At 37.8% G+C, this 288358-nt stretch overlaps 1 protein-coding gene across 5 annotated transcripts; it reads left to right on the plus strand.

Annotated features, from left to right (window-relative positions):
* Positions 1-30223: 30223 nt before the first annotated feature.
* On the plus strand, positions 30224-225843 carry LOC131072142 (uncharacterized). 5 transcript variants are annotated; one of them, XM_058008211.2, is made up of 17 exons: positions 30229-30484; positions 33024-33681; positions 63385-63460; positions 63625-63791; positions 65970-66534; positions 66773-67048; positions 70519-70677; positions 79665-79925; positions 80648-80788; positions 80922-81257; positions 93047-93220; positions 192328-193704; positions 220225-220329; positions 220935-222596; positions 222828-223029; positions 224849-225031; positions 225154-225843. In XM_058008211.2, the coding sequence occupies exons 2-17, from the start codon at positions 33131-33133 to the stop codon at positions 225651-225653; spliced, it is 6735 nt and encodes a 2244-aa protein (XP_057864194.2). In that variant the 5' UTR covers positions 30229-30484; positions 33024-33130; the 3' UTR covers positions 225654-225843. The 5 variants fall into 5 exon arrangements, 4 of the variants coding, with proteins under 4 accessions (XP_057864194.2, XP_057864197.2, XP_057864196.2 ...); XM_058008213.2 differs by having other exon boundaries at positions 30231-30484; positions 224864-225031; XM_058008212.2 differs by lacking the exon at positions 30229-30484 and adding an exon at positions 30507-30774.
* The last annotated feature ends 62515 nt before the right edge of the window (positions 225844-288358 follow it).

The following is a 288358-nucleotide window of genomic DNA, read 5'->3' on the forward strand; positions in this document are numbered from 1 at the left end:
TTGAATTGGCTAGTTTTTTTCAATGTGCCATTACTTCTTTCCATAATGTCAATTTTTTACAAATAAGATATTGACAAAAATTTGGTTCCACCTACTTTGAGTGGGGTAAGTATTTTGCCATATTTTTCTACAAATCACATTTTATTGTTCACTTAACTCATTTTTTTCCTTTTGGATGTTTGAGCTCATAAATTTTTCTATTTTATCCATTTTTCATGATTTCATACATCACTCACTTTATTACTTGTACATGATTGATTTCTACTTTATCTCTTTTGGAGAGGGGGTTTTTTCTATGTGGTTTTTTTCTTTTAATCTGTTTGTGAGAGATCTTTTATCCATGGGTGCCTAAAATGGCATCTAGTTAGGATCCATCTAGCTTTTTTGCATCCTTGCATCAATTTTCATTAAGTATGTTCCTCCCTAGGTTACATTTAAGGGTGATGTTTTTGTGAATAATGTTGTGTCCTAACTAATTCCTTAGTGTGGACCTATTCACACATTAACTTAGGTCCCAAGTTTTTTTGTAGAAGCCTTAGTTGTTTACAAGACCATATATATCATTACATTCTTTTGTCCTAAGCCATTTAATATTTGTTTTATTTTATTTTCTCATAAAATAGTATTATGACACCTGTCAACATCTTGTTTAATCCTATAACTCACCTTGCCTATATAAGCAAGACTATTTTATATTTTGTAACATCTCACATATCTTAATATCAAGCAATCTCATTTATTACATACTATCTTGTGGAAGGTTTTCATTGTTTTTGTAGGTGGTCTTGGGTGTTGAGCTTATCTTTAGCTCCTACAGTTTAATGATTAGATGTCTCCATGGTAGGTTGTAATATTTTAGGTAAATATTCAATCCTAGTTCTTGGTTTTCTTTTACCAAATTTGTTGGCCTAAGGTATTAAGGAGATGATTAATTTTAGCATTAAAAAGTATTTTATGTTCATGTTGAATTTAAACCTATTTGTAAACCCAAACAAAGCCTACCACTAACCCTAGATCTACAAATGCATTCAACAAAACCCATTAGAGAAATTACAAATTAAAGCAAACACATAAAATAACCAAAGTTATACCTTCAAATGCAAGGGAGGATTGTATCCATTGTTCTCCTATCTTACATGATCTTGTTGCTCTTAGATTTGTATGCACTTGCACAAGAACTCAAGGAAGAATGAACGTGGTTGTGATGATGTATCTATGATGCAAAGATAATGTGATGATGTATGATCCTAGAGAGATTTTGGCATTATGTAAGTATGATAAGGATTGTAGATTGATCAAAATGAAAGGGAATGATCCTCTTTATAGAGATCATCCTAAAAATGGAGAGTTTGGATTAAGAGGTAGGATTGTGATTGACCAAGATCCCATAGATAAAATAGACTCAATAAGTTTGAAGGTTAGGTAATGATGAAGCGAGGAAATTTAGAAGTGGGAGATAAAAGATAAGGTTGAATATGATTGAGAGGTTAAATTTGAAATGGAGGGATGAGATTAAGAGGTATGTTGAATTTAGAGAAATCACAAAGTGAATGAAGAGACAATTAGCACTTGTCACATGCCAATGAGTTTATATTATGATCCATGCACGAACAAGTTGGAGGACTAGGATTAAAAAGGAAAAAGGTGAGTGAGTTAATTATATAAAAGTGTTTATTTAATTAATAGAGGAGAGGGCTAGATAAATTAAATAAATAAAATATTTATTAAGCCAAATGTGTTCCCTATGTGAGCTTACAAGATCAATTGGATGATCCATGGTTGGTATCATCTTAGAAGCGTGCAAGACAATTAAAACATTTACATCCGTTAGATGGAAAAGCAACAAAAATCTCACAAAATTTTATTTAAGCTCATGAAATATATGAAATCTTAGAATTTTGTTTAAAAACAATTTCATTTGATAAAATACAATGTTTTTTTATAATTAGATACATAAATTATTTTTTATTTTAAATTGTTTTCCTTGTTAAAGTATTTTTTTAAATAAAATAGAATTTTTTTTAGTTAATATATATCTATTTGGTATTTGATATATTTAATTTACTAATCATTTAAAAATTCTATTATGAAATGATTTACATGCAAAAAAAAAAAAAAAAAAAAAAAGAATTGAAAGTTAGTTTTAAATCTAAATTTTAATCTTTAACTTATTCTAAAATTTTATAATTAGTCATTGTTGATTTATTTTTAAATTAAAATTTAATTTAAATTGATTTATTTGTATTAGATAATAAATATTTATTAAATTTTAAAATTATATTTTATTAAAATTTTAGAGTTAATTGTAAGCTTAAAAAATATTGTAGTGATTTGATTAATAATTTTATATCCAATAATACTTAATTCCACATAGAAATAGAACTGTACTTAAAAGTACTTAAAATATTTATTATTAATGCCAAATTTATAATAATCCTAACCATAACCCTTATAATACTTAATTATGGTTTAATTCTAGCGCAAGGTGCACACACAATCAATTGGAAAAGAAAAACCACAATTATAGTTCAATTATTAGACACAATACAATATCCATGCAAAAACATGCCCTAACTAACTACATAGGGCATCATTCGAGATATGATAAATCTTAAGGTTCATATTTGGATTGTGATTCAATTAATCTTAATGTTGCTTGTAATCTATTAATTATATTTTTTAGCTACATGGTTTATTAATATTTTAGTTCTAATAAATTAAAAAAATAGTTTTATTTTTAATTTAAAATATTTATTATAAAAATTATTAATTATTATTTTTATTAATATTTGTATTTTTCATATATTTTGACTTTACATTTAGTTTATCATATTATTATTTTATTTTAGATTTAAGTTTGAAATTTATTTTTAGTTATTTATGTCTTTTAATGAAATTATAAATAATAATTAAAAGTTATTAGAATTAAATTAATTCATAATTATTTATCTTATTAAAGTTTTAATTTATTGTAGAATAGTTATATTTTGAATTTTTATTTTAATTTATATAATACATTTGATTTATCTCCCCATCACTCCTATCTCTCCATCTTCCCATCTCCCTCTTCCTCTCTGTCTCCCTCTCCATCTCCACATTCCTCTCTCTATCTCTCTCCCCTTTCTCTATCTCCTTACTCATCCCCCCACCCCCCTCTCTCTCTCTCACTATGCCTATCTCTATCACTCTCTTTCTATCCCTATCTCTCCCTATCTATTCCTCTCCCTCTCTCTCCTCTTTGTGTTACTCCCTCTTTCTATATATCTTTAATTTATCTATCCTCTATCTGTCTATCTCTCTAAGTCTTTCTCACACACTCCTTGAAACTCCTCTCCATCTCTATCTCAATTTCTCTCACACTTTCACACACACTCCTTGTTTCTCCCTCCCTATCTCTATCTCTATCTCTACCTCTCCCCCCCCCTCTCTCTCTCTCTCTCTCTCTCTCTCTCTCTCTCTCTCTATATATATATATATATATATATATATATATATATATATATATATATATATATATATATATCCTTCTAGCTCTTTCTATACATCACTTCTTGTATCTTTATCTTTCTATGTCTCCATTCCCCCTCTAATTGTCTCCATCTTTCTATCTCTATTTCTCCCTCTCCCTCTTTCTCTTTCCTTCCATCTCTCTCTTTTTCTATCACTCCCTCATTTTCTATCTCTTTGCTTCTCTATCCTCTCCCTCCCTCTCTCTACACACACACACACACATATCCTTTCCACCTATTGCAAACATAATATAATCCTGTCGGTAATGGAATGTAATTATCTTCCCGATTGAAAGTTTTGTTTAGTCATGTTTGTATTTCTATAACTAGATGTATAGTTCATTTTAAGCTATCACTTCTTAATTGAAACCTTGGTTGCATAAACAACATCAAAATTTAAATGGCCTACCAATTGAACTTACACACTAAACAATTATATGCAAAATACACCAAAAAAATTCTCTAATTGACCTTCCACACCTCTTCAACATACCCATTGCACACCAAAGTGTGATTGCTAGTTTAATTTAGGAGGGAGGTGAAAGTAAATAAATAGTAAATATTTATTTGAATTAGAAAGAAGAGGTTGAGTGAATTAATTAAATAAATTTAAATATTTATTTAATTAATAGAGGAAATTATAGTAAAATAATTAAATAAACAATAAATATTTATTTAATTAAAGGATAATTTTAGGTGTCTACATTTTATAATGATCTCTCTTTATTACATGTTTGGTATTGGTGATTTGAGATGAATTACTAATTATGTACGATGTGAAATGTTTCCCTATTTTTATGATTCTAGATTATATTACCATATTGTTATCTTTCTTTCTTGCATGTGGTAATATTATTTCCTCATTCATTTGATGTTGATAAAATTAGTTTAAGATTCAATCATTTTATTTATAAAATATATGTTTTATTTTATTGTAGCTTGGTTTGATTTAATGCCTATGGATTTATCTTAAATTTTAACACATTTGACATGTTTCGAATGAGCCAGTACACTCAATTCATACCTTCAAAAGGTTAAACATAAAAGTGTCTTTCTTATCTCCACAAACAATTTGGAACCACAAAATGTTATATGCCTTTTCATTCCCTCCCATGAGTAATAATTGTGAAATTCTATTGATAACAACTTCACATACTTTCTCATTTTTCAATAAGTGAAAATTACTCATGTTTTCTTAGATTCCACTCTTGTCTCCATTTAGTGTGATGTCTAATCCTCCCATGCCAGTCACCCTAAGGGTAGTGATAGATTTATGCAGGACTAATCACTTGGATTGAAAAATATATAATTATTTTTGATACTAATCCATACCATGTTACATGTGGGAAACCATGCTCTACTATGATGGGTTACTTGGATTTTGTTTTATGTATGCTCTTAATTCCCCCTTGAGAGAAATTGGTTTTAGAATTGGATGCATTTTCACCTCCTTATGATATATTGGTTTGTTTTGGGGGGCTTTAATATAGTAGAACACCACTTTGATTATAGTTTGGAAAACCAATCCTACTTGTCACAGCTATACTTTGTTAGGTGGGCCTTGGTTTTTAACACTCTTGGATTGTTCGACCCCTTCATTGGCAGGATATATCTTCATAGATAACATTGGTTAACTTAGAATAATTGCTATTATTTTTTAAAATTTGAGACACTTAAGATTTATTCAATAAATATCATAACTACCATATCAACCCTTACTCTTCTAGGCCTTTCATACATCTCAACCTTTCTACCACCACTTTTAACCACCTCCTCATCTTCACTATCATCTCCTTGTGTGGCCAGTCTACCACTTCCAATGAAATCCCCTTCAAGTTAAATGTTTCTTGTTTGTAACATAAAGGTTGCGTTGGCAAGCTCTTTGCTACTTCAAACTCTAAGTCCAAACTTTAATATTAAAGATGAATCAATTGGTGGGAAACAACCATTACTTGTTGTCCCTACTTTCTTTAAGATTATAAAAAAATAGCTACCATTAAATACCACTTTATTGAACAATTCTTCAATGAAAAAAACACTAAGATCAAAATTTTATTGTTAATGACCCACATACCACCCTTCTTTAACATTGAATTAAATGTGGCGACAAAATAACTAAATTATCTTTAATTATTGGCAAAACAAGCACAAAAAAATATATTTTAAAGAAAAATCATAAAAAAAACATATTTTATCTATTCAAATATCAAATGATACCCTCCAATTCAACCAATTTAGTATTATGAAAGTCTTCTCTATGATCATTATAAACTCTTTTTCACTAATGAATCAATTGATGCACCTTTAATCCTAATTCTTAGGGACACTATTATGGGTTACATTCGTATTAAAAAAACCAGTCACAACATATTTTGGTACCACCTCCTCACAAATGAAGAGATAGATAAAGTTATGCATAACTTGGATAATGAGAACCCCAACTTGGATTGGCTTACAATTAAATTTTACCAAGTTCTTTAGCCATATATCCAAGGAGATTTTAATTGTGTGTATTTAAAAGGGATTGAAAGCGACTCTCTTGGATCCACTATAATTTTGTTAGAGGATTACCAAGTTGATCAAATAATTTCCTACATAAACTTGTGAGAGAAATCATGTATAAAATCTCACATAGTGAGCATAATACAACAAGTAAAGATATACTACAAGATTATACAAGATGTATCTTGTGAAAACCCTTGAGAGAGAGAAAACCAACCTCCAAAAATACTCATAGTTAATGTATTATTTAGTAAGAAAATATTACAATACACTTAGTTTTTGTGCATACTTTTAAAACATGAAGCTCCTTCAATTCATCCTTTATGTGTCCAAGCATGTAACCACACATTTTGTGTCATGTTTCACATATGCACTCAACAAGAGAGCTCAATACAATGAAAATTCACTCAAACTAAGCAATATTAACCACTAAACATGTGCTTGCTTTAATAGATTCAAGATCACAAAAATTAACCAAATGGTAAGTAAAACCATGTGCCTCAAAACTATGAGTACTAAAAAGCATTGACTCAAACAATTTACTTTTTTGTATTAAGGTTTCCCAATATTAAATATTTTTCTCATATGCAACCGACACATTAAATATCTAACCAATGTTGCATACAACTTTACAAGTGGACCTAAATAAATATTTAACGTGGCTAAACACATCTCCTAAAGATGCATTACATATAAATATTTATTTTACACAATTAAAATATTTCTTTAATGTGCAAGGTGTACACCACCCTTTTCTTAACAAAATAAGGAGCTAATAAAAATCATTCATAATGGTAAATAAAAAGACATTGTCAATGGTCAATGACCAATCAACTTGCTAAACACCTCCTACAAAATTATAGTTAAAGTATTGAGTCACAAAATTAAGCCCATTACTCAAGAAATAATGTATCTGAAATAGACCAAATCTCTAGGTGCAAGTTCATTTTGGATTACTTAATTTTATATTTGGAAATGATCAATGGATTCAACAATTAACATAGGATGCACTACTTATCAATTTTTATTTTTATAAGGAATACGACCATATTAGGTGGCATTTCATTTTTAAAATTGTATGATGACCCTAAGTTCTATTCTCACATTTGTATGTTATTTATGCATGCCAACACAAGATGACTAATAATGACAGTCTTTCACCTCAATTTCTTCTCCAAAAATCCATCTATCAAGGCTATCCCATAGCTCCCTTCCTTTATGTGCTTGCACTTGATGCCTTTGGATATATTTTCTAACATGCTCAATCTTGAAACCTCATCCATGTCATCTCTCTTCTTGTAAATTATGAGGCTCTTAAACCTCAATTTATTGGTGAGAAACATGTTTGTCAAAATTTTGGAATATGAGGTATTCACACCCTACAAATTCTAGACTTTTCTTTTATGATTTTAGGATTAAAATTTTTCATGCAGAAAATTAAGTTTATCATAAGATATCCTAATTTTTGTTCCATGTGGAAAGAGTTAAAACATGACACCATCTCTAGATATTTTGATATTGGTGTTACTTTGTAGGTCACATCGAAGTGGTTTCTCAAAAAAATTTAAATGAAACTTATAGATTGGATTAATTGGTTCTTATTTATGTATTAAGGTAACTACCAACATTCTCATGGTTAGTCATGTCTAAATCTCTTCATGTTAATTTCCTTCAAAGAAATATTATAATAAAAACTAATTACACTTTTAAGAGGTTTTATATAATTAGGAGAATAATAGAGTTTTTCCTATCATGTAATGGTTTCACTTTGTACAAATGAAAGATAAAGGGGTCCTTTGACTTATAAATCAATTTCACTAAAGTAGTGTGTTTAACAATTGAATAAATAAGATATTTGGATGTCAAATCACTATGGAAACACCTAATTTATTTCTAAAACTAATCTACTACAATTAGATGACATTTAAGTTTTATGGATTGGAATGATAAGATTCTTTTAGTACCATTCTTCAAAACACATGGCTCAAACCCATAGCATCTAGAAAGCTTGGAAAACTATTTCATAGAAGTTAACTTGGTCTATTCAAACCTTAAGATCAAGGTCTAAGTTTTTCCTCCTCCTTTGTTTGATGGAACATTTTGATTCAATAGAATCACAAACCTCTTGCGTCAATTACAAAGTCAAAGACAAGCACATTTATAATAAAGGCATTCACACTTTTATGATTTATAAGATATGTCTAACTTCTCATACAACTATGACAATACCTAAAACATGAATACCATCTTAGTATCTCTAGCAAGCAACAAATATTAAACATTCAATGGTTGGTTCCACCTTCCCTCATAATATTGCTCTCAACATACTATCACAATAAATTTGTGAAGGACTGGAGATGGGAAAATTACACCAACTTCATATTCCTCCTGTTAAATTCACTTACATACTTCTTTCTTCTATCTCCTTTGCCCATTATCTCTACACTAAAAGCTTTTACAAACTCTCTAGACTCATATGGAACAAATGAAGCTAGTTTATTTGACATTCAAAACTGATGTAGAATCATAACTTATAAACTACTCCATGTTAAACTACTAATTGGTGCCTACCAAAAATTCATCCACCAAACATCTCATTTAGTAATTCTCACAAATCTATTAAATATGCCTTCTAGTTTTATTCACATGCTCACAAGCTTTGGCATTGTATTGTCCCTTAGTTGCCAATCATTTTCCCCTATAAGTTGTCATAGAAATATACACTTCTATGCTTATTGTCATCGCATAATGTTGCTCTCTCTAAAATCAAATTTTCCTTTGAGATTGAAATCAAATGCTTAGTGTAACTTACTTCTTCATGTGACTAACTTGTTCACAGCTATCAAGGATCAATTAAAGGTAAACAAAACAATGAAGACTCAACTATTTCACCTTTGAAACTAGCTTTTGAATCTTTGAAAGAAATAATGACTTCAAATAGAAATGTCTATACTTTTGTCTAGAAGTCCCCATCTTTAACCTAGAATGTTAACCAACAATAAATATTTTTGTGGTCAAGCAGTGACAGACCTTAAGCACCATTAGATAATTAGAAGGTATTTCGAAGTAAATTAGAATAATCAAAATATCAAGAAAATCTTGAAGTCTTATAAATAAGACAATTTTTTCTGAGTAACATTAAAAGATACAAGAACGATTCAACAACGTCACATGCTCATAGCATCATAAGAACAAATCCTCTCTTCAAGTTACCAATCAACAAATAACGATCACTGATACTTAACCAAATGAATGCTACCGATGGGCAATCAGCAAAGCATGTCTACGATAGAGGACAAACCGATACAAGGAGGATTTAAAACAGAGGCTATCGGCGATGATGGAAGTATTAATATCAAGTAATTGATCACTGGATATACCTTGATATGGCAACCAAACATACCATTGAGACTTATAATCGATAAATGAAGAATAAAAAATAAGTAGCATTTATCCGTTGCTATGAAGTGATAGCCAGACAACGAGTGATGTTAGATTTTACAGCGATCATACTAAATCGATTTGTATACGAAGGAACGAAATGTTAATGACTAAATCCCAAGGAAAGGAATATCGACTAAGTATGACTCAGTGACATATATTAAACAATATCGATCATGTATATATTAAACAATATCGATCAAGGCAATTAATGAACAATGATATCAGCGATTGGTTAAGTTGGCCAAGCATCGGTTTATACAAAACAATGACTTAAAGAGTTTACATGATCAACAATGGTTAACAATATCGATGAATGAATGTTTTTAATTACGTCTATGAGGTTAAGTAGTCTATGAGACCTATAGATAGCCCGCACAAAAAAAGGTTGTACATCTAAAACACAACACTTATATTTCCTTATCCTTATGCATCTTGGATCTTCTACGGTGTATCTTGACCAAAAAATCTGCAACCCTTATTGTCTTCTCTTCTTCAAACAGATTACCCAAGCTGTTCACTTTTAATGTCTCAATATAATTGATCTGGATATCCTTGTAAGCTGGATTCCATGATGTAATGGCATTTTGTCTCTACCACTTCTTGAGTGCAATATCTACACCTTTTGTTTGCCCACTCCTCTTTAGGTATCATCCATCTCCTGGTCTCACATCTAAGTTGGTGTGAACTTGTTCTTATCTGAGCGATTGGCATTTTTGCTTTCCATTTTATTTCCATTCCTACGTAGGTCTTTTGTGTATGGTCATACATAGGATTAAAATGTTTGATACAATATTCCTTTTTCCTCCCAAGTGGCCTTTTCCACATGCTTTCTTTAAATTTTCCTTGCACATACTTTTTTATTTTCCCATTGTTATTTGGACATTCACTTATGCTAATATCTCACTTGTTCATCCATTTGATGTTTTGTTTCATCCACGTGCTCTTCTTTCTATCTAACTTTTCACTAGTTGTCATTTTTGGCCAGTGATGAGTCTCCATGTTATCTAATCTTCTTAGATACCTTAAAAACCGAAACATAGCTGATGCTTCAATGGGGAAAGCCCCGACCTTTGCCAGGACAATCTCATATGGACTAGTAGATTTAATTTTGAAGCTATTTCTGATTAAATGTTTTTTTAATATCTCTATTTGTCTCCACTTTCCTGCTGAGGTGTTGCTACCCCATACTTCACATTCGTATAGTACCATCAAAACTACTAAATGCCCAAAAAGAGTTTTCTTAGTCTCCCAGTCCCATAGCTCAACTCTTCTGCATCTATTTTACAATGAGTATAAAGCTTTACACCCCCTTGTATCCTTTTTTCTCTACATGTTTCCCAGTTGAGTTTGTTGTGGAAATCAAGGCCAAGGTACTTATAAATTCATTGACCACTTATAAGGGACTGCCTTCAAAAACAAATTCCCTATGAACCTTCTTTCTCTTCAAGGTAAAAATCATGACCTTAGTTTTGCTAGTGTTCACCTACATCCCCAACAGATGACAAAATAGCTCTAGAGCTTTTAAGTGTTCCTTCAAATCTTGTGTTGTTTTTGCCATTAAAATAAGACCATCAACATAAAGAAGCAGGTTTATAACATAATTGGTCAAGTAAACCCCTCTACCACCAAACTTATCTATCCACTCCTCTAATTTGTCAATGTATATCCCAAATAAAGTAGGGGATAATGGGCATCTTTGCTTGACCCCGATATCACTTCCAAAACATTCTAAAAATCCTTGTTTGGTTCCAATTTTGGCCCAAAGTTGTTCATACAACCTATGAACAACAACTCTATACTATTTTGGAATTTCCAATTCCTCTATCCTACTCAACAATTTGCTTCTAGGTATTGTATCAAAAGCTTTCTTGAAGTCAACAAAGTACCAAAATACATCCTCTCCCTATTTATCTCAAACCTTCTTGATCAAGTGTCTAAGTGTCATGCAACGATCAATAGTAGAATGCTTTGGTCTAAAGCCCGCTTATCCTTTTGCCCTCTTTCCCTTTCTTTTCAGCCCAAACACTGATTTGTTTTTCTATCATGCTCCCAAAAAGTTTACCAAAAAGAGGATTGATCATTATAGTGTGGTAGTTTGAAGGGTTGTTGATGTCGCCACTTTTGAGTAGGGGGATGACAACACTAGTTGTCTAGTTTGTCAGAAACCCATACTAAATGACCTCATTGAATATTCTTTTAATATGAGGTGTGAGGGCCTCCAAGCCTCATTTTAAGTGTTCTACCTGTAAACCATATATGCCTCAAACTTTACCCATTGCAAGCTTCTTTATTCCTTCTTTACTATTTTTCGAAGAGAAAATTTTGCTTTGCATACTCTAACCATTCAAGATCTATGATATTATTCTCTTTATTCATGTGTTGTTGTTGCAATTCTTTCCAAAAGCCTCTTGGATTGTGCCTCCCAAGTGATATTAACTCCTTTATTCTTGTTTGCATATAGACTTTATTTTTCAGTCTGACCATCTTTACATATATTCCATGTTATTACCCCATATTTTAGCCATTTTCTTTGTTGCCTTACAATCCTCATCATACCATGAGTTTGCTAGAAAGCTATTTGTTATTACCTCTTTTAGGCCTAGACCTTTTGCTAGAATTGAGAGCCTTGAGAATAATAGAGGTCAGACAAGGATTCAAAAAAGAGTTGACTAATCTATGATTAGTCATAACCACCATTAACAAACAATATGGAATACAACAAGTATAATAATCAATAATCCATTATGTCCAAACCAGATTTGGTAAAAGTGGTAGTGATTGATTGATATGCCTTAAGATAACAACGATTAGAGTTAAATTATATAACGAACATTATAGGAAGTATAATTGATATTCTTTGGAGACAACTAATGGTTATGATTAGATCGTTCAAAAAGAGACATGACTCATCGAACTCAAGATATGTGAACCTCTCAGTTTTGGTGATATAAGAGCAAGTTCAATCTCACTTTAGAAAGAGTGAATTATGTTTATATATTGTCTCTTATTCCAGTTTAGAAGAGCTTGAGGAGAGCCAAGCCAAAGGCCCAATATCGTGTGCGTAATCTAGTTAGGTATATATATTAGAAACAACACCATCATTGCATATTTCTCAAACATAAATAAGAGGCAACAATTCATCTTTCCATTGTCATCCCGATGATGGATCACAGAATGTGATCTGAAACGTTGATGCAAAAAATTCTACACAATCTAATCTAGAAGCATCTGTAATAATTTACTATGGATCGTGGAAACTTGATATCATTAATTCATCTTTCATCAACATAGGTGAAAGGGAAAGTTTATCAGCATAATTCCATTGCCAAATCAGACACAACTAAAATAACATCATTGTTGTAATCTAAGGAAGGAGATTCAAAGCATGCATTACACAGTAACACATCAAAAAGAGCAACATTATCTCTTCAGTCCGCATCTTGAATATTTCATTGCATATTCTTCCAAGTTAGATCAAGGACAACAACATCCAAATGGATTAAAAGTTGCAAAACATATTTATATATTAATGAAGATCACCTTGCATATATTTAAGTACCCTATCAATGAAAGCATATGTCATATTGAAGACGGGAAAAATCCAAGGAATGCAAAATGGTTAGAGTAATAAAAAACACAAAACATAAACACTAAAAAGCACAAATAACCATTATACCTTCCCCAAATTTCACCTTCTTCCTTGGATTGAGCTCTTGATGAAGTTGAAGTAGCACCCCTTCTCCAACCTAATTTGATTAGCTCAATGGGTTGATGTGGATGGCTCTCCAATGTGCACAACAAATGGATCAAGGATTGGACTAGTGGATGTATGGTGGATGTTCAATTGGGATGAAAGTGGCTAAGTGTGGATATGTAGGAAATTTGGCTATATTGTAGGCTCTTGAATATATTCTTGGACTCAAGATGGCAGCATGAACTTACTGAAATTGGAGATGTCAAATGAGGAGATGGAGACCCCAATTTATAGAATTGGATGGAGAAAACTGGATGGTCAAGATTAAAAGGCAATGGAGGGCTAGGATTGAGAGGAAGAGATCGCATGGATCAAGAGACAATGACATGACAAGGGGGGTGGAGACCAAGAGATTTGCCATAAAGGCATTTCTTGTCTCCACCCTCCTCAAGGTACACGGTGAATAGTTCCCAATGCACCTAGGAAGGATAAAAGGAGTTAAAAATTTGTTGGGGGATGCACATGGAATTAAAAAATCCCAAGATATTGTGTGCATGGGGATTGGAAAAGGGAAAAGAAATTTTAAAACTCCCTGGGAAGGTGAGAAACATGGGAGAATGTGAGATTTTGAAAATCTCACATTCACCCAAAAAGGGAGCATTTAAGGTGGAAGGTGAGGAGGGGAACAAGAGGATTTAGCCATAAATGGCTATGGTTGACTTTTGTGCCTAATCATAGAGATTAACCACTAACAAGGGATTAAAGGGACTATTTAGAAGAATTAGGTGGGGATTAGGAGTAAGTGGGATTTGTAAGAGGATTTGACTAGGAGAGAGAATGAGTGGGGGTAGTTAAAAATTTGAAGAATAATACTAAGTAGGATTATGAGGGTTTCTAGAAGAATTAATTAGGCTAATGATATATTAGAAAAAGGTGATTTGTAGGATTCACATGGATTAATTAATTAATTGAGATTAATTTATTAAAGGGGGGATTAAGAAGAATTAATTTTTGAGGGCTTTACAAGAAAAAGGGAAAATTGATTTATTCAATAAATCAATTATATAGACTATAGTGACAATATCAATTAAATTAAATTCAATTAATATTGAGAAGAATAAAGACTAATATAATCAAATAAATTAGTTATGTAGGACATATCATATATGAATACTAGTAGTATCAATCATATATTATAAGGGCAATCATTTATAAATTTATATTATAAACTATATCTTTGCAATCAAGTAAACTGTTGTTATCATTATTCAAGCATTATTTGAGACTTTTGAGGAAAGAAGTCTATTGCAATTGATTGATTTAGTTAATTGTTCCCTAATTCATAAAGAATAACAAAAGGGGACATTACAAAACTCCAACAATCCAAACAATCTTCTTTCAAGGGAGGTTTCAACAGGAGAACTTTAAACTCAAATATGCAATCCCTTTTCCTACAAATGATATAGTGATCCTTTGTTTCCAAACAATGGGTGATTTGTTCATTTCTCTACTAGAGCTCCATTGATTGTGGTGGTGTAATGTATTGTTCCCAACCTTGATAAGGTGTTAGATAATGGTTTCTATATCTCCAACAACATTATTTTGCTACCCTTTTCAATCATATTGTATTATGCACTTCACTCTTAGTTTTGACTATATGTACTCTTCTTCTTTTTAGTTGAATATGTATTCCTTGTGCATGCATGTTTATATGTTCTATATTTTGTAATCATTTATTGATTTAAATATAAAAAAAAAACAATCAATTTTTACATTAAAAAACCTCAACTCTTTCTACCTAATTTAATTTTAATTTATTAAATATTTTTTTTATCTATTATACCATAACAATTACATTAACTCATTTTTATTTTTAATATGTGATATATATTTTTATTAAAAAAACATTAAAAAAATAAGAACTTTACACTTTTTGTTAAAATGAATTAATCTAAAAGATACAAGATTTACATTTTAAAAAGCTTTTCATATGGTCATATGATCTTATCTTCCATTAACACAACTTTCATAATATTGTTAGACATTTCAAATAACCGGAAGACAATTGAGAGGAAGGAGGAGGGGGGGCGGGGGGGGGGGGGGTGAATTAGTTGTCTCAGTTGTCTTAGATTACTAGAACCTTAAGTAATTAAAACTTTAATACCACAACCCAAAACATCAATACTAGAATGCATAAACCAATTAAGCATAAACAACAATCAAAGAATAAATACCATCCACATGACACCAAGATTTGTACTTGGAAAACTCGGTAAAGGGAAAACCATGGTGGGAAGCCTACCCACATTCAGATAATACTTATGCAGTAAGTATGTAAATTGCAATTAAGGGGCCTCCATTTGCAAGAAGGCCAACAACTAGAGTGCACTGCTCATAAAAGGAATCTCACTGACTACATAGAAATCCAGACTACAATCCGAAAGAAGGAATGAACTGCAAAGATAGCATCTCCTATGCCTGAATACAGTTCCGGTTAAGCTCAATATCGAAGGACTAAATTCCTCTTATATAAACCCAACTTGATCACCAATAATCAACCAAATCCTCTGTTTGAATGATTATTACATTATTGCTCCTATTCATTTCATCCATATCATATTCCTATGATCATGATCTACATTGAGATCTTACATCATATATATAAAAATCCTCAACCATAAACAATAAGGTCAGCGACCAGACAATAAACCAATTACATAATTAGAAAACATGTTGGCCTGAGACCAAACAAATAATATCCAACCCATAAGACATCCCAGAAACACATCAAGAGGTCCAATCCACATGTTACATTAAGCCGGTCTATAACCTAGACAATACCGAGACCCAATATAGGTCCACACATGCTAAAGCAATAATCCCAATCAACCAAGTCTCGAACGTGATTGCCATCAACATCCCGAATCTCCACTAGAAGCCGCACCAGAACCACTTATGCATATCATCAAAGATCTTCAACAAAGCTCTGTCGGTGAAACCCTCGCTAGAACAACAAACCAAGCTTACCAACATACATGATAGCATCTAATCACCAGATCAAAACCAAATGAATGACACATGAATTTGAGTAAGCCAATTCCATAACCAAATCATACCAGAGCATACCGAATCATGCCACATCTAATCCAACCAGAAACCAAACAACCTACTGGGACCAGAAGGATACCGGTAAAGCATCCAAAACAGCTAGTGTTGACACCAATGACAAAACATCAATGCAACACATAATCAACTCCTCCAAATGGCCAACAATCTCCCCTTTTGGAATTGATGGCAACACTAGATGTGAAAAACATCTAAATACCAAGAAATGCCAAACAAATCTCCCCCAATGGAAGACAACCAACAATCTCCCACATAAAGATATAGCAATGAAGTTCTGAAACAAAGACCAAACTCCCCCCATGAATGATATCCCTGTAAAGCTTTGTTTTTCACATATATCTCTCCCCCTTTGACATCAATGCCAAAAATCTGACATAAATATCAAAATAAAAACCAAAAACCACTGAATCACAAGGCTAATTACTCCCCTTGAGCAGTAGCATCCCCACATCAATCCAGAATGAATGATATATCTGATAATGCATACCAGACTGATGCCAAGTAGCATCAATCAGTTCTTTGCCAGAGGGGCAGAAACCCTTAATTTGTCTCTCAGGTACTCAAATGATTCCTTAGGCAAAGGTTAAGTGAAAATATTTGCAATCTGCTCTTTAGTGTTCACATAAACCAATCTAACTTCATTTTCTTCAACCTTCTCCTTCAAGAAATTATACTTGATAGATATGTGCTTTGTCTTAGAGTGAAATACCGGATTCTTTGATATGTCAATAGTAGAAGAGTCATCACAGTGAATAACTATCGGTCCAATGCAATGTACTTTAATGTCCTTCAACATTTTCTTCATCCATATAACTTGTGTACAGTTAGTAGCTGCAGCAACATACTCAGCTTCAACAATAGATAAAGAAGTACATGATTGTTTCTCGCCGATCCATGAAACCAACTTCTTTCCAAGAAAGAAAGCTCTACCAGAAGTACTTTTCTAGTCATCAACATCACCAGCCCAATCTGCATCTGTATATGCACATAAATTAAAGTCATCATCCTTAGGGTACCATAAACCATATTTAGATGTACCTTGGAAGTATCTAAATTTTTTTTTCACCGCATTCTCATGATTTTCTCTAGGATCACTTTGAAATCTAGATGCAATACAAACAACATTCATTATGTCAGGACTAGCCTGAGTCAAATATAGAAGACCTCCAATCATAGACTTTTATCTTGTAGGATTTACCAATGCAGATTCATCTTTCCTTGTTAATTTATCACTTATAACCATAGGAGTACTTACCGGTTTAGAATCTACCATACCAAACTTCTTCAACAACTCCCTAATATACTTAGTTTGATAGATGAAAATACCTTTATCAATCCGAGTAATCTTCAAACCTAAGAAATTTCATTTCCCCAATCATAGACATTTCAAAATTCTTTCTCCATATTTTTAGAAAATTCCATGTACAACTTATCTTCACCTCAAAAAATGATGTTGATAACTCAGTGATGAATAGTGAGTACCAAACCGGTACTGACAGGGGGGGGGTGAATCAGTACAGGCAAAAAAACTTTTCCTGAACCAGTTTGATTGCAGATTGTAAATTACTGGCAATCCCTGACACCGGTCCAAACCAGACTACTACCGGTTAAACACAATGCAACTGTGAAAGACATGAACCAGTCAATATTCTTAGCTTTTCATACAACCTACTCCCATATTTCCACTTTGTCCTTAGGCATAAACAGATAATCTATCATCAGAGATATAATAACTTGCTAGATCAACATGATTCACCGCTTGACAGAAAACAACAAAGCATCACATAAAAAGGACATCACACATGACACACATATTTTTCACGTGGAAACCCAACTGGGAAAAACCACGGTGGGGTGAATACCCACAAGCTATTTTGAACTCTTTAGAAGTCCACTCTATTAGAAGGCTAGTCCGGTTAAAGACTAATACAATAGGTTCTGTTAGGAACCGATCTTGTTAGGGATCACCTGGTTAAGGGATGGCTAGAATACCCGGTTAAGGGTTAAAGCCTGTTAGAGATTACCTTGTTAAAGGATTTTATGAACCCAATGGCTTTGAGTCACCCTGTTAAAGGGTTTACAGTAAGTTGGTTAAAGCTACCCTATTAAGGGATTTTCCAATTGTTGAAATGATTAGAGATCAATAGGTATTACAATGATCTGGTAATAGTACTCAATGCCAAAGTAGATCCGCTTTAGTTCCTTCCTTCTGCACACACACTATGTAGGTATCAATCCTCTCAATTGGTCTGGCAAGAACCACGTATCTCTGCACATAGATACACACACAACATTTGCCAACAACCTTGGCATGAAACACCACATCGACCTTATAGGAAACAGATAGGTCGATAGCATAAACCCTAAACCCTAAACACTTAGGTTGAGAAATTTAGTCGGTTCAATTTTGACCAGTGAACACTATGCATTTGAATACAATGGTCTTGAACAAATCTCAAGACATTCTCCATCGTTCGTTCTTCGTCACTCCTTGGAGGTGATAACCCATCATGCGTTCTCCACCGTTTGCAGAGACTTCGCACATTTCCAAGGTAGATAGGATCAATCTCCTTCATGCAAGATCCTTCATGTGCACGAGGCTGACGTGGCAACACGATCTGATCTCTATTACAATGCTAACTCATCACACAATGCCATCGATTGAAACACACAGGCTCGAAACACTTCAACCGGAAACCCTGAAGCTGAGACTACCAATTTGTAGGTATGCCATATGAACCCTAGATACAAAACATTCCTTATACCGGTTCTCATTTCGACATGCCGGTTCCGATTCACAACATCATACCGGTTCACTTGGACAAGCATACCACTTCACTTTTTCACATATGTCGGTTCACAACATCATACTGGTTTTCTCTTTCAGTTGTTTACCTTCAATAATCCTGTTCACTCTTTAGCATATTACGATTCTCTTTCAGCAAATTGACATCAATGACAACACAATATCATCATGTCAACATATTCTGCACATATGCCAACAATCTCCCCCTTTGGCATTGATGGCAATATACAAAGATATCTCTCTTTCTGCATCACATCTTTTCCTTAATACTGTAGATATCTTTTCCACTTCACATCTTCTCCCCCTTTGACAACAATGCCAAAGTGGAGGCACAAGCTTCCCTGTTCCATTATGTTGCTCACCCTGAGGAGCAGCATCCTTCAACACATCAATCCTAAAAAGATATAGCAAAGTAAGATCTGACTGATGTGGAGCACAAACCTTTAGATTACCTCTTGAAGGGGCAACACCCCTAGCTCACCTCTCAAATAGACAAAAGTAGTCTTTGGTAGAGGCTTGGTGAATATGTCTGCTAACTGCTCCTTACTGGAAACATGTTCCAATACCACCTCTTTGTTCTAAACCTTTTCCCTCAAGAAATGATACTTGAGTTCAAAATGCTTCGTTCTAGCAAGTAAAACTAGATTCTTGGATATGTTAATTGCACTTGTATTGTCACAGAATATACTTACCGATTCATATACAGGAACTTTGAAGCCATTCAATACATGCTTCATCCAAATAGTCTGGGTGCAGTTCATAAAAGTTGCAACATACTCCAGTTTTGTTGTAGACTGAGAGATACAACTCTGCTTTTTACTCATCCATGAGACCAGTCTTCCACCGAGAACGAATGCACCATCGGTTGTGCTCTTCTGGTCATCTACATTGCCAGCCCAATTAGCATCTGTGGACACTTTAAGGTTAAAATCATTATTGTATGGATATCATAACCCATAGTCAATAATTCCCTTCAGATATCTAAGAATCCGCTTGACTGCTACCAAGTGGGATTCTCTTGGGCTTTGCTGAAACCGAGTGGTAATACCCACTGCATGTGCAATGTCTGGTTTGCTATGCACTACATAATGGAACTTACCAATCATTGATCACTATTCCTTCTCATTTACCAATGCCGAGTCATCCTCTTTTGATAGTTTACAACCGGTCACCATTGGTGTACCAACCGGTTTACTGTCTTCCATGCCAAAGGTCTTCAACATCTCTTTGACATACTTGGACTGAGTAATAAATATTCCATTTTTCATTTGCTAAATGTACAGTCCAATGAAGAACTTAATTTCCCCTATGAGTGACATTTCAAACTCCTTTTTCATCTCATCTGCAAAGTCATGACTCATCTTGTCATCTCCACCAAAGATTATGTCATCAACAAATACTTCGTAGATCAAAATATGATCTCCTTCTAATTTCAAGTAGATATTGCTATCTTCACTTGTTCTTTCAAATCCAATCTTCACAAGATGAGAATGCAAGCATTCATACCATGCTCTTGGTGCCTGCTTCAGTCTATATAAGGCTTTATGTAGCCTACACATCATGTCACTGTCTTCTGATAGGGCAAACCCATCTAGTTGCTCTATATACACTTCCTCTTCAAGTATTCCATTTAAAAATGTAGATTTTACATCCATTTGGTATACCTTGAATCCTTTAAAAGTTTCATATGCAAGAAGCATACGAACTCCTTCCAATCTTGCTACTGGAGCAAAGGTTTCACCATAGTCTTCTCCTTCTTCTTGGGCATATCCTTTACATACTAGTCTGGCTTTGTTCCTTACCATTGTGCCATCCTCATTTAGCTTATTTCTGAAAACCCATTTGGTTCCAATGACATTTTTATGCTCCGGTCTGGGTACCAAAGACCATGTACCATTCTTTTCTATTTGGTCAAGTTCCTCCTCCATTGCCTTGATCCAGTCGTCATCTTTATGTGCCTCTTTGAATGATTTAGGCTCAAATTTAGAGATCATACATGAGCTTTCTCTGACATTTCTTCTTGTAAGAATTCCTGCATCTTTATCTCCTATGATCTGCTTTGGATCATGATTGAGTTTGACATACCTAGGTATGTTATTAATAGCTTCCTCTTGCTTTTCTTCATCCTCCTCATCTTCATCAGCATCTACCAGTGTAGGAGCACAATTGCTGGTATTGGGCTGATTTGCAACCGGTTCTCAGAAGGTTACTACCGGTTCATCTCCTACATGCTCTCTGTCTGTTTCATCTGATTTCTCAGAGTTTTCATCAACCCTAACATTAATGCTTTCAACAATTCTCTGAGTCCTATTGTTGAAACATTTGAGAGCTTTGCTCTTAGTGGAATACCCTAGGAATATTCCCTCATCACATTTAGCCTCAAACTTTCTCTGATGTTCACTCCTCTTGATATAACATTTACTACCAAACACTCTAAAGTAGCTTACCACTAGTGTCTTATCGGTCCAGTACTCATAAGGAGTCTTATCCTTTCCTTTCTTGATGAGTACCCGGTTCATTGTGTAGACTGCAGTGCTCATCGCTTCTCTCCAAAAGGTGTGAGCGACCTTTCCTTGGATCAACATAGTTCTAGCCGCTTCAACCACAATCCAATTGTTTCTCTCTGCTAGGCCATTCTGTTGTGGAGTTCGGGGGGCAGACAGTTGCCTCTTGATGCTATTCTCTTCACAATATTTGTTGAATTCATCGGAAGTGAATTCCCCTCCTTGATCAGTTCTAAGGCATTTGATTCTTCTACCACTTTCCTTTTCTACCAGTGCTCTGAAAGCTTTGAAGTTTCCAAAGGCTTCAGACTTGTCCTTCAAGAATGTGACCCACATCATTCTTGAGCAATCATCTGTAAGAATCATAAAATACCTATCTCCCTGCACACTCCTAGTTTTCAAGTAAGTTGTCAGCAGTGAAAGATTTACCTTTGAAGGTTAAGGAAGACATTTTCCCCAGTTGACATTCTCTGCACAAAGGATTTTCCGGTTTTCTCAGCATCGACAGTCCTCTAACTGCCTTGATCTTATTGGCCTTTACTATGTTATCAAAGTTTACATGGCAGAGTCTCCTATGCCATATCCAACTATCATCAAACTTAGCTATAAGACGTACTTATATTTGCATTCAGCTGAAATAAGTTACCTTTGGTCTACATACCGGTGGCCATCAGTTCACCATTCTTTCCTTTGATTTTGCAGACTCCATTTTTTAATTCCAGAGTGAGTCCACTGTCATTCAGTTAGGAAACACTCAATAGATTGTGTCTGAGACCTTCCACCCAATACACATTGTCAGCACTGCTCTTTCCATTTAGAGAGAGGGACCCTCTGCCTTTGACCATACATGGTGCATCATTACCAAAATGAACCACCCCACCATCATACTCTTCCAGAGATATAAACTTGCTCAAGTCACCAGTCATATGGTGAGAACAACCACTATTGATAATCCACTCATTGGAATTATCAAAGGGGGAGACAAGAGCCTTTTTGTCTGACACATCCTCATTGACTGCAACAAATACAATATCTTCATTTTCTTCATCTTCTGATTCCTCATCCGTGACACCTTCATCAACTACTACAAAACAATTTCTCCGATTTCCTCCTTTGAATTTCTTGAACCTTTCCGATTTGTCCTTGCTATTACCATTAGGACAGTTTATAGCAATGTGTCCTATTCGGTTACAAGAGAAGCATTTCAAAGGAAGCTTACCTCTGTATTTGCCCATTCCCTTAGGAAATCTCTTGGCAAGAAGAGCTTCAAATTCCATCAGAATCTCCTCATCATCCATTTCTTTGCTCTGTCTTGGTTCACCACTGGTGCTTGCTTCTTTTCCTTTTCTGGATGGTGCAGTAGATGCTCTAAAAGTTGATTCGGTCTTTTGAACACTGCTATCAAAACTATTGAGCTCATAGGTTGTCAACTTTGCAATGATGGAGTCTAAGGATACCTTAGTCTTGTCTATTGATCTCAACTCCTGAATAGCAGCAACCCTTATTGCATAGACCGGTAATAAGAATCTCAAAACTTTACTAACAATGTCGGAATCTTCCATTTTACCACCTGCACTCTTGATATCTCCAACAACAGTTTTGATTCTTATTTCATATTGTTGAATGGTCTCACCTTCAACCATCTGCATGTCTTCAAAATTCCCTCTAAGGCTTTCTTCCTTAGCTTGTTTTACATGCTCATCACCGCCATAGATATTCTCAAGAGTATCCCATACTTCTTTGGGATTTTCTTTATCTTGGACATCAATAAACTCAATGTCAGATAAACTACTGATTAGGGCTTCCATAACTTGCCCATTCTCCTGAATCTCTCTCTTTTGGTCATCGGTGAGAGTACCGGTAGGGATAACATAAACACTCTCAACATAGCTCCAATGTTGAGCACCCATGCTTCTGATGTATAGCTTCATTCTGTCCTTCCATATTTTAAAGTTATCTATGTTGAACTTTGGACCTTCCCTCTTCATCATTACAATAGGATCTTTCCCTCAAGTGGTTAAGCTTACAACACAGAGGACCTGGAGGATGCTCTGATACCAATTGATAACTCAGTGATGAATAGTGAGTACCAAACCGGTACTGAGAGGGGGGGGGTGAATCAGTACAGGCAAAAAAACTTTTCCTGAACCGGTTTGATTGCAGACTGTAAACTACTGGCAATCCGTGACACAGGTCCAAACCAGACTACTACCGGTTAAACACAGTGCAACTGTGAAAGACATGAACCGGTCAATATTCTTAGCTTTTCATACAACCTACTCCCATATTTCCACTTTGTCCTTAGGCATAAATAGATAATCAATCATTAGAATTATAATAACTTGCTAGATCAACATGATTCACCGCTTGATACAAAACAACAAAGCATCACATGAAAAGGACATCACACATGACACACATATTTTTCACATGGAAACCCAACTGGGAAAAACCACAGTAGGGATGAATACCCACAAGCTGTTTTGAACTCTTTAGAAGTCCACTCTGTTAGAAGCCTAGTCCGGTTAAAGACTGTTACAACAGGTTCTGTTAGGAACCGATCTTGTTAGGGATCACCTGGTTAAGGGATGGCTAGAATACCCGGTTAAGGGTTAAACCCTGTTAGAGGTTACCTTGTTAAAGGATTTTATGAACTCAATGGCTTTGAGTCACCCTGTTAAAGGATTTACAACAAGTTGGTTAAAGCTACCCTATTAAGGGATTTTCCAACTGTTGAAGTGACTAGAGATCAACAGGTATTACAATGATATGGTAATAGCACTCAATGCCAAAGTAGATCCACTTTAGTTCCTTTCTTCTGCACACACACTATGCAGGTATCAATCCTCTCAACTGGTCTGGCAAGAATCACATATCTCTACATATAGATACACACACAACATTTGCCAACAACCTCAACATGAAATACTACATCGACCATATAGGAAACAGATAGGTCAGTAGCATAAACCCTAAACGCTAAACACTTAGGTTGAGAAATTTAGTCAGTTCAATCTTGACCATTGAACACTGTGCATTTGAATACAATGGTCTTGAACAGATATCAAGACATTCTCCATCGTTTATTCTTCGCCGCTCCTTGGAGGTGATAACCCATCACACGTTCTCCACCGTTTGTAGAGACTTCGCACATTCCCGAGGTAGATAGGATCAATCTCCTTCATGCAAGATCCTTCATGTGTAACATAGGCAATAAATTATCTTATAGCTTCAATCATAGCTATAGGTGCAAAACTCTCTCCATAATCAATTCCTTCCTTCTGAGAATATCCTTTACAAACCAATCTAGCCTTATTCCTTACAACTTGACCATCTTCATTCAATTTATTCCTAAATACCCATTTAGTTCCAATAACATTCTTATTTTTAGGTCGGGGAACTAAAGTCCATGTGTTATTTTTCTCAATCTGATCTAATTCTTCTTCCATAGCTTTCATCCAACATTCATCTTTACATGCTTCAATTACTGATACCAGTTCAACTTGAGAAATCAAACATACCTCATTAGTTTCTAGTCTTCTTCTTGTCATAACTCCATTGTTCTTATCCCCAATGATCTGATCTTCTGAATGATTCAATCTCAATTACCTAGGAGTCTTCTGACTCTCTATTCCTCTTCCCGGTTTTTCGATTACTATTGAATTTTTTGATACTGTCGGAGTAATTGGTTCAACATTTTGTTCCGGTAAAGGTGTTACTGGTTTAGTTATGATCATTTCCACTGTCGGTTCTTTCTCGTAAGCTCTGATTTGACTTCTATTCAGCTCATCCACCTTGAGATTAGCGCTCTCCACAATTCTCTGCAATCTCTTGTTATAACATCTATATGCTTTGCTTTCATTAGAATAACCAAGAAAAATTCCTTCATCACATCTAGGATCAAATTTGCCAATGATATCATCTCTCCTAATATAACATTTACTACCAAAGATTTTGAAATACTTAACTGTAGGTGTATTGCCAAAACATAATTTATAAGGTGTCTTACCGGTTTCCCGTTTGATATGTACTGTGTTGAATGTATAGACTGCTGTTCTCACTGCTTCTATCAAGTAGCTATGAGGTAGACTAGCTTCCATCATCATTGTTCTAGCAACATCCAAGATAGTTTTGTTCTTCCTTTCCACAACTCCATTCTGCTAAGGTGTCCGGGGAGCAGAAAATTGTCTCCTTATGACAAAAGTTATTAAACTCACTGGATGTGAATTCTCCACCATGATCTGACCTCAAACATTTAATCTTCAATCCTGTATTAGTTTCCACTTTAGCCTTAAAGATTTTAAACTTTTCAAAAGCCTCATATTTCTCCCTTAGAAAAGTAACCCACATCATTCTATAATAATAATCAATGATTAGCATAAAATATCTATCAACTTGAAAACTCTTAACTCTAGCAGGGCCACATAAATCAGTATGAATAAGATCAAGAACATCATTAGATTTGTCTTGTATACTCTTAAAATAGGTTCTGACCCATTTTCCCATTTGAGATTCTTTACATATCGGATTATAGGGCTTTACAATCTTAGGTATATCTCTAACTGCCTTAGTTGAACTGATCTTTATAATGCAATCAAAATTCATATGACATAGCCTTTTATGCCATAGCCAACTCTCATCAATTTGTGCAATCAAACATGTCTTCTCATCGGAATTCAAATAAAATATATTACCTTTTGTCTGAGTACCGATTGCAATCTCCAAACCGGATCTATTAATGATTTTGCATTTTCCATCCTTGAACTGTAATTGAAATCCTTTATCCACCAATTGTCTTACACTCAAAAGATTATTTCTCAAACCATTAGCAAAATAAACATTATCAGTATTGTGCTTACCATCAAATGATATAGTTCCTTTTCCCTTGATCATACATGCTTTGTCATCTCCAAATCTAACCAGACCGCCATCAAATTCTTGCAAACATAGAAACTTCCTTTTATCTCCAGTCATATGATGTGAACATCCACTGTCAATTACCCATTCACCCTTATCTTCAATTTTAGTAGCAAGTGCCTTCTCTTCAGGTACATTCTCTTCCAGTGTCAGAACATATTCCTTGATAGCCAAGAACACCCATTCCTTTCCATCGCTGGAACCACTAGCAGAGTTAGGTGTCAGTTCATCATCGGAATCAATCACACCTTCCTCATCCACTATGTAGCATGATTTATCTCTGTTTTTCCTATACTTATACTTGTTCTGATATCTAGGGTTAGGCTTAAAAGATCTTCTAGCTCTCTATTCAAATCTTGAATTCCTTTCAGGACATCTAGATGCAAAATGACCTATCTTATTACATGCAAAACATTTAAAAGGTGCTTTTCCTTCATACTTACTTCCTATCGGTTCTTTAAGTACTCTTCTAGCAAATAGGGCTTCAAGTTGCTCAAATTATTCTTCTTCTCTCTTCATATCATCCAATTCCTTTGCATATAGAGCTTTCCAATCTTGCTTGCTGGTTGATGATGTAGATGCATGAAAAGTAGGTTTAGACTTCACGACTCTAGAAGGTCCAAGCTCAAAAGCAGATAATTTCCCAACCAAGGTATCTCTGTTGACAAAAGTATTATCCATTGTTCTCAATTCATTAATAGAAGTAGCCTTCATCTTGTAAGTCGGTGGTAAAGCTCTCAAAACTTTAGAAACAATTTCATCTTCACTCAGAGTTCCACAACAACATTAAATTCCGATAACAATCTCATTTACCCTTTCCACGAATGTAGTAATCTTTCCATCTTCTTCCATCTTCAAGTTTTCATATCTCACCCGGTAACCATCAAGTTTAGCAATCTTCACAGTAGGGTCACCTTCATTAAGAGTCTCCAACTTGTCCCATATAGCCTTTGCAAATGATTTGTCAGTTAATCCTATTATTTGCTGATCAGAAAGTGCACACAAGAGGGCTTCTCTTGCTCTACAATCATTCTCAAGCTCCTTATCCAAGTTTGCCGGAGGAGGGTTTCCAGATGCCGGATTATGAGGTGTAACACTATTCTTCGTAATCTCCCAAATCTCCTTACCAAGACATCTCAAATGAGTCTCCATCCGAATCTTCCATACCCTGTAATTTGTTCCATCAAGCCTAGGAATATCTCTTTGAAAGATAGTTCCAGATGAACTAGATGAACTTGAACTGTTAGTCGCCATAGGATCTTCCTCAAGCGGTTAAGCTTTTGTAGAGAGGACCAAAGCTCTGATACCAATTGTTAGACAACTCAAATAACTAGAAGACAACTAAGGGGGAGGGGGTGGGTGAATTAGTTGTTGCAGATTACTGAAACCTTAAGCAATTAAAACTTTAATACCGAAACCCAAAACATGAATACTAAAATGCATAAACCAATTACCAAAATAGAAGATAAACCAATTAAGCATAAACAACAATCAGAGAATAAATACCATCCACATGACACCAAGATTTGTATGTGGAAAACCCGGTAAAGGAAAAAACCACAGTGGGAAACCTACCCACAATTAGCTAATACTTCTGCAGTAAGTATGTGAATTACAATTGAGGGGCCTGCACTTGCAAGAAGGCTAACAACTTAGAGTGTACTACTCATCACAAAAGGAGTCTCACCAACTACATAGAAATCCAGACAACAATCTGGAAGAAGGAATGAACTGCAAAGATATCATCTCCTATGCTTGAATACAGTTTTGGTTAAGCCCAATACCAGAGGACTAAATCCTCTTACATAAATCCAACTTGATCACTAATGATTGGCCAAATCCTCTGTTTGAATGATTATTACATTATTCACTCCTATTACATTCCATTCATATCATATTCCTATGATCATGATCGACAATGAGATCTTACATCATATATATACAAACCTTTGACCATAAACAATAAGGTCGTCCACCAGACAATAAAACGATTACATAATTACAAAACATGTTGGCCTGAGACCAAACAAATAATATCCAACCCATAAGACATCCCGAAAACACATGGAGATGTCCAATCCATACGTTACATTAAGCCGGTCCATAACCTAGACAATACCTGGACCCAATATAGGTCCACACACGCTAAAACAATAATCCCAATCAACCAGTCTCGAACATGATCACCATCAGCATCCTGAATCTCCAATAGAAGCCGCAACAACACCACTTATGCATATCATCAAAGATCTTCAACAAAGCTCTATCGGTGAAACCCTCGCTGGAACAACAAACCAAGCTTACCAGCATACAGGATAGCATCTGATCACCAGATCAAAACCAAATGACTGAACATGAATCTGTGTAAGCCAATTCCATAACCAAATCATACCGGAGCATATTGGAGCATACCAGATCATGCTTGATCTAATTCAACCAGAAACCAAACAACCTATCAGGACCAGAAGGATATCGGTAAAGCCTCCAAAACAACTAGTGTTGACATCAATGACAAAACATCAATGCAACACATAATCAATTCCTCCAAATGGCCAACAAAATCAATTATTCATCATTAAATTCTCTGTTCTTAAAAGGTTGAGGAATGCAAAGGAATCTAAGAACATGGCTATGTGTAGAGGTTTCAAATTTAAAGAAAAACTTCTTAATTTTGAGTATCTATTTTTGAGTTGAAGTGAAAATTTCATATAGATTAAGATTTCTATTATTCATTTGGTATTAGTAAAAGGGACCAAATAATTTTTGACTAAATTTTTGTAGAGAACTTTTTCTAATTAAACTTATTATTTTAAAACAAATCATAAAACTTTTCTTAAGATTCTTAGCAATTTTTTTTTATCATCAGTTACTTCTACAAAAATCACTCTCCTATTTTTGTGAAAATGTTAGGTAGTGCCCTCCATAAGACCATAGTCTAATCAAGTTAAAGAGTCATTTAGTTTAAAAATAACTATATAAGATTACATTCACAAAAAAAAAACTTTTGTCCTTTAAATCTAAAATTAAGATCTAGCATTCACAAAATCCCTTAAAATTTTGAACTGAAAGCAACAATCTTTCATCGTTGTAAAAATATAAAACATATACTTCTACCCATTAACATGTTCTTTGAGAAAAAATAGTACAAGTATAAAGAAAAAATAACCCACAATTTCCAATGAAGAACAATATATATTATCTTTAAATTTAGTGCTACAATGCATCCGATGATTCATTAATACATATTGTTATGTAGATACTATATGTTGTATATATATCATCAAAGTTTTAGCACATAAATATTAGATAGGATAATGCATGCTTTATAAATGTGCTCTTACAACCTTGCATGCTTTGTGATTTGTTAAAAAAAAAAGGCTATAAATATTATATAAGTTTATAGCATACATTTATATGGAATAAATGTATAAACACAATGCTTAAGTACATCTTAAACATAAAAATGACCCACTTATATATATTATATACATACATACATACATACATACAAAAATCACAACACTAAACACTGTAAAAACAAAATATTGATCATCACCATTAAAGACCAATGTGTTTTCTACACATCCTTTAACATATGCATGACTTTGCCACATATCCTCACCCTATACCTTCCTCTTCTAAAGATTTTCAGCATTTTTATACAATCTTAGATGTTTTGATCTATTAATATCCAAAAATTTAATTGACTTTTGAAAGGATCAATTAGATCTAATATTAATTGTAAAATTTTATGCAGAGATTATAGGGCCAACATTGATGCCAGCCCTAGTACTTTTGTGGGGCAAACCTTAAACATTTCTGAAGAACTTTTGTGAACCAAAATATCAGGTACAGCTGGCACCCCAATAATAAATGGCAAGGAGCATTGAGACACCTTTTGATGGTCAATCCTAACTGTAAGGGTTCACCCAAATCTGAATGAACAGGTTTAGATACATGAAGAGAAAAAATCAAACTCAAGGTAAGTAATCTTTACAGATGATCTTTGTGTTGTATTAGATTCCATATCTTAGTTCTTTAGATCATGAGAGGGAAGGAAGTGAAGAAGCTAGGGCATCAGAATATGGTGGCAGCTAGTCTGGTTTGAGGCACTGTCTAGGTGGCTGTGGTGACGTCTTTTTGCCTTCGGTTATGTGTTGTGAAGGTTCAGGGCTCAAAATGAAAACCCACGCTTATTAGAATGCTCGAGTTCAGAGGTTGGCTGAAAAGAAATTCTCCACTATGGGGTATACTCTGTTCATTTGAAGCAAGGTTAGGCAAGATTGGTGCAAGGGATCTGCAATTGGCTTGAAAAGTTAGCCCTCCTTTTCATAAATTTGTAGATTACACCAGTGAGGAAGAGAAGGATACGGGGCATCAATTTTATGAGAGAAACATTATTATTAGTAGCTTACTATTGGCGGCATCTTTTCCTAAATTTTATTTTGAGTCAGAAAAGCTTAGGGCTCACTCGTAAGTATGTTTAATTTCGAAACTTGGCTTTAGAGAAATTCCCCATTGGCGAGTATCTCTCGAGGCAAGATTGGTGCTGAAACCTACAATTGGCTTGACAGTTTAGATCATAACATGCGCTCTTTGTGCTGTAATGGACACCTTTTCCTCCTATTGATGACAATGAACAGGCTGTTTCGTGCCCCTGGTCGTAGGTAGCAGCACTTGTAGCCTTTACTTTTGAGTTGTCGAACCTCAAGGTTGAAATCGTAACTGTGACCCACAGTTATGATATCCGAGTTCCAAGCCTAGCTGGAAAAATAGTTTCCAGCAGGGGGCTCCTCAGAGGAAAGGCAAGATTGGTGTGTGATACTTGCAATTGGCTTGAAAACTTAGCCCTTAAATGAATTAATAGTTGTAAGGGGTATGGCTATGGTTTGACCATCGGTGGTGCATTGGGTATCTAATTCCACTGTAGCCTGCTTCTGTGAGAATGATGGATTTGCATATGCATGTTTATGCAATTCCTCTAAATTATTACTCTATAAATATTGGACTGTGGGTTTTTGACCAATACCACTTTAATATGATCTGTTGCCAACAGTTTGTTCTGTCCTGCACATTACAATGCCCAGACTCCGGTCCATTATATAACCTCAGGACACTGCTTATACTTACCCAATCTTGTCTCCGCTAGTTGAGACCAATAGTTTCCAAGACTTGGCCATAATCAGTTGGATTTGGCTGCACTTGGTCAGATTCCATACATGAAGATTGGGTAAGACCTTTCTTTACTTGATCAGACTCTGAACCTTATAATATGGTAGCCTCAAGTTGAGTTTTGCCTTTCCAAGTTTAAGTTGATTAAAACTCGGGGTCTATGACTACAATAAATTAATAGGGTTGAGTGATTCTATTTTTCTCCATCTGTATCTGTCATCCATGCATTTGAGTTTCCTTCACGTAGATCACTATAACAGGTGCCCAAAATACATGCACAACTTTTTAGCTCTCTTACTACCAAATGTTGAAATCTTTGTATCTAAGGGAAGTCACTGTTACAAACATGAGGATCAGAAGTCGTCAATGATATTGGTTTTACACAAGTTTAGTTCAAGTGATTGTTCGCATCCTGTGTTGGGTACAATAGGTGCTGGTTTCAACTTTCAAATAAGAATACCACCAAAGCAAGCAGGCTCAGGAGCACTCACAATTCCAAATGAAAAACTCGTGGAGAGAAATGTAAAATTGGTTGTATGAGAAATGATGCATAGTGTAAAATACAAAGCAAATTTGTACATGCTATTACAATAAATCCATAAGTAACAAATTTGGGTATGTTGTCATCGTCAGGAAAAGGAGCAAGAAACTGAATCTCAACTTGTAATTAACAAATGACAACATCAAGGCTATTGGCTTGTAATTTGAGACATGGTGGTCGCATCCTCATTGTTAATATGGCTTGCATAATTGAAAATCTGCAATTTAGCAATTTCATGGTGGGGTGAAGATTCAGTCATCTTCTCAGCCAAGGAACCTTGTGTAAGCTTCAGACAGGCAGGTTCTTAAATAATTAATGGACACATCTACTCTATATAAAAACAGAATGGTGGTGGCATGAAGAGGAATTTCCTGCAAGATGTTGGTGACATGCAACAAATTGGAAGCATGGGGCATGACTACCCTTTATTTTGAGAAGGAATGGGAAAACGAAATAAATGCTTTGGCTGTAATCTGCATCATTAGAACATCTAGGATTATCAAAATAATATTCATAATAGTTTTCCCATTTTCTTATTTGTCTTTTTATTGAGCTTTCAAACGCTCAAAGTAGTTCATCATTATATCAGTATTCGGCTTATATTAAGAATGCTAGTTACACAGCTGAAGTTCTTTGTTGACACTCATGAAGGCTGCAGCTATTGAATTTATGCATGATGCATCTGTATAGGTGGCAAGATATAGTTTAGTGAATTGTATCTCTTACCATGTTGATATATATGTAGAATTAACTTTTTGTCACTTTGACATCTGTGAAGGCAATGATTTAAGAGAATTTCTTTTTGCAGGGGCATTGTACAGAAGATCTCAGTTATTTGGATTACAAATGAGAGGATATGTCAAATGAGTATTAAAGGAAACTACAATTGAGGCACAAGATTCCTGCTTCCGTGTTATGCAGTACAAGAAAATGCTCCCACAAGGTGTTTCTCAGCAAGACATACCTCAAAAGGGCAGCAATTTTGAGGGAACAGGTGCTAAGAAAAAGTATACAAGGAAAAAGAAAGATGAGTCGCTTGGTGCTATTAGTTCCACTTCTCATAGTCACCATAGAGACTCAAAATTGGCATGCACTAACGACAGTGTGATTTTAAAAAAAGAGTTTTGCGATGTTGCACAGGAACAACAATTGGAACTTGTGGGTAAATCATGTGAAGTGGCTTTAGGAAATAAAAAGCAAGGTATCACACATAATCAGATGGAAGAACAAAATATTGCTGGAAATTGCAATATTGACAGAACTACATGTGATTTTTCAGATGAGAAGTACATAGTTTTCAGAAGAAAAAGAAAAAAAAGTAGTTCAAAAGAAATTGAGTCTCATTCCAGCAGGAAAGAACAAAAACAAGATATAGCATCTGACATGGCTTGTGACAAGATTGAAAGTGAAGACGTTAGTTTGGAGCAAAATATGCCTCAAAGTCTTGATTGCAAATGCTTACAACAGTAGGCATCTCATTTACCCTACATGAAACTATTTTTTTTGAAATTAAAGTGGCATCTTTAATTTTTTTAGTATTGTTTGTCTTAATTGTCATTATATAAGACAAACTTGGCCTCAACATGGTTTTTGCTCTATGAATAATCTGATTCAAATGGATCGAGTTATTCACCATGTAAGTTATTTGTTTCTAGAATTTGTTATCAGGAAATCTTATCTGATAAAGAGCATCTTTATCATTATGTTTTTAGATTAAGGTGATGACTTCATTTGAGTTTAATTGTTTCGTCAAGATCTATATTGCAGATTTCTTTATGCTTTGCCTTAAGCTATTTTTTAACCCCCTCACAAATGTCATAGTCTTCTATGACAGCTATTCATAAAATGACTTCAAAAACATGCATGATTAAAAAGGCTTAGGTCAAAGGCTTAGATCAGGTTATCACTCCATTTCTTCTAATTTTTCAGCACTTCAAACCTTTTTATGTTGAGAAACAATAATGCATGGATTCATAGATAGGGAAGCGACAAATCTTCAATAAAAATCTTGAGCAAGAGGTGTTAAGATTGAATTGCTATGAGCATTAGGTGTCAAAATTACAACCAAAAAAAACACTCTTAGCTGTACTAGCAACGGTTATGATTTGGTTGAGATATTAAATTGGCAATATTACTAGCTATGGTAGTTCCATTAATGTTGAGAAGAAAATGACTAACATGGATTTGGGAAAAACAAGGGCATTCTAACAAGGAACTCAGTTGTTCCAAGAGTAGAGGAGGGTTACACAAGCTAGGGTCACGACCAAAGAAACGGGACTTGAACTCAGCTCGAACTTGGCAAGGCCGACCTGGACTCGGGACTCGGGACTCGGAGTCAGACTCAGCTTCAAACTTGGGAAAGTGAAAAACTCAAGAAATTTAGAGATTTTTAAAGATTTTTAAAGATTTAAAACTTGTTTCATGCACCCTTTATTGAATACACCTTAAAGACACAATAACATCATCAAACCTGGCTCATTTGATTACATACACAAGTATACATCAATCACATAAGCATAAACGCAAATTGTAGCTGAAGGAAATAACAAACATAGATATATAAATATTGTCAAATGTATACAATATTACAAAACTCATGGAATAAAAAATCCATGTCATCATATGATCATCAGCAAATGTTCCACACAAATACCAAAGGTAAATACAACTACAAGCCTATGGCTTAGAGGAGCGTGGACCCTCTCGCCTCGACCCCCTGCGAAGGCGTTTAAGGTAGGTCTTGGATGATTTGGCAGCCATAGCCGCTCCCTGTGACACCATGCCATGCTCACCAACATCGGGAACATCTCTGTCACTATCAGTATCTGCCTCTGAATCTCCTGTCTCTGCTCGTGCTCTCTGCTCCTCCTCTGCCATGGCTACAACCTCAGCCTCTATATCTACCTGGTCGATCCAATCAATGTCATCATCACTAAAGATAGCCGTAGGATTTGTCTCATTGGCCCACTCTGCTTTAGGATCAACCTCATCTAGAATGATAGGAGAGATGTCAACTAATGCATTCTTTCTCATTCTCAGATGGAGGTTGTAGTGAACAAAGACGAGATCATTCATCTTCTCCACAGATAATCTATTGCGCCTTTTGGGGTGTATGTGCTCAAACATACTCCAATTGCGCTCACAACCAGATGCGTTGCATGGTTGGCTCAAGATGCGAATGGCCAACTTCTAAATATTTGGTGTCATTGGGCCAAAAAAGCTCCACCAATTATATTAGTTTGAAATGAGAAAAATAAATAAAATCAGTCTCACTCATGAACTCATTTAACAATATACAATAAAACTAAAATTAAGCCTTACAATTTATTTTTACCTGGCATCATAGTTGTCCTACCATCTTTGTCGACAGGACGAGAGAAGATCTCCCCTTGTGCATTTGAGAACAATTGTAGCTCTCAAATAAGCTCTATCTGAGTAGTACCAACAGGTGCCATCTTCTCCATGATCGAATATAGCCCATTAAGGACCTCCACATCAGCCTTGAAAGAAGGGATAAAATGGAATGCAGGATTCAGATAATAGGCTGTTGCATGGATGGGCCTATGAAGCTGATGATGCCATCTCCTATCAATGATCTCTCAAATGGGACCATACTTGCTCTCATCTCCTTCATAGACGGATTTGATGCCCTCCTTTGCCCTATCCATGCCCTCATATATGTTGCCCATTGTGGGCTTTTCTCCATCCACAACTCGCAACAAAACCACCAAGGGCTTAACAAACTGCAAAATTGAAAATATTGTGTAATTTAGAAAAATGAGCAAATAAGAGAATATATATAATAAGTTATAAAACAAAAAGTTAAATTGTAGAATTTATAAAAAATTTATCTTCACTATTTTATCACAAGGGACCCAAAAGTCTCGCTCATCAAAAATACAATCTGCCATATCTTTCCCTGCAGGAGTGGCATCATAGGATGAGGAAGACCACTCCCTCACCAACAATCATACGTCTCAAGGCCGACTTAGAGCGAAGCATGGACTGCAATGTGATGAAGTTTGTGGCAAATTTTGTGATTCCTGGACGAGCCAACTCCTTCTGCTCTGTGTATTGTCTCATAAGAGCCAACACCCATGAATAATTATATACAAATTTGCACACATTTCTCGCCCTTTCTACACATCTCTTGACCCATGGGAGTTTTCCAATATCCTCCAACATGAGGTCAATGCAATGGGCAACACATGGAGTCCAAACTATAGATGGGTGCCTCTCCATCAATAGTCTACCTGCAACAACATAATTTGTTGCATTGTAATTAATGGAGTTACAAAATAGTAATTAATTTGCAAACAAAATTAGTTTGTAATCAAAAGTTTACCTGCAACAACATAATTTGCTGCATTGTCGTTCACCACCTGTACCACGTTCTCCTCACCCACCTCATCAATCACCTCCTCTATCTGCTCACATAGGTAGGTGGCATTCTTGCAATGGGCGGAGGCATCAATGGACTTGATGAAAACGGTGCCCCCCTGAAATAAAAAAATAAAGTTAGATCAATGATCATTCAATAAACCATTAAATAAAAAATAAAAAATAAAAGACTAAATGAAACTAAAATTAATCAATCACTTGCGGAAGAAACAAGAAAATTAAGGAGAGTTCTATTTCTCCTATCTGTCCAACCATCAGTCATGATGGTGCAAACTTTAGTGCTCCATATCTGGCGTTGTTCACCTAATTCCTTCTTCACATCATTCACCAATTGAGTCAAAATGGGTCCCCTCAAATCACACTCAGTAGGGGCTTTGAACCCCGCCCCGCATATGGTAAGGGCATCAATCATTTCTTGCCAATAAGGAGACCTGTCACAAATAAATTCAATGAGATAAGTTAAGTATGTTCTATGTACTATGTAGTATGCACGAGAAAAAATAAAACGAAGAAAATCAAAGTATAAAAATTAAAACAATCAAACATAAAAGTTATAAAACATTCACCTGGCTGTAAAGAATGGAACACTGCCGTAGACCCAAAACCTGCCAACTGTCATTTTAGCGGCATCATGGACCTCCTTGTTCCAACCCATGCCCTCAAGCGATTGGTGGGACCTAGGAGTTGTGTGAGGCACAAAGAAGGTATCCAACCTAGATTTACGAATCCTAGGTCCAATGCTAACACTCCCACTACAACTACTAGTGATAGGAACATGAGAAATGGCAGTGGCACTACCACTTACAGAAGTAGAAGCGGAAGCACCAGCACTAGCTGTAGCAAACTGAGTGGGACAATATGGAGGTAAGGAAGAAGGGCCTCCAACACAACATAACTGTGTCCCTCTTCCTAAAGTTGCCTCTCTCCCAATGGCCACTCGATCCTCCTTTTGTTTCTTTTTCCTTTCAATTTCTTCAACCATTACATAACAATCACGTACGGCCTCAGGGAGTGCTTTTAGGCATGGTTCGGCATCATGTCCACGCACACCATAAATATGGTATTTCAGTCTATATATACCTCCATGGAATATTGTTTTGCAAAATGTACATTTTGCTTGCCCCTTTCCTTGCCCTGGAAAATCCTCATGATATTTCCAAGCAGGGTCCTTTCTAATGGGGGGTCTAGAAGCTGAAGTAGACATTGTAGGATAGCTTTGTGAAACTTGAAGTTGAGGCAAATAATAAAGTGAAGTTTGCTGCAATAAAACATAATAAATGTACAAACATACAAAAGATTTTGGAAGAAAATGTAAAACTTTCAAAATAAATGAATAGAAAATGGAATTTTTGCATACAAGAAAATAAAAAATCTTCAAAAAAACAATCTTACCTTTTACAACAAGCTTGAAATGAGTTGCAAACTCTTCCTATCCAACTCTTGATGCACCAAATCCAAACACAATGCAGCCCCAATGTGATAAATGGAAGAAATCTTGAACTTCCTGCTTGCTGGTTTTTCTTCAATGCACCTTTGTTTTTCTTCACAACTCTTTTTTCTCCTCCTATTTTTCCAAATGAATGAAATGAAGTTCACTTTTAGGGTTGGAGGATGAATAATATAAAAAAAGAAATTAAAAAGCTTTAAAAAATGCTATTTTTTTGGCCTTGCTGCCGACCGAGTCCCAGGCACAGGACTCGCCGAGTTTGGCGAGTTTATGCCAAACTCACCAACTCGGCGAGTCCCGTGAGTTCGCCCCTTCGACTCGAACGAGTCCGAGTCTGAGTCCGAGCTCACCAGACTCGGGAGGCATAAATTGTACTTGGACTCGCCGAGTTTGGCGAGTCTTGGGCGATTTTCCGATCTCTAGTTAAGACACATTTTCCTTTACTGTGCCAAAATTTTTGCCGCCATTGAGCAACCTCCATCTTCCACCGTGCCATTGTTCATCACTTATCTAGTTTATTGAGATTGAGGAGGTGTTCTGCCAGGCACTCAACATCCCCGAGACGATTCTCCATAGCGACTTGCAAACTTGGTATGGTGTACTTCGCTAGAACCACTACCTCTTGCCAATACATGAGTTGGAACAGAGTGTCCCGTAGTCACCTTGTATGTGGTACGTGTTGTGACGTTTTCACACATCGCCCCATTGCAAATGGGGACCCCCACTTTTTTCTTAGATTAGGTGTCTTAGTTTTCTTAGTTTCTTTAGTCATTAACCTTTGCTAATGAGTAAGAGATGTTAGGTTGAGGTCATGTTGCAAAATTGCTTGAGGTTGTAGGTTGTCATTAATGTCAATATGTTGCAAGAATCAACCTAGGTTGTCAAGAAGGGTCGATTTTGAGAAGACGATGTTTTCCTTGCAAATTAAAAGATAGTTTTTCAAATTGAAGTTGGTCAAATCTAGAGGGCAAAACCATCAAGTTTGAAGGATCAATCAACCATCAAGTTCAAAAAGAAATTTCAACTTCCAACATCTTGCAAGAGCCTACGCATCAACTTAGGCTGATAGGAAGCCAAATTAAAAGATAGTTTTTCAAACTGAAGTTGATCAAATCTAGAGGGCAAAACCATCAAGTTTGAAGGATCAATCAACCATCAAGTTCAAAAAGAAATTTCAACTTCCAACATCTTGCAAGAGCCTACGCATCAACTTAGGCTGATAGGAAGCCAACAATTTTCTAAGTATGAGATCCTGCGGATCAACTTAGGTTGGTAGGAAGTCTCTAACTGTGGTTGCGGGTCAACTTAGGTTGATGGGAAAGTGAAATTGCTTAAGTTCAAATGTCAACCTTCAATGATAGGAAAGGGCTGCAAATCAACCTAGGCTGGTAAGAAAGATTGATGAAGAACATTTCCACTTGGACTAATAGTGAACCCCTTGCACACTAACTTAGGTTGGTAGGAAACAAAGTTTAATCAATCAATTTCAATCCTTGATAATAACAAAGAAGTGCGAATCAACTTGAGTAAATAAGAAGGCGAATTTCCTAAAAGGATGACAAAGTGCGAATCAACCTAGGTTCATGAGCAAGGTCGATGTTGAGAGGGTTTTATCTTCTTAAGTGACTAAAGGATAACTTTTACACAATTAAGAAGGTAAATCAACCTAAGTCACTCAGCTCAAAAGCTTAATCAAAACATGAACACTTCGACTTAGGATGTTAAAGAGCATCATGCGAATCAACTTGAGTTGGTCAGAATTCACAAGCATTATGGAGAGTTCTTGCACACCAACATAGGTTGATGAGAAGCTGAAACTTATAAACTTAACTCTCAACCTCTAGGGATAGGAAGTCGATCTTCCTAAGAAAGAAAGAAGATACAAACCAACCTAAGTTAGTGGGAAGGAGTATCCAAGTAAGTAAGATGAAAATTATTTTAAATAAAGCGAAGTTGGGAAGGATGAAACTGAGGTGCTGAAAGATGAAGGTGAGATGTAAAGAAGATGAAGTTCGCTAGAGGATGGAAGAAAAAGAATTCGCTAAACAAAAGAGAGAATAAAATCGGCTCCTTACAAAGATGAGACATGAGACCTTCAAGCTGTAAAGATAGAGGTTAAAAATCATTAAATTTCAGAAGTCGAACCTCTAAAGAAACAAGTTAAACAAATAAAGTGAATTTGAAGGAGATTCAAACCAAGACTGCTGGAGGTTAAATGAAATCATAAGTGATGATAAGCGATTTGAATTTCAACTTAGGCGATTTTTTTAAATTCACTTGCTAGGTCGGCTCTCTAAGGAAAATGAAAGAATGTGATTTCATTAAATAACAAAACTCTTCTTCTCTAACATTGTCGGCTTGCATAGGAAATGAAGGGGTGCGACTTCTAACCCCAAGCCATATAAGTAAGGGGAGAAAGATCTCTTGCAGATCACAAACTTGCAGAGCAACAAGATTCACCCAACAATAAATCCGCACAAGAAGTAAAGAAGGAAAATTGTCCAAGGTTGGTAACATTACATGAAAAAGAAGTTCGCTGGCCTAAGACACACAGATTCACCTTAAATCTGCATTACAAACTCATTCATTATAGCTAGAAAGAAAGGGTTTCAAACATCAGCTTGTGGAGGAAGAAATCAAAAGGATGGTCAAAGACCAAAGCCTAAATTGCTTTGCATCCCAAGTGCTGGTTAAAGACACATTTGTCTCAGAAATTGAGATATAAAGTCTTATCAAATTTTCAGAAGCGAGGAAAGATATATCTCAGATTTTCTGAGTGATAATTGGACCTAGGGTTTGTTGATGTGTTTTTTATGCACATGCGAACACAGAATAAAATACCAAGGTATCTTATCCTCTCTTGAACAAAGTTTCCCCAAATGCTGAAGATTTCGCCTAAGGATCATTCAAGAAGACTCCAAGGTTCTTATATGTAGGGTCTCTACGTGTGGATAAGCTCTTGTGGTATGATGTGATTATGCTGGAATCACAAGGGGACTTACATTCGACTGCCTGAGCATTTAATCTGCTGGAACTTGAATCCTAACTACTCACTGGGAGATAAAGAAATATCAAAAGCATAGGGTTTAGAGAATCTATTCTAGGACCTAGATGTAACAATATAGATGAACGACTAGGTGGAGTCCTACTAGGCTGGGTCTCACCATTAGGCTGAACAATTCAACACTAGCTCAGTGCGATCTTCTAAGGGATGCTTTGAATATGTTCAAATCGTACACCATCAGACAATGATCACCATTCAAGATAATGCATGAACAATAGACGTGTAACAACTTGAGATTAAGCTCATTCTATGCCAGTTGACCACGCAAGGCGCACTTACAGTCAGCACTCAGCAAGAGGCTAGTGGTTTGGACTAGGTGGATTCCACACGAGTGCATTCAATAACTTCTTTCATTCAATCTAATTATCTATCATCTAAAATGAAGATTCAACAAGAGACCATTCTGTTAAGGATATAGCTTCATTCGGATTGAAGCAAGTAATATATAACGACATTGAACGAAGGGTCATGTCCCCGTAGGATCATGACTCTACGTGGCATAAGCCACATAGAAGTCATGCCCCTATGTGGACATGACTCTTCATCCTTTTATTTATAGGCATCGACACTTGCTGTGAACCGAAACCAATAACTGTGGCAGTTTCACGAACCAGCAAGCTGTCGATATTATCATAGAAGATTAATAGTTAGAGTTATATATATATATACACACATCGGAGGTAAAACATATTCATTGCAATGATCTTATTAAAGTCTATCCTCACTACATATTACCAGACTATTGTATTCTCTATCTCTGATCTAAATTCCTTAACATGGTATCAGAGCCACGTTGGTAGAGAAATAATAAAATAGTGACACCTCCTTTCTAAAAAAAATTCAGACTTGCACTCAGAATCAAAGGAAAATCAATCATGGTGAATAGTGTTAGAGTGGAGGATAGACTCGAAGGCGCATCCAACTTTGTCTCATGGAGAATTTGAATAACAACAATTCTTCAAGAACTCGAACTAGATGCATACATAGAAGAAGATACTAAGATGCCCGAAGACGAGCCAGAGAAAACAACCTGGAAAAGACACAACAAGAAGGCTAAGAAAATCATAATTGATGTTGTTAAAGATCACATTCTCCCAACCATCTCAAAACTAACTACAGCTTATGATATGTTCAAGACCATTCAAAACTCATATGAAATAAATAATGCAAGTAGATTGCTCACTTTGAAACAACAATTAATGCATATCTACATGAACAAAGGAGCAACAATCACATCCTATTTTATGAGGATTTCAGAATTAGAAGACCAATTGTCAACTATTGGGAATAATATAGATGATATGGAGCTATCTCTAATAGCACTTAAGGGATTACCATCCAGTGGGAATCCTTTATTCAAGGCATTAGTGCTCGTCCGACACTACCAAAATTCGATCAACTCAAGAATGATTGTACTCAAGAAGAATCTCGACTAATCACAAGAGGATTGGGTCCAAACAAAGGAGGGGAAATTCAAGCACTACATGCTAACACAAGCAACAAAGGGAAGAAAAGGAAGTTCAAACGGAAGAGGAAATAATCACAAAAGCAAAGACTTCTCCAAGATTCAATGCTTTTGGTTGCTTGATTGCCGAGATCTTCACTTATATCGTTGTCCAAGAGTGGCAAGTTTCTTGTAAACTCTTCCAACTCACTCCATGTACACGGTCTTTCTCTCTCTTGACTACGGCTTCAACTGACTCTCTGATTCCTACTTCTCGCTGGACTCTCTGAACCTTTGACGATTCCTGGAAATCGTCGTCTCCTCTCACTTTTCTCTCTCAGGCGGAGAGATCTCCTTACTAATCCCTCTCCCTTCTCCCGAGTGTTTTTGGTATGTCGGTCCTTATTTGGTCATAGGGCCATTAATTCTCGGGGGTATGACGTTTGCCAGTATCCCGCTTGTAATGTCCCCATCCTAGTCAGGGACTTGGGTTTGAGCAGTTAGCCTATTTTTGGACCCTTGTAGGCTAACAGGGTATGGATAAAGGGGTCAGCAATGCAGTATCATGAGGAGTGGTCTGTCTATTTGTTCTAGTTCAATGTTGAGTTCAGTTTTGGTCTTCGTTTCATCAGTTTCTGACACTTTATGAGGATTTCCTATTTTCTAGGGAAAAATTGCTAAAAATAGACATGGTCCTATTTTCATTGGCATGGCGAACTGTGGCCCTAGCTTCTGATAGATTCAGTTTTCGAGCAATAATGTGAGAGAGATGAATTTTTAAGTGGTTCCACAGGCAATTAATATTTTAATGAAATATTAATATAAAATCATAAAGTGCATCACTTAAATTTATTTAAGTGAAAATTTATTATCTCCTAAGCTAGGCGTTGCTTTTAGGGTTAAGTTGGAAACCCTAAAAGCAAGTTATAATTTTTAAATCCCTAATTGCCAAAAATCGCACCTTTTGGGTATTTAGGCAGCCAAGATGGAAATTAAACCTCATTCATTGATATTGAGCATTTGACATTTTCTTCTGAGCACTTGGCTATGGCGGCTAGGGTTTGGACCTGTTTTGGAGAGCGTGCATTCTTCAGAATTCAGTAGCTTTGAGATTGTGAAAGATCAATCAAATTGTTGCAGCTTGGTTGGCTTCATTCAGAAGTCAAATCGAATTGAATTGAGGCAGATTTGGCTTCTTACAAGGCAGATTTGTTGTAGGTTTCCCTATTTACTGTTTTGTTGTTAATTCTTCTGTGGTTTGGAGGCTTCTTTTCCCAAACACACAGCTTGCTCATTTATTGGCTCCATCTTCCATTGTTTGGGTGTCTCAGTATTAAATAAGAGCAGATCTGAATTGTTTTAGAATAAAAATTAGAACTTTGTAAGTTGCTGATTTTTTCTTTCTTTTCAATAAATTGGCTAAGGACCTGCGGGTATGCTTCTAAATTCTCCAATTCATTGTTTTAGTTGATTAAATTCATATATTATTTCAATATGTGCTGCAAATTAAAGAAACCCTCTTCTGCAACTTCTGTCTATTTCTGAAAGACCATCTTAATAATGAAAAATTACAAAGAAGATCTACAAATTACAATAGTTGAAGAGTTGAACCAGCAAGGGTTCATCACACTGCTCTTCTTTCTCCCTATGGGTCTTTTCTTCATATCATTGCAGTATTTGCTACCGACGCTGCTCTCGGTTCCTTTCCTTTCTCTGGTCTTGTAGTTCAATCAAATTTCTTGCCAATAGGCTTGGAATTCTACTGAAAAGATCGAAGACCACGTGGTTTACTGAAAGTTCGTCGTGTGTTGTTCTCTCAAGGACTGCTCTCTCCTAAGCTTCCCTTTGCACATATTGATCGATCAAAACTTCCCACAGGTTTACCAAGTATTGCGTCAACCAATCTTCCGGTGTTTTTTCCTTGTTGTCACTTTCAATTACTAGTACTTGCAGTTCAAACGATTGGCCCATTACTTCGCCATGCTTGTCGCAACTCTCGTGTACTCTCAGATCTCTAGGTTTGAATCTGTAATGGTGCCAAAATGTTTACTCCCTTCGATGAATGCTTTAACTTATAAAGTAAACATAAATATAACAATGAGCATATTCAATACAATAATTCAAAAACAACACATCAATATGGTAGGAAGATATAACTTTTCTTTTTTTTGGTAACTTAGGGTATCCTCGTGTCTCAAGCTTAGCGCCTTGACTTGCCTTACCTTGGGCTAATGTCAAGTTGGGGTTCAGGAAGGGGCGAGCTTGAGGCGATCGGGAAGATATAACTTTATTATCAACATGTAATGTGTACAATAATAGAGTGTCCTTGTTCCCGATACAAGCCAAAACTATATAGCACTTGGCGGTTGGTTAAGAGTCCCAACTGTCAGCAACTAACAACTACTCGAGAACTACAAACCATTACATGTCCATCTATTAAACAAAACATTATTTATTCTTATCGGCAAAATTGTTGCCAATAGGGATGCTATTGAATACTTGCAAACACATAAAGTAAAAGAAAATGCTTTTGGGTGATGCAAAATTGCACTTACACCCTTGTATGCACCTACATTATACACTAGCGGTAATTTGAAAAGTGAGTCCCGTTGATGTGTTTTTTATGACAACGCCTTACACAGAATAAAGTTGCCCAACGGTCACCTTACTCTCTCTTGATCAAAGTGCAATTGTGTGCTAAGATTGCAGGAAGATCAGACAATCGACTCCAAGGTTCCTATATGCGATGGATGTGACTCAGTTGGCTGATGTGATATGCTGGTAATCCAATGGGCCTTACGTTTGGATCTTTCTTTCACTTATTTGCTATGGTTGGAACTTCATCATCGGATGTAGCAATTTTGCGATGCTTCTGCTTCGAACAGATTGAACTGAAATTAAAGGGGAAAGGGTTAGAGGATCTAAATCTACTCCTAAGGGCAGTGATATCAATAGATAGTGGATGAACTCCAAATAAACCAAGCTTTGCTTCGCCCAGATTAACTACAACTTCGTGAGAACTGGTGCAATCTTTTGAGGATGTTGAAGGATTTTCACATTGAGAAAGTGCATTTGAATACCCAACACGGCGCAATCCAAATGACTATTCACAATCAAACTTAGCATAAATTTGGGGGTTCAGGCTAACTTTGCACTGCATCTTATAATCAACAAGATGCAAAAAGTATGAACCATGGAAATTCATCAAACACCATTACATTCTTCATTGAAATCAAAGCACTTTATCTAACAACTGAGAAAATAAAATAATTATCTAAGCAAGGAAGATAAAACCATGCAAGTTTTGAAAAATAACTTAAGTGGACACCATCAAAGAACAATGTTTCACTGTTATTATCTCAAAAACTTATCGCAACAATTTAATACAAATCTCCCTCTACTTTACAAATGAGGGGGTCAACCCTTCATATAGGCTTCATGCCTTGGCTAAATGCAAAACCCTAATTAGGGTTTTCCCTTAAAGATTCCCCACACATGATGCAACAAGGTGGGAATCAACAATAAATGCCCATTATGACCATATATAATTAATTACAATCTTGCCAAAAATGGCACCCATAAAGCATTAATTAACAGTTACATTCAAAAAGTGCCCACTATGCAATGAAAGCACCCTCATGCAAAAGATCGCCCATTGTGGAATAAAGATTCCTCCATGCAAAACTGTCCCATCATGCCATAAATGCACCATCACCTCCACTTGTGATGACTGCATGCAAAAGATGCTCCATTAATTCATCATGCGTTTACCTGCCTACCACTTGGTGAGAAACCCCTAGAGAGAGAACACTTTACCCGGGAAGAATTTTCTTGAATTTTTGAATTTTCCTTGTTCCGGGGAGGCTTTTCCATCAATTTTGCATATCCCCTATTTTTTAGGGATTTTTCAAAATTAGGGTTCCAGGGTCTAGGAGAGAGAAAATTCTCTTATGAATCTAAATCTATTATTATTTTGAAATTCGGATGATTTTTGATGCCCGAAAATGGATTTTTCTAAATTTTTCTCGAGGGAAATTTTCTTGTTCAGTTCTTCCTTGCCTTAGAAATTTTATCTTCAATTCATCCTTGGGTGTGATTTCTTCCTTGCTTGGAATTCCATTTTGAAGGAAGGAATTTCCAACACTTAGTCAATTTTTTACCTTTCTTGGAATTATGTCTTGAAGGAAGGAATTTCCAACGCTTAGTCAATTTTTCACCTTTCCTGGAATTTTGTCTTGAAGGAAGGAATTTCCAACACTTAGTCAATTTTTCACCTTTTTCAAGAATTCTGTCGTGAATGAAGGAATTTGCAACACTTAGTCAATATTTTCACTTTCCTGAAATTTCTTCTTCTTGGGTGCAATTTTTCCCCGAGGAAGGAATTTGTTTGGAATTTTGAACCTTTGTTCCTGAACCTTGATTTTTACGTCTTGCTTCCAACCTTGGGCACATTTTGGAACAGGAGAAGAAATTCGGGAAATTTGTTCCTTGAGGAAGGAATTTTTGTGCTCTTTGAATTCATCATGTCTGTAGGGAGCTTTCTGACCAATTTTTTACATCTCCTATTTTTAGAAATTATTTCCAAATTTGAGTTCTAGGGTCTAGGAGAGAGAAAATTCTCTCACTTAGCCGATTTTGAAGAATTATTTGAAATTCAGACGAATTTTGATGCCTAGAAGAGGATTTTTCAAATTTTTGGTTGAGGGGAATTTTATTTTTCAATCTATCCTTGACATCCAATTTCTTCTTTGTCTTGGAAAATTTTGAAAGTCTTGGGCGTGGAATCCTCGTCATGGAGGAAATTTCAACTTTTCAAGCTTTTCCTTGACCTTCTTGATTTTGGTGCTCTATCCCTGACTTGGGCCCTATTTTCACTTGGTCAAGGAATTTGGCATTTTTGAAACTTACCATGACTTGTCATTTTGGCACTCTATTCCTAACTTGGGCACTATTTTCACTTGGTCAAGGAATTTGGCATTTTTGGAACTTTCCATGACTTAGTCATTGTAGGAATTGAAGTGATTACCATGGGCCAGACTTAGAAGATTTTCCATGCTTTCCCTTTCTGGAATGGATGTCCATACTTAGCCATTTTTTGATCCATTTAGCCTGCTTTTTGACCTTCTAGATTTAGGAGTGTTTAGGAATGCTCAGTCTTCAGTATCTACCTTCGAGGAACCTGCCACAAATAGACTTTCCAAAAATAGAAAGTGTTTCAAAATGTAAGAGTTAGGGCAAAACAGGACACAAAGATACTATAAATAGAAACTTACTACAAATAGAAATTACTAAAAACAACAAGATTGATTTTTGGCAAAATTAAACCAATCCAAGAGGCACTGAAATCCCTAAAAAATAGGAACTTTCTAAAAATCAAAATCCTCTCAAATTTCACGAGTAGGTTCCTTAAAGGGTCCTAATTCCAATGCAATGTTCAGTTTCTCCAAAACCCTAAAGGAATGGCCTCAAATCAAAGTCTGAAGGATGGAAACCTAAAATGCACAAAACAGGCTCTAGACTTGGCCAAATTTGCTCAAACGACTTGCATACTGGATCAAATCGACCCCCAATCACTTGCAAACTGAGGAGACTGATGAGACTGCCGCAAAGAGACACAACAAACAAAAACAAAAAGACCGAGAGGGCCTAAAAAGTAGGGGGTCCCCATTTGCAATGGAGCGATGTGTGAAAACATCACAAGTCTCTCACTTTTCAATGGCTAGAGGGAAACCAAGACAATATATTGAGAATTTGATGTGTACTTTACTAGTTAGATTAAGGTGAGGTTAGAAATTTCTTTTTGAAGATAGATCCTTAGAGCAAGAGAAGCCACTCGATTTATTATGGTTGGAAGATCAAGGAGTCCACACCTAGGGCGAGAAATGAGCTTAGCATGAACTTGATGAGGAGGTTGTTTAGAGAGAGAGTCAGAGTTACTTGGAGCACTATAGGAAGAGGAAGAAACTCATACCCCATTGTTGAGGAGATTCAGTTGGGAGAGAATGCAACTTGATAGGTATATTTTAACTATACTTTAGATGCATTCTAGTTTTGCTTTGTCATCTAAAGTATAGGTCTAGGGCTATAGAGTTGGTTTAGAGGATGGGTTTGAGAAGTACAAGGTGTTGTGCGGATCGCACACCCTCCTTGTCTTTGATAGGGGACCCCCTTTCCTATAACCTTGCGTAGGAGACAGAAGAGAAGGAGCCTCGAGTTAGGTGGACACAGAGGAAAAGCAATGAAGCCACAAACCCCAATCAACCCGAAATGAGAACCTAGCTCGCACAAATGCATCCAAAATTCCTGAATTTCGTCTACATGATCAAATATGAAAATCGCGCCATAGTTTGCAAAAAGGCCCTATAGACCGAAAATGGGCAGAACTCGCGAAAAATCCTTTATGGCCGAAAGTGGCAAAGAAATCAAGTTGCACGATTTCATACAATGGAAAATCGCGAAGTTAAGGAGTGAAATCTCGACAAAACTAAACTGCGAAGTAGAGGGACAATAGCTGAAAATAAAACTTCTCTCAAAATCGACTTATAAGCCGAAAATTGCAGAAAGGTGAAAATCGCACCATCAAGCTTAAATAGCCGAAAATGAAGTAGAAGGTGAAGATCGCGTGATTTCCCCTCATAGGCCGAAAACTCCAAACCTCAAGAAATCGTCCAAAACACTCCGTTTGCCCGATAATCTTCAAAAGTCTAAATCACGATTTTTATCCAAAATGGCCGAAAATGGCATCGATCAAAATCGCACAAACACTTCATTTATGCTGAAAACAAAGCTATCCCAAAGTCGTGCGAAATAGCTCAGAGAGCCGAAAATAAGAAAAGACCAGAATTGCGCAATTTAATCATTATGCCCGGACTCTATCAAAAGAGGTCTATGGACTAAATGATTGAGAGAGATTAAAGTCGCTCAAAAGGTCTTCAAAGGCTGAAAATTTACATTCCAACCTCAGGCCGAAAATTACAAAAATAAGGAGACAAAGTTCGCACATATCAAGCCTATCATGCCGAAAATTCCAAAAGGAGAGTAAGATTTTTTTTAAAGTTGGAAAGCAAAGTGAAGTCTCGTATTTTACTTGTAGAACCCTCTAATGAGCCAAGAAGGTAAAATGGCTAAATCGTGCCAAATCGGCTCATAAGCCGAAAATCACTAAAATCTCGCAAAAAATCGCCAAAAGGTTGAGTTTCTCCCAAGACTGACAATTTTGCTTTCAAGGCCAAAAATGGACAAAATATAAAATCGCATTACTTCACAAGGTAAGCTGAAACTCATAAAGAGGGGAAGATCATGAGCTGATAATGGAAAAGCTTCAGAGAGTTGACAAACTCGCACATTTTCTACCAAAGGCCCGAAATTCTAACGGAGTGGCTTTAACTTTAAATTCAACATCTCTCAAAACACCTCAAGCGCCCAGAAATTCAAAAGGAAGCTTTTTCAACATAACCAAAGATCTCTCATTTTAGTTGAATGGCCCGAAATCATAAACAAAGGCAAGTAAAATAAGAAGAAATCTCACATTTTAGGTAGAGTGTTCAAAATTGGAAGGCTTGAACTTAATATCTCACAGTTCACCTCTCAGGCCTGCATTTCGTCTAAGTTGGAGAACAAATCAAGACAAAGGATCGGGATTCATGTTTGAAGAGAGACATTTAACAGATACAACTCACAAAGAGCTTCTCAAGCCCGAACTCCAAAGGACAATGCTTGACGTCGTTTAAAATTTAACATTTGTCAAGTTAATTTAATTAATTTTTCAAATTGATTGATTAAAGGTGAAATTGATTGTTTGCAGATCGACGACATTGGGAGGAGCTAAAGTGGCGACTTAACACAAGATCAAAGCCAGGCGCTAGAGGATGGAGAAGAAGATGCAAAGCGCGTGATCAGAACCAAGCATTGGGAAGCATGCTGCTGGACGACAAGTTGAAGACCACCATTGAGACCAAAGACCTAAGAACATTCAGAATGCAACAAGTTTGCATTCTCGAAGGATGCACTGCTGGATTTAATTCCAAAAATTCCGTTTTAAAAACTGAAATTGTTTAATGTAAAACTGCCTGTGGGTCCCGTTCAAGATATTTTGAAACAAAGTGGAACACAGGTCAGTTATGTTTAACTACCGGATAGACCGAAATTGAAGCCAAACAGTTGTAGGTAGTTGAGATAGTGTTTGGGAGGATAACTGAGAATTGAGTGGGCATGGGTTAAAGCTCCCAGCTTCTGGAAGGCAAATTGCAACCCCAGGATGCAGTCAATCCTACCTTTCGATTCAAATTTGTAAATTCTCTAAATGGCAGAGGCCTTTCTTTTGTAAAGGGTTAGATTGTTAGATAGTTAGACTCTAGTTAGATTTTTAGGCAGTCAGGTTGTTAGATTTCAGTTAGAATAGGTTAGAGTTTTGTAGAGGTTAAATGTTAGCAGTAGCATAGAGATGTTGCAGAAATTGTTGTAATGGCAGCCGAAGCAAATATATGAACATTGAAATATGGTGTTTTTTGTCTTTGTTTTCTTCTGTTTATATGGTTTCCTTCAACAATTTAGATAGATCTTTCTTTTAGGTGTGCATGTATTTGATGGATTCAGGCTCATACCATTGAGGATATATTGATTGTATGTTCTTGTGTATGGGTAGTCTGAGCCTTTAATTGCGTTTAGTTCAATTGTAGGTGTCCGTCTGAGCTGCGCCAGAATTGGGTGCTTAGCCATGCATTTGTAGTTTGAAAATCTTCCAAGTCCCTTTGAAGATTGCACCATTTCTGCGAGGTTGTGAGCTCGTTCTGGCCAAGCAGGGATTGGCTATGTTGAATCCGTCTACCCGCATAGCAGCCTAGCTAATTTTAGGTTTCCTAAACCCTTCTCTTTTGGTTTTGTTTCCCAGTCTGAGAATCGCAACAGACCGACTTGTTGCAAAACGTAAGTCCCCTTGTGCTTCGAGCAAAACACATCAGTCACTGAGTTATCCTACAATCAAGATCTGTTATTTAGAACCTTGAGGTTGTCCCCTTTGATCAATTAAAAAACAACATTAGGGCTTCCTTACATAAGAGAGGATAGGATACTCGACGAGATCATTCTATTCTGCGTTGGCCGGATAGAGTTGCAATGATGCAACTTTAGTAACGTCAACAGAATTGGCGCTAGGAGGGCTGGTATGATTAATGTCTAAACAGCTAAATCCAGATGATATCAGTCTATATTTGTGAGGAGTAACCTTATAGCTTTTTTTACCCTCCTCCGCGCTCAATAGAATTGGCACCAAAGGGAGGGACCCCTTTCAGGTTCCTTGCAACAAGTTGAGTCCATTGAGCCAATTTAAATGCTATATTTGGGATTTTGCAAGATCCCTGGTAAACCAGAAAAACCAAAAAATCAGAAACTCTGAAAATACCAAAAAACAACTTTGAGCCAAAATGTATAATTTGTCGCTTCATGAAGGCTGCCCACAGTCCGACATTTCCCGAATCCAGCAAAGGCTGAGTCTGCAGTTGTATCCAAGGCGGTTATCCGAGTTCACATATGCAGGTCACTGCAGAATTCAAGGTACAGTGGAGCACAATGAATTGAATTGTTTGATGTTTTTGTCAAGAGTTGAGCTCGCATTGTAGGGGCAGATATTCTTTTGGGATATCTCCAAACCGGAGGAGCTCGTACAACCAGATATCCCCAGTCCTCCGTCAAGCATTGAGGAGTTTACATGATTTAAGGACTAGATTGAGAACCAATTTGGTGTCGAGGAGGAGTTGTGCTTGGACAACGTGCTGTCACCTTCGTGGTGCAGGATTCACCGCACCCCACACTTAGAATTCACAATCTGAGTGTGGAGTGCCTACCTTGGTGGTGCAAGATTCACCGCACCCCACACTCCCCGATGATGAAAACATGGAATTGCCCAGTGCTGAGCAAGATGAACCAGTCAGTCAGACTATTGCAGCAAATGATTTCGCTGTCCTTGCACCAAAGGAAGATGTGACAGAGGATGGTTGTGTTGTCCCTACACTTGATGAAGCCAGGGCGGAAGATGATAATCAAGTGGTCCCCGTGGATCAACCAAAAGCTGAAGAGCAATTTGCAGCAGCCTTGCCAATGGAGAATACAGTCCAAGAGCTCGTTGAAGACATTTTTGAGGACCAAGCTATCGAAGAGTCTCTGTTATTTGAAGATATGCTGACATAAACGCATAAGACTGAATGGTTCATGCAATCTGAAGATGCACCAGCAGATGATGCATTCCACTTTCCTGAGTTCGAGTTTGGTTTTGAGATCAATTCTCAGCCCACGCAACTCGATGAAGAATTTGATGCTGATTTGTGCGAATCGGACGTGAGCAGGATGTTGCACCACCAGTGGCGACCTCCTGATACAGTGTTGAAGATTTTCAGCCGCATGACACCTTGCATGACTCAAGAACACACCAGGTTGTTTCTTTCCCTCTTGTTGTTAATTCTGAAAATTTTCAATTTGATTTTAAATATTCTGGGAAAGCAACCTATAAATGGATTAACCACATACCTAACAAACTTCCCCAATTGTTAATACTGCCCGATGTCCTGGTTAAATCTGAGAGTGGCCAGCTGAAAATTTTCTTTTCAGAGTACAAAGACAAACAAGGTAGACTTCGAACTGTTCCCACTGCTCTGTTACTGCTGCACGTATTGAGAAATCATCCTGGGTCGGGAATGTGTGCGCATAGTCCACATTTTGTACAATCAGTTTCTCCTTGTACATAGTTAGTTTAGGTTTTTTGTTTTCTGTTTTAGAGTAGTTTGTTTTCTGTTTTAGCTTAGGTTTCCCTGTTTTTCTGCTTTAGTTTTGTTTGCTTTTTCGTAGTCTAGGTGTATAGCCCTACACTACGCGTAGGAGATAGAAGAGGAGCCCCGAGTTTGGTGGACAGAGAGGAAAAGCAATGAAACCACATACCCCAATCAACCCGAAATGAGAACATAGCTCACACAAATGCATCCAAAATTCTCGAATTTCGTCTACATGATCAAATATGAAAATCCCGTCATAGTTTGCAAAAAGGCTGTATAGGCCAAAAATTGGCAAAACTCACGAAAAATCCTATATGGCTGAAAGTGGCAAAGAAATCAAGTCGCATGATTTCATAGAATGGAAAATCGCGAAGTTAAGGAGCGAAATCTTGACAAAACTAAACCGCGCAGTAGAGGGAGAATAGCTGAAAATAAAACTTAACTCCCAAAATCGGCTTATAAGCCAAAAATTGCAGAAAGGTGAAAATCATGCCATCAAGCTTAATGAGACGAGAATGAAGTAGAAGGTGAAGATCGCGTGATTTCCCCTCATAGGCTGAAAACTCCAAACCTTAAGAAATCGTCCAAAACACTTCGTTTGCCCGATAATCTTCAAAAGTCTCAATCGCGAATTTTATCCAAAATGGTTGAAAATGACACCAACCAAAATCACACAAACACTTCATTTATTCCGAAAACAAAGCTCTCCCAAAGTCGCACGAAATAGCCCAGAGCCGAAAATAAGAAAAGACCAGAATCGTGCAATTTAATCACTGAACTCTATCAAAAGAGGTCTATGGGCCGAATGATTGAGAGAGATTAAAGTTGCCCAAAAGGTCTTCAAAGGCCAAAAATTTACATTCCAACCTTAGGCCGAAAATTACAAAAATAAGGAGACAAAGTTCGCACATATCAAGCCTATCATGCCGAAAATTCCAAAAGGAGAGTAAGATTTTTTTTAAGTTGGAAAGCAAAGTGAACTCTCATATTTTACTCGCAGAACCCTCTAATGAGCCGAGAAGGTAAAATGGCTAAATCGTGCCAAATTGGCTCATAAGTCGAAAATCACTAAAATCTCGCAAAAAACCGCCAAAAGGCCAAGTTTCTCCCAAGCTTGGTGATTTGGCTTTCAAGGCCGAAAATGGACAAAATTGTAATGTCCCCATTTTTCTAGTGATATCTCAAGAATCTAGATTTGCCTATTAGTTATCTCTGTAGACAAATGATGGGGTGAGGAGATGTTGGATTCACCAGGAGGAGCTATACTTAGTCAATTACTGTAGCCTGGTGAAGAATTATTTAACAAAATTTATATTCTAAGCTAATAAAAGCTTATAAAAGATTATAAATTACCTTTTCTATAAATAGAAAATATTAATAAAAGTAACTTATTTAAGTCGCAACTTAATTTCACCCCTTGGTTCGATTCCCTAGGCAAATAATATAACTTAAAAGGTGGTAACTTTTATCATGATGAATTCACCCTCCTAGCTAGGTGCCAAGTTTGAGAGAGAGAGATTCCAATGGAATCTTTGGGAGATGTCTATGTGATATGTTTAGGGTAAAGGTGAATAAAGGAGGAAGTCGTGGGTTTTTGGAAATACTTTTTGATTCTATTTCATTTTTTATGACATCTTCTTGGTTTGCACGGTTTGCAGCAGAGAATACAGGTTTGGGAGCCTGAAGAGGGCGAAAATCCTCCATTGGCTGAAGGTGTGGATGATACCCCTCATCCCCAACATTCCCACGTAGCACACAAGGTTCGAATCTGACCAACAGGGGTTAGAATCAGTGAAAACTTTCATCCATTGGCATCGGCAGACCCAAGACAGTAAATCTGGGCAGGTTGCAAGTTATTTCCATCAGTTTTGATACCATTAAATGCAGGCCGTACTACTCCAGCTGTGCCGTACCACCTCTCTTGCTTGTGGAACACAAATAAAATAATTGGAGGGTTTAGAGAATTAGAATTGCTTGTGATTTCATTGTTGGGGCCTAAATAAGAGATCACAATAGGTTTGGAGGGAAGAAAATAGCAGACCTGAGCAGAAGCAGCAAATCATTGGGGAAAAAGGTCACAATTTGGCAATCTTGCCTAGCAACATTTTGGAATTCTTAGCTGACTTGCTATTTCTTCTCATATTTTGTTTTGGTAATTCAATATTAGTCATAAAGCTCATTGGAGCTGTTGTAGTGCTTTGAAAGCTTCCGTTTCAATAGTTAATGCATTTTGGGTCAATAAACGAAGCTCATCCAGGCAGGTGTTGGACTCCTGGTAAGACAATTGGGTTTAATATCTCTAATTTGGTAAATTATTCTGATTTCTTTAAAAGCTGCAATAAAAATCAGAATCTTGAATTTAGTTCAGTTGATATTCTTTATGTTTGGCATCTATTTTCCTATAAGCATTGTCTATCATTCTCGCATAAAACATCAAAACTTCAAAATTTCAAAACCTCACCAAATTCCAAAGTAAACAATTTGCTGGTCAAAGAATTTGAATTTGTAAACAAACAACAGATTGGATCAGATTTCTAGTCAGGGATCTTTCAAAAATATAAAATTGCGTTACTTCACCAAGTAAGCCGAAATTCATAGAGGGGAAGATCATGAGATGATAATGGAAAAGCTTCAAAGAGTTTACAAAATCGCACATTTTCTACCCAAGGCCCGAAATTCAAAAGGAGTGGCTTTAACTTTAAATTCAACATCTCTCAAAACACCTCAAGTGCCTGAAAATTCAAAAGGAAGCTTTTTCAACATAACCAAAGATCTCTCATTTTAGGTGAATGGCCTGAAATCATAAACAAAGGCAAGTAAAATAAGAAGAAATTTCACAGTTTAGGTAGAGCGTTCAAAATTGGAAGGCTTGAACTTAATATTGTTGGTGTTGGAAATAAGCTACACCCGGACCAACGATGGACTGGTCCAAGAAGGGCCAGCAGCTCAGTGGTAGAGCACTCCAGCAGCGTATGGAAGGTCCTAGGTTCGAGTCCTAGCTGGTCCATGTCTCTACATGGTATTAGAGCCTTGGTAGATCGAACCTGAGGCATTCAAATTTGTGAAAAATTCAAAGTCTCGAAGATATCTAACATCACATTTCTTCAAATGGCCAACACTATTATATTTGAAGATAGACTCGAAGGAGGCGACAATTTCTCAGCATGGAAATTCAGAATTAAGATGATTCTAAAGGAGAATAAAGTTGAATCATTTGTAAGAGTCGAATCTAAAGAACCTGAGAATGAACCTGACAAAACAACATGGATCGATGGTAATGAAAAGGCCATCAAGATCATAGTTGACGGAGTGAGAAACAATATTATGCCAATCATAAAGAAACATGAGACTGCCTATCATATGTTCAAGGCACTCGAAAATGCATTTGAGATAACCAATGCAAGCAGAACCTTGGCTCTAAAAAGAGAGATAAATCATAGAAGTATGATAAAAGAGGAGTCAATCAATGCCTACTTCATGCGGATATCTACCCTAAGGGATGAACTAGCAACACTTGGATACGAAATCCAAAGCAAAGAGTTCACACGCATTGCTCTAGATGGGTTACCTAGTGTCTGGGAAATGTTCGTTCAAGGCATCAGTGCAAGGGCTAAATATCCAAATTTTGAGAGGCTAAGAGCGGATTGTCTTCAAGAAGAATCAAGGTTGAATAAGAAAAGGGATCAAGCATAAGAATATAGATGAAGATCTTCAAGTTCTAAACACCAACTCCAATAAGAAAAGAAAGAAGAAACAATTCAAGAAGAGGAAAGGACAACAAGGCAAAAATACCTCCAAGAAGGATCTCTCTCATATTCAATGCTTCAGGTGTGACAAGTTTGGGCACTATGTTGCTAAATGTCCTGAAAGATCTAAACAAGCTACATTTGTCAAAGTTGGAAAGTCAAAGGACGAAGATGATTCCGAGAAATATGTGTTCTACTCAGCACTTTCAACCCAAGTATCAAACAAGGCTAACTCATGGGTGATTGACAGTGGCTCATCCAAACATATTATAGGGTTCAGAGAAGTGTTAGACTCCATGATAGAGGAGACTGATGAGGAAGTAACAATCGGAGATGACTCTGCATATCCAGTCAGAGGAATTGGAACTTGCATCATTAGACTGAAGTCAGGCTTATCATTACAGCTTACAGGAGTACTATATGTCCCAGGCATCAAGAGGAACCTAGTCTCCATCTTAGCACTAGAGGATAATGGGTATAGGGTGACCTTCATGGACAACAAAGTGTTGGCTTGGCCAAAGAATTCGCCCATCAAGAAAGCCAAAACCATTGGTCAAAGACAAGGTTACTTATATGAGCTATGCACAAAGCCCAACCTGGCCTTAATCCATGAAGTTGCTGATGCTAATGAAGTTTGGCATAGAAGACTAGGTCACCTGAATTTCAGAGCTTTATCATCAATGGAAAACCTTGTCACAGGTTTACCCAAGTTAAAACAATATCATTCAGGGGCATGCAAGGGATGTGCCCTAGGTAAAAATACTAAGGGCTCTTTTCAAAATAGTACTAGGAAAACAAGTAATGTTTTAGAATTAGTCCACTCTGATGTATGTGGACCTATGTCAGTACCCTCTTTAGGGGGATTTTTGGATTATGTAATATTTGTGGATGACTACTCTAGAAAAACTTGGATCTACTTTCTGAAATGTAAAGAATCAGAAGACATCCTTAATAAGTTTAAAGAATTTAAAACCCTAACAGAAAACTTCTCAGGTAATAAAGTTAAAACCCTAAGAACTGACAATGGGGGGGAATACACCTCAGATCTATTTAAAGATTTTTGTAAAAATGCTGGGATTAAGAGGGAGTTTACTGTACCTTATAATCCTCAACAAAATGGGGTAGCTGAGAGGAAAAATAGGACAATTGTAGAAGCTGCCAAATCTATGTGTCTTGATCATAACCTAGATACCCATCTTTGGGCAGAAGCCTCCTGCACTGCCGTGTATATCCAAAATAGATGTCCTCACTCCCATATTGAAGATAAAACCCCTGAGGAAGTTTTTACTAAAACAAAGCCAGATATTAGCCATCTTAGAATATTTGGATGCCCTGTTTATATCCATGTACCTAAAGAGAAAAGGTTAAAACTAGAGCCTTCAGGAAAAAGGGGAATATTTGTTGGGTATAGTGAAACCTCCAAGGCCTACAAAATCTACATACTTGGTCAGAGGCATATTGAACTTAGTAGGGATGTAATTTTTGAAGAAGACTTAGCCTTCATAAAAGCCCAAAGTTCTATAGAACCTGAAGTCCATGTTCCTGCTCCTAGCATAGATGAAGATCCTGCTCTTGAGTTTCAGAGGGAGAATCTTGAGGAAAAAGAAGGTGAAATTCAAAACCCACCTAGAGAAAATCTCAAGAAAAGACCACTATGGGCCACCAAAACTGTAGAAGAAGCTCATAAGTATGCTGCCCCTTCAGGAACCTTCAGAGAAAGCAAAAGGCCTAACAAATTCACCAGCTATGTTGCCCTCATGAATGACCTTTCAAAAGTTGAACCTACCAATGTATCAGAATCACTTAAACATCAAGTATGGAAGGATGCCATGTCTGATGAATACCAGTCCATTGTAAAAAATGATGTTTGGGAGATTGTTCCCAGACCAGTTGGAAAATCTGTTGTATCTTCCAAATGGCTCTTCAAGATCAAACATGTTGTAGATGGCAGCATTGAGAAACACAAGGCCAAATTTGTAGCCAGAGGGTTCTCACAAAAGGAAGGAATTGATTACGAAGAAACCTTTGCACCTGTGGCCAGATAAACCTCAGTAAGAGCAGTCTTAGCCATTGCTGCAGCAAAAGGATGGAAAGTACATCAGATGGATGTAAAGACAACATTTCTTAATGGAAAGATTGCAGAAGATATCTAGAGCAACCTGAAGGATTTGAGATTCATAATGCAGAGTCTCATGTGTGTAGACTCAAGAAAGCTCTTTATGGGCTCAAACAGGCTCCCAGGGCCTGGTATGAAAGAATTGATACTTATCTCACAGGGCTAGTTTTCTCAAAGAATGATGCAGATGCAAATCTTTACTATAACAAAACAAAGGTGATATGTTGATATTGATTCTATATGTTGATGATTTGTTAATCACAAGTCCCAGGTCCAGGCTAGGAGCCCCAAGCACACGAGAGGTGTGGCTTAAGGGGGGGTGTTGGTGTTGGAAATAAGCCACACCCGGACCAACGATGGACTGGTCCAAGAAGGGCCAGTAGCTCAGTGGTAGAGCACTCCAGCAGCGTATGGAAGGTCCTAGGTTCGAGTCCTAGCTGGTCCATGTCTTAACAAATATCTCGCAGTTCACCTCTCAGGCTTGAATTTCATCTAAGTTGGAGAACAAATCAAGGTGAAGGATCAGGGCTCAAGTTTGAAGAGAAACATTTAAAAGATACATCTCACAAAGAGCTTCTCAAGTCCGAACTCCACAGGACAAAGCTCGATGTCGTTTAAAATTTAACATTTGTCAAGTTAATTTAATTAATTTTTCAAATTGATTGATTAAAGGTGAAATTGATTGTTTGCAGATCGACGACATCGGGGGGAGCTAAAGTGATGACTTAACACAAGATCAAAGCTAAGCGCTGGAGGATGGAGAAGAAGATGTAGAGCGCGAGATTAGAACCAAGCATTGGGAAACGTGCCGCTGGACGACAAGTTGAAGACCACCACCGAGACCAAAGACCTAAGAACATTTAGAATGCAACAAGTCTGCATTCTCGAAGGATGCATTGCTGGATTTAATTCCAGAAATTCAGTTTTAAAAACTGAAATTGTTTAATATAAAACTGCCCGTGGGTCCCGCTTAAGATATTTTGAAACAAAGTGGAACACAGGTCAGTTGTTGTCAGTTATGTTCAACTACCGGATAGACCGAAATTGAAGCCAAACAGTTGTAGGTAATTGAGATAGTGGTTGGGAGGATAACTGAGAATTGAGTGGGCATGGGTTAAAGCTCCCAGCTTCTTGAAGGCAAATTGCAACCCCTGGATGCAGTCAATCCTGCCCTTCGATTTAAATTTGTAAACTCTATAAAAGGCAGAGGCCTTTCTTTTGTAAAGGGTTAGATTGTTAGATAGTTAGACTCTAGTTAGATTTTTAGGCAGTTAGGTTGTTAGATTTCAGTTAGAATAGGTTAGAGTTTTGTAGAGGTTAAATGTTAGCAGTAGCATAGAGATGTTGTAGAAATTGTTGTAATGGCAGCTAAAGAAAATATATGAAAATTGAAATATGGTGTTCATAACTTTATTGTCTTTGTTTTCTTCTGTTTGCATGGTTTCCTTCAGCAATTTAGATAGATCTTTCTTCTAGGTGTGCAGGTATTTGATGGATTCAGGCTCATACCATTGAGGATATACTGATTGTATGTTCTTGTGTATGGTAGTCTGAGCCTTTAATTGCAGGTGTCCGTCTCAGCTGCGCTAGAATTGGGTTCTTAGCCATGCATTTGTAGTTTGAAAATCTTCCAAGTCCCTTTGAAGATTGCACCGTTCTTGCGAGGTTGTGAGCCATTCTGGCCAAGCAGGGATTGGTTATGTCTAATCCATCTAACTACATAGCAGCCTGGCTAATCTTAGGTTTCCTAAACCCTTCTCTTTTGCTTTTATTTCCTAGTGTGAGAATCACAGCAGACCAGCTTGTTGCAAAATGTAAGTCCCCTTGTGCTCCTAGCAAAACACATCAGTCACTGAGTTATCCTGCAGTCAAGAACTGACATTTAGAACCTTGAGGTTGTCCCCTTTGATCAATAAAAAAACAGCATTAGGGCTTCCTTACACAAGGGAGGATAGGATACTCGACGAGATCATTCTATTTTGCGTTGGTCGGATAGAGTTGCAGTGATGCGACTCTAGTAACCTCAACACAAGGGATGGTTAATTAATGGATAGGGGCTAATTCTTTGCATGTTAGTGAGACCTGTCTTGTTGACAAGCGTACATCTTTTAGATTCTTTGATTTATTGCCATTGCATTTAACTTTGTGGTTGAATAGTTAGATGCGTAGACAACTATATTTGGATAGGAATTTGGAGGGGATCTATGTTACATAGCTAGAGCATTTTGAGATGTTGTAAGAAGAACGTTGTTTGCAAAATATCTCTCTATGGATGCGGGTTTGTGAATTGGTGTGTGTTCTCATTTCTATGGGATTGAAGCTTTCAATTGAATAATTTTTTTTTTTTGCAGAAAATCGATGGAGGACATGAACTATGTTCTTCATAGAAGTGTAGTTAGTTGTTTGCTATGATTTACTTTGCATTAGGCTAGAGATTGCCCAAGTAGAGGGAGTCCTAAGAATATGCCCATTTTGGGCAAGGAGTGTTCTATTGAGAGGGATTTTGGGTATCTTTGAGACGCACTTTGAGTATTTGTTTTGCTAATAGGGAGAATAGAATTTTGACCAAAACAATGGATGCACAGGGATTTGTGGATTTTTGATAGGGCAATAGATGTGGATAGAAGAAGAAGCTACCAATGGTATTTGTCTACTCTATTTTGTTGTGAGGTTAGTTGTATGAGTGTGAGATAGGGTATGGTTGCTTTTTAGACTACACTTTTGACACACGCAAAATATATGGTAGCTATTCAAGCCTTTAAGCAGGATATTTGACTTTGGGAGTGTGTTTAAATATTGGGTTGTATAGGATTCAATGTGATATTTCGAGTGTCAACACCATGGTAGAGAACCAACTTTTACTGTGCAAGTGAAGCACATGAATGTGTAGTTGCTTTGGTGAAGTTTGTGAGCACAAAGAAATTCAGTTGATGTAGGATGGTTATGGAGGTGTTTTCTCCTTGCAATGAGCTTGTTTATTTTGCATGGTTTTCTTTTTAGTTAAGAGTTTTGATCACCATGTAAAGGCTTGGAGTTTGATATTGTATTGTAACTTTTTTTTTGCTGTAAACTTTGGTTTTGGTGCTTGTTTACTCCCTATGGTGAATATGTTTTGACTTCACAGAATAAACAGAGAATTCAAGTATGCACAGAACATAAATAACAATTATAGAAACATAGGCAGAATGATCTAACTTTATTGCTTGTAATGGACAGTACAATCATGTCAAAATATATGTTCAATAATCACTACTCTTTTCCCGATACAATGCCAGAATATATACCACTCGGTCGGTTGGCGGGGATACCAACTGCCGAAACTACCAACTGCCTTTGGGAAATTACCCATTACATGCCAAATTAGGATAACAAACTAAGTTTTATTTAGTGACGACATAATTGCCGTCTACAGTGCTTTAGAATCTGAGTTTTCCCTAAAAAAGTTGCCAAAGGTATATTATTGCCTCTTACTTGTGTGGTTGTTACATTTTTTTTCATTGTTATATCATAATGTTGGTGGAATTCAAATCAATGATACAATTGTGACATCACTTCTTATAGGGTTAATGTAGGAAATTGTTTTGTATTTCCTTTTTTTGGAAAATTTAAGACCTTTAATCATAGTCACACTCCCTTCTAGATTATTGGTTGCAACCCTAAGATTGATTGAAAAGGCCTCTAAAAAGGGAGCCCTTGTCATTTCTAATGAGCCCTTTAGCACTTGATGGGCCTTGGTTTCCTTGAAAAGTTCCATCAAAATTAGGCTTTGTCCAGCTTGAAAGTGGGAGGGGAGACCATTCATTAACTTCTCCTTTTGGCACATTATTAATAACCCTTTATTAGGAGTGTATGCCTTGCTGTTTTGTAAATTGTAAAATACTGTTTAAAACATAGCACTCTCAGATATGTAATCAGAAATTAAGTTATTTCTCCGTTGTAATAAGCTGTTTTTACATCAAATTATTTCATAGAACATTGAATGTTTGCATACCTTTTTGATATTGAAATATTCATGGGTTTAAATTTTAGGATATAAAAAATTCAAACATATATTTAAGTGTGTATATTTTATCATTTAGGATATATAGGTACATAGATAATTATTTTCCTTGTGTGGAGGTGATAGTCATACCGACATTACTTTTTGATTGTCTTTTTCCTTTGATCATTAATTGTTCTTTGATTCAGGTCTGACCAAGAGCTAATCAAAGAGGTTCAAAGTGGTTTTCATCCTCAAGCTTTCACCACCGATCACGAACAGAAGGTAGGCTGCTGCTTTTCTTTCCTCGTGATAATGTTATGAATAATGGAAATTTTAGTTTATAAATGCAATTATTTGTCTGGTATATCAGGCATCCTTACAGCTGCCTATCTAAGCTAAATTTAATATTTTATGAGCCATAGTTTTTCCTGTTTATATGATAACAGGGCAAAATGGGACTTGAGTGCAACTCTGTCAAAATAGCAGCTAAAACTCAGGATGATGCTGACATTGATGTAGCATTTTCTTCTCAGACAAGTCTTTTTCAGGAAAAGACTCCACTAGATAATCACAATAGCTTTTGTGAAATCTGCAAAGTTGGTGGTGAACTACTGTAAGTTTCAGACTGGTCTTCAGGTCACTTTATGTGCTTTGAGGATTCTGATATATGAATTGCTGGCTACTTTCTCTCATACACATGCTCATATCATTTTTGTGAATAGTAAATGCCTTGGATGCAGGCACTCAAGGACACATAGATATGTTTGGTGTTTTTCCAGTGATATGCTTTCTATTGCTACAGCTTGAACATAGTAATTGTAATTAGCTAAAAAAAAAATTAGTTTACTTCAGTTATATTGTATAACCGGCAAGTGCAGTTATGACTCGTTGGTTGATTAAATTAGTTTTAGGTAGTTTCCGATGGTTGGAATTCCTTAGCAACTATCAGCAAGTTTAAATACTCCTCTTGTAGTTGGGACAAGGGACCGCATTGTGGAAAAGAGTTCCTGATCCCAATTTTGTATGAAGAGCACTGATAAATAGAAGACAATTGTTATACTTTCTTTTTTAGTATGTTATTCTATTATGTACATACATAACTTAATCCTACATGTTTAATTCTGTTTACTTTACTTTATTAATTGCACATCCGTAGGATAAGTTGTAATTTCCCTTGTCCAGTCTGATGTAAAATTTGCCGTTTATGGCTAAGGAATATTGTCAAACAGTTTTCATACATGCTGAAATCTATCATATACTGATTACAATGGATGTAGGAAGATGTATAAACAATCAACAATGAAGAATACACCTTAAATGCACTCTAAATTAAGAATGGACATTTTATCAAACACTTGCCATACATGCTTCAGAATAACAAAACTAATTAACCAATACTGCTGTTATAAGTTCTGATTACTATTTCAGACTTTTACAATTGGCACAATAGCACTTATTACTCAGACCTAATTGACTCATGAAGTATTCTAATGGCTGCCACTAATATCTGAACATAATCTACTCAGAAAATTGACTGAACATAGACCAAGAATGATCAAGAACCTGATTTTGCTGATGCCAAATGAATGAAGCTCCTTCAACAATGATTGCCGATTTAATTTAGGATTTTTGGAGACCTCTATGGTGGAAATTGCCCCCAAGTAGCTGGCCGCCCTGCCCTAGAAGTTGCAGATGTAAAATAAAATAAAGTTGACCAACTTCAGCTCCAAATTTGTTATAGAATTGATTGTCTCGGACTCACGAAGTCAATGCACCAATGCCCATAAAATTCTGATCATCCAGCAATGAGTAATGAGGAAAAATGTGAGGATCAATAGGTCTGATCGACCTCCATGGCAGACCTGGAAATGACCTCAGAATGTGCCTTCAATCTACTCCAAAATGCTCCCAAATGAATTGCCTTGAGTCCTTGATGATAAATTGGTGACAATATGATCTTCTATAAGCAAATCGTAATTCATACCCTAGCCATGGCAGATCTGAAGATGACTGATATTAACTCAGTGAACTGAAGGTATAGACAGCATCAATGTAGAACACCCCCTTGGAGACTACCACACCAAAATTTCCCCTCTTGATTCCACCAAATCTTACTTTAAGAAGTTAGCCTTTGGCTACAATATAAGCACAATTGGAAAGACTGAAATATCTTTCTCTCTCAGCTGCAAATTGTCTTTGAAAGAAGACTTCACAAATTAGGTGCTGATGTAGATTCCCTCACGAATCCACTCCCAAGAAGAAGAACTAGGGTTTCGTCCAGCCCTTCAATCAATCTGCTGAAGGTTTGCGTCCTCAGAGATTCAACTAATGCAAAGCATTAGATAGTTCCTCAAATTCATAATTCCAAATCTGCCTTGAAGCTTCATCTTGATCTCCTTCAATTCTTTTTTAATCCCAACATCCAGACGCTTCTAGAAGTGACTTTATGGAAATAATATTTAATTAGTCACTTCAATTAATTAATTAATTATAAAGTCATCTTTTAATTTTAATTTATTTGATAACTTTATAAATAATTAACTTAATATTATTAATTAAAATAATTAATCAAGCTATCCATAAAATATATCAATAATTTGGACAACTTAATTAATTAAATTAATTAATTAACTCTTCTTAAAAAATGGGGAAATTACAAAAGTAAGCTGTAATAAAGCATGGCACTAACAAGGATTTTCCAGCTTGTATATGAAGAATTGAAAATTGTTCAAGAATTTGCAATTCTTATGGGTTATTGGATGTTTTGGATAACTTTATTGCTATTTTGCAGGTGTTGTGATGGTAAGGATTGTCTGTTCACTTACCATTTATTTTGCCTTGATCCTCCTCTGGATCAAGTTCCATCTGGGAATTGGTTCTGCCCAGCTTGTGTAGATAAAAGAACTCATAGTGATTTATTATGTGCATCTCCTGTTGTTGAATCTATTTGGGACATGAAGGAATCTGGCATCATAATAGATACTCCATGTGATTTTATAAGTACTAGGGTTGCCTCCATTCAAAAGCAAAGGAAGGAAGAGGAATATTTGCGACGCAAAAACATTACTGAAGCAGAGCATGATTTTTCTATGCCAACTGCAAGAAACAATGGTGTGCCAGAGGCAACTGAGATACAAAAGAAGATTCTAGCAGAAGCATCGTCATGTGCTTTACAAACTGTAGACTCTGATGGGCTGAGGAAAATCTCAGAAAAAGAATTTGAAAAAGAGAAGTTATACTATGTCAAGTATAGAGGACTTTCCCATGTTCATAATCGTTGGATCACTGAAAGCCAGATTATGAAGGAAGCCCCCAAACAGTTATCTGCTTTTAAAAGAAAGATTCAGCAAGGAACTGTAAGTAAGCAATTTTGAAAGTTTTATTTATTTTCTTATTTGTTGTATAAAGTCTGAAAATATAATGATCATAAAATTTCCTTTTCTGCAAGTATGTAAGATCAGTGTTACTCTGGGAGGGTGAGATTTGGAAAATTCTACTTTTGCTCTGGATGGGTACTTAGTAAAGGGTTTAAACTTTATACATTCATTTATAATTTTGGTTCTCAAATAAGAAATTCTTGTGAAATATGTGTAGGCCCTACAATGGAATGCACAATGGACTGAGCCACATCGTCTTCTCCGAAAGAGGGTTTTGTTGCCTTCCAAGCACTCAATCAATGGACACACTGATTTGTTGAAATGCAAAGTTGAATGGCTTGTTAAGTGGAAGGGATTAGAGTATGATCAGTGTACATGGGAACTGGAAGATTTAGATGTTCTTTGTTCAACTTCAGCAAGTAAACTCATGAAAGCATATGAAAAGAGATCCAAAGAGGCACAACAGCGAGCTTCTTCCAAAAGGGAAATCAAGGTGACATATGTGTTGAAATTTGTATGTTTCCTTTTAATAGGACACAAATTCATTTGTTTTAATTTTTTTTATTGATATGGAATACTTTTGGTACAATATTGATAGGTAAACTGTTTATAGAGAAATATAGACAAGGGCTGACAAGAAACACTATCTCATGGATTGGGGGCTGAGTTACCGGGTTTGACACTTTTGTGCCCCATGCCCAGACTGGGTCCACTTGGGTTTGGGTTCGTACCCAAGTCTGGGTTGGGCTCGCCCTTCGCTGCTGAAATAATTTTGCAAGCAAAAATGCGTGTGCCTCACGTCGTTGGCTGAGTTCCCGGTCAACAAACACAGCAAATCCCTTCCAACACGATGTGCTCACAGCTGCAAATCCAAGCACTTACTTTGGCACCTATCACTTTCTGAGTACCTAGGTCTTCATTCCTTTTCTTTAGCAAAGCCCTATTCTTTTTATTGGACTCACACCATCGAATGCCTGCGAACTGCCTACCCAACTCAACCTGCATTTCCACCACCGACTACTCCAAAAAACCTGCGTCCGAATTATGCTTTTCTTTCATTTGATAATATAATGAATAAAAAACTATATATAGATTGGCTAAAGTTTTTAATTAATTCATTGATTATTATATATTATTTTTACATAATATAATATAATAATAGATATTATATTATATAATAATAATGTATGTTTTTTTTTTATCAATCACAGTCGAAGCGGTATTCGCTTTTGATTGGAGGTATGAACCAGTGAGACCACATTTTTGAGGGGCCTCATCCTCATGTTTGTTCGACAATAACACCCTTGTATCTTCTTGTGCCATGCTGTCTTCCACGCCCAGGCATCACCTTATCTCTCCATTACCTGTGTGTGGGACACATGTGCGTCAAGTAGACTCGAACCCAAGACCTCCCATGTAGGAGGCTCACAGCTAACAACTGCGTTGTGGGGTCATCCCCATAATAATATTGTATATTAATATATAATATTATTATATAATATAATATAATAGATATTCATGTTGTATTATATTATATTATATAATAATATTGTATATTAATATACAATATTTTTTTTGGTAACTTAGGGTATCCCCATGTCCCAAGCCCAGTGCCTGACGTACCTTACCTTGGGCTAATGCCATGTTGGGGTTCAGGAAGGAGTGAACTTGAGGTGAGGGGATTTACCAAGCCACCCGTTAGCCAAGTGCATCGGGTGATTCTAGGCCTCAGAGTCGAACTCGAGACCAATGGGGAGCAAACCCACTGTCCAAGCCAGCTTTGCTATCCGTCCGGGCTAATATTAATATACAATTATATTGTAATATATATAATTTTAAATTTTTTGTTAATAATGTATGTATACTATTAAATGTATTTGGTTTTTGCATGTAATATATATATTTATATATACACATGTATGGATGAACCCAGCCCATGAACCCAAAGGTGTTGGTGTTGGAAATAAGCCACATCTGTACCGATGATGGACTAGTCCAAGAGGGGCCAGTAGCTCAGTGGTAGAGCACTCCAATTGTGTATGGAAGGTCTTAGCTTCGAGTCCTAGCTGGTCCATGTCTCAACATGGTATCAGAGCTAGGTCCAAGCTAGGATCCCCAAGCACACGAGAGGTGTGGCTTAAGGGGGGGTGTTGGTGTTGGAAATAAGCCACACCCAGACCGACGATGGACTGGTCCAAGAGGGGCCAGTAGCTCAGTGGTAGAGCACTCCAGCAGCGTAAGGAAGGTCCTAGGTTCGAGTCCTATCTGGTCCATGTCTCAACAAAAGGGCTAAATTTTTTATGCTTGAACCCACGACTAGGTTCGCGTCACCGAACTCGAGCCCTAACCTGAACCGGTAATTTAGATTGGGGGCTATCAGATGTTGAATTGTATAAAGTCCTTTGATAGAAATATAATATATTTATAAATCTTAAACTGTAGCTGCAATTTTAGCCTGAGTTTGGGTGTAAATTGTAACAGTAAAAATAGTTGACTATTTGGATTGAATGTGTTATATGAATGTAAAATTTTACATGATTTTTTTATTATTAAATTGAAAAAAAGGAAGGCAAATAAATGTTTTGTTCCTCACCATTAAGGACTGCATATGGTTGTGCTTTGACAGAAGCTGGATGTAATATCGAAGGTAAATGGAAGTCTTAGGATAACATGTATTGTGTAGTATAACAATTCTTTAAGAATACAAGCGTTTGGAAAAGTTAAGAGTTTAGATGCAAAAATTATAAGTGTTTTAGAAACTATTAAAAAGTAAGTGCCAAATACATCTAGAACCTCCAAATTCAAGAGAGAACCTGCCAACAAGATTTTACACCCCAAAGTTCTTCCAGGGCTTGCATGATCAAACGAGTGAATCTAAGAAGGTGGATATACTGTAATTTGCCTTCAGGGAAAATAACTTGTCTCCTTTGTCATATTGGGGATACAGAAGATAATGTCCATGTGATGCTAGCATTTCTTGCTTGCAATCACATAAAGAACAAGTATAAAAACATAATAACTTTAAAGATGGACATCAATTTAAAAAATACTGGGGAAAATCTTGTTTGCTAAGATGTCAAAACTTAAGAATTTTGAGCCACAGGAAGAGTGTCATGATTGTAATTTGTAATTAAGACCAAATGAAAGAACTGGATTTAGGATCAGTAAATTCCCCTTCTGGGTTGTGCTTTGGCTTAGATGCCACAAGTGGGGTATCTCTTCTGTCAAATTCACCTAGCACTTGCACCTGGCAGAATCACATATGTTAGTTTACTTGATTCAACATTCAATGCTTTTATATGTGTAAGCATGTCACACATCTCCTAGAGATTTTAACATGGTTCTTGACCATGAGAGCCCTGACGATTTCCCACTTGTGCCCATCCTATTAGACAATTTTTTGTTGAACTAATTACATTTAATTTTTTGATGGTTGCATTAGAGGGTAATGGCTGCCTTATTTTATCTATTTACATTCTTTACTCGCATCAGTAGTGTTTCATGTTTCATCATATCTTATGTTTCAGAACTTTATACAACATGGAGTTACAGAATGAAGTTTATTTTGGGAATGCTTTTAAGACTTTAATATTTTCAGGGTTTTATACAACAAAGATAAGAAATATTATTTGGAATTTGAGTGATTTTTTGAGCAGTTAACATTTTTACAATGGCAATAAATATATGGTTACTTTACCTTGCTTGCTTTACAAGCTAATGGTTATGTTTGAAAAAAAAGTGTTTTATGCTCTCCCGTTATTCCTGCTTAATTTTTTTATTTCATCTCTCACTGTTTCTGCAAAATACGAACTTCAAGAACAAAATCTTAATTTAACTCCATTATTGAATGGATTGGTCATATCAGCAATGTAAATATAAATTCATTTTTCTTCTTATACTGTGCATGAATACATTCAGTAAACTGAGATATCTCATAAATTTTGGCATTTGTTTAATGTTCAGGCAAAGAACATGCAGGATACTGTATGTGCAAAGTTGAAAGAGATACCCGAATGGGTAAAAGGAGCAAATAAGCCTTCTCACCATATGAAGTACATAAATAAACTTCACAAATTTTGGCAAAGTCACAAGAATGCTGTAATTATTGATGAAGTCAATCAGGTATCATTTTACTTTAGAGAGAGCTGTTGATCACATTGGTTAGCATATATTTTAAAGTTGAATATAACTGAAAGAACCTTTAAGCATTTATTACCCATGATAAACTTGCTAAGAAACCTCCATGTCTAACATACAATTCTCTATTTGTTTTTCTTTCATCTTTCAAAATATTTTTTTGTGCCTTTTCTTTCACATATACCGGGGTGTAGATTGGCAATAAGAAATAGATAATGTTCAACCAAAGGAAGATGATCTTAATTGAAATTATTTCAAATAGGTCTGTGCCTTTACAATTGGTGTTTATCTAAGTTGCTGAATCAGAATTGGGTATGTTATAGGTACATTAGGTTGGTATGGGGTTTTTTTGGGGGGCCGGGTACATTCTGTGTATGTGCATACAAAGACATATAAATCATCACTATATACTTATTTGCAGCCTAAAAACAAGAATTAAGAGTACCACATGTTGTGCATATGCTAAACAAAACTTCCATAAATATTACAAATTCAAAATACAAGATAGTATATACTAATTCGATATCTAATATCAATTTGTCAATCTTGAATGTCATAATAGATATTCATTATTCAATATTAAAATAATACAATTAGTAATTAGTGCCATATGGGTTATCATGAAGACCAACATCAATATCATCATTAATATTAGATGGTGTGGGAAGATTAGAAGAACCACTTGCAACCCCGTTGCCACTCCTAGTAAAAGTATGTATGCTATTTGACTCCTTAAAAAGTGAAGATTGTGTGGCACCAAAAACATTCAAGTCACCTTGTTGAAAGTTCAAATTAAAAAGAAAAAAGGGTTCCTTGTAGTGGTTCATGCCACTTACAGGATATGTGCCCACACAGAAAACTATTAGAAAAATATATATATTAGCTTGATGCATTTCTTTTGGATGGACATTAGCTTGATGCATTACTTTTTTGGTTTAGAGGTTGGTAGAGACTAGGAGAGATTTTCCTTAGCCAGGGTAAGTATGCAGTTGAGATCCTGAAGCACTTTGTAGATTGAGGATTGGAGACCTATGGCCATACCTAGATCACTAATCTAAAGTGTGTACATCTTCAGATTTGGAGGTGATTGATCCCACTTTAGATAGGCAGCTGATAGGTTCCTTGATGTATTCGGTCAACACTATTCTGGATTTATGTTTTGTAGTGAAATACCTTGAGTAAGTTCATGGGGGAGCCCAGACAACAATATTGGGTAGTTGTAAAACATGTCCTCAGATATTTGAAGGGCACAATGGAGTATGGTTTGACATATCTTGCAGATGGTGAAGTTGAGAGGTATATGTAATGTCCCCATTTTAAAATAAGTTTTAATAATAAAACTAACATATAAAAGAATAAAATTAAAATCAAAACTAAAATATAAAAGAATAAAATTAAAATCAAAACTAAAATATAAAAGAATAAAATTAAAATCAAAATTAAAACATAAAAAAATAAAACTAAAATAATTAAAATTTAGTTAAGTTAAATGAATGGTCAAAAGGCATGAAATGAAATTTGTGACTCTCTTAAACATGAGATATAAAAAGGGAGAAGAGAACTTCATTTGAGGGACCATTACAATTGGTATCAAAGCTTTAATCCTACCAGTTTGCCGGACAAAAGTACTTTAGCTGCCATTCAATTAGGGTTAACTATTTAGCCCTCTTCTTAAATAAGTCAAAAATAAATTCAAGTAGGCCACCATTGCAATTTTATATATGTATGCCTTTAACTAATTCTTGTCTAATGTGTGTTGAGCATGCTTACTCCATGTATATTTTGTATAGGTGCTTTTCTCATGTATGCCTTGTGTTTGCTTCATGTCTGATATGTTTTCAGCATGTATGCCTTGTGTCTTATGTACGTTTATGTATTGCCTCATGACTGATGTGTCTTCAACATGTCCACTCCATGAGTGCCTTTCTCATATATGCTTTGTACCTTACATATATTTATGTATTGCTTTATGCCTTGCATGTCTTACTTGTATACTTCATGCCTTGTGTGTATTTATGTGTATTGCTTCCTGCCTTACATGTATGCTTCCTGCCTTGCGTGTATTGCTTCATGCCTTATGCTTCATACTTATCTGCAATTATGTGTATGCTTCATGCCATACATGTATTCATGTGTATGATTCATATCTTATGTGTATTCATGTGTACACTTCATGATTTACGCCTTACGTGTATTCATCTGTATGATTCATGCCTATGTGTATATACTGTAAGTGTTTGCTTCATGCCTAATGTGTTTTCAGCATGATTACTTCATTTGTTTATATGCCTTCCTAATGTATGCCTTATGTCTTAAATATGTTTCACATCATGTTTGATGTGTTTTCAACAAGTTTACTCCATGAGTGTTTTATGAGTACTTATAATTGTTCAAGAACTATATTTTTGCATCCAAATCAAAATTGGGTGCATGTTATCAAGACCCTACTTTCTACAAACATGAGTCTCACAGTCCCCTACATAATACTGGTAAGACACTATTAAAAACAACATAGGGATTGTTGAACATTACAATAGTCATAAAATCATGTAAGGAGCAGCCTATAATGACAGTACACGTTCACAAACCCAAATAATAGTAGACAATAAATTGTACTCCCACTTTAGATGATGGTGTCAAACTTATGATATTAAGACTATATTGACTGTGGCAAATACTTTAACAACTCTTCAAGGAAGTCATGGTAGTATAGAGTTGAATATAACCAAGATATTGAAAGAAACATCATTAGTGCAGAATCTTCAATTCACAAGTGATATCAATGTAACGTAGCAGAACCTAATTAGGAGGAGGAACTAAGGATTACAAGTCTCCAAAGGTTGATTTAAGATTTCTCATATTGGCAAAAAATATTCAGTTGATAAGATTAAAACCAACATTGCTTGAGGACAAGCAATCTTGGGCGGGGTGGACTGTAATGTCCCCATTTTAAAATAGGATTTAATAATAAATACTAATAATAAAATTAAAATATAAAAGATTAAAATTAAAATTAAAATATAAAAGAATAAAATTAAAATATTTAAAATTTAGTTAAGTTAAATGAACCGTCAAAATGCATGAAATGAAAAGTTGCGACGCCCTCAAACATGAGATATAAAAAAGGGAGAAAATTTCATTTGAGGGGACATTACAACATATAGACTTTGATTGGGTAGGTAGTTCAATAGATAGGAAGAGCACTTCAAGGTGTTGCTTTAGTATGGGTTTAGGAATGGTAGCCAAGTTTAGTAGGAAGTAGACTTCAATGACACTAAACATAGCAGAGGCAAAGTATATGGCACCTAGTACTACTAGTTGTGAAGCTAAGTTGTTGAATCGGGTATGGGAACAGGAACGGGTATGTGGGTACAAAATGCCAGTATAGCAGAAATGTTTTTAGGGGTTTGGTACATTCTGTATGTTCATACAAAAATTAAAAAAATATGTGTATATACATACATACATACATACATACATATAGCTAAAAAAAGAATTAAATTTAGAATGTCATACACCAATACATATGCTAAACAAAACCATTACAAATTTGAAATCTTGAAACATAACATACTAATTTAAATTCAGTTTTCAATATCAAAAAGACCAAACTAGAATCTCATGATGGATAAGTTCAAAGTTCAGTAATCAGCACTGTAGTTCTTAAGAATATCAAAAAGATCAAACTAGAGTCACTAAACATTTCGGAAACATTTTGACATCTAAAAACACAAACCCCAGACACACCCACAGGAGATTCGTTTTGAGAATCTGATTCCGGTATGTTTCGTACCCGGAATTGCCCATAAAATCCTATGATTCAGCAACTTAGTTGTGAAGCCATTTGACTTCACAAGTTACTTGCAAGGTTGTTTGATCAAGAGTTGGATTCCATGATGGTTTATTGTATGACCAGAGTTGTGATAAACTCTCGAAGAATCCAATGTTTCATGATAGGTCGAAGTAGATAGAGATCATATATCAGTTCATCAAAGACAAGGTTCAAAAGGGAGCAGTTAAGCTCTAGTACTTTCCACATATCAGCAATCAGCAGATATTTTGACCAAGCCCTTAGCAAAAGGGAAGTTTGAGGCTTTCAAAGACAAACATGGATTGGTGCATAATTCCTTCTTTGCTAAGAGGGAGTGTTAAGTGTTTTTTAGCTTGGATAGGATTTTTTGCATAGGTTCAGTGTGAAAGTGTGGGAAAAGTTCAAGTGGTTCGAGTTAATCTATATTGTATTTCACTTTAGTGTTCAAAGTGAAAGTCTTTTATTTAGTTAAGTCAGTCTTATAGAGTGTAGAAATGCATTACCGATTTAGACTATCTTCTATCTCATCCTTATAATAAGTGATAAGGATGCTTTTGTAATTAATTTTGGATTTTGAAAGATTAGATTTTTAGCTAAACTAGTATAAAGATAGGAACGAGGTAGAAGATTGTAATCATTTTATTCAGATTGTCTTTCGAAGGACTAACAAACTAATTTTTCCAAAGGATTGGAAAATTGAATGTAAGACACTAGCTGGTTTTCATGCAGCTGTGAGTTATATCAGTTGTGGAGGTTTCCTTTTACCTTTTTCGAATGAAAGAAAAATAGGTTATATGGTGTAATTATCTATATATGCTTCCATTTTTTTTCCACACTTTGAATTTCAGTGATTTGTGTTGTTAATTTAATGTTTTTTAGAGCGTTTGGTAATTAATCATTGTGATTGGAATTCTAATAGTTGTATCAAGATGATTGTGTTGGATGTAAATTGAGTCTCAACAACCTATTCGAAAGTAAAAAATTAGAAACAAAGAAGAAAGCATAGATAAATGCTAAAAAATAAATTATTAAAATGAAACATAAAATTTTAAAATTGTATTATTTCAATTACTTTCAGTAGCTCCAATTACAAGAATGTTCAAAAAATGGCCTTTGACATGTGGTGGTTTGTGATTGGTATTGGCATAGACTTGTTTGATCCAATCTATTTTCTTGCCCAACTTTTAGTCCATGAGGTTGAGGGAGTGGATAGCACAAGGTGTCCAAAATAAATGTTAAAATTGTTCCTCAATCAGCATACTAGATACTTTGCAATTCATTGTTTATTATGGCTTGGACAATATTTTGAGGATTCATTTACTAACTTCTGTAATGTCCCTATTAGTTAGAGATCATTGTCCTGCAAAACAGATTGTTAGAACATAACAAAAAATATATACATAACTAATCTAATTTGCAATTAAAGTTCAATTACTTAATTAACACTAATCTCAACTCTTAAAAAGGATACGAGTGCAGCACTGGGACATGTCCTTAGGCGGCTGTGAAGCTCGCCTTCTTGGAACCCATCTTGGTTCCAAGCCATATCAGGAAATCGAAGGTTAATTCGATTCCTATCTTGGATGTGATTTCTTACACCCAAGCCATCTAGGAAATTGAAGGTTAATTCGATTCCTGTCTTGGGTGTAATTTCTTACACCCAAGCCATCCAGGAAATCGAAGGTTAATTCGATTCCTGTCTTGGATGTAATTTCTTACACCCAAGCCATACCAAGGAAGACCATCATATATGATCAAATCCTTGCGTTCTCGTCATCCAAGTTTACTAGAGAGGACCGGCCAGATCCGTCTCTTCTTGGATGAACTTTGTCAACCAAGCCATACATATATGCATATAGATATTCAGTATATACTGCCTACTAGGGATTATCATAATCCCTCCATTAGACTAAGAGAGTTTCCTCCCTATAGCTTCCATCATAAAGTCACATTATTCATATTACATTGTATAATTCATTATCATTTTCCATTTCATAATTTACGTCTACATTTACATACTTTTTAATCCTCTTTATTGATCCTAGATATACATAAATATTATGCATGGATACCTATATAGTAAACATTCAGTAATATATATATTCGTAAATTATGCATTAATATATATGTGTGTGTGTGGCACACACGTCCACACACATATATACCCTATGACCCGTAACACCTCTTACCTTTCCGTAGTCTGCTGGTGCAGCCTTGTATTGTCAGCATTATATTATATTAAGGTCATTATATTAACAACATTATACTATATCATATTACATTTATATTCTATTAATAGTATTATATTATATTATTTTTATTATTAACGACATCTTATTACATTTATCGTATTGCATTTTTAACAGTACCATATTATATTTATCTTACTAACCATATTTAATTATCATAACATTATTAAATATTAATAAATCCGTCTTTATTATTATTGTTAGTTGTGTTATTAATACTTATACTAAATTAATAATGCAGTGCCCTATATACTTATCACTGTCCCAATGACTATACTGTGCTGTTTCTAACAGTCAGTTTGACTGCTGACTTTATCTTTTTGTATTCCCTTGCTCTACGTGTGAGTCCCCCATCCCACCCTTACATTCATTTTTATTTCTTATTTATATCTTCACTTTTCAAGAGTCATACCCTTTGAGCGGATGTCTCATTTGAAGAGACATATCCCATTTACTAATTATTTCCTTTATTTTTTCACAAAGGATCGATTCCACTAGTATAATAATTCATAAGAACCTTAATAATTATCGTTTCTATTCATATATGAGGAATCACACTAGTTAGGGGGTATCGTGTCATTTGCAAGGTGGTTTATTAGTAAAACAATGTTTTGCCGATTAACTTGTTGCCACCATATTAACTATTGATTAGCCCGTATTACCAATAAGTTCCTTCATTACTATTTGCTATCTAACTGATGAGTGAAAGCCGCGATCAAGATCTTTAGGATCTTTGTTTTGCTGCAATCTATAAGGATCTCTGTTGTTCTTGATATTGTCGTAATCACTATTTAATATATTAACTTCATGCCTGCTGTTAATAACAGTAAAATTGTTGTCTTAATCATTATTGCTTCATGTAATTATTTAATAAAAATATTAATGAATATTTGATATTAATAAGATGATTAATATGTGATACATAATACTAATATTAAGGTATATTAGTAATCTATTTATTGATGGATTTGATTATTTAATACTAAGGAGGTTCATTCATATCTTTAATTTGAATGAACAATAAGCTCATAAATAAATAATTGATGTATAAGCATATTTAGATATAAATCACTATTATTTGATAATATGGGGACATCGCAAACTTTACTAAATATTATTTAATTAGTAATAATAAAATATTAATTAATTAGTAGTAGTCGCTACATTTATTTCATTTGTACATAATGAATAAATTAAATATTAAATTAATAAATAAACATTTTTAATTGCTATATTTAGGTTATATCCCTTGATTAGAAAAAAATCATGATAAACAAGGATGGGGTATGACAAAGGGGACATGACATATAACAATCAAGGAGGGGACATGACACTTCACTGTATGAGGATGTAAGCAATAAATTGTGAATTCTTCACCTGCCCCTCACAATCCACAACTTTAAGAAAAATTGCTCCTTTAGGGCACATTGCAATCACATTAATCAACAACCAATTTCCAACATTATTCTATCCATCAAAAACAGTAGACAACCTTGTTTATTTGCACGAATTTCTATTGGGAGACAATGAAGTTTCTAAATATTTTCCCCACTTTTGACAATGGCTTGTGTACCCTTTTGGAGCCTCATTTTCTCTCAACATATCTTGAAAATATGGTGAATAAACAACATTGAAGGACAAACCATTTGCATAGATGCATCTTGCAATTGTTTGATTGGCAATCTCTCTAATGTCATTTTAAAATGTCTTCTCTAATGGTCCCCTTGTTCTCTTCACATTAGTGTGCTCTTTTTCATTCTTGCCCCAAAATTGGTGCCTTCTACGACATTAGGGACAGCACTAGGAGATGCAGAAGCAAGGGGCCTCTATGACACCTTTACTTTACTCTAAGGATGCCCCTTCCTAAGGAGAATTCTTGTGTTTGCTTCCTTCTACTTTCTAATATGTTTTACAATTTGACAAGGTGTAATAGGCATACTATTTTCACCTAAATATGGTTTGATTCTTATGCTACGAATGAAAAACAAATGGGATTTCACTTGATTGCATGAATTTGTGTACCTCTAGTCACACTTGTAGCATTTCCAAACTTATGTTGCACTTTAGGGGTCTTGAAAAATTGTTGTATCCATATCATACCATATGCATAACTGTGCCCATGCAACTTTCATATTAAGTCTTTAAGAAAATGTCCATGGTTAGTCTTTCGTATTTGGCCGATTAATTTAAACGTAAGTATCTTTAGAGTGTTGAGTTTAAGTTTTTCAAGAGCTAGAGCAATTTTGAGAGAGGGCAATTCATATTAGGCTTGTAGCTATTTGTCTCGCAATTATTATTCCCGTTGAATAGCTATTATGATTTGTTGTTTTCTTCTATTTTTTAATATCCACTTGAGCATGGCTTATTTTAATAGAAACTTAACTTTTCCCATATTTTTCTTTTACAATTTTAATATCTAATAAAAATTTCAGTACAAGTAAAATCAAAAAAGATTAGTGATGATTTAAAACATAGTATCTTTAGAGTATTGAGTTTAAGTATTTCAAGATCTAGAGAAATTCTTGAGAGAGGGTAATTTGTATTAGGCTTGTAGCTGTGTGCCCTGCAATTAACATTTTGTTGTTTTTTCCCATTGAATAACAATTATAATTTGTTGTTTTCCTTCTATTTTTTAATATCCACTTGACCATGGTTTTTTTAATAGGAAACTTAAGTTTTCCCATATTTTTCTTTTACATTTTTAATATGTAATAAAAATTTCAGTACAAGTTAAAACGACAAAATATTTGACTGATCTTTGGTTATTTTATGAATCATGTCATTACCAACTTAGAAATTGTTAGACTCTGATGACTTGTTTTATAATAGTTATGAGAAATTTTGTAAAACATTCTATGGACTATATAATTGAATTATTGAAAAAACATCTTATGGAATATGCCATTATGCAGGATCGAATTTTAACAACAATAATGTTCCTATTGTTATTGATCAAAGAATTTGAAGTGGCACGGCCTATTCTTGTTGTTCTACCATCTACTACAATATCCAGTTGGGAAGATGAATTTCTGCGGTTCGACTCATGTGTAAATTTTGTAGTTTATAATGGAAATCGAAATTCAAGAGAAGTTATTCGCAAGCAAGAGTTCTATGAGGAAAGTGGATGTGTGATGGCTCAGATAGTTCTCACAACCTGTGATATCGCAATTGCAGTATTTTCTTCCCCTTGAAAATTTAAACTCTTTCTACTCAAGTACAAGTAATTATTGATGGGTATTCTTTGTTACTGTAGACAGTTTCTTTATTTGGATTTGATTTAAGAGAAATGCTTAGTGAGTTGTACCTTTAAAAATCATTTGGGCATTTATAAAGATTTAATTATTTATTGAAGGCCCTAGAGAAATAGATTGATTAATGACTAGGCACTATGAGTATATAATTTTTCTTAGAACCTTTATATATATTGGGTTTGGATCTATTTTGGAAAACTGTTGAGAGAATTATAGATTAGGTTATGGTTCAAAACTTTTGGATTCATAACTCATTGTTCTATAAGACCTTGTATTTGGTTCCTATAATTTATTTGTAATTGGTTTTGTAAAGAGCTAACATGCAGTCCTCTTATCATTTTATCCCACCATCTTGATGATGGAACACAGACTGTAATCTGAAACATTGATAAAAATTAAATATAGAGAGTTTTTTGTAGAATCTTTGTTAATCAATCTCTTGTACCATGAAAATCTCAGTTCATTATTTGTAATCTGTGATGTCATATAAGCACATGTATTTGAGACAGATGGTATGTTGGAAATGATAGCATTACAATCGATAGTTATCATTAAAGACAAATTTAACGTCAAATTTATAAATAATTGATGATACATTTATTCTGTAGTTGTTAAAACTTTGCATCTCATTGCCTTTTGTGCAGGATCTTGAGCATCTAAAACATTTAGAGTGGGAAGCACTAATAGTAGATGAATTCCAACGTATTAATTTACCTAAATCATTGTGTCATTTGGAGCAAATTCTTGTTGATTTTCGATTGGTGCTTTTCAGTGAGGCACTGAAGGTGTTTTTCTTTTCACTGACTTTCTTTAGAATTGGTTATTTTGATAATATCACTTTTCATTTTGTGATTTTCTCCTACTATGGTGGGAGGTTATTTAATGCTAATCCTTGAATTTTTTTCTTTGCATGTGTAGGAGAATTCCTCTGAAATGTCCTATCTTTTGTCCTTCCTAAAGATGGAGAAAAAAGGTCAAATTATGGATACGCTTAGGCAAGGTGAAGATCAAGAGGTGAAAGGAGGGGTGACTAAAGTGAAAAAGAGTCTGGAGAAGTATATAATATATGAACATAGATCAGATAATCTCTCAGGTGTTAAATTGATGGAGCATTGGGTTCCTATAGAGTTGACCAATTTCCAAATGGAGCAGTATTGTAACACACTCATTAGGAGTTCTGATTTGTTATGTTTGCTGTCAAGAAAAAATGATTCTGTTGAGCGCCTTAGGGATCTCCTTCTATCGTTAAAGAAGGTATGTGCAACTATGTATTAGTTGGTGCAATTTTTTTTAATAAAGCTCAATTTTGTATTTTGCAACAATTTTTTGTTAAGGGTAATTGGGAACAGCACTGGGCCCAAACTGGTTTTAAGGGGAGTGTGCCCTAGTCCTAGTTTTGTTATTACATGTACAAATAAAATCCAAGTACTGGCTACCTTGTTACATTGTGGTCATTTGAACTAAAGTCATTCTTTTTTTGAATGCATCTTTTTACCACAACACCGCAACCCTTTAATGGGAAAAAATGTATGTATTGCTTTTAATTGTCTTGAACAATTGTGCTATTTTTTTGCTTATGTTATATACTAAATTATCATTGTTATGTACCAAGGGTTGCTCTGCCCCTACACTTGTTCATGTATTTTGTCACTTGAGATCTGAACAAAAATTGATACTCATAACCTTTTTCATCTTATCCACATTCCACATCTTTCCTATACTGTTTTGTAAATATATAAATAAAAACATATTTTTAATGTATAATTTTTGGTAGATACTCTCTTTCAACTCATGATTTGTATGTTTTCTGCTATCTTGTAGCTATTTATGTTTATACTGCTTTCTAACAAAATGCAATTCTGGTCCACACGAGGCATCCTAACTTATGCTATTTTATTCATTAAAACAAGTTATTCACATGCCATGATCACTTGGAATGTAAAACCATTTTTTATGTGCTTGGTTGTGTTTATTCTGTATCACCTGATTTGAATGATTATATTTGTCCAACAATTTTTAAAATTTACATGTCACTATCTAGCTGACTTCATGTGCATTTTCTTGTTGAAGTTAGTTCACGTTACCATATTGTGCTACCCGAGACTTATAATTTGACATCTTAATCTTCCAATATCATATATCATATCATTGTTTTAAAACTTGCAACTAGCCGAAACTCGGTAGACACAATGTTGATTCAGACTTAATGACTTAGCAAATTAAAAAAAATACTTAAATTATTTAACTCAGTAAAACTCTGCAATGGCATATTTTCTCATGAGAGCACGAGTACTAGGTGAGATTTTTAATCTATGTATCATTTCTGAGGATTTTTGGAAGATTTTCTATCAAGGAAGAAAGAAAATGCATTTTTGCCCTTATGATAATAGAGTTAGTAGGATGTGTAGGTATAGAAAGTGCACAAAGAAGGATAGTGTAAGGAAACCAGGTCTTATTTTTAGTCCAAAGCGAGTGGTTCACTACCATACATAGCTCACCAAAGTCCCTTTCTTGCTTGACCCTCTTTCATTTTCTTGGAACAAGAACATAAATGCTTCTCTTCCTTTGTCCAACAAATCCTCTTTCCTATCTTGGTAGTGAGGTGGGCGATTAGTTTTCTATATATTGTTTTTTATTAATTAGTGGGGGATTCTATTGGGTTCCCCAACCAATAACAAAGTGTAACATGAACATTACATATGGTAAATTATCTATAGCAATGATTATGATCTCTATAGAAAACGCTAAACCCCCTATACAAGACTAGTAGAGTGACTACCACTAGAAAAAAAAAGCAATTAAGGTGGTCAAAAAGAGATTAGAGCTCCCTAAATGTATACCAACATAGCCATAGACTCCCAAAATAGAAGGAACATGGGTGAATCATGACACCACCGACAATTTATTCTATAGTTGTTACTTATTAGAGTTATTACTTATTAGCGCTTCATCAAATATTATTTTATGTACCTAACCACACCTTTCATTGGTTAGAATTCAAGATGGGCATGTCCCCTAAATGTTGTAATGATCTCATTAGTCAAGGAGGGGTTAGTTGTAACTAACCCTAATTAGGGTTTTATTGTTAGATCTTGGCCATTGATCTTGAATCAATCTGAACCTTTGAAATGTAATGAGACCTCTATACAAGGTTCAAATCTCTCATTTGTAAAGGTTAATAATTAGTAATTAGATAATAGAAGACAAGTAGTTAGAGTAGAGTAGGAGGAAAGGAGATTTTTGCCAAGACTTGTTGTAATAAACATACTTTTTTCATTGAAGATATGGTGGATTTTGGTGTGCTATTTCAACTCATTGCATGGTCTCTACTTCTCATAGCATAGATCTTAATTAGATTAATGGAATATCTTATTGTTGATGAATGGTGAAACCTATGTTCATATCACTTGGAGTTTGTTGATTGCAAATTGCAGTGTGTAGTTAAAGTGAACTTGATCAAAAGTTTAACTTCAATTACTTAATGCTCATTGTTCATAAGGTTGGTGTGCATAAGGTGATATGTTGTAATGTCACCTACTAGGAGGCTGCCAATTTCCCAATATTTAACATACATTACTATGCATTGTTATGTTTTAATTGATATTTCTAAACTAATGAATGAATTATTATTCACAATACATTCAACATTTATTATATTATACCCATTTTAACTTTTTCCCTAATAGGGATGGGGATCTACTGTCATAGGGCGCTAACACGAATCTACAAGGGGGCTCCCTCAAGGTTTCAGGACTCCGTCCCCACCCTGATGGGGAGCGTCTCACAAAAGAGTTACACCTTGTTCAATAGGTAGGTAAAGATGTTTTAGTGGGTTTCCATCCTTGTTCACACCCTACTCTTGTCCATTAACAGGTCATACAACTAAACTCCTTTGGAGTGCTCCCTATCAACTTGTTTGCTCCTATTACTCACAAGCATGGCTGGGATTCACTAGAGTAAATCCAACCATCAAGTTATCCAAACCTCCAACATACACTTGCATGGGTCTCAGGGGGTGTAGAGAAGGTGTTTCAATTCCACTCATGTGGTTCCTTGATTGGTTTCTCTCCATTTCCCATCGCTTCCTCTTTTTCCTATTTTCTAGGCCTAGTAGCCCTAGAGCCCCTATTAGCCCTTCCTTACTGGTTTTTGTTCAATTACTTAGAAAACCTCCAAAGGACCTCCCAAAACATTTGATGATCCGAATACCCTTTTGGACAAAATTTTAGATTCACTATGGTAGGCTGTCTGGTACGTCCGTACAGGTACGGATCCCAAAAATGGCACTTTACAGGGTTTTAGAGTTAACAGTCTTCTCCAATAGGGTTTATTGGTTTCTACACCCTGTCACACCTCCATCATTTCACTGAGACACTACTAGGCTTCATTCTTCCATGCCAAACACTTGGCACATCCACATTTGTTCATTCCTGCAAGCAAAACAAAAAGGACAGTCATATCCCTAGCCGGGCTATGGTAGAGCTTGCCTAGGATATGATGGCAGATGGCTTGCAAGCAATCTCCAGGACTTTACAATGAATATGTACACTATACATAGGTTCCATGACTTGAATCCCAAGGGCCATTGAACAAACACAATGGGATTTCAAGTTGGAACCATGTCTTGGGTCTTAAACCCTTGCTCAGACCGAGAGCAGTGCAGTATTAGACAATTTGCATTCAAACACTAAAACTGCACCAAGAAAGAATGAAATCACCTCCTGAGCAACTCAACAACATATACTAAATCACCATGAAAGGACAATACCAATATCAAACCATCTGGTATGGACTGCTACTACCAAAATGACAATCTTAAGCAAAAATCTGGATATAGTCTTCAAATATTATTCAAACTTGCTCTTGGATCTTTCAAACCCTTTTACAATCATTGCAAAAGCATTTTATAGGCCTCTTTTCTCATAACCAACCCCTCATCGGTTTCCTAACCACCGATTTGATCAATTTTGCAAAGTTGCTGAAAAAGTTGCAAAAAGTTGTCAAGCAACAATGACAACTTTTGCTCCATTTTGCATTTTTGCAACTTAGGCATTTCTCGTCATTCTAAACCTCCTAGAATGGTTCCCTAACATCAAACTAACATGACCAAATGCCTAATAAGGCCTTACAACGAGTTTTACACTATTTTGTAAAATAATGCCATTTTTGGCTTACAAGGGCACATTGGCCAAAACTGAGAAAACAAACAAACCTTGATGACAAACACACTTCAAATAACTCTAAACCACACTTGTGGTCCTAACCATAGTCCATTATTCATTCATTGATCCCAAACATGATCAATCACTCCAAAATAATAATAAAGATGAGAAAGTTCTCATTGAGGCTGATAGTTCATTTTTGGTTACTTGTTGAAAATGGTGAAGTCGATTGTGTTTAAATTTTTGGTACTTGTTAAAAATGATGAGCTTAGATGCATCTACTATATGTTAGTTGTTGAAAATGACGAACTCAATAGTATCTATCATGTGTTTAGCATCAATACAAATATTTTTGGTGTCTGGTAGATCACATATGACGACATTACTGACAACTTAATGGTTATGCTGTTATGCAGATGAGGAAATTAAACATTACCAATTTTGAGAAGTTAAGTCTACCATTGCTTTTCTTTTCATGCCAATTTTGCACATGTTGATGAAGTGAGCTAACTTTGCTATGAATGATTGGATTGCTTGAACTATGAGAGTTTATGTTGTTGAGTAAACTGAATATGGCAATTGTCAACCTTTTTTTTTAAGCATAGTGTTTGTCAAGAATTTCTTTTTGGAAAAAATCAATGAGAAATTTGGAGAGAAGTAAGGCTAGGAGAGAAAAGTCACAAGTAGAGATAGCATGTAGTGAGCTTTGGTTTTGTGGGCGTGGTGCAATTTTTGACTTGTTTTGATAATTTCTATGACATACCTTGGTTTGTTTCTTCAAGCATAAAGACTAAGACTTGAGAAATTCAAGTTCAAAGAATTGTTTTTTGATCAGTGAACATTTTTGACCTGAAGCTATGAACTAGTGAGCCCACAATTGAGGGACCTCATCCTTGACATAAACGCAATAGTCCAAACCTGTGACGATGGTAGTCCAGCAGGGCAGAGAGCTCGCAAGCACACCAACATAGCAAGGGCATGGAACATAGGCATGAAAGCCTATGTTCTGATGTTTTCACACATCGCCCCATTGCAAATGGGGACCCCTGTTTTTTGCTTTTTAGGGTTTTGTTTTTTTTAGGTCTTTTAGGGTTTTGTCAGTTGGCTTTTGCATTTTTGAGTGCTGTCGGGGAGATCAATAGGATAGCAGGTCCTGCTGGAGTGAAGTCCTGATCCTGAAATTTGGCTAAGTCTGGAATGTCCTGATCCTGAAATTTGACTAAGTCTGGAAACTGAAAAACCTCAAAAAACTAGATTTTGCAATATAACTCCTGGAGGTCTGAAACCACTCTCAAACATCCTGAAAGTATATATGGAATATAACTTAAAGTATAAGTTCTTATACTTAAATGTTATATTCCATAAAAATTATCCTGTTGGAGAGTTCGAAAAGTCAAATTTCGCTCCTGTCCTTCACTGAGGATCCAGAGCGAATTTCCTGTCCCTCTCAGGAGGACCAAGGCAAAGCGCTCCTGTCCCTCACCAAGGGTCCAGGGCGAAAAGGCTTATTTGAGTCATTCCTGACCTTGTTTGGTCAAATTGGAACATCAAAGGCATGGTGGAGGACGAAATGAACGTGATAGAGCATCCAGATTTGATTAAAAACAATGAAATGATGAAGCTTTTGTCTAAAAAAGATAAATTCGCCCTTGTCCCTCCTTGAAGGACCAGAGCGATTTTCTTTATACACACCTTTTAAGACCTTTCTCGGACTTGAACTCTTGTTCATAGCTTGTAACAGGATGATATCTTCCCTAGCAAAGGAATTTCGAGATGAAAAGTGAAAAGATTTGGCCTAAAAGTCAAATTTCGCTCCTGTCCCTCGTTGAAGGACCGGAGCTTGAATTTCAAAATTTGCATTATCCTTGCAAGATTAAAGTGATTTTACGATTTGAAGAGGTCAAGGGAGGCGTGTTTTGTTCGTTGAATATAACTTGAGTGGACCACAAAGGAGGGAATCAACCCAAAAGACAATAATCGCTCCTGTCCCTCACCAAGGGACTAGGGCGAAAATGTTCTAAGGCACGCTCCTTCTAAAGATCAAGTGAATTAAACTCAAAGTTCCAAATAAAAATGCCATTTTGGACGCCAAGGAGGAGATTTTGAACGTGAAAGCAAGGAATGCAAGGCTTAAAATGCAAGAGCGCTCCTGTCCCTCTCCAAGGGACCAGAGCGAGGTTATTGACATTCGTTATTTTTTACCATGCTTGGGCGTTAATATCCCCCAAATCGCATTAAATGCCAAGTTCGCTAAAAACTTCGAAATATTTTAAAAATTTTAATTAAATTGGCATTTAATAAAGGTGCATGGGTATTTAATAATTAATTTGAGCCTTAGAAAATCGATTTTTCTTATTAATTGAGGCATTTGAAAATTAAAATTAAAAGATAGAGCGCTTGAGGTATCATTTTTTTTTATTTTATCAAGTCGGCCTCTTCTTTTTTTCAATTTTATTTATTTCGGAGCCTATTTTATCAAGTCGGCCTATGGGGAGGTAAAATGGTGAGCGCTCTATATATTTGGGTGTGTTTGTTCATTATTCAAATCATTCACTCATTATTTCAAGTGCGATTTGGAGGGCAAAGAAGAAGTGCGAAAGCTGGCCTATTTGGAGCAAATTTTCCTCAAGTGTTGAAGACTTAAGGTGGTGGAGTTGATGCTTGTGAAGACTAAAGGAGGCGCATTTTGCTAAAGGGAGTCTTGATCTACATTTTGCCTAGCAAATTCACCTTATTTTTGCATCTTTTTTTTAGAATTAATTCTCAAGTGCAGGTATGGCGAGATCATCCTAGTCCCAATGTTGAAATTTTGAATTTTGAACTTCAAGTTTTGAAAATTGCGTAGTTAATTAGGAAATGATAACTCAAGATTTATCATGAAGTTTCCTAATTAAAATCTTGAATCTTCCTTTTAAAGTTTAATTTTTTAGATTTCAAGATATATTACTAATTTTGAAATGTTGTGTAGGTACCAAGATGGCGACTCCAAAGCCCGGAGGATCTACAAGTCGGCAGGTTCTCATCAAGGACGATCAAGCAAGGACAAGGGCGACCTCCTCCAGCCTAGCATCGACAAGGATGGCTTTTTTTGGACTAACGTCAGCAAGGGCGACTTCTCCAATCCAGTATTCCAAGGCGAGGTACATCAATCATCCTGCACATCAAGGACACAAGAAGTTAGAACAAGGGTTCGTTGAAGAAGCAGATAGTTCCAGATGAATTAATTAAAGCTAGCTTCTCAACAACATCAAGTTGAATATTTACCAAGTTACAAGTGTCAGACGAGGTGGCATCCTAGTCATCACTTCTCCAGTCAGTGTGGTCCACCTCAGCATTTCCAGATTCAATGTACCTAACTCATGGAAGGTGGCACAAACTCCGATGTACGTACCCCAGCTATCCATTGGTGGAATTTTCTAGAGAGGACATGTGTCCAAGCAATACAATTTTATCATTGGTCAAGCATTAAATGTTATGTAATGGTTGTAACAAACCCTAATTAGGGTTTTCATTGTTGAATCTTGGCCATTGATCTCGAATTGATCTAAGCCATCGAATTGTATTGAGGGCACTATATAAGCCCTGGCATTTCATTTTGTAAAGATAGATAAGAGATATAGTTGGAAGCAGTTAGAAGATAGATAGAGAGTAGTTAGAAGGTGATTAGCTAGTTGATAGAATAGCAATTAAAGTAGAGTAGAGAGAGAAGGCAAAGATTGTTGCCAAGATGTCGTTGTAAAAGACTTGTAACTTCATTGAAGAAATGGTGAAATTTATGGGTCGATTCGACAATTTGCATGGTCTTTATACTTCTCATATTTGATTTCATGTTATTAGATGAGTGGAAGAAATGTGCTTGATTGATGGTGAAATTCGTATATCCATACTACTAGCAGTTTGTTGATTGCAGACTTGCCTTGCGTAGTCAACTGGAATCATTCAGCTTAAGCTTAACTTCAATTGTCGCTTCTTCATTGATATGCATCAACCTGATGGTGTCTATGCCTGCAGTGATGATTTGAACATCATAAAGCTTTCCTTCGAAGATCGCACTAACCTTGTGGAGATGGTCCTGGGATGTCAAAACAAGACTTAGTTAGAATTTCATCAAAGATCATTCATTGCTCTTACATTCTTAGTGTTAGGATTAGATCTTTTCCTCACCCTCATCTTTTTTCCTTTTTTCAAGTCAAAGCTAGTAAGAGCCTGTGTTCCAGCAATATTCAAAGCAAATCAGAAGTTTAGGCATCAAGTGTAAGTCCCCTTGTGATTCCAGCAAATCACATCATACCACAAAGAGCTTATCCACATGTAGAGATCCTACATCGAAGAACCTTGGAGTCATCCTGATTGATCCTTTTTCGCGACATCTTCAGCAATCAGAGGCTTTATTCAAGAGAGGATAAGGTACCCTTGGGTATTTTATTCTGTGTTTGATAGTGTACAAAATACACGTCAACAGCCTACCAAGAGACTTGGCATTAATATCAACAACAACATCAATGCTGTGATTCAAACCCACAAGTAGGTTGGATCAGCGAAGGCACAAGCCTGCAATCACAACAACCTAGTGGGATTTGAACCCTGGTGGCCACAACAACAATGCTGCCACTTAACCATCGCATTGTGGGATGAACCCAAATTCAAAAACTCTTTACTAAGATGCAAAGTGGTATTATTAGAATAATATTAAATAATTATTAGAAGAAAAGGCTTACAATTGTAGTAAAGTCACCTTAGTGGCAAGTGTTTTTTCTATTTCCTTAGTTCACTTCTTTTAGTGTTGGGTGAGTCATGTCATGTTAATCTTGTTGCATGGTTTCATCGTCCATTCTTTATATAAGGAGATGGACCTATTTGTGATTGTATCTTGTTATTTAATAAAATATAATAATATTGTGTTCTATTAATTTCTACAATAGGTATGCCCTAAACTATCATGAAAAATAATAGTAAAGGATGTATTCCTTATGCACATTAACAATATGGTAGGCTGAGAGGAAGACATACAAGTTTTGGAAAAATGTAGTTAATTATACATGCTATATTTCCAATGCAATGTTACTAGTCTTGTGAGGGACATGACTCTTGGAGAGTCTTGGAGAAAGTGAGCCTGCAATTAGTCTTTTTGGGATCTTTGTTGATGTTTTAGGTAAGAAAAGGAAATTATTTGAACCAAAGTCACACATGCATCTTTGTTGAGTAGGATTAGGAATCAAAGGCATTTAGGTTGTATCATTTCCATTATTGGAAGATCATTAGGAAAAGGGTTTGCATTCTCTTCTTTCTTTTGTTTCTTACAATTCATCTTCTCCTAATGAGTCTCTTTGTATTCATTTGGATAGGATTTTTGTTCTTGTGGGCCAGCAAGCATTTAATAAATACTTTATTGAGTAGGTGTGATAGTTATTTTTTTGGATAGTTAGCTGACTTTTGGTGGGGAAGCTATGAAACCTAGGGGCCAAGGAGGCAAGAGTTGATCCTTCGGCCAGCTGTGCTAAAATTCCCCTTGTTTACCAACACAACAATATTTCCATGACAATTGCACTAAACAGTTAATGTTACAAACACAATTGCACTTTCATAACACAATTGCACTCAATAATTAATGTTGTGACACAATTGCACTTTCATAACATTTGCACTCAATAATTAATGTTATGACACAATTGCAGTTTCCAAATGTTGCATGCAATTGTTAAGGTTGCATACACCAACAATATGCAACTAGGAAATTATGTGCAAAACTTGTTCCATCCTGTTAAACTTTCATCATGGCGATTCTGAATATGACTTGAATTTTCCTGTGTCAACTTTTGAATGAACAACACCAGTAAATATTATAGTGGAATATTCATCCCAAAATGCAAAATTAGAGTAATATGGGGAGAAAAATAGAAAGGAAAGATAAAAACTAGATATATTTCTATCTACCATACAAAGAACTCAAGGTAAATGAGAGTGAAATAATATATCAACACGGAGACAAAAATATGAAGGAAGAAAATTTATAGACACATTTCTATGTACTATGCATCATTAAAAGAAATTAAGTTAATTGAGAATGGATAATTTTGTGTTATTATTATGATGGAATACCATGTGTATGAGGATCATCCTTATGACATTGCTAAGAAATTAGGACTGTGTAGGGTCACAAATAATGAACATATTTTGATATGATATGACCTCAGGTATTACTTGATGTAAAGAGGCCAGTGGGTGGTCTACAAGAAACACTAGTGCACTCACCTGCCTCTTTCAACTAATACTGATAGAGAAAATGATCATATATATATTGATAGTCTTCACATAGGTGCTTGACAACAAACACCAGAGATTCACCCACCCATCTTAACTAATACTGATAGAGATACATGGCATATATGGTTAATAATATTCTACATACACATAGGAAATTATTCTCAAGTTACAATCGTTCTAAAACTCCTTTCCTATGGGGGATCTCTTATCGAACCTGTCTTTTGTAGGCTACCCAAGCCTTCAGATTTTTTTGAAGGCACTCATGATGACTTTCGAGTAAAAACTCATTCTTTAATGAGTAAGAGCTTGGGCAACGATAGTTAAATCTCAGTAGTCAATGCAAACTTGATATTATTTCTTGCACGGTTATTAAGAAGGATTTTTCCTTGATATAATATAATGATTGTGTTTGTTTACTCATAAATACAAATTGTAAATGTACTGACAGATTTACTATAGTATGAAGACAACCGAATTTTCTTAAAATTTGATGTTCTTATTAAATGGTATAATTATATTGTTTGTATGTTTAAGGAACTGCCTGGTATCCCTCCAATTTTTGCATTTAAATGCATTGAATCCTAGTCCTAATCCTCAAGGTAACCACCATTTTTGGGAACCCCCAAAACATTGGGTTGTTCCCAAAAATGGTCTATAAATGTCACTTGCATTTCTTAGGACAAGTTGGTGTTTCCAAACTGATTTTTGGACAGATAGGCAGACCAAGTAGGTCAAACTGTAAAAAGAAACTAAATAAAGCAAATCATAACCCTGCCCTATCAGTTTGGGACAGATTGGCAGACCATGTAGGTCAAATTTTAAAAGGAAACCAAATAAAACAAATCCTAACCCATCCCTATCAGTTTGGGATAGTTGGGAGATCATGTAGATCAAACTTCATAACGAAATCAAAGAATAAAAATTCTAATCTAGCCCAAACCTCAATAGTGAAGAGTCTAAAGTCTAAACACTATAACAATAAAATAACATATAAATAGAACACTCTTAGTTCATTCCTACTTCCTACCTCACTACTCCTGATGCAATTACCTCAATGCTTGCTACAACTGTTGCAATTACCTGAATGCTCTCTAGTCTCTACTTCTGCCGTAAATTCCTCACAATTGCTCATTCATTGCAGTGTTCCATTTCAGCAAGTAGAGTGCCGTAACCTGTGAGTTTGAAGTTGTTTCTTGAGAAATCTCTTATATAGTGCAATATGATGATTTCTTTGACTAGTTCTTGACTATATTAGTATGATGTATTTCAAACACATAAATCATAATCTATGAATACAAACACGTAATCATAAATTTCATAATTATGAACACACACATATGTTCATATTTATATCTACATGCATATGTATATGTGTGTGCATGTTCATAATTTGCATACACACACATATGCATCTGTTTATAATAGTCTAAATTTTTCATGCACTTGTATGTCTGAAAAGATTATTCATGCACTTTGTATAGCAGATTTGCTGTGGGGTTACTGAAAGTCGTCATTTGTTCTTTTAGTTGGGAAGGGGTCGATAAATATTTTGCATTTTCAGTCTTATATTCTGACTTCCATGATCACTCTCAAAGTCAAAGGTTTTTTTTTTTTCAGTGTTGCAATCACCCTTATCTTGTTGACCCATCATTGGAGATCTCACTTACAAAAAAATTTCCTGAGAGGGAATGCTATGATGTTGGTATAAATGCAAGTGGAAAGCTACAACTATTAGACAATGTACTTTCAAAGATCAAATTGAAAGGTCAAAGATTGTTGATTTTGTTTCAGGTACACCTGTGATGTTTTTTGTGCTATTTTATTTTAGCCTAGTAATTTATTTTCAAAGTGGAATGCAATATACACATCTTGGTCTTTTAGTTATCAGCATTTGTATTGATTATTTTTTATATTGAATTGATTTTAGAATAAATTTGGGGAATTTCTGTAAGAGTTTGAATGATGTATCATAAGATTTTTGGGTTATTCGAGATGATTTGAATGACTTAGAGAGTAGTATGTTAGGACAAGAATTACGTCAACATTTTTATTTGGTCCATGCAGAAGATTAGTTTGTAGCATGTATTGCAATTAGTTATTTTTTGAAATCTATATGTTTCAATTGTGTCTTTCATTGTTTGTGGGGGGGGGGTGAAAGAGAGAGATTTGATAGAATGGTTGAATTCTAGTATCTCCCAAGTACAACAGATTAGTCATTTGCATGGATAATTTATGCCTAAGGTTCCAGGAATTTAAATTGCTTAAGTTAGAATTGTTTGAGTAAATGTCTATTTTGACATATGGAATTTTCAAACTTTTCAGCTTCACACATAAATACTTCTTACGTGATATCCTCACATAGAAAGAGAGAAATATGCTATGAATGGCACAATATGCTTAAATCATAACAGAGAATCGCCATAGATTAGGATCTTGAAACAGATTCATAGAGTAACCTCTATGTAACTCTCTCTTAACAAAATTCTGGCATACCCATGGATGTGTGTTGTTTGTAGTTTGTACTAATATTTGGCCTCATGTAATGTCCCCACTTCGAAATAGAATTTAATAATAAATGATAATAATAAAATTAAAACATTAAAAATTAAATTAAAATATAAAATAATATAATTAAATATGACTAATTAAAAATTAATTAAGTTAATGAAAAGTCAAAAGACATGAAAGGAAAAGTTGTGACTCCCTCAACAATGAGATATAAAAAAGATAAGAGAACCTCATTTGAGAGGGAGGATAAATTGGAAATGAGAAGTGCAGATCTGATTTAAATAATAAGTGCAGATCTGATTACGAAAGGTTGTGTCCGTTTCAAAGGGTAGAAATAATGAAGAGTTGCACTCTTTCAAAGGGTGCTAATGGTGAAAGGGTATGTCTCTTGCCAAAGGGCATACATGATAAAGAGGTGTGACCTCTCCCTCATATTGAGAGATATAAAGGTAAGGAATCAAAAACATCTAGTGAGATCACCATCGATTAGAAAGGATAGCTGCGTAGGCAGAGGCAAGAGAGGAGGGGGCATGGGAGAGCATTCGGGAGCAGACTTTCGTGACCAGCAGGTAAGAGGTAAGGTATAATATATTATAAACAACTAATATATTAATGTTGATTAAACTTATAGTGTTTATTGAACATAGATAAGGAATGTGTTAAGGCAGTAGTAATATGCATTAAAATTACCATATACTAAGTATGATAATTAATATATTAATATTAATTAATGTATATTTCATTGAGCGTTGGTAAGAGTATATTAAGGCTAAAAATGTGTACATTAATGAATACAATTAATTAATATACTAATCTACACATAGGGAATGATTAAGGAATATAGATGTTATCAAGGAAGGTGTAATGCATATGTTAACAATGATAGGGTACATTTGATATGTATATATGTTAAAGAATACATTAGGAATACATGTTAACATAAAATGTGGATTAGGAAATAAAATAGTACTAAATCATCAAAGTATATTATAAATGCAAATGTAAACACATGTTGGAGGCTATAGGGAGGAAACTCCCTTAGTCTAAGGGAGGGATTATGAAAATCCCTAGGGCAGTATATATACTGATTATTGATATGCATATGTAGGGCTTGGTTGATTAAGTTCAACCAAGAGGAGATGGATCTGGCCGGTCCACTCCGAGGACTTGGGTGATGGGATGCATCACCCAAGGCAAGGAATGATACATGGTCTTCCTTGGAGGGCTTGGGCGTAAGAGGTTACACCCAAGACAGGAATCAAAATAACCTTCGATTTCCTGGAGGGCTTGGATGTAAGAAATTACATTCAAGACAAGAGTCGAATTCACCTTCGACTTCCTGGAGGGCTTGGAACCAAGATGGGTTCCAAGAAGGCGAGCTTCACGACCGCCTAAGGACATACTTTGTATGGCATTCGTATCCTTTTTTATTAGATTAAAATTATGAATATGTTGATTAAGTATTAGATAAGAATTGTGATTAGTGTTAATTAAGTATTTTAAGGTTAAATTGCAAGTTAAATTAGTTATTGTAGACGTATAAAAATGACCACATTCCTAAATGAATATTTTATGTTCATTTTCCTATTTAATTAAATCCAATTTAATTAAATTATCCACATTCTTCTATTTAATTAAGTAAATCACTTGATTAAATTCACTATATCATTTAATGAATAAATCATTTTATTCAATTAAATCCCCCTAGCCACTTTTAATTAAATTCAAATTTAATTAAATAGTTATCCTAAATTGAATAAATCAAATTTATTCAATTACAACCAAATTGAATGAAAATCAAATAATTCAATTAAATCCTACTATCCCCCATCCACTTGCAAAATCCCAAACCCCTTCCTAATCCCTTCTAGAATCTTCTAACCAATTCTAATTAACCTAAACCCCCTCTAAACTTTGTCACATCCCTAAGCAAAGGGAGGTCACTTCTCAAATGGCCCAAAGTCTTGGATAACCATTGAAGGTTTTCAACCTTCAACCACTAAAACCCTAAAGTCTTTGAAAACCATTGAAGGCTTCCAACCTTCAACCACTTAATCCACAAAGTCTCCAATAACCATTAATGGTTATTTCAAACCCTCCCACATGGTTAAAACATTTGTTTTGACTCAACCTCTATCCAACCCAAGGGTCTCATCAGGTTATTAATGCTTTGACCATGATTATCTCTTAATCATTTGCACAAAGGTTTATCCTTGGATTAGATCCTAATTCAGTGGGTAAACCTAATTTAGACTTGACCCTTAGCCTTTAGATAACCATGAAGTCTCCTCAGGCCTTTATTGCCTCCAACCTCTTCTTTCAACCCAATCTGGTGTGGACACTTGTCACCATTTCATTGGTGCCAATTGTGCACATGGATCCCCAACTTTCAAACCTGGCCCTTGATTAAACCTTTCAATCCTGACCATCCATTGCCCTGTTTTTGCTATAAATAGAGCTCTCATTCCTCCATTCTTAACAATCATCTTTCAAATTTGAAGCATTATACTTATGCTCAAATACTTTCAAGCTTTTTCATCATCTTTATGCTCTTCATTTAGCCTCTTTTAGATCTAATATGCATGCTTAGAATAATTTCTTTATCATTTTAGTTCAATTATAGACTAAATATAGTATGCTAGGATAGTATTCATACTAATCTCGTCATCTTATCATTTAGTTTGTTGCATTTCTAGCATCTCATCTAGCTTATAACACATCTCATACTAAGATCAGTTAAAATCTCTCTCGTTCTCATATTTGCCATCCCTAAGCCATTTTGCTCAGTAATCTGAGAGCAAAACATTGGTTTGAGGGACATTGTGAGATAGAGAACCATGGGACCCTCCTTGGGAAGCTGAGTAACGCATCGTTACTCCATAGCTTGCATCAAGAAGTCCTGTGTGTGTGTGTGGATTGATATTTATTGTAATTTTCACATATTAAGTTTTATTAACCCATTTTTCCCACATACATTTCTGGCGCCCACCGTGGGGCCTGCACCCCAATAACCTATCGTTTTTTGAATTTGCAGACTTTTGCAGGTACGCGGGAAACTAGAATTAGCGCGTCAAAGACATAAGTTAGCGCATCCGCCGAACAGTTTAGCGCTTCTAGCCTACTGTTTAGCGCGTGGGCTCTCTGTCTTAGCGCGTTAAACCTGTTCTTTAGCGCATGACACTATTTAACATATTTTCCTGTAGGTGTCGACGCCGGCGAAACACAGATTAGCGCTTCTACATGACAGATTAGCGCATATACCCACAGCTATAGCGCTTTACCTTCCTATACTAGCGCGTCTCAGCAAACAGTTAGCGCATAGAAATCCACCATTTTCCGAGAAACCCGAAACACAGATCAGCGCTTCTACCTTACAGATTAGCGCATCGGCCCAATATACAAGCGCTTAGACTAAATCTTCCAGCGCATCCGAACGGACAGTTAGCGCATTAAATTCCAAAAATCCCAAAAACAGGTCATTGAAATACCAGACCATAAATTAGCGCATCAAAGCCACAAAGTAGCGCTGCGGAGGAACAGGATAGCGCATACAAGCGGGACAGTAGCGCATCCACCGAATATTGTAGCGCGTACAGTTTGTTCTGTAGCGCATCAACAACAAAACCCACAAAAGGATTGTGTAACCGAACAAATAATTTTAGACTTGTGGAAGTCCCCCGAAACAAACTAACCAATTTCTTTTGCAGGATTTTTAACAAATTTCTTGCAGGAAAAGCGAGGAGATTTTGTTTTACAAGCAAAACGTTTTTCTTTTCGTTGACCTCGAATATCGAAATTTGCTTTGTTGACGATCTATTTTCCATAGATTAAACAATCATTGCTATAAAAGGTTAAAAAGAACACCATGCTGATTGGAGCAACATCTCCAAATAGAGGTTAGCAAACCATTGTCTTGAAGGCTAAAAAGAACAACTTATCTGCCGTGTATCGAAAGTGGAAGGTATATGCTCTCCCCTTAATTGGGTGACCAAAAAGCCAAACCACTCTTATGCTTTCTTTTATTCAAGCAATAAATCCTTTAGCAGGCCTGCCTTCCCGAGGAGTTGCACTCAACTCTTAAAGCCGTTTATGGCCGGTGTGAAGGGAACGACCTAAGTGGGGAACAGCTTTGACGCCAAGAATTCCAACCCACTATAATCAAATGTGGAAAGTGACGAAAGTCCTTTTCAACGGTTGCGCGCAGCGATTAGCCTTCCCCCAGTATCCTCGAGATACGTAAAGCCTTTGTTCTAAAGGTTGGGAAGCCTCCTGAGGGAGTTTATCACTGACGGCCGAACAGGAAGCCTGATTAAGAACCTTAGCATTAGAAACTTTGAGCTGAGTCAGTATCCAAACATTTGTAACATCATAGTGCAAGGGTGGGGAAGAATCCGCCCACAAGATTACTCACCATATATCTCCCAAGATAACTACTCAACTGTGAAGCAATTCACTTTGGGTTAACTTCTGGCAAAAGGCAAAAAAACGGGCGCCCTCTAGGGGGTGACACGGCTGTTTGAGCTGACGGAGTATCGAGACTAGTGAGCTATGATGTTGCTTATGACCCTTGAATAAAGAGTCTTTCTGAAGTGTTTATCTTGTATCCAACCTGTTAAAACATTGGGGATTCGAAAACATCCTCGACAGAACATACACTTTATGTTAGATTAAGTAAAATGATTATACTTTGTATGCCGTGTTTACATTTTGTATTTTAGAAAATCATCCATCCTACTTGATAAATCTCTCAACAAAATCAAAAACATCATAAAAACACCAAGAGGAAAAATCAAGGCAGTCTAGCGCGTGAGAACAACATATTAGCGCGTCAAACAGTTATTTTAGCGCATCTGAAGAACAAACTAGCGCTTCAAAATCACAGTATAGCGCGTCAATTTCAAGAAAATTTCGCAACAAAATTCAAAAAAATCTGTTTTAGCGCGTCTAACAAACCTTTTAGCGCGTTGAAACTCTGTTTTAGCGCATCACCTAAACCAGTTAGCGCGTTAAAATCACAGTATAGCGCGTCAATTTCAAGAAAATTTCGCAACAAAATTCAAAAAAATCTGTTTTAGCGCGTCTAACAAACCTTTTAGCGCGTTGAAACTCTGTTTTAGCGCATCAACTAAACCAGTTAGCGCGTTAAAATCACAGTATAGCGCGTCAATTTCAAGAAAATTTCGCAACAAAATTCAAAAAAATCTGTTTTAGCGCGTCTAACAAACCTTTTAGCGCGTTGAAACTCTGTTTTAGCGCATCACCTAAACCAGTTAGCGCGTTAAAATCACAGTATAGCGTGTCAATTTCAAGAAAATTTCGCAACAAAATTCAAAAAAATCTGTTTTAGCGCGTCTAACAAACCTTTTAGCGCGTTGAAACTCTGTTTTAGCGCATCAACTAAACCAGTTAGCGCGTTAAAATCACAGTATAGCGCGTCAATTTCGAGAAAATTTCGCAACAAAATCTGTTTTAGCGCGTCTAAACAAACCTTTTAGCGCGTTGAAACTCTGTTTTAGCGCATCAACTAAACCAGTTAGCGCGTTAAAATCACAGTATAGCGCGTCAATTTCGAGAAAATTTCGCAACAAAATCTGTTTTAGCGCGTCTAACAAACCTTTTAGCGCGTTGAAACTCTGTTTTAGCGCATCCACCAAACCAGGTAGCGCTTAGAAAATACAGTTTAGCGCGTACATATTTCACAGTCAACCACACAAAATTTTCCAGAATCAATTGTTTAGCGCGTAGCCAGGGGCAGAGTAGCGCGTAGGTACTTATTCTTAGCGCATTGAAGTAATTTGCTAGCGCATAGAACAACTGTTTTAGCGCGTGAGAAAAAGGAGAAAAACAGAGAGTTGGAAAAACCAAAATTTTTGAAAATCTCAAAAATATTTCAAACACAGTTTTCCATCAAAACACGTTTTTCATCAAATCAGAGTGACAGAAACAAAGCCATAAAACTATTTTTCAAGTCAAATTTGCGTCAAACAAGGTTGTCTGAATCTGAAAACGAATCAAGCATTAGAGGACGTCTTTTCTATCATAATCCGGAAACTTGTCATCATCAGTGTCAATTCAATCCTTTAAATATCTTACGGATCTCATCTCTAAAACACTTGTCTAGAAATTTTCCAAATTGTCAAATTCAGTTTCCAGATCGGGAAACTCTTATCCATATCATTTGACGCGCTTTATCGTGAAGGGATAGCTAAACCTTCATTCTGATAAAGTAAAATTTGAAATTTCCAAAACAAGAATCAACTGAGTCCAAATCAATCAAAGGAAATCATTGATCACTCATGCATGACTAATCGCCTTATTCTGAGAAAGAAGAACCTCTATCGCAACATCACGTTAAAGAAACAGCAACCAAGCTTTTCCAAATTCATCAAGAGAAATAAATTTTTATACATCAATCGTCAACTCTTCAAATCCCATCGGGTATTTCTTTATCACGTCAAACGTTATATCCAAAACAAATCCAGCGAATTTGACAAAGAACCCCTGAAAACAAGAGCATACTGTCAAAAGTCTGCTTTTAATCAAAAGATAAACTGCGGAGGAAAAATCAATCCAGCATTCCTGCCCGACGAGTGCATCACATATAACACACCTAGACCAGAACCACCAACGCCAGAGCAAAACATCAACGAGGACTTTGTTCCTTTCATCACTGAAAGTTTCCATTGAAATGCCTGTCACTCGCTCTCAACGAAACAAACAAAGCGAGACACCCGCGGAATCAAGTATGAATCGCAGGTTATCAAATCCTTTTGAAGTTCCATCTTCAGAAGATCCTGAAATTACTGATGCAATTCTTCAGGAATGCCAAGAAAATCCTTCATTCCAAAAACTCATTGAAAAACTCATGGAAAATGACAAAGAAAAATATCTGCTTATGCTTACAAGCAAAGGTGTCAAAATTCCTGAAGATTTCGACGCAAATGTCTTTCAAACAGGATCTCAACAATACACATATCAAGAACAACAAAGGGAAGAAGAGACTCGCATACCTGAACAACGTATTCCAGAACAACATATACCAGAAATGCGAGTACCTATGTTCGAAACCCCCGAACAACACATACCATTTGCTACACCTTTTCAAATGAGAACAAATCCAAGGGAGGAACTCTTCCCTCGGCAAGATAATGTGCCTTTGGTTGCTCTTACTCAACAAATGCAAATGTTGCAAAGACAAATGCATGATATGCAACAAGGGACAACCGTACGGTATTCTATAAACGAAATCTGTCCTTATCCATTTGACAGAAGCTTAAACATGATACCTTTTCCTCCAAACTCAGACATTCCTAAATTTGATAAATATGATGGGAAAGGTGATCCTCGAGATCATGTTCGAGAATTTTGTACTATGAGTCTTGAATTTGCTCATAATGACACGTATCTGATGAGGTTATTCCCAAGAAGCCTGGGAGGACAAACAATGGAATGGTTATCCAAGATTACACCACCTGTTAGATCATTTGACGAATTAGTCAACAAATTCATCACCCATTATTCTTACAACATCCAACATGCCATAACCATGTTAGATATCTGCAACACCAAACAAAAGAACAATGAAACATTCATGTTATTCCTTCAACGTTGTCGACGCATGGTATCAAGATATCCTCGCGATATTCCTGAAAGAGAGAAAATGGAAATCTTCATTGATAACTTGAATGGGGAAATGAGTTACAGACTCAAACTTCAATGCATCCCATCTTTTGACAAGTTAATTGAAAATGGCATCCAAGTAGAGGAAGCTTGTGTCAAAAAGGGAACACTCAAATTCTACAAAGAAGGAACGAACTCATCAAACTACAATAACCAAAACAATACCAACCTAGACAAAGCCCGATTTTGGACTCGAAATAAAAACGACGGCAACAATGAATCCTATGATCCTAAATCTAAACAGCCAGTGCTTGCTTTATCAGGAAATACTCAGAATACGAAAAATCCTAAAAATGCTACTCCCAATACACCCAACAATACTCAAGGACAACTCAACACCAACAATGCCAACGATAATCAAAACAAAAATCTGAATCCAGGGCCTAACAACAATTCACGCAACAACACCAACAATTTCCATAAGCGTATTTTCACACCATTGGGCCAATCATTAGAGTCCGCATTTAGAGAGCTGTTAGCAAACAAGGTTCTTTCTTTACCTCCAATCAACAATTATGAACCCCCGATCAAACCACCTTGGTGGAATGATTCCCATTATTGTGATTTTCATCGAAACAAAGGTCATAGAACAAACGAGTGCATGAGATTGAAACACATAATCCAAGACATGATTGATCGAGGGGACTTAACAGTGGATGGTCTCAAAACAAATAATGATCACGAAGCCTTCAAAGATCCTTTACCAAATTATAAAGATGGAGCATCGACTTCAAACGATACCCGCGGAGCTCGTATCAATCACATCTACAACAACACAATCAATCACATATCAGCTGAAGACCATCAAGTCAATGTTATAACCATTCGAGATAAACGTGATCATGAATCTATCAATGTAACAACCCGGACCCAGAAATATGTCTTAAAGGGACATACTGCACCTCCAACCACCACACCCAAAATCCAATACGACTTAGTTACTCAACTGCGAAAAACTCCGGCTCAGATATCTATCCTGGAATTGTTAAAACTATCTCCAAGACACAAAGACATATTAGAGCAAGCGCTCTTAGAAACAAATGTACCTCAAAATCTGGATATAGACAAATTCCAAGCTATGGTGGCCCACATGACAGAGTCTCATAACCTCACTTTTTCAGAGCATGATAATACTTCATTGAGTCATCCGCATAATACTCCTTTACATATTGAAGTCATTGTTTGCAAACACCGTGTCAAAAGAGTCTTAATAGATGGAGGAGCCGGACTTAATATATGTACTTTAAAGCTTATCCGTGCACTAGGTTTCTCAGAAGAATCTATTGATCCTTGTAAAAGGATTACCATAAAGGCATATGATGATGAGGAACGGTCCTCTAAAGGAACAGTGATATTACCTATTCAGGTAGGCCCCGTGCAAAAGGATACTATATGTCAAGTTTTAGATATTGATCTCACTTATAATATCTTACTAGGCCGACCCTGGATACATGAAATGCAAGCAGTACCTTCTACATACCACCAGTGTGTCAAATTTCCTTATGATGGACAGGAAATCTCCATATCAGCTGATCACAATCCATTTCAACATTGCAATACCATGGGGGCAGCCCAAGACAGTTTGGTTCCTTATAACAGAGAAAAGCAACAGTCTTCGACACCTGATCCACCAATAGCAAAATCCAACTCCTTATGGGGAGATTTCAAACAGAAAATGCAAATCAAAGACCAAGGCATGGGCGAATACTCTATGGAGCCTTTGTGTTTAACCAAATTGCCAACATCACCTAGATCACATGGTTTACCTACTCTATCAATACATCAGGCAACTCAGCCCATAACTAAATTTAATGGTACCTTCATCCAATTAGGGACTCTAGCACATGAATCAGAAGATAAAGATGTTCTTAACTGGTTATACAAAGATGAAGAAGAAGCTAATAGAGCGGCCGCTCTAGACATTGTTCTACCAACACACTTGTATGGAAAAGGCTACCTGATCATGAAACAAATGGGATATGGCGGTAAAGGACCTATTGGGAAACGCCAAGAAGGAGTCACTGAACCTATAGATCTTCCTTCACAACCTAGTAGAAATAAGGCAGGATTAGGTTCTAAATTCACTTTCCTATTAAAAAGGCCGCCACATACAAATACAAAACCTCAATGGAAAGAAAAGAAGAAATACAAGGAAGAATCATGGCAGGAAGCTCTCTTTGAATCAGCAGAAACAATCCGTAAGGCAAGAGAACGCCAAGATCAGAAGATACATCAGGAAAAGCTTCTGAATCATAAGAAGGCCATATCTGCAGCAGTGGTTCATATTCACACACCAGTGGCTCAAGAACCAATCCTATCATCACAAGCACCCATCATTCCTCCCCGAGGAAGCACAATATATGAACAAATCCAGAATGTAGAAGATGGATCAGATACAGAATCCACACAAAATGTCAAAATAGTATCTATCATCGAAGATTTATTTTCGCCATACAACATACCTGTCTACAACACAGATAGAATTTGGGATGATGCCTATGAGACCGATTCAAATGAATATGAATGGGGTACCTGTTCAGATACTACTACAAATATCCCAGATGATATTGATTTCATATCCATTTCTCAAGAAGAACATAACGCAGAAGATAGACCTCTTGAATTTGGACCACAACATATCTATGACGTTCAGGAAAGCGAACAGCAATATTACGAACAAGTCTATGTAGAAGATGATACCATCGAAGACCTCGATGAAACCCTAAATTTCTTTAAAAACAGGACCCATCACGATGATAACTCTATTCTAACACTTACAGTAGCTGAACTTGACCCACCCCATGATTCCTTACCACTTGTCTTCCCTGATCTCATCGACTGGACTGAACCTGAGACTCATGATATCCCAATTTTTCCAGATGATGAATCTATTATCCACTACCTATGCACCGTAAATCCTGGAACAGGCTCTACCAGTGAACCGCATACCGACGTCTGTTCTTCAGGGAGTGCCAAGTCTCTCAGTTGCAAAAATGAATCACATAATGAATCTAATGCTGAAAACCAGTCAATGGCAGCAATGGATCCCAAAAAAGTAAAAATAAAGGACGCATCTGAGGGTGAAAACCTTTTTAAGGCACCTAATGATGGGAAACTTGACACTCTTCCTGAACATTTTCATGAACGATCACCCATATTGATTGAGCCCACTCAATCAATCAACATTGGTACCCCTGAAGCCGTTAGAAACATTCACCTTGCAGAATCTCTGACCGAAGAGGAAAGATTGGCATTCATCATCTTCTTTAAAGGACAGCAAATTAACTTTGCCTGGTCATATGCTGATATGCCTGGGGTGGATCCACACTTAATCATGCATCACTTGTCCATCTCTGCAGGGGTCAAGCCAGTCAAGCAGAAACTACGAAAGATGAATCCACAGATAGCACTCATGGTCAAAACAGAATTAAAGAAATTATTAGATGTCGGATTCATCCGACCTATTGACTATGCAGAATGGATTTCTAACATTGTTCCAGTCTCAAAACCAGATGGTAGTATCAGAATATGCACCGACTTCAGAGATGTCAATAAAGCTTGCCCAAAGGATGACTTTCCTCTACCAAGTATTGATATAATTGTAGATCTCACAGCAGGCCATGCAATGCTCTCATTAATGGACGGTTTCTCAGGCTATAATCAAATCAAAATAGCTCCTGAAGATCAAGACAAAACAACATTCACCTGTCCTTGGGGAACATACTGTTGGAATGTAATGCCTTTTGGCTTAAAGAATGCCGGAGCCACTTACCAAAGAGCAATGACAACCATATTCCATGATATGATGCACACATTTATGGAAGACTATGTGGATGATTTGCTAGCCAAATCCTTCACCAGAACTGAACATCTTGGCATCCTAACAAAGATCTTTGATCGATTGCAGAAATTCAAAGTCCGACTCAACCCTAAGAAATGTGTCTTCGGGGTTACATCAGGCAAGTTACTAGGTTACATCGTCTCAGCTAAAGGTATTGAAGTGGATCCAGCAAAGGTACAAGCCATCATGGATATGCCACCACCAAAGAATATCAGTCAACTTCGATCTCTCCAAGGACGACTTCAATCAATCAGACGATTCATCGCTCAATTAGCAGATAAAAGTCTGCCATTTAACCACTTGTTACACAAAAATGTGCCATTCAAATGGGAGACTAAATGTGCAGAATCCTTTTACCAAATCAAACAGTACCTGATGAATCCACCAGTTCTAGTACCACCAATTGCAGGAAAGCCTCTTATATTGTATATATCAACGACAGATGTTTCACTGGGGGCATTATTGGCACAAGAAGATCAACAAGGAAAAGAACACGCCATATATTATATCAGTAGAACATTGAATGGATATGAGCTCAATTATACATTCATTGAAAAGGCTTGCCTAACAGTTGTTTTTGCATCTCAAAAGTTCCGACATTATATGCTAGCACACACTATCAAGCTAGTAGCCAAAATTGATCCTCTCAAGTATTTACTCAGCAAGGCAGCTCTCACAGGCCGATTGGCTAAATGGGTTATGATTCTCAGTGAGTTTGACATCCACTACACAGAAAGACGAGCCATCAAAGGACAAGCAATTGCAGATCAGTTGGCTGAAGCGCCGCTACCCGGAAAACAAACCATGGACATTGAATTTCCAGACAGGGACGTTTTTGCTCTTTCCTCCAACCAATGGATCCTATACTTTGATGGGTCCTATACCCAACATGGTTCAGGGGCCGGCATTCTATTCATCACCCCTGAAAGACACACTATGCCAAGATCATACAGGCTTATGTTTCCATGTACAAATAATATGGCTGAATATGAAGCATTGATCATAGGCATCAAAATGGCCGTCGAATGGAAGATCACAGAATTAAAAGTCTATGGAGACTCACAATTGGTCATCAATCAAATCAACAACAACTATCAGACAAAGGATGATAAGCTGCTACCCTACAAACGGATGGTGGATGATTTCAAACAGTATTTTATGCACATCACTTTTGAGCAAATACCAAGGTTAAATAACAAAGCAGCCGATGCAATGGCTACGATCGCTTCATTACTACAAATTCTAGAACAACAGAGTCGTTATGAGTTCCTGGTAGAGCAACTGTTCTCTCCCGCCTATGACCATTCTGAATCTCATGTTATATATGCCTTAACCGGTTCAGATTCTCCGTTATATGGACCAATATATGACTACCTCAAGCATAATATATTACCCATTGACCAATCCCGCAACCAAAAACGTAACTTTATCCGACAAGCTGCCCGTTACACCCTTACCACTGATACCTTATATCGTCGAGGTCTAGATGGTACTCTTCTTCGTTGTCTTGATCGTAATGATTCTGATTCGGCTTTACACGAGCTTCACGAAGGTATTTGTGGTACACATTCGAGTGGCACTACTCTTGCTAAAAAGCTTCTACGAATGGGATACTACTGGCCTACCATGGAAAAAGACTCATATCATTTCGCCAAGAAATGTCCTAAATGCCAAATCCATGGCAATCTGATACATGCACCAGCACAGGAACTGCAACCATTTACCACATCTTGGCCCTTTTGTCAGTGGGGATTAGATCTGGTAGGCAAAATACATCCTTCATCTTCAAATGGACACAAGTTCATTATAACTGCCACAGAATACTTTACCAAATGGATTGAAGCAGTTCCCATGACCACAGTAACTGGGAAACAAATTGCTTCTTTTATCTTAAATTATCTAATCTGCAGATATGGTATTCCAAGTTCAATTGTCACAGATAATGGACGACCTTTCAAAAACCAAGATGTGCAGGAACTATGTGAAAAATTCAAAATCCAGCATCGATTTTCTACACCATACTATCCACAAGGAAATGGTCAGGCAGAAGCATCTAACAAAACGATCCTAAAAATCCTTAAGAAAACAGTGAATGATGCAGGCAAAGATTGGCATATACAACTCAATCCAGCTCTTTGGGCCTACAGGACTAGCATCCGCACACCTACAGGGGCAACACCATATTCCTTGGTATATGGATCAGAAGCTATTTTACCCTTGGAGGTAGAAATTCCATCTCTTAGAGTCTCTTTGAAAGGCTTGATTCCAGATGAAGAGTATCGGGTAAATCGACTGCAAGAATTGGAACTATTAGATGAAAGACGCCAACATGCTTATACTCATCTCAAAGCATATCAACAACGCATGTGCCGGAGCTACAATCATAAGGTTATTCCTCGTAACTTCAAAGTTGGTGATCTAGTCTTAAAAGAAAATCCAAGAAACCAGCAAGATAGAGAAAAGAAAGGGAAATTTGAACCTAACTGGTTGGGTCCCTATGTCATCATTTCAGTCTATGGATCAGGTGCTTATCAGCTAACAAATTCTGAAGGAGATGTGCTTGATGATCCAACTAATAGCATTCATCTAAAAAGGTACTATACTTAAAGTAGCCTAGTGCACGGAAAACGCCAAAACAAACAAAGTACAAAGTACAATAAAAACAAATGGTGAAAACCTGGTAAACAGGCGCCTTTGTGAAAGGCCGGTTCCTTTCTCTATATCCATGCCATTTTATCCATCAAAACACTCTCGGCCATCGCCCGACACTTAGCATATATCTCTCCAGGACATACTTAGCGTAGTCACTATCCTGGGTTATTCATCTACCATATTTTACCATGGCTTGGAAATCACTGTACATACTCATATCCAGCAGAAACGCTCATCTAGGGACATTAGACTGTTCAAAAACTTGCAAACATTCAAGACATACCAACTATTGCCACACTCAGACATATGACATCCAACAAACACAACTACACTACATCACAAACAACCTAACACGAACAATACACCAGAAACTTAAGGATGGATGATTTTCTGAAGTACTCAATGTTGCATTATCGTATTAAGGTCTTGATTATTTTGCATTTTGAACTTTTTAATAAATTGGAATCTTTTCCTTATCTCATCAAAAGCTTCACAGCCAGAGATCATGGAAAACTTCCAACATTTTCTTAGTCTTCTGTTTGGGAGGCGATCACTTGTATTGTATGAATATTTGCCTCGAGATGTGATTCATATCACTGAAGGCTTGATCCCATTTCACGCATTATAAATGATCTACTCTTGTATGTTTACGCAATACGCACTCAGGTCGTCCTGGTTCAATTATACCTTGGCGCTTGTGCTATCTTGCAAAATTAAAAATCATGTAAATTTTACTCAGGTCATTATGGTTCAATTATACCATTATGCTTGTATAAATTTTCAACATATCCTAAACAAATCAATGCTCAATGATGATATTTACAAAGAAAGCAAATAAATGGTTATATCGGATGGCAAATACAGAATGAGAGATGATCCAAACACAATTAGTTGCATATCATTTTACATTAAGTTGCATATCATTTCACAATTAGTTGCATCTCATTTTATAAAAAGTTGCATCTCATTATTATCCCATCTATCATTATTACATCATTACACATCATCTTACATAAAGCAGCATGTTAACATCATCCATCTCATTTTTAAGATACGTCTCATAACATATAAAAACACACATTCTACATCATACATTACATCATATATAAGCATTACATCATCATGTAAAAAGGAAGACGCACACATACAACATCCATCCATAAACACATCACATCGGTCAAAAATGGTGCTCTATATATATATCTCTCAAAATGATCAAAAACTATAAAATGTGTCACAACTGTGTCCAGTACAACGAATACACTGCTCAAAATACAATAGAGACCATGTCTCTCAAGTATGACTATCCCCTGATGGAGATGGTCTAGCCCCTGAGGCACCTGCTCCCGGATCGGCAGGAGGGTCCTGTCCCGCTGGCCCTGTCACTCCACGGCTCTCCGATCGTGTCCCGGCAGTTCGAGATCGACTCGATCTCGACTGCGCAAAGCTCTCTACACGCTGCTCTCTGGGAACCGCCTCCTCATAGTGCTGCCTGTAATATGCAGCCTCCTGCACACTCCGTGTCAGGTCTCTCAGGGTGTCTCTCAAGGGACCACCCGCCGCAGCTCTCTGAACGGTCGCCAAGGCCTCCTCTGCTCGCCCCCGCCGCTCCATCTCGGTATCTCTCTCAGTGATCAACTGAGAGATCTGTCTCTGATACGTCAAAATCTGTGCCTGCAGCTGCTGCACAGTGATCTGAAGCGTCCGGATCTGGGCGTCCTCTATGTGTCCCGGCACTCGAACCCGTAACGGTACCTGTGCTGGCGCCACTCCCCCCACTCGGCCTGTCCTGGGTACGGGAGGTGGAAGAATATCTATCCTCCTCTGTACTGGCCTCCCCACCTCCTCCTCTCCTCCTACTGCCGCTAGTACCTCTGTGACTCTGCCCTCTCTCCCGACTCCAATAGCCAATCCTCCCCTCCCTCTCTCAATCCGACCCTGTCGCACCGCCCTCTGCACACCTCTCCCTCTCCTCCTCCCTCCATCACCCCCATCATCCCCATCATCCCCCTCATCTCCCCCGTCTCCCTCCTCTCCATCTGAATCAAAAACCGGTCTCATCTCCTCTGGATCTGAGATCCTAGCCACAGCCCGAGCAGCAAATAAACGAGCGAACTCGTCAGTCATACCAGCATCCTGTATCTCTGGGGCATAGTCCCAGATCTGCCCAGCCAAACCAGTAAACTCCTCAATCACAACGGCACTGTCAATAGTCGGCCCCCAATCGGCCACATCCTGCTGCCGCCGTGCATATAAGCACGTCCCCTGTGGAACACCCTGCTGCCTCCCGAACTGCCTCAAAACTCGGGTAACCAAAAACCGCTCAATAACGAACGGGGTCCTCCCAATCAAATGCCTCGTCATAAACACAAAAGGCATCTCTATACCATCCTCGGCCCATACCTCGCAGCCTGTGTACGGTCTCCAGATGACCGTATCTATGTCATCAAAAACTCTCCTCCAGTGCTCTAGTTTGCCCAGCTTACGCTGGACAACTAGGCCTCTATAACCATATGCATACGCTGCCCCCACGGGCCTATCCCTGTCTGCCAGTGGCCTCGCTGCTGGAATGTGCTCCCAGCACCATACCTGTAAGAGTGTCACCCCTGCTGATAAACTCCCATATCCGAGGTATACTACCTCGTGCAGGCTCCTGTAAAGGTGGGCCAACATCGCTGACCCCCATGCAAATCTCCGGCCCTGTGTAACCATCTGCTCCAGAACCAGCCCCCATCCCACTGAAAATCCCTTTGACCTGCGATCAGGACAAAGGAAACCTCCAATAAATCCTGCCAATACAGATGGCAGCGGTGCATAATCCAGATCCAGGAACTCCTGCCACGGGATCTCATACCCACAGACGCTCTCATCCTGAAAAATCCGACGCAGTGCCTCTGTGCCGCCCTCCTCTGTCTGCTCATAGGGCAATATAGCCCCTACCACAGGAATACGCAGGATACGATAGCAGTCCTCTGGTGTCACGGTCATCTCCCCAGTAGCAAAATGGAAGGTGTTCGTGTCACTATGCCACCTCTCTGCCAGTGCTGTCAAGAGTCCCCGGTTCACAGTGAACCGCGGCATATCCAAAAGTGAGGTCAATCCACACCTCTCAATAATATCTAAGTCTGCCTGTGACAGACGTGGTATCAGTGTCCATGGTCTCGGGAATCTCTCCCTCGACTGCACGATCCCCAATCGCTCCTGTCAACAAACAAAACATATCCAATATCAGATTCCACATCAATAAAAAGATATCAAAATACAACTCACATCAAATACATGAAACAAATTTGCTCATCTACATCAAGTTCAAAAACCTATCATTTCATATCAACTTGTAAAACAACTCAAGTTCTCAAAAACCATATCAAAACTTGTAAAACAACTCAAGTACCACAATCACAAACTTGTAAAACAACTCAAGTTTCCCACCCATATCAAAACTTGTAAAACAACTCAAGTTTTCAACCCATACCGGCTTGTAAAACAACTCAGGCTTTCATATGCATTTTGAACTTAAAACAGATAACACAAAATAAATCATGTTCTGATCCCCACAAATAGCTTGATATCTATACATAACTTGGAAACATTCACATCAAAACAAGTTATACAAATGCTCATATTGGATACATGCATCAAAAACACGACAGACACGCAAAAACACCACATTTTAGATCGACCACAACACAAATTTTTCCTGGATGCGCTAAAACAGACATGAACTGCGCTAAAAAAGACCCACGCGCTAGGCTGTTTGTCCTACGCGCTAACCTATCTCTCTTATGCGCTAGATTCAATCCATGCGCTATCCTTTTCTACTGATGCGCTATCCAATTTATCCTATGCGCTAGAACCTGTTCACGCGCTAATGTTTTCCTCCAATGCGCTACCTAAACTACCCTTTGCGCTAGACCATTTCTACGCGCTAACCTGTCTTCTCTAAGCGCTCTCCTTTTCATCCTATGCGCTAGACTAGTTCTACGCGCTAAATCCCTCTGCCTAAGCGCTACCTTTCCAGTCCTATGCGCTAGGTTATGCCTACGCGCTAAACCTCCTGTTTGATGCGAACTTCTATGCTTCCTATGCGCTAGGTTATACCTACGCGCTATCCTGTTCTTCTAACGCGCTACTATACACATTACCTGCGCTATTCTACATAGACGCGCTAACCTAAACGAGCTATGCGCTATCACAATCATTTCGGACGCAGCAATTAAAATGGATTCTATGCGCTACTTCACATTGCGTATGCGCTAATATGCGCCTTAGACGTGCTAAAACGATGAGTCCGAACTTTAAAATTCGAAAAACAGCTAAAAACGACAAAATAAAAAATCAAAAGGGGGTCAAAAACGTTGACTTACTGGTGGTCCATACGCTGCAGGTCTCCGATATCTCCGAACGCGCTCGAAACGGTGTCTGTGATACGGAATAGGCATTTTCTCTCCAGAGCAAATTTTCTTTTCTTCCAAGTCAACAAGCACAAATGAATTCAAATCAAGCCCTTTTCCCCTTTTATAGGAGGAAAATACAATTAGGGTTAATTAACTGGGCCTGTAATACGGTCGCGGTCTCCCCTACACCAAAACACTTGTAATTTATCGGGAGATGAATCAATTTACACACTAACTACACACATGAAATCCTACACATCATACGAACGTCATCAATTTAAATCAAAAATTTTCCAAACAAAAAAAATTGATTCATCTCCCGAGGGGGCATCACATCAAACATCGAATCTGGGGCATCGCATCAAAACTGAGACACGACTGGCAAATCAAAAGAGCGACACAAAAATTGCATTTGATCATAAAAACACAAAAATACATCATTTTCTTTGAATTAACATGTGCACACACGTCACTTCAAAGAGGGGCAAAATGTAGACGTATAAAAATGACCACATTCCTAAATGAATATTTTATGTTCATTTTCCTATTTAATTAAATCCAATTTAATTAAATTATCCACATTCTTCTATTTAATTAAGTAAATCACTTGATTAAATTCACTATATCATTTAATGAATAAATCATTTTATTCAATTAAATCCCCCTAGCCACTTTTAATTAAATTCAAATTTAATTAAATAGTTATCCTAAATTGAATAAATCAAATTTATTCAATTACAACCAAATTGAATGAAAATCAAATAATTCAATTAAATCCTATTATCCCCCATCCACTTGCAAAATCCCAAACCCCTTCCTAATCCCTTCTAGAATCTTCTAACCAATTCTAATTAACCTAAACCCCCTCTAAACTTTGTCACATCCCTAAGCAAAGGGAGGTCACTTCTCAAATGGCCCAAAGTCTTGGATAACCATTGAAGGTTTTCAACCTTCAACCACTAAAACCCTAAAGTCTTTGAAAACCATTGAAGGCTTCCAACCTTCAACCACTTAATCCACAAAGTCTCCAATAACCATTAATGGTTATTTCAAACCCTCCCACATGGTTAAAACATTTGTTTTGACTCAACCTCTATCCAACCCAAGGGTCTCATCAGGTTATTAATGCTTTGACCATGATTATCTCTTAATCATTTGCACAAAGGTTTATCCTTGGATTAGATCCTAATTCAGTGGGTAAACCTAATTTAGACTTGACCCTTAGCCTTTAGATAACCATGAAGTCTCCTCAGGCCTTTAATGCCTCCAACCTCTTCTTTCAACCCAATCTGGTGTGGACACTTGTCACCATTTCATTGGTGCCAATTGTGCACATGGATCCCCAACTTTCAAACCTGGCCCTTGATTAAACCTTTCAATCCTGACCATCCATTGCCCTGTTTTTGCTATAAATAGAGCTCTCATTCCTCCATTCTTAACAATCATCTTTCAAATTTGAAGCATTATACTTATGCTCAAATACTTTCAAGCTTTTTCATCATCTTTATGCTCTTCATTTAGCCTCTTTTAGATCTAATATGCATGCTTAGAATAATTTCTTTATCATTTTAGTTCAATTATAGACTAAATATAGTATGCTAGGATAGTATTCATACTAATCTCGTCATCTTATCATTTAGTTTGTTGCATTTCTAGCATCTCATCTAGCTTATAACACATCTCATACTAAGATCAGTTAAAATCTCTCTCGTTCTCATATTTGCCATCCCTAAGCCATTTTGCTCAGTAATCTGAGAGCAAAACATTGGTTTGAGGGACATTGTGAGATAGAGAACCATGGGACCCTCCTTGGGAAGCTGAGTAACGCATCGTTACTCCATAGCTTGCATCAAGAAGTCCTGTGTGTGTGTGTGGATTGATATTTATTGTAATTTTCACATATTAAGTTTTATTAACCCCTTCTAGAATCTTCTAACAATCTATTTTGCAGGACAGTGATCCCTAACTTGTAGGGACATTACACCTCATGCCCGTTGTAGGAAAACTGAAAACATTAGAGTTTTTCTTCAGTGAGAACCTATTAGAATAGAGTCAATGGATCACTAGGGTCCATTTGTGATCATTGGACCAATTTTGGCAGGTGTGAATCATGAATATTCATGTCATGTTACTTGAAAGTGGTTTTCTCTTTATGTTGATAATAAGATAAGATACTCCAATTTTTGGTTACATCAAGTAAACTATACTATAAGATAAACCAAAGATATAATGTGTACATTATTGCACACTAACATTTGTACCTAGATGAAGGCAACATTCAGAAATTCAGAACTTACACACTCGCAAAACATACAGAGAACTCTACAACTAGATACTGAGCAGTCTTCCATAGCCAAACATGCTTCTTAGTTTAGTCAGTTTATACAAACTGTTATTGGCCAAGTTCAGCCAGAAGAGTTTAGTGTTAACTACACTGGCAAAGAAGGGTGATGATAGGAATCTAGTTCAAGAGTTAAGTGCCTAATATGTGAATGTCTGTAATGTCCCCTTCCTAATTTGTTGTAGAATTTTCCGTAGAATCACAAATGCAACAAATTAGGGTTAGGGTTGCATCTTACCAAGTAAAATATCTCTTTGAATAGGGTGATCCTGGATTAGAATCCTACAACAGTAACACAAGAAACACACACACACACACATATATTCATTATTAGGATTAGCTCATAACACATGATACTCATAATAACAATAGCATCATTTCAACGTTTCAAACACATTAGGGTGTGGGAGAAGAAGTATGATAGGTCTGCTTGAAGCTTTCCCACAGTTAGCCCAAGAGCAGGTTTTTGGCCCTGGTGGCCCTGGTGGTAGGCAACATGGACATCCAATTGGGTCCCCATCTAGTGGGGTGCTTGTACTTGCTTTCGCTATCCATACTTCATTGCCTAAGGTTAATAGCCATCAATGCAGGTCAGAGGGGGGATCGTATGGGGGTTTCTTGATTGTCCAATCAAAGCCCAAGAGCGAAACTTTGGCCCTTTTTGTAAAAGTATTGTAATTTCCAATTTAATGGACAAGTTATATGCAGGATGGTGTCTTTTTATTTTATATTATGACTATGACACTAATATTGTTATCTGTCTTTTACTATAGGTAAGGAGGATGAACATGTATCGATTTCAATGTCATCTCCTTTAATTTGAATGAAGTATAAGTAGTAAGATGGCCACGATCAAGTGGCACCTTGATCGGACATGTCTTTTTAGACATGTCCGACCAAGATGTCACTTGGTCGTGACTCTTACAACCATAAACCGATTCATAACTAACTGATGCTATAAACATACCCGATAATGAATCAGTATCATTGTTAATGGTCACAGTGCTTATAAACATACCTGATAATGAATCGGTATCATTGTTTAATGGTAACAGATCTAAAACATACCTGATAATGAATCGGTATCAAAGCATATGATAATGGATCAATATAACGTAAACAATAACAATAGCTATTAGCATTATATGCTCTCGGGTTAATACCTCGATAGCATATTAATGCCGATATGAATCGACATTAATATGCTATCGGGTTAATAGCCCGATAGCATTTAGATTGACGCTTAACATATTAGGCAGGTCATCAATCTAATCCATCATTATCCAATATCAATATCATAATTATGACCAATGTTATAGTTTGATAAACATAAAGCATGAATGAGTAAACTAATAACAGAATAGAGGAGATTAATGAGTTAGGAGAGTCTTATCTTGCAGAAGCTACTAATGCATTAACACTCCCTCTTAGCTTTTGGAAGATAAAGTAACCTGCATCACATTTCTTTTCCAAAAATGTCAGTCTCCAAGAATATATATCATCTATACATATGATATGAAGTACCATCAGAACATAGGATACAAATATAAAACATTACTCTAAGTATGTGACATAGAGTATCACCCAACCATGTGATATAAAAGATTCATCATATTATTATGACAAGATATCACCTAAACATGTGATATCAGTATTGCCTAAACGCGCAATACTGAAGATAAACATATGAGGATGGTTAAATTCTCATCTTATCCAGGTTGTGATATGTGCACAAACATTTTATTCAAATGTTTTATCACAACACCATCATGGCACATCCATGACATACCAGAGATCCAACATGATAACTGGTTTGAGAATTATAAGATCGTCACCTTATGATGTCTGCATACAAGAGTTCATAATCTGAGAGATCGTCACCTCTTAGATATGAACACAGGGGGTAAAAACCCAGAATGTCTCAACATGACAAAAGAAGTTTACATTTTCAACATCTTATTTACAAAGTAGATTACCTTTCTATCATACCTAAACCCTTTCTGAAGTGATCAACCTTCACTCTGGAAAGTGGTTTGGTCAGAATATCTGCAGTCTGATCTCCCGTACTAACATATTCTAATTTGATCACATTTTTGTCTACCATGTCTCGTACATAATGGTATGGGATCTCAATATGTTTGGATCTATCATGGAACACTGGATTCACTGAAAGCTTTATGCAACTTTGATTGTCGCAATGGGTGATAGTAGGTTTCATCGGATTACCAAACAATCCCACAAACAACTTTCTAAGCCATATTGCTTCTCGGGCAGCCATGGAGGCTGCAATGTATTCGGCCTCGGTGGAACTTTGCGCTACAGAAGACTGCTTTTTGCTGATCCAGGATATCATGGCTGATCCTAAACTGAAGCAACACCCAGAGGTGCTTTTCCGGTCAGTCACACTTCCAGCCCAATCTGAATCTGTGAATCCGTGTAGATTAAGATCAATTTTCTCATACTTGAGACCAAGATTTAAGGTGCCTTGTAAATATCTCATAATGTGTTTTACTGCTACCAGGTGTATCTCCTTTGGCTCACACATAAACTGACTCAAGGCATTTACTGCATAGTAGATATCTGGTCTTGTATTTACCAGATACATGAGAGACCAATCGTTTGCCTATATAGAGTGGGGTCAGTAGAGGGTGATTCAGCTGCTGCTTCTTTAAGTTTATGAAGATTGGTTTCCATTGGAGCGGTCATAGGTCTGCAGTTTAGCATTCCAAATCTCTTCAGGATGTCTAATGTATACTTGCCTTGGTTTAGAACAATGTTATTAGAATTCTGCCATACTTCCAACCCTAGGAAATAATGAAGGAATCCCAAGTCCTCCATATCAAATTCTTTGGATAGCTCTTTCTTGCATTGATCTATAAGGTGATCTTCTCCTATGATTAATAAGTCATCAACATATAAAATCATTATTAGCATATCACCTTTATTCTATTTGTAGTAGAGATTAGGATCTGCATCATTTTTAGAGAAGCCTAGTTTTGATAGATATGTGTCAATTCTTTCATACCAGCCCCTTGGAGCCTGTTTGAGCCCATATAGAGCTTTCTTAAGTTTGCACACATGAGATTCTGCATGATGGATCTCAAACCCTTCAGGTTTCTCTAGGTATACTTCTTCAGATATCTCTCCATTAAGAAAAGTTGTCTTTACATCCATTTGATGTACCTTCCATCCCTTTGCTGCTACAATGGCTAGTACAGTCCTCACTGAGGTATATCTGGCTACAGGAGCAAATGTTTCTTCATAGTCTATTCCTTCCTTTTGAGAAAATCCTCTGGCCACAAATCTTGCCTTATACTTTTCAATGCTGCCATCTGCTGCATGTTTGGTCTTGAAAAGCCATTTAGAAGAAACAACAGATTTCTTAGTTGGCCTAGGAACAATTTTCCATACATCATTTTTCATTATGGATTGATACTCTTCAGACATAGCATCCTTCCATACTTGATGTTTAAGGGCATCTGTTACATTGTTAGGTTCGTTTTTAGATAGATCATTCATAAGAGCAACATAGCTAGTAAATTTATTAGGTCTTTTGCTTTCTCTGAAGGTTCCAGAAGGAGCAACAAACCTCTGAGCTTCTTCTACTGTTTTGGTGGCCCATAGTGGTCTTTTCTTGAGATTTCTAGTTGAGTGTTCATTTTCATTTTTAGTTTCATCTAGATTCTCCCTCTGAAACTCAGGGGCGGGATTTTCATCTAAGTTAAAGGTAGGTGCATAGATTTCAGGTTCTATGAAGTTTTGAGCTCTTTTGAAAGCTAGGTCCTCTTCAAAGATTACATCCCTACTTAGTTCAATATTTCTTTGACCAGGTACATAGATTCTGTAGGCTTTGGAGGTTTCACTATATCCTACAAGCAATCCTCTTTTTCCAGAAGGTTCTAGTTTTAATCTCTTTTCTTTAGGTATATGGATATAGACAGGACATCCAAATATCCTAAGGTGGCTAATATGAGGCTTAGTCTTAATGAATACTTTTTTAGGAGTTTTGTCCTCAATATGGGAGTGAGGTCATCTATTCTGTATATATACAGCGGTGCTGGATGCTTTAGCCCAGATATTTGTGTTAAGGTTTTGATCTAGGATCATGGCCTTGGCAGCTTCAACTATAGTCCTATTTTTTCTTTCTGCTACCCCATTTTGTTGGGGGTTATAAGGTATAGTGAGCTCCCTCTTAATCCCATTATCTCTACAAAATTCTTTAAATGAATCTGATGTGTATTCTCCCCCATTGTCGGTTCTTAGGGTTTTAACTTTGTTTCCTGAGTGGTTTTCAGTTAGTGTTTTAAATTATTTAAACTTAGAGAGGATCTCTTTTGATTCTTTACTTTTCAGAAAGTAGATCCAAGTCTTCCTAGAGTAGTCATCAACAAATATTACATAATACAAGAATCCCCCTAGAGAGGATACAGACATAGGTCCGCATACATTAGATTGAACTAATTCTAGAATTTTACTAGTTTTCCTAGTACTATTTTGGGATGCACCTTTGGTATTTTTACCTAGCGCACATCCTTTGCATGCTCCTGAATGATCTTTCTTTAACTTGGGTATACCTATGACAAGGCTTCCCATTGAAGATAAAGCCCTAAAATTCAGATGGCCTAATCTTCTATGCCAAACTTCATTTGCATTAGTGGCTTCGTGGATTAGGGCTAGATTGGGTTCCGTGCATAGCTCATACAGATAGCCCCGTCTCTGTCCAATGGTCTTTGCCTTCTTAATGGAGGAGTTCCTTGGCCAAGCCAATAATCTGTTTTTCATGAATGTTACTCTGTATCTGTTATCTTCCAGTGCCGATATAGAGACTAGATTTCTTTTGATGCCGGGGACATATAGTACTCCTTCAAGCCGCAAGGTTATGCCTGTCTTCAATTTGATGGTGCAGGTTCCTACTCCTCTGACTGGATGTGTGGAGTCATCTCCGATGGTTACGTCCTCATCACTCTCCTCTGTCATGGAATCCAGTACTTCTCTAAACCCAGTGATGTGCCTGGATGAACCACTGTCAATCACCCATGAGTTGATTTTGTTAGAAGCTTGACTTGTGAGTGTTGAGTAGAATACGTATTTCCCGAAGTCATCTTCCCCTTTAGTCTTTCCTTCTTTGACAAATGTGGCATGTTTCTTGGTTCTTTCCGGGCATTTTGCAACAAAGTGTCCGAACTGATCACACTTGTAACATTGAATGTGAGATAAGTCCTTCTTTGAAGTATTCTTGCCTTGACGACCTTTTCTCTTTCTAAACTGTCTTTTCTTGTTTTGCTTGGTGGAATTGGTGTTTAGAACTTGTAGGTCTTCATCTATATTCTTGTGTTTCATTCCCATCTTGTTCAATCTTGACTCTTCTTGGAGACAATCATCCCTTAATCTTTCAAACTTGGGATATTTGGACCTTGCATTGATGCCTTGGACGAATGTGCTCCATCCACTAGGCAACCCATCTAAAGCAATGAGTGTTAACTCTTTGCTTTGGATCTGGTAGTCCAGAGTTGCAAGTTCATCTTTTAGAACTGATATCCGCATAAAGTAGGCGTTGATTGTCTCCCCTTTGTTCATGGTGATATGATTTATTTCTCGTTTTAATGCTAGAGTTCGACTTGCATTTGATATCTAAAATGTACTTTCAAGAGCTTTGAACATTTTATAGGCTGTCTGATGTTTTCTTATGATGGGCATTATGTTGTTTCTCACCTCATCAACTATTATTTTTATTGCCTTAACATTTCCCTCAATCCATGCTGTTTTGTTAGGTTCATTTTCGGGTTGATCATTTTTAGTTTGAACGAACGAATCCACTTTGTTCTCCTTTAGGATCATTTGAATTCTGAATTTCTAGGCTGAAAAATCATCGCCACCTCCGAGTCTGTCTTCGAATCTGATAGCACTGGCCATTTGAAGAAATGTGATGTATTATAAACTTGTTCTTAAATTTGTTTCACGAAATTAAATAGCCTCAAGTTCGATCAACTTGGCTCTGATACCATGTAAAAGTATTGTAATTTCCAATTTAATGGACAAGTTATATGCAGGATGGTGTCTTTTTATTTTATATTATGACTATGACACTAATATTGTTATTTGTCTTTTATTGCAGGTAAGGAGGATGAACATGTATCGATTTCAATGTCATCTCCTTTAATTTGAATGAAGTATAAGTAGTAAGATGGCCACGATCAAGTGGCACCTTGATCGGACATGTCTTTTTCCTTTAATTTGAATGAAGTATAAGTAGTAAGATGGCCACAATCAAGTGGCACCTTGATCGGACATGTCTTTTTAGACATGTCCGACCAAGATGTCACTTGGTCGTGACTCTTACAACCATAAACCGATTCATAACTAACTGATGCTATAAACATACCCGATAATGAATCGGTATCATTGTTAATGGTCACAGTGCTTATAAACATACCTGATAATGAATCGGTATCATTGTTTAATGGTAACAGATCTAAAACATACCCGATAATGAATCGGTATCAAAGCATATGATAATGGATCAATATAACGTAAACAATAACAATAGCTGTTAGCATTACATGCTATCGGGTTAATACCCCGATAGCATATTAATGCCGGTATGAATCGACATTAATATGCTATCGGGTTAATAGCCCAATAGCATTTAGATTGACACTTAACATGGTTAAGCAGGTCGTCAATCTAATCCATCATTATCCAATATCAATATCATAATTATGACCAATGTTATAGTCTGATAAACATAAAGCATGAATGAGTAAACTAATAACAGAATAGAGGAGATTAATGAGTTAGGAGAGTCTTATCTTGCAGAAGCTACTAATGCATTAACACTTTTAGCCCCAGTGGCAGGCAACATGGACATCCACTCAGGGTCCCTACCTAGATGGCAATCCCCTCTTCCATACACCTCCTTCCTTCCATACGTAATAGGGGTTTACATGCGGATCTATTAAATAAGACATATACAATTGTTAGCATACACATATACATGTACAATAAATAGATATTGACAATCAATGCAAGGTAAATATACACACACACAATGCACAATGATTCAGATTGTTAGATACCGCTTATAATAGGACTCAATCAAACTGAGGAGAATCTGGTCTATTAATATCTCTGCTGATCTCACAGTGCTGAGTCTAATTTCTGATCTTTGTCCTTAGCCTTGATTTCTGTAGATGGAACTTCCGATCTATTACTGATGCCTGATGATAGTTGATATTATAAACTGAAGGTATATTTATCTGAGTTCTTTTTGATGAGTCCTTGACTACTGGGAAAACGTCTCCTTATATCCCCTCATCAGACTTGGAGGTTTACAACTTCTTTTTGAAGTTGTGACCTTTTGAGTGGGGTATGTCCCTTGTTACCCATTGCATCCCTTCCTGACTTAATTAGTTATTGTCACGTCATTAATTAATTACTGCTATTCTGGAAGGCCAATTCTAATTAGTCTCTTGTGCGTTTTAGGAGAGAATCGCCCCTAAAGGATAGAGAAAGAGAATCAATTCATACTCTTTAACCCTTGACCTCATGTGAACTGCTATGGAGACCACACACTGACTGATAAAAATAATATTGCTGGCCACAGGAAGAGAATTTGTGAGTTTTCTGATTTAGGTTTGCTGGTTGTGCCACATTATTCTCTTGTTATTTTTTCTATTCGTGGTTGGGGGCACGACAATGTTTGTGGAGTATTCTAGTTAGCTTCCAGTTGTTATGAGTTGTGGTATTTGATGTTTTGGAAGTGGTATACATTTCCATTTGAAGCCCAAGGAAGTGATTGCAAGCAAGTTAGACGTACATACCAGTTCACAGCATCGTCCAGAGTGAAAGCTTTAGCACAAATTTTTAAAAATGAAAATATTGATTACATGAATTTGGAAATTGAATTAGTCTTCAAGAGGTTTCAGCCCACAAATATCCAAAAAACTAAGTCTAAGGTAGCACTCACATGTGAACAACCTTCTTATGTCTCCCATCCGTCGTTCATTCCTGTAGAGAAAAGTACATTCAACTGTTCCACATTCTGTTACATAAAATATACACCTAAAGACTAAATTTATAGAATGGGAAGGGCTCCAAAACCTCCAATAAAGGATCCTAAAGCAGACTCTTCATTACTCATGACCACAACCCTTGGAATGCCTCCACGGAACTTGAAAAGACATCGGTTTAGCTTCCAATACCTTCTCTCCAACATGGACACCTATACTTGCGAGGTAAACATTACATTAAATGTAATAAATGACTGGAAACCAAGAGACACTTGTTGCCTCTTCAATACTCCCACTTGGAGAAGCCCATAGGTCACTCTTTTTCCACTTTCTTAAGTCATTTAATATCTTATTCTAGACATCGATGTAAATGATATTCAAATTTATGTTCAATTCTGAAGTTATGTATATTATTATTTTCTTTATTGATATTTTCTATTTCTTATGTCACAGGTTGCTGAAGATAACATTAATATTTTCAATGTTTCTCCAGCACTTCATTTGCATGTACTTATAGCCTATGATTCACCGATCAAGGCATGCCTTGATCGGTCATGCCTTTTAGACATGCCCGATCAAGACATGTCTTGATCAGTGCATAGACACCCCTTCGGTTAATATAAACACATTACTTATGTGTTGTGCTGTTAATCATTGGTCACGTCTTTCCTCTTTAACGTGTATTATACTGATCACTATCGGTCACGCTATTAACATATGCCGATAGTTATTAATAATCGGGGCAATGTATAGTTACCCGATAAGTGATTGGGATAAGTTAAACATGATAAAATGATTCGGTATAAATATGTGATATAGAATGATAACTATTATAGTTATCATATGATAGCATTTAATCAATGCTATCATATGATAGCTATGGTAGTTATGATTCCAGTTTGATCACAACATGATTAATATTATCGATTATGCATATGAGATGGTTATAATATGTTCATTTATTTAATCATGAGGTCTATACTTAAATTGTAGTTATATCAATAAGGTAGATGATTGAATGAGAGATAAATGAAGTCTCTCATTCAATCATTTATTTTACCGAAGCTACTAAGTTTCAACAATCCATAAGTGGGACAACAATTTAAATATTTGTGTTCACAACCCACTTTTAATTCTACTAGTGTAATCCAACATCCCTTATGAATGTATTACAAACAATGGTGAGAATTAAATATTATAAATTAGTTTTCAAATACATCCTAAGTGCCTTGGGAAACTTTCTAACAATGCTGGAACCATGTCATAGGATTTACAAGGTAGATGTCACCTTAATCCTAACATTCTCTCACTTGACATCGCACATTGTAAATCCATCCATAGGAATCACAAACAAGGGAAAGCCATTCCTTAGCCATTCATGTACTATCTGGATCTTCACTATGCTCTCATGCTCCAACAAGACACCTGCAAAAGCAACCATGACAAACATCATCAAGCAAAAAACTCCTCACATCCTCCAAGAATTCTTTCTCTCAAGTCTACTCCAAGGGACATTGTTGAAACTTCATGCCGCCTGCGACTCAAAGCATCCGCCACTACGTTCTCTTTCCCCTGAATATAACGAACCTCAAAATCATATTCGCAAAAGAATTCCATCCATCTCCGCTGTTGAGCATTCAAATTTGGTTGTGTGAATATATACTACAAACTGCGGTGATCACTATGCAGCTCAAACCGACGCCCTAACAGGAAATGCTGCCATCTAACCAAAGCATGAACAACAACTGCCAACTCTAAATTGTGAACTGGATAGTTCAACTCGTGGTTCTTGAGTTTGCGAGACTCATAAGCAACCACATGTCCATCCTGCATAAGTACTGCACCTATACCTTCCAAAGAGGCATCCGTGCATACCATAAAATCTCTAGATGGATCAGGAACTGCCAAAATCGGAGCACTGACAAGGAGTTCCTTCAAGGTCTTAAAAGCTGCTTCACACTGTTCTGACCAAACAAACTTCTTCCCTTTTCTCTGAAGAGAAGTAATCGGGTGTCCTATCCGGGAAAAGCCTTCAACAAAGCGACGGTAATATCCGGCCAAACCCATAAAACTCCTAACTTCTGAAACATTGGTCGGCACTGGCCAATCAACAATGGCTTGGATCTTTGTAGGATCCACGGATATACCTTCTCCTGAAACCACATGACCAAGATAGTTCACCTCAGTTTGGAAGAAGTCACACTTTGCCAAATTGGCATAAAGTTGATTCTCCCTCAAGCACTGCAAAACCTGACGCAAGTGACCCTCATGCTCCTCCATAGATCTTAAATAAATCAGAATGTCATCCAAGAATACAATGATGAAACGATCAAGGTAGGTGCGAAAAACCCCATTCATTAAGCTCATGAAAACTGAAGGCTCATTCGTCAACCCGAATGGCACCACTGTGAACTCATAGTGACCATAACGAGTACGAAATGCTGTCTTATGAATGTCTGCATCCTGAATGCGTAACTGATGGTATCCAGACTTCAAATCAATCTTAGAGAACACCTTGGCTCCCTTAACCTGATCAAAAGGTCATCTATACGAGGCAATGGATATCTATTCCGGATGGTTACCTTATTCAGCCGTCGATAATCAATGCATAGCCGAAGAGAACCATCTTTCTTCTTAACGAAGATAACAGGCGCACCCCAAGGGGAAACACTAGGACAAATGAATCCCTTGGCCAATAATTCTTCTATTTGCAATTTCAACTCACTTAACTCCTGAGTAGTCATCCGATATGGAGCTCTCGAAATAGGTTTTGCACCAGGAACCAAATCGACACGAAAGTCTATGTCTCGCTTCGGAGGCATACCAGGAACATCCAATGGAAACACATCCACATACTCTCTAAGAATAGGATAACTATCAAGAGTGATTTCTTGACTCTGTGACTCATCCAATTCGTCAAGAGAAATTGCAAAAAGTTGACATCCTCTACACATACACCGCTTAAGTTGCATAGCGGAGATCATACGCAGGGATATCGGCCTTTGTACTCCAACAATCTCCACTTCTTTTCCCAGGTCATCTAAACACTCCACTGTCTTCTTGCGACAATCTACATGAGCACTGTGAGATGATAGCCAATCCATCCCCAATACAACTCCATAAGAGCCCAAAGGAATAACTCGAAGGTCAACTGAAGTAACTATGGTTCCTAGTTTCAACTCACAACTGGGAATAAAGGCATCTACAGAAACACGGACACTTGTAGCCAACTCTACTTGCCACCTATCTACCTGCTTAGCAGACGTAAGTCCGCACCGCTCCACAATGGATGAAGAAATAAAAGAATCAGAAGCTCCAAAATCGAAAAGTATAGAGATAGGGGTTCCATGCAACATACTTGTTGCCTCAATGACTGTACCCTGATGATCAGCTTGGCGGTCATCTACCGCTGCAAATACTCTATGGGATCTCCCTGCATCTCCTACTGTAGGTTCAGATGCTGTTGGCCTCTGACTACCTGTGTTGTGGACATTTTGAGGGCACTGTGCAGCTCTGTGACCAAACTGCCCACAAGAGAAGCAAGCTCCTCTATTACCTGTTGGTTCACTAGATTGCTGGAAACTTCCCTGGCTAGGGGCTCTGCGAGGTCTGCCTTGTAGGGCCTTGTTTGCCCCTCTGCCAGTTCCTGCTCTTCTTATTCTGAAAATTGCCACCTTGTTGGCCCTGGAACTGTTTTGGTTTTGATTGTTGTTGCTGTTGTTGCCCACTCTTAGCGGGTGCTTGAGGAGTTCTAAATGGTGCAGCTGACTGGGACTGATTTCCCCGAGCTTTATTTCCATTGGTAGGTGCACTTCCTATCTGCACACTTGTCTGACCACCAAGTGCACGACTAAGGTTCAGCTCAACTAATCTGGCCTTCGCCACGACTATCTCCATTGAAGCTGGCTCGAATACCCTCAAACCTCCACTAATACGGTCGTTCAAACCTCTCAGGAAATGTTGGACAAGCATAGCTTCGTCATTACTGATTCCGGCGTATTGTTTGAGCTCATAGAACCTGTGCTCATACTGGTCTACTGTCATCCCATACTGACGCAAGGCATAAAACTCATCTGCTCGAGTCTGCCTCCACTGGGGTGAGAGAAACCGTGCCTTGAATCTCTCCAGAATTAGTTCCCATGTAATGGTGTTAATGCATACACTGATCTTCTCCTCCTCTAGTCTCCACCAGATTGAAGCAAATTTATTGAGACGCATAATAGCACATCTTGCCTTGGTGTTGCTGCTGTATGGAAACATAGCGAAACACCGGTCCAAGCCGATAAGCCGGGTCTCTGCCTTAAGACCAGTACCCATACCATCAAAGTAAGGAGGATTGGACCTCATCAAGTCCTTTATGTGACCCAAGGAAGGTGGATCTCGGACAGCTGGAATCTCCCTCTCCTTGGTGATCTCTCTCTCTCTCTCTCTCTCTCTCTCTCTCCTCTGGAACCTGTTGAAGCGGCTCCTCAACCTGAGTATGAATAGGCTACTCAAACTCAGGCCTTTGGCCTAACCTAGCCAGAACCTCCTGAAACATCTGTCTCAGCTCTTCCCTTTCGAGAACATGTTCTTTTGCATGCTGAGAGTTCTGATGAACAGATTGTTCCTACTCCTGATGAACTGACTGTTCCGGCTCAACACTCACATGAGTGGGTGGTGGTGAAGGACTGTGATGGTCAGAACCACGACCCCGTCCTCCACCTCTGCCTCCTTTGCGACCACCCGTACGGCCACCTCCTCTAGCTTTCCTAGCCATTACCTGGTACCATAAAAGAGAAAACGGTTCAGATCCATAGCAAGGATAAGACAAGAGAGATACAAACATTATGACATAAGCAAGATGGTCAACTGAAAGGCACACTACAAACCTAGAGTACCCAGTGTTGAAACTTGGGCTCTGATACCAAATGTAATGCGCCGCCAGGAACCCTAAAGGAAAACAACACAACTAGGCAACTAAAGGGTGAAATAATTTTGTTTTTGTTAAAGACTAAGTGCACTAACTAAAACCATTGCACGTTTAATAACACAGCGGAAGTCTAACATATGTTTTCCTAAGGGTAACCAACGAAGATTAATTCGTAGATTATATTAACACCACAGTTAATCCATTTAATCAGATAAATTGAATGCTTAAGTTTAAAACTACACATACATCCAAATTTCATAATAAAGAAATAAAAGTATTCCAATGTATCCAATTTCCATAAACCATTTAAACATAAGATCAAAGCTATAACATTCATTTCACTGGCATAATATTACAATATCCACAAATACATGGCTTCCAAAAAAATGCCACAGATTATAAGGTTACAATATCAAGGTTACATAAAAGTCTGATACGATGACCACAAGGTCTCAACTGAACAATGATCTCGAACAAGAGCTGGTACAAGAACCATGAACCAAGAAACACCAACGAAGCCTTTCCTCGCCTGAAGATACAATCCAGAACATCCGATGGGAAGTGGCACTACCACCCGACCATGTGATCCCGAAATGGAACCACCCCACCGTGCTAGGAGATAGTAGAAAACCCTTAAGCAGGCAAAGTAAGACAAGTACGAAAGGACTACAAGACTCTGCAAACATCCATGTAACTCAACTCACAAAACACAAGTGACTCTAAGGAGAGAGTGTCATCGCATGTCTTACGGTGGATACCATGGTACAACATCCATAGGTCCCGGCCCCCATCCTAGGTTTCTCCTAGTAACCTCTCCCGAGCCTCCTGTTCCATCTAAGTCTCATGCGGACCCTACCAATCCTTTCGTGAAGATGAGGTGGTAAGTTTGCCATTCCAAGCCTTCTCGTAACATTATGAGCCCTGTACAAGCACTCACCTATGCACGAGGTACACTTATCTTAATTAATATTTATCTCACTCCCCCCCCAATATATTATTATGTTATCACTTTTTAACTAACTTTCGACGGGTTATCCTGTCATCCACTTCGGGCACGGCCCCCGCTCGAAAGCCACTCTCTCTCATAGGACACTAACAAGAAATCTCTCTCTACGAGAACTCTATGGCGTAACAGTCAACCATAACCAATCCTGACAAAGCACAGGTGAAGGATACACTATCACTAACCCAAGATTGACCATTTGGACAAAAACACACAATGGCTCATATCAAAAAGGTTATACAACAACACCTGGTCAAGGAGAAATAATAACATAGGACACAATGACAATTCAACCAGAATACCAATGAAATTTAAGCTTGACTGAAAACACCATTTACACAAGATCCTAATACAGACAATCTTTTCTTAAAACAGCCAAAGCATAAATTATTTGCAATAAAGGTTTTCCAAATAATAAGAAAATACAACTACTTAATACAAATACATCCATCTTGTCATTTGTCCAAAAAGATTTAAAATATAAATAATTCTCCTAATGTATTTTCAACATAATTATCAATTATATAAAAATTACAAGTTTTTTCTGAAACATTCAAAACTATAAACTGATTTTATGACTATGATATAATTTTATGCATACCTATATATATATATAATATACTTATAATTATATATATCAACTCATAACTAGTAATTAAATAACATTTAAAAGAATATAATAACCATAAAGAAAACACATCTAATATATATATATATTCATATAAATATACATATATCTATTTATATACATATATATAAAATAGCACATAATTTAATGTATTTACCAACCCCTGGGTACGAAACCTGAAACATCCATATCGCAGTACGCACAACGGTAAGAAAATAATTAAAATTAAAAACATTATAATTTTCGGCCCTTGGCACGGTAGCCTATGCTACCGCCGGTAGCTAGTACTACCGTCCGGTAGCACTGCTACCGTCGGTAGCTAGTACTACCATCCGGTAGCGCTGCTACCGTAGGTAGTTTGCCACTAATTTTTTATTTTTTATTTTATTTTTTATATATATTATTTTTAAAAAATTAATTTCCAAATACATAAAAATCATTTTACAAAATTTCCATAAAATTTAACACTCATTCACAAAATTTATTTCAAACACATTCCCCTTTTTTATTTTTTTATTTAGATAATCCAATAAATTTAATTCACAATTAAATTTATTTCGAAGAAACCACAAAGATTTATTTAAAGGACTATCTGAACAAATCAAACCAGAGAGAATAATTTTTCCATAATAATTTTCTCAATGATTTTAAAACAAAACTTGAATTCACCAAAAGAGGGTTTGTATTCGACAATAATTTTACACACACAACAATCAGAGAAAAATAGAAATATTTACTAAAATCCCACAACTAAGAATTCATCCAACCTAGTATAGCTTTCCTGGAAGAAATCTGTAGAAGCGCCCTAACTTTTTCAATAAGCTTCCAATAAATCCCTTCACCTAAATTCCTTACCTGTTCCTGTAAATCTAAAATAAAGACCTATTCCCCTATTTAAACTAAAATTCTAGGTTCAATAGCTTTTTCTCAAAAAGCCTAAATTTAGAATAATAGTAATTTTATTTTCTTTTCTAAATTTAGCACAAAAGATAAGCTAACATGCAATAATTAAAAATCATTATTCTTTCTTTTCTTTTCTTATGCAACTTAATTAATTTTCTAAATAAAGAATTAAAACAATACTTTAATTCCAATTAGTTCTTTTATTCATTTATTTATTTATTTTTATTCATTTATTTATTTAAAATTCAAGGAAACAATAATATAATTAATCTAATTTATTTTTCCATTTAAATAAAAATATATTTCTAATATCATGCAGCTTGCAACTTAATTTAATAATTTCTTTTAATTAACTAAATTTATAAACTCAATGCATAAACAATACAATTATGAGATAATTCCATAAACTTAATTAATTAATTAATTAAATCTACCAAAACACTCAAATTAAACAAATCTCAAGCAATTATCCATAAAAGATCAAATGACAAATATGAAGGCCGAACAAACTAACAAGACGACCAACTGACGACACTCACACGAGTGTAACTGAGTAAAATAGGGTCAACTACTATCTCCTCCACTTCCATCGGAAAATATAAGGCACGCTCAGACCTGTGAAGCCAGGTGGAGACGATACCCCGTACCTACCTGATACTTGTACTTGCAATATCCTGTATCATCGAACCACACATGCATATATATACAATATAGAAAACACGACATACACACCGATGAAGGAGAATCGCAACGTTCCTTGTCTCACCGAAATGAGTGAAGGAAAATCGTCTCCTTGCATCCAATACACTCGCAAATACACAACATATAATTTCACATTGCATAGGTAAAGTAAAATGTCAGTACATAGCAATAATCCATAAAATGCCATAAATCACAAGTACTGAAATACTGCAAATAAATTATACATCTTATCTCCAGATAAAGCATAATGTCATAAAAATCTGAATAATATATCATGGTAATGTATCCACTGAAAACAACCAATAATAAAATATGAGTCTAATGAGTTCAAACAAGTAGGGGTACTACATGAACCATGTCAACTGTTATTGAAACCTGCACCAATATCTACACGAACATAAGCATCGGATTCAAATGATAACAAAGGCTCTAAGTAACTGCTTTACTCATACTGCCTAGAATAGCAACCACAACAAATTGCGATTCATCCAAGCTAACCATACCTTAAAACAAGGTAAACCAACATAGATAAAACTTCATATTGTCAACATATCAACTCTAAACCTGCAATCAAGTTTCTGTATATCCAACCTCCTATCTCAAAGAAACACACAAATGCACAAATGACCACAAACAAGGCCAACTAACAAAGTATGCATCACCACTGAAACAATCTCATGGATATAGACAGTCCACATCTGAGTCATCCCACTACAATCAATAGGCTGTAGATACCTACAAACTGTATAACTTGTAGATCCAAATCCAATGAAACATGCAAACTCATTATCACATCAGTAATCAGCAAACTAAGATATTGTTGTGACGTTTTCACAAATCGCACCATTGCAAATGGAGACCCCCACTTTTTTCTGCTTTCTAGGATAGTGGTAGAGTCTTTAGCTATTAGCCTTTGCGTTGAGGAGGTGTAGTTTCTCAGGTGTCCAAGAGGAAATCAAGTCAAGTCTCTCTCTCTTGATTAAGTGAAGATAGTTAGTTGTCAAAGCTTAGGAAATGAATGATTATATGATGATCATTCCATTTGATCATCATCATTGGCTTGTGAGATGTGAGATGAGGTGTCTTGGGGTGAATTTCCTTTGCCAATGAAAAAGTCCGAAGTCACTTCCTTTGCTCTTCAATGGCACTGACAGTGACTTCCTTTGCTCTTCAATGGCATTGACAGTGACTTCCTTTGCTCTTCCAAGGCATTGACAGTCCCTTTGCTCTTCCAAGGCATTGACAATCACTTCCTTTGACCTCATAGAAGCCCCAATCAACATAGAAAGCCTTTTGATCAAGGATGAGCATTTGATGTCTTGTAGCATTCCTTCTCTTGCATTTGAGTGAATAAGGTTAATGTGTGGTCATCAACCCGATTGATCAAAGCCTATGGTGGCGAAAGATTGAATGGAAGGTGTCAAGTAAGGTCAATTTGAACAAGATAGGCGAGGAGGTTTGAGAGGTGAATCCCTTGGATGAAATTTCACTAAGTATAACAAATTTTCTTTGCCATCCAAGAGGTCTGATTGCACTTTATGGAGAAGCAAGTCGCATGGGCAAAATTTGGCTAAGTATAGGAAAATTTCCTTTGCCCTCTTGGAAGAGCGACCTCACTTCCTTTGCCCTCCCAAAAGTCTGAACCTTCCTTTGAGGGTCAAAAAGCCCTAAATTCTTCTAGTTGATCAATAATTGCTAGCACTAACGTTTGAATTTGTAAAGAAAATGTTTGATAGAGAACAAAGCAAATCGGCTGTCATAATGATAATATGAAAGGAAGTGATACTTGAATATTCAACACCTATGTAAAGAGAATGTTTCAAAATCATTTCAAAAATCATCATTCAAAACAATCTCCAATTCTGATCTGCACTTCAAGACATAGTGAATTTCATCTAAGACAGCGATTTTACACTTGTTTTGATCATTGCTTCTGATCAGAATGCTCTTAAAGATGGCAATTTTGATCAAAGAGAAAGGTTTTAGAATCAAGCTGAGGGCAGTTTTTGTCCATCCTGGAAAGCAATCAGAGCAAAATTTGATGAAAATTCACACAACATCAGACCTGGAAATAACTTAAAAATCAGAGATGCAGGCTTAATTCACAAATTAGACCTAAAATATTATTTTCAGATTTGAGAATTACTAAGTGTTAATGATTATCTTTTGATTTAAAACATTTTTTTTTTTTCAGGTTTGATGTGAGGAAGAATATCCTACAGCTACAAGTCATACAAAGAAGATCACTCACATGAAGAAGTTTGAGTTGCACATCCAAGGCATGAAACAAGGATATCACAACAAAAAACAAAGATTTCGCTCAAGTTCAAGGAAGTGGATGATAGGCATCTATAAAAGGATATGAAAGCATTCACACATCAAAACGGAATACAAGAAGGTCACCAAAGAAGGTTAAGGAAGGCAATACTTCAAGATTCAAAGATTGAGATTAAGAATACATCACAAGGAGGAAAATTTCCAAGTTAGAGTAAAGAAGAGCGAACTTGATCAAGAAAGTTTTAGATGAGCAAGCTGAGAGGGCATCCTAGTTACCACTCTATCAATCAGAAGGTTCCACATCAGCATGTCTAGATGCAATGCACTTGACTCATCTTATGGAGGCACAAACTTCGAGATACTGTTGTGCGAATCGCACACCCATCCCCGTCTTGGACAGGGACCCCCCAATTTGGCTAAGTCTGGAATTTCCTGATCCTGAAATTTGGCTAAGTCTGGAATGTCCTGATCCTGAAATTTGGCTAACTCTGAAAACTGAGGAAACCTCCAAAAACTAGAATTTGCATTTGCAATATAACTCCTGGAGGTCTGAAACCACTCTCAAACATCCTGAAAGTATATATGGGATATCTCTTATACTTAAATGTTATATTCCATATGCTCAGTTTCTGACCCAAAAGCCAAAAAAGTTGAAAAAGTGAAAACTTGCCAAAAGGCCCTTTACGTCCGAAATTTACCTTAAGTTGCCAAAAGACCCTCACGCCCCGAAAATCACTTTAAATGTCCATTTTCGGACCCTGGGGCGAAATTTTTAAAAAACGCAATTTTGCAAAATATGTTACAAGGTCCGAAAACCACTTAAGCGTCCTCATTTTTGGACCCTCGGAGGTAAATGGAAAGTGCGTCGAGTTTAGAAAAAAGAAAAAGCGCGTTTCAAATCCGAAATTTGCCAAAAGCGCTTCAGGCCCCGAAAATCACTTAAGTGTCCATTTTCGGACCCTAGGACAAAATTAGAAAATGTGAAATAGTGCAAAATGTTTCGAAAAACTCCTCCAGCTCCGAAGTTCGCTTTATAACCCCAAATTCGGACCCCTGCTCCGAAATTTGGAAGTGCATCGATTTCGCAAAAAAATGTTAAATGGTCCGAAGTCTTCTTAAATTGGCAAATGTGTTTCAAGGTCCGAAACTTCGGATAGAAGGTTAAAATCGCGAAAAACTCATAAATTTGTAAAAATGCCTTAAAACCCCCGAAATTTGCAAACGCGTTTATAGATCCGAAGTTTTACAAAGGGGCATTTAGGTCCGAAATTTCTACAGGTTACAAAAAACGCTGGGAGCTCCGAAATTTGTTTAAATTCGCAAAATATGCTTCAAAACGCTGAAAGCTCCAAAAGGTTAAAATCGCGAAAATACCTTTGGGCACCAAAACATTAAAACCTCCAAAAAATCCGAACTTCACTTTAAGATTCGCAAAAATGTTAAATGGTCTGAAATTCTGGGCAAGTTGTAAAACGCCTTATGGTCCGAAGTTTTTTTTAAATTCCAAAAACGCCAGAAGGTCCGAAAATGCTTAAAAAGTTTGTACGAAACCCCAAGAGCTCCGAATTTCACCCAAAACATCAATTTCGGACCATGGGGCCGAAATTTAATATTTGGAAGGTTTGTAAAAAATCCCCATAAGGCCTGAAATTTGCCTTGAGTCTGCCAATTTCGGACCCTGGGGGGCTAAATTGGAGAATATGATGAAATTTCAAAAATGTCTAAGTTCTCCAAAATTCACCAGAAAAGCATGAGTGTTAGAGTTTTAAAATCTGCAGAAGCTCTTCAAACCTCTAGAATCGCGCCATAAACCCATTTAAAACGCCCAAGACTCGAAAGGTAAAATCACGCAGAAGTAAAACGCCCAAGGATCAGATTTCACAATCGAAGAGAAAGAGAAGCATTTTCAAGATACATCTCACAAAGAGCTTCTCAAGCCAGACGTCGTAATTAAATTTAATGTTTGTTAAAATTAAATTATTTAATTTTTCAAATTGATTTAATGAAATGAAATTGGTTGATCGCAGGACGTCATCGAAGAACCAGGAGAAAGACCTGAAACGCAAATCAAGGAAGGATCGCAATTCAAGGCCAGGCGCTGAAGATTGGAAAAGAAAAGATACAGGAGCACAAGAGCAACCAAACATTGGGAACCGTGCCGCTGAACAAAGATGAAGTCCACCATCAAGACCACAGACGAAAGAACACTCTAAATGTTGCAAGTTTATGCATTCTCAAAGAAGCACACAGCTGGATTTAATTCAAGAAATTCAGTTTTAAAGCTGAAATTGCTTTATTGTGAACTGCCTATGGGTCTCGTGCAAGATATTTTTGTGGATAACTATTCCCAACCACCAAGAAGACCAAATAGACCTGAATTAAAGCCAAATAGTGGCAGGTAGTTGAGATATTTGTTGGTTGGATAACTGAGAATTAATTAGGCATGGGTCAAAGCTGCCAGCTTCTGGAAGGCAGATCAGGACCCTTGGATGCAGTCCATCCTGGCCTCTGATTCAAAATTGTAATATCTATAAAAGGCAGAGGCCTTTCTTTTGTAAAGGGTTAGAGATTGTTAGACTGTTAGATAGTTGGAGATTGTTAGATAGTGAGATGGTTAGATAGTTAGATTTTAGAGTTAGAATAGGTTAGATCTTAGCAGTAGCATAGAGATGTTGCAGAAATTGTTGTAATAGGCAGTTGAAATCAATATATAAACATTGATTTGGTGTTTATTGTCTTGTTTTCATCCTGTTTGCATGGTTTCTTTTAGCATTTTAGATAGATCTTTCTATTTTGGGTGTGCAGGTATTTGATAGATTCGGGCTCATACCACTGAGGATATGCTGATTGTGTATCCTTTTGTGTGGTTAACCTGAGCCTTCGATTGTGCTTAGTTCAATTGTAGGTGTCCGTCTGAGCTACGCCAGAATTGGGTGCTTAGCCATGCGTCTCCAGTCTGAAAATCTTCCAAGTCCCTTTGAAGATTGCACCATTCTTGCAAGGTTGTGAGCCATTCTGGCCAAGCAGGAATTGGTTATGTTGAATCCGTCTACCCGCATACCCGTGTTGTTAGTTTTAGATCTCCTAACCCTTTCCTTTTGTTCTTTATTGCGTAATTCGAGAATCACAACAGACTAGCTTGTTGCAAATCATAAGTCCCCTTGTGTTTCCAGCATAAACACATCAAGCCACTGAGAGATCCCGCAGTCAAGACCTGACAAAAGAGACCTTGAGGTAGTCTCCTTTGATCAAACTTAGAAAACAGCATAAGAGACTTCCTTATCTCAAGAGAGAGTAGGATAATCAGTCGGCTATTCTATTCTACGTTGGCCGTATGGAGTTTGCAGCAATGCGATTTCATCCACGTCAACAGATACCTACCCTTGTTTTCTATTGGTTCACATTCAGTATTGAACCTGAATGTAATTTTCTCATTGGCTAGAGGGAGTTGTTTTAACAAACCCTAATTAGGGTTTTCATCTTGTAATCTCGACCATTGATTGTGAATCAATTTGAGCCACTCATTGTAAAGAGATAGTGTGATTGAAAAATAAATTGAATGAATGATTCAATAATCGGATGGTTACATTGAACGATATACACACGCATACATAGAGGTTACAAGACGATGTTCTATAATTAGAACGTAATGTTAAAGTAAAAGATTAAAGAGCTAAATGCTAAATTAAGCGTGAAAGCTAAATTAAGCTTAAAAGCTAATTAACTAAAAAGAAAAAGCTAAATGCTAAATAAAGCTTAAAAGCTAATTAACTAAAAAGAAAAAGCTAAATGCTAAATAAAGCTTAAAAGCTAATTAACTAAAAAGCTAAATGACCATTAAACAAGGAACTAAATATAGGCAACTAAAATATAATTAAATATTCTAATACCCTCCCTTAATGGTCATGCTATCTATCACACCAAGCTGCCCTCTAAATTTGAGAAATTTTGCCGGGCTGAAGGACTTGGTGAGGATATCTGCAGTCTTATCTTCTGTAGGAATGTACTGCAGTATCACTGATCCATCTTCAAGATGCTGGTGGATGAAATGACAATGAAGCTCCACATGCTTTGTCCGCTCATGGAAGACTGGATTTTTGGCTAATTTTAGAACCCCTTGATTATCACAAAACAAGGGAATAGGTCATTGTTGAGACATTTGCATGTTTGCAAGCATCCTACGTAGCCAAATTGCCTCACATGCTGGTCCATGTGACTGCACCTGTACCCAAGCTGAAAACATACCCAGAAGTTGACTTTCTGTCATCAACACAACCTGCCCAATCCGAGTCTGTGAAACCAACCAGCCTAGGATCTTTGCTTCGGCTGTACAGAATGCCAAAATCAGGAGTGCCCTTCACATATCTAAGCACACACTTCGCTGCAACCCAATGTTCAACTTTTGGGGCTGACATGAAGCGAGAAATATAGCTCATAGCATAACTGATGTTAGGTCTAGTGGCGGTGAGATAGATGAGGCTGCCCACTAGTTGCCTGAATGAAGACTCATCCATTACAGGTGAATCTGATTTGGCTGATAATTTGAGCCCTATCTCCATAGGTGTAGATGCAAGTTTACAATCTTGCATTCGAAACTTATCTAGTAGGCTCTTGGCATACTTTGGATGAGAAATGAATATATGGCTATCAGTTTGCCAAACCTCTACACTGAGACAATAATGGAGAAGTCCCAAATCTCTCATATCAAAATGCTGACACAAATTCTGTTTGACCTGCATGATCAAATGTGCTGCATTGCCAGTAATGATGAGATCATCAACATAGACTACTAGAAATAGAATATCATCACTAGTATGTTTGACATACAAATTGGGATCTGAAGGACTCCTCTGAAAGCCTTGATCAATCAAGTACTTATCAATTTTGGTGTACCATGCACGAGGAGCCTGTTTGAGGCCATAGAGTGCTTTGACCAGTCTACATACCTGGTGTTCCTTACCGGCAACCTTGAAACCTGGAGGCTACGTCATGTAGACTTCTTCTTGCAAATCACCATTGAGAAAGGCACTCTTGACATCCATTTGATGGACTTTCCATCCAAATTGAGTTGAGAGAGCGAGGACAAGCCTAATGGTACTCATCTTGGCTGTGGGAGCAAATGTCTCCTCATAGTCGATGCCCTCCTTCTGTGAAAACCCTTTTGTCACCAACCGAGCCTTGTACTTATCAAGACTTCCATTAGCTTTATACTTGACTTTAAACACCCATTTGCAGCCAATGGGCTTCTTTCCTGGAGGAAGATCGGACAATACCCAAGTGTTGTTTTTCAAAAGACTATGTTGCTTCGTTGCCATAGCCTTTTCGCATTCAGGTACACCTTTAGCCTCTGTATATGTTTGAGGCTCATAAATACTGTGAATGTTGGCCATAAGAGCAAAATTAACTGTGTGTTGCTTGCTCTTACCTCTAATTGATCTACCTCAATGAGCTCATCATCATGAAGATCACCAATGGTCTTGGCCCACCACTTAGGCCAGAGAGTAGAAGTACCAACATCTGCTATAGGATGAAGAGTGCTTGGAATATCTGGAGCAAGCTCCTCTGGATGTGGATCAAGAAGATCCCGAGGAAAGTCAGGGGGCGCAATGTCATGCCTGGGAGACCCCACAACTTCAGAGGCAACTAAATCCCTCCCATCAGGTGGAGCTAAGGAAAGACGAACAACCATACTTAGAGCCTTTGGAGGGTGATCCTCAATGCTCAAATTAGGAGAGGAAGGTTGAAAAGGCCCTCTTTCTTCATCAAATACTACATCTCGATTGAATATGAGGTGATTAGTGTCTATATCAACCAACCGATTTGCCTTGTGGTTGTCACTGTAGCCGATGCACATCAATTTCTGACTTTTTGGATCCAGTTTGGTGCGCGTGGCATCTGGAATCCAAACATAAGTTGTAGAGCCAAAAACTTGCAAATGACTGATTTTGGGCTTCCTGCCAGACCAAGCTTCCTCTGGAGTCATCTTCTTAACGGCCTTTGTGGGAGACCGGTTCAGAAGGTAGACTACAGTGAAGACCGCTTCCGCCCAAAAGTGTTTTGGAACATTTCTATGCTCCAACATAGACCGAGCCATCTTAGTGATTGAACGGTTCTTGCGCTCAACAACATCGTTCTGTTGTGGGGTGTAAGGTGTGGTAAGTCGATGCTTAATGCCATGTGATGCACAAAAGGTGGTGAACTCTGTAGAACAAAATTCCCCTCCATTGTCAGACCGAAGAGTGACTATCTGACAGCTAGACTCTTTTTCCACTAAGGCCTTAAACGTTGGAAACATGGTGAACACCTCTAATTTCTGCTTAAGAAAATAAACCCACATGCGTCTGCTGAAATCATCAACAAATAATAGAAAATACCTGCATCCAGTGACTAATGGAGTGTTCATGGGACCACAGATGTCTGCATGAACGAGCTGCAAGACCTTGGATGCTCTCCAAGCATCTCCTTCTGAAAACGGAGTCCTATGCTGCTTTCCAGCTTGACACGCTCCACAAACTCCATGATTTTGAGTTTGAATCTCAAGTAATCCTATGACTAGATCCTCTTGAACCAACTAAGAGAGATAGTGGACATTGAGATGCCCATATCGCTAATGCCAAAGAGTGCTGATGAAAGTACTCCTAGCTACCATGGCAAGCTCCTGAGAACCAGTAGAATCAACAAGTCTATAAAGACCATGATCCTCAATACCAACTGCAACTGTAGTGCTAGTCTCCCTGTCAACGATGCTGCACTTGTGCAACCCGAAGACAACATCCAGCTGTGGTGAATGCTGCATAATTTGACTGACTGACAGTAGATTGAGCTTCATACCAGGTACAAAGTATACATTGAGGAATATTAAATCCCTCCCACCAGATGAAATTTGAATGTTACCCTTGCCGACAACAGTATACTCCTCACCTCCACCAAAGATCACTGAATCAGTGAAAGGCATGTACTTTGTAAGCCAATCCCGATGATGTGTGAAATGGTAAGAGGCTCCAAAGTCAATGTACCAGGCTGATGATTGAACATCATCAGAGGAGGTTTGGGCCATGAACGCATAGAAGGTAGATTCCTTCTGATCAGAATGCGTGGCAGAATTGGCTTTTTGCTTGGACCTTCCTTGTTTGGATTGCTGGGATGTTATCAATTTCCAGCAATCTTTCACCAAATGGCCATATATATGACAGTAGGAACACTGTAAGCTCTTCTTTTTGGAAGACTGCTGAGGTTGACATTGACCTTGTCCTTTTTGTTGGAAGGACGGAGCTTTACCCTTGTACTTATGTGAAGCTGAGGTAGTGAAAGCCTGTTTAGTGGATGAACTAGCGTTGCTTCCATCGATCCTGCTGTAGTAGCTTGTTGCAAAGATCAGGAAACTTCAAATCAACACTAGTAGAGGAGATATTGAGCGTATCAATGAAATGCTCATAGGATCTGGGAAGGCTTTTCAGCGTGATCACTACCATATCCTCTTCCATCATGGTTCAGCCTATAGCTTCTAACTGATCACGGATGTCCTTGATCTTCGTAAGATGTGCCTGGATAGATGACTTCTCATCGATCATGATAGAAAACAACATATTCTTCAGAAAGAAAGCTCGACTCTTGTCGGACGTTTCATGAAGATCCTTCAAAAGATCCTAGATCTCTTTTGCTGTTTTACCTGAAGACACCTGTGGGAGTTGATCATTTGTGACAGAGAGTTTGATAAGCATGACAACCTCTCGATTCTTCACATCATGTTTGTCTTGATCATCACCTGTTGTTGTAGGACGAGATTCCTTGCCCAAAACAAGTTGATCAAGGCAACAATACTCAAAGATGGTAGCATATGTTGTTTCCAGGTGTTGTAGTTGCGGCCGTTGAACTTCTGACTGTGTTCCAACATGATGTTGGTTAATGATGCCATCACGGAAATCGAGGTTGATCGAGGTCAACTAAGTGAAAGCAAGAGACAAAAGAATCTGATTTAAAAAAAAAAATCAGAATAGAAGCAGTTGCTGAAAAAACTCAAAACCCTATAGGAGAATTCTGGCACGAATTTTGAGGTTTGGAAGAAACCCAAAAAACAGCAAAAATCCCAACGTCCACAGAAATATATGAAATTGTGAACTGTTTTTAAATTCCAAGGCAAATTTGTTGGCACAAAATTCGAGGCACCCAAAAAAATCTGAGACCAACCCAAAAAAGCTCTCGAAAAACCCACCAAGAATGTGAAAACAGAATGCAGATCCGATGGCTCAAAATTTGAGGCATAAAAAACGATGCACCCATAAAAATTTGACGATGACCCAGTTGAGGTCTCAAATAACCCACCAAGAATTTGCAACCAGGATAAAATTTCAACTTGAACTGAAGGGTCAAAACCCTAGTCGAAAATTGCAGAAACCCTAGGAAAATTTTCAACCTGCAAAAAATAATCTGCCTAGGAAGAGAAAAAGAATCTGCTCTTTTTTTAAAAAAAAAAAGAGTTTTAAAAAAATCTTTTCAATAAAAACTTCGAAAAATTTTAATAACAAAAAATTTCAAAATTTTTAATTTCCATGCTCTGATACCATGAAAAATAAATTGAATGAATGATTCAATAATCAAATGATTACATTGAACGATATACACACACATATATAGAGGTTACAAGACGATGTTCTATAATTAGAACATAACGTTAAAGTAAAAGATTAAAGAGCTAAACGCTGAATTAAGCGTGAAAGCTAAATTAAGCTTAAAAGCTAATTAACTAAAATGAAAAAGCTAAATGCTAAATAAAGCTTAAAAACTAATTAACTAAAAAGAAAAAGCTAAATGCTAAATAAAGCTTAAAAGCTAATTAACTAAAAAGCTAAATGACCATTAAACAAGGAACTAAATATAGGTGACTAAAATATAATTAAATATTCTAATAGTGATGAGATAGTGATAAATATCAGAGATGTTTGCAATGATGTTGGTCGCTTGATACAAATGTTCAAGGACAATTTCATGATTAGGAGATCCTTCTAATTTCAGTTCTTCTATTTCCTTTGTTGCTGATCGACAGTGGGTCCTTCAACAACACCTTGTATCTTTCCTTGAAGCAGTGTACCTCAATTGTGCAAGTCCTTGTATCTTGCCTTGAAGCAGTGTGCCTCAGTTGTGCAAGTCTTTGTATCTTGCCCTAAGGTAGTGTGTCTTAGTCTTGCATGTCTATCGGGTGCACGGTGCTCCTTGGTAGTAAGCCTAAAACATTGTAATCATTTTTATCATATTGTGAGTTTGATTTTCATTGTGGTTTTTCCTTGTTTGGGTTTACTATGTGTTGATGTGTTTTTTATGCACATAACAATACAGAATAAATTACCAAAGTAATTTACCCTCTCTTGAACAAAATCACCTCAGATGCTAAGGATGAGATCAACTAATGTGATTCCAAGGTTTCTACATGTCAGGTCTTGATGAGTGGGTAAGTTCAGTGGTTGATGTGAATTGCTGTGTTTCACTTTGGGGACTTACGCAAATGTTTGGATTATCATGAATGATGTGGAATAGGTGTGCTGACAACTTAAGATTTATCAATAAGGCTCTGGATTTACTTCTTACTAAAAAAGGGGGAAAAAAAATAGGGTTCAGGAAATCTATTCTAATCCTAGGAATGTAGGAAATGGTGAATGGATTTAGTGGAATCAAACCAGGCAAGGTCTCACAATCAGGTATTGACACAAGCTTAGTGCAATCATCTAAGGTATACTTAATGATTTTCAAACTATTACCATCAAACGAAGACACCATCCAAGTTGATGCTTGTCAACGGACGCGTAATAGTTGAAGTTATGCTTACTCAAACTCCAGTTGACCACACAAGGCGCACTTACCAGCGGAAAGAGGCTAGTGGTATGGATTAAGGATTCCACACAAATATACTCAACAAATCTTCCATTCAATCTAACATACATGAAAATAAATTCTAATCTAAATTCTAATCTAACTTGGAGGAATTGAGAACCATGAATGCAAATACAACACTTGAAGAGCAAAATCACCAACAATTGAACAATGATTAGGATTCAAATAGCTGTAGCATATACCAACAATTCTACAAAAACTCTCTCTTACAAATGAGAGACAAAGGGGCATATATAGAGTCTCTTACAAAAATGGATGGCCCAGATTGATCTAAGATCAACGGCCGAGATCATGCCAACAAAACCCTAGAATTGCCCTAATTAGGGTTACATCAAAAATGGTGCCACCAACATATAGCCCAATAGAAAGATACCTAGTCATCATATAGAGAATCTTCTAGAAGATTCCTCCCTGCATCTCTCTCTCTCCTAGCATACTCCAAGAATCTAGCCAAAACTGAATCTAACTCCATGGAAACGCTAGGCAAGGTATCCTGCTGTAAATCAATCACATCCAATGAATCCGAGCAAGCATTCAAAGTGTTCTCCCATTCAGGTATGAGCTTCTGCGAATTATGAACATGAATCAACAAAGAGACCAAGTCATCTATCTGACTCTTCTGCAAAGGGTTCAACTGACAAAAATACATAAATTTTATCTTGTCTCTTAATTCGGCTAAGTGTAAACCACTAGCATCACTAACATCAACACCCAATAATTCCTCAATCGAGGCAAGGATTTTCATCTGAATGTCTTGAATTAATCCTTCCATCTCCATACAACTCGATTGGGCGTTCTCATAAGCTGATTTCTTCAAAGCTAGTGCACAATACCAACCATGGAAATTATATATGTCTCCACTGTGCACAATGTTCTCGCTGACCAAAATGGAATTAGGAACCTTCTTCAATGCCAGGAGGTGTGGAATAGTCTTCTCTTGGATAGGCCAGAATTCTTCCCAAACTCCCTCCAAATACTGGATTCTGAATACAAGCGTTGTTGTCTTATCATATGCTTGGACAAACTGAGTAAGGAAATCATCTGCCTGCCTTCTTGTGCTTTCAATCCACTTTTCCACCTCGGAGTGTGTACCTCTCGCTACCTCGCAGTGTGAATGTATTCCATGGTCAACTGCAATAGGGGAAATAAGGGTGGGATCCCCACGCCTTGTCCCTGCAATATACTCTCTGAGTCTAATATTTTCTTCTTTGTACCTTTCATTCTCCGCAATCACTGTGTCTAACTTGGCATTGATTGCTTGGAGGTTGTCACCAATCTCCTGAAATTCCTGCCCTGCAAATGGACGACCAAGGGCAACTGAAGTGATCTGGAAATCCATGGGAGTAGCAGTGTCCACTATCACGCCTGCTCTAGGAACAGCAATCTGCGCAATCCGCATTCCTGTCTCATCTCTAGCTATGTGCGACAAAATCTCCGCTCTCTTGGGCTCTTTCTTCTTAGCACTCCTAGCTAGGTAGTCATCAATATCCTCAATAGGCTGTACTTCTATCATTTGTTTACTTTTTTCCATACTCTTCCTCAACCATTCAGGAATAGCGGTCATCTCCATACCATCATCAAGACATATTCCTTGATCAAGGTCCTTCAGTGCCGAGATAACTTCATCATTATCATCAAGATTATTCCTGGTCCAATCATATACATCATTTCCCAAACTAACTTCCAAAAGGACAGTAGGGGATCCCGGCTGGTCATCATTCTCATTAGGAGGTGCAGATGTTGTTGTGGCATGAAATTCCTGAGTATTCTCTGGTAGTATCACTGTGTTGGAACACTGCTGAGTCTCCTTATTCTGTTTTGTTACTTCAATCACTTCGATTGATGAGACACTGGGAAGGGGTGAAGGAATGATAGTCTTCTGTTTCTTCTTCACATCCTCAATCTTCTTCTCTCTAGCCTTGACTTCTCCATGCATGTTCTTCCTTCTTTTGGGAGCTTGACTCTCTTCGTCTCCATGAATCCTGACATCACTGACAGTCCTCTGATTATCCTCGGAAGTAGACTCTTCCGTCTTCATCCTCTCATAAGTGAAGGGAACACCCATGTCAACTAATCTGTTCATCTGCATATCTACCCATGTGCAGGAGAAATTCAAGACTTCTCTCATCAATATATTCAGATCAGTCTCCTCTGACTCTGACCAATTTGGCAATAGGATTGCCTTCTTCATTTCATTCTCATAATGTGGGTGTGTATGATCTCTATCATCTAATACCTGATCAGGGATGAGGAAAAGTCCACACTTCCTCATGAAATCCACTGACATTCTGGACCACATTCTTCTCTTTACTGCTTGTTCATCCATTAAGTTAGCCCAATAATCCTCTATGTCAACCTTGTGAGTGAACTTCTCTCCTCTGATCCTTCCGACCTTCTTGTCTGGATCAAATCTTTCTCTTTTCTTGTAGGTAGCGAATCTGTAGAATGCAATCTCCTCACCTGCAGTGCTGGCAGCTATGGCGGATTGGCAGACCTCTGACGTCTTCCCAACTGAAATAGGGAATGTCATTCCTGCCCTGTGCTTCTCTCTCTGGATAACATCGAACTCTAGAAGCTGTCTTACCACTTCCAACAATATCATTCTGTCAGTAGGATACCTAGGAAGTCTGTAGGGTTCAGATTGAAACCCATGAATCTCGAGGTATGTGAAAGTGGGAAACTGTATATACCACGATCCATATTTCTCTATTAACTCTGTTGCCTCCTTGGACAATCTTCTGTGGATTCCGCCCTGCAGCATCCGTGTGATGTACATAGTGAATGCATCATTCACTCTTTTATAGTCTTCAATTCTGTGCATACTCAACTGGGGGTAGCATTCATAACTCTTAAACTGTCCTTGCCCATTCCCGACTTCACCTTTGCATATTAATCCTCTGTATGAAACAAACCGTGCAAGCAGGTACACCAAGTAAGAAGTCATGGCGAATGACTTGGACCTCTCTACATTCCTCAACTGAAAATCCAGATTGTCGCTTATGATCTTAGACCAATTCACTAGTGTCCCTTTAAGACAATCCTGGATGAAGTAGAACATCCATCCATGAAATATTGCTCCCTGCAGCATTCCCATCACTCTGTTGAGTAGGAATATCAAATCACTATATTCCTCCTTAAAAGCTACGCACATAAGTGTCTTGGGAGCCTTGGAATGATGATTTTTAGGTTCAATCATCCATTCTTTATTAATTAAACTCTTGCATACACCCATCTTCTTCGTGTATCTGTCTGCATAATCTTCCTTGGTCACATCCTTCATGTCTATACTGTGTGTATTCCGAATACCTCAGCAATGGCATCCTCAGCAAGGTAGGCGATGACAACACCCTTTGGACTCTTGATCATTCTTGTGAGTGGATCGTAACATTGTGCACACTCCAAGATCAACTCACTGCACTGTATGGATTGTGGAAACCCAGCGGCATGGAAAATGCCACTCTTCATAATATTCGCATATGCTGGAGAAGGAACCTGATCTCTGGATCCGAACATCCGACGCTGCATCTGGTCGAAGTCCAGGAAATGCATGTTGGTATCAGTGATCTCCCTCCATCTGGATGAAATCTTGAACTCTGGATAAAATCCAATCTCCAACGTCTTCAGCAGCTCTTTCCTTTCCTTGTATCTTGACTTCGACATCGCACCTGTACGAAACTGGAAGTTAGTCGTAGGATAAAAATAAATACTTGTAATAAAATTCCTGACTTTCTAGAGATTTAGCTAGTTTAGAGCATGAAGTCAGGAAAATAATCCATACACTTGGTAAATTTTAGCAATTACGTTCAATGTGTGACAACACTAAGGCATGGAAGCCTTCCATAAAAATTCATTTATACCTCCTTACGCTTAGAAAATATGCAAGCAAAGAATGCAAAGGAGTATACCGGATTGATGATGACTTAGGAAAGGTGTGAAAGGTTGTGTTTTCACACAATGAATGTCTGAAGACACCTTCCGCAGTCAACAATGGAGGTCAAAATTCTGAAGACAACCTGAAATTCAGACTTTTAAAATATGTTGTAATCTTCAAAATGTGCATAAAATCAATAGAAATCAGTTTTATTGATGAAAACAATCATTTTCTGGAATGTAAGTATGGCTGGTAAAAATTAGTTTTCTGAGGACAAGTCTGAAAATCGAACACTTCAGACTTACCAGCACCTTGCAAAGTGGTTTAAATCCCTGAAAATGATGAAAAAAGGCTTAGGAAATAGCCCCAAGCAAATTTGCCAAAATTGGTTAGGTGGCTGGAAATGAAATTTCTGAGGACAACCGCCTAACAATGGAGTTTCAGACCTGCAACAGCGATAAAATGGTCTAAAAAGTGCACAGAAAACTCCACAAAATGTCTCCAAATGCTAAATATTTAAGTTAGAATTGGCTGGGCAATAAAAACTTAAGTTTGAAAATTAATGGCAGTCATTAATGGAGGTCAAAATCTGAAGCAAACCTCAGATCCGAAGTGAATCAGTAGGCTGGAAATGATGACAGCCAACAAACATGCATGAAAAATCCACCAAAATGTGGCCTCCAAGCAAAATCGAAATTTTCCCAAGTCTAGCGCTAAAATGGAAATCTAAAAATTGATGCCAATGGTAGCTCGGATCTTCAATAATGGAGGATGGCAATAATCTGGAAAAATCGCCCAAGTTGGGATTGAAAACCCCAAACACAAAAATTTGCCTGCCTTAGCAAAAAAATCGAAATTTTCAAAATTCTGAAAATTGTTGTCAATGGCAGCAATCTGCAGAAATGAAGGTCTGAACAGCAAGCAACAATGGTGGAGGAAAAATCGCCCAAGGTCTCCAAACACAAATTCGCCAACTTTCACCAAAAATTGCTAAATTTGGAAAAAATCGCCAAACTTAGCAAAATTGAAAATCTGAAATTGGTCTTTAATGGCAGCCAAGAGGAATAAATCAGCAAGCTGGAAAAAAATGGAGGAAAATAAATCCTCAATCCCACACTTCACAAAATGCCTTGCTAAAAAAATTCGCCCAACTTGAAAAAAAATCGCTCTCATGGAGACACCTGGCAGAAATAATAATAAAATAATGCTGAAGTTCCTCTCATATACTTGCTTTCAGCTCCAACTTTCACCACACAAGCAATGTGGGATAAAAAAACACTTGTATAAATACTTGCTTGGTGAAACCCTAACTTGCTTCTAGAAGATTCAAACATTTAATAATTATTGCAAGTTATTAAATTTGCTTTTAAATTTTAAATAATCATTTAATAATTATTTAAAAGCAATCAAAATGGGGTTTTTATTTAAAATATTGCAATTTAAATCCAAAATAAAGCCTCCAGGGGAAAATCGCTATAGGTTGGGATTAAAAAAAAATCCCTTCAAAAATCGCTTAAGTGTCAAAATTTGCCCCATAGGGGAAATTCGACCCATGCTTGGATAAAAATCCATGCTCAAAATCATCAAAATGCACATAAATCACCCTCCAGGGGAAAATCGATAGGAGTTTGGACAAAAACCCAGACAAAATTGCACTCAATTTTCAAAAATCACCCCCCAGGGGAAATTCGATGGGTGTCTGGACAAAAATCCACACTCAAAAAACTCACTTCATAATGTTCCCAGTGAAAATCGATTCCTGTCTGGATAAAAATCCGGACAAAAATCCTAACTTAGTTGTCACAAAAATCCTGGTGGAAAAACGACCCAGGCATGGAATTATCCTTGCACTCCAATCCGCACTCCCAAGGGAAATTCGATGGGTGTCTGGATAAATCCTGACACTTAGCCAAATTTTAGCATTCCCAGGGGAAAATCGCTCCAGGTGTGGATAAACAGTGGGGGAAATTAGTGGCCAATATGGATTCCAGGGGAAACCCATGTGTAGTATGGATTTTGAGTGGGGGAATGGGTTGAGTAGTCTGGAATGTGAGGGGAAAATTACCTCTAGCATGGATTTTGACCCTTTAACCCTTGGAATATGGATTTCCCTTAGGATTTTAACATTTTAACCACTCAAAATTACTCAGCGACTTTAAATTTAACTGGACTTAGACTAATTTTCCAAAAATATGAGCGAAACGCCAGGAAAATGTTGGAATAAAGTGCAAAACCAACTTAAATATTACCTTAGGAGCGAGAAAACAACTTCAAAAGGTTTGTGAATATCTTAGCACTTTAAAATTATTGATGCGCATGTTTAAAAACACGTTAACGTTCAAATGCTCAAACACTTAGCAAAACTTAGGATCATTAAAAAAAATATCATCTTTTGCAACTTGATCCTAACACTTCAAAAACCCTAGACGGCACTAGGCATGATCAAAACTTTGAGACTCGGGCACGGAAAACGCAAAATTGCCCACTAAGCAGCCAAAACCCTAACCTAACGACGCAGGAAGCTAGCAAAGAGGGGGTCCTCGTTAGCAATGGGGCGATGTGTGAAAAGGTCACAACACTATGTAAATCTAGTGTACACGTGTTGATGGTTGATGTGCTTTCAGTATTGCTGTAGTATGGTTATATGTTGATTTTAATTAATCTGTTTTGAAGTTCCGAATTGATTCAACCCCCCTCTTAGTCCTGCCTTGAGTTCAATAATTGGAATTAGAGAAAAGTTCCTCTATGTAAAGCTTAACTCCTTTAGGTAGATCCAGAATGGTGTGGGAACTACATCTTTAAGCTCCATTGTTTGATGGTACAAATTTTCCTTACTACTATGGGATATTGTCTAGTCTGGTTATACACCTTCACTAGATAGACCTCACGTTGTCCTCAATTTTTGACTTAAAAAATTGGACTATCATATAAAAATTTTTGTTAAAAAATGAAAATTTTTACTCTATGGCATGCTTCCCGAGGTAGAAATTCGCCCCATCCTTGGACTGAATCGATCGTTGATCCATCCCCAAGCTACGTTTCGAATTTCGTCGCGTTTCGAGTCCGTTTGCTATGTTTTTGCTTCAATGTTGGGGAATTTTTCGATAATTACCAGTAACTGGTAATTTGTTTTTCAAAACCCCCTTGAAGCTTTTAGGCTTCTAGGGGAATTTTTCTCCAATTGCAAGTTTTTATAAAAACTTGTAATGGGGGTTTTGAAAACCCCCATTACCAGTTGTTTGACTTTTAAGTTAAAATAAAACTTGTAAATGGGATTTTAAAACCCCTTTACATGTCTTTGTAACTTAAAGTTATTTTTATAATGTTAAAATAAAACTTGTAAATGGGATTTTAAAACCCCTTTACATGTTTTAAGTGAAATCACTTGTAAAGGGAATTCTATTTCCCTATTACAAGTAATTTAACTTGTAATTTCTTTTCTAAAACCCGAAATTTGCCTTAGAGGCAAAAATATGAACATTTTATAAAACTTCTTGTTTTGTTTCAAAAACCCGAAATTCTTTCATGCCATCGCAAGCTGATTTGGGTTCGAATTTTTTGGAGGAAATGTAGGGATTCCTTCCAAGTGTGGGTTTGCTGCAACTTTGAAGGATTCAAACCCATTTTTCACGCATTCATTAAACCATTTTTCGCCATTTGTCTTCTTCAAAACGTTTTTTTCTGAATCTTGCATTTATGCGATTTGCCATGGTTTGGGGGTTTGAATCCATCTACTCCTAAGGCGTTTTTGGCTCAACCTTAAATGCGTTGGATTCTAAGCATTTATTAAATCGTTTTATGTGCATTTATGGTTTCGGATTTGCAAAAAAGGCCCTAAAAACAGTCACATTTTTTGCTAAAAATGCAACATTCTTCGCCTATGAGGTATGCTTTCAATCCTAGATCGTTTTTGCTTTGTCTTGTATTTAATGATGAATGAGATCAGTTTTGAACCATTTCAGTAGCATTTTTACATGGCATTTTTATAGCAAATCGGTTTTGCTTTTGTCACAATGCGTGGCTAAGTTTTTTCCATTGTTTAAATTCTATTTTAAGGGCTTCATCTTCCATGTTGGGTTGATTCTCCAAGTTTGGATTTCTTCTCAACCTTGCAAGGTAATTTTTTTTTTTTGTATTTCTTTCTTATTTCTTTCCTTGCATTTTCTTGTTTAGTTTTAGTTTTGTTCATGTTCATAACGGGTTTATGAGAGGAAATTCTCCATTTTACAAAGAAATTTGTAAAGTAAAATTGTTCTTCCCCTTTGTAATTCTCCTTCTTTACTTGCATTCGGGTTTTAGAAACCCGATTGCAAGTAAGAGGAAAATTTGTGTTCTTCCCCTTTTTGAACAAAGACTTAACCTTCTTTGGTTCGAAAAAAAAATCAAATTTCAAAATAAGAAAGATGTGTTCTTCCCAATTTGCAAAGAAATTTGCAAGTGTAAAAAGTTCTACCTCTTAATGTGTTCTTCCCTTTTTTTTGGACAAAGACTTAACCTTCTTTAGTCCAAAAATCAAGTTTCAATGACGAAAAAATCAAGTTCTTCCCAATTTCGGGTTTTGAAATCCGGATTGCAAGTTGAAAGTTCTTCCCATTTTGGCATGACAAAGTTCCAAGTGATCTTCTTGAAATTCATTTTTACCTATCTGTTTCCAATTCCCTCATCCGTACTTATCATCCTCGCCATTTCCTACTTGCCTAAATACCATTTTTTCATCCATTCCTTCGATTTTCAGTTTGTAAGTAAATTTGTATTTGGATTTAGAAAATCAATTGCAAATGTGTTCTTCCCAACTTCCAAGCTGAAAATTCATTCTCGTTTCATTTATTCATGCTTCGTGTTTTGCGAGTATAGTTGCATTCGAAATTTGGAAACCCGATTGCACATTTGTACTTCCCTCTTGTGTACTTGCTAAACATGTTTCAAAACCCGAAATAAGTCAAAAGCTTATCTTTCCACCTCTTATATTTCCTCTCACAAAGCCAAAGTATGAAAGGTGAACTTTCCCATTTGGAGGAGTGAAATGTCTAAAGGTACTGACCTTGATGTTGCCTTGATACTCTTGGATTTACATTGTAGCATTCCCAGTTGTTTCTAGATGACAGATGTACCACCATCTCCCACTCCAAAAAAGATGAAATACAGGTATGATAAATACCAAAATGAAGTTCCGCAGTCAAAGGTTTCCTCCTCCCTTGATCATATCAAGGATACTGAGATAAGGCATGCTGACATGTCCGAATTCATACAAAGGATTGAAGATCTGAAGGAGGGGGACATGCAACGGTTGTTGGACAGCCATATCCATCATGCCGCATCCTTTCCAGTTGCTGCCCTAGAACCAGAATTTGTTCTAGCATGTGCCCATCATTTTGATAAAGAGACACGAGTTATTAAAAATGATGATGGAGAAGTGATTATTCGCTTGGATGCAAAAGTTAGAGAGAGGGTTTTCAAAATACCTTCTGAAACCATCTATATAGAGATCTCCAAGCAAAGTGCAACTGAATACTTTGCCAAAAGGGAGAAAGACTATAAGCGTCATATCAATAAATGGATTCATGAACCTCGCACTGCGCTTACCAGATGGGCAAAGTTATATCGATCTGATTTCAGGAATGAGATCGGTGACACTATTACCCTTCTGAGCCGTATGATGGGATTGGAACATTCCAATGTTTTTGAACCTTGGATGTACCAATTTATTATGTTAATAAGGCAGTCTCAGCACATCTGTTGGGGTGAGATCATTAGTGATGCTTTGTGTGAACAACTTGCAGTCGTCTCTACTACTTTCACCTTCTACATGAATTCATATCTCGTGTATATTGCTGCGTCACTCAGACATTTCCCAGGTCTTTCCACCAAGGGTGACCGCATGCTTGTACCGGTTTGGGAATACTATGATCAGTTGCCCCTAAGATCAAGTAGGTCTCATTTCAGAAGGGTTCAGGACGCTTTCTTTGGTCATTACCTGTGTCAATTTGACAAGAACCTGAAGAACAAAAGAGTCTCAGATGAAGCATGGGAAAGGGTGAAAGAATATGGTTGTTTGTTTCTCCAGTTTCCAACTTTTACCTACATGAGAGTTGGATGCTATGGCGGGCAGCCTTACATGCTCCCACGATACCCAACCAATAAGATTATTCTCATGGAATTGGGAAGACAGATCATGGCTGTGCATACACATCCGTCAGTTAAGCACAAGGTTGGTATGGGTATTTCTTCCAACAACCCATTGAAGATTGGTCAATATTCTCTAATGACTTCAATCAAGGCTAGGGCTATGGAGACCAAGTTGCAGGAAATTAGACTCAAAAGATTCAAACCTAGAGCTGATTTCGATTACCGAGGCATGAAGGAAAAGATCAAGAAGACCTTCATCCATGTGCATCGGATAGAAGATATCTGGGTTGATCTCTGTACGGAAAAGGAGATTCGCAAGATGGATTACTGTCGACTCATTGCAGAACAGATTGTGGATCTAAACCTCGTGAACATGCCACAAGGGATGATTGATGATGGCAACATTCTTGATCTTGAGTTTGTCAATCAAAATGTTGATGAGGCTCCACTTCCTTCTATCCACTGGTCCCATAAGGAAGGCACTTCTATCTTGGATAGATTTCAGTCAGTTCTTGCTAATACCAATATCTGGCTTATGAACAATGGTGTCAAGCTCATTAAGATTAAGGTTGGGAAAGAAGATGATTCTACAGGTCCTCTTGGGTGAAAGTCTGAAATTCAACTGGACAATAAAGAAGGTGTATCCTCTTCTAGTACAAGGATCAAATTGCGAGTTAGCCGTGCAATGGTGCTTCCTCAGGAAATAATAGTTCAAGGCAAGGAGAAGCCACAGTTGGAAATTCATGTGATTGATCTTGAAGCTTCAGAGGAAGAAACTCAATCTGATAATGCTCCTCAGTCGCTTTCTACATAGTCCCCACATAATTCTCTTTCTTCACTTCCTATTGAGGTACCCATGTTTCCTCCTGTGATAGATGTGAACTCTCAATCTGCCCCTTCATTTTCAGAATCTCCGCAGGATGTTCTTCCACTTTTAGCAGCAGAACCAATTCAAAATCGTTCTCAGGAAGATTTGCTGAATATCTTTTCAGATGATCCTTCATATGCACCTTTGTCTGATATTGATACTTCTATGACCTGTTTTGATCAGTTCATGACGTCTTCATCACATTCTGTCGTCACTCAGCAGACTATGGTGGCTATTTAGACGGACACTTCTCCCAAGATCACCATAGTTGTTCAAACAGAAACTGCTTCTCCCTCTATCCCAGAATCAGAGTTAATGGCTTTACCTCCATGGCTCAGTTCCTTCACTACAAAGAGGAAGAAGCAGGTGATCTCACTTGATGCCTTTGATTATCAATAGTTGAAACAATCAAAACCTAAAGTTGTTAAGAGGGCAAAGATAGTTTCGAGGGTGATCGTTGATGAAAATCGGATGAGAGTGGCAGAAATCGCTGAACCAATATTAGATAAACCAGTTGAAGAAATGCAAGCAGCTGATTATCGGATCACCAAAGTGCAACTGGGTAAGCAGACTCATGAGGTTGTCAAACATGATGCTCAACAAACAGTGGCTAAATTGGTACAATGGTATGATGAGGTTTTGACCAAGAAAGATCAATTGGAAGTAGAGAATCAAAGACTCATGACAGCCATCCAAAGTATTACTCAACCTTCAAATGGGGAAGGCCAAGTACCTGTTTCTTCCAGGGACAGTGAACCAATCCAAGGTATTGAGAGAGCCACCCAAAATGTTCAAGCCTTAGACACCTGGGTTGATCAATTGCATGACTTATGTTCACAAGTCATAAGACAGGTATTTGAAACAATGGTTAAATTGGAGATCATTGAAGATAAGTTGAATCAAATCTTGGGTGCTTTCAAACTAAATTTGGAGAAGATTGAGGGAAATTTAGTTTCTTGGCGAAAGATGCCTCAACATCAGTTGGGCGTTCTTCAGGTGCATGACGTAATTCCTTCCAGAGTCATGTACATTGAATATGAGGAACTTCTGGAGAACAAATCTCTTGTTCTCAAGTCACTCATTGAAGAAATTGATGAGACCTTAAAGTTGCGTGAAGCAGTCTTTCAAGATGTTACCTCCCATTGTAAAAAGGCATCCTGCGACATTCTAAATCAGAATGATGAGTTGCTGCCTGAGGAAGAAGTTCTTGCAGATCTGCAACTGAAGATTCATGATGAATGGAGAAGTGAGCAATTCTCAGTCGCTTCCATTCAAATATTGATTAAGTATCAAACTGAGTTGCAGGAAATCCGATCAGCATTGGAAAAGGGCAACTCCACGCTATGCCAATGCCATGATGTCGTCGTAAAGACTAGGGTGGTGGCTATGAACACTCATAAACCAGATCCTAATGAATTGCAGAAAGTTATTCGGAATTTCGAATTGTTCGTGTCTTCAAGAGGTGCAACTTAAGTGTTTTTAACACTTGGTTGTAAATTCAAAATTGTAAATTCGAAATTGTAATTTCAAAATTGTAGTTTCCCTTTCGACAGTTTTACTTGTAAAAATATTTTTGTAATTGCAAGTTAACTCCTTACTTGCACTTTTGTAATTACATGTAAGGCAACTACAAGTTGTGTTCGATTAGGACTGTAGTTGGAATAAGTCTTAGTTAGTTAATGAAGTCATAATTAGTTGTTGAATAGGTCTTGGTGGTTGAGGGAATTTCTCAAGTTAGTTAGGATCCTCCCACCTTTTTCTCAAGGCTCCTCTCCTATAAATAGAAGAGAGGGTCCTTTGTAATCTTTATCTTTTTGGAAAGCAAGCAATAACTCTGCCAAATTTACAGCAAGAAGTCTTTGAGCTTATGTATGTGAATTGAGGGTTTTGAAGAATAATAAAGAAGGATTACTCAAGTTTTGAGTCTTTGAGCTACATGTTTGAGTTTGAATCTTTTTATTTCTTCCATGCAAATTGTTTCTAAAGGAGCTTAGTCTAATCTGATTTGAAGTCTTTGAACTGCAAGTGGAGAAGATTAATTAAAATAGGAAAATCTCTAGAAGCAGCAAGTCTTTGAGCTTGCATTAGTTTTTGTCTTTGTGTTGAAAGAATAGATTATTCCAGTCTTTGAGCTGTTGTCTTTTATTCATTGTAAAATTTAGTATAGCAAAGGGTAGATAGGACTTCCAATAGTCAAGTCTTTGAGCTTGATATTGCTATCCCGTCCCGAAGGAAGTGACGGGAGTCTTTGAGATTTCAGGAAACTTCATTTCCTTTCTCTCGTTTTCATTTGAAGTTGTTACCATTATTATACATTTTCTTGTTATCACTTTTCTAAGGAGAGAAAAGGATATAGACTTCCTTGAAGAAAGAAGGAAGATTGCTGTCCCATCCTGTTTTTATTTTAGTTTTAGATAGATAGGGGGAGCCTTCCCTTAATTAGGAGAGTTTCATACTCACACAACTGTGGTTGAAGCCGCAATTTTGTTTGCTTTTACGAGTGTACAAAATTTTCAACCAACACCTTAGACTTTGGATGAAGTTAAGAATCATGTGACTAATACAAAAGCTAGAACATTAATATTCAGTTGCTTGAGCGATGCAGTATTTGTTGAGGTTAAAGGATTGAAAGAATCTAAGGATGTTTTGAACAAATTATGCCAATCATATGAAGGTGATCTTAAGACAAAGCAAGCTAGGCTAATGAATCTAAAACAAAGACCTCAGACTTCAGATGAAGTTAAGAATCATGAGACTAATACAAAAGATAGAACAATAATATTCAGTTGCTTGAGCGATGTAGTATTTGGTAAGGTTAAAGGATTAAAAGAAGCTAAGAAAGTTTGGACCAATTTATGTCAAGCATATGAAGGTGATCCTAAGACAAAGCAAGCTAGGCTAATGAATCTGAAACATAAATGTGAATGTTTAAGGATGCCTGACGATGAAGGTGTTGAGAACTACATACACAAGGTGAATGATATTGCAGATTCTATTAGAACTATTGGTGGAAATCTAGAAGGTGATGTTATAAGAAAGATCATGTTGACATTGCCTAAACCCTACAAACCTAAGAAGTGTGTGATTGAAGAATGTCAGGATTTGAATAATTATACAATTGATCAGTTCCTTGGAACGTTATCCGCCTATGAAAGTGCAGAGAGGGAAGATATACAAAGCGAAAGGAAAGAGACCGCATTTAATGTTTCAAAGATAGTAAAAGATGAACCAAAAGCAAGTGAGAACCTGGATGAAATTGAAGCAAACTTTGTAAGAAGTTTGAAGAGAGGAATTGGAAAGTACAAAGGTAAGTTACCCATGAAATGCTTTAATTGTGGTAGAATTGGTCATTATGCTTCTAAATGTATGTATAAGGAAGATTACAAAAGGACTGATGATGATGAAAAGAAAAATAGATACAAAAGAAACGACTTTAAGAAAAGGATAAGTGATAGAGATAAAGGGAAAAGGAGCCCATGTTCTATGGAGACACAGTCATTTGAGGATGAAGATGGTGATGACTTGAATGAAAAATCTTTGTTTTTGGCTATAAAGGAGAAGAATAAGGATATGTTCGAAAGACTGGAAGGTATGGAAAACAACAAGAAGTTAGCAAGAGAGAAGACTGCATTGCATGCTAAAGTGGAACCAAGAGCTTGGATCATCGACTCTGGATGTTCAAATCATATGATTGGTGATAAAGATAAGTATCAATCTTAAGAAGTATGATGGAGGATCAGTGAAATTTGCAGGAGAAGCAGCTGCACCTATTTGTGGAATAGGGAGTATCTCGATTGATGGTAAGCATAAAACTGTTGATGTTTACTATGTTGAAGGTCTGAGACATAGTCTATTGAGTGTTAGTCAGATGTGCAATAAAGGTTATGAAGTTTTATTCAATAAGACCGGATGTGTAATTAGAAAATGAAAAACTGGAATAATGGTAGCAAAAGCTATTAGGACAAGTGGAAATGTTTACTACATAAAGGACAAGAATGGAAGCAAGTGTTTTCAAACATAGAGTAGTGAATGTTGGTTATGGCACAAGAGGATGGGACATATCAATTTTGATTACGTGATAAAGATTAGTATTACTAAAGTTGAGAGATTTACCAAGGATTATCAAACCTACTGATACCGTGTGTAGGGAATGTCAAATAGGAAAATAGACAATGAAGAGATTCAAGAACAGGGAATGTTTAACTTCTAAACCCTTGGAGCTAATTCACATAGATCTTGCCAAATCTACAAGGACAAGAGCACTCAATGGAGAAATGTATTTTATATTATTTATTGATGATTACTCGAGGATGACATGGGTTACATTCTTGAAAGAGAAGTTTGAAGCATTTGAAACGTTTAAAGTGTCCAAGTCAATGGTTGAAAATCAATTAGATATTAAAATCAAGTGTTTGAGATTTGATAGAGGAGAGTTTACTTCAAATGAATTTGATGATTTTTGTGAAAAATATGGAATTAGAAGACATTTTTCTACCCCAAGAACCCCTCAACAAAATGGAGTTGTAGAAAGGAAGAATAGGACTGCTATTGAGACGGGTAGAACTATGTTGAAAGATGCTAACTTGGCTAATGTGTATTGGAAAGAAGCTGTGTGTACTGTTGTTTACATTCTTAACAAGGTATAATTAAGAGTGAATCATACTAAGACACCTTATGAGCTGTGGAGTGGAAGACCTATTGTGAAGTATTTCAGAATCTTCAAAAGTGCATGCTATATCAAAAGAGATGAAGATGATCTTGGAAAGTTTGATACTAGAGCAGATGAAGGAATATTTTTGGGATATGCCACAAACAACAAGGCTTACTGGTGCTACGACAAGAGACTAAACAAGATAGTGGAAAGCACAAATGTGAAAGTATATGAAGAATGAGATCAAACTGTCTTTGAACCTGCACAGGAGATTGATTTTGAGATTATTCCAGTTGCTGCAAAAGAGAAGACATATTTGGAAGAGAATAGAGAGAAAGAGACAAATCGAGATAAAGAAGAACCTGAGCAAGTTACAAAAACTCCAGCCAGATATGTACAAAAGAACAATTCAGAAAAATAGATAATTAAAGATAAAAACAAAGGAGTTTAGACAAAAAGAAGAGTTGTGGAAGCAAATGAGCAAGTAAACTATTGTATTCTTTCACTGGTGGATCCTAAATCATATGAGGAAGCAATCAAAGAAGAGAGTTGGGTAAAAGAAATGGAAGAAGAATTGAATCAGATACAAAAGAATTAGACATGGGAACTGGTACCCAAACCAGTGGACAAAAATGTGATAGAAACTAAGTGGGTGTTCCGGAACAAACTAAATGAACAAGGACAGGTTGCAAGGAACAAAGCGAGATTGGTATGTAAAGGTTATTCACAAGTTGAAGGTATTGATTTTGAGGAAACTTTTGCTCCATTTGCTAGGATGGAAGCTATTAGAAGGTTTCTTGCTTTTTCCGTGTTTACTCCCTACTAGATATTTTCTTTAACTATTGGAAGTAAACACGAACAATACAAAAATCATAGCAACATATGGCAGAATGATATATCTTCTATTCCAAAACATGTAATGAGTACAATAATTACCATCCTCGCTCTTGATACAACATGAGATATATATACCACTCAGTGGTTGGTTAAGCATGCCAACCACCGGAAACTACCAACTACCCCTTTGGGAACTATAGTTCACTACATTGCCATTATTTAAACAAAACAAAGTATTATTTATTTATTCATGGCATATCTGCCATCTACACTAGTCCCCCCCAAAAAGAAGTCGTTTTCTAGATGACAGATACAAAATGAGGCTATTCAACTAGAACTTCTGAGAAGATGGGATGTGAGAGGATGTCCCTGGAGTAGCTGAAGAGGTCGGTTTGGGTGCACCTTGAAAGATGGAAAGTTGCTAACGAAGGTGTTGCATTTGATCAGCCCGAATCTAAAGGTCCCTCTTTGCAACCCTCTTGTGCTCCCGAGCTACCTTCACCAACTGGACTGCTTCCATGAGGTCCTTCTGTGTGGTCTCCAATTGCCCAGACAATGCAGCTAGATGAGCCTCTGCTTCTCTCAGTTGTGTGTCTCGCTCTGCAGTGGCCACTCCTTGCTGCTCCACTCTCCATTCCCTCTCTACTCTAGTAAGGCGCTCTCACTGTATCAACTCTTCCATTGCAGCCAGCCTACCTGCCTCTTCCTCCCTTGCTTGGTGGGTTGTCTTTTGCATCCAAAAAAATGTGTCCTAAAACACATTCTCCATACTGTGGAGGGTGTCTATCATACCACGTTGTCTTTCCTGTGAGTGTGGCCTACACCATGCCTCTATCATCTCAGGTGTCCTCGTGCCCGACCACCCACGGACTATAAAGTGTTGGGCGAACTCTTGCTCATAGCCATCCCTTATGAAGGTGAGGAGTCTCTCTGCCTCTGCTAAGGCAAATCCGATATCCACCTATCTAACGAGGTTGGCCACCCCTCGTGCGATTGCAACCATGCCCTCCAACTCTGCCAAGTATCTTTTTATGGATCCAAGAGCATCCTGTGGGTCGAATTTTGAGACCCAAATGTGACTGTCATGTACCTTTCTCCTGCTTGATACCTTCATCAGCACCCCCTCAGAGGCATCTCCTCGATGTGCACTCTCTTCCTCACAATCAATCTCAATCACCTCTTCGGCTACAACTGGCATCTCCTGCCTCTTGGTAGGCCCCGCCTCCTACCTGTGTGTCTACTTCCTATTGGAAGTGGGTGCCCACTGGTAAGCTCGGTGAGGGTGGTGGAGTCTCAACAATACCCATCTCAAACCTGTCAAGGAAACTGTCAAGTCTCATATCTGTGTCACCTGCATCATCTGCTGCCACCAACCCTTCGACACTCTCAGGTGGAGGTGCAACACTCGTAGGTACGGAACCCCCTATGGCAGGTTTGGCTTTCTTAGCTATGGGTGTCGTACATTCGGCTGTAGGTGTATTGGCTACTAACACAGCGACTAGAGTCGCCTCCTGAACTCCATGTGATGTGGGGATGCGTAGTGTGCTGGGTGCCCACACGTACGTGGAAGGGGACAACTCTCGTATTCTGTGTGGCATCACTAGGTGTGCCGTAGGGGACAACTGTGGTGGTGCAAACACAACTCTCATAGCTCTCCTCGCTCCCCACTCGGCTAGTGCACCTTGTAATGGTGGTACGATCCCCTTGGCTACTATTACGGTTGGTTCCTCCCCTTCACCTTCGACAACCCGTGCCTCAATTTCTTCCCCTCTCGTCCTTCTCACCCTCTCCACCTTTGGCCTTATTTTCTTCTTTCTACTACTGCTTGTTGCCATGGTTGTGTGATGTGACATCTTTCCTTTGTCTTTTCTAGTTTTGTCCTTTGTCAAATAACTACCTATACTAGGATTCCTATAACTAACTTTGACCATTTCCTTCCATGGGGAACTCTTATGATATGTGCCAATTTGACCTTCAGCGATAGCAATTTCACCTTCGGTCGTACCAATTCCACCTTCAGTCGTATCAATTTCACCTTCGACCATGCAATTTCCACCTTTGGCCATTGTCACCTTCGAAGAAAGTACGATTCTCTTAGCCACTATCCTCTTGGTAACCCCTTTGGCAGTTGTCACCTTCGACGAAGGTACGGTTGACGAAGGTACGGTTCTCTCAGTCACTGTCTTCTCAATAACCCCTTTGATAGTTGTTACCTTTGACGAAGGTATGGTTCTCTTGGCCACTATCCTCTCGGCAATCCCTTCGACAAAGGTACGGTTCTCTCAGTAACCTCTCTGACAGTTGTCACCTTCGGTGAAGGTACGGTTCTCTCGGCCATTGTCCTCTTGGTAGCCCCTTTGGTAGTTGTCACCTTTGACGAAGGTACGGTTCTCTTGGCCATTGTCCTCTCGATAACCCCTTCGATAGTTGTCACCTTCGATGAAGGTACGGTTCTCTCGGCCACTGTCACCTCCATTACCGATGGTTCCTTCTGCATACACTTGGTCATTATCACCTCCATGGACGATGGTGTCACCACTGAGGGTGTCATTGTTAAGGGTATCACTGCCATCGAGGGTGTCATGGCTGAGGGTATCATTGCCACCAAGGGTGCCGCGCGTGAGGATGTCGAGGGTGTCACTGGTGAGGGTGCCACTATTGAGTGTGTCATTGCTGAGGGTGTCACTGCTGAGGGTGCTGACACACTTGCCATTGATGTTGTGGGCACACTCGCTGCCAATGGTGTGTCCTCACTCATCGCTGATGGCGTGGGCACACTCGCCGCCAATGGTGTAGGCATACTTGTTACCGATGGTGCGGGCACACTCGGTGCCGATGGCATGGGCATACTTGACCCGACCAATGTTACTCCAACTATGGCCACTTCGTCACTATCTATCTGGATTGTCTCGTCATCATCATCCTCATTGTAATTTCCAATTGCACTTAATGCCCCCAAGGATACATCATTGACAATATGGATATCCTCTTCCATAGGTAAATCCTTTGTAGGCTCCTCCTCTGCAACCTGCATAAGCTCCACAATCACTTCCTCTGTAGGCACCCTCCTTCCCCTGGCTGCCATCCAGAAGGTATCTTCGACACTCTCCCTTTTGGAGGATGAATCTTTTTTGTACAACATTCCTTGTTTGGCTCCTACTTACCACTCCCTCCTTGTTTCATACGGATTTCTCTTCCTTGTACCGTACGGACCACACCCTTTCTTGTGCTCTTCATATTCCAGGGGCAAGGTGGCATTCTCCATACCAGCTTTTTCAATCTCTCTAATTTGCACCATGTTGCATTTGGGGTGGAAAACTTCATAGTTCTCCATTTGCCAATGAAACGACCCATTGAGAGAACTTGTCTCATCCTTTGAGCAGCTTTTGAGTTCTAGCACCCCTTCGTCATTGGGCTCTATTGCACTTCCTTCCTCTATCTCGAAATCTTCACTTTCAGACTCTGAGTCTGATGCCAACTCCTGGATTACTGCTTGGCTTCGTAGGTCAATGACGTACTTCCTCTTGTCACTCTCAATGGAGAGTGTTCTTCCAATTATGGTTTGCCTTCACTATGATCACCCAACCCCTCTCGATGAGGGTGCCGTACTCCTACTTCTCTAGCGAGATGATGACAAAGTCCATAAAGAAATGTTGGGTGCCAGTGGTGACCTTTTGTGCCATGAGCGTCCCGAGTGGTTTGATGTTGTGTTGGTTAGCACCTACCAGATGGAAAGTTGGCGACCAGAGTGTTGGCTTGCCAAGCCCCTTCCATGTCTCCTTTGGTAGTATGTTCATGCCTGAGCCTCCATCGACGATGGTTTTTGTCAACTTGTATCCCATTATCTTCATCTTGACTACGACCGGTTTCCTCCCAATGCACATCGTCAGCAATAGCGAGTCGGTGGCCAGGCTACCTGTTGGGTTCTCCGTTGTCTTGTTGGGCTCCTGGCCAACTGCATCGTCACCGACTACGTTGGTAATGGCCATCTTTAGCTGTGACATGGTTTGTAGAAGGTCGGATACCCAACACTCTAGCCACCAGTACTCCACATCTGTTTTCTTTGACTCCAACCTTAGTTTTCTTTGACTTCGACCATAGTGGAGTATTGGCGGCCTTTCTCAACACCCTCCTTTCCTCTGCCATCACCCGTTCAAAGTCAGCCTTAGCCTCCCAAGTCTTTCCTTCTCCATATGAGTGTTAGGATACACTACCTTCTAAGTATTGGGCTTGGTAATCACCAGTACTTCCTCATCTGGCTCCTTCACGTCCAACATATTCACCCCTTTCTGTTTCGGGCAGTTGGTGTCTTCATGGTTTCCGAGTCCACACCATTTTTCTAGCAACCTTGCATTGTTACTTTGGCCACTCTGACAATCCTTTGCAAAGTGACCTCACTCATTGCAACTCCGACATTGGATCATGGCTCTATCCTTCGCGTCATACTATATTCTCCTTCATGGGGTGTTGTTATTGCTATTATTGTTCCCTCGCCTATTATTTTGATACCCTCTAGGAGATGTAGTAGAGTTGGCAAGTGGTTTTGGAGGTGTGGCTGGAGGGGTTGTTTGTTACCCTTGGGCGAAGAGCACTTGTGTGCTTGTTTTGAGATTGTACGGGAATTCCTTGATGGAATTTTCCAATACCTGACAGATGTCGCAAAATGACTTCTTTGGGCAAGTAGCCTTTGTATGACCTTCTGCCTTGCGGTTGGTGCACCACAACTCTTTACCATCCTTACCACCCTCTTTCTCTGCCTTTAGCTCCTTCATCATTTGCAATATATCCCTTCATAGGGCTTGTACGGTCTTTGATTCATCGTCGTTGCTTTCTCCGATACTATCATCATCACTGGCCGCCTTCTTTTCTCCGGATGTCTTATTCTTGCTTTCTATATCCATTGCTCGATTGTAAGCATCAATGTATGAGGATGATGGTACAATAATAGTTAAATTACTCCCCAAAACCAAAAACTTGCCAAGGCTTTGAAATTTTGTTTTGGCAAAAACTCGGTGAAAAATTGGCAAAAACTAGGCAAAAAACTCAGAAACTTAAAAAATTGCTTAAATTTAATTAGATATGCATTTTTTTGGCAAAATTCAATGAGTAGATGCATCCAATGAGTCAATAAATGAGTACACAAAAGAAACAAGCTGTGTCTAGACATATTTAATTGATTTAAATGCAAAGTGGGTACAAAATCGCATGCTCACGAGGAATGCTGATGGCTGGAAGCAAAATAGTAAATAGTTTTTTTAAAACTAAAAGTAAATACATCAATACAATTACATCTTCCTCTTCCCAACTCTAGTTAAAACTAGGGGAGAGGTAGAACTAGAGGGTCTAGTCCTAGAAGTTTGTTGTGGCTATGCCTCCTCGCTCGGTAGAACTGGCTGTGGCTTGACCTCCATCGTGGTTGTAGCTCTGTCTCTAGCTGCTCCTGGCACTGGCAATGGCGACTCATCATCCTCGTCCTCCTCAATGTCATCCAGTGTGAATCCAAATCCACCCCCCCCCTCCTCCATAGCCTGCCTCTCCAAATCATAGACGTCGTCCTAGGTAAACAATGGAGGTTGCTCCTGCGATGTCCAATCACTGTAAGGATCTATATCATCCAAATCAATTGGACCAGCTGGTGCTTCCTCGACTTTCCTTATGCTAACTAAAGATTATATTGCACAAATACAAGGTCATTGAGGCATTTTTGAGCTAACTTGCTCTTTTTCGTGTGGATGGCCTCGAACAAGCTCCAATTGTGCTCACAACTGGATGAACTACAAGGTTGGCATAAGATTCCAAGGGCAATATTTTTGAGATTTGGGATATTTCCACCTCAACTTTGCCACCAAGCATCTGCAAAATAAAATATTGAAAAGTTAGAAAGCAAAGTGAAAAGTGAAAACATATTTTATCAAATAATCAATTACTTTAGACTCCAAATGGCAAATATTATACTTGGGGTTTGAGTGGTTCTTCCTCTCTTAGCCAACTTTGAAGAGAATAGCTTACCCCTTGCTTCCTTGTAATTTTGGAGTTCAACCACAACGACGTCTCTCACCTCAACCTCAGGTATCATCCTCTGAATGCATGTAGTGAGACCCTCTGTGACCTCTCCATTGGGATCTGAGTAAGAATCCTCGAACTTAAAACGAGAGTTAAGGTACTACCTTGCTACATTAATGGGTTGGTGGAGCTGATTGTTCCACCTATTATCAATAATTTCCCAGATGCGATCAAATTTGAGTCTATCCCTGGTGTAGTAATTTTTGATAGACTCATTGGCCATATCCATGGCCTCATAAACATACCCCATTGGGGTTTGATCCCTATCTACCAAGCGGAGAACTCTAACCAAGGGCTCCGACATTGAAAAATACAAATTACAAAAAGATTAATCATTGAAGTTACAAATTAATAATGAGAGACTTAAATCAAGAATAATTAAAGATTCTAGTTTTGAAGTTACCTTCACAATCTCTACAGCTCTTTGTGCAAATAGGTTGTCAAAGATGATGCATGCAACACCCTCTCCTTCAAGAATCTTTGAATAAGGTGAGTCTAGCCATGCTTGACTCACAAACATTTGTTTCAAAGCCATCAATGTACCAAGAATGCTTTGCAACGTTAAGACAATCGTTGCAAACCTTGTGACACCTGCTTTTACCAATTTTTTCCCTTGGGTGTGCTCTCTCATCAAGTGAATAACCCAAGGGTGATTAGATATATTTTGTGATCCTCCTTGCATCTTCTACAGTTGGTGTCACCCAATCAAGTTTTCCTAGGTCTTCCAAACGAAGGTCAAGGACATGTGTTGTACAAGGTGTTCAAAACAGAGTGGGGTGTCTCTCTTGGAGGATTTTACCTGCTGCCACATATGCTGCTGCGTTATCCGTAATTATTTGCACCACATTGTCAACTCCCACCTTCATGACAATTTGCTCCAACATTAGAGCCAAACTTTAACATTTTTCACCTTGTTGGAGGCATCCAACAATTTCAAGAACACCACATTTTTCTTGCAAGCAACCAAAAAATTAATTATGGTGTGGTTTTTGCCATCTATCCACCCATCAGAAAGAATAGTGCAGCCATATTTTTTTCATTCTTTTCTTTGGTCTTCCATCACTTCTCTTGCGCTATCAACTGCATTTGTGAGCAACCTACAAGTACAAAGTGAAATTATGTCTTAGTACACAATTTTGATTTAAAAAACAAGAAAAATATTTAAAAATGAAAGCAAGTGGACTAAGTTACTAACCTCTCGCCCAAGTCCTTGCGAGAAGGGGCCTTGTATCCTTTTCCCGAAACTGTCAACGTGGTAACCAAATTAAGCCAATAAGGATTGTTTGCGACATTGAATGGGATGTTGTTGAAGTACCAAAAATTGACACATGCAATGTCTGTTTTTTAATGCACCCCCCCATTCCAGCCAGTTGCCTCTAATGATGGCTGTGCTCCAGGTGTGTTCCTGGGCACAAAATAATTACCTATAGACTGTGGCACTAATGGTGATGTAGTAGGTGCTCTACTAGAAGAAGCTGAAGTGGTGGCCAAGGTGGTGCTGAGTTTGCGGATACGTGGGCCACGACAAGAGCCCACTATGTCCTAAAGTGCTTCTTCTTCTTCAAGGTCAATTGAGGCACTTTGAGATTTAGCTATGGTTGCTCTCATGGCTAGTTTTGCCCTCTCCCTTTGCAACTTCTCTTCCCCAGCTGCAAGTATGGCACTAATGTCTCTTTTTATTTCTTCTGTGGCCCTAGGACATGCCCTAGCATCAGGCTTCTCAATGCCTACAAGGTGGTATTTGAGGCGGTTTATGCCTCCATGAAATACTCTCACATTTAATGCATATTACCAACCAAGGTTCCGGTCCTTCAAAGGCATACTTCCAAGCCCTATCTCTAGCACCTTTAGGACGAATGCTTATATATCCAGATGAGCATGCATCTACTAACGGGATAGAACCTGAAGTTGAACCAACTGTATTTCCCATTATAAATTAATGGTTAACTGTTAATCTACACATACAAAGTGAAAAGACAAAGTTAATATTTTAATTAAAAAATTTAGCAAACTATCTAAATTAGTTTAAATAATTTTAGACATCATTGAAAGTTAAAAAAAAATAAAAAAATTGTTATGGTTTAATTTTTTTTGAAAAACTAGAGATTCTTGAAAAAACTGTGAAAAAATCAATAAAAATTGTCAAAAATGGTGTTAAATCTTGTTCATATGACTCTAAATTAATTTAGACTACTTAGGAAAGACTATGTTGATTTTCTATTCATCTAGATGCAACAAAAAGGAAATAAATGTTTTAAAATAACATAAGAAAAAAAATCAGAAAACCTACCTGGGAGTCTGATTTTGCTGTGAAAACCACTTCAAATCCACTTATAATTGACAAAAATTGATGGAAATCAGATTAGAAATGCTTGGGAGGTTGTTTTTCCTCTTAGCAACAAATTACAAAATAGAAAATGATGAAATGATGAACTTTTTGGTGTTTTAACCTTATGTCGCTGTGTGGCCGAGTTTTAAACATGAACTCACCAAAAACTTAGTGAGTTTTTGCGGCAAGTCAATGGCGAAATTACTCGCCTAAGCCAAAAATTCGCGAGGTTTTGAAAACACGTCCAGTTTTTGGTGAGTAGTCCATGTATGGGTGGTACCACCCTCATTTTTTTCTTCAAGGAAGGAATCAATCAAACCATTGTTTCTTGAGTCCATCCGCTGGTTCGTTTTCCATCTTCAACAGTTCCTCGAGCCTACGATTGTATGCTCGTACGTTCTTGTTCTTGACTTGTCTTGTGTTGTAAATTTTTGTAACAATCTCATTATCATCTCTCAGTAGTATGAATTCTTCTTGAAATGCTTTCCTCAGTTTACTCCATCCCACCTTGTGCTTAGCCTCTAGGTCTGTATCCCAGTTGATGGTGATTCCTCGTAGGGTAGCTGGGAATGCCTTCAACCAATAATCTTGGTCATTCTGACCATTTGTCTCCCATATTGTTATACAGGTTTTGCAATGGCATATTGGATCTTCCGATCCATCCCCTGTGAATTTTGGGAGTTTGTGCCTCTCCTGGGTAGTCAACATTGTCTTCTCTTGGAAGGTATCGTGTGTATTCAACTAGATGGGACCATCTTGCTCTTGTCCACATTCTTGTGCCTCTCTTGCACTCTCAGCCACGCTTGAGCTCTCTACGCGTCCACCTTCTTCGCTTCTATATTCTCTCCTCCCTGGAGTCTTCGGCTCAGGCCCCCCTATTCTCAGTTGCTTGGTGAGGGACATTCCCGATATGGTATAGGTTTGTTTCAAAAAGTTCGACTTCTGTCTATAGGTTCCTTTCTTCTTCATTACTTACCAACTATATGGACGAGTTGATGGTATTGGTACTATATTCAGAGTCTTTGCTTGAAGCAGAGTGTACGGTCTGGCTATTGGCCTAGTCGGCGAGATATTAGCTTACTTCATCGTCTGGGAGTGGCAAGTTTTTGGCAACCTCCTCCAACTCAGTCCACGTTTGTGGTCTTTCTCTCTTTGGACTATGGCTTCGGTTGACACTTCGACTCCTCGCTAGATTCTCTGAACCTTCGATGATTCCTCAATACCGTCGTCTCCTCTCACTTTTCTCTCTCAGGCGGAGAGATCTTCTTACTAATCCCTCCCCTTCCTCTCAGGTGTTTTTGGTATGTCGATCTTTATTTGGTCATAGGGGCATTAATTGTTTGGGGTACCACATCTGCTAGTATCCCGCTCTTCTTCCTCCCTACGAGTCCTCTCTTCGTATCGTTGTAGTATATGTTGCTCTCAGTTAGTCTCCTCCCGTTGGTCTTGCAATTCAATTAGGTTTCGTGCCAACAACCTTGGGATTCTTTAGAGAAGATCGAAAACCCCAGGGTTCACTATGAGTTTGTTTCGTAACGTGCCTTTACGGACCGCTCGCTCTCAAGCTTCCCTTTGCACGTATTGTATGACTGAAACTTCCCACAGATCTACCAAGTCTTCTATCAATCGCTCTTCTCGTGCTTCTTCTTGTGTTACCATTTCTTTGTTGTCACTTTCAGTTACACGTACTTGTTGTTTGAATGATCGGCCCATTATGCGTGCATACCGCCTGCTGTCATATTGATCCTCGAGTTCATATCGGCAAACGATGCCAAAATGTTTACTCCCTACGGGATATTTGCTTTAACTACTGGAAGTAAACGAAAAATGTAACAGGAACACAAACAATTTAGAATTCACAATAACATATGGCAGAATGATATATCCTCTATTCCAAAACATGTAATGAGTACAATAATTACCATCCCCGCTCTCGATACAACATCTAATATATATAATGTTTTTTTAGGAATGTCGATAGAACAATTTTGAAATGAGTGGGGGAGCGAGGAGGAGCAGGAAGGGGGGAGGTAGGGTTTCGGGTGGGGAAATCGTCGTAGGTGAAGAGGATGATGACGATCTAGATGGGATTCAAGGCAATCCTGTTTTGTTTGCCTTAGACTTGTTGGGATCGCTGCCCGTGGAGGAATATGGTAGGTTTTTTGGAGGCTATGCTTTTGGTGAGGCAACGGTCATTGCTGGAGTGGAGGCATATGGCGTTGGTGCTGAGTTTGAGGGTGATTCGCAACAGGGTGGTGTCTGCAAGACCTCTCTCTGCAGGGACTCTTCGACTGTGGGTTTTTCCAGTTTTGAGAGTTTTGAGGCACTGTTCCTCTCTTTCAGGGCTTTGTTTGGGGCCTCTATTATTCTTGGGTTGGCCCCTCTTTTAGGGGCTATTGTTGGTGCTACCGGTTTGTCTGTGCTCATCTCTTTTGGTGGCTTCTTTGTTTTGTGGAGATTGTTCTCCTCTCTACTCTTCTCTGTCGCTCTCGAGAGGGTTTTTGTTGTTTCTTTATTGGTGGAGCGACTGGGATTCAGGCTTTATGGAGCCTTTTTGGGTGTGGCTTCCTATTCGTTTTAAGGGCTTTCCTTGGTTTGGAAGCGATCTATGTCTTTGTGCAGTTGGCTGGAGCTCTACGGTTTCTTCGACTCTATTATCTTTTGCGAGCTCTTGGTGGTTTTTCTCTGGTCCCCCTCCTTGCTACTCCTATTGAGGTGGAGTTTTCTCCTTTTGAGGTGGGGAACCCTTGTGTGGGGGTGGCCATGGTTTGGTTTTCTTCTTGTCCCTCTTCCCTGCTAGCTAGTCCTATTGAGGTGGGGCTTGGTTTGGTGGGTGAAGTTGGTTGTTGCTTGATGGGGACCTTTGTTCCTTATGTTTTGGTGGATGGGCTTCCTATTGACATCTATGCTCTTTCTCTCTTTCCTTTTTCTTCTGTGGAGGTGGAGATCTGGGTGGAGTTTGAGTTTTTCGTGTCTGATGGATTTGTGTTTCTGCCCCAGGTGAAGGTTCTATGAGCCTTTTCAAAACCCAGTATTTCGGATTGGTTTGTTTGTTTCATCTTTATGTCCCCAGAGATGGTGGTTATGGGAGCCTTCTTAAAACCCATGTTCAAGATAAGGGATCCTGTTATATCCTTGTGCTTATGTTTGTCTCATTAGTCTCTCTTGTTTGATGGCTTTGGCCTTGTGGGTGTTTTAGCCAGTTCTTTGATGCCCTTTTGCTGGTGTTTGGTTGATGTTTGGCTATTGTTAGTCTTTGTGTTATCTTTTTGCAGCGTCTTGCTTTTGGGTTTTGGCTTCTCGCTAAGTCTAGAGGGTTTCGAGTCCCTTTAAAACCTGGTGTAAGGGGTTTCGGGTCCCCTCAAAACCTGTTTGTTCCTTATCAAAAACATTAGATATATATACCACTCGGCATTTGTTTAACAGTGCCAACCGTCAACAATTACCAACTACTCCTTTAGGAACTACAGTTCATTACATTGCCATTATTTAAACAAAACAAAGTATTATTTATTTATTCACAGCATATTTGCTGTCTACATTTTGCTTATAAGAATTTCAAGGTATATCAAATGGATGTTAAGTTAGCTTTTTCAAATGGAGAAATTGAGGAAGAAGTATATATTGAACAACCGGATGGATTTAAATTGTCAGAAGAATCGGATATGGTTTGTAGATTGAAGAAGGCATTGTATAGACTCAAACAAGCACCTAGAGCTTGCTATGCTAGATTGGATAGATAGCTATTACAACACAATTTTTGGAAAGGCATTGCTAACAACAACCTTTACTTTAAGGTTGAAGGTAACAAGCTATTGATTGTTGTTGTCTATGTTGATGGTATTATATTTGGAGGAAGTGATGGTCTCTGTAAAGAGTTTGTAGAAGAGATGTAGAAGAAATTTGAAATGTCAATGATTGGTGAGTTGTCATTCTTTCTTGGTCTACAAGTTACTTGGTTAGAGGATCAAATTTTTATTTCTCAATCTAAATATGTCAAAGAGATGCTAAAGAAGTTTGAAATGGAGAATTGTAAACCAGTTGCAACCCTTTGGTTGTTGGTTGTAAATTAAGCAAAGATAATACATCTTCGGAAGTTGATCAAAAGAAGTATAGATCTATTATTGGAGGACTGCTATGCTTAACTACCTCTAGACTGGATTTTATGTCGGCTGTCTGTTTGGTTGCAAGATTTTAGGCTAATCCAAAGCAGTCACATGACAAAGCAGTGAAAAGGATTTTCAAGTATTTGAAAGAGACTTCGGATTTTGGTCTTTGGTACAAGAAGACTGTAGATTTCATGTTGACAACATACACAAATGCTGATTTGGCCAGAAGTATTAATGATAGGAGAAGTACTAGTAGTGGTGCATTTTTCTTGCCAGATAGGTTGGTTTCTTGGTTAAGTAAGAAGCAGTATTTAGTATCTCTATCTACTTCAGAAGAAGAATACATTGCAACAATATCTTGTTGTACTCAAGTTATGTGGATGAAACAAACACTTAAAGATATCAGAGTGGTATATGATGAAGCTATAACTATTATGTGTGATAATACCAGTGCTATAAACATTTCAAAGAATCCGATAATGCATTCAAGAACTAAACATATCTCAATCCGATATCATTTCTTAAGAGAGAAGGCTGCAGAAAAGGAAGTCAAATTGGAGTATTTTTCTACAAAAGAACAGGTTGCAGACATTTTCACTAAGGCGTTGGTGAAGGATACTTTTGAGTATCTTAGGCATCAACTAGGGGTTATTGCCCATCCTTTTTCTAACTAGATGCATAGTAGTGGTGCATCTTTCCAGGGGGAGATTTAGAGCTTATTCTTTATCTCTTGGATCGATGCTATTGTTGTTCTCAAGGGGAGTAGTGGAGTATGTTGTATCAATAGAGTATGTGTTGTAGTAGGGACTTGTTGATGGGGGGACAGATGATTTGATATGCTCAAGTGTTGTCATCAATGACAAAGGGGGAGATTGTTCGTAACATGAGCTTGTATGGTTGTTGTTGATGTCAAACTTGGTTATCTAGATGGATTTTGGTCCGGATATGTTCCTGATTTTGTCTAATGGTTGGTGTTGCAGTTGAGTTCAATATTTTTGTGTTAGTTGTGGCAATATGCACGAAAGAGTTTTTAATGTATGCTGGAAACACTATTTAATGGTTTTGGATTGTAGAAGATTAGTTACTGTTCTTTGACAGTAAGGGTGTTTATCAGATTGGTCAGGAAAGTCTTTGGTGGCCTTTGGATATGTTGAAGTTTAGTGGACATGATTAAGTCGCTCGTGCAGTATTTTTAGTGTGTTTCTCTAGTAGTGTTTCTGTTTCGCAAGAGAGCTATATTGATTTGTGTTCGGTATATTCAATTGTGTTATGATTCGGTGTGTTCAGTTGGATTATCTTGTTTGTTCATTCTTTTTGGTCCGAATATTGAGTTGGAATGTTGTTATGGGTCTCACCTTTGTGTGTGGAGATCTGCGAGGAATAATTTGCATTGGAAGGTGTCTTTTGGCCAACTTTTTCACAAGCTTAATTGCCTATCTACACGTTACATTTGGTGGCAACTTTGGAGGATGTGTTAGCGTGTGCGGATCATTGGATTCGTCTTGAAAGGATATGGTATGAAGTATTTGGGTCCCTTCTTTCTTCTGGAGTGGACCGCCTTGAATATTTTTGGTCTGGGTTATTTATTTTGTGCAATAACATTTATTGCGGTTGTGACCGACCCTCAATTTGATTTTTAATGATCCATCTTATATTTAAGGAGTGTAGTTGAATGAGTTGAGTATGATGGTGTGCATGGCATTGTGTATGAATTGATGGGAAGCGAATTTGAATGATGTGCAAGCAGATTTGAGACTGCAAATGTGTTATAGTTAGAGCTTTGAAGGTGAAATATTCTGTGAGGTAGTGTGATGAGACAATGATAGATATTAGAGATGTTTTCCATGATGTTGGTCGCTTGATATAGATGTTCAAGGACAATTTCATGATCAGGAGATCCTTCTCATCATTTTAGTTTTGCTATTCTTTTGTTGTTGATTGATAATGGGTTCTTCTAGAACACTTTGTATCTTGCCCTGAAGCAGTGTGCTTCAGTTGTGCAAGTCCTTGTATCTTTTCCTAAGGTAGTTGTTGTCTGTAATTTTGTATTCACAAAACTAGACAACCCCTTTAAAATTTTTGTTAAAAATTGAAAATTTTACTTAGGAATGCTTCCCGAGGCAAAATTTTGCTTCGTCCTTGGACTGGCTTAATCCTTAGTCCATCCTCGATCCACGTTCCAAATTTCATCGCATTCTGAGTTCGTTTGCTATGTTTTTTCTTCAATTTCGGGTTTTTTCTTCGTGACTATAGGTGGAAAATTTTCCTTTGTTTGCAAGTTTTATTTTTCTCTTGTTTTAGTGTTGTAGGAAAATTTTAAAACAATTACAAGTGCACTTTATTTTAAACTTGTAACTTACTTTTTATTTCCCTCTTTTTTTTTTTTTAATTTTAAGTTGTAAGAACTTTTTTGACAATTACAAGTGAATTCAAAATTATAAGTTTAAAAAGAACCTGTAATTTCTTTCAAAAGTTCCTACTTAAGTGATTTTGAGATGCAATAGGCATTTTATTTCCCTATTACATGTTTTAATGTTTTTGGTCACTTGTAAAGGGAATTTTATTTCCCTATGGCAAGTTCTTTTTTTAAGTTAAGTCATTAAAACTTGTAAAAGGGATTTTATTTCCCTATTACAAGTTATTTTGACATGTCTTCTTGTTCTTTTATCTCACAAACCCGATTTTGCCTTATGAGTGGAAAAGTGAAGCAAAATTAAAACTTGTAAAAGGGTTTCTAAAACCCAATTACATGTCTTTTGGAAGCATTTTAAACTTGTTCTTTCTTCCCAAGAACTCGACCTGTGTTTTTTTCCTCAAGGAGTTCGAATTTGAATCCATTTTTCTTGCTTTGAATCTGGATTTGATGGTGCCAAGTGTTGAGGGAAAGAGGCATGGGAGTTCTTGCTTCTATTTTGGATGGTTTCCTTGCCACGTTTTTGCCCTTTGCTAGGCGTTTTGAACCAGCAAGTCGTGGTTTTTCTTGCCACGTTTTTGGCATCCTTCATATCGTTTTTTCAGCATCAATGGAGGCGTTTTGGTCTCTATAACCTAAACGTTTTGCTTCCTTGCTTAAACACGTACCTTTGCTAGGCGTTTGGACTCATTCTTCTTCCTCTTTGGATGCCGTTTTTGGTGATTATGGTTAAAATCTGAGTTTGTTGAAACATGGCTAGGGTTTCAATGTTTTGGTTTTGCCTTATATTTAAGGAGCTGATTGTTTCTTTCAAAGTTATTCCATTTCTTTGGAGGGCATCTTGATCAAGCAAGGTATGTTTTGTTTTCAGTTTTGTCTTTATTTTATTTTGTTATTTTGAAATTGCTTGATTGATCATGATAGTTGTTTGTTTTGTTTTTGTTTCTATTCGGGTTTGAGAGAGATCTTCCCATTTCTATCCAAGTCTTGAATGCAATTTGAGAATTGCATTATCTTTCCCTTCACATTTTTCCCTCTTTACTTGCATTCGGGTTTTTTAAATTCGATTGCAAGTAAGATGAAAAAGTGAGTTTTTTCGCTTTGGCTGAAAAGACTAAATCATCTTTTGCCAAAAGTTCAAGTTTCAAAGTTGTAAAAAGCTTGGCTTTCCAATTTCGGGTTTTAAAAACTTGAATACAAGTGAAGGTTTTTCCCATTCCCTTGAGGTTAAAATGAAGATGATCATCCAAAATTCTTTCCTTATCTATCCGCATTCATTACCCTTGTTCACACATTCCATTCCCATTATCTTTTCCATGTCAAAATTCCATTTTTCTTATTACAAGTATACTTGCATTTGGGTTTTACAAACCTAATTGTGAATATGTTCTACCCCACTTGCATACTTGTAACACATCTCCCAAGATCCGAAATTGACCAAAAGCCAAGTTTCAAGTGTTCCTATTTATTCACCATTTTCCTCTCAAAAGGGATAGTGTTTTCCCATTGAGAAGAAAAGATATGTTTCATTCGGCTCATGTTGATGTTACTTTGACACTTCTAGATCTTCGTTGTAGCGCGCCAGGTTCTTGTTCAATGATTGATTTATCGTCATCTTGCTCTCAAAAGAGGATGAAATATAAATATGATAAGTACCAAAATGAGATCTCTCCATCCCAAGTTTCCACTCCCATGGAGCACATCAAAGATACGGAAATGGGGCATGTTGACATGTCAGAGTTCGTTAAACGGGTGGAGGATCCCAAGGATAGCAATATGCAACACCTGTTGGACAGCCACATTCACCATGCTTCTTCCTTTCCAGTGGCTTCCCTAGAACCTGAGTTCGTTCTTGCTTGTGCCAATCATTTTGACAAAGAGACAAGAACTATCAGGAATGATGATGGGGAAGTGATAATCCATCTTGATGCAGACACTATTGAGAAGGTTTTCAGAATACCGCCAACACATGTGTACATAGAGATCTCCAAAGATAGTGCAGCTGAGTACTATGCTTCAAGAGAAAAGATTGCAAACACCATATCAATAGATGGATCAGTGAGCCACAAGCTGCTTTTACAAGGTGGGCAAAGTTGTACCGTAGTGATTTCAAGTGGGAAATCAAAGACACAATCACTCTTCTCAGTAGGATGATGGGTTTGGAACATTCTAATGTTTTTAAACCATGGATGTATAAGTTCATCATGCTCATAAGGCAGTCTCGACTCTCAACACATTTCTTGGGGCGAAATCATCAGTGATACCCTTTGTGAACAACTTGTAGCAGTTCCTTCCACTATGATGTTCTACATGAACTCATATTTAGTGTATATAGTAGCATCACTCAGACACTTCCTTGGTCTTTCTACCAAGGGTGATCGCTCGCTTATACCCGTTTGGGATTACTGTGACCAATTGCCTTTAAGGCCTAGCAGATTGCACTACAAGAGGGTCTAGGACGCCTTCTTTGGTTATTATATGTGCCTGTTTGACAAGACATTGGAAAACATAAGTGTCAGATGCCGCATGGGAGAAGGTGAATGAATATGGCCACTTATTCCTTCGATTCCCAACTTTCACTTACATGAGAGTTGGATGTTACAACGGCCAACCATGTATGCTTCCTAGATATCCAACTGATAAGATCATTCTTATGGAGTTGGGAAGACAAATCATGGTTGTTCATGCAAATCAATCTGTTAAGCATAAGGTTGGAATGGGAATTTCTACAAATAATCCATTGAAAATTGGCCATTATTCCCTCATTACATCCACCAAAGCCAAGGCCATGGAGATCAAAATGCAGGAAATAAAGCTCAAAATGTTCAAGCCAAGAGTAGATTTTGATTACTGAGGCATGAAGGAGAAGATCAAAAAGTCCTTCACGCATGTGCATCGGATAGAAGACATTTGGGTTGATCTCCGTATAGAATAGGAGGTTCGTAAGATGGATTATTGTAGACTCACTCTTGAGCAGATTGTCGATCTGAACTTGGTAAACATACTTGAAGGAATGATTGATGATGGAGAGATACTTGATCTTGAATATGTTGAAAAGAGAGTTGATGGAGCACACTTCCATCAATTCAACGGTCACATAAGGAATGTACTTCCATTCTTGATAGATTTCAGCCTATCTTAGCTAATACCAATACTTGGCTCAAGGGCAACGGTGTTAGACTCATCAAGATCAAGATTGGAAAAGAAGATGATTCTACTAGACCTGTCAGGCTCAAGTCTGAAATCAAAGTAGACAACAAGGAAGGTGCATCATCTTCAAGCACGAGAATCAAGTTGGGGGCTAGTAGAGCAATGGTACTTCCTCCTGAAGAAGTGACAGTTTGAGGGAAAGAAAAGCCTCAGCTTCATATTCATGTAATTGATGCTGAAGATCCAGAGGAGGAACTACAATCAGATAATTCTCCCGAGTCACCCATTTCGGAGTCACCTCATGAAGTTCCCCCTCAGATTCCTTTAGAATTACCTATGTCTTCTCTTGACGTAGATGTGGATTCTTTTCCACTATTCATATTGTTCCCGTTTTAGCAGGTGAATCTCCTCAGAGAGTCATTCCGATTTCAGCAGCAGAGCCATCTTTTGATCATCCTCAAGAGAATTTGATGAATATCTTTTAGGATAATCCTGCATATGCCCCTTTGTCAGAGATTGATACTTCTGTTTCTTGTTTTGATGAGTTCATGATGCATTCATTGGGACCTTTGGTTAGTGAGCAGTTTATAGTTGCTGTTCAAACAGTAACTTCTCCTAGGATGACGACTATTGTTCGAATAGAAACTGTTTCTCCCTCAGATTCAGCCGTTGCTCAAGGAGAATTGATGGCTTTACCTCCATGGCTTAGTTCTTTTACACCTAAAAGATAGAAGCAAGCAATCTCTCCTAACATCTTTGATTCCCAGCATCTCAAGCAATCAAAACCCAAGGTTGCCCAAAGAGTAAGACGATTTCAAGGGTAATAGTGGATAGTAACAGAATGAAGGTGGCTGAAATTGTTGAGCCAATTGTAGACAAGCCATGGGAAGAGATGCAATCTGCTGATTACAGGATCACAAGGGTGGAGTTGGGAAAACAAACGCATGAAGTGGTCAAACATGATGCTCAACATTTTGTAGCCTCATTGGTGCAGCAGTATGATGAACTTCTAGCGAAAAAGGATAAGCTAGAAGAGGAAAATGTGCAACTTGTTGTTGCAATTCAAAGGATCACCAAGTCTTCTAATGAAGGGGACAATCCTTCAACTTCGTCAAATGCAAAAGAATCAATCCAAGGAGTTGAAAGAGCTGCTCAAAAGGTACAAGCGTTGGATTCTTGGGTAAATCAGCCTCATGATTTATGTACTCAAGTATTGAAAGATGTGTTCCAAAGGATGATCAAGTTGGAGACCATTGAAGAAAAATTGAACCAGGCTTTTGATGTTTTCAAACAGAACTTGGAAAGAGTTGAAGGCAATTTGACGGTTTGGCACAAGATGCCTCAAGAAAAGTTGAATGTTCTTCAAGAACATGACATTATTCCTTCCAGAGTCATGTATTGAGAATTTGAAGAACTCTTGGAGAACAAAGTTCTTGTTCTCAAGTCACTAATTGAGGATATTGATGATGCCATGAAATTACACACTGAAGCTTTGCGAGATGTTGTTTCTTGCTGTGAGAAAGCCTTTTGTAATATTATGGATCGGAATGGGAAATTGTTGCCAGAAGAAGAAGTTCTCTCAGATATACAGATGAAGATTTACCATAAATGGAGGAATGAACAATATTCAGCTGTATCGATTCAAGCTTTGGTGAAATACCAAATCTTATTGTAGGAAATCTAGTCTTCTCTTGAGAAGAACAACATCACAATCCTTCGTTGCAGCGATGTTGCTATGAAAACCATGATCGTTGCAAAGAATACTCACGAGCCGAATCCTAATGAACTGCAAATGATCATCTAAAAGTTTGAAGGGTTCATGGCCAAACATGTTGTAACATGAGTGTTTTTCAACACTTAGTTGTAGTCTCAAATTTGTAATTTCAGCATTGTAGTTTCCTTGTTGACAAACTTACTTGTAAAAGCAATTTTGTAAATTGCAAGCTAAGTCATTACTTGCATTTTTGTAATTACAAGTTGGCTGATTACAAGTCAATTTAGAATAGGACTTGTAATTTTGAATAAGTCTTAGTAGTTGAATAAGTCATGGTGGTTGAGAGAATTTCTCAAGTTAGTTGAGATCCTCCCACCTTTTTCTGAAGCCTCCTCTCCTATAAATACTTGAGGGGGTCTATTGTAATTTTTATCTTTTGGAAAAGCAAGCAAGTAAACTCTACTAAATTTACAGCAAGAAAGACTTTGTGCTAAATATCTCGAGCTTGTGTTCAATATAATCTTTCTTGCCAGTGTTTCTATAAGAGCTTAATCAAATTTGATTTGCAGACTTTGTGCTGCAAGCATTGGAGATTAATATATGTTAGAGTAGATTTTCTATTGAGAAAAGCTGTAGGACTTTGTGTCTACACTTATTCTTGAGAGAAATTAGAACTAGATTTTGTGATAAGGAATAGCTGTGAGACTTTGAGCTTACACTAGTTTTTGTTGTTTTATGTAGAGAAGAGCAAGATATTTCAGACTCTGTGCTGCCATACTTTGTTCTTGTTATCCTTAATATAGAAAAAGGTAGATAGGATTTCACATATTCAAGACTTTGAGCTTGATATTGCTGTCCCGTCCCGAAGGAAGTGACGAAAGTCTTTGTGCTTTCAGGAAACTTCATTTCCTTTCTCTCACTTTGTTTTATAAGTTGTTGCTATTGTTATTTTCAATTGCTATCACTTTTCTGTGAAGAGAAAAGGATATAGTTTTTCTTGAAAGAAGAAGAAAAACTGTTGTCTCATCCATTTTTAGTTTAAGAATAGTTTATAGATAGGGGGAGCCTTCCCTTAATTAGGAGAGTATCATACTCACACGCTGTGGCTGAAACCACAATTTTGTACATTCCCTAGGTGTACAAAATTTTCAACCAACAGTAGTGTGCCTTAGCCTTGTAAGTCTATCAAGTGCATGTTACTCCTTGGCAGTAAGCCTAAAACATTGTAATCATTTTTATCATATTTTGAGTTTGATTCTCATCATGGTTTTTCCATGTTTGAGTTTTTGGTTGATGTGTTTTTCAGTATTGCCGTAGTATGGTTATATTCTATTTTTAATTAATCTATTTTAAAGTTTCAAACTAATTCACCCCCCCTCTCAGTCTTGCCTTGGGTTCAACATATGCAATATTTCAAAGAAGAAATACATAATCAGTGCTCCAATCTCAAATAACTGAAAGATTCAACCTCACATCAGTATTATGCATAACAGAGATTATCAGGCATAACATGTGGATTTCCAAGATTCAAACACTAGAATCAACACTAGACCTAATTTTCCAAACAAACCCACATAGGAGTAACCATAGATCAATAAGAACCTCCCAAGCAACCATGCAAACTTGTAACTGTCCATCAAAAATACCCTGAATCCAGTCATACCACAAATCTACATGCCATAGGTTTTAGTTAATATGTAAAACCTACAAAACCATCTCTATAAATCTGAAATCCATTTAAACATCCAAACATTCACATTGTACATGTCATCTAAACAATGGAAATACCACAGATCTACAAAACCCAACTGCTGAAAACAAGAGATCACTACAACCCAAGAAGGGAAAGAAAAGCTGTCCAAGAGCTTAAACCATATGAAATATATTAGCTTCACAACTCTCAAAGAGGTCAGTGGCTTATCTTTCAGTTCTTTTATGTAACTATGGGCTAAAACCATGAACCCAACATAAGAACTCCATTTTGTAGTCCAAATAGTTGGTGCATCTCCATGTGACTAGAATGTCAATACCCATCCAATATGAACAACTTCTCACTACACATGACCACAAGGTAAAGGAACAAAACCACCAAATAAGAGGATACATACATACTATCAAACTCCACGAAAATTCATATGCATGAGCAATTTCATGAAGATCCATAACCATGAGCTTCATTTGTGCAACATAGATCACATTGATAATATCCATGGTTTCCAATCTCGCAAACCTGCAAAACAGAGTTAACTTACAAAACATTCTTTGCAACCCCAAAAGCCTTTCAACAACCTTTAATTTCTTTTAAATGATTCCCACAAGCTTGCCAAGCTAAGAAACAAAAAATAGAGGAATACCTAGAACTAGTAACTTTCTGCTCTGATACCAAATGTTGGAAAATAAATAGGTTCAATACCAAAGATTGTGAAGATCAATCTCTATTCAATAAACTAATTAAAGGATGGGATTCAAGGCTTGGATAATAGCAACATAAAAACTGAAACTCATATTCAAATGTGAAAATTAAGTTGCATTATTTGTGGAAAAACCCATGATTAGATCCATCTTCTCTTTGATGCCAAAAATTAGCCTTTTATGTGATGTCTCCGATATAATTAAATAATAAATTTAAATACTTTATTGTAAGGCCCAAATTTAATAACAAATCTTTCGGGCCCTTTATTTAAATTAGATTAGGCAAGTCTTAGTTTGGTCGTGTCGGCCCGTTTGTAACCCTTTGGGAAGTTTATCGGAGCCCATATATATGGCCGACTTAGTCTTTGTCATAGGGATGCGAATTTTGGTATTTTTCTCTCTTGTGCGAATTCCTGTTGGAGTTTTGGTATCCGCCATTTCGGAGGTGAAAGACCCTTCCTATTTGGTATTTGCAATTTCGGTGAGATTCACCCCTCACTCTATTTTGTTCTGTGTACTTGTTTCGGATCTAGCAAATCTTGGATCTCATCATTGTTCTCCAGTTGCATATTTGTTAATCTGATTTACATGCATAAAGGATTCTTAATATTCAGAATTCATTACTCAATACGCTTGCAAGAGACTAACCCCTTCACAGGTTGAAGTCTATTGTACCCTCCCCTTCACCGTACGGTTACACTCCCTTCTCACCACCGTACAACCTACTTCCCACACAACCGTACGACCCAGTCTCACACTACCGTACGACCTGTCTTGGCACCACCGTATGGCCCTCTCTTGACAATCGTACGCCCAATCTCACATCCACCGTACGGCCTTTGCTCAAACACCCGTACGGCCACACCACCGTACGACCCTGCTCCAACACCACCGTACGCCTTTGCCTCCCCCGCCAATACAGTTAGGGAGCATTACATTTTAACCATGTTTAATAAACCTATCCTATGTGAACTTATAACAGCAATAAATAATGATTAACATCAGTATTAGATAACAGCAATAAGGCATAAATCAGCAACATAACATCCACACATAACACATGATTTACATGGAGAAACCCTTGCGGGAAAAAACTCCTCTGATAAGAGAGGATAAGCTTGCATTAACAACAATAAAAGCGCTTACAATACAATCACTGCCATTGTCCTCTTTGCATCCACCATAGCAACGCCTATGCACATGTGAACAACCTCCTTATGCCTCCCATATGTCCTTCATTCCTACAGAGAAAACTACATTCAACTGTTCCACATTCTATTGCATTATGATTAAATCTACACCCAAAGGCTAAATTTATAGAATGGCAAGAGCTCCAAAACCACCAATAAAGGTTCCCAAAGAAGACTCATCATTATTCACAACCACAACCCTTGGAAAGCCTCTACGAAACTTGAAAAGACATCGGTTTAGCTTTCAATATCTTCCCTCTAACATGGACACTTATACTTGCAAGATAAACATTACATTAAATATAATAAATGACCCGAAACCAAGAGACACTTGTTGCCTCTTCTATACTTCCACTTGAAGAAGCCCACGGATCACTCATTTTCCACATTCTTAATTCTAGACATCCATAAGTGGAGAAAACAATTTTAAATATTTGCGTTTCCAACCCACTTGCACTCTTTTTCCACATCCTAAGTCATTAAATATCCGATTCTAGACATCCATAAGTGGAGAAAACAATTTTAAATATTTGTGTTCCCAACCCACTTCTAACGCTACTAGTGTAACCCATCACCCCTTATGAATGTATTACAAACAATGTTGAGAAATATATATTACAAATTATTTTCCCAATACATCCTAAGTGCCTTAGGACACTTTCCAAGGATGTTCGAATCATGTCATAGGATTTACAAGGTAGATGGCACCTTAATCCTGACAAGTTGTAGAGGCAAATAGGACAACAAATAACCTATAAACCTTAGTGAGATCAAGGGAAAAAAATGTTTTATGGAACAAACAAATGAAAGCTGGTTATGGCATAGAAGAATGGGCCATATGAACTTTTATAATCTAGTGAAGATTAACACCAAACAAGCCATAAGAGATATGCCAAAGATGGCAAAACCCTCAAACACTCTTTGTGAGAAATGCTAGCATGGGAAATAGACAAGAGCAAGCTTCAAGACAAAGTAGTACTCAATAACAAAGCTTTTGAAACTCATCCATATAGACCTCAATGGGCCTACAAGAACGAATAATTTGCAAGGTGGAACGTACTTTATGTTGCTTATTGATGAATACTCTAGAATGACATGAGTGACCTTCTTGAAAGAAAAATCGAAGGCATGTAAAATTTCAAAGCTTTAAAGCATTGGTTGATAATGAAACTGCCCTAAATATTAAGTGCTTGAGATCAAATCAAGGAGATGAGTTTACCTCAAATGAATTTAAAGACTTTTATGATCACCATGGAATAAAGATACATTACTCAATTGCAAGGACTGCACAATAGAATGGAGTTGTAGAAAGGAATAATCAAGTTGTACAAGAAATGGCTGGAACAATGCTGAATGAATCCAAGATATCAAAGATGTTCCAAAGTTGTACATACAATTGTGTACATTATAAATGCACGACAAATCAGAGTAAATAACAACAAACACCTTATGAATTGTGGATGGGAAGAACAACAACAATTAAATACTTTAAAGTGTTTGGAAGTGCTACATAAGAAGAGATGATGAGGATTTGAGAAATTTGATTTCAGATCTAATGATGGCCTTTTTCCTTGGACATTCCTCTAGAAGCAAGGCTTATAGATGCTACACTAAAATATTGCAAAAGCTCATAGAGAGTGCCAATGTAAAAGAGGATGAAGCAAGGCATCAAAAAAAGAAAACACAAGAGAATGACCACTTAGAGGAATCGGTCTATACGGAAGAAGAAGAAGAAGAAGAAGAAGAAGAAGAAGAAGAAGAAAATAAGGAAGTAGAATGAAAAGATACAAAGATGGTATCAAAGGTACCATCTAAATTCATCCAAAAGAATCATTTAAAAAATCTAATTCTTGGTGATAAAGATGCTGCAATATAGACTAAAAGATGAATAGAAAAGACATTTGAACATGCAAATCTCTCCTTGCTATCCAAAATAGAGCCTATGGACTTTGCAGAAGCAAGTGAAGACAAGTGTTGGGTTCATGTTGTGGAAGAAGAGCTGAATCAAATTGAAAAGAATGAGACATGGGAACTCGTTCCAAATTCAAAGGATAGAAATGTGATTGGTGCCAAGTGGGTATTTAGAAACAAGCTAAATAAAGAAGGTCAAGTGATAAGAAATAAAACAAGGTCAGTTCGTAAAGCTTATGCTCAAGTGGAAGGTATTGACATTGAAGAAACTTTTGCTCTTGTTGCAAGATTAGAAGCTATTAGAATGTTTTTGACATTTGCTTGTTTCAAGAATTTAAAGTCTATCAAATGGATGTCAAGTTTGTCTTTTTCAATGACAACTTAGAGGAAGAGGTATACATTGAATAGCTAGAAGGTTCCTGTTATTAGAAAATAAGGATTATGTGTGCAAATTGAAAGAGACACTTTATGGCCTAAAGGAAGCCCCTAGAGCCTGGTATACAAGACTTGACAAATATCTGCTGCAACAAGGTTTCAAAAGAGGAATTGCTGGTAGTAATCTATACATCAAAATTGAAGGTGAAAGTCAGTTTACTGTTGTGGTTTATATTGATGACATTGTTTTTGGAGGCAATAGTGAAAAAATGTGTCAAGAATTTGGAGAGGATATGCAAAATAGTTTGATATTTCCATGCTTGGTGAGTTGTCTGTCTTTCTTGGTTTACAAATTTTTCAATCTAACAAAGGTATATTTATCTTAGAAACCAACTATATCAAGGATATGTTGAAATTGTTTAGAATGGAAGATTGTGCACCAATGAGCACACCCATGGTCATAGGCTGTAAATTAAGAAAGGATGATAAATCTCCTGAAGCAAATTAGACACTATACAAGTCAATGATTGGTAGCCTATTATATGTAACAACATCAAGATGAGACATCATGCAAGAGTAGGCATGGTAGCATGTTTTCCAACAGCACCAATAGATACTCATGTGCAAGCACTTAAAATAATTTTTAGATATCTAAAGGGCATGGTGGATTTTGATTTGTGGTAATCTAAATGTGAAGATTTTACTCTAGCAACATATACAAATGTAGACTGGGCAGGTAGAGTTGATGATAGAAGTACAAGTGGATGATCATTCTTTATTGGAAATGGTCCAGTGTCTTGGTTAAGCAAGTATGTTTTTGTTTCCTTATCTACAACAAAGGTAGAGTACATAGCAACAGTGTCATGTTGCACATAGGTTCTTTGGATGAAGCAACCATTGAAGGATATCAAGGGAGAGTATAATTGTCCAATTTCAATACTTTGTGATAACACTAGTGCAATAAATATCTATGTTACCCCAAGTTTCCGAGACGGGGACGGCAGGGGACGGGGGTACACGTTTCCAGGACGGGGATTTTTTTTGCCAATTTTGGGGACGGCTAGGGGACGGCAAAGGGGACGACTATATAAAAGTAGGGAAAATTAAAATATATAGGGAAATTTTAAATATTCATATGAAAACATGGATAAAACATGCACATATCCATTATAGAAGCTTAACATATAAGAACTAATAGAGTTCTTATGGCAAATTTGTGTTAAATTGAGAGTCAAAGTCAAATTGCTTATAGAATTCATTGTCAAAATTCATTGTCTATATGCAGAATTTATGGGGACGTCCCCTAGGAGTCCCCTGTCCCCGGGACGGGGACGGCTGAAAAAAATACCGGGGACGCGTTCCCGGGTAACATAGATAAATATTTTAAAGAATCCTGTTATGCACTCAAGGACAAAGCATATTCTTGCCAAGTATCATTTTTGAGGAGAGCGGGTTGTAGAATATCAAGTTGTAATATATTGCAACAAAAGAATAGATTGCAAATATATTTACAAAGCCCCTTCCAAAAGAGACTTTTGAGTATCTTAGGCAGAATTTGGGAGTGCTGTCTTCTTCATCTTGCCACTAAGTGCTTAAGGAGAATCACAAATGTAGGGGGAGCTATGATTGTCTTATTTTTCAGCTTCATAATTTTTAGTGATAGGCTCAGTGAAAAATCAGCTAGTGGATTTTTGAAAAGGGAGAGAGTTGAGAGAAAAGTGGGAGGATTAGAGGAAGAGAGAGAATGATGTTATTGATGTCAAAAAAGAAAAGTTGTAGAAAGGGGAAGTTTCTTTGTGATAGTACTGAACATCCGTTTGCCATTGATGTTAAAGGGGGAGAGTTGCAGAAACATGAAGTATTATGTTCCTGTTGAATTTGCTGATTATTTTTTTGCAAAGTGGTTGTAGGGTTGCCAATAATGACAAAGAGGGAGATTGTTGGAATTCTTGTCATTGATATCAAAGGTTGTTATCTCGAAGTATGCTTTGTTCAAGCAAAGGGTAGATTGTTGCAAGGGAGAAATTATTGGAAACATTGTTTGAGGTTGTTTATGTCAAAGAGAGATTGTTGGAATTATTGTCATAGATGTCAAAGTTGGTTTTGTCAAAGGTTGAGATCTTGCTTGTTTTATCAGCTTCATATTCCAAGTCTATTGGGCTGCGGGTGTTAGTCCTTTTCTTTTTTGTATCCATCTAACTGCTTCGAAGTTCCTAAGTTAATTAGTCTTCGACCCTTGGGAGTTTGATATTTTGTCTACAATTTTGTTAAGAATTTGGTATGAGGGAGGTCCAACCCTTGACCCTCGAAATTCCCTTCATGTTCATAATTGGTGATTGGACATTGTTCTTAACAGTTGTGAAATTCCTCTTTTGGTATGTGGTAGGATGAATTGCTGACCACTATTCCCCAACTAGTCATTGGGCCTCAACTTTCAGACATTCTGCTTGGATGTTTGAAGTTTGGTTGGAAGATGGCATGTTAAACTCCCAATCCTTGACCACCAATGTGGTCTTCAACTTTGCCTTTCGGTCATCATTGTTTGGAACTAACATTCATTACTATTGGAATGAGGTAAGGGTGAACCCCGACCCCTGATTGGCCAACATGACGAATTTCTCTAAGTGCTCAAATGCTCTTTAGTCTTTGACGCTTGGTGTTTGTGTCTGAGGCATGGCTTGTATTTCGGTAAGAGGAAAGAGCAACCCCCGATTGGCTGGGTACGAGTCAAGTTCAAATGTTTTTAAGGAGAAAAGAGGATGAAGTGTCTGGCCAATGCTATAACCGTCATGTCCTCGCCCTTAAGCCAATAGTTAGATTCATAAAATGTTAATCAAAGTTTTAAAACTCGGACTCGCCACAGACTCGGCAAACCAAAAATTTGGACTCAGACCCAGACTCGCGAAAGACTTGGCAAAAAAAAACCCGTAGTTTTACAAAAAAAACATAAATAAATTAATGCATTTAGAGAACATAAGAGCCATGATTGAAACATTACACATGTCATATGATCTACAAACACACAATATTTGAAATTTCATCATTCATACTCATAGTTTCAACTCTAAAATGTATAATAGCAGCATAAGTTTATAAATGTTGACAAAATTACATATAATGATATGTCCAACTCCAAATGTGAAAAACATCAATGAACAAACTAAAGAGAAGACTACATCTTCCTCTTTGTATTTCTCCTAATATAGCTCAATTTTTCAAGCCTTGAGCTGTAAGTGGTAGCTAGAACAAACCTGTCATAACCAAGCAAGAATGCCAAATGAGGGCAAAAAAAAAAACTCACTTTTAAAGCTTGCATGACATTTTTTCTAGGTCGCGCGAGTCCATTTGAAAGACTCGCGAGTCCGTGCAAAAGACTTGCGCAAGTCCTTGCAAAAGAATCACGAATCTTTTAGATGGACTCACCAGTACTCGCCTTGCGAGTCGACTCGTGGCTCCCATGGATCGCGAGTCCATGGCAAGTCCACGAGTCTTAACAACGCTGATGTTAATAATAAACAGATTATTATTCTGATTCATATTACATATTCATTAATATTCTTATTAATACTACATATTCATTAATATTCTTATTGATATTACATATTCATTAATAAACATGTTTGATGACTTTAATCCAATATTCCTTATTTAATTACAAAGTAATGACAAGACAAAGATGTACGGCAAGTAGCACCCAAGTCTAATAACAAATAAGGACTGAACTAATCACCCTATGTTTGAATTAATTAAATTGCCAGAAGGCAGCGATAGAGTAATAAGGTCTGAAGTAGAAGCAGTCAGAAGAAATAATAATCTCTAGAGTCAGCGATTAGTAAATGTGGATTATATTAAGACAAAGACAAATGATAAGAGGCATCGCTTGAGATTCTCATCGAAAGGCAAGAGACTATGTAAAGAAACATGCGCTTAAGTTATAAGCACTGATTAACATGGTTAATACACAGAAAATTATAATAGACAAAAGGCGACGATTAAGCATAGTGGAAGATATTAACAAAAGGACATGTTCCTTCAAAAATTCATCTTCATTCGAAGAGATGTCTCTCTTCAAGAAAAGGAATAAAGATATAAATGCATAATGAAGTAGTATGAAAAGGAGGGGAGAAAGGAAGAAAATAAGGGAAAACATAAGGAAAGACATCAGCAGTCACTGCCTGAGAAATACATACGATATAAATATGGGAATATGAGATTTCTGTCAATACAATATGATGCTATTAATATAATATAATACTGCTATCACAATTAATACTGTTAATATGATATATGAGGAAAACCATTAACATAATAATACTGTTCATATGGGGTAACAATATAACATAATGTTAATATAATCTGATATAAGCTGATTAATATAATCTAATAAAATCTGAAGCTAATACGGATAATAAAATCTGATATAATATTTTATTTTTTTTGCTCGGTAAAAGGCCTAAGCCATATTTTATTAATAAATAGTATTACAATCTCTGCTCAGTGCGGGCGCCGGTAGGAAAGAGCGGATAGGAGAAAACCTCCGGCCTTGCCCGGGACCACAGGTCCAGTCAATGACTAATAACATTTTCTAATATAATATTACTAATATAGTATGATATTATCAATGTAATACAATACTGAAATGCAATATAATAAAATGTAGGTAACATAAAATAATGCTGATAATGTAACACAATATAATGATATAAGTAATACTGTTAATATCAATCTGATAAATGAGTTCAGCAATAACCAATTACTGTCATAATATGAACATTGATTCTTTATCACTTATACTATATAATAAATATATATACAATATTGAAGGAGGATGTGAGAGCTTTGCAAGAGGGGTACAGCGTTTGAGCATCCTTCTAGATACGCCAACACGAAGTGGGACAAGATGAGCTCATATAGGCCAAAGGAGTACAAAAGGTACGGTCTTTGGGTCTAGGAAGAGATGGTTTCTAGGGCACTCTCCACAATCTCTCCCCTCTTCACCACCATGGATGACAAATAGAAAAAGTAAAATCGTTAAGGTATTAGGATGATGACTAGATAAGGGTCTAGGGCACCTTATTGTCGCTTCCCTACTCTCTCCAGATGGATCAATTGTTGAAGTGAATCAATCATAAGAGGTGAGAGGCTGATATGATGGAGGGGAACGGTGTAAAGCCCTCACTAGGTATGCCACCTCATGATGATGGTTGAGGACCATTGGTTAAGGACCACATGAGGCCACAAAGGATAAGGTCTTTCTGTTGGGCCTAGAGTAGAGGATACTTGGGGTACCTCATCATGTCTTCCAACTCAACCCTCGTCATTGGTTTATACATATCCTAATCGTAGAATTGGATGTATTTCATGAGTTATATTTACATTTTTGTCTAATCTCATTGTGGGTTTCGAAAAATAGGCTTATCTCATCTTATTCTTAAATGAAGATTATATCCCTAAATATGTTTGCCCTTGTTTCATTCTGGATTTGTGATTTTAGGACAAAAACTAGGGCATTTACTAAAAGGGACATTACAATAACAGTCATATGTTTGAATGATATTTATTCTGATGGCCAACTTGTGTATTTGTAAATTGTATGATGTGATATATATAAGTGAAGCGAAGTTTGAGTAAGATGTTGAAGTGAAGTGTCTATGCAATGTAATTCTTTATCATTCAAACACAGAGCAGAGTAGATGTATTACAAAGAAGATTGAATGTTGAGTGGAGTAGAGGTGAATAAGGATTTGTGCGTCATTAGAGCAAGATAGAAAAATGGAATGCAGCGGTGTATCATGCTAGTCAAAGCAAAGGAAACTTAACTCAGAGTAGAGCAAAGCAGATCTGATGTAGAGCAAATCTTATGAAGTGTAAAAGTTCAGAAAGATATGTTCATCATCAATTGAAGAAGCAACATTTTGAAAGTGAATTTTACAGAAGAGGTTGGTCCCTTTTAAAAGAAGAGATTGGTGTCTCTTGTTGAGTTGTTGTGGGGATTGGTGTAACCTATAAGTTGGTGCCTACAAGTTTTGTAAGTGGAGATTGGTGTCTCCAGCGGATCGGTGCAGGTCTTAAGAATGACCCAAATCAAATTTTGGGGAATATAATGATAATGAGTGCTTAGTCATCCCAATCATGGGTTTAAGTGAAGGCAAGGCTAATTAACATGATCAACTAAGTCGAACTCCCTTTCAAATCAGATATGACTACAACATTGAAACCAAATGTCAACACCAAAATCACTCATAATGCAATCAATATGATATGCTACATAACTAGAAATAAAATAAAATGCAATAGCTAAGGTCATGTTTGTTGGCCATTGAGAATTGACATAGTAGGATATTGTGTTTCCTTTCTGTTTGTAAAGTCCATAATTCTCCATGTACAAATGACAACAAACAATGATTACTGCATCATTTCAAACCAATCATAAATATGAACAATCGTTGATGAAGAAAGCATACTAATGATAATATCAGCATATCACAATCATAAATGTGTTCAACATTGTTAGATTATTCATAATCAAACATTGAATTTAGTTTGACAAAATTCTCAATCCAAATTACTACTAGACTGCAGAATGGTCTGTAAGTTTCAGTTACTGGTGGTATGACAAGAAGCACCAAAATTACAAGCATGGACTTAAACAAATGATGAAGCTACTTTTATAAGGCTAGCAAAGAAGATTAAAAAACAATAAGCCTTTGTCTACACGTGAAGCACTGAGTTATAATGGTAACTCCTATGCTTGATGCATTAAAGGTCTTTGAGTTATATCCTGATAACCATTTTTGGAAATGAAGATAGTAACATTCTTAGGTAGATGCCATATGAGGAACTTTTTGAATAGTATTGTGGTCAATTTTTTACAAGAAAACATTTTCTGATTGATTTTACATCTAGAACTAAATCTAGTTACTAGACAGGATTGTTACATAATCTTGTTTTGTTTATGTTGTATTGCTTCCCAATCCAATTTCTATTACTAAATGTAGCATTATGTTTTGAAAATGGAATGATTAGTTGGTAATATGTATAAGTTCTTTATCATATTTAATTCTGTCATATGTATTAGTTATATATATGTAGAGGATCCTAACATTGGATGTGTGCTATTTAATTCAATTCTACTCTGCAGACACCTGGTCGATCTGGTTGTGCTTCTATTGGGGATATTTTGGACGACCATTTAAGAAATCGATTAGGTGCTGGATCCTATGAACGTGTTGATGGTGGCTTAGCACCTGCAAAAAAACAGGCAGCTTTGCAGAGGTTTAATTGTAAAAATTCAGGGAGGCTTGTGTTTTTACTTGAAAAACGTGCTTGTGGGCCAAATATAAAGCTCTCCTCAATTGACGTTGTTATAATATTTGACAGTGATTGGATCCCACTGAATGATTTGCGGGCTTTACAGAGAACACACATTGATACAAAAGTTGAACACCTTAAAGTTTTCCGATTTTATTCCCCTTACACAGTGGAGGAGAGATCTCTAATTGCTGCCAAACTAGACATTGAATTTGACACCAATTTGGAGAACTTTAATGCTACCATTTGCCAACAGATGCTTAGATGGGGTGTGACAAACTTGTTTGAAAACTATGACAAGTTTCATGGCTCAGGTGGTCCTTTGTTAGGGTCACAATGCCTATATAGTTATGCAAATCTACAGATGTTGGTTGATGAAATGTCAGGTAATACATTGGGTAGTCCTAGTCTTGATGATACTCTTTGGGTTTCTCTTGTTCCTAAGGTATCGAGAACACATGGATATGGAAAAGGCATTAATTTGTTTGGAGAGTCTGAAGATCAATTGGAAGCGGAGAGGAAGATTCCATCCAATGTTTTCTGGACAGATATATTGAATACAAGGCAGGTAGATCCAGAGTATTCTTCTAGGCGACAGCAGAGGTTAAAAAGGAAGGTCCAGTATAGTGAGCAGTCAAAACCAGAGATTGAAATGGCTGATGCAGAATTGAAAACAAAGCGTAGAAGAGTGGGTGATACTCTTGATCCACTAACAATATCTTCATGGATAAAAGATGCCAAAGAAGCAATTTCATTCAAAAAGGGAAGAGATGAAAGAGCTATTGACAGGTCTGTGGAAGGTCAATTATCTCATGGATCTACAGAATGTGAAAACTCAAATGTCAAGGATAAAAATATATTCACAATGCTGCAACATGAAGAACATCCTAGCCTATCTCCTGGTACCTTTGATGTGTGTAAGGAACTTTCTGGGTCAGATGTTGAAATTGTCAGTAAAACATCGTGTTCTCAAACAATATTTTTTGCTCATGATAACTCATTGTGTGCTTCTAAACAATCTTTGAAAATTGAGGAGTCACCTTCACACCACAGGGTCCTAGACAGGCCAAGTACCTCAAGCATTGAAGGTTCTGTTCATCAAAATAATGAAAGTGGAGATGACTCTGTGTTAGTTTCACCACATCAAAATATTCATTTGAGAACAAAGCAAGAGATATTACAACTGTGCAATGCTCTGAAATTCCCGGTTTGTATTTTAGCAGTTTCAATTCTCTTTCTAGATTTTTTTGTGTAACGATTTAGGTTAATACACATAGGAGAATAAATAAAAATTACAGATAATACTGCTGCCAATACAATGAATTTTATTGATAAATGTGTGGACAGGAAATGAGTTCAGCTTGTACTATATAATTGTTAAATGATATAGTGATCTATCTGTTAAGAAATACTTTTGCAGTTATCCATGACTATCGTTTTACCATGTTAAAAGGATTTGAAGGAATGATTTAACGCTTTTCTATTTTTTTATTTTTAATATGTTAGATGTGGATTCTATAGGGGCCCACCACAGAACAAATACATGTTAACTGAAAGTCCACTCAAAACCACAATGAGGTCATCAATAAAACAGCTCAACCAGCAAACAGTTTCTGAGTAATGAGGTGAACAAAATCAACATAATATAAAGAAGTAGCACTAAACATGATGAAGAAGGCAACTGAAAATTTGGCTCGGATGAGAGACAAAAGGTGGATAATCTTCTTTAATTAAATAAGCTAAATCCCTCTCCTTCATCATATCACTCATTTTTCGATGTGAAAGGAAATCAGCAAATTCCTTCATTTGTAAGTCTATCTGCAAACTGGTTGCTTTCTCTTCTCAGTGGCAAAAGGAAATGTAATCAAAATAGCTTTTTACAATCTGAATTTCCTCGGGAATATTTAGAACTTTGCAATATTTTCCAGAATTATTGAGGTATTTCTGAATCACTGCTTGGGAGTAACCTACTATATCCAGCTTCTGGCATCCTATCACAAAAGCCATTTTAAGCATCGTTGAAAAACTCGGACTCGGCAATGACTCGGAAAGCCCAAAATTTTTAAAAAACTCGGGAAAAAACTTGGCAATAACTCGGTAACTTTATCGAACAATTGAAAATACAGTCATATAATCATATTACATTTTAACTAGTTATTCAGTCATATAATCATATTACATTTTTATTAACGCTCAAAAACCAGATGAAAACCTTGGTGCATCCTGTCTCATGGCCAAAAAATAGAAGTTGCGAATCAAATTTGTAATTCTTGACGAGTTTTTCTCAAGAAATAGGGTTTAACCCGCGAGATTTCACGAGTATTTCCTCAAAAATGCTGCGTGTTTTTATAGAAACTCGGAGCTGAGTTTAATGGTGAGTGACTCGGCTAGGGTTTTGACCCGCGAGTACTCACGAGTTTTTGAAAAACCCGCAGAGTTTTTCATATTTTTAAGTATGTCAACCAGCACCAAAGCATTGGCTTTATTGTTTGTCTTAGATCCTAGATAGAATGGTCAACCCCTTACAAATGACTGAAGGGAGGAACACAAGAAAATACCTTCTATTTGATGTATCCTGCCTAAGGAGGCTTCCAAGCAACAATATACCTGGTGACTTTCACTCTTACAGAAGCAACCATGAAAGGAAGACACAAAATCCAAAGCTTTTTTATTATTACTTTCGAAAAGGTAAAAGGAAGCATTCACCATTGAAGGAAGCATTCACCATTCAACATATGAAGATATTGATGCACAAATTTTAGCTTTTCCAAGAGCCAGCCTGTTAGGGTAAACTCTACTGTTTACTTCCAACCAAATCCTCCACAGTGAGCAGCAGAGGGAAATTTTCCATAAACATTTAAGAGGGGTTGTGGCAATTGTTCAATTGCATAACTGATCTCTGAGACTGAAAGGAAAGGTCTAAATCATCCTTGATTTTCTCTAAAGAGCCTACCAAATATTCTGTAAACAGGAGCAATGCAACATGAGTTGATCTATGGATTCTTCCGCATTGAGGCTCAAAACATGGCTAGATGGACCATGAAAGTATTTCTTAAACAAATTATTATGCATGAGGATCTTGTTAGCCCCACTAACCATAAAGTGTTACATTTCGGGAGGAGGGTGGGGTGTGGAGGAGGGGGGGTGTTAGCGCTCAGGCCGCTGGCAAGTCAGACACTGGAGGTAAATCTCTCCCATTGAGAAATGTGTTATTAAACCAATCCCTATAAGAGCCTACTTAATTGCCAATCTGTTGGTCCTCTACACAATTTTGTAGTTGTAGATCAGGTCATTCTTGTCATGTTACCAATGCTATCCAGGTTTTCCCTCCTATCTATTTGCAAAGTCATTAGGTTGTGGTCTACTTTATCAATTAACAATGTTTGCAGATTGTTCATAGATGAGGAAGGACACACAATTTGAGTGGCCAAGCTAGTTTAAAACCTTACTAAAGGTGGCAAATGCTTAAATGAACAATGTCATAGCTTAAGCCTTTAAAAAGCAATGAAGTTTAGTTCCATTTTAAGTTGCAAACACAGTCTAGAATAATGTTTGAGGTGGCAAGGCAGTTAGTGATCTTTCACAAACAAAGAAGATAAATAAGCATCGACAGGTTCATAGTTTAGGTGGTGCAGCCAATCCAAAATGGCACCAAAGCAGTGGTGTGAACATTATGAAATTGTGACAAGAAGGAAATGCATCAAACTGAGTTTAAAAATCATACTGTTGAGTGGTAATTGGTACATAAACTTCCCATCACTTAGTAAAACAACTTAAAGTGGAATACATTTCATGTGATTTGTCACTCAAGTACTCCAAAAAACATTAAGACAAGATGGCAAGCAGTTAGGTAATTGGCACTTAACAAAAAGGGGTAAAATCATAAACTCTGTCAACTCACTTCAAAATCTGATTCCACAACAGGTCTTTTATAGGAAAAATTGGCAAATAATAGTCAGTCTTTGCCATAAGGAGTCTATATCAATGAGAAAGCAGATTTAAAGTGGGAAGAAGCCTATTTTAGGCTATTTAAGTGTTTTATTTTTTCTTTGCAGAAGATAGAGTTAGGGCTGCTTTAAAGCAGAACTGAACTTGGAATATTATAATATTATTTTATCCTTAAAATTGTCTCTTCAGAGTTAATAAATAAGTGCTTTCAACACATAATTTGTAAGGCTAGTCAATGTGAAGCTTATAGAGAAACCAATGTTCAATTGAAATCATTGTTTTATTGTGTTTATAATTTTATCAAGTAAATTGAATTAAATAACTTTGTCAAGATTTGTATTGATGTTCATCATTCATCAAGTAATAATTTTGTGTATCACTTAGCAATTAATTTGTTGGGATCGTTAGTGATGTATATCTATTTAACAATTTCCCATAGATGTAGATTTATTGGTCTCTAGTTTAGCTAGAAGTTGGCATTCATTGGTGTTATCCCACCGAATCTTTGTTTACAATTGAATACTGACCTTTGTTTTAGCTAGTAAAATGTTTTGCTTGTTTGTGCTTGCATTGTTTATCCTGTTTAAATTTGAAAATCTTACTAGGCCTCAATTGTTGATGGTCTGATGCTTGCATCTGGGGCAAAACTATAGTCAGTTAGATATTTACCTTTGACGCAAACCCTCCATGAAATCTTGTATAGTGTGCATACTTGTAAATTTTATTGCTTTTAGGTTTAGTTAGATCACAAGGAGCTTTCCCATAAAATTTGAAGAACTGTTCTACCCTACACATTGTTCTGTTTTGTGTTGTTTGGCAACAAATTAAAATACCTACACAATCCATATTAGGCTGTCCTCCATATGTAGATTTAGAATTTTTTTTGGCTAAGGCACTCAAGAAAAAAATCCTTTTGCTGAGTAGGAATAGGCATGTTTGCAAAATCCTTCTAAGCATGAATGCAAACTCCCTCAATATGCTGCTTTGTCCAATAATTGCAGACATAATCACCTGGACCCCACTGAGCAAAGAAAAAAATCTTAGCAACACAGGCCAGGGAAAGAGCTGGGTAGTGGTCTTCCCATCCAGAAACCATCCCAAAATTTTGCTTTATGCTTGTTTCCGAAATTCCAATAGAAAAGATCTCCAACCAGATTTTTCTGAGTAGCCATAAATTTTCATATTGCTGAACCAGGCAGCAATCAGGTTGCTTGAAATAGAACAATAGAGTCATGGGATGCAAATATTTGTTAATGATTATTTTACACCAAGGCTACTCTTCTTGCATTAAGGACTGCCAAACCAGGTCTGCACCCAGAGCTTTATTACGCATCTCCAAATTTTTCAATCTTGCTACATGGTGAATTTGCATCAAGAACAAGGATTTAACCTTCCTCAAGTTTAACCTCAAAGCATGCATTGAGAAATAATATGACCGATGGTCAAGTGTCTTCATTTAGGTCAAGGAGGCAAGTATTTTGTTAAAAAATTTTAAAGGCATTTAATAGATCATGTCAGTTTTAGGAAGCCACACATATCATTTGATACATCAAAGGATCTCTTCATTCTTGGTCTATGATTGGTCTTCAAGAGTCTCCTTCAAGGGGGACATTCTACAACAATCTTAGTGATCTGATTCCCTAGTCAAGCTTAAGGGAGGATGTTGAAGTTTGTAATCTTGTCTAAGGATCTTCTAATGAATTTTAGGTTAAGTGTATTATTTAGGTCAGCCTCCTTTGATATGTATATTGGATTTGTCTATTACTTATCCAAACCCATTGTTTTATCTTTAAGTTTTATAAAGTATTAATGCCTATGAGCAGCATCATATGCTTTCGTTTCCTTTGCACATTGTCCTTATCTTGTTAAAACTTAAAACATAGTCTCTTCATCCCTAAGGGTGCATACTTATTAATTACAGCACTTTCACATGTCTCAAGATGATTGTCTATGAGGTGAACTTGGTCTCACGAACTTAATATGGTTTTAAAAAAATTAAAACAATTTTAAATATTCTAAGTGAAAAACTTAAAATATCATCTAGATTGTTTTTTAAATTTTAAATTTTAAAAAATAAGTAGGTGATGTAAAAAATAAAATTAACAATGTAGATTAAAATTGTAAAACTGAAGTAAATAAAAAATGAAAATATTAAAATTTCATTTAATTACTTTCGACCACTCCAACTTTGGAAAGGACTTAAAGAAGACTTGTTTAATGTCTCCTTATAAATAAATTTGTGTGAAACTAGAAATCCATTTCCTTCTCTATTTGGTAAGTTAAGACTAGTTAATTTGCCCGTTTTGTCCCAAACTTTCTAAGTGTTGAGTGTTTTTGTCGGAGTGATGCAGAGGTGGGTAGATGATTAGGATGGTCTAAACCTGATTTTAACAAATCAACAAAGTTGATGCACAATTAGGGAGATCTTTCTCCCAACTCACCTAGCCAATTAGGCCTCCTAGACCTAGGCAAATCTGATCAAACTGAGTATGGACACACAAAACTCTTAGAACTTTAAGGGAAGGCTTTTAAAACACTTTAGGACCATGGTGCAGACCTTTCCCATGCATTGGTTGTGTTCTTTGATGTGTATAATGAAGACTTGCTTCATAACCTACCCTACCGCCTAGTAGCCCTTGGAATGGGTTTTTGGTTCACAACTTGCCAAACAATGAAGATAAGCTTTACAACCATGCATATTTGGGTGCCTAATGATGAGCCATATAACATACATGAAGATCACTATAGGTTCCTTTGTGGCAAATGGGTCAAAAATGGGACTGTCACTGCTTTTAGGCCTCAATTAGGCCACTTTTACAAAGCAGCCCCACTAAAAGTGCACCCAACTTTCAAACCAACACTTCCAGAAGTTGGCATACAACTCTAAACCAACGTTTCAATGGGTTTTGGACGCCCAAAGTCTCCAATTTTGCACAGATCCACTAATTTGCAGCCCACAGTCCAAAATTAGGCCTGTCGCATAGAGAATGCCAGGCCTAAAACCTCAATTTGCTCCCACCAACCATGATCTCCTGCCCTACAAGTAACAAAATATTAAAGAGGACATCTAACTCTAACATTTCACCCGCTTTGAGAGTTTGCCAAGTTGGAATGTGGAAGAAATCACATTTTTTGTTTCCAAACCCTAGGAAGCAAGGGTTTACAGGCTGTTTTCACCAAAACGCTTGTATCTCCCTCAATATTTGATGAAATTGGACCAGACCACCACCAAATGAAAGTAGACTCACTCTACTTTCCAACCATGTGAGTCTTCAACCCAGAAGGTACTGTACGGACAAGTACCAAACGCTGCAACACGACTGAAATAGTAAATTTGCAGGAAAATCAGAATTTTTATGTATTAAATTTTCTCCAAAACTTCTTCAACCAACCTTGCCTCTACCCAAAGGGAGGCATTTAAACATGAGAATGACAGTTTCCAATGGTCCCCAACCACTTTTCAAAAGTTGTTAAGTAACTTTTACAAGATTTTGACAACTTTTATCCAAACTTGACCTAATGACCCTAATGACTTTAGAGCACCTTAAATACTCTTAAATAGGGCCAAATAAGCCCTTTTAAATCATTAATCACCTTATGTGACACTTTTACAACTTTGAGCAACAATATGACAACATTTTCCCAAATAGGGTCAAAGACCAATTCAGCTCACCCATTGGGTTCCAAACTTATTACAAATGGTCTATAGGACCTTATTAACTCAAAAACATGACAAAAACATGAAAAACACATCATCAAGCCTCATGGAGGCATAACAACCATTGAATGCCATTAGGTGCTCTTGCACCACGGAGCTATAATCTTTTGTCAAGATTTTAGGCTTATCCTTACAAGTGTGCCTTTCCTATCTCCCTATCAGTGTCATCCGTCATGTAGTATCCTTGATCCCTAAACTCTAACATTCTTGCTTTTTTTGCACAGTACCTCACCTACCCCCCTACATGGCCACAAGATGTCATTAATGTTGGATTTAATATGCAACTTCTATGATAAACCCGCATTAGCACCTGATATAAAGTTATGTAACTAATGTTAAGGATATGGATCGAGTAAATAAGATTATTGTAAATACATGACTAATACGATAAAATAAGTATTATATTAAATAGAGGAAATATATTTAAAATAAGTATTATATTAAATAGAGGAAATGCATTTAATATAAGTATTATATTTAATAAAGGAAATACATTTAATATAAGTAATATATTAAAAAGAGGAAATACATGTGAAGGAAAGAATTATTTAAAATATCATATATTTAATAGAATGAAAGAAGTGTTATATTATTATTTTAATGAAAAAGTATTACATTTAATATTACAAAGGCAAAATGTAGCATCATTATATATTTAAAAATTATAACCCTCCCGATTCCCCCGCACCAAGAGGTGCAATGGTAATCGCAGCATGGGCTGTGATTACCACCGCACCCCTTGGTGCGGAAAGGGATCGTGGAGGGTCACAGCCCTTCACAAGGCTATAAAGGGAAGCAACCACTGCAAGGGAAGGGGAGGAGATAAGATGGGAGAGCAGTCAGGAGCAGACTTTGTCACCAGCAGGATAGTGATCCCTAACTAGTAGGGACATTACAGTGGTATTAGAGCATAATCCTGCCAACTTGTGGGAAGGGTTCTTAGTTTATGATCACATATTAGAGGAAGAAAGGGGCAAAGGCAATGGCCGATCAATTGGCCAAACAACTTCAGACTTTCATGGAACAGACCAATGAGAAATTCGAAAGAATGAGCCAATTAATCCTCCAAAGTACAAACAGCAACAATAGAGATATGCAAAACCATAGGAGAGAGGTACACTCTAATCACGCTGATAACGAACAATCTCCTCAGAGTTCTAGACAAACAATTCCCGAATTTCTACCTAGAGAGGAACGTGTAAGGGAAGAAGAGGAACCAGCCACACTTGGGGTGGAAGAAATCGCCCAAATTTATGCTAGATTAGAGCCAGAAGTTCAGAGGGTAGTGTCCTTCAGGGACTTCTGTGAATCCAAAACTAGTGAAGGTAGAAGGAGAAAACCTATGGGTAATGACCTTAAAGCTAAAGTCAACAAAATGTCCCTACCATGCTTTGATGGGACAGGGAAGGATGTCGCCCAAGCTTGGGTACAAAAACTAGACACCTATCTTTTCATACAGCCCCATGACTGAAGGAGATGCTATTAAATTTGCCATACTACATTTAACTAGAACCGCCCATAATTGGTGGCATAACGGTCTCATTACCCTAGGACACAAAAATGTCGCCACCTACAATGAGTTCACCCAAAGGCTCATTAGCCGATTTGACCAAAAGGACTCCGAATGGTACTTCCAAGAGTTAACACACCTTAAACAAGTAGGAACCATTGAAGACTATATAGACCAATTCCAAAACTTGTCAGTAATGGTTCTCGACCTATCCCAGAAGAGGCTCACCTACATGTTCTTAGAAGGCCTAAAAGACTCTATTAAGAATTTTGTGAAACCCCTGGAACCACAGAACTTAGGAGAAGCCATCAAGAAAACTAGAATGGTTGACTTTAGTGCTCCCAAGAATACCTCAACCAAAACACCATATAGGAATGAAGGACACTAGAATGACTGCAAAGAGAAACCCTGCCGCTTGTGCAAAAAACCTTGGAGTTACAATCACCAATGTAAGGAGAGAGATAACTTGGTGGAGAAGGGGTTATGTTTCAAATGCAAGGCCCCATGGGGGAGAGGCCATGAATGTAAAAGAGGACAGCTAAATAACACAGAAGAAATACAGGATGAGGAAAGACCATACAAAAGAGCCAGATTTAAAAGCAACGAACCAAGTACCTTGGCAGTCATCACTCAAGGGAGTGAAAATAGGTGCTTCAAGCTCAAAGGAACTATCAAAGGACAGAAAGTAATTGCGTTAGTGGACACAAGAGCATCATATGACTTCATTAGCAAACACTTGGCAGCAAAGAGAAGGTTAAAAACTCAAGAATTTGAAGGATTTGAAGTGATTATGGGTAACGGAGTCATAGACAAATGCACTAAAGTTATCACTCAATTGGAAGTCACCCTAGGGGGACATACAATTATGAGGAACTTCTTCGTGGTGAACCTAGAGAATGACATCATTTTAGGAATGCCATGGATAAATTCATTGGGACGATTCACCATGGATAGTCCAAATCAAGAGATATGTTTCCAACATGAAGGGAGGGAGATAACATTAAAAGGAATTCCCGATAGTTCTCCAAAAATAGTATCTTGCAATAAAATGGAGAAAATTCTTCAACATGATCAAGGAGAGTGGATCGCTCAATGTATGATCTTGGATAAATCTCATTCCGAAGGTCAAAACATTCAGAGTGATATACAACCCATCCTTAGAAGACACAAAAAGGTCTTCGAAGACATCCCTCCAAGCTTACCACCAAAAAGGGGATTTGAGCATTCCATTGAATTAGGAGGAGCAAAACCACTCCTTACCGCCACCCACACAAATTCAAAGAAGAGATTGAAAAAACCATAAAAGAATTATTAGAAATGGGACACATCCAACCAAGCAGCAGCCCATTTGCTTCTTCAGTAGTATTGGTCAAGAAAAAAGACGGGACGATGAGGATGTGCATAGATTACCGAGCCCTGAATAAAAAGATTATAAAGAACAGATACCCTATCCCAAGAATTGATGAACTAATGGATGAACTTCACGGGGCAAAATATTTCTCTAAAATCGATCTAAGGTCAGGGTACCATCAGATCAGAATGAGGAAGGAAGACATCCCCAAGACCGCATTCAGATGTCACTATGGACATTTCGAATTTTTGGTTCTACCATTTGGCCTCACTAACACACCAGCCACCTTTTAGTCATGCATGAATCATACATTCAGACAACAATTGAGGAAATTTCTTCTAATCTTCTTCAATGATATACTCATTTACAGCAAGACATGGGAAGAACATCTCTTGCACATCGAAGAGGTATTAAATATTCATGAAACTGAATCCTTATATGCTAAAGCCTCCAAGTGTGAATTTGGGATGAAAGAAATCATATACCTAGGACACAAAATTAGTGAAGTAGGAGTAAGTGTGGATGAGGAAAAAATCAAAGCCATCAAAGAATGGCCCATCCCTAGAAATTTAACACAGTTAAGAGGGTTTGTGGGACTATGCAGCTACTATAGACGTTTTGTAAAAGGTTTCTCCAAAATAGCAGCACCCCTCACCGACCTAATGAAGAAAGGAGCCTTCACATGGAATGACCAAGCCCAACAAGCCTTCGAACAACTTAAGATAACCATGATCTCATGCCCCGTATTGGCCATTCCCGACTTTTCTATACCTTTTGAACTACAATGTGATGCATCCGGGGAGGGAATTGGGGCAGTCCTCATGCAAAAGAAACACCCCCTAGCTTTTGAGAGCCATAAACTCACCGAAGCAGAGAGACACTACTCTATCTATGACAAAGAGATGCTAGCCATAATGCACGCCTTAGCCAAGTTTCGCCAATACCTCGTCTGTGGGAAATTCGGTGTGAAAACCGATCATAACAGTCTACGCTTCTTCTTGAGCCAAAGAGACCTCAATGATAGGCAAAAAAAATGGGTGAGAAAAATACAAGCCTATGACTTCGATATAGAATATGTGAAAGGGGTGAATAACAAGGCAGCAGATGCATTGTCCCGCAGAGCCCACCTCAATGCCCTTACCAGCATCTCAAGGGATTGGAAGGAAGAAATCCTTAATGAATACAACCAAGATCCACAAACAAAGGGAATCTTAGAGGGAAACCTTCCCAATGAAGACTTTCAAGTTAAAGGAGACCTCATATTGTATAAGGGAAGGATATACTTGACCCCTCAAACCAAGTTCAAAAACAAGCTCCTAAAAGAATTCCATGATAACCCCTTAGCAGGACACCAAGGATATTATAAAACTTATAAACACATCAGGAAAAAATATGCATGGAAAGACCAGAAGAGAGACATCCAAAGATATGTACAAGAGTGCCTAACATGTCAACGCAATAAAACAGAACTCACTCACCCAGCTGGATTACTTCAACCATTACCTATTCCCAAATAGAAGTGGGAGAGCATCTCGACGGACTTCATAACAGGATTGCCAAGGACACAAGGTAAAGATAGCATCTTTGTGGTAGTAGATAGACTCACAAAATATGCCCATTTCTTTGGGGTCTCCACCGAATACAAAGCCCACCAAATAGCCGATTTATTCTTCAAGGAGATTTTCAGACTCCATGGACTCCCCCTGAATATTGTCAGTGACAGAGATAGCAAGTTTATTAGTCAATTCTGGCAAGAACTCTTCAGAATGGCAGGAACGATTTTGACCCCTAGTACCAGTTACCACCCTCAAACTGATGGGCAAACTGAAATAGTGAACAAATGGATAGAGGGCTACCTAAGGAATTATGTTACAGGGCAACAGACCGCCTGGATCAAGTGGTTACACCTAGGAGAACATTGCTACAATACGACGCACCACATGTCAATCGGAATGAAACCTTTTCAAGCCTTGTACGACTATGAGGCCACAAGTTTTGGTGAACTAATAAACCAAGAAAGCAAAGTACCAAAAGCACAAGATTTCGTTCAACAAAGTAGGGATATCATGAAGACCTGGAAAGAGAATTTACAGCAAGCCCAAAATCAACAAAAGATCTATGCAGACAAGAAGCGTTCAGAAAGGACTTTTGAGGCTTGAGACTTCGTGTTTTTAAGGCTACAACCATATAAGCAATCCTCCCACAAGAAGAATGGGGCTGAAAAATTGAAACCATGGTTCTACGGACCCTATAAGGTAATTCGAAGGGTTGGGGAAGTAGCTTATGAAATAGAACTTCTGAAAGACAGTAAAATACATAATGTGTTTCACGTCTCCCGACTCAAAAAGGTTCTCGGGCAACACTTGGCTCCATGCAAGGAACTACCACCCCTAGATGACGAAGGGAAACTCACCTTGTACCCTGAGATCATTCTAGATACACGGCAGAAAGAGCTTAGGAACAGAACCGTTACCGAACACCTGATTAAATGGATGAATCTCCCAAACGAGGATGCTACTTGGGAAAAGGAGGAAGACCTAAAGATGCTTGAGGACAAGCAAAATTGAGACGGAGGGACTGTGATAAACCCGCATTAGCACCTGATATAAAGTTATGTAAATAATGTTAAGGATATGGATCGAGTAAATAAGATTATTGTAAATACATGACTAATACGATAAAATAAGTATTATATTAAATGGAGGAAATATATTTAAAATAAGTATTATATTAAATAGAGGAAATGCATTTAATATAAGTATTATATTTAATAGAGGAAATACATTTAATATAAGTAATATATTAAAAAGAGGAAATACATGTTAAGGAAAGAATTATTTAAAATATCATATATTTAATATAATGAAAGAAGTGTTATATTATTATTTTAATGAAAAGGTATTACATTTAATATTACAAAGGCAAAACGTAGCATCATTATATATTTAAAAATTATAACCCTCCCGATTCCCCTGCACCAAGAGGTGCGATGGTAATCGCAGCATGGGCTGTGATTACCACCGCACCCCTTGGTGCGGAAAGGGATCGTGGAGGGTCACAGCCCTTCACAAGGCTATAAAGGGAAGCAGCCACCGCAAGGGAAGGGGAGGAGATAAGACGGGAGAGCAGTCAGGAGCAGACTTCGTGACCAGCAGGATAGTGATCCCTAACTAGTAGGGACATTACAACTTCTCCAAAGGTGATCTTTGTAAAGTCCCTCACTGCTAAATCCCAAAATTTCGAACTTTCCCTTTTACCTCTCAATGATTTACTATTTAGACATATTGTCAAACAGTTTGCATGCATTGTTCAATATTGCAACTTGATGTATGTAGAGTGACAAGGAATGCATTCAACAATCTCATTGCATTGATCTCTTTGTATGAAACAGAAGTACAAATGTTTACTAACAGATTTCAATATTTTATAGCCAAGTGTAGTATTGCTGATCAGTGATAATTTCTGTTAAGACTCTGCGACAGATTTCAGAATATTAAAAGAAAGATTTTATAGACCAACCTTAACACCCAGAGCAGGCTTTGTTCTGGAGCAATCTGAGGTCATTGCTGTAGAGAAGAATGGATATTCAGTCCCCACATCACTGCTGCACATCCAGAATGGATTATCTATCACTCCAATTGTCTTAGCAATGTCAGCGAGCTCTGTAGATGCCTCTAATCAACACTCCTTTGCTGGCTCTTCAATTCTGAATGCAGAGACTACTGAAACGCCACTCAAAAGGGAATAACCTGCCTGGGTACATGCTCATGTCTTGTAGTATGGTCTGGGACTATAATCTGATAACTCATTAAATGCCCAACATTCTATTTGATGCTGAAAAAATATTATCATCCTTTCTTCCTCTTCAGGCCTCACAGCAGATTTAATGGCAATTGCAATGCATTTCAGGACAAAAGCCGATACCATACAGTTATTCACTCAGGAACAATATTAATTCCCATATCAATTCAATTCTATACAACTGTTTGATGCTTTGATTTCCTTCTGCAGACGTCGTAGTATCCACGATCTTACCAATATCAGATTCCAGGGAAAACATGGGCAGTTCAACAACCAATTGCAAAAGCTTCTGAACGAACTCCAATATATATTTGGTCACCAATTTGATTCATTCAATTGTATTACAAAGGAATACTAGTGTGTGAGTATGAAGAATCTCATCAGCATAGATAGACGTTTTGGTCACAGGAACATCAACCCGTCACCTAAGTATTGCAACTCCCAGTCATGATGATTATTGCAAAGGCCCGATATCAAAATGTAATATTCTCCATCATATTACTTCAGTCTTTATTTCTTACACCAATAAACAAATAGATATGAGCCACTACTAATAAATATATTCGTGCTCCCAAATCTTTTTTGAAGCTTCCGACATTAAATATTCCATCGCTGCGGTATTATAACTGCTGCCATCCCAAGTATAGATGAAATATTTGATTTTCAACAGTTAACCCGCTCCAATAATATTATTTGGCACTATTAAGTTCTGGAAACTTAATTAAATAATAAAATTTGAGATACAAATATTATTCACCCAAACATTAATTTCTTATTTCAAATAGCAGCCAATATTTCTTCCCACCACGCCAAGCATGAATATTAACATCTGCCCAATAGTATTAAGGCGTCCCACCATTTCTAGGATTGAAGTAGTAGATCAAAATAGAATAATCTTTTCTTGCACAAATATGTGTTTCTAATAATAAATATATATATTTATCCCGAAAATACTTTTATTCTACAAATTAATAAATCACCCAGAGATAACCATAATTTGAAATTTAACAAAATACCTCTGCAAGACTATTCTTTACAAAATCTGTAATTTCTCTTCTTGGTAGACTTCCCAAATTTCTCCATTATGAGCAACCATGAATCCTGAAGTGAATCCCATGGTAGATAGGTTGGGTTTCCATCCTGTTGTGCTGTGCACACCTTCCTTGTCTCCGACAGGGACCCCCTTCCTTTTTTGCCCTGCTAGCCATGAGAGAGAGAGAGACAGAGAGCCTTGGGGGTATAGGAAGTCAGAATCAAGTCCAAGCATGACATAGGGTGAAGCTGAAATGTGAAAGATTTAGGCATGGAGTAAGAAAGAAAACATGATCGTTCAGGAACCTAACTTTATCCAAGGGAAAGTATGGAGAATAGGCCTTAGTCTTTCCTCCGAGGTTTGTCTCAGGTTTGCTCCCTAAAAGACTCTTGAAAATGCCGAACCAAACACCAAACTTCATCCCCAAACTTGAGTAAAGTTCGGTTCTGGTAGGAAAAAAGTGAACAAGTCATGTCGTAAGAGGTCCTTCCTATCCCCTTGAAAAGGCCGAACTTTAGGCCGAAATGCTTAGTTGCCTTGCAAAGTTCGCTAAAAACATTTGCCAAAATGCTTGCAAATACCAAAGAAAGGACAGAAGTTTATGCTGTTTTTGAAAAAAGTTCGGAGTATTTAGTACTTTTGGCCTGAAAATACCGAATTTCACCAAAGCATAGCAAAGTTCGGAGTTTGCAGCATGTTTGGTTTGAAAAGTCCGAAGTTTAGGCCAAGGGTCATAGTTCCCACTGAAGTTTATGAGTTTGCAGTGAAGGGAGATGAATTTCAGTCATTTTATGCCATCAAGTTTCAGTCCAAGGGCATTAAGGACCCTTCATGAGCATAAACCAGGGGTTGCAGCATCAGATTTAGGTGTTTAGGAGGGATATAGGCCAAGGCAAGGGAAGAGGAACAAGTATAAAGCGAAGTTGCGGACCAAACCTCAATGTTTGCTTGAGAAATTCATTCCCTAATCTTTGCCAAAGTTCATGCCCTCCTCAATGTTTGCTTGAGAAATTCATTCCCTAAGCTTTGCCAAAGTTCATGCCCTTTCCTAAGAAAATTCGGAGTTTTCCAGACCTTTGGCATTCCAAAATACTTGCCAATACCGAACTTAACACCAAAATCCATCAATTTTTGAGAAAAGTTCGGCATTTACTGAACTTTTTGCTTGAAAATCCCTTGGAAAATCCTAAAGTTTTTACTGAATTTTACCGAAGTGTAGCAAAGTTCGGAGTTTGCAGGATGTTTGGTTTGAAAACTCCATGGAAAATACTGAACTTTATACCGAAACTCATGTATGTCTTTCGAACTTTGGTGTTTATAAAAGGTGAGAGTAAAACATTGTTTCAATGACCCTTCCTAGGCCGAGATTCAGGCTGAACTTTCATAGTTTGTGCCAACATTTGGTGATGTTCTTAGCAATCCCTCAAATGTCAAGGTCCATGTCCAAGTATGCATCTCAAAGTTGGGTTTTGCAGCCACAAAAGTGAGATTGAGGGCATCAAAGGTCTTTCCTAGATCAACTAAAAACATTCCATAATCAGCATTGATTGAAGCTCGAAATTAGGGAAAGTCTTCACTCCTGAGGTGCCTCTCTTATTCATCTCAACCTTATGAAGTTCATCACATTCTCAAGGTCAAATGACCCTTGTAGAGACAATTGTAAAGTGATGTTCAAATCCTTCGGGGGATGAGCAGGAAATAGGTGATGGCATAGGATAAAGTGTGATGATGAGAATGACTAGCTAAGCAAAATGATGATTGATCTTGGACTTGTGTGTTTATGCAGGGTGGAGGACTCAAAGGAGGTCATGTGGAGATGGCACTACCCTCCGGAGGATTCCTAGGATGAAGCTAGAGAGAGAATTCCATGCCAACATCCTGAAGATGTCAGCGAGTAGAGCCAAAGACAAAGCAAGAAGGGTTGGATGAGCAAGGACCCCTACCACCACCAGCAAGGCAACAAGAGAAAAGCCAGGGTGAGGGATTGGAGGAAGAATCACAAAGCAATGTGCTGATTGGTGCAATTTCCAGAATTTTGAAAGGCATTTGTTTGCCCTCTGGGCAAACAGTTTAATGCATGCAAACAAAATACTTAACAAGAAACAGTAATGCCATAGATACCAAACAAACAATATTAAGCCTATATAAAGGTACTGAGGGGGTGCAAGGGACAAACGTTGCACCCGTAACTACCTACCCTTAGTTACATTACTAAACAAAGTACTTCCTAATTAATTACTTTTTATTCCCGTATGCACAATATTACCGCCAACATCATCCTCCCCCAAAAAACAAGGTCGTCTCTTGACGACTGAAAATAAAATGGGATGATCAACAGAAAAAGAAATCATGACTAAGAATGGGGCTGAGGAAGCGTCCTTGATGGAGATGCCACTACTGATGTCTATGCGGGGGGTGCGGCTGCCAAGCGTGCCCGTAACTCATAGACCTGCTCAGTCCTCAGCTTCAGGTCCCGATCTGCAACCATTTGTCGCTCCATAGCTGTTTTCACGATCATTGCGGCTTCCAAGACCTCTTTATCCTTCTTCTCCACCATCTCTAAGGCACTAGCCAGATGACTCTCCAACATAGCCCTGTCCTTTACGGGCTTCCTCCAACCATGCCCCCAAGGCATCCCTCGCCGACCTCTCCTTGGCCAACTCTTCTTCCAAGGTAGCGCGTTTTGCGACCCACAAGGCCTTCTCTCGAGCCAACTGCTCCCTGTGCGACTCCTCCATCTGCTGGAGTCGAGCAGCCAACTCTTCCCGTGCCAACACGACCTCCTATCGCTGGGTCTCGGTACCCTGAGCAATATACTGTGTCCTTCTCAGCTCATAGTATGTCTCCCGGAAGACCTGCTCTATCCACTACAATAGTGACTGTCTACTGGTCTCTCCAACCTGCTCCTAGAGGCCACAATCTTCCAACATCTGTAAGGTCTTCGTAGTAGGCCACCCTCTAGACTCAAAACATTGAGCAAAGTGTGTTGTGCACCTATCCCTTATAAACCCAAGCAGCTGCTGCAACTGTCCGTCTGTCTTGGCATCTCCCTGGGACCAGGCGGAGGCTACAATCCTTCGAGCTCCGACAACCATGTCCGCAAGAAACTGCTCCAAATCCCTGTCACCCTCCACTCTCGGAGATGCTAGGACACCGTGCTCCTGGGCATCCTCATGAGGACTCTGCAGTGGCTCGTCATTAGGGGGGCTCTGGACCAACTCCAACTCATGAATGGGTGAGTGGTCTCACTGTACTATCTGTGAAGTCTCTGGTGAGCTGTCTCCAACCAAGTCCACAATCTCATGAGGGCTCGGCTCACATCGTGGGGAGTGGACAGCTGCTCCAACCGGTGCTACTAGTGCCATCTTGTACCGACTCAGCCAAGCACTCATATCCGTCTGAGAAGGGGTACCACTCCCTCCAGGATGCTCTAATGTTACCGTAGCCTCCCTACCAACTGTCCCGCCATTGGTCCCTACCTCTATTGCTGTTGTCGTGGGACTCTTGACGCCGACCGTCTGAGGCTCTGGTAGGGCTACCAATGTCGTGGCCATGTATGGGGGAATCATAATCATTGGTGTCCAACCCTACCCAAAACCAAGAACTGGCACTGCCAATACTATCGCTCTAGGTGGCAGAGTCCGAGTGGCACTTGCTGAGGCCATCTGCTAGGGTAACTCACCTGGGGGCCGTGTGGTTGCCGGTGCTGGCACAACTACGAGAGGTGGAGGTGTGGCTGTCTGCGCAACTATAGAAGATGTCCCCACCGTCTCCTCCACCTGTTGTCCGCCTCTACCCACAATCCTGAAACCACTCTCTGTGGCCTATGACGTATCCATGGAGTCCTCTGCACTGGCCTCCTCACTCGGGTCACTAGGTTCGGACTCAGACACCACCACCCTCCGCTTCCGTTTCTTGCTTGATTGTATATCTCCACTAGGTGCCATGATATCTAAATGAACCCAATAGAATATAGGCGGCTGCCCAGGGTGTACACGGCCTTGTGGTGCCATGTGTTGTGTGTTCGGTGAAACCTAAAGGCGTACTGCATCTAAGAAGAGCTCAATGGCATGGTAGGGCATGTAGAAGATTTTGTGCTACAGGGTCATAAATTCCTCCATTCTATCCGCTAGCACTGATGCCTAGTCGTATACCACGCCATTGCGGATTCCATTCATTAATACCATCTGCACCATGGCAATGTCCGAAGCCCTATTGGCTCCCATCAAGCGGCTCTTAAACACATCCAGGAGGCATCGCCATACCCCCTCTCTCAAAAACGACTTCTCCAGGTCTCTTCCCTTGCTAGCATGCTGAAGACTATCGAGCTCGGCTTGTGTGAGGTCGTCATGGCACATCAACTATAGGATTGTATCCTTTAAATCTAGGGATATTTCTGCCCCTTATCTACTTTCTTTCCTTGCGTTCCCAGAATACCAAAAACCCTCGTAAAACTATGGAAGGGAAAGAGACCGTAACCTGGTGGTGCTCATAATCGAATATCGACTGCCGCTTGTGTATGTCATAGGCACCAATCATGGCCCACAACACAACCTCAAAATCCTTAATGCAAAAGATGGGCATCTGGATGGCCCAGTGTACCTGTGCATGTCGCGGTTGTGCCTTCACGGGATCATCATGTGGGGTCTTGTTCCACCATTTTCTACAATCTGTTCCACTCAAACCCTCGAAGGTAATGGTGTCCATTGTCACATCATCCTTCGCTGCCATCTGCTGCTGCACTTTGGGTTGCACCTTTTTGCCTCTACCTTTGTTGTTGTCAGCCATTCTGCCCCTTACTTTCACACCTGAAGGCAGAATCCGAATAGCTTTCTTGTTGGCAGAGGTTGACGGCACTGTAGTAGGTAACTGCTGCAACTGTCTTTTCCAATTCTTTCCACTGCTGGGGTCCATTAAATGATTTTTCTTTCGTCTTTTGTACCCTTTAAATATTAAAAAAAATAGGGTTAGAAAATAATTTTCTGCACGTGCTTACTCTCCAACTGTGGCCTCCTCTGATTTTATTTTGTTTCCGTTGCCTGCTCCGTGTGCTTATGGTTCGTACTACACTGTACGGTAGAACTATACCGTACGGTAATGCATTTTCTCTCCCTCGTGCAGTGCACGGTGAGTGCCCACTGTACAGTAGTGCCTCTCTTCACCGTACGCCGATTAGACGCCTTGCTTCTCCGTCACCCTCCGCCCCTTGTCGACCTTACGTCGTACGGTACGAAGATCTTTCCATACGCGATAAATGACCGTACTGCAAGTTTTTCCTCTGCCAATTGCTCATCGTACATGTACCGTACGGTGTGGTCTTTTTGTGTTTTATGTCGCCCGTCATACGGTAGCGTACGATATTCGTGCGTTTTTTTCTTTCTTTTTCGTCGTGCGGTGTACGGTGATTTCTTATCTTTTTTTTCTTTTCACCATACAGTAGGTACCGTACAGTGAACACTCTCCTTTTTTTATTTATTTTTTTATTAATTTTTAATTTTTAAATTAAAATTCTGAACAATTTTACTTAAGTCTCCCCATGAGAAGATTCTGGGTCAGGCCTCCACCTACGCTCATGATATGGTTTTAGTTTCGACCCATTAACGCTGTCCGGAGCCTCTCGTCCATCCAGTGTGCACAACTTGATTGACCCGTTCTCAGCCACCTCTCAAACTTTATATGGCCCTAACCATCTTACTTTGAATTTGCCAAGTTTAATCTCATTGCACCCATTATATTTCATCACCAGTTGGCCCAGGGCGAACCTCATTTGTTTTAAGTGTTTATCGTGCCACAACTTCCTCCTTTGTTGGGCTGCCTCTGTAGCCCACTGGGCCATCATTCTTTTCTCATCCAATTTGTTCAAGACTTATAGCCTCTCTCTCAGGCTCTCCATATCCCCGAGTCTGTTGTCAATAGCAATGCAAAGGCTTGGCACCATGAACCCTGCTGGCACAACCGCTTCCTGTTCATACATGAGTTGGAATGGCGTTTGGCCTGTGGTCACCTTGTAGGTGGTGCGGTAGGCCCACAAGACTGAAGGTAATTTTTCTTCCCAATCTTCTCCCTCGACACCGCAAGACTTGTAAATCACTCCAACGAGAATCTTGTTGGTGGCCTCCACCTGCCCATTCACTCATGGGTAGTAAGGGTTGGACAATGAATGAAATTTTTTTAATTCAGTTGTGAGGAGCTTGATGACATGGTTCACAAAATGTCCACCCCGATCGCTGGTCAACTGTATGGGTATGCCATACCGTGTAATTATCAGCTCGTAGATGAATCTTGCTGTACTTAAGGCCGAGTTGTCAGGCAAGACCCGTGCTTCTACCCACTTGGTTAAGTACTCTGTAGCAACCACGATGTAGCGGCACCTCCTAGCACGACGAGCCTTAATTGCCTTAATAAAATCTAGCGCCCAGCACTCGAATAACTCTTGAACATGCGAGGGGTTGAGGGGCATGAAATCCCTCTTCAACGGCTTTCCGACTCTCTGACACGTGTCACAACCCACTACCCATGTCACAACCCACTACCCATTCTCTGGCATCATTATACAGCGTGGGCCACCATAGACCTGGAAGTAGCACCTTTCGTGCGGTAGTGTCCGGTCCCATATGGCCTCCCACAGGGCCCTCATGTGCCTCCCTCATAACGTTGGGCACCTCTTCCTCCATCACACATCGACGTAACACCTGGTCGGGCCCCATTTTGTACAATAATCCATTAATCAACAGAAATGTACGGCTTCTTAACACGAGTTTCCTCCGTTCTCCAAGTGGCATACCTTGCGGAAACACGAAGGTGGACAGATATTCCCCGATAGCAGTATACCATGATGGCAGTACTGCGATCTTGAATAGGTGTGCATTTGGAAGTTCATCATTAACCCCCTCCGGCGGCTCCCTCGACCTTATCCTTGATAGTTCAGCTATCACATGGCTTTTTTCGGGTCGTACAATGATAGTGAATGTAAACTCCTACAACAGGAGCAACCATCTGCTGATCCTTCCTTGAATAATTGGTTTATTGACCAAATACATAAGTGCCTGGTGATCCACGTAAAACGTGAATGGCGTCGCTAGAAGGTAATGTCTGAATTTCTGCATAGCATAGACCATTCCTAGGGTCTCTCGCTTCGTTGTGCTGTAATTCTTTTCAGCCTTAGACAATAATCTACTCGCAAAACAAATTGGATGGTCCAGTCCATGGTCACCCACCTGAGCTAATGTGGCACCAATTGCGAAATTAGAGGCATCTACGTGGACATGGAACTCCCTGTCCCAATTCGGATATGCGAGGATGGGGGCCACCACTAGCCTGGTCTTCAACGACTCACCCTTCTGAGGCCTCCCACGTGTATGACTCATCCTTCCGAGTTAGTTTATCCAAGGGGTAGGATATATCAGCAAAATTCTTTATAAACCTTCTATAGTAACCAATGTGACCCAAGAAGAATTTTACCCTTGTGACATCTGTGGGTGACTCCATCTCCACGATCACTCGGATCTTATCAAGGTTTGTTTTTAGCCCTGCTTTACAAACAATGTGCCCGAGCAATTTGCTGGCGCATTGCATAGACCGAATGGCATCCGGTTGTATGCATACATGTCGTCTTCCACCATGAAGGTGGTCTTGAGCTTGTCTTCCTCGGCGATGGAAATCTGATTATAACCAGAAAATTAATCCATGAAAGAATACATCTTGTGACCGACTACCTCTTCCAATATGCTATCCGTGAAAGGTATGGGAAAAAGATCCTTGATAGTGACTGCATTCAGGCACCGAAAATTGACACATATCCGGATTTGATTGGCCACTTTCTTTAGGGAAATGACAATAGGAGACACCCATTCGCTGGTCTGGACCCGGAAGATGATGCTAGCTTCCAACATCTTCTCTATTTCCTCATTGACCCTTGCGGCATAACTTCTGTTCATCCAGTACGACCTCTTCCGCACCGACTGGGCTCCAGGGACCAATTGAATGCAATGTACACACATCTCAGGGGGCACTCCTTTCAGATCATTATATGTCCACGGGAAAACATCCTTATACTCCAAAAAGATTTTGAAAGCTGCTGCCTTCAACACAGGATCCCAATCGTCCCCGACCAATATGTTTTTAGGGGCTTCCTCTATTCCCAGATTGCTCACCTTTAACTTGGACTCCTCATACACTTTAGGTTTGTCTTTCTCAAACTGATGTGCGGGAGCTTCATCCACTCGGGCCTCCCCTTCTCTGTATTCTCCATACTTAGGTGGAAACACAGTTTTCCCCGACTCTTCTATCTAGAGCATGTTGCATTGGAACAGCTCATAATCCTCCATCTGCCAACGGAAGAGTCCATTCAATGAGCAAATGTCGTCTTTCAAGCAACCATCGAGTTCAAGCACTCCTTCACTATTTGGTTCCATCTCATCTTTGCCTTCGTAGGAATTCCACTCCCATCTGTTTGAGTCTTCTAAGTCGGAGTCAGATGATGCAAGCTCCTCGCTGACGGCCTAGGTCCTCAGATCAATAACGTACTTTTGCTCCCCTTTCTCCATGGAGAGGGCATTCTTCCAATTGTGATTCACTTTTGCTCTGACCAACCACCCTCTCCCTAAGATGGCATCATAGCCCTTCTTTTTAAGTGGGATTACCACAAAATCTAGTAAGAAGGGTTGTGTGCGAATGGTCACGGGCTAGCCCATCAGGGTGTCGAGTGGCTTAATACCATGTTGGTTTACTCCCACCAAATTGAATGTGGGTGGCCATAGTGTTGGCTTCCCAAGCTTCTTCCATGTATCCTTTGGCAACACATTCACCCCAGATCCTCCGTCCACAATGGTGTCCTTAAGGATAGTCCCGAGGATTCCCATTTCCACTACCGCAGGATGCCGACCACTATTTAAGGCCAACAATATTGGATCAGCAGAAGGGGTGATCGGCACTTCTGTCTGGGTCACACCTGAAGGTGTGTGTGCGGTGCTTTGTACGGTACTGAGACTAGCGGTCCTCAACTGTGGCATTGTGTCCAGAAGGTCCTTCATCCTTATCGGCACCTCCATCTGCAAGACTTGCCCAATAATGACCCTTTCTGCTTCAGTATGAGATGAGGTACTCACCACCTCTGCATTTTTTTCGCCGTTCTGCTGTCATCTCCCTCTCAATGTCGGCCTTTGCCTCTTGTAATCTCCCCTTCTCCGTACGAGGGTTGGGATAAGAGACCTTATTGGCCTGAGCACGGGTGATTGCCAACACTCCTTTATTTTCTCAATATTGAGAAGATTAACCCCTGGCTTGGGGCAATTTGTGTCATCGTGGTCTCCAGGACCGCACCATCTGCACAAGTTTTGGGGTGTTTCCTCTTTCTGGCAATCCCGCGCAAAGTGTCCCCACTGGTTGCAGGCCCGACACTGAATCATCGGTCGTCCTTTGGCATCATACTGCATTCGACTCCAGTTATTGTTATTATTATTGTTGCTTTTCCCTCCCCTTCAGTTACCTCTGTAACCGCTGGATGATGTCGTGGTGTTGGCGTTGGGATGTGCTCGCTGTAGCGGAGGTTGCTCTTGGGTGAAAAGGACCCAATTCCCTCGTGTCTTCATGTTGTAGGGACATTCTTTGGTGGAGTGTCCCAACACTTGGCAAATGTTGCAGAAGGCCTTTTTTAGACAGGTGCCTTTTTTATGACCTTCCTCCTTACACTCCGTGCACCACACTTCCTCATTCTTACCGGTGCTTCCCTTCATACTTTTAAATTCCTTCATCATGCGATGCATGTCCTTTTGGAGGGCTTGCACCTTCTTGCTCGACCCCTCGTCGCTGCTATTTCCCTCCGAGGAGTCATCCTCGCCAAAGGACTTGTCTTTCTTCTTCTTGGATGTCTTGCCTTCACTTTCCAGGTCCATTGCTTGGTTATAGGCATCTTTGTAGGAGGTGGGTGGTACAATTTTCATTTTCCTCCCGAGGGACGATTTCAAACCCTCCACAAACCACCTTTTCTTTAATCCATCACTTGGCTGGTTGTCCATTTTTCTGAGCATGTCCATTTTTCCCAGCAGTTCCTTCAGTCACCGGCTGTACGATCTAATAGTCTCATGTTTCCCCTACTTGGTACTCAAGATTTCCGCCATGATTTCATTGTCGTCCCTAAGAAGTCGAAACTCTGTTTTGATAAAGATCGGAAAATCGCCAAGGACTCGCCAAACTCGGTGAGTCCGAGTATGATTCATGCCCCCCTGAGTCTGGCGAGTCCTATGCCAAACTCGCCAAACTCAGCGAGTCCTATGCCTGGGACTCGGTCAGCGGCAAGGCCCAAAAAAGGCCAAAAAAAATGCATTTTTTAAAGTTTTTTTAAAATGAATAATCTCGTCTTTGTTCACTACAACCTTCGCCTAAGAATGAAAAAAATTAGGGTTACAACATGTTAGCCAATAGAAAAATAACACCTAATGCCTTTAATAAATAAGACCCCGCAAGGAGCGATGCCCCTTGACCCCACCTTGGGGGCGCTGCCCCCAAACATCAATTCCTTTGTTCCGTAGGGTTGAAGGTTCGTCAACGGCTTTCGTCATGTTCCTCCTCACGCCTACTCCTCTCTTTGAACTACTGTAAGATTTGTTGCCGACGGTTCTCGCAGTAGGTTTCCTCTCGGCGAGTTTGCAGAGCAAGAAATGCTTGTGCCAACAAGCTAGGCAAGTTGTTCATCAACCGGTTTACCGCCGGACTTACGCCAAGAGCACTCCACACGACGCTCTCAAGGATGTCCTTGGCCGGGGCTTCCCTCCGTACATAAGTTTCGATCGATGCCTGTAGGATGCAAGTGAAATCCTTTGTCAGTGCTCTCTCTCCTTCGAACAACTCCTCTGGCTCTTCCTCAGGATTACTACTTGTCCCCTCGTTCACTGGTTGTCCCATTATCATTGTGCCATGTAGTATGCTCCCGTCATTCCAGGTTTAATCCGGCAACGACGCCAGATGTTTACCCTCTAGGCGAGCAGTTTAATGCATGCAGACAAAATACTTAACAAGAAACAGTAATGCCATAGATACCAGACAAACAATATTAAGCCAATAGAAAAGATACCATTTCATTCATAATCATAATACTGACAAGTTACATCACATGGTATATAAAGGTATCGAGGGGGTGCGAGGGACAACCGTCACACCCGTAACTACCTACCCTCAGTTACATTACTAAACAAAGTACTTCCTAATTAATTACGTTTTATTCTTGTACGTACAATATTACCGCCAACAACATTGACAAGACTCACAAAATGCTACAGGACATGCAGAAACAAAAAAAGAGCAGTTGGAGATAACAAAAAAAAAATTATTGTAAAAGCAATTGCTTTATTGTAAGATTACTACTTGTGGGCTCAGTTTAATACAATCCAAAAGGGGGGGCCACAAGTCAGTTATTTCCGAGCTACCAAACTCACCTTTTTTGTGCCTCGGGCCCTGTGCATTTGTCTTCTAGTGGGATTAATTGAAAAACAGTTGTAGGTAGTTGAAAAGGTGGTTGATGGTTGTTGAGATCATAGAATAGATGGAATAGTTTTTTTTCTCTGAGTATTTATGCTATTAAATCACAGAGTTTTTGGGAAAAACTCGTCGAGTTTCGGTGAGTCTCTGGCAAAAACTCGTCTGCATACAAAAAAGGGCCCAAAAATGTCAATAATTGTTTTTGGGAAAAACTCACCAAGTTTCGGTGAGTCTCTGGCAAAAACTCGGCTGCATACAAAAAAGGGCCCAAAAATGTCAAAAATTACCTAATTTTTTTTTTTCAAGTTAGTCTCATTTTCTTCATTAGAATATATACATGAAATGTTTGTCATGCATTTTATATTTCTCCACATGCTAAAACTCCATTCTATATAATATTGCACAAGATTTAATTTATTTACCTTTCATGGAAAAAAAATCCCTCTTAAGACTGAATCTATAATTGATACCACTCTAGAAGCTCAAAATACACTTGAAGAAACAACTTAACGTATACAATTAACTTTAAAGTTTTATACATAACAGATGCTCCTAGGGTTTATTGTGTCTTCAATGCAATGATCTATATAAATAGCTTGTAACTTCATTTATATAATGCACTAGTGTTCTATAAGTTAAAATTTTACATGCCTGCATATTTTGGAGAGTAAATTGTTTTTAATCACTTGAATCCAAATTTCTAGTAATTACATTATGATTTTTTTGTTTCTTTTCATTGCTTCATAAACATGTCTTAAATTAATGGTATTTTATTCTAATTAGAAATTTTCTTCTGAATGTGTAGTGGGTTTTTATCAAATTTGTGTTGCAATTTGATACCATAAACAATAAAATCAATTTCTAATGGCAACATCATTCATTTTGGAACAGGATGAAGTTGTGAAGATGGCAGAGGAGTTTCATTCCCATGTGATGCACAGTTTTCATTATCCTATTGAAAAGATTGCCTTTGCACAAGCTGTGGAGATATCCTTGGTATGACTACTCTCATGTAAATATGATAAACCATCTCAAGATATAGTTGAAGATTTTTTTTGTTTTCTCTATCTATTTGCTGTTGAATAAGATAATTTATCACATTTCAGCTTTAACATGGATGATTTTTACATGCAAGCTGAATGGTTGTATCTCCCTTAGGCCTGCATTTATGGATTGCCTTTGCTCACTAGCTCTTTCAAAGAGCAATGCTTTGTATTATTCTGGTTTTAGGCTGGGAAAACTTGCTCTCTAACAGTGTACCATTGATATATTGGTAATTACATGAACTTTTAAAGTCAGAGCATTCTCTGAGAACTTATGCCATTCCCACCAAACTTACACCCAGTTAGTCATGGTATTTGATATTGGACTTTATAAAGTGCTCATTAATTTGTTGTAATGAATGAATTTCTAACACTTATGCAATGACCATTATCTTGTAATAAATAGAATTTATTCTTCCTTTGTTTCTAACACTTTCTATCCATCAAATTCTGGCTCTTGACTTATTAATAAATTTCATTTTGATGTTCAAAAGAATCATTTCCTCTTTAAAGTGTCATTTTAAATCTAATATTGTCTGAGCGTGGTCTTATTTCTAGTGTCTGGCAGCAGCCAACTGCTTGAACCTTGCGGTGGACATAGAATCTTCACTTGAATCTGCCAAATCACAGTTCCACTTTGAATGTTCGAGGCAAGAAGTTGATTCAGTGTATGAAAAACTTTGCCAGAAGTTTCCAACATTGAAAAAATCAAGAATACCATCCACAGTAGCACAGCCTTGCAATAGAAATGTTTTTCCATCTATAAATTCAATGAACCAGAAGAATACAGAAGAGACATGTTTGAAGGATGGCAAAGCATCAAATGATGACTGTCTCACACAATTAATCCAGTCCAGAGCAGCTCATCCAGTAGTTAGTTTGTACAATTCAACTGGATTAGATGGTCATCAAATTGAAAGAGTGGAGGGAAATTGTACTTTGGACACGACCAGCCAACATGATTATCTGGGGCAACCAAGCATTAGAAATCCAGTTCGGGAAGAGAGGATCTTCCATCCGGAGAGACAGAGACTTATTTCCATCACAAGGAAATGTGTTGATGTGCCTAATCAGAATGGTATTGCAGATTCTGACCCCGAACCTCAACATATTATGGAATCCGAGCATCAGAATGATTTGGCTGTTAAAAATACCAGTTTGATGGCAGATAGAATGTGTGCAGGAAAACAGAAAAGTATAAATGCCTGTGTTCTGAAACAGCTATCAGGGCAGACAGAGTTCAGTGAAGGCTCTGGCAGGAATAAAGAGAAACATAAGACAATGGATAGTTCCAGAATTGACTTTATTTCTAATACAGAAAAGAGTGTGAAGCTCATAGAGAAAGAAAGAAATAGTGCACAAATATATGACAAACTCAATCAACATTTTTCAAGTGAATCTGAACATCTCAGGGTCAGGCAAACTTCTATTAGCGAGGAAGAAAATAGAAGATACAATTCCATTGTAAAGGACACAACTGCTAAGACAACATTGTCACAGTCCAGTTCTCGAGTAAATTTGGAATTACCAACTGCTGATAAAATCTCCTCACAACCCTGTTCAAGAGTAAAGTTTGAATTGACAACTGCTGATATGGTGCCACAACTTAGTTCTGGAGTAAATTTGGAGTTAGCTACAGATATTTCACATGCATTGTCAGGGGAGCTTCCACAAAATAGAATGGATGGTCCATGTCAAATCTCTTCAGAATTGCATATAGGTCACTCCTCACAAGGTGGTGAAGCTAGTTTTCTGAAAGAATGGCAGCCTAAGCATTCAAGTGCCAGCCAGCAGCGTCTGCCAATTACTTCAATAGAATTTAGGGAACAAAGTCAGCAATCTCCTGACTTTTCAAGCTTTACTAATAATTTGCATTCAACCCAGGATCCACAATGCAATTACACGAACATATCAGAGACACAAAACCAGTCACATCATACTTCAGGTGTTGGTCAGGTAGCCATGCCTATGACACCATCTGAACCAATTCAGAGTACCATAATGGAAGTCGGGTCAACTGTTGCAGTTGCAACTGAACCATCTACAGTGAGTTTAACATCGAACTTCTCATCCTCTGCTCCATTTCCTTACCATTCTAGTCAGATTGGGGCATCGGCATCCTCGAGATTACTACAGCCAAACCTCCCTGATCCTCTTTTACATGAGATAGGCAGGCTGAAGAAAGAGAATGAAAGGATTAAAACGCTGCATGAAGAAGAGGTATTACTATTTAGTTTTACAAGCTTTAATGGTTTGCTAGTTAGGAAGTATCTATCTGTTTTCACGCCTTGTTTTCTGTAGGCTATCTAATTGCATGAATTGGTTATGGCACTTTTGGTTTCTTCCAGTTTAGTAGTTTATCCTCCTAGGTTTTGTTCATAATGAGCTCATTAAGATCCCTGCATTAAGAACAGTTTCTGAGTTCAAAATTGTGCACTTTCAATGTTGCAGTCATCACAGATCAAAGCCCAGTTTCAGCAGGAGTTTGAAGATCTCAAAAACAAGTATGATACATTACTTGAGGAAAAGCAGTTTTCATTTGAGCAAAAGAAAAAGAACCTTGATGAAATACTTGTGAAAGTCAGCTTGAACCAACGACTTGGTGAGATGATAAGAGGAAACACGAGACGGGAGAACAATTCCTTGGTATCAGGTACCAGAACAATTCCATCCAGTCTTCAAGATTAAGATCACTTACATCCACACTTTCACAAAGAGAGCCTTGTCCACATTATGGATGCGCATTGATGTATGATGACCAACCTTGTGTTTATCTATACTAAATGAAATAATAATAGGCCATATATTTTAGTATGATATATTATTTGTAATGGTACTTTTCTCTAGAGTATAAAATTGGATAGGTTTAATATATCAGAGTCAACTTTGTATAACAACAGATTTATAAGTGGCATTATCTAAGTTTAAAGATTATAAAGTGTATCTATAATTTAGAACAAATGCACAAAAACGCTTGTTTATCAATATTAATTAGCTTAAAATTGAAGCACATTAAATCATGATTATTAATATATAAATTGACACTCAACAACATGAACATGATCTAAAGGGAAGAAATTACATCTTTAGAGAATTTTCATTAGTATATTTTCACCTTATTTATATTTAATTTTGAATATCTTTTAATAACAATAAGGTCAATGCTTATCTAAATCATGGCACTTGGAATGGTTAGTCTCACCCTAGGAAGATTTTAGTGGTTTTAGCTCTCATAGTTATGCCACACTCTAGTAGGATAGAATTTTTATTCAGAACATAACAGAGAAATCGCTCAATATGTGCAACACATGTAATAGAGCAACCACTCAACATGCACAAAAAAGGAACTGATCAACAATCCTTGACCAAGCCAATCCAAGTGTACTCTATACCCTGAGTTGGACACACTTTGTGTCCCTTCTCCAATGCCCGTAACCCACCAAACCACCTTCTTGCTTGAGTGATCTCCACCCCTTCTATGTCTCCCATAAATGCTTTCAAGGGGTGATTTCCAAAACCATCACACCCTTTCACAAAGGTGTCCTTACATAATTATTTAATAAATACAATTATTCTTCCCTTTTAAAAGGGTTTTTATAAATGTTTTGTATTAATCCTTATTTTGACCAAAAGGTCATAATAACCTTTTAAAACTCTCTTCTCATTTCAAAGGGTTATTTCATGGAAAAATAACTTTCTTTTCTCTTTGAGGAAAATGTCCCATAACAATATTGAAATAATTGTACCTAATACAAACGATATGGATTAGTTATATTATGTGGCACATTTTAAGTGCAAGACTCAGAAAAAAGTTATGGCCTTCCTAGGGCAATTCTGTTCTTCTTGCTGACAACTTTGTTAGCACTATGTAAATGGCCTTAGATATGGATGTTAGCCATAAAGGTATGGTCTCTGCTACATATAACGGCTATTAGAACAGACTGATAATTTTGAGGCCACTACACAGACTCTTGATTAAGGCTAGTGTTTATTGACAGGGAAATGAAAGAGAATGTGGAATAGTTTTTGTGCTAAACTTCGATTCTAGGATTTAACTCAAGAACATCTTTATTACTTTTTGATAGTAATGATTTTAGCACATATTACTATTTTAGTATTTAGTCTTGCTTGGGTGAACAGACGTGTTGTGTTTTTAAGGCATGTGTGTATTATCTGTCCTCACACGGTATCTTTTTAATATTGTTTTCCTTTTAGCATACATCTGAAACGGTCTCAACTATCCAGTTGCATTTTTTGTTCATGTTCTATAGCTAAAAACTGCTGCTCCAAATTAAATATTCTTTATGTTATTTAGGCAATATGCTTGTGCATTTTCATCCAACTGTGCAAGAAAGTTATTCTAATTTAGGCATTGCACATGTACATTTTCATCCTACCATGTGAGTAAGTTACTCCCAGTTCTAAATTTCTAATCAATGAATGAAATCAAAATTTATTCTGAAAACCTGCAGTCATTCCCTTCACAGGATCTGCAACGCAGCAGGAGCAATCTCATCAGCATGCAACACATGGTTCTGGTGAAAGGATATCTCAGCTGCCTAACTCAGCTATTCACACAGATGTGTCTGCAAACGTCCCATATTCATTTACTGTAGCAAGGAGTGTGCAAGCTAGTAGAAGGCTTGCTTCAGAAGGTACAATATGCATCACTGTGGCTTACATCATTATTCTATATTGTTCTATAGCTGCCAACCTTAAGATTAGATATTTCTTGTATAACACTGAAGATAATGCTTTGGTCTTATTGTGGTCTTAGGTTTGACCGATAGAATGCTTGAAGGTCAAGTGGGTTCAAATGCAAACTCTTCTTGTTTTGGTTCAACTGTTAGCACCAGTATTCCTGTCTTCCAAACTCCTGCAGATTCGATTGTTCATGTGCCAGCTTCCCCAACAAGTATAGCTGGCATAACAACAAATAATGGAAATCAAGTACCAACCTCAAATTTTTCTTTACTTTCCCCACAGAATGTGACTGGATTTCAACCTGGTTTTAAATTGAATTTAGATGTCAACTCCATTGTGGAGAATGGGGACATGCATCTGGGAATTACAGAAAAAAATTCAAGTCACTCTAGAACATGTATTCCTGAAAGCAGCTCCGGTGACATTATGAGGAGGAAATCTATTCGTGCTTTAAAGAATATTAAAGGACAAATAGAACAGCCACAACCAGAAACTTTATCTACATCGCAAACAAATTATATCAGTAATACTAGTGAAATTGCTGGTGTCATTTATCTATCTGATGATGATTGAATTGAGCATAAATCTTTTTTCTTATCTAGCTATGATAAGCTGCTAATTTATTTAAATCCTTGCAGTAATGTCTAATAAACATCCATCATTATTCTATCCTCTTAGCAAATTGGCAGAAGATGTCTATATTACCTATGCAAATTTTGCACCACCTGTTTTAGTCATAAATATGTCCTTATCTGTCCTTATCTATCTGTTGTATATATGAGTTTACTGAAGCTACTTTGGGAATCTTGATAGCAATTGATCTACTGCAGTTTCATGTACGATAAGGGACAGCCTGATGATGTAAAATAGGTTTTCTGTATCATTAGTACAAGTTTATAGCAGTCATGCTTAAGGTTTCCAGTCTTAATTCCGGGTACATAGTTAACTTCTTATGTTGCTCATGAAAACTCTACTGATATTGAAACAACAATTTCACCAAAATTAACTTCTAGCATGTTAATGTGTATTCCTCACTTGATTGGAGGAATGAAGTGAACATGAGCTTGGCTTTCAGGGCAAATGCTGTTCATCAATGCATTTGCTACCCAACTACAAAATTTCTGCAGTTACTCATGTTCTTGCTGTCAAATCTCGGACTTGGAAACCAGGATTTTTTATTGAAAAAGGGGTGAAGAAGGTTATCTATTCTAAAAGAAGAAACAAATATGTACAAGATCAGAGTATAAAACTTTAGATACTAAGTTACGAATTTCCTTAATGGTAAGATTTGTAACTCCTGGTATCTGGATTCAGCGTTTATTGGCACATAGAAATATCGGTTTACAATGTCACTAGTTTTAGGCTTTATTGATATGTAAGAATTCCCAAATACTATTTTCCCGAATTAAAAAAGCAGAGACTGTCAAGGAAATACAATCTTGACCAGCCTTTCCGAGTTCTAACCTTCATCTCTTAGGTCTTCTTAAAACCATACAAATAAGAATAAACCTCGCGTATTGGGTTACCAGTGCTTATTGTGCTATTATGCACACTTGATTGCAGCATAACCAAAATGTCATATGAGTGGAAAAGTTGTACTTGATCTCAGTGTACCGATTTGCAAAATTAGATCAGATTGTACAGATGGTTTAGGGTCCAATATTCCAGGTCTTTATTATTGGACCAATCAAGAGGAAAATTGTAATTATATATATATATGGAAACTCATTTTGCACTGATTATCTTGTGGACATTTTAAACTTCCACTTCAGAATACAAGATTTCTTTAGGTGCTATAACTATAGTTTGTGCATTAATCTCCATAATCAACATGTGATTGTGCTTTGTCTTGATTTTAGTTATACTACCTCAACAACAATAGCAAACATTTGGACTAGCCTTAGTTGAATAAATTTGAAGTTTTGCTATGTACTTCTTAAAAAAGAAATTGATTTCGTGGCAGAATTTTACATTTTTTTTTATAAAATGAAAGGAAGCTGAGATGTGAAATAATAAGCATCTTACACTAATCCATGAAATGAGGTATGTGCAAAAATTAGATTGATTATACAGTTATAAGGAAATAAACAACATCTCATCTTACACTAATCCATGAAATGAGGTATGTGCAAAAATTAGTTTGATTATACAGTTTTAAGGAAATAAACTCACAAGCAATATACTATAATGTGATGATATATATGGAGAAAACCATTATTAGAGAAAAACCTAATACTAAAAAATAACTCATATTTCATTAATCAAATGGGTACAATACACTTCCAGAGTTGAAGTCGTTACAAGTGCATCATTGACAAACAATCTACAATAATTCTCATAATATAATAGTACCTACAAAACTCAATGTGAAGTTTCCATCTCAAACATCCAATAAATAGAAGAAACAACACATAAAATCATCAAATAGTAATTAGTAAATATTCAATGTGAAGTTTCCATCTCAAACATCCAATAAATAGAAGAAACAAAACATAAAATCATCAAATAGTAATTAGTAAATATGAACTTAAGCCATTAAAAAATTGGCCCATATCTTAAATAAAAAATCAAATGTGTAAACTCCAAAATGAGTCCATAAGCTAAAAGTTACATATTTTTACTTTTGTTATTCTTCACAATCTACCTATTAACTTGCACTCCATTATCCATATGCAAAATTGCTTTATGATGTATTATAACATGTGCATATGTTGGTCAATAAATGTAACTTCCTTTTATAGCTCTTTTATGTGTTATAGATGCTTTTATATTCACAATGTGGAAGATTTGATTTTTAGAAGCCATAAACTTTGATCCAAGCAGCTAATTGAATTCTCCCTTTTCTCAAATTCAAGATCTCAAAGATATCCATGTCACCATAACTAGTTTGTTCTAATCAAAGCTTGGTTCATCAGTTTTTTAGAGCTAGAATCAACATCTTGTGCCTTGAAATTTGCATTTTGTGTCTTATAACTTGAAATTTGCATTATTTTGTTCTTAGATGCCACATGCAAGGTTGAGATATTTTTCTTAACATAAAACATTGGGTTTAGTTTTTTCTATGATGATGGGTCTATTATAGAGATTTGGAATGTTTGAACCTAATCATATCACCCATTTGATCCCAAAACAACATTGTAAAAAAATATGTAGAGCTTTATTTTAGATATGAAATGATCAACTATAATTAATGTTCAATTCCTAAGTTACCTCAAAAAAATTCTATAAAGATGTATGGTGAGTTTAAATGAAGTCATTCTTAAGCGCATAAAATGTTTTTGGGTACAACATTTTGATAAGTGTTTTGTAATGTTAATAAGGATGATGTCACAACATTATTAGGGATATTGTAAATTCTCTTGCCTTGAGATATGTAGTTTCAAAGGAAAAGAGAGACCAATTCCTCTTAGAATGGGTGGAATTTGAAAGAATTTTATGGGTGGACTATGGTTGAAGAGGGATTCTTGTTAATTCTTCTCAAGTGGACTATGATGTTCTGTGATCAATGTTGATGGGTATGGGTATTGTGATGACCCTCAAATAGGAAATGTGGATTTTCAATGTCATCTTGTTCTTTTTTGATGGTTTCGTCCTAGCCAAAGATGGTGGTAGAGAATTTACTATAATTAAAATTGGTTCTCAGGACCTCCAACTAGTATCAAGGTTTTGATGGAGGATCCTTACAAGTGCTTAAGTTGGTTGTTTCGATGTCCAGATGGTGTTTAAACTGATCCACCTCATTTATGCACACCTTCAGATTCAACAATCTAGGATAGTTAAGTTTTCTATGTTCATAGCTTTGAAGCATGATTGGCCCAATACAACCAATGCTTCAACCACAACTCAGAGTCTTAGCTACTCTACTTTGCCACCTTTATAATGAGCTAAAAAAATCCAATCGACACTTACAACTTTATCAGCCATCCTACCAATATTATGCTTGATTTTCATCTTCCTTTTGGGTTTTTATCCTTTTTTGAATTAAAAAAAATGCTAGATAAGACATAGTATGGCCACTTGCTACCTTGATGCCAAGCAAGGTCAAATTTCACATAGACCTCTCAATATCAATTGCCACAATATTTTAGTTCTCTTTTGAGAGAATTGAAGTGCAATTTTAACTATTGTTATAGAAATCAAGATTACAAGTTTCCCATTCAACATCCTTCAAACAGGAGTTTAAAAATCTCTCCCTAAAATTATTATTTTTTCCAACTCCAAGTTTCTATTGTGTAACTTTGTTAAGATTAAATCTCCTAGAATTCATGCTTGTCCAAATATAGGATCCTTGAGGAAGATCATTGGAAGTAAACATATCACCATATGATTCATTAGATGCTTATTTGTAGTGATAGAGGACCACCATTTTTCTTTGTTCAACAATCTCCAAGAATATTTAAGCATTTAGAGTAATTTTGGACTCTTTAATATTTCTTATATCCAATCCACATTTATTTTTTGGCATACAAATCAAGAGTTTCATGTCATCAACATACTTCCCAAGACTAGATACAATAGTGCCATCCCATGCCATAGTTCCTCAAGAAATATCCTTGAAATCATGCAATTGGGTCTTGAATTGAGAGTTGAATGGTAGATATAATTTTTGCGTGTCTTTTAGCTCTATGGATAGTTTTATGGTTGAGAATAGGGAATGTGTATTCACTCATATTTGGTTTTTTACTGAGTAACCAAAAAATTGAGCAAATGTTTACTCCCTTCAGTGTGGGTTCTCAAACTACCAGAAGTAAAAATAAAGTAACAGGTACATAAATAGTAACAACATATATAATCCACAGAGGCAATTATGGCAAAAAGATATAACTTTTATTCCAACATGTAAATGGATACAATTGCGCTCCCATTATATACCACTCGACAGTTGATATGATCTCGACCAACCGTCGATAACTACCAACGAACTCCTATGGGAACATTACATTGTCATTTATTAACTAAGCATAAGAAAGTATTATTCACATGTTAGCAATTTACTACCAACATCCGCCCCCCAAAAAAGCAAGTCTTCTAGACGACAAAACAAAATGGGGCTAAACAGTACTAAATTACTGTGAAGAAGGGATGTGAGGGGACGTCACTAGAGTGGTGGACGTTGGAGGTTCTGGTGCACTCTGAGAAGCAGGAAGCTACTGCAAGAGGTACTACACCTACTCCATCTAGATCTGAAGGTCCCTCTTAGCCATCCGCGGGTGGTCCCTAGCCACCTTCACCAATTGTGCTGCCTCCAGAAGATCCTTCCGTGTAGTGTCCAGCTGACCTGACATCTCTTGAAGATGCATATCCCTATGCCACCAATAGGGCTTGTTGCTGCTCTAATTCTTCCTACAGGCCCATCCGCCACTCTTTCTCAGTTGTGGTGAGGTGCTCCTGTTGTGCTAATTCCTCCATTGCAGCGAGTTTGCCTGCCTTTGACTCCTGGTGTGTAACTTTCTGGAGCTTGTAAAAAAGTAGCCCAAAATGCACTGTCTATACCTTGTAAAGTGCCTAACACTCTACTAGGCCCCTCACTACTATATGGGTGACTCCAAGATTCCACCATCTTAGGCGTCTTTGTATCCAGCCACCCCTGAGCTCTGAAGTGTCGTGCCAACTCTTGCTTGCATCCACCCCTTATAAAGTGGAGGAGCCTACCGGATTCCGCTAGGACCAGGCCTATGTCAACTCCCCTTGCCAGCTCTGCCACCTCTCGAGTGATTGCATAAATCCCCTCCATCAATGCGAGGTAGCTTTGGATGGTATCGATGGCATCTTGAGGGTCAAGTTTAGACACCTGTAGATGTCCATCCTGCACTCTCCCAGTAGAGGCCTCAACTGCTTCCACCATTTGTTGCGGTGCCACCCCCTCACCCCCGAGGTGCACATTCTCCTCTTCTATCTTGATAACCTCGATTGTCACCTTGTCTTCCTATCTCATGTCGCCCCCTTCTTTCGTCAGGGGTGTCTCTATCTATGTAGGCTTCTCAAAGGGAAGTCCCAATGTCATGCTGGGTGATGGAGGTGGAATGTTCGTTCCACCCATGTCGAACTTGCTAAAAAAACTATCCAATCTTGCATCCACATCCCCTACTGGTACATCTCCTTCTACCATTGCAACCTCTTCCACTGTGCCTAAAGTTGTAGGGATACTTTCCCATACCCCTCCCTCGACCGTAGGGTTATTTTCTCGTACTGCTCTCTTGATCTTAGGGACATTCTCCCATACCACTCTCTCATTCGTAGGGGTATTCCCTTGCACTACCCCTTTGAGTGCAAGTGTAACCTTTTGCAAAAAAGGCACAACATGATATCCTTCTTGCACCAATGCTAGGGGTCCCCTCGGTTGTAGCAAAATGCCTATAGGAGTGGCCTCCCCGAGAGGTGTGGCTATATGAAGTGATTTAGCTGGTACCAAATGTGTTGCAAGGGGTAACTTTGTTGCTACGAACTTAATCCTGATAGTAATCTTCTATATCGTAGGGGAGATGTTCTTTTGCTCAGTGTCGGTACTTCCCCCTCAGTCGATGTCCCTTCCATCGCCAAATGCTCTTCTCCCCCTCCTTCAAATTGTCCCCTAAGTTAGTGTTGTGAGGTGCCAATCTAAATTCGTCACCACTTCCACTCTCTAAGTCCTTTGTGTCTTCTTCCTCTTCCCCCTCTTTTGAGTTGTCCTCCTCCTCTATGCTTGGTTCACTCTCCCACCTTCTCCTCTTGTCAGTTGGACATGGTCACTCCCTCCAGCCGTGAGAGTTTCCAAGTGTACCCAGTAGTACATTGGCTACTTGGTTGGCTCTACTCTACTATGTGGTTGGAACCTACCCCATCTCTTCAATGGTACTTGCATCTTGAGGGCTTAGAGGAACGAGCCAACTGCATGATGGCACATGTAGAAGGTCTTATATTGTAGGGATAGGAATTCCTAGATTCTATCTTAAAGCACTTGTACCCAATTGTACACCTTGTTGTTGCAAATGTCGTTCATCAACCCTGTCATCCACATTACTAATTCAAAGCCCTGTTGCCTCATATGAGTTGGCTCTTCACCAAATCCATGAGGTACAACTAGTCAAGAGAGATAATGAAAGTTCTCTTCAACCCTTGATTGTTGTTGCTCGCCTACAAGTTTTCCCATTATTCCATCGTTAGGTCACTACGACATACTAATCTTAGTACCCTCTCCTTCATTTCCATGCTTGGATTTGCCACCTTCTCCCCTCTATTGGGGATGCCAAATGCCCATTGGAATTCCACCACCTTGAAGGACACCGTGATGGTGGAGCCCTAGTATTGCACAATGGATTTGTGTGAATGGTAATCATATCTTTCTACAATGGTTTGAAGAACTATCTCAAACTTCCTCACATTGAATATTAGCATTTGTATGGCATGATCCACTTCTTCTCTTTTGAGGGAGTTTTTGAGAGGGTGTTTTGGCTGGTTTTCTTCCCACTAGTTACAACATTCAATGTCGATTATACTCTCAAAGGTCAAATTCTCCATTGTCACTCTCTCGTCGCGATGCACCCTCGGCCACACCTTCTTGGTGCCACTGCCACTGCTACTAGCTCCTCCTTCTTTGGTTGTCATGATTCCATGTGTGGAGGGTTGGCTCTTGTCTATTTTATTACTATTTCTGGCATAATTGTCATAATCGCTCCCCTTTTTGCTAGGGTTGTCTTAACACATGTGTGCCATCTGTCCATCCCGCTACCATTGCCATGTGTGAGCCAGACACCCCTCATATGAAAATATGGGTTTTCTTGATATCTTGTACGGATTTCTTCTTAGCCCGTATAGTCTCTTTGCAACCTCGTACAAATTTGGATTCTATGTGCTCCATACTGTCTTTCCCTTGCCACATGTATGGCTCTCTTTTCTCGTACAACATATGAACTACCACACTCTTGTCACTCGTTTGTACAACGTACATCGTACGACAATAACTTTGTCTCCATGTGCGACCAATTCCTTTTATCGTACAAAACAACAATGTCTTGTGTGTGTGTGTACGACTAGGCTTCCATTCTATATCCGTACGACTATGATTTGCTATCCCATACAGAATCGTATGATTGGAACTCACCACTCGTATGGCATCTTCATCGCCCTCATACGACCTTCTTCTCACACCCCATACAACCTCTACACAATCCTCATACGTGTTAGGGTTTTGGCAAATTCAAAGCAAATAAAAATTAACAATTATGTGCAGATTCAAATACATAAAGATGAAGAAAAATACACAACACAAATAACACAGAGATTTAACGTGACTCACCCAAGACTGGCTACATCCACAGAACACAGTTGTCCAATCTTTTCTTATTATCCAGTAATACAATACAACACCATTACAATGTCTTTTACATTCCAGCTGCTTATAACATGTAATTTTTAGGGCAACCTACAAAGTCGGCTTTTAGGGCTTTTTCAAATGTCAGTTTCTTCAACAACAAAAAATGCCAAAAATACATTAGGAGTGTACAATACTTGCATGATTAGTCGTCACATACCAACAATCTCCCACTTGGAGACTGGTCAGGGTCCACACCAAACAATATGACCCTCTATCTTTTGTATGGTGGTTCCTTGCCTCCGTACTATGGGCTACCTCTATGTCATTCATCCTCTTCTATCTATCCCACTTCGCCTTTATCTGTCATGTGCTACTACGCTAAATGATTAATGGACGATTGCCACTTGAGTAACTTATAAATGTTTTGGACTTTTAGGGTTAGGGTTAGGAGCATGTAACTTATCAACTTTTTATAAAATACTTTTCTATTTATTTAATTTAATTTCTCCTTCCTCAATTTTATTATTTTTTCCAATCCATTACTAAGTCCTTTTTGCTTTTTGACCCTTCCCTTTTAATTTTTGCTAACTTAAATATTTTCCTTAGAAAATATTTTCTCCAAACTTTACATCCACCAGAATATTTAAATGTGATTTTTTGTACTTTCAACATTCTCTAGTAACTTCCATCTTTTAATTCCTTTTGGGTGCTTTTTCGATGTGCTTTTGTTTGTAGTGCCACCTCTATCTCTGTAGTTGTTTTTTTTAATTTGCGCAACTTAATTTTCCTTGCAGGTCGCTTTGTCAACCTTCTCGGCTTTGCCAACTTGCTCCCTTCCTGTATTTGCTTTTTGTTTGACCCTTCTATATTATTGTCAACCTCCATCTCTTGTTTTGTTTCATAAGGTTCTTCCTATGGTCTCATTTGTACCTCAGGTGAGTACCTCCACTAGCATGTCCCGGGAGGCTTTTTGTAGCACTCATTCTCACAACAGGTTCCAAGGTATTCCAAGTCAAAAAAATTATCGAGTAAGGGTGTCGAAACTATCCCCTTGTGCCTTCCATCCATGTATCGACCTCTGTACTGTTGGTATCACGACACTTCTTCTCCATCAACCTTCAAAGGTTCTGTTAGATTAGCTATTACCCTCCAAAGTGAGTTTGTGACTAGTAAGGGTGGGGGCTCCTTCCCCTTCACTACAAACCACCTAATCAACTCTTCATTATGTCCATCCCTCTCGACAATGAACATATCGTTGGCTTTTATGATCATCTTCAAACGTGGGCCCAGAGTTTTACCATACTCTAAGTCAATTTCCTCTTCCAGATTGAGTGGCTCCTCTTCTTTTCCAACCTCCTCTTCCTTTTGTTGTGCCTCAACCTCCTCGGCAATTTCATAGGCCACGTACCCTTGGCGGGTCCCTTCATACAGATCCTTCCACATCCAACACCCTTTGTACCTCACCCACAAGGTTGGGGTATTGAAATATGTGTTTGTAAGATTTTTGGGAATGTGTGGTACGACAATGGTATAAATGTGCTTCAACACCAACCTTTCCTCCATGAAGGTTGTTGGATCAGCCCAATTTTTCTCTGGTCGATAAGGTTGCTCCTGAACCATTGAGTCTTCTTTGAGCAACTCATTCCTCCTAATTGTCTAGTCGTCGTGGGTTGCATAGCCCATCATGTTGATTCCAATCATAGGATTCTCTCTTTGCTTATATATCTTCAACTTCGATCCATTCATAGGATCTCTTATTGGATTATCATCCAAGGTTGACAGCTTTACCGAGCCATTCTAGCCAACCGCCCTTACTTTATAGGGTCCCAACCGATAAATTTAAAATTTCTCAGGCTTATGACAATTATACTTGAGGACCAATTGTCCTGGCTGGAAATTCATTTGTTGGAGGTGCTTGTCAAGCTAGAATATCCTCCAGCGTTGGGCAACCTACATTGCCCATTGTGTGAGGTGTTGCCGCTCATCCAATTTTGTCAAGTTTATTAGACACTCCTTCCATCTCTCTGCCTCCCCCAGACGGTTTTCCATTGCCACCCACAAGTTGGGTACGATGTATTTTGTCGAAACTACTGCTTCCTATCTGTACATAAGTTGGAACGAGGTATGCATCATTGTCACCTTGTAGGTTGTACGATATGTCCAGAGTACCATCAGAAGCCTCTCCTCCTAGTCTTCCTATTCCAGTCCACAAGATTTATATATTATTGACACCAAGACTTTGTTTGTTGATTTGGTCTACCTGTTGGCTCAAGGGTAGTACAAACTTGATAGATTATGGAATATTTTTAACTCTATCATCATTGCCCAGATTACATGGTTTAGAAAGAGCACCCTCTGGTCACTTGTGATTAATGTAGGGATGTTGAACCGTGTCACAATCTACTCGTATAGAAACATCGTCATGCTGATAGCAATGTTGTTAGGTAGAGCTCTTGCCTTTGCCCATTTCGTAAGATATTTTGTTGCCACGACAATGTATCGACGCCGATGCATATTGCTTGTCTTCAGTGGCCCTTCGAAGTCCAGACCCCATCTTTCAAATAATTATGGTGGTTGTGATGAAAATAGGGGCATGAAGTCCCTTTTCAATGGCTTACCCGCCCTTTGGCAAGTGTCACATCCCAGTACCCACTCTCAAGCATCAGTATGTAGAGGCAGCCACCACAATCCTTCCAATAGAACCTTCTGTGTTATGGCATTGGGTCCCATGTGTCCTCCAACCAACCCCTCATGAGATTCCTTCAGTACCCCTGGAATTTTTTCTTGCATCACACACCTTCGTAGGACCTAGTCGGATCCCATTTTGTACAATAGCCCATTTATCAACTAGAAAGTTCTACTTTTGAGTGCCAACTTTCTTCTCTCACTTGGTGGCATCTCCCTCAAGAATGTGGAGGTCGACAGATACTCTTCGATGCTCTCATACCATGGTGGCAGTGTTTGCTATTTGGAAAAGGTGAGCATTTGGAAAGTCTTCATTCAGTCCCTCTATTGGCTCTCCAGACTTGATTCTTGACAACTGGTTTGTTATCACATGGTTCTTCCCCGACCCTACTGTAATGGTGAAAGTGAATTCTTGATGGTCCACATAGAACATGAACAGTGTCACCAAGAGGTAATGTCGGAACTTCTGTACAAAGTACACCATTCCTAGTGCCTCCCTCTCGGTCATACTGTAGTTGCATTATGCTTTCGAGAGTAGGCTACTGACAAAAAATTTGGATGATCTATTCCCTACATCCCTATGTGTGCCAATGTAGTGCCAATTGCATAATTCGACACATCAACATGCACATGGAATCCTTTATCGCAATCTGGGTACATCAGGATCGACACACTCACTAACCTAGACTTGAGTTCATTGAACATTTTGTCTTGCTCATCTCCCCATGTAAATGACTCCCCTTTCCTTGTTAGTATGTCCATTGGGTAAGAAATGTGCACAAAGCCCTTTATAAACCTTCAGTAGTAGCTAATGTGCCCTAGGAAGGACTTCACCCCTGTGACATCTTCTGGTCTTTCCATCCTGACAATGACACTTATCTTATTCGGGTTGGTCTTCAGTCCTTCCTTGCATACTATGTGATCAAGCAATTTCCCTTGTGGCACCATAAATCTACACTTTTTTTGGGTTCAGTACCAGTCGTACCCTCTGACACCTTTCCATACTCTCCCTCAATGCAGTGAGGTGACTAACCTGCCTACTGTATATTGACCAGTCATCCAAGAAGGCTTTAAAATTTCCCATGTACGTTTTATCAAAAATATGTAGTATGATCCTCTAGAATGTGGCTAGGGAATTGCATAGGTAGAAGGACATTCTGTTGTATGCATACACCCCATCCTCCACTATGAATGTGGTCTTCAACTTGTCCTCCTCCAGTATACTTATCTAGTTGTACCTCAAGAATCCATCCATAAAGGAGTACATTTCGTGGCTTGCACTTCTTCTAGGATACTATCAATGAATATAATTGGGAAGGGGTCCTTGATCGTGACTGTGTAGAGGCATCTAAAATCTACACAAATCCTTATTTGATTGGCTTTTTTCTTTAAAGATATCACTATTGGCAAGACCCACTCACTCGTTTCCACTTTAAAAATTATTCTTGCCCCCAACATCTTGTCAATTTCTTCATTCACCTTGGCAACATAATTCTTGTTTATCCAGTACAACCTCTTCTCTATAGGTTGGGCATCTAGTACAAGAGGGATTCGATGCACACAAATTTCTAGAGGGATCCCCTTCAGGTCCTTATACATCCAAGGGAACACATCCTTGTACTCCATGAAAATTTAAAACATTGTTGCCTTCAGTACGGGGTTCCAATCATCTCCGACCAAAATAATCTTTGGGTTATCTTCATCACCAAGGTTCACTTTCTTTATAATTAGTTCCTCATATTTTATTGCTTTATCCCTTTCAAATCGGTGGGTTGGTGTGTCATCCACCTGTGCCACTCCCTCCTGGTATTCTTTATACTCCAAGGGAAAGTAGCTCTCTATGTACCTTCGCCAACCTCTTCGATCTCCCTGATTTCCAACTTGTTACACTTCGGGTGGAATACCTCATAATCCTCCATTTGTCATTACAATATCTCATTAAGAGAGTTGGTTTCATCGTCTGAGAAGCCTTCCAGTTTTAGTATCCCTTCATTATTGGGTTTCATCTTTTCCCTTTCACTCTTGAGGTCCCATTCATATTTATTTGAATCATCTGGGTCCAAATTGGAGGAGGCCAATTCCTCACTCACTACCTGGTTCTTGAGATCAATGATGTACTTCCAACCTTCGCTCTCAATGGGGAGTGTGTTCTTATTCTAGTTATGGTTCTCCTTGGTGGCGATTAGCCACCTCCTTCCAAGGAGGGCGCTGTATGCCCTCTTTTCTAGTGTGATGACCATGAAGGCTAGGAGGAAGGGCTAAGTGCCAATAATGATCTTTTGTGCTATGAGTGTCTCAAGTGGTTTGATGTTGTGCTGGTCGACACCTACCAATTGGAAGGTTGGCAGCTAGAGCGTTGGCTTGTCAAGGCCCTTCCAGGTCTCTTCGGGCAATACATTCACTTCGGAGCCTCCGTCGACAATGGTATCAATCAACTTTCATCCCATGATTTCCATTTCTACCACTGTTGACTTCCTTTCAACCCCTACTATGAGTAGCACGAGATCAGTAGTTAGGTTGTTGAGTGATTTCATTGTTGGTTTATAGTGTTCCTGGCTAACTAGTTCAACCTCGACTACATTTTTTAGGGCCACCTTCAATTGTGGCAGATTTTGTAGAAGGTCTACCACCTATATAGGTATGGTGTCTTGTAGCATCTGCCTCATTATAGTTTTCTCGGACTCCACCCATAGTGGAGTACTAGCGACTTCATGTGAGACCCTTCTTTCTTCCACCATCGCTTGTTCAACATCTACCTTCGCCTCTTGGAGTCTTTCCTTCTCTGTATACAAATTAGGATACAATTCATTTTTTGTTTGGAGTCTGGTGATCACCAATACTTCCTTGCCTGGCTCTTTTTATGTCTAGCATGTTTACACATTTTTGCTTTGGGAAGTATGCATCCTCATGGTTTCCTATTTCACACCACTTACACAACAAACTCCCATTATTGTTACTGCTTTGGCATTCATGAGTGAAATGACCCCACTCGTTGCACTTCAGACACTAGATCATGGGTCTCCTCTTTGGGTAGTATTGTATTTTGCTTCTTAGTGTGTTGTTGTCAGACTAGTTGTTCCCTCGCCGATTGTTATGGTAGCCTCCTAGCAAGGCATCCAAGTTTGTCAGTGATTTGGTTGGTGTGGTTGGTGGGGTAGCCTATTCCCCTTGGGAGAAGAGAACTTGTGTGCTCATTGTTTTCAAGTTGTATGAACATTCCTTGATGGAATGGCCCAGTACCTGACAAATGTCACATAATGATTTTCTTAGGCAGGTGCCCTTGGTATGACCTTCTACCTTGTAGTCGATACACCATACTTCCTTTGTCTCCTTGGCACTCTCCTTCCCTTCCTTCAACTCCTTCATCATTTGCAACATATCCGTCCATAGGGCTTGTATTGTTTTTTACTCTTCATCGCTGCTTCAATTTGTATTGTCATCATCACTGGCCTTTTTCTTCCCCCTTGATGTCTTGTTCTCACTTTCAATGTCCATCGATTGATAGTAAGCATCAGTGTACGATGACAGAGGGACAACTTTCATCTTCTTCCTGAGAGAGGTGACCAATCCCTTGACAAACCCCTGCTTAAATTTGCCTGCCAGCTAGTTTTCCATTTTATTCAGCAATTCCTTGAACTTACAATTGTAAGATCGCATGATTTCATTCTTCCCTTGTTTGGTATTATATATTTCTTCTATGATTTCATTGTCATCCCTCAAGAGTTTGAATTCATCTTGGAAGGCCTTTTTCAAGTTTTCCCACGAACTTGTTTGCCCTACCTCCAAGTCTATGAACCAATCAATGACCGCTCTTCTCAGTGTGGCTGAGAATGATCTTAACCAATATTGCTTGTCATCTTCTCTTGTCAATATCCATATGGTTTCACAGGTCTTAAAATTCCTTAAAATATCTTTTGATTCGCCTCCCATGAACTTTGGGCATTTCTGCCTCTCCACTCTTGGACTTGTCGGGGGAGTCACCATCCTTCTCAAGGGAAGCGTACTGTGTGCCCAAGACCAAATTGGATCCTTTTTCTCTCTAGGTTCTGATGCTCCACTTGCACTCTCAACCACACGTGAGCCCTTTATGTGTCCATCATCCATGTCCTTCGCACCTTGGTTACTTTCCTCATTTTTGGACTCCCTTCTCTTCGAGGTCTTTAGCTCAGGCCCCCTTAGTCTCAGTGGTTCTTCTGTGAGCGATAAATTTTCAATTCTTTGCAAATTGATGTCCAAAATTTTGACAACCTTGGTTTGGAGGTTCTTCTCTTCTCCTTCGTCATGTACCGATTGTACGAACAAACTGTTCCCAGACTCGGTTCCAGACTCTTCACTTGATGTCGAGTGTGCGGCCTGGTCGACAAGATCTTCCTCCGCTATGTCTAGAAGTGGCAGGTCCCTGACAACCTCTACCAACTTGTTCCATGTACACAGTCTCTGTCTCTCTCGACTATGGCTTCAACTCACACTTTGACTCCTACTTCTTCTTTCTAGACTCTCTAAGCCTTCATCAAGTTATCGTAACTATCGTATCCACTCACTTTGTTCCCTCACATGGAGAGATCTCCATACTGATCCCTCTCGTACCTCTCAGGTGTTTCCAGTACGTCGTCGGTCTTTGTTCGGTCATAGGGACATTAAATGCCAGGGGTACACCATATGCTCGTATCCCTCCCCTCTTCTTCCCTATGGTTATGTTCTTCTTACCATTGCAATATTTGTTGTCGATATCGTTCACAGTTGCTTTCCTCTCACTAGTCTTGCAATTCGATCAAACTTCATGCCAACAACCTTGGAAAATTTCTGAGAAGATCAAAGACAACAATGTTCACTATGAGTTCACCACATACCATGCCTTCAAGGACCTCTCTCTCCCGAGCTTCCCTCTACATGTACTAGGTGATCGAAACCTCCCACAGATCTACAAAGTCTTTCGTCAATTGATCCTCCTGTACTTTCACCTGCATCACTTCTTCTTGGGTGTCACTTTCAATTATTAGTAATTGTTGTTGGAATGGTTAGCCCATTTACGTGCCTACCACCCATCGCCATATTGATCTTCGAGTTTGTATCGCCAATGACACCAAAATGTTGCTCCCTACGGTGTGGGTTCTCAGACTACCAGAAGTAAACAAAAAGTAATAGATACATGAACAATAACAACATATATAATTCACGGAGGCAATTATGACAGAAAGATATCTTTTATTCTAACATGTAAATGGATACAACAGTGTTCCCCTTCCCAATACTATATATGTGTGTGTGTGTGTGTGTGTGTGTAAACCGTTGGCAATGACCAACTAACTTTTACGGGAACATTGCATTGCCATTTATTAATTATATATAACCAAGTATTATTCATACACCGACAATTTACCACCACCAACAACACTTTTCCCTTATTAAAAAATAATATTATAACTGATTCACATCCTATTGAATGATTTCAATTTCCCTAAAATTTTACCATTGATGAGACTCCTTCCCACAACCATATGAAGATTCTTATTTTACCCCTACTCTAACCTAGAGAAGAATAACAATTGCAAAAGCTAGACCCTTAGTCCAAAACCAATATATGAGTTTGAACACCGATTCTTAGCATGTAATTGCCTTTGACATAGGAACTCCTTGTAAATCGTTCTAACTCACCTAGCACATATTTAATAAAGCCCTTTACTTTTATAAAATCATAACAAAAAATGGAAGCAACCTACTATCTATCACCTCACCTTTCTTTTAATTATGACTAGGTCTTCAACTCTTCTTGCAAGCCACGATAATAAAATGTATAACCAAAATATCCCCACATAACACTCTCCTACCAATGATTAAACCAAAATAAACTAGAACATTAACATTCAAACCATAGAAAAAATGTGCACTAATAAAAAGCCATGTGAGTGGCCATAAATTCACTTCCTTGTCCCACGTCTCTCAAAATTTATTTCTAGTTAAACCATATTTTTCCTCTATCATCAATCATAAATCCTTAGCACAAACAACCGGTCAACATACCAATATGACAAGAATTGAGGAGGCTTATAATGTAGAATAAAATATAGAGTTTATAACGAGCTAGAAAAGTGACTAAAGAGAGTCATGCATAATGCTTGATCAACTCTTGAGTTGTCCAAAAGGTTGGTCACCTTATTAAGATTCCAAGAGAATGTTGAAAGCTAACATTAGTTAATTTGTTTTAGAAATAAAAAATAAAAAAATTTCAACATATTGTATCAATTTCTATTTGGGATAAGAACTATTTTGTAAAGTATTCATAAATAAAAAAAAAATTTCTACACAATAAGATTTTTTAGTTCTTTTGAAGTTACAATTATTATAGCTATTACTGGAGCTTCATATTCCACTTCATTATTCATTTTAGTACTTGTGGAGAGGGAGCCATAATATTAAAAAAAAAAAAAAAAAAACTTTTTTCAACATAAATCGTCCAAACTTGTTTTGGATAATACTAAGAAACACCATCAAAATTTAATGTTGCATATCTCTCATAAGGTTGTTCTCATTGAGACCAAGATTTATTTGTAGTTCTTCACCTACTTCTATTTAAGTATTATTTCTCTTACCCCTTCAATAAGGGTTTTAAAAAATTATATAAATATTATATAATTACTTACAACTTAAATGGATATATTTCATTAACGCTTTGAAATTTGTCTTTATGTGCAAATGTTTAATTCTCAATTCACCACTTTATCACTTATCATGATGTTCTTTTCTATCTACATGTTTGGATGCACCTATCAATTGTTAAAAATATGTATGATATTATTTTTCAATGTAAAAATGACCAAACCAAATAAATCTAAAAAGTCATGTTTTAATAATTAAAAATAAAAATTTGTGTTTATTGAGTATTAACAACCCTAAAGCTAAATTCATAGAGTTTTCAAGACGCTATTAACATTGCTCATTTGCACAAGTTAATATCATAATGTTATCTTTTCGGGATGTTTCCCAATTGTTGAGAATAAACATGATACAAAGATAGTACAACAAACAAATATCTACCCAATAACTTGCATGCCAATGCAATACAAATCTACTAACATATTGGGTAATTGTTGAAGATCATTTGAAGACTCATAAAGATTAGGTGATAATGTATAGGTGGCGCAACAAATTTGCATTCACTAATTCCTTACATGATGCGTACGTAACAACCATGCTCAAATAGATTGTGTAAAGAATAATATATGTAAGCACAAGAATCATACATGTTCACTATAAAAAAAACTACCATCATAAAAAAAAGACAAAAAAAAAGTACACAAGATAGATAATTAAAATTTATTTTAAGAATTAATTTATTTAACTAGCTTATATGTTATTTTGATTAAATTATATATTTATTAAAGTTTATTAAATCATCCACAATAACAACCAAATATTATATAATTATTTAAAATTTAAATAAATACATATTTCACATATAATATCAGTCATATCATAAATATTATATATATTTCAAGTAATTATCATACCTTGTGAATGAAAAATTTAAAAAAATAAAAAAAAATGAGTGCAATAAATATTATCATTCACATTCTTTACATAATCATAACTATAAATGTCAATTAAAAAAAACCTGAACACATATAGTCAAGTGTAAATGAATTTTCCATAACACTGAAGGGAAAGGAATGGATGTAACCCACCCCATTATGTGGGGGACACTAAATTCTTTTTTTTTAGTTATAAACTTAAAAAACGTTTTTACATTGGCAAGTTATGATGTTCTTACATTAAGAGGTTGTTTTGGAAAGTTATGATGTTTGTTTCCACTATCCCTATAATAATAGTGGGTTGGGTATTATAATTTTGTTTGTCCCAACCTAACTTACCAAACATATAAAATTTCTTTCTTCTAGATATATGTCCATCTCAACTTTTTCCCACATAAAGTTCCATTAGAAAAAAAGAAATATGCCCATGTCATTTATAGTTGGTGATACAGTGGTCTCCATTCATGTAATATGATATTTAATACATTTGTATTGTTATAAATTAGTAATTGTTTGATTTGTAATCAATTTTTATCAATTGGTAGATATTTGTAGTTAGTCTAATTTTAATCAATTATATAAAATAGAGAAATTATTTTATATATTATATATTTGGAAAGGTTCTTGTCATCAAGGTTGACCATGTCATGATGTTATTGTTGACTCTTTAAATGAATATTGAGGTCCTTTGTTTGTGGCCTCACTAGTTCATAGCTTCGGGTCAAACATGTTTACTCCTCTTTAAAAAAACAAAAATTGTGTTGTTTGGCAATTTGACTTTAGTAATGTGTAGACATTCCTCTTCTTTCATCTTAAAGGAGACATTTAAATTATCTTTAAAGATGTAAGTATATCATTGGCAGTTGGAGTTCAAGGAGACATGTAGATTTGTGAAACACTAGAGTCATGAGATCATAGTGAATTAAACACACTAATATCCAATATCTTTGATGTCAACCAATTCTCTTTCAATTTAAGACCTTCAAATTTATGGATTATCAAATCCCACACTTTATTAAGTGGGAGTTGAAAAATCTACCTTGAGTAACCATAATTATTCACAAGGTGTGGGTCATGTATATCCCAAGTTGGGATCACATAATGTTAAAACTTGATAGATATGTGTGTGTGTGTGTGTGTGTGTGTGTGTGTGTGTGTGTGTGTGTGTGTGTGTGTGTGTGTGTGTGTGTGTACATATGCATATACATACATACATATATGCATACATATATATGTGTATGTGTATATAGATACATATATCTATACACATATATATACTTATGTGTGTGTGTGTGTGTGTGTGTGTTTGTATATATGTATGCATGTGTATGTGTACATATGAATATGCAAGGGTAGTTAATTGAGATATAGTAGTAGTTGCATTTGAGTGAGATTGAACCGGAGTAAGGTTGGGATGGAACCTTCGACTACTATTGTTTGTTAGGTGAGACTAAAGAAACTATAGGGGGCATTTGGTTGATCCCATATAATTAAAGTTCAGAAATGGGTGGTGCTTGAACCCCTCAACATCATATTGTAACATGCGAGGCCTTACCCATTTGGTTACACATCAAATTAGTTAGATAGTTCAATTTTTTAAAACCTAGCTTGATGCTCTATCTCTAATTTTCTTATAAAATTATATCTCATGTGCTACTTCTCAACTTGGTATCCCTCATAGGTATATGTAGAATGATATGTGAATTTATATAATATTAACATAAGGGAATTTACCAAGGATTAATAATGTGTATTCTTATAGATTTTCCTAATGCACCTAAAGCTAAAAGACGTCAAATGTAATTTGGTTTCATATAGAACCCCTCTAACAACCTAAATTCAAATAAAAATCCTTAGAGATTGTATAAAGATTCAAAAGTTTAATGCAACTCTAAAATAAGGTTTTGCTACCCAATTCCTAGTCTAGTCTAGGTCCTCAAGATATAAAACATTGATGTGGTGATCGTATACTAATAAAACTTGATTGAAAACATGTAGATATTTTGTAGATCATAGGTTCCCATCACAACTTTAGATATTCAAAACTTATGATTCTACATGTTGAATTCTAATTGAGCCTACAATAATAGATTTGAAGATCAACTAAAAGAAAAAAATGTAAAGTAATTTGGTGCTAGAAAAATATCACACTTTATTGGAAAACCACTTGGAAGCACCAAAAATACATGTTAAACATAAAAAATAAAAAAAATTGGTGACACGTGATTACTTTAGGTCAAGGATGCTTCTTGATGCAGGAGCACTAGAGTAGTTCAAACCAACATTTGGATTTGATCCTAGTGAGACATCGATTCTGGTATTGGCTCAGTATTGGTATGTTCTTACCAGTTGGTTTTGTAGTGTATGGAGCGAAGATGAATCGAGTTGCGGGTGGTTTTTGTAACTTGCATATCATTGAGCGATGTTGTTTTGGGCCTTGTTCGATGCTGTTATCGTTTACACATTTCATCATGAATCGGTTGGTCTTTGGCCGACTTGATCGAGTTGTTATTGCTTGCGGATGGTATAAAGGGAAATTTTAGAGATTCATTTTGCAGGACAGAGATCAAAGGAAGAAGAGCTCAAGCGAAGATGTAGTTTCCAGAGAGATTTTGGTCCGGGGAGACTGAAGTCCGAATGGATTGAGGTCCAGATCAGTGCAAAATAGTGTAGACTGTTACCAAAGGCCTATTTGTCGAGCAAAAGATCTACGGATCTTAGATTTGTGTTGTATGGATTGTTTTGTAATCCTGGGCTGCGGTCCAACATGTGTAGCCATTGAAGGCTTATGCAATTCATTAAATGGTTATAGTGATTGATTTATCTGTTTATCGATTATATCATGTGTTGCTTCTACTGATTAAGTTGCTCTTTACCTGTTTACAGGTTAGATTTTGTGTTTTGTTACCGATTGTCAATATCTTGCATCATGTTTTGTGTTATAGGTTGCAAGGTGGTGATGTCCTTCATTGGATCTCCCTACCTTGACTACTTCAAGTGGTATCAGAGCTGGTTTGTGAACTTGTTGATCGAATAAAACCTGGTTATATACCGGTTGGCTAGAAGGAAGTTGAGGCAGCTTGTAGACTTGTGCAGATCACTGACCGTGAGGCAGTACAAGGCTTGCAAGCAGACCATCGAACCTAGAGCTTAAGCTTGAGGAAGTTAGTGGGTGGAGACTTGAATAGATTATTGAACCGAGGCAGGTTGTAGGTTGGACCAGTACATCACCAACGAGAGGCAACTAGATCCTGTAGTCAGATTGTCAAACACCTAAGGCAGTTGCAAGTACCTACTGACAAATCGCCGAACTAGATCAAGTAATGGGACTCACTTTTAAATTAACCCTGAGAGTCTGATGCACAACCATCAGAGTAATTCAAACTAGCATTTGGATTTGATCCTAGTGAGACATCGATTCTAGTATTGGCCCGGTATTGGTATGTTCTTACCGGTTGGTTTTGCAATGTATGAAGCGAAGATGAATTGGGTTGCGGGTGGTTTTAGTAACTTGTGGATCGTTGAGCGATGTTGTTTTGAGCCTTGTATGATGTTTTCGGAGGACCGCATGATGTTTTATGTATTTGAAGATGTTCTTGGTGATTTGGACCAACATGTTATTGTTTACATGTTTCATCATGAACCAGTTGGTCTTTGCCCGACTTGATCGAGTTGTTATTGCTTGCAGATGGTATAAAGGGAAAGTTTAGAGATTCATTTTGCAAGATAGAGATCGAAGGAAGAAGAGATTGAGAGAAGATGTAGTTTCCAGAGAGATTCTGGTCTAGGAGGACTGAACTCTAGATGGATTGAGGTCTAGATCAATGCAGAACAATGCAGACTGTTACTGGAGGCCTATTTGTCGAGCAAAAGATCTGCGGATCTTAGATTTGTGTTGCATGGATTGTTTTGTAATACTGGGTTGCGGTCCAACATGTGTAGCCGTTGAAGGCTTATGTAATTCATTAAATGGCTATAGTGATTGATTTATCTGTTTACCGGTTATATCATGTGTTGCTTCTACCGGTTAAGTTTCTCTTTACCTATTTACCGGTTAGATCTTGTGTTCTATTACCAGTTGTCGGTATCTTGCATGGTGTTTGGTGTTATAGGCTGCAAGGCTGAGATGTCCTTCATTGGATCTCCCTACCTTTACTGCTTCACTTCTACATTAGATACTCAAGGTAAATAAAAATTAAATCCCACACTTTGATTTAGATGGAATGAAACCAAAATAGTTTGCCTTAGCTAAAGATAATCATGTGTAATCTTATATATGCCTTCCTTTATATTTAAGCAAATATTCTTCATACTTCTTACTTATAGTGGTACTTCCAATTATATAGTATGAATTTCCTTAATGTTTGATTCTTCTTATTTTCTTTTTTGGATAAAAAAGCATAGAAGCCTATATATATTATGCTATAAAATAGAAGTACAATTGTATGGCATGGAAGAAAGCACCTGCAAGCTTGTAGGACCCAAAAAGAAATAAAATAGGGCCATAAACACCATGATCCAGTGTATCATACTAAGATAAGGAATTACAATGTATGCCATGTACAAAGAATTTGATGACATAAGGTATAACTATTCAAAATGACCAAATTACTAGCAAATATAAAGTATAACCCTTCAAGAGTACATACATATATCAGAAAACTTAATCTTCATTCTACTTATTCCTTGTTTGTCATCGAAGACTCTCCAAGCTCTAATTTTAGAGGATATTTAATTGCATTATGTGAGGCCCTTGGAGGATGGTGGCTATGAGTGAGGAGGTAATGTGGATGATGGTATGATGAAAGAATAAGTATCTGGTAGAATACTGAGAGGGGGGGGGTGAATCAGTATATTGAAAATTGATACAAAGTTCCCAAACTCAAACTCAATCAAACAAAGTAGTCATATCTCAGTCAAGATCAATAATCATAAGAATACTTGACATCAACCAGTTTAACTGTTATGACAACTTTAATAGTAAACAACTTCAATCTTGTGAATATCAACAATGCTTAATCATAACTCAACATATTTATCTCTTAATGCTTCTACTTAACATGCCTTATTAGAGATTAACCAAATCAACAAATAAGATCACAACCACAAAAGCATTCACCACTTGACACAAATGTTTATACGTGGAAAACCCAAATAGGTAAAAAACACGGTGAGATGAGACTCACAAGGATAGCTATCTGAACTCTTTCAAATTTTTCCCTATTAGGAGCCAAAGCCTGTTAGAGCTTTACAATAAGTCATGTTAAGAACTAATTCCGGTTAGGAATCACCTGGTTAAGGGATTTACAAATATGCCTTCTCAGAAGCACAATACCCTATTAGGAGTAACCTCGTTGGAGGATTTAAGAATCTAAACTAATGGACCACCTTGTTAGAGGATTTAATGAGTAACCAAGCTTGTTAGAGCTTACCCGGTTAAGGGATTTAACTTTTGTTGTAATTGTTAGAAAACAACAGTTTAGTTGGTCTGTCTGAATAGCACTACTCTTGCTTGATCAGATCCTTCTATAACCTTAAGTCTGCCTTCACTCAAAGTGCAGATCCATTCACTGGTTTGGCAGCTATACACTCAATAGGTTTTCTACCAACCTTGCCAACAACCTTAACAAACAACTTCATCAACCTTAAATAGAAATCAATTAGGTCAGTAACACAATAAAAACCTAATTCTCATCATCGAGATTACAAACAAGTAGGTACAATCTTGACCGTTAGAAATTATGACAATCTCTTCACATTCTTCAAGACAATTTCAATCGCTCCATGATCACTGCTCTATTGGACTTTGTAACTCATCACGCGTTGTGCATTAGATGCAATCCACTTTGCTCCTTCCCTAGACAAGAACAAACACGCCAAAACAATTTGAATATCTCCTTAATCAAATATCACACATGTATCCATCATTATCGCTTATCAGATAACAAACCATCAAACTTGGTTAGTTAGGGTTTAACAACTGATAGGGTTTACCGGTTACATTACATGGAAAGGTTTAACCCTTTACACCGGTTCAACTCACAAACTTAGCATACAGGTTTACAACATCGTCCACAAATATCTTCTTACCGGTTACTAGCCAATACAATAACATGAATACCATTTACCGGTTCAATTGACATCAATGACAACATATCATTAATGCAATCTTGATGCAAAATACCAACAAACTCAAAATGCCAACAATCTCCCCCTTTGGCACTGATGGCAATACAAATATCAACGCCTCTGATTGCTGTTGAGATAGATGATATTGGTGAAATCTTGGTTTACATTACCAAATATTCACCTTTCTCTGTCTGTCTTCAGCTTGTCACTGGTTCACTCAATCAGACACATAATTCTTCTCCCCCTTTGACAACAATGCCAAAGTGAAAGTAAAACATGTAATTCTTCTCTCACTGTGATGTTGATGCTCCCCCTATGGAATACATTGACTCCTTCATCAGTCCATATACAATTGGTTCAGGGACTGATGCAATCAACATCATGCTTAACTAACTTCATGAAGAGGGACAACCCCCAATTGACTTCTAAGATACTCGAAAGTGGTCTTAGGCAGAGGTTTGCTAAAGATATCTGCAAGCTGCTCCTTGGTAGAAACATGCTTCAAGATAACATCTTTACTTTGAACTTTTTCCCTCAAGAAGTGATATTTCAATTCAATGTGCTTAGTCCTTGCATGCAAAACAAGATTTTTTGAAATGTTTATTGCACTTGTATTATCACACAAAATCTTTATAGGTTCAAAGATTTCTATCTTCAAACCTTTCAAAATGTGCCTCATCCACATAGCTTGTGTGCAATTCATATAAGCTGCTACATACTCAACTTCAGCAGTAGATTGTGAAGTGCAACTCTTCTTTTTACTACTCCAAGAGACTAGCGTTCCTCCTAAAAAGAATGCTCCACCGGTAGTACTTTTCTGGTCATCAATGTTTCCTACCCAATAAACATTGTGTGTATGCTTTCAGAACAAAATTTCCACCATATGAATACCATACCCCATAGTCAACAATACTTTTTAGATATCTAAAAATTCTCTTAGTTGCCATCAGATGTGTCACCTTTGGATTCTTCTGAAATCTAGCAAACTACATGGGCAATATCCGGTCGACTGTGATCAACATAGTGTAGTTTGCCAATCATTGACTTGTATTCCTTTTCATCTACAGACTTAGATGCATCTTCCTTGGACAATTTACAACCTGTAACCATTGGGGTTCCAAATGGTTTACAGTCACTCATACCGAAAGTCTTCAAAACCTCTTTCACATACTTGGATTAAGTAATGAAGATACCATTCTTCATCTGTTGTATCTGTAAGCCTATGAAATTTTTTATTTCCCCTACTAATGACATCTCAAATTCATTCTTAATTACATCTCCAAAACAATTACTCATGTCATCTTTACCTCCAAATATAATGTCATCTACAAATACTTCACTAGCCAGTATTTCATCTCCTTCAGATTTGAGATAAATGTTGTTGTCATCACTGGTTCTAGTAAAGCCTATCTTCATCAAATGAGTATGAAGCCATTCATACCATGCTCTAGGTGCCTACTTTAATCCATATAAGTCTTTATGCAATTTGCATACCATGTCTTCCTTATCTGTCAATTCATAACTATCAGACTGCTCTATATAGACCTCTTCTTCTAGTATCCCATTCAAGAATGCAAACTTAACATCCATCTGGTATACCTTGAATTTTTTATGAGCTGCAAATGCAAGCAATGTTCTGACACCTTCTAGTCTTGCTACTGGTGCAAAAGTTTCTCTATATTCTTCTCCTTCTTATTGTGCATAACCTTTGCATACTAATCTTGCCTTATTCCAAACTACAACACCATCTTCATTTAACTTGTTTCTGAACACCCATTTAGTACCTATAACATTCTTGTTTACCGGTTGGAGTACCAGGGTCCAAGTGTTGTTCTTCTCAATTTGATCTAACTCTTCCTCCATATCTTTCTCCCAATGATCATCACCAAATGCCTCTTTAGCACTTCTAGGTTCAAAGGTGGATATCATGCAAGAGTTCTCTCTTATTCTCCTTCTAGTTAGTACTTCAACATCCTTATCCCCAATTATTAGTTCAGGACTGTGATTCAGTCTCACATACCTAGGAATAACATGATCATTCTCTTTAGGTTCAGCTTCATCATTGTCATCTTCCTCTGAATTTATTTGTTCTAGTTGAACAAGTTCATCAGGATTTTCTTTACCAGTTTTTGATTTAACAATTTCAGGTTCCAAAAGCAAAATGCAAGGATCTTCATCCTTCTTCTTAGAACTGGTTCCTTCTGCAATTTCAGGACATTCATCTACATGAACATAAACACTTTCAACAATTTTCTGTGTCCGTTTGTTGAAGCATTTATAGGCCTTACTCTTGGTAGAATAGCCAAGGAATATGCCTTCATCACTCTTAGCTTCAAATTTTCTTAAGTAATCATCTCTTTTAATAAAAAAATTTCTACCAAATATTTTAAAATAGCTAACATTAGGTGATCTCCCATACCAATACTCATATGGGGTCTTGTCCTTACCTCTTTTACCAAAACTTGGTTCATTGTGTACACAGTTGTACTTACAACTTCTTTCCAAAATATTTTTGATACACCACCTTATATCAGCATAGTCCTAGCAGCTTCAACCACTAACTAGTTGTTTCTTTCTACTATACAATTCTATTGTGGTGTCCTTGGTGTAGAAAGTTGCTGCTAGATACCATTATCATCACAATATTTAGTGAACTCTGCAGAAGTGAATTCACCGCCTTGATCTGTTCTTAGACATTTTATCTTTTTGCCACTCTCTTTCTCAGCTAAGGCTCTGAATGCCTTGAATTTACCAAATGTTTCACTTTTATCTTGCAAGAATGTGACCCACATCATCCTTGAACAATCATCAGTGAAGATCATGAAGTATCTGTCACCTTGAATGCTTCTTGTTCTTATTGGTCCACATAGATCTGTATGAACCAAATCTAACAAGTGCTCTCCTAAGAAGGACTTTCTCTTAAAAGTTGAAGAAGTCATCTTTCCTAGTTGACATTCTTTACAAAGAGCATTAACCGGTTTGTCTAGCTGAGGTAGACCTCTTACTGTCTTAGACTTGCTTACTTTAATAATCTTGTCAAAATTAATATGACAAAATATCCTATGCCAAAGCCAGCTATCATCTATTTTTGCAATCAAACAATTGCTAACTTTAGGATTGAGATGAAATAGATTACCTCTGGCCTGTTTACCGGTTGCAATCAATTCTCCTTTGTTGTCAAAGATTTTGCATATACCATTTCTGAATTCTAGTGGGTATCCTCTGTCATTAAGTTGTGCCACACTAAGAAGATTGTGCTTTAGGCCTTCAACCCAATAGACATCATCAGCACTGCTTTTCCCATTAAGAGAAATAACACCCTTACAATTAACCATACAGGGTGAGTCATTGCCAAATCTGACAACACCACCATCGAATTCCTTTAGGGAAAGAAATTTTCTCCGATCACCGGTCATGTGATGTGAACAACCACTATCAATGATCCAATCATCAGAGTTATCCATTCCGGATACTAGTGCCTTCTGATCTGATATTTCTTCCTTAATTTCTACAAACACAATACCTTCACTAGCATCATCATCTGATTCTTCATCAGTAACACCACTGTCAATAGCCACAAGACAATCTCTCTTGCATTTACCCTTGTATTTCTTAAATTTGTCTTTCTTGTATTCATTTTCACCATTAGGGCAATTTGTTGCTATATGACCAATCTTGTTGCATGCAAAACATTTTAAAGGTAACTTACCTCTATATTTACCAATGCCTCTAGGCAATCGTTTTTCCAACAATGCTTCAAGTTCTACTAAGTTGTCTTCATCTTCAACATCTCTGCTAGATCTAGATTCATAGTTATGGCGAGTATCTCTACTTCTTCTCACAGATGAGTTAGAGACAAAAGCTCTAAATGCAGATCTGATTTTTGTACACTACCATCATAGCCATTTAATTCAAAAGAAGTAAGTTTACCAATAATATAGTCAAGAGTTACCTTTGTCTTATCAATGGATTTCAACTCCTGAATAGCTACAACTCGGATAGCATAGACCGGTAGTAGGGTTCTCAGTACCTTACTTATTACTGTGGCATCTTCCACTTTCCCTCCTGCACTCTTTATCTCACCAACTATCTCTTTAATCCTTTGACCATACTGCCTCTTAGACTCTCCTCTTTGGCAATCTTAACATGTTCATCACCACTATAAATCTCTTCTAGTTTCTTCCATACTTCATATGCAGTTTCAAGACCACAGACATCTACATATTCAACATTAGACAAGGAACTGATAATAGCTTCTAATGCCTGGTGATTTTCTTGTTGTTCTTTCTTCTGATCATCTGTCAGAGGTCTAATAGGTGTAGTATACTTATTTTCTATATGCTCCCAATACTGACTACCAAGACTCTTAATGTAAATCTTCATTCTGTCACTCCATATTCTATAGTTATCTTTATTGAACTTCGGACCTTGTTTCTTCATCATGATCTACAAGATCTTTTCCTCAAGATGTTAGGCTTTTAGATTAAGAGGACCTGAGACGCTCTGATACCAATTGATGGTATGATGAAAGAATAAGTATCAGGTAGAATACTGAGAGGGGGGGTGAATTAGTATACTGAAAAATTGATACAAAGTTCCCATACTCAAACTCAGTCAAACAAAGTAATCATATCTCAGTCAAGATCAATAATCATAAGAATACTTGACATCAACCGGTTTAACTGTTATGACAACTTTAACAGTAAACAACTTCAATCTAGTGAATATCAATGATGTTGAATCATAACTCAGCATATTCATCTCTTAATGCTTCTACTTAACATGCCTTATCAGAGATTAACCAAATCAATAAATAAGATCACAACCACAAAAGCATTCACCACTTGACACAAATTTTTATACGTGGAAAACCCAAATAGGTAAAAATCACAGTGAGATGAGACTCACAAGGATAGCTATCTGAACTCTTTTGAAGTTCTCCCTCTTAGGAGACAAAGCTTGGTAGAGATTTACAATAAGTTCTGTGAAGAACTAATTCCGGTTAGGAATCACCCAATTAAGGGATTTACAAATATGCCTTGTCAGAAGCATAATACCTTGTTAGGAGTAACCTCACTGGAGGATTTAAGAATCCAAAATAATGGACCACCTTGTTCAAGGATTTAATGAGTAACCAAGCTTGTTAGAGCTTACCCGGTTAAGGGATTTAACTTCTGCTATAATTGTTAGAAAACAACAGTTTAGTTGATTTGTCTGAATAGCACTACTCTTGCTTGATCAGATCCTTCTATAACCTTCAGTCTGCCTTCACTCAAAATGCATATCCATTCACTAGTTTGGAAACTATACACTCTACAAGTTTTCTACCAACCTTGCCAACAACCTTAACAAACAACTTCATCAACCTTAAATAGAAATCAATTAGGTTGGTAACACAACAAAAACCTAATTCTCATCATCGAGATTACAAACAAGTCGGTACAATCTTGACCATTAGAAATTATGACAATCTCTTCACATTCTTCAAGACAATTTCAATCGCTCCATGATCACTACTCTATTGGACTTTGTAACTCATCACGCATTGTGCATTAGATGCAATCCACTTTGATCCTTCCCTAGACAAGAACAAACATGCCAAAACAATTTGAATATATTCTTAATCAAATGATTACACATGTCTCCATCAGTGTCGCTTATCAGATAACAAACCATCAAACTTGGTCGGTTAGGGTTTACCAGTTACATTACATGGAAATGTTTAACCCTTTACACTGGTTAAACTCACAAACTTAACATATAGGTTTACAACATCTTCCACAAATCTCTTCTTACCAATTACTAGCCAATATCAAAAACAACAATATCAGCAATAACATGAATACCATTTACCAATTCAATTGACATCAATGACAACATATCATTAATGCAATCTTGATGCAAAATACCAACAAACTCAAAATGCCAACGGTGGAACCCAAAACACCTTGGAGAAATGTGCAACCATATCATTACCCAAAAAGGTCCCATGGGTTTTCATTGCCTTGATGAACAACTTTGTGATCCTTATATAATAACTAATTTCCATTTCCTCATATACCTCTTTGTAGTTTTTTTTTAGGTAACTATAATGTATGAAAATAGGGTTCACTAGTTTATGCATGCAAACTAGACACGAGACCTATTTCATAATGATTACATTAAAAGGGGAATGAACTCAATAGCTTCAACCTCAACTCTATTAGGAAGAGGTTGAATACAAATTGAATTCCACTCTTTTTGATTGAGTTATAAATTAGCAATTGAAAGGATGTGAATTGAATGTGAGAATTAGGACTAGAAGGTGCAAAATTAACAATGTACAACATAAATAGATAAATGTAAGATTGATAATCACATAACCAAACTACGTTTGGAAAGAAGATGCTAAGGGGAACCTGTTCCTAAAAACTGAGCTCGAACTAAGAGAAAAATGGCACCCCAAATGCCCTTGTCCAACTAGTAAATTTATGCACACTGATCTAGATTCGAGCCTCTAAAACTACACACTGGTACCCTATCAAATTTTATCCTGAACCTAATATGGGAGGAAAATGGTGCTCGAGATGCTCTTGTCTAGGATAATGGCACCCAAAACACCCTTGTCTTGGTGTTTCTAGATGAGATTTTGAGGTATGGTATGTCTTTGAATCTTGAGTTCTTTTTGATCTTATATCTTTGTTGGGTACTTTTAGTTGAACCTGGATTCGCACATAAAAGGAGAAAAAAGGTGTTGGGTTGATAGGGGTTTTCCTGGGCCAAACCCTAGGTTTGGAATTAATCCTATAATTGAAAAAAAGTGAACCCTGGATTGAAATGCTTGAATAAGTTTATTATACCTTCAATTGACGATGCAATGTTCTTAAGATACGTTCCCCACGTGTTGATGCAATAAAATGGTAAATCATCATAAAATCCATCATGAAATTATAATTGAAACATAATTCAAGAATCCTTGACTTATCTTGTTGCCCTTAGACTTAGATCTACTCTTGTAGTGTTTCTCTTAAACTGAAATGATAATAATGAGATGATAAAAAGAGAGGATGAAATTAATTAAGAGAGATATCTTATATAGGGATTCCAAAGTGAAATCACCTTTTGTTTGATGTAGAATTATCATATTTTCACATTAGGGATAGTTTTAGAAATGGTAAGACTGACATATTATTCTCCCAAAATTTTAGTCAAAAAGTGTCAAACAAGGTCACCCTAACCAAAATTGTCTTGACACTTTAGACCTTAATTTTTAAGATGGCAAGATAATAGGGCCCTGATACTAGAAATATAATTTATATGAAAAGGTTTAATATTTAAATTGTCGTAAACTTTAGTTGTTGTGTTGTGTTTTCGTTGATGTCAACCTATTTGGTGTTGTCATTGATGTCATTATGTTGCATGGATGTTGCAGTTGGTCCGGAAATGAATGTTGTGATGTTGTTGCATGTTTTGGTAGTGATATTGAGCATGTTTGAGGTGTATTCAAAAGGTTGGTGTAGTGGAAGTTTCAATATGTAGGGAACAATATTTATGTAGGAAGGAGTTTGTAACACTAACACATCTGGACACATTTTCTGACGAAGGATCGTCGAATTTCCAACGATTTTGTGTCAATGGCTCGACGAAACGGTGATGAGCTTTTCGTCAGTGGAATTTTGTCGGAGCCTTCAATGCAGAATATTTCGTCAAAAAATCGATGAACATTCCGTCGAAAACCTTTTTTACCTCAGACAAAACCATGCAACAATTATCGTTGGAACTTCGACGGAAACCATGCTGGATGCGACAGAGTTTTTCGTCGCATGTACAACATTCCCACTGAAACCATGTTGTACGTGTGGCGAATTTCGATGACAACAATCATCAAAATTTCGACGGAAGTGTTTCAACTGCCACTATGCTTCGACGAGAATGTTGTAACTGCGACGAAAAATTTCATCGCAAGTTCAACATTCTCATCGAAGCCTTTTAGGGGCTTTCATCAAAATTTTGACGAACTATTAATATTTTTTTTTAAAATGTCAATGTTGTCGAAATGATTGGCATTGGCACAGTGTGGTGCCCTGGTTCAATGGTGACGATGTGTAAGAAATGCATTGCATGGTTCAATAGTAGATGTAAAATGCTAAATGAAGATTACAATTGGCAACCGTTGATAGGTGCTAGTCATATTTTAGTATTTTAGTCATATTTATACAACATGAATCCGGTACCTGTTATGCATCCTTTCCTGAAACTTGCTAAAATAATCATCTATAATATCATTAAAATTATCACCTAGCTTCTTGATGAAGTCATTGATTTGATGGGTGATTGGTCGGTGTAGCTCCCAAATTACTTTACCGACTGATGGAAAGAATTTCTCAAAATAGAAAAACATGGATATTAACAGTGATCCAAACTTTAGTGTATTGGCCAAATTGTTCTTCTTTGGCTTCCTTATGGTGTTCAGATTATCAAACAGGTTTTCAAGCAATACCTCACACAAATCAACTTTCATGCCTTTCTTCACAATTTTATAAGCTAAGTCTACTACTGCACAGGGTACACTATTTTCCCTTACTGATTGGAAGAAACAATAACCTATTACTCTAATGGAAAACTTTAGCTCTACATCAGTGACATTGTTTAGTTTCAATCCTCTGCAATCTGATTCTACTCCAGTTAAACTAATCAATTCCTTCTGTGATATCATTTTCTGGGCTCGAGCATGATCATAAATAGGGTAATTGGTGATCAAATGAATGATTTCCTTGGTGATCTTAAACGGTTGCTCTTCTAGCCACATGAAGTCATCATGAAATCTGCTCAGAACAAACTTCACCCACTGGGGTTTGAATACATAGGGATAGGTTAGGGCTTCAGTCAATCCCTTGATTCTGATGTGTTCATACTTGCTATCCATTTTACCATCGGTGCACAATTCATCATATGTGTCTTTTATTTCAACATGACCTAGTTCTTATACTTGACATTTGGTAAAGAGTCTCACATCCTTGACTAATAAAACTCTATCCAAAATGAGTGAAAATGTAGTTTGTCATCCAGTTCAGATGCAATTTTGGGAGTTAGATAGTTTACCGACTAGGTTCCTTAGGGTTTACCGACTAGGTTCTTTACTCGGTAACATAGTATAGTATTAACCTTACAATCAACAACATATGTAGGATATCAAAACAATCTAAACATCATGATCTCATCATTGTCTAACTTGGTAATAGTTGCCCATTGAATAACTTATTTCTCCCCTTATTTATCACATTCTTTTTGTGTCTTTTACCGACATCTTTATACTCATCAAATCATACTTCTTAAGATATGGAAACATCATACTGAATTAGAAAATCAATTTCTTGACATCAATGACAAAATAATAATATTAAGACAGTAAAAATCCTTAATTAGTTATATCCATAATCATCAACAACCTTCTCAATATCCTTATTGAAATACCAACAATCTCTCCTTGTCTGTTATAATGCCAACATGTTCCCCGGTGGCTTGAGAAGCAGTTTCTCCTTCTCTAGATTTCTAACCTTCTATCCCTTGTTCAGTATCCTGAGGGGCCTCAGTTGTAGTAGACTGAGTGACAAGAGGATAGGGCTGAACTTGCTCCAAAACTGACTCATTGGATACCAGTTTGGCATATGCATTCCCTTCGATCATTTCCTATTCAGGTGCCTCTGTATCCAGGATATCTTCATCTACTTTTATGGTGTCAACAGGGTCCCGCTCAGTGATATCAGGATCTTGCTCAGTGAAATCAACTATTTCAACTTCAGCTTGTTCACCAACATTCTTGATTCAAAATATTTCCTGCCATTTTTCTTTGGTCTCATTCTCTACATCCAAGTAAAGTCCATTCATCAATTTTAAAGCTCTTTGCTTGACTAGAAATTTTGTGTGGCAGTTTTTCAGATGTTCGGTGATCTCATCTACCGACATGTCTGGGAAAAGATGTACCAGACTTCTTTCTCTCATCTATTTCTCTAAGTCCATTGCATACTTCCACCTATTGTCAATATGTAAATATAATTCATTTGGAAGAGATTTACATACTTCCAACGGGACCAAGCGGAATTTCCATAGTGTGCAAATGACCGCTTCTTCTATTTGTCTCTTTTCATCATCAGATTTGGATTCATATTTTATATATCTGAATGATCCAAATCCACCATATTTCTTCAGATTAGCATAGAAATTTTCAAAGATTCAAGCTCTGATACCAATTGTTAGGCCCAATATGGAAAGATAATGTACTGAGAGGGGAAGGGTGAATCAGTACTACAAAACCTTTTAACAATATCTTTACTGTTATGCATAAACCAAAAACTGCCGCAACATAACATAAAGCTAAAACAAATAAATAACAATCATACATGATTCACTCCATAACTCATATATTTTGGTTACGCAGAAACTCTTGGTTAGAGAGAAAAACTGTGGTGGGGATGGCACCCACAACTTCACTACTGCAATAATAAAGAGTGCTCAGTTAGAGCTACATGTTTAGCTATTTCTAATAGCTTACCCTATTAGGAGTATTAAGATCTTTAGATCTACCTTGCTAAAGGATTTTACAACACTTATACTAAATGTTGCACCTGGTTAAAGACTTTACAATTTATAGACTTTGTTAGAGTCTTTTACCCTATTAAAGGTTTCTATTACAAATTCAAAATATTACAATAAATCATTACGAATATCTACAACTTTACATCTAGAATGTTATAGCAGATTCTATGTGCTCAAAGTGAGATTACCTTGCTTATAGCATACCTCGGTAACCCATAAAGTAACTCAGCAAACCCTTCTGTTTACTCTGTTCTTTGAAATCCTTCTCGGTGACCTTTATGTCTCTGTAACAGTCATAACACTCAGTGCTTTCTTATTTATCTCACATGTGTTTCTTCATACACCACTATATCTCTCTCTCTCTCTGCCACTATATGTATATAATCTAATCTCCATCCATGCTATATAAATAGATCTCTTATTTCGATGATCTGATTCATTGCTTTGATCTTACAAACATGATTTATCGAATGAATAACCATACAAAATATTTCATTGGTTAGATGACCTCAAAATCATACACAATCCTTAAGTGCAATTCCCAATGAGATAACGATTCTATGTTCCTCGATCTTGTAACACGTTTCTAGATGTGTGTCTAGGTTTAATGAATCTGGTAAAATGTTTCACTCAGTGTGTCATTATTGCTGCTCAGTAGACATAGAATGATACTCAGTAGACAGCTCAGTGTATACTGGGCTCTGTGAATACTTTCTTCTTTAACCGACTGTTCTGTGCATACTGACTGAATGTTTCGGTAGAGGTAACCGACTAGAGTTTATAGAATGACTTTGGAGATAAAACTAATGACAACTTAATAAGTAGTAACAATCTCCCCTTTTGACCTCTGATGTAGCCTTTGTTGTGTCCTTCGGTGCTTCAGTGCTTGGGGTCTCAGATGTAACATTTTCAGTGCTGGAAGGAGCTTGTGAAGACTGTTCCCCGATGGCTTGAGAAGCAGTTTCTCCTTCTGTAGATTTGTGACCTTCTGTCCCTTGTTCAATATCCTGAGGGGCCTCAGTTGTAGTAGACAGAGTGACCGGAGGATGGGGTTGAACTTGCTCCAAAACTGACTCACTGGATACCAGTTTGGCATATGCATTCCCTTCGATCATTTCCTGTTCAGGTGCCTTTGTATCTAGGATATCTTCATCTACTTGTATGGTGTCAGCAGGGTCTTGCTCGGTGATATCAGGATCTTGCTCAGTGACATCAACTATTTCAACTTTAGCTTGTTCACCAGCATTCTTGATTGGAAAGATTTCCTTCCATTTTTCTTTGGTCTCATTCTCTACATCCAAGTAAAGTCCATTCATCAATTTTAAAGCTCTTTGCTTGACAAGGAATTTTGTGTGGCAATTTTTCAGATGTTTGGTGATCTCATCTACCGACATGTCTGGGAAAGGATGTACCAGACTTCTTTCTCTCATTTGTTTCTCTAAGTCCATTGCATACTTCCACCTATTGTGAATATGTAAATATAGTTCATTTGGAAGAGATTTACATCTAATGGGACCAAGCGGAATTTCCATAGTGTGCAAATAACCACTTCTTCTATTTGTCTCTTTTCATCATTAGATCTAGATTCATATTTTACATATTTGAATGATCCAAATCCACCATATTTCTTCAGATTAGCACAGAAATTTTCAACACTATGTACATTTACCTTCTTGCTCTTGACAATCTGAAATTCACTCGCATCTTCAGATTCGGTGTCACTGGACTCTTTTGCCAAAATGAGTCTCCGAGTAGATTTCTTGTAAGTTTTTGTTACCTTGGGTGCGGCAACACTCTTTGTTTTCTTACTCGGTGATGCTGCAGATGCTCTTGTGTTAGGTCGCTTCGTTGGAGGAGTCGGTGATACTTTTGATGTATCTTGTTTCTTTATTTTCAACACTTTTCCCTTAGGCAATTCAGTGCTCAGTGTTATAGCTGCCTCTTGGGCTTCAGATTCCTCTTCAGTGATTACTATAGTGCCTTTGACAAGTGTGGAGGAAGAACCTTCTCCAAATTTCTCTGTTAATGTCTTAATCATCTTTGTTGCCTTCCTTGTAGCTTTGGTTACTACAATGCTCAGTTTTACTTTTTCCTTCACTTCCTCATATGTTCCATACCTCAACTCGGTAGCATGCCTTCGTAATGTCAGAAAAGCATCTATTTACTGTTGTGTGATGTCAGAATCAATCTCGTAACCCATAGGTGGCAAAGATTGAGTTCTTGGTTCCACAGCATTCACATAATAGTAATCAGTGTCCACTTCAAAACATATGTCATCCTTGTATTTCTCCACTAGCTTGGGTGGAATTTGGTACCTATTATGCATCCTTTCCTGAAACTTGCTGAAATAATCATCTATAATATCATTAAAATTATCACCTAGCTTCTTGATGAAGTTGTTGATTTGATGGGTGATTGGTCGGTGTAGCTCCCAAACTACTTTACCAACTGATGGAAAGAATTTCTCAAAATAGAAAAACATGCATATTAATAATGATCCAAACTTTAGTGTATTGGCCGAATTGTTCTTCTTTGGCTTCCTTATGGTGTTCAGATTCTCAAATAGGTTTTTCAGCAATACCTCACATAAATCAATTTTCATGCCTTTCTTCACAATTTTATAAGCCAAGTCTACTGCTGCACAGGGTACACTGTTTTCCCTTGTTGATTGGAAGAAAAAATAACCTATTACTCTAATGGAAAACTTTAGCTCCGCATCAGTGACATTGTTCAGTTTCAGTCCTCTGCAATCTGATTCTACTACGGTTAAACTGATCAATTCCTTCTGTGATATCATTTTTTGGGCTTGGGCATGATCATAAATAGGGTAACCGGTGATCAAATGAATGATTTCCTTGGTGATCTTAAATGGTTGCTCTTCTAGCCACATGAAGTCATCACGAACTCTGCTCAGAACAAACTTGACCCATTGGGGGTTTGAATACACGAGGATAGGTTAGGGCTTCAGTCAATCCCTTGATTCTGATGTGTTCATACTTGATATCCATTTTACCATCGATGCACAATTCATCATATGTGTCTTTTATTTCAACATGACCTAGTTCTTCAAGTTGACATTTGGTAAAGAATCTCACATCCTTGACTAATAAAAATCTATCCGAAATGAGTGAAAATGCAGTTTTGTCATCTGGTTCAGATGCAATTTTGGGACTTAAAGAGTATTTCAGTGAGGGCTTTTCGATGTTTTCAAGAACAATAGGATTCTAGATCTCAGGTGCCATTGCAGATTTCAGATAAATACTAGCATTAGGGTTTGAAGATTTTTAAACGGCAGACGCTTCACACTTAGCAGATAATAACAACTTGATATCGTCGGTAAACCAGCTTAACAATGCGTTGAGATTGATGTAAATACCTTGAATTTTGCTTAGGAGGTGGTTTGATCGCCTTTGATTCGCTTTGCTCTGCTTTCTTGAAAACTTGGTGAGTGAAAAATGACCGCATAAATGCTTTAAGTACACAATATTGATAGTTGTGATACTAATTGTTAAGTAAAGATGCCAAGCTAACAAGATGAGAGGGCGGGGGGGGTGAATCATACAAACTTAATCTTCCATAAAATCAACAGATTCAACCTCAGTAGCTTAAATAGATATATGTAATCAAAACTGTTAAACATGCAACCTTAAGCATATAAACATCATAACACTCATAACACTAGATTTAACGTGGAAACCCAAATAGGGAAAAACCATTGTGGGATTTCGGACCCACTAAGAAATATACTCTTCTAGAGTATGCTCGGTTAAAAGCAAATCCTGTTAAAGATTACAAACACATTGCTAGATGTGACCCGGTTAAGGGATTTCGCTCAGATCTATTTGGATCTTCACCTTGTTAGAAGTGACCTTGTTAAAGGGTTTCAAACACTCAATCAAAATGTCACCTTGCTAGAGGGTTTTACGAATAAGACTGTCAAGTCCACTCAGTTAAGAGATTTTCTGTCACTTTAAAAAATAACAGTAATAAAATATATCTGCAACTTCACATCAAAAATGCTAAAGCATATTCTTATTTGCTCAATACAATCTAGTCATAGGACTTATCTTGTCCCTCTGTTGGGCTCTATACTCTGTTTAATCAGAGAGGTCTTCAAGCTTCTATCCTCGGTAATCACTATGTAGCGTCCCTTTGCTTACACTTGCCCACATGCATTGTTTATCAACAGTTCCTTATTTATAAACAATTGCTAACCGCTTAATCTCCTTGATCACATATCCCATGATCAATCATAGCCATCAGATCTTAAAACTTGACTAGGTTCAATGTATCCTTCGATCTAAAAATGTTTTACCTCGCCTTGGAACTTGCATATATTTCTTGGAACTTGTGCTAAGGTATTGCGGTTCAATATGAGTTGTAGATTTTTTCGCCGATCTTCCTTTACCATAGATCCTTAACAAACTTCATGCACGACATACCAATCATTTAATCAATTCCAGCTCATCAACTTCCTTCATTAAATAACGCATTTAATCATTTAATGCATTCTGTTATAGCTTGGTTGCAACTCAGTAAATACTAAACTTCACTCGGTAGACATTTCGCCTTCATTAACCGATAGCGATAACCTTAGGGTTTACCGACTAGGTTCTTTGCTCGGTAACATAGTATAGTATTAACCTTACAAACAATAGCATATGTAGGATATCAAAACAATCTAAACATCATGATCTCATCATTTTCTAACTCAGTAATAGTTGCCCATTGAATAACTTATTTCTCCCCTTATTCATGACAATCTTTATGTGTCTTTTACCGACATCTTTATACTCATCAAAACATACTTCTTAAGATATGGCAACATCATACTGAATTAGAAAATCAATTTCTTGACATCAATGACAAAATAATAATATTAAGACAGTAAACATCCTTAATCAATTATATCCATAATCATCAACAACCTTCTCAATATCCTAATTGAAATGCCAATAATCTCTTATTGTCTGTTATAATGCCAACATTCTCCCCCTTTAGCATTGATGGCAAAACTAATTGATTTGGATTCAGATTGTTGTGAGGTTCTGAAATGCTCTCCCACTATCATCAGACTTCTCCCCCATACAATAGTCTTCTCCCCCTTGGACAACAATGCCAAAAAGTAAAAGAGCTAAAACATGATTTCTTCCGCTGAGAAGTGAATTCCTTGCTGTTATGTGTCAACTCAGTCTCGGTTAGAGCATTATGTCGTCAATTCTTGTTCCCTGTATTTTTTTCCTGCACACCTTTAGAAAACATCCTAAAGTGTGTAAATAAACATCAATCCACACATAATATTTTGTAGATTCATCAAATTGATGCTTTCACCGAACTCGGTCAGTGAGTAGAAGATAGGGGTAGGACCCCTAACTTGCTTCTGAGATACTCAAAAGCGTCCCTTGGCAGTGGCTTGGTGAAGATATCTGCTATTTTTTCCTTTGTGCTAACATACTCCAACACCAATTTCTTCTGTTGAACTTCTTCTCTACGATAATGATATTTGATAGAGATGTGATTTGTCTTAGAGTGCATAACAAGATTCTTTGAAATGTTAATGGCACTAGTATTGTCACAGAATATAGTTACTGGCTCGGTAACTTTCTCATTTATACCTTCCAACAGTTGTTTGATCCATGCTATATTGGTACAATTCAATGTTGCAGCATCATATTCACCTTCTGTTGTTGACTGTGAAACACATCCTTGTTTCTTGCTAAGACAACTCACTAGTCTTTCTCCTAAAAAGAAAGCTCCTCCACTTGTGCTTTTTCTGTCATCAATGTTGCTTGCCCAATCAACATCAGTATAAAATTTTAAATCAAAGTCATTTCCTTTCTGATATACTAAGCCATAATCCTCAGTACCTTTCAAGTATCTTAAAATTTTCTTGATTGTTGTCATGTGTGTTTCCTTGGGATCTGCAGAAAATCTAGCAACTATACCTACTCCATGTGCTATGTCTGGCCTGCTGTGAACAACATATTGTAACTTTCCAATAATGGATTGGTAAAGTGTCTCATCAATAGATGCAGATTCATCATTCTTTGATAATTTACAGTTGGTAGTCATAGGAGTACTTACTGGTTTTGAATCCTCCATTCCATATTTCTTCAAGATTTCCTTTATGTACTTGGATTGAGTAATGAAAATCTCATCTTTCATTTGCAGTACCTGTAAACCTATAAAATACTTTATCTCACCGATTAGTGACATCTCAAATTGTTTGCACATTTCATTACCAAAGTTTTTGCATAGAGAATCATTCCCACAAAATATAATGTCATCAACAAATATGGCTGAGATCAGTATTCCATTTTCATCATTCTTCATGTACATATTGTTGTTTTCACATGTTCTTATAAAACTAATCTTGATTAAATAAGAGTGCAATCTCTCATACCATGCTCTAGGTGCTTGTTTCAAACCATATAATGCTTTGTTTAATTTACATACCTGATCTTTATTCTTGTCTTCAACAAATCCTTCAGGTTGTTCTATAAATTTCTTCTTCTAATATACCATTTAGAAATGCAGATTTGACATCCATTTGATATGCCTTGAATTTTTTGAAAGCATCGTATGCCAACAATGTTCTTACTCCTTCAAGTCTTGCCACAGGTGCAAAAGTCTCACCATAATCTATTCCCTCTTCTTAAGCATATCCTTTGCACACTAGTCTTGCTTTATTTCGAATGACCTCACCTTTTTCATTCAGCTTGTTTCTGAAAATCCACTTTGTACCGATTACATTTTTGTCCTTCGGTCTTCGGACCAGTGTCCATGTGTCATTCTTCTTGATTTGAACAATCTCTTCTGTCATAGCATTTATCCAATCTTCACAGTTAAATGCCTCTTTCACTATCCTTGGTTCAAATTTAGATATCAGACATGTGTTATGTCTCAGTTTGTTTCTTGTCATCACTGGATCATCCTTATCTCCTATAATCTAACTTGATGCATGATTCCTTCTGACATACTTGGCTAATACAGGCTTGGTAGATTCTGTATGATCTTCTTCATCACTCAGTAACTGGAAATTATCTTGATTTCCTTCAGCAGCTTTTTCGGTAGGACTTCTCGGTTGAACATATACAAATCCTTCATAATCTTCTAGTTCTTTGGAGTTTCCTTCATCATTTCTTTCTGCAAATTCATCAATTTTCACATTTGCACTTTCTACTATTTTGTTAGATGATTTGATCAGACACTTAAATGCTTTACTTCTAGAAGAATAACCAAGAAATGTTACTTCTTCACTTTTTTTTATCAAACTTTCCATTTCTATCATCTTTGTGTACATAGCATCTACTTCCAAAGATTTTGAAGTAACTTACATTAGGTTTCTTGTCATACCAGATTTCATATGGTGTCTTGAAAGTTCCTTTGTTCAGTTGTACTCAGTTCAGGGTGTAAACTGTTGTGCTTATTGCTTCTCTCCAAAATGTTTGTGGCACTTTCTTTTCAATCATCAGGGTTCTAGCACAATCCACAATAGATCTATTTCTTCTCTCAGCTATCCCATTTTGCTGTGGAGTTCTTGGTGTAGATACTTGTCTTTTTATACCATGATCATTGCATAATAAGTTGAACTCATCAGAAGTGAACTCACCTCCTCTATCAGATCTAAGACATTTAAGTTGTCTTCCTGTTTCATTTTCAACTCTTGCCTTGTATCATTTAAACATTTGAAAAGCTTCTAATTTTTCTTTTAAAAACATAACTAACATCATCCTTGAATAATCATCCACAAATAATATGAAATATTTATCACCATAATAACTTTGAACTTTCATAGGACCACAAAGATCAGTGTGCACAAGATCTAAAATTCCCTTAGAAGTGAAGGACTTACTTGCAAAGCTTGATCTTGTCATCTTACCCATCTGGTATCCTCGGCACATAGCATTCTCAGGTTTTTCAAGACTCGATAGACCTCTTACTCGGTGCTTCTTACTTATTTTGATCAGATTATCAAACATTACATGACAAAATATTTTATGCCATAACCAGGTATCATCTATCTTTGCATAAAGACAATTATTCCGAGTTGAGTCAAGGTGAAATGTGTTACCTTTTGTTTGAGTCCCGGTAGCAGCTAACTTTCCATGCTTGTCATGAACTTTGACAATTCCTTTCTGAAATTCTATTCGGTAACCTATGTTGTTTAGTTGTGCTACACTCAATAAATTATATTTCAAACCTTCAACCCAATAAACATCATTACATTTAGCATTGTCAAGAAGTGTTATGATTCCTTTACCTTTTACCGGACATGGTGCATCATTACCAAATCTTATATAACCTCCATCATAATTTTCTAACATAACAAACTTGTGTTTATCACCTGTCATGTGATGTGAGCATCCACTATCTATGATCCATGAATCATTAGTTTTTAAGTGAGATATTAGGGCTTTTTCTTCATACCTTTATTCATTTGATCCATCTTTGATAGCCACATAAACTACTTCCTTTGTATCAGTTTCATCTGATTTATCATCATTGGATTCCTCATTAGCTATTAGGCATGACTTTCTATCTCTTCTTCTGAAGTCTCGATGTCCTCTGTAATGATTATTTTTCTGTCTATCATCTCGGTAATCTCTCTTTACACTGGATTCTTTATCAGGGTAATTAGAAGCCATATGTCCTATTCTATCACAGTTAAAATAGTTCAAAGGCAACTTTCCTTTGTAATTACCTTTTCCTCTTGGTAGCCTTCTAGCTAATAGTGCTTCAAACTCTTCTTGCTTTCTGATTTCTTCATAAAGTTTGTGTACCTCCTCCATGTTTTTGCAAAATCTTTCACTCGCTCCACTGTGATTCCCTTCAAAGTACTTATACTTTCTATCATTGTAATCATCAGATTCATCAAGATGAAAAGAACTAAATGCAAACTCAATTTTATTTACCGAAGACCCACTGTTATCAAAGTTACTTAACTCAAATGCATGTAGCTTCCCAATAGTAGCATCCAAAGAAACTAGTATATTGGGTACAGACCTCAATTCATTGATTGCAGAGACCCGAATTGCATAAGTAGGTAGAAGGGTTCTCAATAACTTACTTGTGACATCCTTTTCTTCAATGGTTCCTCCTGCTCCTTTGATTTGATTGACAATCTCCTTTAACCTTGTACAGTACTGGGTTATGTTCTCAATTTCATTCATCCTCATAGATTCAAGTTGTCCTCTTAAACTGTCCATTTTTTCTCTTTGAACATGTTCATCACCTCTATACACAGATATGAGCTTGTCCCACATTGCCTTGGCATCATTGCAGCCTTCTAGATCATTAAACTCTGAGTCGGTCAATGCAGATGTTATTTCAATCATTTCTTGAATATGTTCTTGCTTTTCCTTTATCTCTTCCATTGTCAATGGATAGGTGCTAGGTGTAATGAAATCATTCTCCAGATAATATACAGCATATTCTCCAACTCCTGATAGCTACAGCTTCATCCTTTTCTGCCATGTAGAGAAACTAGACTTGTTCAGCTTCGGTGCATCCCTCTTATACATCTTTGGATCTTTTCCTCAAGTACCTTTAAACTTTTTCTTTCAGAGCCCAAAGCTCTAATACCAATTGACAGTTCTGATACTAATTGTTAGGTATAGATGCCAAGCTAACAAGATGAGAGGGGGGGGTGAATCATACAAACTTAATCTTCCATAAAATCAACAGATTCAACCTCGGTAGCTTAACCAGATATATGTAATAAAAGCTATAAAACATGCAATCTTAAGCGTATAAACATCATAACACTCATAACACCAGATTTTACGTGGAAACCCAAATAGGAAAAAACCATTGTGGGATTTCAGACCCACTAAGAAATATACTCTTCTAGAGTATGCTCGGTTAAAAGCAAATCCTGTTAAAGATTACAAACACATTGCTAGATGTGACCTGGTTAAGGGATTTCACTCAGATCTGTTAGGATCTTCACCTTGTTAGAAGTGACCTTGTTAAAGGGTTTCAAAAGGGTTTCAAACACTCAATCAGAATGTCACCTTGCTAGAGGGTTTTACGAATAAGACTGTCAAGTCCACTCAGTTAAGATATTTTCTGTCACTTTACAAAATAACAGTAATAAAATATATCTGCAACTTCACATCAAAAATGCTAAAGCATATTCTTATTTGATCAATACAATCTAGTCATAGGACTTATCTTGTCCCTCTGCTGGGCTCTATACTCTGTTTAATCAAAGAGGTCTTTAAGCTTCTGTCCTCGGTAATCACTATTTAGTGTCCCTTTGCTTACACTTGCCCACATGCATTGTTTATCAACAGTTCCTTATTTATAAACAATTGCTAACTGCTTAATCTCCTTGATCACATATCCCATGATCAATCATAGCTATCAGATCTTAAAACTTGACTAGGTTCAATGCATCCTTCAATCTGAAAATGTTTTACCTCGCCTTGGAACTTGCATATATTTCTTGGAACTTGTGCTAAGGTATTGCGGTTCAATCTGAGTTGTAGATCTTTCTGTCGATCTACCTTTACCATAGATCCTTAACAAACTTCATGCACGACATACCAATCATTTAATCAATTCTAGCTCATCAACTTCCTTCATTAGATAATGCGTTTAATCATTTAATGCATTCTGTTACAGCTCGGTTGCAACTCAGTAAATACTAAACTTCACTCGGTAGACATTTCGCCTTCATTAACCGATAGCAATAACCTTAGGGTTTACCAACTAGGTTATTTGCTCGGTAACATAGTATAGTATTAACCTTACAAACAATAGCATATGTAGGATATCAAAACAATCTAAACATCTTGATCTCATCATTGTCTAACTCAGTAATAGTTGCCCATTGAATAACTTATTTCTCCCCTTATTCATGACAATCTTTATGTGTCTTTTACCGACATCTTTATACTCATCAAATCATACTTCTTAAGATATGGCAACATCATACTGAATTAGAAAATCATTTTCTTGACATCAATGACAAAATAATAATATTAAGACAGTAAACATCCTTAATCAATTATATCCATAATCATCAACAACCTTCTCAATATCCTAATTGAAATGCCAATAATCTCTTATTGTCTGTTATAATGCCAACAATCTCTCCCTTTAGCATTGATGGAAAAACTAATTGATTTGACCTAATTCATTCGGATTCAGATTGTTGTGAGGTTCTGAAATGCTCTCCCCCTGTCATTAGACTTCTCCCCCATACAATAGTCTTCTCCCCCTTTGACAACAATGCCAAAAAGGAAAAGAGCTAAAACATGATTTCTTCCGCTGAGAAGTGAATTCCTTGCTGTTATGTGTCAACTCAGTCTCGGTTAGAGCATTATGTCGTCAATTCTTGTTCCCTGTATTTTTTTCCTGCACACCTTTAGAAAACATCCTAAAGTGTGTAAATAAGAATCAATCCACACATAATATTTTGTAGATTCATCGAATTGATGCTTTCACCGAACTCGGTCAGTAAGTAGAAGATAGGGGTAGGACCCCTAACTTGCTTCTGAGATACTCAAAAGTGTCCCTTGGCAGTAGCTTGGTGAAGATATCTGCTATTTTATCCTTTGTGCTAACATACTCCAACACCACTTTCTTCTATTGAACTTCTTCTCTAAGATAATGATATTTGATAGAGATGTGATTTGTCTTAGAGTGCATAACAAGATTCTTTGAAATGTTAATGACACTAGTATTGTCACAGAATATAGTTACTGGCTCGGTAACTTTCTCATTTATACCTTCCAACAGTTGTTTGATCCATGCTATATTGGTACAATTCAATGTTGCAGCAACATATTCACCTTCTGTTGTTGACTGTGAAACACATCCTTGTTTCTTGATAAGCCAACTCACTAGTCTTTCTCCTAAAAAGAAAGCTCCTCCACTTGTGCTTTTTCTGTCATCAATGTTGCGTGCCCAATCAGCATCAGTACAAAATTTTAAATCAAAGTCATTTCCTTTCTGATATACTAAGCCATAATCCTCAGTACCTTTCAAGTATCTTAAAATTCTCTTGATTGTTGTCATGTGTGTTTCCTTGGGATCTGTAGAAAATCTAGCAACTATACCTACTCCATGTGCTATGTCTGGCCTGCTGTGAACAACATATTGTAGCTTTCCAATAATGGATCGGTAAAGTGTCTCATCAACAGATGCAGATTCATCATTCTTTGATAATTTACAGTTGGTAGTCATAGGAGTACTTACTGGTTTTGAATCCTCCATTCCATATTTCTTCAAGATTTCCTTTATGTACTTGGATTGAGTAATGAAAATCTCATCTTTCATTTGCAGTATCTGTAAACCTATAAAATACTTTATCTCACCGATTAGTGACATCTCAAATTGTTTGCACATTTCATTACCAAAGTTTTTGCATAGAGAATCATTCCCACAAAATATAATGTCATCAACAAATATGGCTGAGATCAGTATTCCATTTTCATCATTCTTCATGTACATATTGTTGTTTTCACTTGTTCTTATAAAACCAATCTTGATTAAATAAGAGTGCAATCTCTCATACCATGCTCTAGGTGCTTGTTTCAAACCATATAATGCTTTGTTTAGTTTACATACCTGATCTTTATTCTTGTCTTCAACAAATCCTTCAGGTTGTTCAATATAAACTTCTTCTTCTAATATACCATTCAGAAATGCAGATTTGACATCCATTTGATATGCCTTGAATTTTTTGAAAGCATCGTATGCCAACAATGTTCTTATTCCTTCAAGTCTTGCCACAGGTGCAAAAGTCTCACCATAATCTATTCCCTCTTCTTGAGCATATCCTTTGCAAACTAGTCTTGCTTTATTTTGAATGACCTCACCTTTTTCATTCAGCTTGTTTCTGAAAATCCACTTTGTACTGATTACATTTTTGTCCTTCGGTCTTGGGACCAGTGTCCATGTGTCATTCTTCTTGATTTGAACAATCTCTTCTGTCATAGCATTTATCCAATCTTCACAATTAAATGCCTCTTTCACTATCCTTGGTTCTAATTCAGATATCAGACATGTGTTATGTCTCTGTTTGTTTCTTGTCATCACTGGATCATCCTTATCTCCTTTAATCTGACTTGATGCATGATTCCTTCTGACATACTTGGCTAATACAGGCTCGGTAGATTCTGTATGATCTTCTTCATCGCTCAGTAACTAGAAATTATCTTCATTTCCTTCAGCAGCTTTTTCGGTAGGACTTCTCGGTTGAACATATACAAATCCTTCATAATCTTTTGGTTCTTTGGAGTTTCCATCATCATTTCTTTCTGCAAATTCATCAATTTTCACATTTGCACTTTCTACTATTTTGTTAGATGATTTGATCAGACACTTAAATGCTTTACTTCTAGAAGAATAGCCAAGAAATGTTACTTCTTCACTTTTTTTATCAAACTTTCCCTTTCAATCATCTTTGTGTACATAGCATCTACTTCCAAAGATTTTGAAGTAACTTACATTAGGTTTCTTGTTATACCAGATTTCATATGGTGTCTTGAAAGTTCCTTTCTTCAGTTGTACTCGGTTCAGGGTGTAAACTGTTGTGCTTATTGCTTCTCTCCAAAATGTTTGTGGCACTTTCTTTTCAATCATCAGGGTTCTAGCACAATCCACAATAGATCTGTTTCTTCTCTCAGCTATCCCATTTTGTTGTGGAGTTCTTGGTGTAGAGACTTGTCTTTTTATACCATGATCATTGCATAATAAGTTGAACTCATCAGAAGTGAACTCACCTCCTCTATCAGATCTAAGACATTTCAATTGTCTTCCTGTTTCATTTTCAACTCTTGCCTTGTATCATTTAAACATTTGAAAAGCTTCTAATTTTTCTTTTAAAAACATAACTGACATCATCCTTGAATAATCATCCACAAATAATATGAGATATTTATCACCATAATAACTTTGAACTTTCATAGGACCACAAAGATCAGTGTGCACAAGATCTAAAATTCCCTTAGAAGTGAAGGACTTACTTGCAAAGCTTGATCTTGTCATCTTACCCATCTGGTATCCTCGACACATAGCATTCTCAGGTTTTTCAAGACTCGGTAGACGTCTTACTTGATGCTTCTTACTTATTTTGATCAGATTATCAAAATTTACATGACAAAATATTTTATGCCATAACCAGGTATCATCTATCTTTGCATAAAGACAATTATTCCGAGTTGAGTCAAGGTGAAATGTGTTACCTTTTGTTTGAGTCCCGGTAGCAGCTAACTTTCCATGCTTGTCATGAACTTTGACAATTCCTTTCTGAAATTCTATTTGGTAACCTGTGTTGTTTAGCTGTGCTACACTCAAACAATTATATTTCAAACCTTCAACCCAATAAACATCATTACATTTAGCATTGTCAAGAAGTGTTATGGATCCTTTACCTTTCACCGGACATGGTGCATCATTACCAAATCTTATATAACCTCCATCATAATCTTCTAACATAACAAACTTGTGTTTATCACCTGTCATGTGATGTGACCATCCATTATCTATGATCCACGAATCATTAGTTTTTAAGTGAGATATTAGGGCTTTTTCTTCATACCTTTATTCATATGATCCATCTTTGATAGCCACATAAACTACTTCCTCTGTATCAGTTTCATCTGATTTATCATCATTGGATTCTTCATCAGCTATTAGGCATGACTTTCTATCTCTTCTTCTGAAGTCTCGGTGTCCTCTGTAATGATTATTTTTCTGTCTGCTATCTCGGTAATCTCTCTTTTCACTGGATTCTTTGTCAGGGTAATTAGAAGCCATATGTCCTATTCTATCACAGTTAAAACATTTCCAAGGCAACTTTCCTTTGTATTTACCTTTTCCACTCGGTAGCCTTCTGGCTAATAGTGCTTCAAACTCTTCTTGCTTTCTGATTTCTTCATAAAGTTTGTGTACCTCCTCCATGTTTTTGCAAAATCTTTCACTTGCTCCACTGTGATTCCCTTCAAAGTACTTATACTTTCTATCATTGTAATATTCAGATTCATCAAGATGAAAAGAACTAAATGCAGACTCAATTTTATTTACCGAAGACCCACTGTTATCAAAGTTACTTAACTCAAATGCATGTAGCTTACCAATAGTAGCATCCAAAGAAACTTGTATATTGGGTACAAACGTCAATTCATTGATTGCAGAGACTCGAATTGCATAAGTAGGTAGAAGGGTTCTCAATAACTTACTTGTGACATCCTTTTCTTCAATGGTTCCTCCTGCTCCTTTGATTTGATTGACAATCTCCTTTAACCTTGTACAGTACTGGGTTATGTTCTCACTTTCATTCATCCTCATAGATTCAATTTGTCCTCTTAAACTGTCCATTTTTTCTCTTTGAACATGTTCATCACCTCTATACACAGATATGAGCTTGTCCCACATTGCCTTGGCATCATTGCAGCCTTCTAGATCATTAAACTCTGAGTCGGTCAATGCAGATGTTATTTCAATCATTGCTTGAATATGTTCTTGCTTTGCCTTTATCTCTTCCATTGTCAATGGATAGGTGCTAGGTGTAATGAAATCATTCTCTAGATAATATACAACATATTCTCCAACACCTGATAGCTACAGCTTCATCCTTTTCTGCCATGTAGAGAAACTAGACTTGTTTATCTTCGGTGCATCCCTCTTATACATCTTTGGATCTTTTCCTCAAGTACCTTTAAACTTTTTCTTTTGGAGCCCAAAGCTCTGATACCAATTGACAGTTTTGATACTAATTGTTAGGTACAGATGCCAAGCTAACAAGATGAGAGGGGGGGGGTGAATCATACAAACTTAATCTTCCATAAAATCAATAGATTCAACCTTGGTAGCTTAAACAGATATATGTAATCAAAGCTATAAAACATGCAACCTTAAGCATATAAACATCATAACACTCATAACACCAGATTTTACGTGGAAACCCAAATAGGAAAAAACCACTGTGGGATTTCGAACCCACTAAGAAATATACTTTTCTAGAGTATGCTCGGTTAAAAGCAAATCCTATTAAAGATTATAAACACATTGCCAGATGTGACCTGGTTAAGGGATTTCCCTCAGGTCTGTTAGGATCTTCACCTTGTTAGAAGTGACCTTGTTAAAGGGTTTCAAATACTCAATCAGAATGTCACCTTGCTAGAGGGTTTTACGAATAAGACTGTCAAGTCCACTCAGTTAAGAGATTTTCTGTCACTTTACAAAATAACAGTAATAAAATATATCTGCAACTTCACATCAAAAATGCTAAAGCATATTCTTATTTGCTCAATACAATCTAGTCATAGGACTTATCTTGTCCCTCTGTTGGGCTCTATACTCTGTTTAATCAAAGAGGTCTTCAAGCTTCTGTCCTCGGTAATCACTATGTAGCGTCCCTTTGCTTACACTTGCCCACATGCATTGTTTATCAACAATTCCTTATTTATAAACAATTGCTAACCGCTTAATCTCCTTGATCACATATACCATGATCAATCATAGCCATCAGATCTTAAAACTTGACTAGGTTCAATGTATCCTTCGATCTGAAAATGTTTTACCTCGCCTTGGAACTTGCATATATTTCTTGGAACTTGTGCTAAGGTATTGCGGTTCAATCTGAGTTGTAGATCTTTCTATTGATCTTCCTTTACCATAGATCCTTAACAATCTTCATGCACGACATACCAATCATTTAATCAATTCTAGCTCGTCAACTTCCTTCATTAATTAATGCATTTAATCGTTTAATGCATTCTGTTACAGCTCGGTTGCAACTCAGTAAATGCTAAACTTCACTCGGTAGACATTTCGCCTTCATTAACCGATAGCGATAACCTTAGGGTTTACCGACTAGGTTCCTTAGGGTTTACCAACTAGGTTCTTTGCTCAGTAACATAGTATAGTATTAACCTTACAAACAATAGCATATGTAGGATATCAAAACAATCTAAACATCATGATCTCATCATTGTCTAACTTAGTAATTGTTGCCCATTGAATAACTTATTTTTGCCTTATTCATCACAATCTTTCTATGTCTTTTACCGACATCTTTATACTCATCAAATCATACTTCTTAAGATATGGCAACATCATACTGAATTAGAAAATCAATTTCTTGACATCAATGACAAAATTATAATATTAAGACAGTACACATCCTTAATCAGTTATATCCATAATCATCAACAACCTTCTCAATATCCTAATTGAAATGCCAACAATCTCTTATTGTCTGTTATAATACCAACAAATATGCCTTATCGGGGTTCGTGCAGGTTAGGTCAAAAACATTAAATGCATTTAATTCCACTAAACCTTCTTTCCTTTTTGCGTTTTAACCGAGTAACCAGACTGACTTCATTTACCGACTTGACAGGCTTCCTGTATTCACCGACTTCACAGGCTTCCTGTATAGTGTTCCAAAAGACTTTGATAGAATTTCAAACTTACTAATACATCTTAGTTATGCAGATTTTGAATTAAGTACATAATAAAATAGGAACTGTTAAGATTGAACCTTGAGAGAATGCAGTCCCTTCATACCTTTACCGATTAATTTGGAATAGGTGCACCTAACTCGGTAGGTAAGGTGTTTTCTTCATTTGACACAATTTCCTTCTTTTTCCAAATCATCTGTAATTTGCCTTTTATTTCTTCAATATCTCCTCTAGGTTGATCTCTGCAATCTCTAGCCAAGTGTCTAACTTTGTGACAATGAAAACATGCCATACCAAGATTTCTCCATGATCTTCGGTTGTTCATTCTAAGCCTTATAAAGCAGTTGGCACTTATATATCCATATCTTCCACAACATTCACACTGTATCCTTGTATTGTAATCCCATGGTATTGTAGAATACTTTTGGTAAGGATCTATGTGAGTTCGGTAACCTCTAGCATTTGCTCGGTGTTTAGACCACATATAGTTCTTTTGCTTAAGCCAACACTTCCCGATACTATGTCCATATCTATTGCAGTTTTACAAAACCCTTTGAATTTTGCCTTCTGATAATTGTTAACAGTCTTTGTCCTACATTTATTAGATGTGTGACCATATTTATTGCAATTGTAACAATAACCATTAGACTTAGTGACATTCGGTTGCCTACCTTTTCTTATTTGGCACATGTTAGCAGTGTGACCTTGTTTTCCACAATAGTTGCAAATGGGCTTCTTTCCTTTGACATTCTTCTTATTTCCAGCTTGCTTTGATGATTCTCCTCTCTCGGTAATATGAATTCCCTTCTCGGTAGAGTCTTTTCCATTGTAACCAAGTCCTGCATCTTTGTTGGGTCTTCTTGTATTCAGTTGCTCATCCAGTATCTTGATGCTTCATAACTCTTCTTCAGTGTTTCCTTGGATTTCTTTTCTGTTTCAAGTTCATCAGTCAACCTTGATGCTTCAAGTTTCAATGCTTGATTCTCATCATCCTTCAGATTTGCTTCATGATGTGCATAACCTAATTCATCTGATAGATTTTGTTGAATCGCAGTCAACCTTGTGATTTCATCATTCTTTTCAGATACTAATGCTTCAAGCTGTTGTTTTTCTCTTTCTAGATCTCTTACTTTATCCTCGGTTGTCCTCAATGCATCAAGATTCTCAGTCATCTATGTGCTAAAATGTTCATGTCCTCTTTTCATTTCTTTTACTTGATCAGATAGTGCTTTGTTCTTTTCTTTCAATACTCCAATCGTTTCTTCAATCTCTTCAGATATACTGTTCTCAGATGATGTTTCAATTTGTTCAACTAACTCTTGAGAGTCTTGCAAATCATCAGATAATCTTCTTCTCACTATCAATGATTTATGCATTTATCTTTGCATGTCTGCAATCACTTGATTAGCATGATCCAACTCTTCTTGCAGATACACAATTCTCTGAGATTTTTTATAGCCTTCCATTGATAAGATCTTTCTCTTTAGGTTGTTAAACCCTTTTCCAAGATTCAAGCTCTGATACCAATTGTTAGGCCCAATATGGAAAGCTATTGTACTGAGAGGGGAGGGGTGAATCAATACTCCAAAACCTTTTAACAACAATATCTTTACTGTTATGCATAAACCAAAAACTGCTGCAACATAACATAAAGTTAAAACAAATAAATAACAATCATACATGATTCACTCCATAACTCATATATTTTGGTTACACAGAAACTCTTGGTTAGAGAGAAAAACTATGGTGGGGATGGCACCCACAACTTCACTACTGCAATAATAAAGAGTGCTCAGTTAGAGCTACATGTTTAGCTATTTCTAATAGCTTACCCTGTTAGGAGTATTAAGATCTTTAGATCTACCTTGCTAAAGGATTTTACAACACTTATTCTAAATGTTGCACCTGGTTAAAGGCTTTACAATTTATAGACTTTGTTAGAGTCTTTTACCCTGTTAAAGGGTTCTCTTATAGCTTCAAAATATTACAATAAATCATTACAAATATTTGCAACTTTACATCTGGAGTGTTACAACAGATTCTAAGTGCTCAAAGTGAGATTACCTTGCTTATAGCATACCTCAGTAACCCATAAAGTAACTTGGTAAACCCTTATGTTTACTCTATTCTTTGACTATTTTCTGAAATCCTTCTCAATGACCTTTGTGTCTCTGTAACAGTCATAAAACTCAGTGCTTTCTTATGTATCACACATGTCTTTCTTCATACACCACTATATCTCTCTCGCTCTGTCACTATATGTATATCACCTGATCTCAATCCATGCTATATAAATAGATCTCTTATGTCGATGATCTGATTCATTGCTTCGATCTTACAAACATGATTTATTGAATGAATAACCATACAAAATATTTCATTGGTTAGATGACCTCAAAATCATACACAATCCTTAAGTGCAATTCCCAATGTGATAACGGTTCTATGTTCCTCGATCTTGCAACACGTTTCTAGATGTGTGTCTAGGTTCAATGAATCTGGTAAAATGTTTCATTCGGTGTATATCAACTCGGTGTGTCATTATTGCTGCTCGGTAGACATGGAATGATACTCGGTAGACAACTCGTTGTATACTGGGCTCTGTGAATACTTTCTTCTTTAACCAACTGTTCTATGCATACCGACTGAATGTTTCGGTAGAGGTAACCGACTAGAGTATATAGAATGACTTTGGATATAAACTTAATGGCAACTTAATAAGTAGTAACAATTTCCCCTTTTGACTCCCCTTATCACTATATTGTACAAAACTTCTGATTTTGCATGCTCGGTGATCAATGTTCTGTGATAACTGCTCGGTTCACTGCTCTGTTCTCTGTTCCCTGTCAAAATTGACTCTGCATGTGAATACTTTGTTCTGCTCTGCTCGGTATATACTCCCCCTGTATACTACATTCCCTTGTATACTTTGATATGATACTTACTCCCCCTTTTTGACAAACATCAAGACTTAGTTACCATTCGGTGGTGGAAACTGGTCAAAAATGGATTTGTACTTTGTCTTTGCATCGGTAAGGGCGGCAGAGAGGGCATCCTTAACACTGTTCATGAGTGAATTCTGAGTTGTAATGTCAGCTAACAATGAGATTAGGCCATCTAAGTGTTTGCCCTCTCGGTTGAATAACTTAAGACATAAAGGACATAACGCAGAATAATGTCGTAAATATCAGACAAGTGTAACAGATGTTCTATTCATAATCAGTGTGTTTTACAAGTTACATTCCGGAGTATAAAAGGGTACCGAGGGGGTGCGAGCGCCAACCGTCGCACTGCAAATTCCACCCCTCGGTTGCCAACTAACCAAAACAATTACACATAATTAACTAATGTTATTCCCGTGTACAAATAATGCCGCCAACATCATCCCCCCCAAAAAGAAAAGTTGTCTCCAGGCGACTTACAAAAATGGAGATAATGCAACCTATACAAGATATCAGAAAGACTAGGGAGGGGGCTGAGAAAGCGTCCCTGAAGTAGAAGTGTGAGATGGCGGTGTCTGGGCTGCCAAGCGGGAACGAAGCTCGTACACCTGCTGAGTGCGTGCAGCCACATCCCGTTCTGCCATGAGGACCTTCTCTAGAGCTGTCTTCACCATGTGTGCTACCTCCAGTAATTCCTTCTCCTTGGTATCCACTGCCGCCGTCGCGCAGGCCAACTGTGTCTGCTCGGCTGCTAGGCGAGTCTCTACCTCCACCTTCGCCGTCCGGATCGCAGTCGTCTCTGTGCGGGCCGCCTCTAGCTGTGCCAACAACTGTGCCCTCTCGGCTGCCCATGAGGCCTGCTGACTGGCCACCTCGCTCTCCAACGCTACCCGGGAAGCCTCCCTGACTGCAGACTCCTACTGTGTGCACCTCAATGTATAATAGGCATCCCGATAGACCTGCTCGATCTCGCAGACAACTGTCATCACCCGACTCTCCACCACGGGCTGACGCAGCCTCCAGGCCTGGAGCATCTCCGCTGTCTCCATAGTCGGCCACCCCTGGGACTCAAAGCAGGTAGCGAAGGCTATCGGGCAGTCCACCCGCATAAACTGTAGGACCTGCTCTATCTCCACCACCACCTGCTGCAATGCTTGCGTCTGGGCCGCAGCCACCACCCACCGACCCCTCGTAACCATACCAGCCACGTCCGTGAGATAAGTCTCAACATCCTCTCCCACTTGTGTCGAAGACTGGGAAATCCCTGGTGGAATGGTCACTATTGTAGCCTACTGCGAAGGTACCGCCTCTGCCACCGAAGGTGCACCATCTCCTGGTGCCTGCCCAGAGGCGACCTCCCCTGCCTTGTGCCCAACGGTGAGTCCATGTGCCTCCCCTGACGAGTCATCCAAAAGGACTACCTCCGCTCTCGTCTCTCGACGCGGTGAAAATACAACAGCTCCCTCCGGCTGTGCCAGTGTCATCTGAAACCGCTGTGTGAGCTAGCTCTGCATAGCCTCGAGGTTAGCACGCATCTCTATGACTGGAGGAGGGGTCGCTATGGTCGGCTCCTCCAACAACGAAGCAGAAACAGTCACCACGGCGTCACCACCCACGACCTCCAACCGCACGGGAGGCTCGGTAACCTCCACCTCCGTTGGCCCCTGCTCGACCACTACCCGGTGCGGTGACTCCTCCGTCCCTGACTCTGCCATGTCCTCTGTAAGTGCCGCTGTGGCTGGGCCTAACGGTGCTCCCTGCTGCTCGTGCTGGAGGGGACCCAATGTAATAGGCATATGGCTCTGCCCGAAGGCCAGAATACAAGTGCTGCCTACTCCAGATGCTGGCACAGTCGTGCCCATCGGTAACAGAGGTGGGGCAAACCGGACGCGTACAGGCTCCTCCGTTGCCTGACTGCTGTCGTCCTCCTCATCTTCCTCCTCCGAATCCTCCGTGTTGCTGGACTCCCTCCCGCTGTCGGGCTCCCCTGAGGCCGAGGCCGTATCCATCGCCCGTTTTCGCTTCGCGGAAGAGTGCCCAATGTCCAAGTGCCTCCAATACATTATTGGAGGCTCTCCCGCTGCCAACGGTCCTTGTGGCCATACCTCCAACTCATCCTCTGGCACTACTTCCCGCATGGCCTCCAAGAATAACCCTATAGCATAATGAGGCATGTAGAATGTGCGATGCTGGAGCGTCAGAAACTCATACATACGCTCTGCCAGTAACGCTGCCCAGTCATACACGATGCCATTCATCAACATAATCTGAGGGAGGGCAATGTCTGACGCCCTGCCCGACCCTGTCAATCTGCTCTTGATAACATCCATGATGCACCTCCAGTGGCCCTCCGCAACAAAAGTCTTGCGGATTCCCCGACTCTTCGTGGCTCTAACCACGCTGTCCAACTCCGCCGTGGTCAAATTCCTGGAGACTAGTTTAATCCACCGCTCCTTCTCCTCCTGTGTCATCTTCTTGGCCTTCAGGTCTATTTTCTTGCCCTGGCTTCCCGGAATGCCGAATACCCTCGTAAAATCCCTAGCTTTGAAGGATATAGTGACATCCCTCTGGAGGTATTCAAATGTGCTGGTGCATGTATGTCTGTCGAAGGTGTCCACCATGAAGCGTAGGGCACCCTCGTAATCCCGGATAGGGAACACAGGCATCCGGATAGCCCACTCTACCTGTGCCTTCCAGAGGTTTTGCTTTACCAAGTCATTATCGGGGGTATCCTGCCACCATTTGCAGAATTCCAATCCATTCAGGCCCTCGAATGTAATATTCTATGGCGTCACTGTGTTTTTCGTACTTGCGGCAACCTGTGGTGTTTTCTATTTTTGTTTTTGCCGAGCGCTGGCATCCATGGTGCCGCCTGCAACACGCACTCCTGATGCTAAAATCCTGATATTGCTACCTTTATTCTTCTGGCTGCTGCTGGAAGAAGCGTGCAGCTGTTTCTTCCAACTCCTCTTCCCTGCTGAATCCATCGTTTTCCTTGTAACTGATTTGTTTAGAAAAATGTATCCTTCGTAACCGCCCGCTCTTTTTGGCTGTCACCGTGCAGCTGGTCCACCTATGGCTCTTCTTCTTCCCTTTGTGGCTGCTGCGCATAACCCTTGTTGTGGCTGCGTAGAAGTGTGCAGACTTTACCGTGACCGTGCGGTGGTAACTACCTCCAGAAGAACACGCACGACACTCCTCCCATTTTCTGTGTCTCCCTCGGTGTGCGGCATGTCTCCTCCCTTTCCCTTCGTGCGGCATTGTCTCTTCCTGCGTGGTGTGCCTTGTGCGTGGTGTTTTATCCCCACGGTGATCTTCTTCTTTTCCCTTCGTGCGGCGTTGTGTGGTGGTGCGGGGTTCCTTTTTCCCTCGGCTGCGTTTCCTTCTTTTCCTTTTGCGCGGCGTTGTAATGAAAACCTTTCGTGTGGTGGCCTTTTTATTTATGCGGCTTCGGTGGCGTCCACCGCACGGTGGCTTCCACCATCGGTGGTTCCACCGCACGGTGGATTCCACCTTCGGTGGTGCCACCGTACGATGGTCCCACCTTCGGTGGTGCCACCTGTGTGTCCACCGTACGGTGGTCTTTTTTTTTTTCTCTTTTATATATATATATATATATATTTATTTTTTTTTAAATTTTCGTATACATATTTTTTCAAATTTTCTAATTTTTTTGGAGCGACTGACTGACTGGGGGTTTCGGTTCCCTCCGTTCGTGATAGATTTTCAGTTTCGACCCGTTGACTGCGTCTAGTATCTCCCTTCCATCCAGTGTCCATAACTTTATCGCCCCGTTCGTGTTGACCTCACGTATCCGGAAGGGCCCTAACCATCTGACTTTGAATTTCTCCGGTTTAATTTCATTCCTCCCATTGAATTTTAACACCAGCTGTCCGGGAGTAAAATTCATTCGCCGGAGGTGCTTGTCGTGCCACACCTTCCATCTTTGCTAGGCTGTTTCTATCGCCCACTGAGCCATCATCCTTCGCTCGTCCAATTTGTTCAATGCGTATAGCCTCTCCCTCAGGCTTTCCATGTCGCCAAGGCGATTATCGATGGCAATCCGCAAACTTGGTACCATGAATTCAACTGGCACCACAGCTTCTTGTCCATACATCAGCTGGAAAGGAGTCTGTCCAATAGTTACTTTGTAGGTCGTTCGGTATGCCCAAAGTACTGACGGCAGGCGCTCCTCCTAGTCATCCTTCTCCACTCTGCAAGACTTATATATCATCGACATTATTATTTTATTTGTGGCCTCCACCTGGCCATTGGCACATGGGTAGTACGGACTTGAGAATGAGTGAAAAATCTTGAAGTCTGATGTCAACTTGTGTATGACATGGTTCATGAAGTGGCCTCCCCGGTCACTGGTCAACTGAATAGGTATACCGTAACGCGTAATGATCTGTTCATAAATAAACTTCGCTGTGCTTACTGCCGAATTATCCTGGAGGGCCCTTGCCTCCACCCACTTGGTCAAGTATTCTGTCACAACTATAATGTATCGGCACCGTCGTGCGCGGCTGGCCTTAAGAGGACCTACAAAGTCGAGTCCCCATCGCTCAAAGAGTTCTTGTGCATGCGACGGGTTGAGGGGCATGAAGTCCCGCTTTAGAGGTTTGCCCACTCGCTGGCAAGTGTCACACCTCACGACCCACTCCCTGGCATCGTGATATACCGTTGGCCACCATAGTCCTGCGAGAAGCACCTTTCTGGCTGTGGTGTCTGGACCCATGTGTCCACCTGCGGGCCCTTCGTGTGCCTCCCTTAGTACACTCGAGACTTCTTCCTCCATGACACAACGCCTTAATATCTGGTCCGGCCCCATCTTGTAAAGTAACCCGTTGATGAGCAAAAAAGTCCTGCTCCTTAATGCGAGTTTTCTTCGTTCCCCTGGAGGCATACCTCCCGGAAATTGGGACATCGATAGGTACTCTCCAATCTTCTTGTACCACGAAGGGAGCACGGCTATTTGGAACAAGTGTGCATCCGAGAAATCATCATTTACTCCCTCTGGAGGTTCCCCCGACTTAATCCGCGACAGCTGGTCGGCTATGACATGGCTTCGCCCTGGTCTCACCACAATTAAAAATGTGAACTCCTGTAGTAGCAATAGCCAACGACTTATCCTCCCCTAGATAATGGGCTTGTTCACTAAATACATGAGTGCCTGGTGGTCTACGTAAAATGTGAATGGTGTGGCGAGGAGGTAATGACAGAATTTCTGTACTGCATAGACCATACCGAGTGCTTCGCGTTCTGTGGTACTATAGTTTTTCTCCGCCTTCGAGAGCAATCTGCTGGCAAAATAAACTGGGTGGTCCAGCCCGTGTCCTCCTACTTGGGCTAATGTCACCCCGATGGCGTAGTTTGAGGCATCTACGTGAACGTGGAATTCCTTATCCCAGTTCGGGTATGCCAGTATGGGCGGCGCTACCATCAACCTTGTCTTCAGCTCTTCGAAGGCCTTGCTCTGTGGCTCTGCCCAACTGTATGGTTCCCCTTTCCTTGTCAATTGATCCAACAGGTGGGACACCTCCGCAAAGTTCTTGATAAACCTCCTGTAGTACCCCACATGACCAAGGAAGGACTTTACCCCCGTGACGTCCGTCGGAGGCTCCATTTCTACTATTACCCGAATCTTGTCTAGGTCCGTTTTCAATCCTTCTTTACACACAATGTGTCCCAGCAATCTCCCCTGTGGTACCATGAATCTACATTTCTTCGGGTTGAGGGCCAATCGTGCCCTCCGACACCTTTCTAAGCACTCTCCCAGATTTTTTAAGTGGATGTCTTGTTCACTGTAAATAGACCAATCATCCAGGAATGCTTTGAAGTTCCCCACCGACATCCTTTCGAAGATGTGCAGGATGATGCGCTGAAAGGTGGCAGGCGCATTGCATATACTGAAGGGCATTCGGTTGTATGCGTACACACCGTCCTCCACCACGAAGGTTGTTTTCAGCTTATCTTCCTCTGCAATGGATATCTGGTTGTAACCAAAGAACCCATCCATGAAGGAATAGATTTCGTGTCCAACTACTTCCTCCAAGATGCTGTCTGTGAAGGGTATGGGAAACAGGTCTTTAACGGTGACAGCGTTCAGGCATCGGAAATCTACATAGATCCGGATCTGATTGGCCTCTTTCTTGAGGGAAATCACAATGGGGGACACCCATTCGCTTATCTGCACTTTGAAGATTATGCCCGCTTCCAACATCTGCTCAATCTCGTCGTTCACCCGTACAACATAATTTTTGTTCATTCGGTACGGCCGCTTCCTCACTGGCTGGGCTCCTGGTACTAATGTTATTCAGTGCACACATAGCTCTGGGGGCACGCCCTTCAAGTCCTTGTATTTCCATGCAAAGACATCCTTGTATTCCAGGAAAATTTTGAAGGCTACGGCCTTCAACACTGGATTCCAATCATCTCCGACCAGGATGATCTTGGGGTCACTTGTCTCCCCGAGATTCATTTCCTTTAACGTGGCTTCCTGATACTTAATAGGCTCCGCTTCTGGAAATTGGTGTGCCAGCGCCTCATTCACTGCTGCCTCCCCCTCCTTATACTCGCCATACTCTGGAGGAAATATATCTGGTGCTTCTTTGATGCTCAATACGTTGCACGAGGGTGTAAATAGTTCATAATCTCCCATTTGACAATGGAAGAGGCCATTCAAGGAGTCCCCATCGTCCCCTGAGCATGCCTCTAATTCTAACACCCCTTCATTGTTGGGCTCCATGCGGCATCTATTACCACCCTCCGCTAACTGGTGTCCCTCAGATTCCGAGTCGGAGGAAGAGGCTAACTCCTCGCTCACCATCTGCGTACGGAGATCGATTACGTACTTCCTCCCAACGTTTTCCAAAGAAAGGGTATTCCTCTTCCAGTTATGGTTCACTTTCGCTGCAATGGGCCACCCCCACCCCAGGATGGCGTCATATCCTTTCTGCTTTAAGGGGATTACCACAAAGTCTAGCACAAATGGTTGCGTGTCGACCATCACCTGCTGGCCCATGAGGGTACCAATGGGTTTAATCCCATGTTGGTCTGCCCCTAGTAGGTTGAATGTAGGGGGCCACAACGTAGGCTTTCCCAACTTTTTCCATGTCGCTTCTGGGAGTACATTTACTCCTGACCCTTCGTCCACAATCGTGTCTGTTAGGGTGGTCCCTAGTATACCCATTTCTACCACTGTCGGGTGGCATCCGCTGTTGACTACCAACAGCATGGGGTCGACCATGGGGTTCGTGACCTCCCTAAACGTGGAGTTGGTTGTAGGGCGCACGACCTCCTCCGTTGTTACTTGTGGGGGTACAGAGTTTAGAATAGCCATTTTTAGCTGCGGCATACTCTCCAGGAGGTCCTGAATTTTCACCAGTACCTCTACTTGCAAGATCTGCCGTAAGATTTCCTCTTCTCCCTTCGTCCGTGGTGGACTCGCTGTCTGGTGACTGTTTTGTCCTTGTGCGGCCATCTCCTTCGTGATCTCGTCTCTGGCCTCCCATACTCTCTCAGTCTCTGTGTGGGGATTTGGGTAGGTAGTCTTTTTAGCCTGCGCCCTTGTGATTGCCAATACTTCTGTCTTCGTAGGTTCTATGTTTAGAAGGTGTACACCAGGCTTCGGGCAATTTGCGTCCTTGTGGTCGCCTGGCCCGCACCATCGGCAGAGATGTTGAGTGTTGGCTTCCTTCGTACA

This window comes from Cryptomeria japonica, chromosome 6, assembly GCF_030272615.1.
Source record: "Cryptomeria japonica chromosome 6, Sugi_1.0, whole genome shotgun sequence".
Classification (NCBI taxonomy): Eukaryota; Viridiplantae; Streptophyta; class Pinopsida; order Cupressales; family Cupressaceae; genus Cryptomeria; species Cryptomeria japonica.

Bases quoted from the DNA above. Each gene is read 5' to 3' on its own strand.
- LOC131072142 (XM_058008211.2), top strand. From the start codon at position 33,131: ATGCAGTACAAGAAAATGCTCCCACAAGGTGTTTCTCAGCAAGACATA. The intron at 79,926-80,647 runs GTATTTTCTTCC...CCTTTTGTGCAG, and splicing joins CCTGTGATATCGCAATTGCA to GATCTTGAGCATCTAAAACA. The intron at 193,705-220,224 runs GTTTGTATTTTA...ATTTTGGAACAG, and splicing joins GCAATGCTCTGAAATTCCCG to GATGAAGTTGTGAAGATGGC.